Source organism: Clarias gariepinus, chromosome 6 (assembly GCF_024256425.1).
Source record: "Clarias gariepinus isolate MV-2021 ecotype Netherlands chromosome 6, CGAR_prim_01v2, whole genome shotgun sequence".
Classification (NCBI taxonomy): domain Eukaryota; kingdom Metazoa; phylum Chordata; class Actinopteri; order Siluriformes; family Clariidae; genus Clarias; species Clarias gariepinus.
Genome location: NC_071105.1, coordinates 19,210,573 through 19,452,311, shown reverse-complemented (window position 1 = coordinate 19,452,311; position 241,739 = coordinate 19,210,573). Strand labels below are relative to the sequence as shown.

Below are 241,739 nucleotides of genomic sequence, written 5' to 3'. Positions count from 1 at the left end.
AAAAAAAAAAACGTTTGCACACACTGGTCAATGACTCATTCAGTGTTTAAAGTATTACAGGAAAGTCTTCTAATTTTAACGAAACCATTCTGCCTGTAATTAAGGTAAGAGGGTGTGTGTAATGAAGACAACAGAATACATTTTATAACAATATGGTTCTAATGTGATTTGGCTGAAATGTCACACCTAGATGTAACTATACTATAGCTGTCTAGGGAAAATACATAGTAGCCGCACTGCTGTCTTCATGACTCACATGCTAATCTGTATACGCAATGTGTGATTTTTAAAGCATCTAAGATTTATTATGTAAGGGAGTTCGAAGATGAAACTTTGTCCCTCTTTTTAAACCGTGACTAACACACAATGCTGTTTGACTACTTTTTCATAGTGATGCAATTAGGCTTTTGCTTTCTCTCTGCATAAAGAAAGTAATGCAGCAACCCTTTAATCTGTCCGGCTCTCCCGGCCTCTCTTTTTTTTTTTTTTTTTTTTTAACCATTAAATGCCATTGTAACTACACTAACAATGTCACTTAGCACAGCATAAAACTTAACTACTTGTTAACTACTTGTGTGAAATTTTACCACCAGGATCGCTATAGGGTATTTTCACACTTTCTTATTTTAATTATTTTTTTTAAATATTTGTCACACTTAAATAATTGAGATCATCCAACAAAATGTATCATAATACAAACACAAAATGCAGCTTTTAAATGACGAACCACATTTTTTGGATAGTTTCATTTGCCACACCCAGGCCTGATTACTGCCAGACCTACTGAATCAAGGAATCGCTTAAATAGATAAAGTGAAAACGCACAAAGATCTCAAAAAGAACACATTATGCTGCAATGAGATGAGGAAGAAAAGTAATTAAGTCATGTATCAATCTGCAAAGGGTCATTTCTAAGGCTTTTGGACTCCAGCGAACCAGGGTGAAAGCCATTATCCACAAATGCGGAAGATTTAGAACAGTGGTGAACCTTCCCAGGAGTGTCCGTCCTACAAAATTACTGAAAGACTTACAGACTTACAATCTGAAATGTACCCTCACTAGTGACTTCATTAGATACACCTTGCTAGTAATGGGCTCCATTTATGCCCTGAGTTCCTGGACCTTCCTGAGAGATTTTGGTCCTTATAGACATGATAGCATCACACAGTTGCTACATTATTGTTTTGGCTGCACATCCATGATGCTGATCTCCCATTCATCCACTTCTTAAACGTACTCCATTGGATTGAGATCTGGTCACTGTGGTGGTCGTTTGATTACACTGAACTCTTGTTTGTTATTTGCAACAAAACGAATGGACATGCACTAATATTCAGGCTGTAGCATTTAAAGTTGGTGCTAAGCATCCCAACATTTGCCAAGGAAATCTCCCCCACACCATTATTTAGCTTTACCAGCTCCACCAGCCTAAATCCACAATGCTTGCCTTGTGGTATGGATTTCGAAAGATGCTGGAAACACTCCATTGACATTCTGGAACATGTTAACATGATTGCATTGAGCAATTTCTGCATAATTTTTAGGCACTATTTCATGTTGCAAATCTCTTGTTCTGCCACGTCGCAAAGGTGTTTTACTACTGAAGAGCACATGTCATGTTCATGGAACCAGTTCAAGATGAATTGTTTTGTGACATGGTGAATTATCATGCTGGAAATAGCCATTAGAAGCACTGCTGTGTTTTCCACATTGTGAGAGAGGAGGTAGTTTCAGCCGGCATCGGTAAATTCAGGGCCAGGTTTTAGGGACACACCGCGTGGTAGCCACATCCCATGGCATGTGCAGACACTGTCTTAACCAAAGGTGGAAGAAAATCCTGATGATAAATTTTCATTGCACACTGTTTTGCAGCACAAGTGAGCCTGTGGCCACTGCAGTCTCATTCTGGTTTTGGTTGACAAAGGCGAAACCCAACGGGGTCTTCTGCTGTGGAAGCCCATCCACCTCAAGGTTCTGCACTATGTATGTTGAGATGCTTTTCTGCTCACGACAATTGTACAGATTATTCAGCTGTTATTGTCGCCTTTCTTGTTAGATCAAACCAGTCTGGCCATTCTCCAGTTGACCTTTCGCATCAACAAGGCATTTTTGTGCACAAACCTGGAACTCACTGAATGCTTATTCTTTATTGCACCATTCTGAGTACACTAGTTGTAGCCAAAATTTCACTATATAAATCATAGAAATCATAAAAATGCTCAAACCAGCCTGTCCGACACTAACACACCATGGTGAAACCCTATGATCAGTTTTCCCCATTCTGATGAGGTGGTTGATGTGAACATTACCCAGAACTTGATGAGAGTATTTTGTTTGCTGAAGCATCACCACCAGAGTGTGCTGTTGCCTAAGCTGGGTTGTCTGAATCTCAGCATTAACATCCATTCTAACTACTGTACTTGACACTCTGCAAAGAGGTGGAAAATTTTAAATCCAGCAAAATGAGAATACACAGACTGGATGGGGCCCCAATTCATCACATGGCATCACAGATACACTCCAATCGTGGGCATTTTGAAGTTGCTAATCCACCTACACGCATTGGCTAGTAACATGCAGACTCTACTTCATGCAATTTTCTATCATTAGTAAGTTGAATTCAGAATCAAACCATGGATGCTGGAGCTGCCGCAATTATTTTGTAAAAAAACAAAAAACAAAACATTTTAGCAATGCTTTATGAGACAGTTTAAGTAGGGCAATCATGCTCACAGTGTCATGCTAAGAGGCCGCATGCGTGTGTGATGTACGTGGCAGTGCCCAGCCTCTTCTCTGTGCTCATCCTGATCTTTGCAGAGTTGAACTCAAAGATGTGCTAAGTTGTAACTCCTTCCAGAGAGTTGAGCCAGCTGCTGTGAATGTGACTGATGTTGGAAATGGCAAGGCAGCAGGTGAAAAGCTCTGCCATGAGGAGTGAGTTAAGAAAGCCAGAAGTTAAAGAAGTGAAGAGCTTTTTCTAAGATTCCAGATGGTGAGTGTGGGTTCTGTCACTGCCGGTGTCTCTGTCCTGTTTCTTTTCTCATTCTGACAATGTTCACTGTGCTACTCCAGATGGAATTTTTATAAGCTCAATCACAGCTGGAAAGAGAAAGCTGGAGATGTCTTGTGTCAAACTTCTTTCCCTACACTCCTCTTTTGTATTTCGCTCGGTTCTTCAACCTGCCTCATCCTGTCCCACCTGCCTTTATCTTACTCTGTTACCTGTCTATTTCTGCTTCCACTTGATTTGTGTGTTCTGACCACAGCTTCTGGCTTTTTGATTTGACAATTAAATGGTTTCATTAAAGATATGCAGATTTCCCCGTCCTGTTTTCATGGTTACGGCATGCAAAGACTATGACGAAATTCCAGGTGGGAAAGGGACATGCATGAATGTTCTGGGCTGGGCTTCAGATTGTGTCCTATCATTCAGTAAACATGTAGAAAGCTCTAGATGGAGGTCCTCTGGAGAGCAACAGCAACATGGGACAGCTAAAAGAATCTCAGAATAGGATGCACATTACTAAAATGTCTCTAATCAGAGTTTTTTCCTCTATCTGGTGAAGCAGGAAACTTTGATGTGGTGACACGCGTTCTCTCCAAAAGAGGCTAAATCCGGAGTATCACCCAGTTACATAACTGGATTTTATGTCTGCTAATATGAGCGGGCTAATTTAGAGAGTGTTACTGGCCCTGTGAGGTGTAGTTCTCTCACCACGACTGGTATTGTATGCGGTTTATTACTGTTTGTGTGTAGCCCCTTTATTTCCCTATTCCCATGTATATGTCTTTTACAATGCACCAAATAAGCTGCTCATTCACTAAAGCAGCAGAGTGCACACGCGAGGGTCGGTATGCTTTTAAAACCTTGGTGTAAATGTAGAGCACTGTACATTGTCTCTCCTCGGAGAGCAGCACTTCATTCCTTGTAAAATGCAACATGTTTATGGTTATAAGCCACAGAATAGGATATGTAGGTGATGAGGGAGAAAACAAGTACAAGGGGTCTGGGGTACTGGGGATCATATGGAACTGTTGATCACTTTGATCGCCTGGACCTTCCAGTCAAATCACACAATACAGTCAGTTGCCAGTTCATTGGGCAGTTCAACAGCCTATTATTATAGATGCAGTTACTGACTGGATCTGAACCAACCCTGACCAGATATATTCCAATGTTAGATCAATACTAGTGCAGTAAAGGATCATAAATCTTTGGGCTTTATTGCAATTTTTTTTTCTTGGTTAATTTAAAGTGATTGTAAGTTCTGTACAAATGCAGTGTTGTGTGTGTGTGTGTGTAACTCTCTCAAACAATCTATCGGGCAGTGTCACGACAGAATTACTCTGATATTGGTGTATTCAGTACACCATGTACCATCCTGCTTGTTATTACTGGGCTGAGAATGGTCCATCAGCCAATAATATCATCTAAGATGCGGTTCTATGAGTTCCTTTTTTACTTATATTAGAGAGAGTAGAGAAGGGCAACAAATATGTCTACCACAAAAGATACAGATATAATGACCGGTGGCTAAAAGTGTAGTGTAAGTGTACGGAATAAAGCGACAGCTTAGTGTATGGTGCTTTATGTTTGTGATTTTTCACAAAAATTCTAATTGCCACTGATTTCTTTTCCATTTTTGACATTCACTGAGATGTATGGTATAGGCTTACAGACACGGTGCATACAAAGGCATTCAAACTAAACATGTACACATACATGCCTGATGTAAATAAACACCTAAACAGTAGTTTTATGATCAAATGTATGTACCAAAATGTGTTGCCATTATCATGACTACTATTTCCCCACCTTTTTTTTGTATGCTGAAATAAGCCCATCTTTAAGCCTGGAAGCGAAAAACTACCCTCTAATTATACGCCTGGTTGAGTTGTTTTTCTTAAATTTTTTCTTATTATGTATAATTTATTAATAGGTAGCGCCTACCTGTTTTAAGATTTAACCCTTTTTTTTTGGTGCAAACTGTGCATTTCTATTTCTTGCATTTATGTATAGATTGATTATTATTATTTTTTTTATTTTTATTTTTTATTTTTTTTTGCATAACCTCAAGATACGTATCCCCAGCTCAGAGGGAATGAATGGTTGCCACAGATAACAAGCTTTTGTGCAGTTTCTTATGTGTTTATGTGTAGCTTTTTATTTCTCTTTGACCAACACTAACATGCTTCTCTTATACCCTACAGGTTTCTGTTTTTTCTTCCTCTGTAATTTCATTTTCTCATCCATCATTATTTTTTTCTTGATTCCATCATCCCACTGGCCCGTTACATTCTCCCCCACATGATCATTGCCGAGCCGTTTATCACTTCCACCCTGGTTCTGTTCCAAATAAAAGCTTTGAGATTTAACCTGCAGGTGAGCTGCTGGCTTCAGTCCACTTTTTCTTCCTCACTACTTTACCTGAACAGGGTTTCTGTGCCAGGTGCCTGTAGTGCAGCTTTCATGGTGAAAGTGAGGCTTTCTGTAGCTTGTTTCTCTGCAGGAAGGACCAAAGAGTCCTGTTTAATGCCTGCTGGCAAACTGGCATCAGCCCCGGTGCTTCCCAGTCTGCATTGGTTGGCCAGTACCCCAACCTTCTTTTTTTTGGCTCTCCAGTTCGGCTTTTTATGCTTCATCTCCATCCGTACATTTTGCCGGAGTCGTTAACCAGCGCTTCAGGAAGTAGCTTTCCACGGATGAGTGTAAGACTGGCCATCTGTTCATCTCCCTCTCTCTCTCTCTCTCTCTCTCTCTCACACACACACACACACACACACACACACACACACATCTCCTTCCTCTTTTTCCTCCCTTTTTCCATCCATATTAAAAGTTTTTTTGTTCTTTTTATGCCAAGTACAGGTAGACTAAAAAAGGAGTTCTGGGAAAGATCCCAATGCTTCAGTGGTGCTTGAAGGCAGGATTTACGCCTGTCAGCTACTATATTTCATAACTGGCTGAATTCACATCATGAGTTTCCAAATCGATAAACAGAGACCACCAGTGTGGGCTTAATGGAGAGAAATTACAATAACATGCGAGGCTAAATGGAGTGAAATGGAAAACAGCACATGTGCAAAAATGTTTTTTTATATCTCTGATATCTCGTTTCTTAATAGTGTTTCAGCTTTGTCTTGGACCGTCACCAAATCACACTAATCCATAAATATGTCCCATCAACTATATTTGTTTGTGTGTTCACACTGACATGGTTGACATATATATATATATATATATATACACACTCACCTAAAGGATTATTAGGAACACCATACTAATACAGTGTTTGATAGAGATTTGTGGGATTCACAATTAGGACACAAAGCTCCCGTTCCACCACTTCCCAAAGATGCTCTATTGATGCTCTATGATCTGGTGACTGTGGGGGCCATTATAGTACAGTGAACTCATTGTCATGTTCAAGAAACCAATTAGAAATGATTCGAGCTTTGTGACATGGTGCATTATCCTGCTGGAAGTAGCCATCAGAGGATGGGTACATGGTGGTCATAAAGGGATGGACATGGTCAGAAACAATGCTCAGGTAGCCCGTGGCATTTAAACAATGCCCAATTGGCACTAAGGGGCCTAAAGTGTGCCAAGAAAACATCCCCCACACCATTACACCACCACCACCAGCCTGCACAGTGATAACAAGGCATGATGGATCCATGTTCTCATTCTGTTTACGCCAAATTCTGACTCTACCATTTGAATGTCCCAACAGAAATCGAGACTCATCAGACCAGGCAACATTTTTCCAGTCTTCAACTGTCCAATTTTGTTGAGCTCGTGCAAATTGTAGCCTCTTTTTCCTATTTGTAGTGGAGATAAGTGGTACCCGGTGGGGTCTTCTGCTGTTGTAGCCCATCCGCCTCAAGGTTGTGCGTGTTGTGGCTTCACAAATGCTTTGCTGCATACCTCGGTTGTAACGAGTGGTTATTTCAGTCAAAGTTGCTCTTCTATCAATTTGAATCAGTCGGCCCATTCTCCTCTGACCTCTAGCATCAACAAGGCATTTTCGCCCACAGGACTGCCGCATACTGGATGTTTTTCCCTTTTCACACCATTCTTTGTAAATCCTAGAAATGGTTGTGCGTGAAAGTCCCAGTAACTGAGCAGATTGTGAAATACTCAGACCGGCCTGTCTGCTTAAAATTGCTTAAATCACCTTTCTTTCCCATTCTGACATTCAGTTTGGAGTTCAGGAGATTGTCTTGACCAGGACCACACCCCTAAATGCATTGAAGCAACTGCCATGTGATTGGTTGATTAGATAATTGCATTAATGAGAAATTAAACAGGTGTTCCTAATAATCCTTTAGGTGAGTGTGTGTGTATATATATATATATATATATATATATATATATATATATATATATAAAGTTACACAATGTTTCCTTTAGATATTAATAATTAAAGGGCAAATTGATATTGTCCTAAATCTTCTAATAAATACAGTGGCTTGATGTCCTCAGACTCCATTTTGTTGTTCCTGCTAGTTTTCATTTCTTGTTGTCATAACTACTTGGCTCTTCTTTATTATATTTTCACACTTTTGTTTTACATTGCTTTACACAGTCTTGTCTGTAGAGCACTGGTCAACCCTGCATATAAGAATTTTAAGGGATGCAAAACAGCAGGAAGAATACTAAAAAAAAACCCTTTGAGGACACATTGCTGAGAGCTTCTCAATTATTATACCTTCCTGTCTGGGCATCTTTGAAACACACACAAAGCCCAATCTCTTCTGACATATCATGCTGTGTGCAGCCCCCAGCCATCTTTTTTTTTTTTTTTTTTTTTAGCTAATAATAGCACATAAACACACACACACACACACACACAAACCCCCATTCTTACCGGGGTGAATGGATACACAACGAGCCAAGACATGTTTCCGTCTGCCGTTGGCTTGCTTTGACAAGAAGTTAAACTCGATTCTGGTGTGGAAGTGGATTGCTGCTTTGAGCAGCCGCAAATATTAGGCACAGTCATATAGATTTGCCTGATTCTGAATCTGCTATAAAACAATCTGACACAGCTTGTTCAGCACTGAGAATCAGTTTGAATAAGATAATTATGCATCAACTAAAGCAGATTGTACTGTCTTCTTCACTCCTTCTGTGCAACTTAAAATTAACTTTATTCTTTAATCTGATTGGTTAGAGAAAGCGTCCAATAATTTTCTACAGTTCTGACATCAGTACCACCTGCAAGATTATACTCTATATTAATGCACTTTCTCTGAATTTTGTTTTGCCCTTGCACTTATTTATTACATTTAACATTTTGTATATTTTATTCTTTTTACTCTTAATTTGTATTTATACAATTTATTTATATTTTATATTTGCAAATTTCAATTTAATTTTATTTTAGTGTGGATTTGATTCAACTTACCTTGTATTGTATTTAAATTTTCTGGTCATTGGCAGCATTTCATTGCATGTACTGTATATGACAGATAAAATGTGAATTTGAGTCACCAGTGTCAGTGTTTTATAACAATCAAAGATAAATATATAACTTTTGTGATATTTGAATCACAAAATATTATTCATTGATTCATTCTTGTTTTATACCACTTATCCTGTATAGCATGGCAGCTATGAGGCAGGTGCACTCTGGACAGGGTTCCAATCTATTGTTAGGGCACACACACACACACACACACACACACAATTGGCACACAGACCCGAGGCGGGAATCGAATCTTCGACCATGGAGATACAAAGCCACAGTGTCGCCATTTAAGAATTAATTACTTTAAAGACTTTGCAACTTCCTGCCAACAGGTCAAGCTAAATAATTTTTCTATTATTTAGCTAATGATGATAAAAAAAAGAGCAAAGGGTGGGGGGTAAGAGAATAATTATTAATAGTGGTTATAAAAAAGTGATAAAAGGAACTAACTTTTGCTTCAACATTAAACATAACTATAAATAGATTAAACTAAAATGTTAGTCATTTTTTAATAGTTTATTAATAAATGTTGAAAAATTGCTGTCATATAAGAACAGTAAAGCATATTAGAACATTTAGAGGAAAATAATAAACTTCAGGGTGATAAACCTCCCCTGCTTGGCTTACACAAGTCCATTAATCATTTTTCATATAAACCTGTTATGTTTCTTCTTCTTCACATAGAACATTAACTAGAGCGGCTTCCATCGGTTTCCTAGGTTTGAATTCTATTTTATTTGTGTGTGTGTTCGTGTGCGAGAGAGAGAGAGAGAGAGAGAGAGAGAGAGAGATTGGACACTGCTCTCATTAGGGGCTGATAGTGTCCATCAGTGACAGTCCAGTGACATTTGTTTCAGCTCTTCAGCACACACAAGCAGATGAGTGTGGGCTCAGTGGAAGAAAAGTTAGAGAAAAGAGTTTTGTGACTGTCGCAAAAAAAAACAAAAAAAAAACTGATGGTTAAATTAGTCAAACAAACTGACTAGTCTAATATACAAGGGGTGTTCAAGTCAAACTGGGACTTTTTCAATGAATTAAGGTATACTACAGATTGACATTTACAGAAGATTTTAAGCACAGTATGGTGATGAGACTCTTAACCACAGTAAAACACCAACGTTTTTAAAAAGACATCATATTTCTGTGAATAATGATCGCAGTTGAGGTGATTCTGAGCCCACTGTAGTCATTCGTTCGTGTTACCTGATCCTTGAACATCAATGGATAAATTGTTGCCAGCTTGTGGAAGGGATGCATCTGTCAGTGGGAAGTATATATACAATCAATTTACCAGCAGCACTTACACATTAGAGAAACTTGGCTAGGAGTTATTGCCACATCCCCCATACAGTCCTGACCTCACTCCAAGTGATTTCCACATGTTTGGGCCATTATAGGAGTTCCTGGGAGGCCGGTGTTTCAGACGTGAAGCAGACTGATCATAGCTATGGCGTACTGAGAAAACGTTCGAGCTTGATGGCATCCAAGCACTAGTGAAACTCTGGGATCTGTGCATTAGTGTAGCAGGGGACATAAAAGTATTTAGTCAGCCACCAATTGTGCAAGTTCTTCCACTTAAAAAGATGTGAAAGGCCTGTAATTTAAATTGTAGGTATACCTCAACTATGAGAGACAAAATAAGGGGGAAAAAATCCAGAAGATCACATTTTTAAAGAATTTACTTGCAAATTATGTTGGAAAATAAGTATTTGGTCACCTACAAACAAGTAAGATTTCTGGCTCTCACAGACCTGTAACTTCTTCCATAAGAGGCTCCTCTGTCCTCCACTTATTACCTGTATTAATGGCATCTGTTATCAGTATAAAAGACACCGGTGCTCAACCTCAAACAGTCACACTCCAAACTCCACTAAGACCAAAGAGCTGTCAAAGGACACCAGAAACAGAACTGTAGACCTGCACCAGGCTGGGAAGACATACAAGACCACTGATAATCTCCCTCTTGCATTGAAGATGAAACCTGGCTGGGTCTTTCAGCATGACAGTGATCCCAAACACACCGCCCGGGCATTGAAGGAGTGGCTTCGTAAGAAACATTTCAAGGTCCTGGAGTGCCCTAGCCAGTCTCCAGATCTCAACCCCATAGAAAATCTTTGGATGGAGTTAAAGTCTGTGTTGCCCAGTGACAGCCCCAAAACATCACTGCTCTAGAGGAGCAGGGGTAGCTCAGTGGTTAAGGCATTGGGCTACGGTTTGGAAGATCCCAGGTTCAAACCCCATAACCACCAAGTTGCCACTGTTGGGCCCTTGAGTAAGGCCCTTAACCCTTAACTGCTCAGATGTGTAATAAGATAAAAATGTAAGTCGCTCTGGATAAGAGCGTCTGCCAAATGCTAAATGTAAATGTAGAGGTGATCTTCATGGAGGAATGGGCCAAAATACCAGCAACAGTGTGTGAAAACCTTGTGAAGACTTACAGAAAATGTTTGACCTCTGTCATTGCCAACAAAGGTTATATAACAAAGTATTGAGATGAAATTTTGACCAAATACTTATTTTCCACCATAATTTGCATATAATTTCTTACAAAAATCCTACAACAAGATTTTCTGGATTTTTTTCTTATTTTGTCTCTCATAGGTATACCTATGATGAAAAATACAGGCCTCTCACATCTTTTTAAGTGGGAGAACTTTCACAATTAGTGGCTGACTAAATACTTTTTGGCCCCACTGTATAGGTGAATAAAGTGAGGTTTCACCCTATTTATCATCAGTTTATCAAATTAAATATACCATGTAACATTTATATCATTCCATTTCACATCAAAATAAACTTTCAAATCCAATTCAATTAATTTATTTCAGGTTTTTTTCTCATCATTTAAAACAACACCAACAATGTATAAGTGGCGGTGACGATGTCAATCATTTTGCACTCCCCCATGACAATCGTGCAGAAACATTCACATAACATTTTTCATTTTATGAAGAGACATCGCAGCATACCAGAAAATATCAGAATAAAAAGAACATTTACAACTAGACCAAAGAAAACAAAACTCCAACAGAAAGGCATTCAACACTTGCACAGGGGAAAACACATACTGAAAAAAAGAATAAAACGGTTCTGTCTGTCCACAGCAGTCTGCTTGGTTCGGTTTGGCACATCAGCGTGTTCCAAGCAAAGGATTGCACACAAAGTTATAAAATAATTAAAGAGAGAAGGGAGATGTAAAGTGACAACAATTAATACCAGATTCATAATTTTCCCAGGAATTATCCAGTTGTATACCTCTTAATGACTGTGTACAAACGGGTTCGAAATTTAGAAATTTAAAAAGTTATGAAGAAGTGAAGGAATGCAATTTTGTTAAATCATATTTTCTGAAATGAGATAACATCATTGTTATCTCAAAATTTCCAATAAAAGCTATAATAATTCAGTGCATTCTTCGTTATGTAAATGCTGTTCAATTTAAATTTGCTTTTACTAATTGAATAAATATAGCAGCTCAAAATAGCGGGCTGAAATCTTCAAATATTTCAGCATACAAGACAGTACGGTCTGCACAACAAACAAAGCAAAAGTGTTTCTGCATTTCTGTTCACTTTTTCCTTTTAAAGGTCAATGCATGGATTAATGCAGGCAGCTGATGGATGGGTTGTGACATACTGTATAAACTGCTATTCTGAATATCTAAACCTTTCTAAAAGTTCTTCTCAGGGCCTTTAGGACTTTTGCCTAAAGCTTTTGCCAACCCACTTTATTGAATACGTGTGCACTCATTCCTTTACACATCTTACATATTTCCTTTCCTATTTTAATAATAGAATGGTCGATGCCACACACAATATGTCATGTACTGCATGTTACCAATACTAAGCATGACTTTTAACCTTGTAAAATAAAAATATTCCAAGTGTATTTATGTATCCAACTTTTTCCACAACATTCACTCCCACTACAATAGAAACTCCTGAGGACAGTATGCTGTTTTACAGTGGTTCTCAGATCTCACTGTTCAAGACCCCTGTTCTGTAGTCTAGTGTTTTTACTGCTCCAACATGCCTGATTCAATTCTTTATCTATCAAAAGGCAAGGCACCACAGGCAAAAATGGTGATTTTGCTTCTGAAATGAAAAAAAAGGAAAACAACAATAACAAAAGCTTCACTTTATCATATATTGTTGGAAAGCTTAAAAAGTCACTTTGAGTTTATCCATTTGTTCACATTTGTGTGATATGCCAGTTAGTCTAAATCTAATATATTGTCGTCTCGTGCATTTTTTAATGCATTTTAACCTATTGACACCTGAATATGAAGACAAGGCATTTTCTCCCAACTACACTGTCTATATCCTTGTACACTTCTTATATGAGGATCATTAGGTACAATTCTTTTACCAAACTTCAAAGTTATGTTCGAAGTTATGAGGTGCTAATAAAGGACGATTGTAAGGAGAAAATGCAATGTACATATAGAACACACCATCCAGGTCTCAGGAGGTTAATAGGAAAGGTTTTGTTCTGATATGAGTAAATAATAAAGAAGCCTATTTGTCTAAGGTATCCAGCCTTTAATGAGTTTATTCAGGTGGGTGGTAACATGAAACACACTAAACTCTGCAGTACAGGGATTCTCCAGGACATTAGAACCACAAGTGACACCCCCTAATATGCTCAAATGATGATTTTAGACTTAAAAGGCAAAAATAAAACATGATCAAAACCACTATTATGTTTGTTCATATATTATCAAGGAATCACAGAGTTGCATTTATAAGTATTCATGGATGTTGGTGAGAGAAAGAGAGAGTATGGCAAAAGGGAAACGATAGACATATAAGGATTCTGATGCTCTTTGCCAGGTATATAAGGGGATCATTGCTTCTGTTCTGCAGACTTCACTAAGAAAAAAAAGTTCTGCTTGGTCTGTACCACTCCATTTTCTTCTTTCCTTCCCATTCACAGATTGCATTCCCATCCCCTTCATCTCCCACCTCCTCCATGGTCATGGGGCTGTGAGGCGTTTGAGGCTGGGGTGACGGAGAGCACGCCGACTGAGAAGGAGACAGGGATAAAGCACCATATGGAGGAATTTCACTCTTCAGCTTCATGTATCTGAAAGTGTCCAACCACAAAGCTGCACAGTGCTTTCCAGACCCTCCATCCAGGTTAGTGCAGTATGTGTGTGTGTGTGTGTTTATGTGTGTGCGTGTTTTGTCCTTTAAATGACCCAGGAAATTTTTCCCAGCATCAATTTAAACACTTTCTTGTGGAGCTCAAGGAAAAGTCTCTGTACAAGAAATTCACTGCGCAGGGAGCACAAAAGGTGTTACATGTACAGGTTATTTCAGGGAGAAGAGACAAGAAAATTACAGCTATTTTAAAAAACCAACACTAACCAGAAAACAAAACAAAACAAAAAAAATGCAACCTTTAATGGCATTGTAAACACATTTTGAATATAAAAATCTACACGATGTATTTAATTGCACAATTAGCCTCAGTGATGTATGTATCTGCTCAAAGCCTTAATCAGGGTCGCTACAACTGACAGGTCAGATTCAGTACAGCAACATCAGAAGCTTTGCATTTGCCATGTACAGTATAATTGCCATGCTTAGTGAGGATCTCAGAGTTAAGTGTTACTATGGCAGTTCTGAAACCTGACCCCCACCAAAATATCGGCCATACCTTTTCAAAAACTTAAAATAAATTAGTCTTTTAAATCGCATCACTTCGTAGCTGTGCCCAAAACCGACATTACAGTGTTTTTTTCCTCTGCTGTTATATAAATATGAGGACTGCAAAGTTTGAAGCTATTTCAAGATGTAGTGAAACTCACAATGGCTAGAACTGAGACTCATGAAGAGGTTAGGATCGTTCTGTAGTTAAAAAGATTTATTAACCTAGGGCTGATCTGGGAACGTTTCTTAGCTAACATGAGTTTAGAAGCTAATCTTCACCCGCTTGTGTTCCCTTCAAGACAAACATATGCTCCTTGACCTCATATGGTGACCTGTCATGGTCTGTAATGTTGTGCTGTGTAGTCATATGGTCTCACTGATGTTCGACTTGTTGGGTCTGGGAAATGGTGAAATACAACTTATCAGTGCTCCACTTGTCGGGCCTGAGTAGAATGCAGCATGCAGGGCTTTTCATCAAAGACAAAATGTGAAATAAACATACAAACAGAATAAAATGTCACAGGATTATAACAAGCAAGATTAAGTAACTAGCAGTGAAATTATTATAACCAGAATGAAAAAAAGGTCATATTTCACCTCCCTGCTGTTTTACAGTAGAGTCTTATTACAAAAAAAAAAAAACATAAAGAAAGAGAGAAAGAAAAAGAGATGAACAAGATTAAATAATCAGTGAAGATTTGTGAATGGAAATTTCCATGCCAACATAAATGTTAAACCTTCAGACATTAACATAGCTTCCTCGCGGTGTGTAGCTATAAACTCTGAGAACTGGCAGTTCCCATTTGATCAAGAGATAAAGAAACAGTGAGAAATTTTATAATACCGCTCCAGGGTGGAGTGGGAATATAGTTTGGGTCAGTAAATGTGTTATGTCTGTACCCTGTCTCCATAGAAATTTATTATTTACAAATGAACTACTTCTTTTCTCATACTAATCTCTGGTGTTGGCCATGTGTACAAAGTAGGGAGTTCAAAATCTTCCAGGAAAAAAGGTTGGTCTTCAAAATTACATCTTGTGCTGTACAAAATTTTGCCCCTTTTTTCTTTTATTTGAGTTTTGGCTTGATTATTATTATTATTATTATTATTATTATTTTTATTATACATCTGTGTCTCTAGTAGCACCCAAGCACTTATACATATGCATTAATTCATTATTAGAATGTATTTTTTAAAGCTAGAAACAATTGCTTTTCCCGTTTTAGATAAAATATGTAAATTTGAACATAATACTGCTGTTGCAAGCATAATTATCACTGTAACATTGTAATCATAGTAATAACATAGAATAATAATACTTTGAAGGTTCGTCATTTTCCCAGAGTTGTTGGATTTGTAAAGCTGATTTGTTTTTAATAGATTTTTGTCTTGATTTTAAATTCTCTTTAAATCTGTGTATGTATGTAGAATAGGTTCTCTTTTTGTAGTGTGCTCCAGGCCAGTCCTATATTACAAAGAGCTGAGCTAGCAGCTTCCTAACTGAGGTCAGAGACGCAGACCTGAGAGGACAAGGAGAGAAGGACACGGGGATGAAGAAGGAAGAGAAGAAAGAAGAGGAGGTGGCATCTCTTTAATGGAACCGCTGCACTCCGAAACGAGGATCCTTGGTGTCACGGATCTCAATCTGAAATAAAACATAAGAAAACGAGTGAGACAAACTCCAATATGGGTTCATACGTCCAGATGGGGTCTGAGCAGCCTGAAGAGTCTACAGTGCAACAGAGGGAAAGAACAAAAGGATGCTGGTTTACATTTATAGGGTATAGCCAGGGTGAGTGCAGAGTTGCAGGGGAAAGACAAAGCAAGATTTAGATCAATCAGGAAAACCCAACCTTCATAATTTTCAGTAACCTGTGTTGGTCGCTTCCACTGTTTCGACTTTTCCTGGGGTCAGGGAATGCTCAGTGGTTAAGGCATTGCACTACAGTTCGAAAGATCCTAGGTTCAAATGCCACAACCACCAAGGTGTCCCTGGAGTAAGGCCCTTAAACCTCAACTACTCGGATGTATAATGAGATAAAAAAAAAAAAAAAGATGAAAGTCGCTCTGGATAGGGGCAACAGCCAAATGTCTAAATGTAAATGTCCTGGGAACATGTGCATGTTTCTTCTACCAAAAATGTCCCATAAAGCTAAATGTAAAAGCTTCTCTTAAATTTATCCTTTCCTCTAGCCAAATCCTTAAAGCTGTGAGTAAGAATGTGTACACAAAGCTTGGAGTCAATCTCTTGGCTAACATCTTCCATGAGATAGGTGCTAACAATCATGTGCTTTTGTACTTCAGCCCAACCTCATTTACCCCTAGCTTTCAAAAACTCAATATTATGCATCAACTCTAATATTAATTAGATAAGAATAAAGCAGCAATTGTCTCCGTCAGTTGTTCTCTCTCTCTCTCTCTCTCTCCTCTCTCTCTCTCTCTCTCATCCACTTTCACAAATGTAGAGGCTTTGTTCTTCCTTTATCATTGATATTCAATCTCTTTCTTCCTCCCTCTTAAGTCAGTTAAAGTGATATCGAGATATGTCTGAGGAGTGTCATTTCTGTGGACTGTAGTGCTGTAGGCCTGTCTAATGGCATTTCAGGTAAATGCTTTTAAGCTCATACCACATTTCTCTCTCAGCACATTCCTTCCATTTAGAGTCCATTACACCTTACACATGTCCCGAGCCTCTTACCCTGCCAATACAATCCCCTCCTGTTTTTGCAAGGAAGTTTGGGCATAGAAGCCTAATTATCTCATTCACCTTCCAAGGTGGACAGTGTGAATAAATATTAAACTAGAGAATGATACATAAAACCTATTTTTTTTCCCCCCACATAACAAATGGAATATTGCATAAACTATATCCAGAGACTAATGTCTGGGCTACATTACAAGGTTTATACAGTCCTAGTACAAGGTTTATACAATGTGAGCACAACCAGAACGAAAGATTTCTTTTTTGTCCTCAATCATCCTTCAATCAAACAATACAACACACTTTCAGATTATGTTCACAAACTATGCTCACAGCTCTTATAATTTGGGATGCTGCAGAGATTCTGCTGAACAAACATTGCTTCATACCAAAACAAACACGAGTGACTCGGCTCGCATGTCATTGATCGTCTGTCTTTTATGCGGTATATCAAAATCGTTCACACACGACAGTCAGCATCCTCATACAATACAGGAGGTTGAGTCGTAAAATAACAAATAGTTTCAGATTGGGGCAGCCACAACTGAACTGTGAGGGGTTAATATTGGATTTTACACAGGTGTCATCACTGGACAATCTGTGTAAAGTTAATACCCCTTTTTTTTTTGTTGTTAAAGATATGGTCATACAGAGTGCTTTATCTCTAAAGACCTGTCATGCCTAATAAAAAATATGAAACATTTAAAACCAAATGTTTCTGGTCAGTTCTTTTCATATGGTGACTTTTAGCAATGCATGTAGGCTAGGCATAGATAATGCTTTACTTGAGTGAACATTTTAAAATAAATTTTAAAAAGCAATGATGCTTGCTGGCAATGTACAATATATCTAAACGCACCAAAAATCATTATGACCTGAGGGCTGATAGCGCTGTACTGTTTATCTGGCCGGCTAGATCAACCATTAAGAAGCACTGCCTAATTAAATGAAAAGTAGATTCAACGCCCACAAATCAATCTGAGGAGGTACTGTATGCTGAGCAAAAATAAAGTGTGGTGATACATAGAGAGATTACATAAGCAAATAATCTGTCATAACATTATTATTGACCTACTTATGATGTTGATGACACAAGGCTTGATGTCCCACTTGGCCCAGGCAATGCATTGCACCACCACACAGTAAACAACCAAATTATCCCCTCATTTATAGCAAAAAAAAAGAGAGAAAATAAGAAGGAGAAACATACGGTGGAGCACTGTGATACCACCTGGTCCCCCACTTCATCTTCCAACCCCTGCTCTGTGTGCTTATGGAGGCTTTGGGCCAGATGCCCAGGCTCAGCTTCTCTGCCTTGCATGCGATCATTAACATTTGGCCTGAGATGGACAATCTAAATGTCTTAATTACCCTAGTTTGGCTAAGCAGGAATTATGGGCGACTGTTCCTACTCTGGATTCATTAAAGACATTTGGCCAACACCCACTAGTGTCATGGTGCATAATACAGACAAAACATCTCACCAAACTACAGAGGGCCATTTTGTAGAAAGCTCTCTTTGTGATTGTTTCAAATGTTTCACTCTCACTTACTCATTGTCTACACCGCTTTATTCTGTATTCAGGGTCGCAGGGACCTGGAGCCTATCCCAGGAGGCTTAGGGCATGAGGCAGGGTACACCCTGAACATAGTGCCAATCCATCGCAGCATACACACATACTACGGGGAATTTGGGAACACCAATGAGCCTAACCTGCATATCTTTGGACTGTGGGAAGAAACCAGAGTACCCAGAGGAAACCCACCAGGCACGGGGAGAACATGCAAACTCCAGAGATGGGAATCGAGCCTGGTCGGGAATCGAACCCGGACCCTGGAGGTGCAAGACGAGAGTGTTAACCACTACACCACCGCCTTCAAATGTTTTATTTTTTTTTTTATAATTAATGAGAGGATCTGTGGAAGATATAAGTCCACAATGCTTGTGCTAAAACATTTCTCCCTGTACACTATGGTGTTGACTTGATCTCTGTTTAAACACTCACTTTCACTCATTGTCTATACCGCTTATTCTGTACAGGGTCACGGGAGGCCTGGAGCCTATCCCAGGGGACTCGGGCCACAAGGCGGGGTACAACCTGAACAGTCCATCGCATGGGAACCACACCCACACACCCACACACACACCTACCCCATGCCAGTAGTATTAGAACATGACTCTACATTGAAATACTGTGCTATCTAACAGCAAGGCATATGTATTTGACTGGCCTTGAACTGTAATTTACTACCATCAAACATGGATTCAAATTTATATGACCATTTAAAGTTTAAATTAAAACATTCCTGAATACAAAATCCTGTTACAAAGTTAAAACCAATATGAAGAAAAACAATTTTGTTCTATAAGTTCTATCTTTGAGCAGAAGTAGAATCTCTAGAAGACAATCGCTATACCAATTTACACAGTGCATAATAGGGTATTTGTGTAATCCCAGCTACTGTACATTATATATCTAAGAAAATGGCAAAACCTGTAATCATATTGAGCCTTGATGTCAGTGGAACATGAGAAATGTTGGTTGCAAGTCATATTATTTATAGGAGGCTAATTCCTAATTCCAAAAAAAAAAAAAAAAAACAGGATAAGGTGACATTAGGGAGATGCACATTGAAGGAGGAAATCACAGATTAGTAAAAATGGGAAATTTCCACACCACTTGGTCAGCACCAATAAACCAAAGGGAGAACATTCGAATTTAAAATCTCTTTGGCTAAAGCAGATTCAAGCTGCATGCTAGGACTGCATGCACATGTCTAGAGAAGGGTAATAAATTGATCGATTTGTTTAATTATTTCTTCTTACACCATCCATTCGGAGTGTGGAGGTCAGGTGCAGTTGCTGCTGAGGAGAAAACAGCACTATTAATCATACTAGTAGGACATGTACACTAGATATAGTAGATAGAACACTTTGCATGCTCTGCATGAACAAAAATGTGTGTGTGCATCCTAATATTCAGAGCTTCTCATGAAATAATAATGTCCCAATGTCCTAACTCACTAGCCTATAAACTGGTCAATTGAGCCAGAAAATATTTATTACATTAGAGAGACGTTACATTTTGACCTAATCAATTTGCAATTCTGACTACTATATAAATAGTCGGACATTTCTTTTTGGTTGCGTGTGCACCAGCAAAGCTTTTGAGCATGCGTTTTTCATGCAGTCTATTGTCTGGTCACCAATGTTCTTTTGTTTAGAGACACATTTATGTGTATGTATGTGTCATGTAATAATTAAGCTGTAGGTCTCCCCATTCGTTCTCTGCTTTAAGGTATAAGTATGAATACATGCTGTTTTGCAGTGTTGGTGAGAATGTGCTGCGGCTCAGCCGGATCTGTTCTCTGACCTGACATCTCAAGGCATTTGCATTTTCCAGGAGGGAAGCATGTGCCGCTGGAGGTTTCTGTAACACAGAACAGTTCTTTACTGCTTGTTCCCCTGAACACGCTCCCTCTATTGTGTTAGCCTCCAATGCCATGCATCTGCCCCTCTTTGACCCGGCATCTCTAAGCGATGCCTGAGCTTGCGGTTATCTGCGTAAATTCTTGCTGTGACACTGTGGGGTGGGGGTGGGGTTCAGGTTTGGGGGCACTAACACACAAGCCAGGGTGAACGCTAACCCAGAGCATACAGAATACCAGGATATACTACAGCACCACGACAATGATATTTTGGAGCACAACCACTGCATACAGCAACACAAGCACGGAAGCCACAGCAATGGGGAGACTTACCCTCGATACTGCAAAGTCTGTAAAGAACAGAATAGAATAGATTGTTTAGTTTGGGCTGCATTTATATGATGGTGTGCATCAAAGGATAAATTTGCACACTTTTGCCAAAAGAAATGTGTTGGTATAAAGTTAATGTGCAAATCTTCTACGGTAGTTCATTTGATTAGTTGGTTTTCTGCCATGTTGAAGTAGAAAAGGTCACCACATGCAGTGTAGTCTATTACTACCATTCATAAACAGAGTCTGCCTCCCATTGCCCTGTTACAATAGGATTTACAGTGCCAGTGGAATGCCATCCAAAGCCCAGACTGCTACTGCTATTGTAAATCAGCAGGATGTTCAGAGTGTGGGAGACCAAAGCCATTTACAATACCCTCTCACATTCTCAACCCCAACAGCACGTACACAGACAGGCGCACAAAAGAAATCAGAATTCGTTATTCCGAACAGGATAAAGTTAAGTCAATGTTTGCTCTATAGTGGACAGCAGAGTGTCTTTTTGACGTATATAACACGCAATAAATTTTTTTAGCTCCCGTGTTGGCTGCCCTTGTTTTTCAGGTGCTCGCTAGGACTACTTAGAGGTGTGAGTCACCCAGCGGCAGGATTCCCACCAGGGTTCATAAAAATGTAATGTGTGACGCCATAGCTTGTGCACTCTCGCTCACTAACGCTAAAGGCAAATGACTCAACATAGCATTTAGCATGATGAAAGAGGGGTGCTTATGAAGAGGGGTGTGATCAGGAAAAAAGATTTGATCAATTCTTAAGGGCTTTTTTGGAAAGGGAGTAAATGGTGAGCGGAGTGGATTAAAGCCAAAGAGAAGAAATAGAAACTGGGGGATGCTTGGCAACCTGCCATGAGGTTTTTTTGTGTGTGTGTTTTTTTGTTTGATGCTGCAACGCAGATTCCCCGACTAGCACAGATGCTGTGCACAAACACACATACACACTCACAAAACTACCCCCTCTTTATTTCTCTCCACCTTAGCGCTCCATCCCTCTTAAAAAAAAGCCTTCATATGAAATTGAATTAGCAGCTTGAGTGGGTGTGATAATAATGAGTGTGTGTGTGTGTGTGAGAGAGAGAGAGAGAGAGAGAGAGAGAGAGACAGCTGCAGAGTGCCCAGTCGTTGGGGAGAGAGCAGCAGCCCTTTTTATCCTGCCGGAATCAGACATGTAACAATGGCAACCTCCTCAATAGAATAAGGAGGCTATGAAGGTGGTTATTTTTTTCTTGTTCTCTTTCCCCTTTCTTTCTTTCTTTCTTTCTTTTTTCTTTCTTCACTCAGTTTCACGATTTCTGGCTTATCCCCCCCTCACTTTTATTTAAGTTGTATTACTTTCTATCTAGGCTTCAATGATTCCTATCATAAATGATTTACGAGAGTCATATCAAACTCCACTCTAAACCATTAACACACCACATTCCATCCCTCTTTTTTTGTCTCATTTACGGGCATGATACAGTATAAAAGAGAATCTTGCAGGATGATGAAATCTGCTTGTCGCACAATAGCAATATAGATCTGCTTTAAGTGGGAAAGATAAAATATTTATGAACATGTGCCCTCTCTTGTGCTTTCATAAGACAGTTCAGCTCCACCCTCCCCTCAACCCCCCCCCCCCCCCCCCCAACCTACTTCCTGCAAACATCAGTCAGCGGAGAGGAGTAAACAAATTAAAATGGAGGTAGTAGGGAGCAAGCGCCACCATCTCACCAAGACTCATGTTAATGCAGCAGTCATTTTGTTTAAAGCAGGGGTTTCCCTTCTTTCTTTTCGTCCTGAAAAATTAATAGGAACGATATGAGCTTTCTAGTTTGATTCTGTTAGTCTGCAATGGCAGGGTAATGGAATGTCTTTTTCCCAATAGTTCTTGATGGCTGATCTAATTGTATGCCGCTGGTAATGATCACCATATTGAGCGGCAGTATTTGACAGTACAGTTGTACCTCGGCATATGACCTTCACCCATTCCAGAGGCGAGTTCTAAAGGTGAAATTACGTGTTGTGGAACTTATTTTTCCATAGGAAATAATGAAATGCGGATAATCTATTTCCTTCTTGGCTCCAAATGTTTAATGTTTTCCTTTGTCTCATTTTCCATCATGTGTATCTTTTTTTCCCCCTTTTTTTTTTTTTTTTTTACATAAAATCTTCTATACATCTTATATTATTGTGCATCTTAGACCAAGCGAACAGTCCACACACTCAACGGCAGAAATCTTGCCATTAAAAGCATGGATGTTCCGAGACATCTTGTTTGTTCTTTATAAGATTTGTTAGTCATGGGGATTGTGGCAAAATGCATTAAAATCCGGTGGACATTAGGTTTATTTATTGATCTGCTCATATATAGGTAAAGTGGTTTCAGTGCTTTTAGTTCTTGCTCTTGTTCTCAAATGTGGATTTCAAAAAACAAAACATGACCTATTCTGCTTAATGTCTCTCTTTCCTCTGTGCTGTTGAGAATTCTTCTTGCCTAAAAGATGTTAGACATAATTGTTGGTACAGTATATCCAATGCTTACTTGCATGATAACATGCATTTCTGTGATGACTGTTGTGTTTTTTTGTCATCTTTTTTCTGACCATTTCCTCTCACCTTTATTGTCGGCCTTGATTTCATCTTGAAGGAAGTCACTCTGGCGATTCCCGAGGACGAAGGCAAGGAAAGAGAGGATGAGTGCATCCAGGATGCCGATGATGGCCAGGATGTAGGCCCAGCGCACTGAGCAGTTCCCCAGTGTATACTTCCCTGTTTCCTCACCACATAAGTCCTGAACCACCTCTGCATCCCAGCCAGCAGGAAAAATTATACATCCGAACACCAGACACACAGCTACAAAGAGAGAAAAGTGACCAAGTTATTTAGAACCAGGAAGAAAGATGCAAGATGCAAGGGTTACATAAAGAACCTCAAATGAATGCAGTGTTGGGACTGAGTTCCATTAAGCTGTAATACTCCCTGGGCCAAAGAGACGGCTGACGTATTGACATTGTGTTACAATATGGACCGTCTCACAATATTTTCTTCTCAGTTATTGTATTTGTAAAATAAAAATAGTTTTCAATTATGACATAACAAAATGAAATAATGTGACTGTATGCGATATCTCACAGCAATACTCGGTGTCATGGAGAACAGAGAGTGGGGTAAAAAACTGACACCTCAGCAGCTCTGCCTATAAAGGAGAGAGTCTTACAGCCTGCAGCAATGAGCATTACCTCCTCCCATACACACACGCACACAGAACAAATATCTACATCAGCGGAACTGCTTTTTTTTTCAAAAGCACTGCATGTGCATCACTCCATTGTAGAGATTTTTTTGTCCATCTGCAAAGAAACAGAAAATCTCAAAACTTGGGTTTTGATGTCGAATGCAGCGTTGCTCACTGTCACAAATGCAAGAATCAAAGCTCACTAAGAGGCGCACCACATCAAATGATTCAAAAGTTTTAATTTATGAGCATAACAAAACTAGGCCATGTGAACATTATTGCTTCATCTACCCAGAGACTAAAAAGAGTACAAGACAAAGACAAAATAAAGAAAAAAGTATACAAGTACTGTAGATTACACCCTGGATGGGATGGCAGGCCATTGCTGGGCAAAATGCTCATGTATATTTACACACTCATGCGTACACACACCTAGGGGCAATTTAACACAGCCAGTTGACCTACATGCATGTTTTTGGTAAGTGGGCAGAAGCTGGAGAACCCGGAGGCAAAGCCATGCAAACACTGAATGTGAATTTTCAATTTCACATCCTCACATTCTCTGTACCCTGAGCTCCAGACTGCTGTCAGGTCCCTGGAGCTGTGAGGTGAAAAAGCTGCCTACTGCACCACCATGCTGCGCATATGGATCTAAAATATAGTGGACAGAGAATCACCTAAATTGGACAGTTAAAGATTGAATTAAAGTCTTTTTTTAATCTTTGGGTAAGCATGTGTCAAGTGTAAACTTCCTGTTCATGTCTGTAAAGAGTGGACTTCTTCTGCCTCGAGGTTCTACACAGTGTCTATTCGGAAATGTTTTTCCAGGTCCAACCAGTCTGGCCATTCTCCTCTGACCTTTAGCATCAGCAAGGAGAATCAGCCAGCAGAACTGCCACCCATTGGATGTTTGTTTTTTTAAACAATTCTTGTTGTACATGAAAGGAGGTGCTTTTCTGTCCATGGTTGTAAAAAGTGTCAGCTTAAGCTAGTCTAGCCGTTCTCTTCTGACTTCTACTTTTTTCAACCATTGTGCACACACTCTGAAGCTTGCTGTGTGTAAAAAATCAATAGTGTTAACATACATTTGACCATGCCATGGTCAAAATCACTGAAGTCACTGAGATTTGTTCATTTAATTTCACTTTAGGTTGGATGTGAACATTTACCGAAGCTCTTGATGTTCATCTGCATAAGTTTATGGCAGTGAGTTTCTTGCATGAACAAGCAGAGCTTTTTTTTTTTTCAATTTATATTAACTTGAATGTATATACTCTTACACACACATGATCATTCACATCTCAAGCAATGCTGTCCACCATCACAAGGTTTTTGGTAGGTGTGAGGAAACCCACGCAGACATGCGGAGAACATATGAGACTCCAGTCACACTATAACCAATCTCAGGATCACACCAGGGACCCTGGAGCTGTGATACAGCAACACTATCTGCATTGCCACTGCACGATGTTGAGATATAAAAGAGGTTCAGATTTTCTGCTTGTCTCACAGTTATTAAATGATTTATGTCTGTTATTTTAGAAACGTGTTATTTTACAAGATTGTGGACCATTTATACGCACACATATACTGTATACAGTCAAAAGTCACCTCATTAGATAAACCTGTTCAAGTATATATTAAATATTTTGTGCAAATATTTAATCATCCAATCACCTAGCAGCTACTCCATACATTTGTGCATGTAAAAATGATCTGCTGAAGTTCAAATTAAGCATCACAATAGGGAAGAAATCTAATTCAAGTGAATTTGAACATGGCAAGGTTGTTGGTGCTAGACACGTTTTACAAAATTGCTGATCTACTGGGATTTTCACACACAACCATCCCTAGGGTATACACAGAAAGATGTGAAAAAGAGAAAGTATCCAGTGAGCAGCAGTTCTCTGGGCAAAAATGCTTTGTTGATGCCAGCCAGAGGTCAGATGAGTACAGTATGGCCAGATTGGTTCAAGCCTATAGAAGGGCAACAATAATTCAAATACTCACATCTTGTTTAAATCGACTGAGGTATGCTGAAGAGCATTTCTGAATGCACAGCACGTAGAACCCTAAAGTAGATGGGCTACAGCCGCCAACGACCACACCATGTGGCACTCCTTTCAGCTAAGAATAGGAAACTGATGCTACAATTCAAATCATGTCACTATCATGTCAATATGGACCCAGTCTGGAGACAAAAGGTTGTCTCCAGCCCCTTGTTGATCCACAACATCAAGAAGTATTGCAGTCCTGAAGGCAAAAAAAGAGGGTGTGACCCAGTACTAGCAAGGGGTACCTAATGACTGGTGAGTATACATACTGTACACACATTCAATTACATTCACAAAAAATATGATTAATTTATTGTGCATTTAAGGCATTCCTTGCAAAATTTCAGAACAAGGATGTTAATTATTTCCTAAATGTCTCACCGCTGTATCACACCAGAATACAGCTGAAAAAGTCTAGCAGACTGATCAAGCGAGAGAGCCAGAAGGCAGACAAACCATACTGGCTGGTGTTAAAGCAGATGTATTTTTGCAGTAGCGTACAATGCAATTTAGCACTATTTTCAATAGTTGATCTGATTTCCTCCAGCTACTCTGATGAATACTATCCGCTGGTTTAATGGATTTGTAAAGAAAGAAAGAAAGAAAGAAAGAAAAAGAAAACTGAATTTTTCTGATTTACCATTTTTAATACTAAATGAAATATGGTGGCTTGGATTAAAAAAAAAATAGATCAGTGATCCTGACATTGTAGCCATCATCATTCCTTTCACAAATACTGAGAAGAACTTTGAGTTCAGTTCAGGATTCAGTTCAATTCCCTTAAAAAAGAACCAATTGTGTACAAAATGCTGCATCGTGTTGCACATTTCAAAGCCAGAAGAATATAAAATTCAGTAATATTCCCCTTGAGAAGACAATACTGGTGTTGTTAGAAGGTATAAGACTTGAAACTGTTGTACCGTACCAGTCAAAAGGTTGGACAAACCATTTAATTCCAAGGGCTTTTCTGATTTCTTTCTACATTGTAAAACAATGCTGAAGGCATTCAAATCTCCTAATCTCATCCAAATTATATAATGCAATAATCTCCTTTGAACCATTGATTTTGAGATGTATCTGCTACTTATGCCCTATAAAGCCTTCATAACAGCTCTAATCTGAGGTGCTGCTAATTGGTGATTTCTGAGGCTGGTGACTCTGAATGAACTTCTCTGCGGCAGAGCAGGTAACATTTGGTCATCCTTTCCTAGGGTGGTGTTCATGAGAGCCAGGTTCATCATAGAGCTTGATGGGTTTTGCACATGCACCTGGCAATACAGTTCAAGAACTTTTCCAGGACAGCTGACCTTAATACATAATTACCTCATTCCATATGTTATTTCATAGTTGTTGTTTTTTAATCCATATTGTTCTAGGATGTGGAAAATAAATCCAAACTTGTGTCCAAACTTTTGACTGGTACTGTATGTGCTTGGTGCTGCTAGAAAATGGAATTTTCACAAATTGCATTTGGCATGACTGACTGACTAAGAGAGCTAAATACCAAAGCAGCATTCTTTCTCAACTAAAGATACTGTTGTTTACAACTGACAACAAAAGTCTTCTAATATTTTATCAGATTAATTTATCCTTTTGATCAGAAAAGTTTGTTGCTCATGCCATTGAAATCTACAGGGTGTCTCAAATGTCTCCATGAATATGCGACATTACCATTTTTAGCAGATAATTTCCATTTTTTTGTAAACACACATTGAATCATCTCCCTCACTCATGATGAACTTGTGTTAACACATCTGGTGTTATGCAAGTAATTGCTTAATCTTAATTTCCCCAATGTATGAAGACTTTTGGGAAACTCTGTGTTATGAAGCTGCACGAAAGTCTGGGGTCTGTTTCATTCTAATGCCTGTGTTTTTTTCCCAGAAGCTTTTCTTGTAATAACAGTGGAGAGGAATCATTTAAAAATGGATGAAAAACATGCATAATGAATGTACAAAGAAATATTTTGTTAATAAATCAAACAGTTATAATTTGGAAAGCCCAGTGTATATATGCTGTCACATGTGAGCCATACAGAGTGATGGCTCTGTAATAAATCATATTATTTGTATGGACAGAAATATGGTATAAATATTATTTTCATGGTTTAGGTTGGGCTACTGGTACAAACCAGTTTCATAGAAAAATAAATAATACACCTTGTAAATAATGTCCATGAGCAGAACAATTCTGTAAATAATACCCATATATTGTTGATATATCTTATACTGCAAATCAAGACTGAGAAAAAGAAAAAAATTGTCTATTTTTTCATATGCCTAAACATTCTTGGCTGTTTTTTCGACTTCGCATTTCTCCCCACAAGCTTCCGTGAGTTTTATTTAAGCTTCACATTAAAGTAAAAACAATGTTCTTATGCAACCTTTTTTAATCATGTGGGATCTCGATGCACACACCTAGTGTGGAACTTTCTGGCAAGGTTTTCATTAAATAAATAAATATATAAAAGTTTTTTTTTTTTTAAACCCTGAATAGACTTTTTTGTCTGCATTCATATTTGTTTAGAAGATTGGTATACATATTCAGTCCAAATAATGTATTCATATTTTGTTACATCCTAATATGTGCATCCTAATATGTGCATATGTTGCTTCAAATTACCCATGAGTCCCTGGGGAAATTTTTCTATCCTTCTCTCTTTAATATGCATTCCATCTTTGTGTAATAGAGCTGAAGAGGTTATTCACGCTTCCTAAGGAAATTGATATTGTTGCATTTTCGAAAAAACATTGGTGTGAAATATTTCAGAATGCATTCTCCCTCCAAAAAATTGAGTTTTCAACATTTTTTTTAAAAACTTGTACTTGTGGGGCCACTGGGTTCTATTATAGAAAGGGTTTTTGTGCTGCACGTAAAGCAAGGTTGACAGTGATATAAACTGATCAGCTATAACATTAAACCCACCTGCCTAATATCCCACCTGCCATGTCTCCCTTGTGCCACCAAAACAGCTCTGTTCCATCGAGTCCTGGTCTTCACTAGATCTATGAAGGTGTACTGTGGTATCTGGCAGCAAGATGTTAGTGACAGATTGTATCAATCCAGTAAGTTGTGAGGTGGGGCCTCTATTGATCTGGCTTGTTAGTCCAGCACCTCCTTGATCTGCTTGAGATCTGGGGAATATGGAGGCCAAGTCAACACATAGCACTTTTTTGTCATATTCGTAAAACCATTTCTGAACATTTTTTTGCAGCGTGGCAGGGTGTATTGTCCTGTTGAAAGATGAAGTCATGTTGCCTTGATGTGGTTGGTTGTTCAGTATGCTAATATCTAATTTTGTTTCTCTGCCAAACATGGGATTGAAATTATTTTTTGATATTTAAGGTTTCCTTTGAGTCTGTACTATACACAGGTCTGTATGCAAGCAATTAAACAAGACATTGGTTGTTTTTTATGATGGTTGCCAGGTTGATTAGGGAACAGGTATTAGGCTTTAGGGGAAATTGAGGATGACAAATATGGTGGATGCCAGCAAGTTCAGCATAAAATGTACTCTTTGCTGTATGCATGTGTGCCTTGAACTCGGTGAGATGTGAACCAACAATATAAGTTGATTACGTTTTCAGGAGAAGAAACATTATTATTCATGAGAATTGAAGAGATACTCAGCATGAATTTTAAATTACAGAAGCATCAGGGCATTTGAATATTGAAAATCTATTATTTAGGGCTATACCGAAAACATATGCAGAAGTGAACTGTGGAACTGTGGCCTATGAGTAATTGGATATTTTCCCAGTCCTTGTTTGGCTTATGAACACTTTTGATTTAAAATGTTTATGAAGCATTAAAAGTAGACAGCATGGTGGCACTGTGGGTAGAGTTGCTGCTTCGCAACATCTGCGTACGTTTTCCTCCAAACCCACAAAAACATTCCAGTCAGAGGATTGGCTAAGATAAATTGCTTCCACGTGTGAAATAGGGTGTAAAGGTGTGTTTTCCTGTATCGCATTCTATGATTGACCGACATCAGGGTGTATTCCTACCTCATGGTTAAAAGATATGATGTTGATGAAGCACACCATATAGAGTTCCAGACTCCTATCTATTGACCAGTAACAGAGATGGGGGGTTGGGTAGGGGCTGAGAGGTACCCACATTAATCATGGCTCTACAGCCATTTCAGGGGTGTCTGTGAGTTCATAGGGGAGTCTGTGTGAGCCCCCTAGTGACTGGGAGGAATTTGACGCGACTAAATTAGGGAGAAAATCTGGTATATATATATATATATATAAAAGGGCTTGTTTATAATGAAGAAAAACTTTTGAATTAATCAAAAATCCTCCACTGAATGCATCCTTAGATGTGGAAGAACATTGAATGTAGAATAGTAGAACATTAGAACAAACTGCTCTACCAAACAGTAGATCTTTAAAGCTAAATTGTATATGTAATGGAGGTATTTTCACTATATGTATAAAGGTTGTACATTATGCAACTGCTCATGGCCCACTGAACTCATTGGACTATGTATAAAACTGCCAGTGATTCTCTTAGGGTTCACTTAAAATATATGCAAATGTACTCACTGCTGACATTCCATGTTTCTAACTTCATGGTCACTGTTAACTTTCACATCCAATGTACTTGGGTTTAGAATTTTTTATTTTTTTTAACTGTTCAAATATTTATGAGGTGTATGGTATATCGTACTTTCCATTGGTAGTCTATGTTCTTGGGTGTCATTCAATCTCTCTCTCCCTCTCTATGAATTGTAACAGCCTGATCCCACAGTGCTATCTGTTTGAACAGGTGTGAGGGTGCTCTCAAAGGCCCACAGAGACTGTTACTGCCCCAGCCAAGAGCATAGTCCCAGGGGAGTCACTCGATGGATGAATTTCCGCTCATGCTGATGGCAGTGGAACAGAAAAGCCAATAGTGATGAATTGCTTGTTCTGTGTGTGAGCGTATGGGAAAATGAATAATTCAAACTGTAATTTGTTGCAGGGTGATTTTCTCTGCTTCTGAATTTGATTGCATGAGCAAACTCATATATAGTTTTGCAGTTCTTGCAGTGTGGCAGGTGCATTATGATGCTGAAAGAGCTTACTGCAATTAGCGAATATCATTGACATAAAGTGTAATTGGTCTGTTTAGGCATGTTATGTCAACGTAACATGCACATGGAAGCCAGGACCCAATGTTTCCCAGCAGAACATTGCACAGAGCATGAATCGACCACCTGCCTTCTTCACAAAGTACATCTTTGTGCCATCTCTTCACCAGGTAAGTGCTAAACGCACCCAATATGAAGAAAAATAAAGCATGTTTTAGCAAACCAGGCAACTTTTTGTCCACTGGTGCCTTGGCCAATTATGATGCTCACAGGTCTGTTGTAGTTGCATGGGCAATCACAGCCTCATACACTGGTAGCTGAAATGCACTGTGTGTCCTGAGACCATTCAAACAGAGCCAGCATTTAACCTTTTCATCAATTTGTGCTACAGTAGCTTTTCTGTGGGATTGGACAAGACAGGCTAACCTTTGCTCCCTATGCCCATCAATTCAGTCCCTCCTTTGTCCACTTTTATTAGGTAGAAAGCAGTGCATACCAGAAATACCCCATGAGATCTGGCACTTTGACCCAGTCATCTAGCCATCACAATTCGGCCCTAAGTCGCTTAGATCCTTACGCTTGCCTATTTTTCCTGCTTATAGCACATCAACTTCAAGAACTGACTGTTCACCTTTTGCCTTACATTTTACAACCCTTTAATGTAATGATATGATCAATGTAATCAATCAAGATACAGTGGAACCTCGGATTACGAGCTTAATTCGTTCCGGAAGTGGGCTCGTATTCCAAAAACACTCGTAAACCAAATTAAATTTTCCCATAGGAAATAATGGAAACTTAAATTATTTGTTCTACAGCCCAAAAAAATAAATACATAAATATAATTAATACAAAATATAAAGTAAAAATAAAACAAATTAACCTGTACTTTACCTTAAAAAATGTAAAAATAAACCCCGACAGATAAGGGTTTTCGTTTGTGCATGCATAGTGTATGTGTGTAAAATGTGTGCGCGCCCTCCTCTCAGGTTGCCAAATAAACACACAAACTCTTCTCTGTCGCGAGTGTTTTTAAAGGTGAAGAGCTGTTTAATTTTTGTTGTTGTTGTTTTACTTTACAGTAGTAATCCCGTTAGTATGCACTCACGCAAGTGTGACTAGCGATGTTTCTTGCTAATTTCTAAACGGTTTTAAAAACGGTCTCTCCGTTAATGTGTGTGTGTGCGCGCGCGCACACGCACATCTCACACACACACACACAGCGCGTGTGTGTATTAACCCAGCAGGAGAGACGATTACCTACAATTCTGCTGCAAGAGAGAGAAAAACCGTTGGCTCACTTGTGATGACGTAACGCTCGTTGTTAAAACAAGAAGCGCATGCGTGAAACATGATACTCGGTGCTCGTTAACTAAGACAATGCTCGTTTTTCAAGTAAAAAATTATTAAAAATTGTTGCTCGTCTTGCAAAACACTCGTAAACCACGTTACTCGTAATCCGAGGTTCCACTGTAATCACTTACTGCGTTATACATCCCACCCCTTACTTAATGCCATTTTTAATAAAATAATCAATGTAATTTTGTGGGGCAGCGATCCCAGCACATTTAGAAAATAAGTGGCGACAACAATAGCATCTGATTTTTAAAAAAAAGTATGCCAAATAAAATATAAAGATCAATGTTCTTTTAATGAACAATGTCCCCTGACACACACAAGGCTTTTGTCAACAATAAAAACGTGTAGAAAATAGAGAAGGAAAAAGACGGACTGCTTTGAGACAGTGCTCTGCAAAGGATTTAAAACCTCCATGTTCTTATGAGCTTTTTATTCCACAGATAATTCTATGAGACTTATTTAACTGGGCTCAGTTTTTGCAATTTAAGCATCAGCTCCTTATTAAATGCACTTAACTCATAGTATGGATGATTTTAGGCTGCAAATATCTGCCAGCAAAGTAAGGAAATGGATCAATACAAATTTCTTTACGAACTTCGTCGAAAAACCACTTCTACTCCAAAATGACAGAATGCATGTTGAAAGAGAGAGGCAGAGAAAGGTAGAAAATTTATCCTAGGGGCTCATGGGTCATATTCACTTACAAGTGTTTTTGTTCTGTGTGTTGTTTTAGGTGCTAGAAATGAAGTGTGTGTGTGTGTGTGTGTGTGTGTGTGTGTGTGTGAACACGCTCACGCTTGTGTTCAACCTTCTGATTCCCTTAAGACTTGTCTTTTGGCCTTAGGTTGAATATCAGTGCTGATCCTGATCCTGTTGTTACTCTCTGAAGTCTTTGTACATACATTCTTTCGTACATCTCCTTTCCCACACCCTCTCTTCATGCTCACACACTTACTCATCGTCTCCCTCTCTACTATCCGTCATCCTTGTTCTTTTCTTTGGATCTTTTACGCACAGGAACAAACTATGTCCCTTATATGCATACTGTTTTCCTCCCTCATCCTCTTGCTTGCTTATTTGCACATTATGTGAGTATACATTAGTGTAAAAATGTACCCGCCCCCATACATCATTTACTGCCACAGATAACTAATTTAACTTTAAAACAAGCTATAGACTGTCACCTCTGTATAAAACTCTTTCTCTCTCCCTCTCTCTCCCTCTCTCGGTCTCTCTCGGACACTTTCTCACACTGTCTCTTGCATAATGGTGATTCCTGTCTGTGGGGTGACAGTGTTCTTATGTCACCATAAGCAGCTCGATCGAATCTGTCCTCTCTTCAGCACAGCTCCATTTCTGTACCTAGTTTCTTTCCAATTAGGAGACACACACACACACACACACACACACACACACACACACAAACACACTGTTTGCTTGACACTGATACAATCTTGCTGTATTTGGTTGCGCTTTAAGATGGCTCTCAAGATATTAAGATGGATTTGACTTAAAGTTTTGTCAAGTGTCTGCAGCGAATGTCAAGCAAATAGGTTAGTTGAGATTTAATAACAACTGTGAGGAATTGTGTTCAACTGAAAAATTTACTCAATGCTGAATATCAGAATAATTGAAAGTAAAAAGAAAAAGTAAAGAGGAAACTAAATTCATACTCCAAACATAATCCTAATGCACATTATCAATGTTCGATCAATGAATCATTGGTATTTGTGCACTTTATTTTCAACTGATGGGTTATGCAGATACACACAGTACACAGTGCAGAGAAATATTGATTATCCTTGCCTTACTCTGCCTTAAATAACAACGATTCCCAGAAACATTAATGCATCACAGTTCCAGAAATGTTCATTAGCACCCTGATTGGTCAGTGGTAGAGGTATACACAAGAAATGAGATCAGTGATTTATTTCTTTATAGCAAGACATCACATCACATTTCAGCGTAACATTCCAGAACACACACAGGCACACACACACACACACACACACATTCCTGAATCCACGCGCTAGGCTATTCGATCATTGATTCCTAATACAGCAGAGATCAGAGATTTTTCCTTTTGAAACTGTACATTTATACAGATAGATCGGTTACTGGCCTTTTTCCCCTAAGTGAGTATAATACATCCATGTCCTAATGCATATGAAAATGTAGATCTTTTACATTTTTTCTTCTTTTTCTTCTTTTTACATTTTCATAATTAAGAAATCTAAAAAGATCTACAGTAATTGTTTAAGGGTTTTATCATTATATCAAGGTTACATGTAGGATGTTGATACAGGATGAAAATCTAATTTTTCCATGGCTATTAGTTTGAATACGGGTGCATCTCAACAAATTAAAATATAATCAAAAAATTCAATTCAAAAAGTGAAACTCATATATTATAGTATATAGATTTACTACACACACTGATTATTTCTGATCATAATTCTGATGATTATGGCTTACAACTAATGAAACACCAAAATTCAGTATCTCAGAAAATTTAAATATTGTGAAAAAGTTCAATATTGGAGACACGTGGTGTCACACTCTATTTAGCTAATTAACTTAAAACATCTGCAAAGGTTTCCTGGTCTCTCAGTCTGGTTCAGTGGGCCAAAAAAGGTCATTGCCAAAGAAGCTGTCTGTTTACAGAGTGCTGTATCCAAGCACATTAATAGAAAGTTTAATGGAAGGGAAAACTGTGGTAGAAAAAGGGGCACAAGCAACAGGAATAACCACAGCCTTTAATGGATTGTGAAACTAAGCCCATTTAAAAATTTGGGGGGAGATTCAACAGGAGTGGACAGCAGCTGGAGTCAGTGCTTTAAGAGCCACCACACACAAACATATTCAACACATGGGCTACAACTGTTACATTCCTTGTGTCAGGTCACTCTTGAACCAGAGACAACGTTAGAGGTATCTTACCTAGGCTAAGGAGAAAACGGATTGGACTGTTGCTCAGTGGTTTGCAGTTACTGGTGGGTTGGGGAGCCCTGTCATCTGCTGGTGTTGGTCCACTGTGTTTTATCAGGACCAAGGTCAGCATAGCCGTCTACCAGGAAGTTTTAGAGCACTTCATGCTTCCCTCTGCTGACCCACTTTATGGTGATGCTGATTTCATTGACTGCCAAAGGTACTAATACCTGGTTTACATTTACATTTACATTTACATTTAGGCATTTGGCAGACGCTCTTATCCAGAGCGACTTACAAAAAGTGCTTTAATGTTTACAACATTGGATACATACTTACACTGGGTTAACTAGGTTAGTAACTAAGTACATTAGTCCAACACAACTGAGAAGAGTTGGTTTTTTTTTTTTTTTTTTTTTTTTTTTGGGGGGGGGGTTAGTCCAAGTACTGGAGAAACAGATGCGTCTTGAGTCGTCGTTTAAAGATAGTCAAAGTCTCTGATGTACGGACATCTAGAGGAAGTTCATTCCACCATCTAGGTGCCAGAACAGAAAAGAGCCTGGATGAATGCCGCCCTCGATCCCTGAGAGATGGTGGGATGAGGCGAGCAGTGCTGGAGGATCGGAGGGAACGTGGTGCAGTGCGTGGTTTAAGTACAATGGCTCATACCAGGTTAATTACCTGGTAATTATTGAGAGCTGTTTAATAAATTTTGACTTAGAAAACTAACAAGTCTTGGTTTACGAGTACCGAGTATCATGTATCACGCATACGCTTCTTGTTTTGACGCCGAGCGATGTGATCACAACTGAGCCAACGGTCTTTCTTTCTTTTGCGTTGTGGAATTGTGGGTAATCGTCTCCCCTGCTGGGTCTTAGTGTGCGTCTCTTACTGGTATATTTAACATCACTTTACTATAACACTGTAACCATGTTATTTTGTGTGTACAATGTGCATGTATAGCAAAGGCAAGTCTCATTAGAGAGGTTGAAGATCCATCCAGACCCCTCCTACTTTCGCCTTCACAGACACACACACAATCTTTCTCTTTGCTCTACACAGAAACACTGCTCTGTCACGATTCTTTACTTTTTTTAAAGGTAAAGTGCAGGTTAATTTGTTTTATTTTTACTTTATATTTTGTGTTGGTTATTTTTATGTATTTATTTTTTGGGGCTGTGAAACTAATAATTTAAGATTCCGTTATTTCTTATGGGTAAATTCGAATTGGTTTACGAGTATTTTGAAATACGAGCTCACTTTAACAAATTATGCTCATAATCTAAGGTTCCACTATATAACAATTTTAATGGCGATGAGTCAGTAAATGGTCTAAAATCATATTCTAATGATAACAGGTTATATAATTATTGTAAATTATACATTTAAAAGACTACATCTTTGGAGAACAAAGGCTGCCAATGCAGCACAAATTGCTGAAAACAAAAATCAATGCTAACTATAAGATAGAAAGTTAGCAAAAAAAATTTACATAATCCCTCTTCTTCAAGATGTTATGCTAATGTTCACCAGTTCTTTTTCAATCAAAACACGCCATGCTCCCAAGTTAGGATGGTGTTCTTCAGATGAAATCCTTCACCCTTTTCTCCATTATGGCCAAACAGTTTACTAACCAGAAAACACTTCTCCAAGAGTAAACATTTTGTCCTGTTGATCATCTGCGAACTTCAGTCTGATATTTTTATTTCCCTCTAAGACTAGGGGCTTCTTCCGTACTGGACAATCTTTCTAACAATTTTGATCTACAAGATGGACTCTTCTAATGGTGGTTATACATATTTGGGACCTGATGCCTTCAGCCTGATGCCTTGTATTTGGGTGCAGTTGAATATTTTGGACCAAGTGTGTTCCTAAGACTTATATTTGCATACAATAGTATACAAATAGATTTGGTGCCTTCAGCCATTTTAGAAATTGCTCCTAAAGCTATTCTGTTATCAGGTGCTTCCAATAGTTATTTCATTAATGTCTGGAGTCTTGCTCACATGTTTAAAAAGACATTGAACTTGGTAAAGGTAAAATGGTGTGAACATATTAAATTTCTTAAAAAAACTAATGTGTGCGAATGGTGATGTAGAGTACACAGTATATCTGTATGTTGTAGACATGCTACTTACAGTAACATATGTACCAAAGATAAAGAGATATTAATTCAACTAAAGAACCAAACTGACTTAGGTCCTGCTAGTGTGTCTATGTGTATGTGGGTGTGAGTGTGCATGTGTGCGCGAGGAGAAAAGAAATGGTCTGTACAGTAGAAGATGAATGGCCCCACAAATAATAGGGCATGAACAGAAGTGCAGGCTTGTGGCTGGTGGGGAACACTGTGTTCCTGCACATGTCAGTATCTGTATGTGAGTTCGAGTGTTAATGCATGTGTTCATGTGTGCACAAATGTATGTGTGTCTGGGGTGACAAAATTGAATTCTGCAGTAACCTGTGAAAGATTTGTCAATACAGCCAATTATGGCAGAGAATCACTTGTAGAGACATATGCAAAGTACACACGCACACATGTAAAACTTATGGCCAATGTCATATGCAACCACTAAGTGACAATATATCAAAAGAAACTAGTAAAGATTTAATATAGCATGGTTTATCAAGGTTAAAGTTATCATGTGATAACTTGCCACGTAAAAAGCCACCCAGCCACACGTTTTCGAACTGCAGCTGACACAGCATTCAGGAAGGAACTGTGAGGAACATACTTCCACTTCCACACTGACACAAGTAAGCAAATTTGCTCCCCAGAGCTCCTGCCTATGAATGGTTGTGGCATCACTGGGATTCAAACTCGCAAACATGTTTAATAAACTTTTGTTTACCTGCACATCATTATAGTTTGACATTTCAAAAAAGGCTTCCTTTACCTGTACAATACAATACTGCAGATTGTTCAATACTTTTGACTTTTAATAACGTTAATAGTCAGGTCCAAAAACACTGTCCTGAAGTGAGAAGAGCAAATTATAAATAGGATTTCATGGACAAATTTTACCTTACTGGATTTAGTAGAATACCGATGAGACAAGATCATCATCAGTATCATTATTATTATTATCATCATCATCATTAACAACAACAACAACAACATTAGAAGCATCTGGTTTCTAAATTTGTAAATGAGGTACACAAAATCAGTTTTGACCTTTAATTACTAATTTACTGGAAGTGTTCTGGTGCATTTGTCAATATCTTATTCAAATATCTCTGATAATATTTTTGTACCAGTGCAGTGCTACAATATCGCGACTAATTTTGATCCGTTCATTGTCATATCATTATTATCATAATGAACAGCAAGTTTAGCCATGTCCCACAGAAATATCCATTGCTGTATACACATAAAATACAATCCTTGCCCATTTCCCATTTCCTTTTCCACTTTAACAGTTTACTCTGTGAATGAGGGAACATTAGCACTAAAGACTAATACTAATAACTGTGCTTTTTCAATGCAAATTTTTACCAGATTTGTGGAACTTTAACACTAGTCAGGTTGTTTGTTTGTTTTTTTGGGATGAATAATATCGGCCAGACCCTAGTGTCTCCTGACGCCTAAGCTTCACTTTAGCACAGGGGATGAAATGAGAGAAATTGGAATACCATCCATTACTGCTGAAAATCGATACCTCCATGTTTTACACTGATTGACAATTTGATGCTCCAGAGACACGCTCCATTACCTCAGATGCAAGCATCTGCTAAGGAGACAAAGTCTGTTGCTCTCCTCGTTACGGAAATGCGATGCAATCGCATTTTCTATGGAAGAAGGCGAGGTGATTAAAAATCTATAAGAGGCTGTTATGACTTAGGGCCAGCTGGAAACAAGCCGGGGAGAATTCTCTACGCAGTGTTGCATGAACATCGCCTCTCTCTATCTCCCCCCTGTCTTTCTCTATCACTGAGTCATCCTAGGAGACTACGATTATGTAGATTTAAGTTGAACCTGAAAGCTAAGTCTGAACGTACACACTAAACTAGCTGGTAATGTTTGAACCCGTGTGTGTTTGTGCACATGGAGGACCATGTGAATGTCTTTAAGAGCTTTTGTTTTATTAAGATAAATGTAACCGAACTTAACATTCATGCTGACATATGAGCTAATAATAAATTTGATTTAAGTGGACAGGGTGCTACTGGATATTATCTCATGTACAATAAGAAACAGGTTAAGTGTTAAGGTCACCATATGCAGCACATAATTCTGTGTGTGTGTGTGTGTGTGTGTGTGTGTGTGTGTGTGTGTGTGCTCGAATACAGTATTAAACTTTGTCCATGTCTATCTGTATGGACAAAGGAACCTTCTAAATCTCTGTGAATCAATAATATGTACTACCAAATACTACCCTGAAATCTGTGTTACACAGTAAATGAATGAAAGTCGTACCTATTGCACTGCCTCAAATGAAAGCTAATTAACCACTCATTTACCGGAAAGAACTGCAAATAAACACTAACTGAACTGATAGGTACTGTATATGGCGGCACCAAGAGACATAATCCTATTGTATATACAGGTACAGATGAACTGCAGCTTTATATACTGAATGGATGAAATCATTGCTCGTGTGTATGTGTGTATGTATGTGTGTGTAAAGCTTTGGATCCAACTGGCATCCTAAAAAAGGTCTCATCAATATTCAGAGTCAATACTCTAGTTATCAGTATGCTATACGAGCTGCATGAGCAATGTGGAGAGCAGAAGATGAGGGAAGCTACAGTGGGATGCAACGTGGTGTATTAATTCATCGTGAAGTCTAATTCAAAGTCCTTTGTCATGTTTCCTTGTGTATTTAATCCATATTTTCTGCTGGCCGTTAACAGGCCGCTGATGGTACATGATGGTGAATTGGATTGTTTAGCCATTGGTAAACTTTGCACATTTTTATATTTACAATATAAGGCTTTTCCACAGCAAAGTCAAACACTTCTGATTCCTGCGTGAACACTTTCAAACCAGTGTTATTGTTGTTTGGTTGGATAAGCATGCTCAGTACTCAGGCTTAATGATATAGCTGGTTAGTACTACATTCACATCAGGGCTAGATCTAATAACAGCATGTGGTAAAATACTCAAGATTCACAGTGCTTCTCATGTCTTACGTTTTGGGGCTTTTTAGCCCATTGTCTTCCAATTTGGTCATTTTCTTTATCACAGTAGGTCTTCCCTATCACACAGCAGCTACCAACCAGAGAAGGCTTAAACAGACAGAAGGCTTCCAAAACACATGGAGCCAGCATTCATACCTTTTTAAACTGCTGCTCATGCTGCATCATAAGGAAGCTTTTGAACACTCAAAGGAAAGTGCCATTGATACAACAAAAAATTTCAAAAGGGTCAAAGTACTGGATTGCATCAAGCAAAGTAAACAACTAGAGAGATTTAAAGTATTGGAATCACATTATTAAACTCTGGATGGATAGTGCTGAATTTGGACTCAAAACAACTTGTTCATGAGCCTAATCAGAAAATATATATTTTTCTGGCTAGGGAGCTTAAACTTTGAAGCAATGTGAAAAAGTTCATGTGGTCTTTATGAATCCAGACTCACCCTATTCCAATGGGATGAGTGTGTCAGGGTAAGAAGGGAAGCGCATAAAGCATGGTGTCCATCGCACAAGCTACAGGTATAATCTGGGGTTACTTCAGTTGGTCAGGTCTAGGCTCAGCAACTTTATGTGGCAATAAAATGAAGTCAGGCATATTTCAAGACTCAGATTGTAAAAAAATGCACACATGAACAGGCTTGAAACTGCCTAAAGGTGGTCAAATTAAATACTGCCAGTGTGAAAGGTAGTGTATATGAGCTCACAGACCTCTACACTTTGACCAGGTCAAAAAGAATATGCCATCCCTCCCATGAAAAGAGTATGATGAATTATACCAGAGTTGGACCTCTGGTCATAAATGAGTGTGGTGTTATTGGGATTCAAAATTGCAATGATAAACAGAGAGCTTCTTTGCTGCTCCACTGGGAAGCATCTTCTCATTTCTTTAATTGGGTTTTCTTGTTTATTTTTCTTGCTTCCCTTTATTACTTTTTAGATCTTGCCTCTGAGAACCCAAGGAAAGAGACGGCCACCTGAATAGGCTACAGAAGAACATGGATTTAACACTGAGTAAGGGGAATGAAAGAGGGAGGGCTGAGAAAAGATAAAAGCGGGTGAGAGGCCCGGGTAGGACAGCTGCAAGTCAGTATCACAGAGCTGATTAAACTATCATCAACACCAAATCCGAAAGCATTAAATCTACATCCGATCCTATTACCCGCACTCCCTCGCGCAGTGCCTTATCCATCTTGAGCTGCAGAAATACTATTCATTTCAACTGGATGACCTCCATGACACTGTTCAGTATTCTGTGCGTTTATCTGTAACCAGGCATTCAGGCAGTGTGGTTTGTACTATCTTTCCTATCTCTGTGTGATTCCTCCAGTGTGGAGCCCATCTACTGCTGATCATATCTTAGCATGCAGCAGTGTGGAGTTGGTAGAAGCTTATCCTCTAAAAGAGAAACAAGTATTACGAGTAAGAAAGCTGGGAAATCCAACATAATGCTTTAATTTAGCTGAGTAGACCTGGAACATATTTCAAAGAGCCATCATAAGTAAATGAATATAATTTTCACTTACACACTGGTATAAATGATCAGGTTTTTTTTTTTATTCCTCTTTTATTGATGATATTGATTGTAAACGGTTAAATTCTTTCTAGCACTCTCACACACGAATACACACATCTAAGTCTATAGTACAGCCCCTTAGTGGAGAAATCTTTGAAAGAATCAGGCTGCTGGCTATTGTTGAGCTCCTAACCTTGTGTTGAATTTTTCCGGTAAAGAAGCGTTCACCTTTCTTTCTGAGTACTCATAATAACTACTTACATCACATTTTAATGCAATTTGCATTTTATGTTTTTTTTTTTTCTTCATGTTGCAATTTCTTTTAAACAGCACATTTACACACAATTGATTCAAAACCAGAAGGTAACAAACCAATAATTCAAATGATTTACATGGTCATTATTGATTATTACACTTTCTATATAGAACTGTGCTCTGTATATAAATTTGCTTCAAAGGCAATTCCGCAATGTATTCAAAAATGTACAACACAACATCTATTAAAGTACCAAAAATGCACACCTTGAGTATTATGAAGAAATGTTCTATAATTAACAAGCTTTCCTGTTTCAAGAATCAAATATGCATCAGCATTAATCCTGGTCTAGATAAGTTTTATAGTGCACAGTATGCAACATATACTATATGGCCAAATGTTTGTGAGCCCCTGACCATCACACTCGTGTGCTATTTGAACAACCCACTTAGATTTAGCCTGTCTTTGCTTTTTAATATCCATTCACTCTTCTGAGAAGGCTTTCCAATGCATTTCTTTGTAGGTGACTGTGGAGATTTTAGCCATAATGTGTTCGACTTCATGCCAAAGTTGGACATTGGGGTTGAAGTCAGGGTGTTAAAGTTAAGTTCAGGACACTTGTTTCCATTGACGTTGCACAGGGGCACTGTCATGCCGGAACATGTTTTGATCCCATAACCCCAGAAAAGGGAAATTAAAAAGCCATTCTATACAATTGTGTGCTTCGATTATTGTGGCAAGAGTTGTGAAGAAGAGCCGCATATGGGTGTGATGATCAGGTGTCCATGAGACTTCCACTTACATAACTATACAGTACTGCCTATACAATGAGGTTATACTATACAATATTACTATACAAAGAGTGCTTTAATGTTTTACTCTAACATTAAGTATTCAGTCTATTAGACAATGGCTGTTGGTAGAAAAAAAGATTCCCTAATACACCCAGCAAGTTTACTCAGTCATCCTGCTCAGAATGGACTACAGCCCCCATAAGCCAGCTGTTGTCATGCAACCTAATTTTTTTTCACCTGTTCCATGTTTGGTTTTTGATCTGTTAATGTATTTAGATGCGGGTGTGTTGTCATGTGTCTTGCAGTAAATCATACAACTGACTCTACTCTACTATGTGTGTGATAGTTAGATGTATAGACAGAGCTAGCTAGCTTTGGAATTGTTTTCTGCACTATGGTGATTGATGATAAGCATTTACCTTTAGCTGTCTATACAACTCAGAGTCTTATTGTATCCCAAGTTCAATGCCACTACTGACTATCTTTCCTAGTCCTCATGGAATATCTGTGCACTTTTTGTCTCGTTTGTGTTTATATTTGATTGATTATTTCATTTGCTTACCTGGTCACTGACTTGCGGTGGATATGTTCATGTTCTTTAGCATTAGGGAAAGAAATTAGACAGGAAGGGATCTTGAGCTTGGCATCTGGTCGCTTTCAAAACCAGCTGTCAACATTCAAGAGAAAGTGTCAGCGATGCAGTTTTTCTCCTTCTCACCCAGCAAATCTGTCTCATCTTTGTTGAGCTCAGAGCTTACAGCTGATCACAGTACACGAGTATCTTGCGCCAGTTAGGGTTTTTTTTCTTTTCCAGCACACACACACACATACACACACACACACACACAGACACACACACATACGCACCCACACACTCACCCACACAATAACCCACACACACATACTGTACACATCCACGTTACTATCTCATGTCTGTATTCAAGTCTCAAAACTGTTTTTTTTTTCTGTCTGTAGGTTATAAAAGGATACTTCGGTTTTTTTCAAGTCTGTCGTAAATCAAAATTGTGGTGCATATAAGTACATTACAGTAGGTCGTGGTTGTTATAAATTTTCCTGCTCTGCACACCGACCCTGAGGTTTGTCACCTGGAACGCGAGTACAACGTAAGTAATTGTGGTCAAATTCCACATCCCTCATTCTGTACAGAAAAGCATTTTCGAGGTTAGCTGAGACTCAGATGAGCTAAAAACAGCTGGTAGCATTCAAGAAAATAGGGTAATATAGGGAAAAATAGAGGCTAATAAATAATAGCAAATGCATATTAAGTGAATTAATTTGAAAAAATTAAGTTTCTGCCCATAGGACTGACACCGCTTAAGTGACTAGTCAGAAAAGAAGCAAAACTGTATATTACAGTACGTGTAAATATTTCATTTGGTCACCGACTTTTAGTGGGTATGTTTTTGTTTGTCTAAAAAGATAGAGCAAAAGATCTGGTTGTGTTTGAAATGATATTTTCACTGTCCTGTATAGTATAAGGTATGTTACAAAGAAAGGTTCAATTCATTCATTATTTTATTTTTCATTTTTTCAATAGTTCATGCAGCTCTAGATTAAGTTGGATTCAGTTGAAGGATCCTGTCCTGAAAAACCCTGGATGCACGATGGGAATGCACACTGAATAGCACACACAAACCCACAAACATTGAAACACTTGGGTCAATTTAGATTTGCCCATGTACTATTTGCGTCATGTTTTTGGCTCATGGGAGTTAAAACACTATGGAGCAAGAGCACAGCACAACTGATGTTATCAAATAGGTGTTTGTGTATTTTTGCAATGTGCCCCACTGTCTGTCTCTTTAGCCGAAGGAAGAAGTGAGCGTGGGAGCAGACAGAGAAATTAAGCAGTTTTGGGATCACAGTATCACAAAACTATACATCACCAATTTGATGCCACTTAAGGCACAGACCAAACCTGGGATATTAGCAGCGCAAATGTTAACAGAAATGTCAGGTTATTCAGGCCTTTTGAAAGTGAAAGATTTTGCACCCTGATAATGTCCCTGTAATACAGAAACAAACATGAGCAAAGATGAGAAGTGTGAGCGCTAAATGTAGCAGGGCAAGCAAACTGAGCCTGTATTACTGAGAGGAAGGAAAACAAGGTGCTAACACAGCACTATCACACACAGGCACACACGTACACACGCGCACACACATGCACACACACATACACATGCACAAAAATACACCCATAATTGCCTAAATAAGCCCCAAGCATTAACATTTCTTTTAGCTAAACACCATAGACACCATCTCAGTCGTTTAACATGACAACATGAACAGAAACGTAATAGAGAAGGAGGAACTAAGAGAGTAACATATACACTCACTGTCCACTTTATTAAGAACACCTGTACACTCATGCAGTTATCTGCGAGGCTTGTAATAAAATTTGATGATGAACAAAGGCATAAAACCGATTGACATTTACAGAGGACTACAAGAACAGCACAATAATGAGACTCTTAGACGCAAACTTTTGAATTGTGCAAACTTTTTAAAGAAGGCTATACATCCGTGAATGACAATCCTGGCTCAGGTGACTCGGAATCCACTGCAGGCGTTCCTGTGAACATTCAGTGAGTTGAACGCCTGATTCTGTAAACAGATAACTTGTGGGCGAGTTACGGAAGAGACACATCTGTCTGTGTGAACTGTACATTCACAAATATAATCCTGACCTCCCTCCAAGCCATTTCCACATGTTTGGGCCATTAAAGGAGTTCCAGCCAGACCAGCGTTTCAGACATGAAGCAGGCAGGTCGATCATGGTTCTGGTATACTGAGAAAGCTTTTTACAAGTGCATTAGTGTAGCAGGGAATTATATAGAGAAATAAATTGAGTTGTTACTCTTAAAACTTTGTTATGTTATTCTGCACAATTAAAAGTTCCGGTTTGACTAGAATACATATTGTAAATGTCAATCATGTGGCAGCAGCACAAAGCATTAAATCAGGCAGATACAGGATCTTCACGTACTGTTTACATCAAACATCAGGATGAGAAAAATTGTATCTAAATAGGTTGTTGTGGCTGGATGGCCTGGTTTGATTATTTTAGATCACCTGGGAATTTCACACACAACATTCAAGAGACTCACGCAAACTGGACTACTGTAAAAAATAAAAAAAAACACCAAACAAAAAAATGCTAAATGTACTGTATGTGCGTGATCAATTTAGTGAAACCAGATGTTATACAGTTAGGATCTTGTGTAAATTCCATATTACACTACAGTATTGTAGATACTTGGCAAAGTTAAAAACAAAACATTTTATTGATTTTTCAGTGTTTTTTGTTTAATAACCATTTGTTTAACTTAGAAATTGATGTGATAAAATTTAAGGGTTGAACTGTTGGTCAGAGGCTGTGTGGGCAAACATTGAGCAGCATAATTACTATAAATAAAGGTTAATATTGCAACATTGTTTTAATTCAACATTCATTGAATATTATTCAAATGTAAATTTAAATTATTCTAACTTTCAAAAAAAGCGTTTTTCCAATGTTATATTTTGGGTAGATAATGTTGCAAGACTATCGCCAGGTGTCTTGAACAACATCATTATACACCAACAAACTGATGACAAGTTCACGGGCACCCCAGACTCACCAATGCCTGTAGGGACAAAAGGCCAGGCCAGCCAGTCCGATCCTATAGTAAAGCTAGTGCAGCACAAATCACCAAAAAAGTCAGTGCTGGCCTTGAGAGAAAGATACCAGAACACCCAGTACACCAGCCCACCACACACTGGGCCCAGCAAGCAAAGACTCTAGGAATGCCAACCTGACTTCAAAACTCCCCAGATCCCAATTTAGTTGAGCACCAGTGGATGCGCCAGAAAAATAAGTCTAATCCACAGAGGCCCCACCCCAGAACCCACAGAAGTAAAGGGTCCACTGCCAACATCCTGGATTCCAGACACCACAGAACAATTATAGAGACCCTGCAGAGCCATGCCCTAATGGGGCCAGAGCTGCCCAGGTGGCACAAGGGGAACCCAAAACCTAAGGGGTTTTAATGTTATGACGGATTGGTGTATATGAAGACCTTTTACAACAAAAGAATTCCTTCTGGGAAGCCATGGTTAAAATCCCTGTGATCACATTTTTCCCATTCTGATGGGAATTTCCTAAAATTGTTGGCCTACATCTGCACTCTATAATTTACTTTAATGTTGCCACATGATTGGCTGATTAGATGCATAATTGTGTACAGGTAAAGGTGTTATTCATAAAGTGCATGGTGAGTAGAGGAGGGAGAGAGAAAAAGAGAGAGAGAAATGTTGCAATGTATTTAAGGTCCATGATAATGCCCTCCTCTTATAAACGTCTTATCTCAAATAAACAAATACTATGACCTTTCTGAAAGAAAAAAGCATTAAAAAAAACCCATAAAGGTCAGGTCTGAATGAAAATGCAAAAGGAATTTGACCTGAAATGAGAAGAAGCAACAATCACACTATCTCATGACTCAGAAGTTGCAGGTTATAGTTTCTCCCTCTGGCCCATTTGTACTAGTGTAAAGAGGCCTACTTCTGTATGTTGCGCTGGATAGAGGAGTCTGCAAAATACTTTAAATGTAACAAGAAAATGTACTATTCTTTCCCACCTTTTCTGGATCTCTCGCCATGTTCTCATTCTGAAAGAACAAAGGGTTGAGGTTTCAGGTTGTGCTTTCTAAAAAGTTGGTCTAATTGAACACTCCATAGGGGTATATATCTATAGCAAGGATGTATGTGTATTTTGCATAGACGTGTGTGTATTGTTAATATGTCTGTGAGCATGCATATAGCCACTTGGCACCATATAAGATCTTAGTTCTATGCATGGCACAAAAACTTTATTCATTAATGTTTCATTGACAAAGTGTCATGCTTGCGAAGCATCCATTTTGTTGCACCTTGATGATTATCATTGCTTATGATTGGTTGTGTGAATCATGTGACAGAAGATGGGTTGATTTACAACTGTAAATCCCACCTTGTACATCCAGAAGCATGGAATGACTACCTTCTGTATGAATTGTCATCCTCTTTAAAAAATGGCCACATTTCATGTTGCAAAAAAAAAAAATCCTCTCTTTTCAGTATGAAAGTGCCATCATGCGTTATAATAATACACAGCATCTGTGACTCTCTGTGTGTTTGCTTGTGTGCATGCGCGTGTAAGTATGTGTGTGTGCATTCGGGTGTAATCATACAGTAAGTGTTCCTCTTTTCAAGCATGCATAGGAAATCATCTCTGATTCTCTTTGTGTATTATTACCACATTGCATCACAGGCAGATTAGAATAAATGAACTTGAAGAACTACTTCATTTAGCCTTTTTTTTCTTATTAAAAGAAATAAAAGCTGGAGGTGTGTACTAAGATTTATTAGTACAGGTTCCACCACATTTAACATTCGGGCATTTAACATGTGTATGTATGTGGTATCACCTGATTAGAACTACTCTTAAGGTTGAACAAACATTGCTGTCAAATCTATAAACTAACCTTTAATCATTGCATGTAAACCTGACAGAACAACAAGCATGTAGCAAAACAGTTCCTATGCAGGTCATATTTTAAATTGCATAAATCACTTCCTGTTCATTCATCAAGCTGTGGTATGCATAAATCAAAGCCTGTTGATGCAGTGCATACATTCCATCAGTACTCAGCAGGAAAGGCTGATTTACAGCATGGATTTACAGCAAATGGCATTTTCCACAATGGAAGGTTTTAAATGCAGGCCAATTTAAGAAACCACACTCAAATCTTGAACACAATTCACCCCTGAGATCATCGGATTGCCTCGCAGCTCGCGTCACCAGCATCTGTAAAAGAAAAGCTACTATATAAAGAAGAGAAAAGAGAGAGACCCTCACCGCAGAGCAGCTGCATCCAGGCGCACGTCTTGTACACGGTGGCTGTGTTGCAAAAGAAGAATAGCGCCATGCAAGCGATGCAGCTCAGGATGAGCACCATGGAGAGCAACACGAAGAAGAAGGCGGCCTTGAAGGCGCCTGATGGCATGGAGCTCATGTCGGAGAACGTGCCCCGGCAGCTGAGCTCTCGGTTCGAGCTTCCCTCCCCCATGCAGTAGTGGAAGAGGCCGAAGTAGCCGGCGTACGGCGTGTTGACGCTGTCGCCTATCCAGTAGGGCTGGATGAACACCACCACGTTGATGATGGCGAAACAGATGGTAAAGATGGCCCACAGCACGCCGATGGCCCGCGAGTTGCGCATGTAGTTGTCGTGATAGATCTTGGAGGCTTCTTGTGAAGGCAGCATGATTTAATGTTCCTTGCTTCCTCTCCCTCTCCCTCTCTCTCTCTCCGTCTATTAAGCACTCTGGGCTTTCCAGCTCTGATGCGTTCTCCCCTACGTCTATATCTCCCCCTATCTGCCCTGATGGGTTCCCTCAGAAAAATGCGTATCCGGGGGCCGAAGACGAACGACAAAGCCGACCACAATTACACTCAGACTCCGACTCATCCACGATGCTTTATCGTATTTCGGACGTTGTCCCACATCACAGCCCGCTCCAGCCCAGTCCAGTCCAGTCCAATCCAATTAGGATACCAGCGTGATTTCGTAGTATTCCCCCAAATGAACAACAACAACAACAAAACGGATATATCCAGGTCCAATTGCTCTTCTCCACCTCCGCTTCTTTCCGTGTAAAGTAAAAGCTCACGCGACAGAGATCACATTGCACAATGAAATAAAACAAGCGGTCTGCTGTGTGTTGGTGCTGCACCTGGATCCGCTTTGACTCCCATCAGATCTGACACACACACACACACACACACGGGATGCGCTGAGATTTACACAGCACGGCAGCGCTCGCGCCAGGCGTCGCTCATTCTCACTCTCGCACAAGATAACGACCTACAAACCGGAGGTGACGCCTCCCTCTGTCCGCTCGCGAGAGAGAGAGGAATGGCGCGACACACACACATACACACACACAGAGGATGCCAGAAATACGTTTTCCTGACGCCCCCGCCCCCCCCCCCAACACACACACACACACACACTAACCGCTATTCCTCCTTTTCTCCCTGCGTTCCCGCCTCCTTCGCCTGTGTCTCCCCAGCGCGCGCTCACAGGCACCGGTACGGCGCGTGCGCTCTCTCTAAAGACTGTTGCACGAACAAGACGAATTTTGACATCTGTTTGGTGGCAGGCAGCGTAGTCCTTCAATTTTAGATGGTCATAAAATAGATTAATAATAAAAATGGCAACCTTCATTAAGAATATGATAATATGCTGTTTTATGCACTGCATTCCGTGCACACTTTCACCCCACACACCACTCATCACTTCTTCGTATTATTTAGGGTTCCAATGAACCATACTTCCTTGTATTTTGACCTGTGAATTATTCATAAATAAAAATATTATCTAACTGAAGCCATGAGCCCGTAAGAAAGAGGTACAGATGGTGACAGATGATTAGGTGGTTAGTACACTGCTGATGCTGAATGCTGAGTGGAACAAACAAGAGGGAAGTTGAGGTTGCTGATGAGGTTGTTACGTAAACGGACTTATTTTATTTTTTTAGGCACGTTGTAGCCTTTTGCAATAAAGCATTTGTTCCCATGGCTTTAATGTAATCTACATAACTTAATTCAGTTAAATATGAAGAAATGATGGGTGGCCTAAAACTTTTGGTGGCCTGGTTTGGGTATACAAATACAAATATCCTGTGTGAACTCCATATTACACTACAGTATTGTAGATACTTGGCAACATCAAAATCAACTTTTTTTTTTGTTTTTTTTTTAATAACCTTTTGTTTAACTTGGAAATTACTGCTCCGATCTCAATCCCCTTTGGATAAGTTCTGAAATGTAATCAGTTAATCTGCTGAATGCAGTGACAATTCCATATAAATCATACAACATTCCTTCTTGAGGTACATACTGTACACTATTACAAATAGCTTTTTTCTCAGTTCTTCTCATAACCTTCCTCCGAGTACTGTCCTCCTACAGTAGTCTTTGCTTTTTGATTCATTGGATCATGGCAATACTAGGTTACTGGATCACACACAAGATAAATAAAATCATGGAAGTAGATTATGCTTTATGTGGCTTAGTGGTTAGCACTGCTGCCTTGCACCTTCCTGGTCTGGATTCGACTCCTGGCCAGGTTTGCTTTTTGCCTCTGTGTTTATGGAGTTTGCATGTTCTCCTTGTGCTTGGCGGGTTTCCCCTGGGTACTTTAGTTTCCTCCCACAGTCCAAAAACATACAGATTAGGCTAATGGTCATTCACAAATTGCCTGTAGTATGTGAATAAGCGTGTGTGCGCTATGATGGATTGGTACCCACATACACACTGAGAAAGTTTCCAGGCCCCTCTAGGACCCTGTCTACAGGATAAAGTGGTATAGACGAGTGAGTGAGTAAAAGTGACTACATATCCTCATTATTTATTTCAGGTTTGTTTATTTAGTATTTCCTTGTGAAGGGTTCACTTTATTATTTTACATTATTTTTAATGTACAGTTTTACTTACTTACTTTAAGTAAGTAATTTACTTTATTAATGTACAGTTTCCCGTCTTTATCCTTCTGCACGGCTGTTAAGCACTTCAATTCTGTGCAGGGCCAGGAATGTGCCATTTGAACAAGCCCCCGACGTCTGATTGACATCATGACGTCACAATGCGGAAGTGTCTATGACGCGGACGCGACAGCTTCCTGTTTACTACTCGCTGCCGTTCCATGTCTGCGACTCGGATTGCAACACTCAGAGCGACCTGATTTGACTGTAGGACCCTCAGGTTATTTTGTTGTTGTGTTTTCTTTGCACAAGTGACAACCGTGTCATGGTAAACTCCCTTTAATACATTTGCAACATTTGGAGTTTTTTTTAATTGAAAAATGAAGACGTGACGGTGAAGCGCGTGGCTAGGCCGGGAGTCCTCTGGGTTTCCTGAGCGAAGTGTCCGGTACTCGGTCGGGGTGAGAGGGGTGGATCGCACACAGAGAATATGAAAGTGGTCAGTGGACGAGAACCGTCGTGCTCAAGCAGTGTCGTTGTTTTCTTTTGTGACCGGACGAATTTGACAGTTTGTTAGCGGTACTTTTTGCGTGTTGCAGAGAAACGCTCCGTGTTGTCGCTGCTGGTCTCAGTCACGGAGAGAGAGAAAGAGAGAGAGAGGTTAACTAGCTCGCTCTGCTAGTTAACAGACCAGTAGCGTAGAGAAGGGTTCAGCTCGCCGGGACCCTGAACTCTCGACGCCTCCCCGACTCCGGCCCCCTGAAGCGGGCGGTGAGGAAGAAGCTGGCCGGGAAGGGATGGCCTGGAGGCGGCTCCCGGTCTCACGGAGCGGCGCTGTTTGAAGGAGGCCGAGTTCGGATCGAGCACGAGGCGGCGGGCCGCGGCGGAGTGATGATGGCCACAGGCAGCTTGACTGCGTCCGGGGCCACAGCGCGGAAGAGCGAGGACATAGCCGATCTGATAGACCTGTTCTCCAAGACTCAGTACAGAGCGAAGGAGGTTACCCCACGGGTAGGACAACTATTACGCAATATGCCGTGCATAATCATCTGTACGGTCTAAAGATTAGACAGACCAATACACACACTTAATACCAAACATAACTGTAAACACTGATCAGACATTACATTATGACCACTGACAGGTGAAATGAATAATCTTGTGTTAATTATCTCCTTTCACTGGGACCTGAAACTATATGTTATGTATTAGGCATCAAGTGAACATATTGTCTCTGAAGCAGAGAAAAATGGGCTAGACGACTGTAACTCCAAAACCGCATCTCATATGGGACCTGCAGTGCCCAGGACCTACCAAAATGTGGTCCATGGGAGGAAAAGCAGTGAACCAGCAGCAGGGTCATGGAGAGCGAACAGAAGAGCTACTGTAGTTCAAATTGCTGAAATGATTAATGCTGGTGTTAAGAGAACAAATGGTGCATCACAGTTTGTTGCATAAGAATTTGGCCCCAAATTCTCCAGATCTCCATCCGGTTGAACAGCTGTGGGATGTGCTGACAAAACAAGTCTGATTCACCTTGCAACAGGACTTAAAGGATCTGCTACTAGGATGGTTAGGTTAGCCAGATACTACAGCAGGCATTCAAAGGTCTAGTGTTGTCCATGCCTCGACAGGTCATGGCTGTTTTGGTGGCAAAATGGGACATGCACAGCATTAAGTGTGTGGTCATAATGTTAAGGCTTAACACTTAATATTCCATCACGGTTAACACTTGATATTCCATTTAAACATTTAATACCAAACCTGGATATATACAGTTGACACTCTGTATTCCATTTACACATTTGATACCCTCAGTCACAAATGGTTGCCCATGAGTGCTCTTAATCACATGACACATGGTTAGTAACAAGTAAACATTTCTCTTAGTGAAGACACTGTGAGAGTCATGTGGCTACTTTCATTATCACTGACACGAATTTTACCCACCTCATGAATATTACGATATCCTTCACTGAAAGTGACACTGGGCTTCCCATGATTATTTTTTTGTTCTGGCAGTTGTGGTGCATTTATTTAAGACTTATGTTTTTCTCTTTCACTTCCTTTTATTTTTACTAGGATCATAACTGTTAAAATTTTAACCTTCATATTGTAAAAAGCAGACAGACCTAACACAAATAACTATTACATACTGTAAAATCTAAAATACACAGCTAGTTTGCTGGACAATAAATATCCAACTGCCTCTAAAACATATACAGTTTTATGTGTGTTACAAATTCATGCTATCTACACTAAATATAAATGTTGTTTATGATGCTGAATAATTATTCCCATTAAAAAAGAAAGATTGACAAAAATTGTGATTTCAAGATCAACCTTTGTAGGCCAACCACAACCAGTTTTCAAGTGAAAGTTGCGTTGTAAATGTTATAAAACAAACATATGACACTGCCTTGCATCAGATAATTCTTTTTAAATTGAATTTCATTGCTGCAACTCTGTGTGCAAATCCACATCCCTGTAAGAGAAAAAAGAGATTTGATGCCTGGGGTGTGTACTCTGTTTAATGCTAGTGCTGTTGACAGGTGGAGAGAATAGAGAAGCGATGCCTGGAGCTATTCGGCCGTGACTACAAGTACTGTGTGATCCAGAACAGCAATGGCGAGGTGTGTGGCCACTACCCTCGCCATATTGTCTATTTGGAGTATGAATGCACTGAGCCCAATAAAGAAAGGTAAAGAAGCTTCAGGCTCTCATAGTTAATGTATCTATTCTAAAATGATGCTTGTTTTAGTTACTTAGTTTATGTTTAGTTAATTTTTGCAAATATTTCAGAATATAGTGGATATAACACACGTTAAAAAAATTAAATAAATAATTTATTATTATTATTTTTATATACGCAAATATTTCATTTAACACGTGACTGTTTTATGAGCACCTTTTGGAGGTCTTTTTTTGGGAATGGTTTTCATGGTTGTATGCTTGAATATAGGGTGAAAATGGACATAGTAGGAGCTTATCTGACTGATCCCAGCTGATGTTAACAGCTGGCAACCGGACTAATAGGTTAATTAACTAAAGTTCTTTCTTCTTTCACACTCTTAGTAGTGTGTGTTGCTGCTGCTATTTCAATTCATTTGACCTCCATTCAATTCAAGGAGCATTTTTTTTGTCATGAGTGTAGGCTTATATATTACAGTTTTGCCAAATCAAATAATATTTAAATCGTACAGTCATACGTTGTGTAATGTACACGATACATTCTGTATGCAATATGCAAAACCTGTAACGAGTCTGTAGATTATATATTTAGTGGTAAATATTAGTTGGGCGACAATGACCATATACTTCTGTTTTGAAAGCTGTGCTGTTTTGGTAATAGATGCTTATGCAAGGAATGCTGGTTGGTGTACGTATGTTAAATGTGCTCTGGGTGTAGTAATAGTAAATAGTGGTGGGATTGTCAGGAAATACAAGTGCTTTGTACAACCTTTGCTATGTTAATGGTTCATGGTGAAACTCAGAAGAAGACAATGGGGGTTCAAAAGATTACTTAATCTGTACAATGTTAATTATCGATGATGATCCTTAATTTAATAATTATCATTAAACATGTAACTTATTAACAACGTTCTAACTGACGATGCTTGTTTTGCATTATATTTTTCTTTAGCTCACATGTGTGTGCACGTGCAATTAAGGGGGGATCCAATATTTTTAGCCCCCTTTTTTTTTTTTAAATGAACCGGGACAAAAGCAGTAAATTTCACAGTCTTATTATTTAAATATAAGTATTAACCACTAATTAATAACAGTTAATTGATTAACATGTTCCACTGTCTATTATGAAAAATGTGATAAATTTGCACATTGAAATTACAACAAACTACAGTACACTATGTACAAAGGCCAGTAACGCTGTTTGACTATCATCAAGAGATAAATGATTTGTACAGTATGTAAGTTTTGTATGTATTATACCTTTACACATGTGGCAGTGCTATTGCACTGTATACAAGAGAGACCTGAGATACTCATGTTGTGTGCCTGAAGCTGTTGCGTTTGCTATGGTCGCTACGCCCTGATCTGAAGCAGGATGAATGCTATTAAAACCTTACAGGACCACGGGCGTATATTTAGTCAGACATTGCCCAACATTGACTGTAATAAATAGATAATAATGAAAGAAAATATTAGTATGACTTATACTTTTAAAAATGACCGCAACTAATAATAGCAAAAAGTAATGCTACAATTTGTGACTATGACAGTAATAGTAAGAATACAAAGAGCAGTACACGACTAGCTAATAATAACAACAGTCAATACTAATAACAGAAGAGATTTCTAGGGTCTAACTTTGTAATGTCTTGTTGGAGCATAATATTGCTGTCATGTCAGAAGGAATAGATACTGCTGCTTGGAAAAACTATATGGCTATTAGTGCAGTGTTACAATGACTGATGTGTATTGCCAGGGCCTCTGGACAAATTGCATTTTCATAACTTGAGCTGGAACCTTTACCTGCAATATTTTTCTTTGGTAACATCTGGTTTAAGATATCATTAAAGGCTTGCTGTTGATCATCAGACTCTATTATTTTGCAACAATAGTGTACAGTAACGCCAAACTAATACATTAAATGTTTACTTGTTACTTGGGTCATATGTTACACTATGTTAGTCTCTTCACGTCTTTTCTTTATACATTTGTTCCACAATTTGTTTTCTGTAGAAGTTTGTGTTTACATGTGTGTTTCTAATAAATGTAGACTTTTTTTGTAGAATGACTATTCCTATAGACCATCTAGGGATTAATGGGAAAAATCTCAGATTCTGACTGTGTGGTGTGATGTGTTCTATATTTTTTACATGTGATGTGTCTTAACATTATTTATCCAAGCTAAGTTAAATATAAAGAAACATGCAGCTATAGTCTGTAATGAATTGAGCTGGCTATCCTAATATAATTATAACAGAATAAATTTTATTGGTTTACAGAAAATAAACAAACAAACAAAAAATGCATATTAAATTCAGTACCTCTAAGAGCTTTATTTGTAATATAATTTAGATTTAGTTTTATCTTATCCAGATAAACCAGGACCATCACAAAGAAATTTTAGAAAAATGTTATGTTAATAACAAAAGTACTATATGTACAGGTATACAGTACAAATCGGACTGTATTAAATGGAAACGATTGTTATTTTTTAACTATTGTATTGAATTGAACTACTTACTTTTTACTTATGTTTAATCTTGACATTCCCAATAGGGGAAGCATTTAACATCAAAACTATCATGCAAAAACTGTGGATTAAAGTAAATAACATTACTTTGTTTTGCCTTATAATTTCTAATTACTAAGGTCAACATAATTGCAGTGCACATATTTCTAAATTTCCTTTTTTAATCATACGTGTTTGTTTTTTAAAAGTATTCAGTCATACATAAAATCTTAATTTAATTTCTCTTCTTTCTCTTAGTTTTGAGAGTACGGTGCAGATCAACAAGTTGCAGGATCTTGTGAACCGCAGTAAGATGGCCCGTTGTAGAGGAAGATTCGTTTGTCCAGTCATTCTCTACAATGGCAAGGTACAGCTACTTGTTTGTAAAGGAAAGGCTTTTTAAAAGGAAAAAAGGCGATTAAAAATAGACGTGTGTAATTGGTGCTGGCTGAGCAGTCTTTTGTACTTAATGTAGTTGTTGAGTACTTGTGTATATTTGGGTTCTCTTGTAGCATGTGTGCCGATCATCAACGCTGGCAGGCTGGGGGGAGTTATATGGACGCACTGGCTACAACTACATCTTTTCAGGTACAGTATCACTATACCAGACTTCTCCATGATTCGGACATGACTCTCCATGAGTATAATCTTCTTTATTTCTCACATCTTCCATCTCCCTGCTCTGTGCATTTCATCTTGTACAAGGAAGCTGCCAAGGCGCTGACAGTTCCTTTCCTTATCTTAAAATAATTACATGACTAAAATCCAAAATTAAAGTTTTTATCCAAGTCTTTGATAGTGGTCTGGTTAAATCAGCTTAATGTGAAGCGTAGGTGGCAGTTGAAAGCAGTATGGAAATGAATCAGTCATTGAGAGAATCATTTAAAATTGTCCAAATATATCCATTATGTTCACGTTGCTTGGACACATCACATGATGCCCTGCTTTGTGAACAGCAGCACTGTGTAAAGGAAGTGAAAACTGTGGGCTAATTACAGAGTCACATGTTGAGTTTGTTCCACGCTTTTTCCCCCCCCACAGGGGGCTCTGATGACACATGGGCAGAATCAGAAGATGTTCCAGAAGATGATTCTGCTGTCCGGTAGGAGCGCAAACCACACATTTGTTCATTATGCAGACAATATTTGAATCTTGAAGTTACAAAATGAGTAAAAAAAAAAAAGCGAGTGAATATTCAGTTCCTTATTTTATTCACACCTGCCTGCTTGTAAGTTGACCTACCACTGGTATACTTAAGTTTATTTCAGTTTTCCAAGTTCAGATTTTTAGTAACGGTTACAAACAAAAGAAGTCATTTTTAAAGCCGTACGTGACTTGGGAGTTAAATAGCACCTTGCTATGAAAACATTTATTTTTTAAAGAATTTGGCAGACACCCTTATCCAGAATGACTTACATTTTCTGTCTCATTATACATCTGAGCAATTGAGTGTTAAGGGTTTTGCTCCATGGCCCAACAGCGGCAACTTTCGGGGACTTTCCAATCAGCAGTCCAACGCCTTAACCACTGACTTACCGCTGACCCATTCATGCTTCGTTCTTTTTTCACCATCAGACCTCCCTACCCTACTGAAATCACAAATGTAATGTGATTATTTGTTTATGAATTTATTTATAATAAAAACTTTCCTCTCTAATTTGTTCACCTGCTGTTTTACACTTCCTGCCATCTCTCGGGTTTTCACATGCACTTACTTTGAGATATGTAAATTAATTGGAAGAGCCTATTTTCTTTTCAAGCGGGCAGCGTTACACCCACAATAAAACACTACAGTATGTTCTGCTTTTAAATTCACAGAAGTGTTTGACAGGGCAACATTCATGGCATTTCAACATTGCAAGTTAGATTTTTAGGGTATTACAATTGTAATATAGATGATTTTTATTTTTTTTTAAGTACCTGTAGACCAAAAGATAGAAAGGACTGTAAAATAAATAGGTTCACAAATGCTAGTGATAACACTAAGAAGCCCTTAGCCATGTTTCCCCAGAAGTAGTTGTATGGCTAACTGGAACTTGCAGACTACTTCCAGGGAAAAGGAAGTTACATTTGTGCTAAATACACTATGACTTTTCAATATACTTTTCAGAGATACTCTTTATCTCTGTGGAACTGCAGAAGCTATATATCAGTCTCAGCTGAACTTTGGAATACATTTTTGCTTAGAACAAGGTTTGTGGAATCTGACCCAGTTTACTCGGATTGTACTTGCAATCTGGGTGACAAACCTCAAAGTTAGTATGCAGAGCAGGAAAATGTATATCAACCAAGACTTACTGTAATGTACATGTATGTACTTTAATTTTCATTTAAGACAGACTTAAAAAAATTCAAACTACCCCTTTAAAGTGAAAGCTACCAGGTAAATTTGGATGTCCCCTTATACACCAAAGATGTGTATAGATGTGATCAGATGCACACACTTTGGACTTTTTGTTCTTTGCTTTCGCCTCTAATTTTGTTCCTGTTCACCAAATGTTTGATCTCCATTTAACCATTTGTCTCATTTGTGCATCTTGTTTCGCTCTTTATTTATGCCTTCCTGTGTTCTGGGTCCATGTGCAGGAATGGAGATTCACAGCTGTTTGATAAAGTGAGGGGTTCAGACATTAAGCTGCTGAAGTATCTGTCTGTACGCTACATCTGTGACCTAATGGTAGAGAATAAGAAGGTCAAGTTTGGCCTCAAGTGAGTACAGATCTAACTGAATCTCATGACCCCACATTATCATACGCACACTTAAACTGAATCATGATGACTCAATGTCACTTCTGCTTTTGATTAAACATACAAATGGAAGTTGTGTGTTGCGGTTTCATTCACATAACACAATTACTGTCGTGTGTTTTTTCCCTGACAACATGGTAATCTAATAAATTTTTCCTGGGTTATTTTTGCCCCCCTTCCCCCCCCCCCCTCCTTTCTTGTGTATTTTTCTATTCAGTGTCACATCCTCTGAGAAGGTAGACAAGGCCCAGCGGTATGCAGACTTCACCTTGCTCTCTGTGCCTTACCCAGGTACATGCTGTCTCTCTCTCTACATGAAATTGTTTAGAAATTAAGTAGAAACCTTGCCATACTTTGTGGATAGCTGAACTCAGTTCAGTTCTTTGTGAAGAGTAATTTTCTGTATTCTGAATCGGTTTCAGGGTGTGAGTTCTTTAAGGACTACAAAGACAGAGACTACACGGCAGAGGGACTGGTCTTTAACTGGAATCAGGTGCAGTGTGTCCTCTAGGCATTCAAGTTCTTTCAGTTTATTTTATTTATATCAGTGAGTATTTTGTACACTTGAGGCAATTGACTCCCACACTATTGAGTAAAGAACACTATTTTCACATTTATAGAGCAGGAGGAAGTTCAGGTTCTCCTTCTGAGAATGCTTTACACCGATCAGCCATAACATTATAGCGGAAATACAGTTGCAAGAAAAAGCATGTGAACCCTTTGGGATAACGAGTTTTGCATGAATTGGTCATAAAATGTGCTCTGAGCTTCATCTAAGTCACAACAATATAAAAACACAGTCTGCTTAAAATAATACACACATTATATGTTGTCATGTTTTTATTGAACATAATATGTAAACATTTAAAGTGCAAGGTGTGAAAAATTATGAGTCCAATCAGTGTGATGATATTGGATGTGTTGCTGAAAACTGTCCTGCCATTTAAAAACACACCCTAATTTTGGGTTTACTGATTTCAAGAAGCATTGCCTGATGTGAACCATGCCTCGCCTACGATCAAGAATTGTTGACTTGGATGAAGCTGGAAAGGGTTACAAAAGTATCTCCAAAAGCCTTGATGTTCATTTGTCCATGGTAAGACAGACTGTCTACAAATGGAGAAAGTTCAGCACTGTTGCTACTCTCCCTAGGCGTGGTCGTCCTGGAAAGATGACTGGAAGAGCACAGCGCAGAATGTTTAATGAGGTAAAGAAGAATCCTAGAGTGTCAGCTGAAGAATTGCAGAAATCTCAGCACATGCTAACATTTTTGTTGACACATCTTCAATAAGGAAAACATTAAACAAGAATGGAGTACATGGGAGGACACCACGGAGGAAGTCGTTGCTTCACGTTTGAAGTTTGCAGAAAAGCACCTGGATGTTCCACAGCACTACTGGCAAAATATTCTGTGGACAGATAAAACCAAAATTTCGTTGTTTGGGGAAAAAACACAACACAATGTGTGGAGAAAAAAAAAGACAGCACATCAACGTCAAAACCTCTTCCCCACTGTAAAACATGGCAGAGGGAGCATCATGGTTTGGGGCTGCTTTGCTGCCTCAGGGCCCGGACGGATTGTTGTCAGTGATGGAAAAATGAATTCCAGAGTTTATCAAAATATTTTGCAGGAAAATGTAAGACCATCTGTCCGCCAACTGAAGCTCCGCAAAGGGTGGGTGATGCAACAGGAAAATGACCCAAAGCATACAAGTAATTCAACAAAAGAGTGGTTTCAACAGAACATCCCACGAATATTGTTACACTGAAACAGTTTTGTGAAGAGGAGTGGCCCAAAATTACTCCAGATCGTTGTGCAGGTCTGATCTGCAACTACAGGAAACGTTTGGTTGAGGTTATTGCTGCCACAGAAGGGGTCAACCAGTTATTAAGTCCAAAGGTTCACATACTTTTTCCACCCTGCACTGGGAATGTTTACATGTTTTGTTCAATAATAACATGAAAACGTATAATGTTTGTGTAGTATTATTTTAAGCAGACTGTGTGTGAAGATCAGAGCACATTATATGACAAATTCATGCAAAACTCCACGCAATCCCAAGGGGTTCACATACTTTTTCTTGCAAATGTATTTCTAATAATATGTAGGTTTCCTCTTGTGCCACATGAGCAGCTCTGGCCCCTTAGGACCATGGCTGCACAAGACCTCTGGTGGTGTGCAGTGGTGTTTGGCACCAGGATTTGAGCAGCAGTTCCTTTGGGTGCTGTGGGTCTGTGGAATGGATTTGTTTGTTTGGCCCATTTCATGGGTGCTCAGTCAGATTTGGATTTGGGGAGTTTGGAGGTTCTCATGTGCGGAAGGATGTGTGCATTGTGTGTTCTGATGCTTTGCTATCCTGGCCAGCATTGACACTTTTAATGGGTTGTGCTGCATTAGCCTTTTTGTGGGATTGGATCGGACCGGACAGGCTAGCCCTTTATCCCCGCGGACATGGGTGCTGTTATATCGTGTTATGGCTGATCGGTGGTTAGATTAATGTTTTAGATTAGCAATATGATGTTCATTGCAAGGAGTTTTTTGGTTTTGTTTGTTTTGTCTCCAGGACTTTGTGGATGCTCCCCTGACAATCCCTGCATGCTTTACAAAGAACCTGAACATTGACTGGAGTGAATATCAGGTAAATGCACTCTTGCTGCACTATGACAGAAACGATGGAAATAATACAAAAGTTCTCCTGCACAACTCATTAGGGTTTACAATCATACTGCTTTCATAGCTGGTCTCATGTAGCACCCAGACAATCCAATCTCCCCCAAACACACACACACACTTTTTCCAACATCATAAACTATTTTTTACCACCATCTGCTGAAAGATTATGAAACTGCAAGCACTGATTAGCGATGTTTGAGCTGCTACTACTTATTCAATGTATTTGCATAGAAACTTTGTTTGCTTATTTATGGTGTTCAAATTGAAAGACACTAGAATAAGAAATCGATTATAACTTTTGAATATTCTAATTGTAATATTGAAATATCCATATCTAAGTTATGTATATTTAGTATATACATACATAACTATAGTAGCACTAGAAAGAATTTATAGTTTATTTGACAGGTTTAATAATGTGACATATGGAGAATTTTTTTATTTTTTATTTTTTATAACGTATCAGCTTAATGTTTTAACCTGTGTCACTGCAGTAGCAGCAAATGCCTGTGTGTCTGGTAAAGTTTAATCTTTTAAAGTTAAACGTCTTTTTTAAAAACTATTTATTGTTTAGCAATCTAACATTTTAAAGTTGAACAACATAGCCAAGCAAGAGGTCAGTTGAACACTTGCAGCCCTGGGTCTGGTACTTTAACAATCAATCAACAAATGCATGTTTTCTGTTTAAACAACAAAAATCTCTATTATACATATTACTAGTGGATATGAAGGATCAAGGGTTAAGGGTCCAACTAAGTCAGCTTGTTGGTGGAAAGGCTGAAAGGAAATTATGACCATTATATCAGACTTGAGCCTTAATCACCAAGTCATCTCTACTCCTTAATACCAGCAAATTAAAACAAAAATAAATGCTTTGTTAACTAATTTCTAACAGGTTGTGTTTGGAAATTTCATGCACTTTATGCATTTTAAAATGCTGAGTTAGAGTTAGTTAAAGTAAGTTTTTTTAGGTTTTTAATGAATTTAAGGTGTAGTTTGCAGTGTGAGGAGCAGGACCGAATATTCACTGAATGTGTATTGCTTGCTACTTGCAACTGCCAGAGGAATTTGTATATTTAATTCAATTCAATTCAACTTTATTTATATAGCGCTTTTAACAATGTTCATTCTCACAAGGCAGCTTTACAAAAATGAAAGAAATTCTTTCATTCAAAAAAATAAATAAATAAAATAATAAAAAAAATAAATAATAAATTGTGTATGTGTGAAAAAAATGGTCTAGATGATAAAGAGATGAATGAATAAAATGTCTCTAATGAGCAAGCCAAGGGTGACGGCGACAGTGGCAAGGAAAAACTCCCTGAGATGACAATAGGAAGAAACCTTGAGAGGAACCAGACTCAACAGGGAACCCATCCTCATTTGGGTGATAACAGATAGAGATGTTATAACATTTAAAAAATATATATATAGATAAGTCCAAAAAGGTATGAAAGGACAGTATGGAAAATGGCAATTAATACAAAAAGTTAAGTCAACTGTCAAATCTGACTATACTGAAAACACTACATTAGCGGATTTGTTGTTTGACTGTGTAAATTTAATTGTGTTTCGAAAATATTTGTTCGTTTCAGATCTGATGACTGCAACATTCTCTAAGTTGGGACAGTTGACGGTTTAACACTGTGTAACATAATTTCTGTTAATAATTTGGCACTGAAGACACCCTTTGATCAAGTTTAGCTAGTGGGGTCCCCCCCTGCATTCCTCCATTATGCACATCTTCAGCTGAGGAATTGTATGGTTTTTATTACCATATTTTGCGCTTCGTGATTGTTTCACCCATTTTCAGTTGGAGACACATCAGGACTGCAGACACCCGTACTCTGTGTTTAGCAAACAAGACTCTGCGCCCCTTCCCATCTCAAATGAGACCAAACCCAGAGACGTCTTCAACGTCTCCTGGAGCGTATTGATGTATGACTTTAAGTGGCTCCATAAATTGCAATCTGTAATACTTTGGCAAATGGTGTTAATGGACAAAGGTTTACTAAAGTGTTCCCGAGCCCACATCATGATATCCACTAGAGACGCAGGCCGGTTTTAAGACAATGATGTCTGAGAGCGCATTCAGAAGTGGTTTTCAGCCCTGCCCTTTATGCATCAAGATTTGACTAGTTACCTTGATGATATTGTGTACCATCGAGTCTGCAAGGCCCAAAATCTGTCTAGTTTTCCTCTTGGGAACCTTATCCTAAAAGCACTAGATAATTTGCTGGTGTACTTGTTGGCAAATCATTAATTCTCGAGACCCATCCTTGGTCTAGAAGCACTAGGCTTCTCTTGGAAGCTCCTTATATACTATAACATCATTAAAATATACAGTATGTTTACCTATTTAGTAACACTTTTCTCATCACTTTGTAATTTTAGCTTGTCACCTTGTTATTAGTACTAACTTGGCCCTGTCCTAACTCTTTGGTGGTATTACAGCCAGCGGATTTGAAATGAAGGCATTTTTTTTTTTTACAAACAAATCAAATCACATGGTAAATCATTAAATAATGTGTCATTATAGAGTACTTAATATAATATATTTTTTTTACTATACTTTTTTGTTTTTTGATCCCATTTTACATATTGGCCCAACATTTTTGGAACTGGAGTTGTGTTAAGGTTCCTCTTGTGTTTTTCTCAGTCATGGGACCTGGTGCAACAGACACAGAATTACCTGAAGCTGCTTCTGCACATCATCAATAGCGATGGTATGTATGCACAACGTCTCAATATCTTAAACTACTCTTACAGGATAACTATCCATGTTACTGCATGCATAACATTTGAGCAGTGTGTGTAATTAAAATGAATAGGCTATGTCTCAAATAAATACTAATTTTACTAGATATAAGTGTAATGTTAACTGTGCATGTGTGTGCTGCAGATGAAAGTGGTTTGTTGGTGCACTGTATATCAGGGTGGGACAGAACTCCACTCTTTGTGTCACTCCTCAGACTCTCACTGTGGGCTGTAAGTATTCATTTCTTATCTTTTCTATTTTCTGTTCTGGCTCTCCCTCTCTACTTCTTTTGTCTGTCATGATGCTGTTCCCCATGTTTGCTTTGTGGGTAGTGGGAGTTCAACTTTAATCCATTTTTCACCGTCTGTCTCGCTGTTTTGTTTATAGACATATTATTTTTTAGCATAATAAAAATCTTAATCTTATTACATGGGATAAGGGTTTAATCTTGTATACTGTACATAGGATGGTGCTGTTCATGCAAGCCTGGAGCCAGCTGAGATACTGTATCTGACTATTGCTTATGACTGGTTCCTCTTTGGGTGAGACTTGTATTTATTTTTTAGTTATTTATTAATACATACTGTAGTAGAAGCATATGTAATATTTCTATAAAAATCTGGTGCATGCCTCATGAACTTGCCTGCAATATAGCTTCCATAACATGTTATTTATTTTTGCTGGGGGTGTGGGAGGGGGTTCATTAAAACCTTACCTTAAGTGTTTTCTGAGATCAAACTATTAAAGTGGACAAATAAACCCAAAAATCTCCAGAATAATAAAACAAAAGCAGGCATAACTGACGTGTTTATTTTTTACACTGAGAGAGGAGATCAAGAAAAAATATGAAGTAATCTCCCTAAAGGCCACAATTATTTTACAGGAGAATCCCCAGTTGTTTTTTTCTTTACTTTTTTTTTTTTTAATGAGACCAAATGGCAAACCCAGCTGGAATTCTGACAAAATTAGAGTTTTATTGTATTGTCTTTTTACTATTTTCATGCAATTACTGGAACATAAACTGACTTTAGGCAGCTCTACTTGGTTATACATGCTAAGATTCAATTAATTTACATTTAAACCTTGCATGTCTGAACATAGTACAGTAACTACAGTGTACTGATCTTAACCAAACCTCCAGGGCCCTCAACATTTAGCAATTAAAAGTAAAAAAATGGAAAGATAGGCTAATATGAAGAACAAATTCCTTGTGAATAACCTTTGATTTACACTATTCAAATTCTTTTTGTACACTGTATAATGACTGTATAAATACATTTTTTTTTTCTTTTTGTGCTGTCGTATTAACTTGGTCTCTGCCATATTATTACAAGACATTAAGATTATATGATCCCATGCTGTAAATACTTTTGTTTCCAAAAAAAGTCAATTTTACATTAATTGTGTTTAATATTATTCCTGTTGTATATCTCTGCAGTCACATGCTGCCTGATCGTCTCTCTAAAGGAGAGGAAGTAAGTCTGAATATTGGATTAGATCATTAGAGACTATCATTATACTTTCCTACATTATCGTTTATGATCTAACTTATCCTGTTATTCTGATTGATTGGCAGATTTTCTTTTTTTGCTTCAATTTTTTGAAGCACATTGTGTCTGAGTATTTCTCAGTTGTTAGGAAGCCGAGGTGAGTTTTACTGTTTTTTACTTTTTTGATAAAGCTATATTGAATGTTTTGGCTAATTTAACACACTCTATACTTTTATTAAAATATGCTCATAATTTTTTTTACTGTACTATACATGCCTTAGCAGATAATATGCATTGTTTATTTATCAAAGCTGTATACTGCTTTTCTGTTGTTCTGTCACATGGGTCTTACATAAATTAAACGCAAATCTGTTTTTGTATCATTCTGCACACACAAATATATTTTTCTCTACACCTTAAATGAATAAGAAACCAACCCCCCAAATGTCACTGCTTTCTCAAAGCCCTGCGAGTACAGTGTCCTTGAATTTTTCTTCTACTATTCACTCTATTAAATATGTGTTTTTTTTTCCTTTCTATCTGTGTCTCTTTTTCTTGTAATCTTACAGAAGGAAAAATTCTCAATTCAAAGACACTGATTTCACAGTGGATGACTTTTGCCAGCTACGTAAGTCAGCCACTTTCTTTAGCAGAGTCTGTTTTTTTTTTTTTTTTTTTTTTTTTAAATTGCAAAAATGCTTTCATTGTAATTGAGAACAAACACTTGGATATAGTCCTTGGCAGCAATAGCGCACTGAATGCGTCTGAATGAGCCTTTTTAAAAGTTCTGTCTTCTTGTCTTTCTCTCAGAATCCAGAGACAGGGGTAGTATGACCAGTTTGAGTAGTGATTTCTCTTTAATCACAGAGGATGCTGCTGCTCCTCCCAGTCTGTCTGCTGAGCCTTTGGAGCTGATCACTAGCGGGTACGGTTTTCTTTTTTTAAAGGCACTTTACCTTTAAATATATATATATATATTTTATATATATATATATATATATATATATATATATATTTTTTTTTTTTTTAAGGCAAAGGCTTCTATCCGTCACCCTTCCTGTTTTTAAGCAATTAATTAAACTTCTTTGTGTTGGTCTTCCACAGAACAAAAGCTATGACCTCGTCTCCTCAGACCGTGGTTTGGAACCGTTCTGTTCCATTTGAGGAGCGACTACCTCATCCACTTACCGAGGGCAGGTCCTCAAGCTCCTCGTCCTCCAACCAATCAGACCAGGGATTTATCCGAACAGGCAGCAGCCCGCTGGCTGTGCCGGGGAGAAGGTAAGTGAATGTGATGTGATGGTGTGATTTGACAAATGTTTGCAATAGTACTAGAGTTTGTTTTTAATACTGCGCATTGGCTGCCTCAAGTAAAATGCTGTTTGCCCAGCTTGATGTTTATTGTTTTCTTCTATAATCGTCCATGCCAAGTTTGAGGAGAATTGTTGAGATTTGGTAAACTTTCTGATAGATATGATTTGGTTTGGCAGGCATAACTGATGAAACTTCTCAAACAAGTTTCACTGTGTGGACTTCTTTTAGCCAGCAGAGGCCTCCACAGCCTCAGGGGTTTGAGCTGGTGCATGGTTGGGTCACAAAAAGACACTAAGATTGACAGATAGCCCTCACTGTTTTTATTTATTTACTGTGTATATATTTATTTTTTTATATGGACTGCTCACAGTTAAGCTAAACATTTGTGGGTGGGTAAACAAACTGGTCAGTGGGCAGGAAGGCATAGTGATTATCCTAGTTCAGTGATCTGAACTTTGGTGCATTTAAAGCAGAAATGTTTTAATGTCTTTGTAGTGGCACAACAGAGAGCTTTGTTGTCCAGGTCCTTGTTGTAGTCATGAGTTTAGGTTTCTACGTTATTTCCACGTCTGTGTGGGTTTTCTCTGGTTTCTGTGACTTACTTCTTTCTCCCAAAACAATGCTGTGAACTGGGCTCATATGCGGATGTGGGTGTGCGCATGTGTGGGATGCCCTGTGATGGACTGGTGTCCCATCCACAATGTATTTGCTTGACCAGGATAAGGCAGTTACTGAAAATTACTGAATGAACATTGTGTTTTCTGGATCCATTTAACTAAAGGTTTGTTCAGGAATAAACGGTGTGAATGAAAAAATATATATTTTTTGTGCCTACAACAATTATTACTCAAACAGTAACAGACACATGTTTCTCTCTGTCAGATTTTGGCTTAGCTGCTAGCTAATACTTGGAGCCCTTTCACTCTTCTCATTGCCCTGCTAGTGCTACAGGCCAGGCCACATTTCTATCCCCTGCATGCATTCAGCCTAGTTTTTTTTTTTTGCTCCTTTCCTACTTCCTTATCTCTGTAATTACGTCTCTTCACTCCATCTGATGCCTCTGATGCAATTTAGCCCTATTTCTCACCCTTTGTCCCGTTTTGATGTTCCCTAGCAATCATGTGAGAATGATGTAATTGCAAGTGAGGCTTTCCTTTTTGTTTCTGTGCCTTTCTTTTTTCTCTCTAAGGTCCATGGTGGAGTATGCACGTTCGGGGTCTTCTATTTCTACAGAGTATGGTAGCTGGCAGATTGTCTCAGGCTGTGGGAGCATCCATGATGCAGCTCCTCTTCCTTTGGAGTCACCCCTTCCCTTCAGCTTCCAAGATGAGGGGCCCAGCGGCCGCATGTGAGTCTCACATGCTTCCTCTGTCCTACCTCACACTCCTTCTTTTGATCATTTCTTTTTCCCTCCCATTCTTCTGCTTTCCCGCCCTTTTTATTTTTGGCCCAGTGGCACAGGGTTGAGCGAGTGAGAGGGCTGCTGCAGCAAATGAATTACGTGTACGAACTTTCATGTATGCGATTATGAGTGGTTTGATTCTTTGGTAGCTGTTCTTTAAACTCACGTATAAAAGGTTTTTTATGTTCCTTTTATTTAGAAGATGGATTATAGGGCAGTTGTGTAACTAATGTATAAAATACAAATATCAACGATCTGTTAGAAGGACATTACCTAAATAATTGGCCTCTGGATGGGGTAATAAGAATAGCTAAAAGAGAAACAAGAAGATATGAACAAGCAATTTCTCTCTTCATATCTTGCTTATTTCTTCCCTCTTTTTTTCCCCTCTGAGCTACTCTTTCTGCTCAATCAGGCAAGCAAATTGAATGTATCTCCCCAACAGGGCAAGCAATGTGTGCAAATAACATCCAGCTCCATCTCCTTACAGTAGATTGCAGAGAGGACCAGGATGTTTGAGATGCTTTCAGTTGTTTGTTAATTACCAAACACAATTTAACTTATTACCTCATTAACAGCTCTGTAATAAAACTCTTCTTTATGGAAAAGAGAACACTGTAGTTGTTCTGTCCCTTTAATTCACTTTTAAATGATGGTCCATCTCTCAGTCTTTCATTCTCTCCCCCTCCCTCCGTAGGTGTACATTTGTATCCGAGAGGCAGGCCCGTTTGGAGGCAGTGAGAGAGTTGTTCCTGGCAGCTTACAGCTCCACGGTGGGGCTGAAATCCTCCTTTCCAAGTCCATCGGGAGCCATCTCTGGTCTGCTGGAGCAGTTTGCTCGTGGCGTTGGCCTGCGAGGCACCAACACGATTGTCTAAACTTAATGTCCCTTTCCTCCTGTCTCCTTTTTCCTCATTTATTTCCAATTCTCCATCTTGTCCTCGGTAGCAAAGACTCACAACGGGAATGGTTCTTACTTTTGCTGGTCTCCTTAGTCTGACAATTTATATCATTTTCATCTCTGAGCCCTCCATTTAATGTGATTTATCATCCAGTGAGCCAGTGTCTTGAGTAGTCCAGAGTTATAATGATTTCTCCTAAATCAGTTCCAAAAAAGCCTGACACACCAACGTGCGTCCGTAAACTTCACTCCATTAAACAACTGTTTTCAAATAGATCTGCAAAACTCAATCCATATTGACATTCTGTTCATTTTTCATTGCCCCGGTTTCCCTTCATTATGTGCACACCATTCTACCAGGATGTAAAAGTGCCAAACTTGAACCTTGGGACAACCTTTTATTTCTTTATTTTTAATAGTTTTTACACACCAAATCCGACTGTTTAGGAAACCTCAAGTAAATTTTTTTTGTTTTGTTTTGTTTTATTCTTTTTTTATTTTATTTTTTTAAATGTCCCTTATACTCTTTTATGTATTTATAGTGAATGGCAGAATGATAGAGCCTGAACACGACAAAGGAAAAAAAGTTTAATTTCTTTTTTTGTTTTGTTTTTAATAACTCTTCCTAGTGATGTAGCTGCATTGCTGCTCAAAAATATATAGAGAAATGAACAAATTCTTAAAATGTAATTTTTATGTGGACCTCAAAGGCTGTGCTTGTGTTGGGGCATCAAACCTATGAACATATTTTGTAAATTGTCTTTTGTTTATAATGCCTCTTTTTGTCTTAAGGTTCACTTAAACACTTGAATATATAAAGCATTATAATATGAAGTGTAAATAACAAGTACAAAAACTGCTTTGTGTAGGAATCTGGAGGGAGGGAGGGAGGACTGTTATTTTTTTCTTCTGAACAGAAGAAGACAGGTTTTGTCATTAAAATAACAGTGGAGTTCCTCATTAAGCTATTGTAACAGCACAGTTTAAATCATTTGCTAATGTAAAATTATGCTCTTGCTCCTGCCTCTGTAATTTTCGTGTGTTTAGTTACATTTCAGTAAGCTGCAGGCCGTTGTATGGCCTCATAAGATTTGGTTCATGGACAGAACCTTTCAGAGTACTTTATAACATATTTTTTTGACATTTATGTATTTGCCTTATGCTCATGGTTTGTGACTTCAGAACTACTACTGTTTAGAATCTTCATTATCTCTTATGTTTGGCCATTAAATCCACTGAATCTCCAAAACCATCTGCAGTAGAATGATTATGCTGCATGAAAGTATTAACCAACGTTAGCTTTCATGTAATCTGTTATACCTCTCAGCTACATTGTGGCCGTATTTAGCAGTGAAGTGAAACCACCTCAACTTACATGCAACGTGATTAGTTTGGGCTGCTCATGTGGTTTTAATTTTGGTTAGGGCAGGCGTTGCTGTGATGCTTGATGGTGATTGTTACATGTCGAATACGAAATTAAGGCAGCACTTGAAAATTAGCATTTAGCACTTGGGATTTATGTTCTTAATGCCAAATGGTTTTGATGGCCTTTTTACCTCAGGACCTCCGCGTGTTGTGCCTTTCTTTCTGTTAATATTGGCCTACATTATAGATTGTTTATACCTGGGAACTATTGGTGTATATGTTTTTCATTTTAAACACATTATTTGTATTACTTCAGAGTCTTCAGTCTAGCATTGAAATACATTTTGATTTTGGGATGGGCATGTTGCGAATCTGGCCATGTTTTTTTTTTTTTTTCCTTTTTTATTATTATTATTATTATTATTTTTTTTTTTACTTCAGTTAACATTTGACTTCAGTAACTAAATGACAGATCAGTGTATCCTTATAACCTTATAAATGTAAGAAATTTAGAGTGTCAAGAGTCACTCTGTTCATTAAGGATTTTTTTTTTGCCCACAAAGTCTGCCAAGATTATAGGGAAACGTTTTCATAGTCCACAAACAGTTGTCAGACTCACAAATAGAACTCCATCATTGAAACTAGTATAGCAAATGATTATAGCAATAGCAAACAAGCACCTTGCATGGCCTTGCATGTTTTTTTGTTTTTAATTTTCTTTCATATATTCCAAAATTCATGTTTCACATAATTGTCCAGTGTCTTTTTTTTTTTTTTTCTTTTCCTTCCTTCCAGGAAACATTTGGACTTTTATTTTCATTTTAATGGTAATCTTTACTTTAACCATGTTTTAATGTTTTTTTTTTTGTTTTTTTTTTAATAATTTGCACACATTGTGTTCTGTTCATGGTGAGTGGTGCGCTCTGTCTTTGTACAGGTTTTGTTTTTTTGGTTTGTTTGTTTTATTTTATTGATTTCTCAATCTCTCAATATGAAGGAGTGGCTGAGGAGATATGGGACAGAAGCTCTTCCAGTGAAAATAAAAGAAGACATTAAACTTAACTGGTTTTGTGTATCTTCTCTGTAAACCCTGATATCTTTGCAGTTGGACTGCTAATCAGAAAGTCATGGGTTTAAATCCCAGCAACACCCAGCTCTGACTGTTGAGCGTTTGACTGAGGCTTTTAACCCGTAACTGCTTAGGCGAATAATAAGAAAAATGTGTGTTGCTCAGCAAAAGGTGGTCGGTAAAATTGTACCTATGACAATATCTTTGCTCATCCATTCGTTGTCTATACAGCTTTATACTGTATACAGGGTCTCTGGGGGCCTGGAGCCTATTCCAGGAGACTTAGGACACAAAGCAAAGTACACCCTGGACAGGGTGCCAATTCATCGCAGGACATTTTTACACACATTTACACACGACGGGCAATTTTGGAATGCTAATTATTACAGACTGTGGGATAAAACCGGAGAAAACCCACCAAGCATGGGGAGAACATGCAAATCCATGCACACAGACACAAGCCTGAAATCGAACCCTCTGCCCTGGAGGTGTGACACAAGGATAACCACTTATACCAGGGCTGTCTTAGGCGTCTCACAGTGCGGACATGGCGATTTATTGCCCTAGCCACATCAGCAGTCCTTATGCCTCCCTGCAGCATGCCTAATGCACGTTCACGCCGATGAGCAGGGACCCTGGGCATCTTTCTTTGGGTGTTTTTCACAGTCGGTAGACAAGTCTCTTTAGTGTCCTGCGTTTTTAGAACTGTGACCTTAAATGCCAACTTTCTGTAAGCTGTTAAGGTCTTAACGACCATTCCACAGGTGCATGTTAATTCATTGATTATGTTTTTTATGTTTGTTTTTTGTTTTTGTACAAAAGCATCAGGACTCCACGTGTAAGCACCAAGCTCACCCACGCATCTTTTAAACGCGTTCTACATCCAGAACTTTTCTTGTGTTCTGTCTCCACCTGCTGGCTGACGACGAAATCAGCAGCAGTTACGGGCTTTAATAATAGAAAGGCGTAGTACAGGAGGCGTCCTATATTAAAACCCAATCAGTGATAAAGTGTGCTGTTTCGGACGTTGGTCAGGTCGTTGTAAGTTTCCGCCGACTGCACGCGCTCGTCACGTCACCCGAGTGAGAGACGCGCGCGGGTCCGCGTGCGCTGTGGGACGCAGCCCGGGTCAGGCAGAGCGCGTGCGGGGCGGCGCGTCACACAGGTAGCGCGTTGTGCTCGCGCGCGCTCCACTCAGTCCAGTCGCAGTGCCTCCTGTTACCGCCGCCGCGCGTCCCCGAGATAGACTTTAGGACACAAACACAGTGTCGGATGGGAAGGTAAAAACTTAGAATCTTGTTTGAACAATATTGATCATCCCGAGCATCACGATGGCCTCAATCGGGGACTTCGACCCGCTCCATTCTACAGTACCGGCAACTAAGATCGAAGTTACTGTCTCGTGCAGGTGAGTCCATATGCATGCTTGGATACATAGGAAACATTTATTAGGTCATTCAATACACCTTAATACACACTGTATGGATCCCGACCTGTTTGTTTGAACCCATCATTATGTGAACTGAACAACAACCTGCTCCCGGTTCTTGCTAGTTTGTTAATAATGTTTGAATAAAGCAGTCTCTAATGCCTGTGTGTATTCTCCTGCTGGTTCTTACAGTCGGTGTTTATTTATTTATTTATTTATTAGAAGTATTTTTGCTGTGATACCCAACCTTCGAGCCTTATATGCATTTGGTGTAGGTGTTTGAGGGGGTGCGCCCGTTTTCCTCGCCACGCGCTCACTCCACACACACACACACACACACGCAAAGAAACGTGCCAGCTCCATGTGAGTCAAGGATGGTTGTTTACTTAACACCAATGCAGTGTATTGTACTCGAACAGTAACAAGTATAGTGAGAATTCCCTTTCTGATTAAGAACTTTTCTTTCCTTGTGTTTGAAGGTTTTTTCAGTGTTTTACCCAGTACAAAGAGTATCACCCAGTGAGCATGCAGACTAGCCCTCAGGTCCTCTGTAGAAGGTCTTTAGGTCATCCTCTGGATGAATAAATGTCACTGATTACTCAGTAAAGATATCCTAAAGGAGACTCCAGTATAAAGAATTTAGTATGCTGCTTTTTTGGGGGTGTTAACATTTGTTTTTTAATTTTAATGGGTCCAGTAGATGTCCCCAATAGGTCTCTAGTGTCTCTAGTAATCTGTATGGTCCTGAAGCATTGTAAAGTCTCATCTGCACCCACTGGGAACCATTCCTTGCCCATGGCGTGATACCCTTAAGCATATACCCTTGTATTGTTAGATCACAGATGTATTATGTGTGGATTCCAAGGAAGGTGCATGTAGCGTGTAACCCAAAGGGCAGGTGGATGGACCAATTACAGTATACATCTTAAATCTTTTTAATGGTGTACACAGTATATTTTTACAGCATATATAAAGAGGGACCCAAAAATATAAGCACAAAATAAAATCACGGTCACATGGTAGCATCAATTATAGAACGACTACTGACATTTATGCTACATGTTGTAATGCTACACATTGCTGCTATAATTCAATCCGAGTTTTAAAAAAGCGCATAGATATCTGTTAAGAGGTGTATACGTTTTTTTGGGCCTCTTATATATATATAAATACATTAATATATTTGTGTATAAATATATATACATTTAAAAGAACGAAGAATCTATGAAGCATAAAGAGGGTGCATAATGCATGGGCACACACACACACACACACACACACACATGTGCACATCTCCCTCCCAGATGACAGTTTGGATTTGGCTAACGCTGCTTGAGAACAGGGCATCAGGTGTGCGTTTGTGTGCTTGGGTGTGCACGTGTGGCCGCCGGCCTGTAGTGGAAAGGGATGTCCTACTGAATTAGTTATTTTTATACATTTAAATCCATACACATACACTCATGGTGTACTTTATTAGAAATATAAATACTGGGTATGGCTTACCTTCGCTTTTAAAACAGCCTCATGCCAAACAGTCTTCTGGGATAGGCCTGCAACCCTGAGTATGGGATAAAGCGGTATAGAAGATGAGTGAGTGAGTGATTGATTATGGTACATGTTGACAGGATTGCATTACATAGTTCTTGCAGATTTTTCAGGAGCACTTAAATGCTACACATCACCCTTTCTACCGCGTCCAAAAGGTGTTCCTGCTGGAGTCACATCTAGTGACTGGGAAAGCCACTGAAGGTCACCAGACTCAAGTTGGTTATCTGAGTTACTGTAGCCTTTCTTGTTAACTCAGACCAGCCTGGCCATTCTTCATCGACCTCTCTCATCAACAAGGCATTTCTGTCTGGAGAACTGCCACTCACTAGATGTTTATTCTTTACAATACTTTTATGCATTGCACTACTGCTACATGATTGGCTGATCAGATTATTGCACAAATGAGTAGCTGTACAGGTGTTCTCAATAAATGCTCAGTGACTGAAAAAATAAAGTAATGCCAAAGCACAGGAAAAGATTTCGTCATGTCTCATGGGCATGGCAGGATTTCTAAACCATGCTTGTCTACCACACAGACATGGACATATATGTCTTTATGCCAAAATGTGTCTACTTTTAGTTAATGGTAGGTTGTTGCACACCACTGTCAGATTTCTCAGGCTGGGCAGATATCTTTGCTTTTTTTTTTCTTCTTCTCCCTGTGGAGACTGCTTATGTTTCCTCATGTTTAGGACAGATGTCAGCCATCAGTTTCAGACAGATTTCCTATCCGTCATTCAGTCTCTGAGGGATTTGATGGCATTGAATTTAGGTGGTGCGAATATGATGAGAAACAGGAGGCCTGTACATTTACATGCACATCAGCACTTTGGAAGACATCTATCTAGTTCTTCTTTCACATTTTCAACACTGTGTCAGGTACTGCCCTTATGCTATGTAGAAGTGAAGCAGTGAAAAATTAAATGATGCATCTTTGCATAAGAATGTACAATGAGTAAAAAGAGCAGATAAGTGTCACAGTTTGTTAAAAACATTATCTCCAAAAGTTCCCTTTATTCACCTTTTTGTATTTTCTGTAGTCACTGAGATTGAGAAAGTGTTAATTTAATTCCTTTTTATATCAAGTATTGAATATGCAAAAAATGCATCTCTTAGCAAAATAACTGGCAAGCATTTGTCTATATATATTTTTAATTTCACCAGCTACGTAATCAGAATGTACACTAACCCCACTGTCTATGCAACAGATGGACCTCAGTTTCACACATATGTTGCACAATTAAAATGAAATCAGACTATTTTAAGGGAAATGAGGACTAACTGAAATTAGTCGTTCCATAAGCAACTGTTAAAAAGAATGAATGCAGGAAAATTAATTGGTTTAGTGTTTGCAGAACAAAGAGTAAGGTTTCATATATGCAAATTAGGAAATTTCCTTATACTGATAAAGATTTTGTTCATACTGTACATCCAAGGAACCTTTAATTTATAGCTCAAATATCAATACCTTTCCTAATTCATCTTAATGCAAAATAACAAAATATTAAATATACATTTGTGTTATCTGGTTCAATCTTATTCATCGGTTTATCTCACTCACTCACTCACTCACTCACTCACTCATCTTCTATACCACTTTATTCTGTATTCAGGGTTGCAGGTACCTGAAGCCTATCCCAGGAAGCTTAGGGCACAAGGCAGGGTACAAACTGGACAGGGTGCCAATCTTATCAGTTTATATTTAGCATAAATTGACATTAACATAATAGTAATTATTTGTTATCTAATAGCCCAGCCCTCAGTCTCTCACATAACACCTGGATTAATTATTATCTGTCGGAATTAATTATCATCTCTCTCTGTTTAATTATCTCCTGGCATTTGTGTACATGTTTGTTACGAGAAGGAAAAAAAAGAAGAAGAAGATTTTATTTGTCAAGTATACATTATCTGACAATAAAATTCTTCTTTTTGTTAGTTTGTTTGGAAGTTGGGTTCAGCCATGATACGGTGCCCTTGAAGCAGAGAGGGTTCGGGACCTTGCTTCAGGGACCAACAGTGGCAGCTGGGCAGAGCTGGAGTTTAAACCCCTGACCTTCTGATCACTAACCCAGAGCCTTATAAATTTCGTTTTAGATTTGAAAGACTGTGCCATAGGCCATAATTATTGTATCAGCTGCTAGACTATAATATGTGTACCCTGTTTTTATGGCAAACACACACATCCAAACACATCTGTAAGTCTTATAACACTGAATTTCATCCAGTCACACAACTGCATGTAAATCTTTTTGTATTTATTAATGTGTGAAAGGCTTATTTTAGCTGTAAAATCAGCTATGAGACGAGGTGAAAGCCGATGGATGCTAAATATGCGTGGAGATGGGCTCCTGTGCCTCTTTTTTCTTTCCTCAAGCTGTGCCCTCATTCATAAAGGAAATTACCTGCCAGGATACAGCGACTCCAGAAATACATACATACATACGCGCGCACACACACACACACACACACACACACACACACACACACACACACACACACACATATATATAAAATGTGTTTATTTATTATTAAATGTGGTTGAAGGCATTTTATAATGTCCGATGCTACTGCTGTAATGTAAATATGATTGGCTTGTTGATTAGTTTAAAACAAAGGAAAGTTTTATGCACACAGTGCTTTTATAATTGTTCAGATACATTCACATTTTCCAAATGCTGTTACTGTACATAACAACATTAGTCTAAAACTGAGTCTTTTTTTCCTTATGAATCAACAAAAATGTTCCATAATGAAGACATAAATAAGTTTCACTTTTCCAAATGCTACATTTACATAAGTGTTTAGATGCTTTGCGTTTGAAGTTGAAATTTATATCATGCATATCCCATTTCCATAGAGATGCCCCTGAGTCCTTTACACAAATTGATTAAAATTAATCTGTGGAAAATTAAGCTAATTGGAAAATGTCTAGAAAGACACACTTTTGTAACTATAAATCTCCACAGCTGCAAAAAGGTATATAGCCCTCAGAGACAGAATTGTAATGAGGCACATAACTGGAGGACTGAAAGATTTCTGTCATATCAGAGGCCCCTAAGGTTAGTGGGGACACTTCATAAGAAGACCATTTTTAGGTTCAGAAAGTAAATGAATACCTTAAAGCTGACTGCCCAGCCAAACTGAGCTTTGGGAGTTATACAAGAACCTTACTGTTGCCAAAACAGAACTTCAGAGATCTTATATGGAAATGGAACCCGGAAGAACAACCATCACTGCAGCACTTTACCAACTTTATGGCACGAACAGGGACATGGGGATTTCCTAAGCAGAACTTGCCAAAATACCTGAGAAGGACTCTCAGTATCTAGGAATAATTGGATCCATAATCTGATAAAATCAAGAATTAATTATTTGTCCTAAATGGCCTGTACATTTACATGCACATCAGCATTTCGATTTCCCCTAAAGTTCTAAACATTATATCTCAGCCTGAAGTAACTAGCAACACCTGGTAATTCCATCTATACACTAATGCAAGGTGATAGAAGCTTCATGTTGTGGCATTGTTTTTCAAAAGCAGAAACTAGAAGACTTCTCAAGTTATAGTGATCTCTAAACAGTGTACAGCTCTCATGAGCCCTCAAGATTTCAAATTGGAGTAATCCTCATTCTCAAATGATAATGACCTGAGACAATCAGCAGGAGTGGCTTCGGGACAAATCTGTAAATGATCGTGATGAATTATCTCATTGAATGCCTAAATGTGAACCTGATTGAACCTCCCTGGGGAGATGAGAAAATAGTTCCCATTCAGTCCAACAGAGCTTGAGTGGTCCTGCAGAGATGAATGGGAGAAAACCCTTAAATCCAGGTGTTCCAACTTGGAAAAGACTGGGAGGCCACAATCACTGCCAAGAATCTGAATATTTATGTAAATGTGTTATTTCAGTTTCAGTTAATCATTTATTAATTAAGAAAAATTGTGAAACCCTCATTAGAAATATCGACAGTTATCTATTTGCAATAATGAACAATTACTACCAGAATCCTGGAAAAGTTGGAATGTTTTTTAAATTAGAATAAAAAATTAAAATCACTTAAGCCAATATTCTATTTACATTAGAACATATGGAACATAACAAATTTTTAAACTGAGAAATTTTACATTTTTATGCACAAAATGGGCTCATTTCAAATTTGCTGCCTGATAAAGGTCTCAGAAAAGTTGAGAAGGGCGCATGTTTACCATGGTACAATTTGAAGACATCTGGGCATGAGGTTATGAGTTTCTGGAGTTTCGGTGTTGGAATTTCATCCCGTTTTTGCCTGACATAGGTTTCCAGCTGCGGAAGAGTATTTTTCATTTAATGATGCGCCAAATATTCTCTATAGGTAAAGGATCTGTCCTGCAGGCAGGCCAACTCAGCACCCAGACTCTTCTACTGTGAAACCATGCAGTTGTAATAATGTGCTGAAATACACAAGGCCTTCCTTGAAATAGATGTCGTTTAAAACCTTTATAAACCTTTCGATATTCATAGTGCGTTCCAAAACATGCAAGCTGCCCATACTATATGCACTTACAGTGTGCACCCCATACCATCAGACATGCTGGCTTTTAAACTGAATGCTAAAAACCTGCTGGAAAGTCTCCCTCCCCTTTCGCCTGGAGGACATGGCGTCCATGATTTCCAACAAGAATGTCAAATTTGGACTCGTCTGACCATGGAACACTTTTTCACTTTGACACACACTATTTTAAATGAGCCTTGGCCCACAGGACAGAATGGTACTTCTGGAACATGTTCAAATATGGCTTCCTTTTTGCATGATAGAGCTTCAGTTGACATCTGCACATGACACGGTGGATTGTGTTTAAGGATACTGTTTTCTGGAAGTATTTCTGGGCCCATTTAGTAATATCAATGACACTTCATCATGCTGATGAGTGATTCAGGGTCGTCTGAGTGGCTGAAGACCACGGACATCAAACAAAAATCTTCGGCCTTGTCCCTTACTGGAGCTTTCTCCAGTTTTTCAAAATTTTTAGATGATGTTATGTACTGTAGATGATGAGATTTGCAAAGCCCTTGCAATTTGACATTGAGGAATGTTGTTTTTCACAATCTTGAAAATATTCCATCTTTTTACGCACTATTTCACAACAGATTCTTTACTTCGAGACTCTGCCTTTCTAAAACATCCTTTTTTATAGCTAATAATGTTACAGCTAGATGTTGTTTAAATCTTTTTAAAAGTTCCTGCTTTTTTAGCCCTTTGTTGCCCCTGTTAGCAGGCATCAAATTTGAAATGAGCTCATTTAGTGGATAAAAGTGTAATTTTTTCCATTTAAACAGTTGATATGTTCTTTATGTTCTATTGTAAATAAAATATTGGCTCATGTGGATTGAAAGTCTTTTCGTTTTCATTTCATTTAAACTTAAAAAACATCCTAACCCTTCCGCAATTTGGGTTGTACAATCTACAGTATATACAGGATAAAGTGCTTACTGAAAGTGAGAGAGTAAGTCAAAGTTATGAGTACACTTAAATAGTGGTTACTGTTAAGGTATAATTATGCATTACCTTTTTTTACATTAGCATGGCAGCAATGAACTGAGAAGTCAACATGTTTTTATAATTGGACTTTCATGAACCCTTAGTTCACTTTTGCATGTAACATTCTTCATTAACCACCACTCAAGATAAGTAGTGTTTTTTTTCACAATGACAGAAATTATTATTATTATTTTTTTTTTAATGTAAAACTTTGCCCTTATTTTTGGGAAAACACTGTCGGTCAAAATATTATGTTTAAATTTATTTAACAACCAATTTTTATTTATTATTATTATTATTTCACCAACATGTTGTCATGTGTGATAATGAAGTTTAAGAAGCAGTGTGTGTTGAATTGTGTGTTATTGTGTAACATTGTGTAATGTCTATTTCTCTCTTCTGAATTTGGGCAGGAATCTGTTGGACATGGACACTTTTTCTAAGTCAGATCCTGGTAAGTGGATTCTTTTGATCTTTCAGCAAACAATATTCCAAGAAATACTCCATGAAAACCAAAGCACATACATGCATAAACATACATGCATAGCTCATAAGCAAGTGTTAATGCAGGTTGCTGTTATTGTTCTGTGATTGTTCTTCTTGGGAGGATGCCAAATAAATGTTTTTTCCTATAAACCCAGCTAATCATTAAGTTCTTCTAAATGGTGATACTGTCCTGAACTGCACGTTTCTCATAGGAAAATAAAGTCACAGTTGCTGTTGTACAAGTGGAGTGCATGATATAAATCAAAATTACCCAATCATTTTCATAAATAATTATCATACACCACACACCAATAAGAGATTCTGATTAACTGAAGATTGATCCTGATTAATTGAAAAGTTCTGTAATTTGAATTTAAAAAAAATAATTAAGTGTTTTTTCATTAGACAATAACTGCAGTCATTAATGTTTTAGCTTCCAACAATTCTTTTAATCTTAACCGATGCAATGAGTAGTTTCTCCTTTCTTAAACAGACACGTCAGAAGATGTATCTCATGGTTGTAGATATGTTACTGTTACTGAAGGGTGAAAATATTGCTCTCATCATTGGTCAAAGAAATTTAATCCTGGAACAATAGTGCTGAACAGTCAAATGTGCAGAAGAAATGTATTCGGGAAGAAATTTTGAATGATCGTGTCGGAGGTCACTTAAATATTTGGTGAAATTAAATTGAGAAATGGCGATGTTTAATCATGAAAGAGCATTTGCATGTGTACAGGGCAAAGAAAACTATGTAGCCTTAAGAAAACAACTTATGAATGATTAGAAGAAAGGCACTTTGCTGGGGAGCATCCAAAGAATGGACTGTGAAGCATTGGAGAAAGTTAATGTGGTCCAGGTGAGGAGATCAGTTTCTTATCATGCCTACTGTACTAGTCTGTAGAAGCAGTGTTATGATCTGGGGTCGCACAGCATATATCTTCTGACATGGCTGTTTAAGAAATAAGAAGCTTCTCGCTGCAACAGTTAGGGTTTAATAACCTGTACCCACCTGAACCAAATGAATCACTATTATATCGAATGGAAGTTATATAATGGAAGACTCTTACATATTGGTTTAGTTAAATTCAGGTGGTGAATTTCTTTTTTGGCGGTGCAGCGTATGAGCCGAGTGACCAAAGTATCTCAAAAGTTCCTACACTTAACTGATTTGAATAGTAGAGTTGATGTATTAAATGTGTATATGCTATACTTTTCTGGCTTAAAATGTAATTAAAATATCACAAAAGCTATACCTATTAGATTTAAGTAATTATTTTAACAAGAAAGTGATGAAAAAGTGATGTGAATTTATATGCCTCTTTTAGTCTTTGTGTGTTTGTGGGAGGTTGACTAGTCAGAAGACTTATACGTGTAAGGAGCCGTCGCGGTTCTATAATAAAGAATTACGTGAAGTAATTTTAGACAGCTTTAGCTCTGTGTGGCCTGAGCCCAGTGCTGGCAAAGAGGATTTATGTGTGCTCGCTGTGTGTTATTACATTATGCTGAAAAGCATGAGTGCCCAGGGACGTTTGGCTTCTCCACCAATACAAAAGTAATTAAAGATTTCTCCACTTGGGCTGATAGGCACCCAATTAGTCTTGCTCTTTCATCAGAGTTTCTGTGTGAACAGACTGTCTCCCTGAAAAGCCTTTTCTTAAAGACAGCCTCCCACACCTCCTTAATCATTATTAATGCTAATGCAATTACATGATTCTCTTTTCACCACATCACTTTTGTACCTTTGTCAAAACGTGATTACTTAATTTCAGAGAACTTGATTATTTGGATTTCTCCTGTCAGGTTATTTCCAACCAAACATTATGCTTCAAAAGCAAAAACGCAATTTGCTTAGAAGGGTTTGAAATTACAATTATTAGTTTAATAATTGTATTCTATTGCATTGTGTTGTATTGTGTTTCAAGATCATAAGAAGTTATCATATGAAGTCATGGGTGGGACGGTGGCTTAGGGGTTCGGTTCCCGCTTTAGGTCTGTGTGCATGGAGTTTGCATGTTCTCCCCGTGCTTGGTGGGTTTCCTCTGGGTACATCAGTTTTCTCCCACAGTCTAAAGACGTGCAGATTAGGCTAATTGGTGTTCCCAAATTGCCTGGAGTGGTTTAGTATCTGTATGTGTTCTGTGATGGATATGCCTTGTGCCCTAGGTTTCCAGACTCCAGCCCTTTGCGACCCCGTAAACATGATAAGCTGTGTAGATGGTGAGTAAATAAGGAAATAGAAAGTTAGTTAGGGTTTAGAAATTGTAGTCGACGATCCACCAATCAGGCCTATATGGTATAGTGGCCAGATGGAAGCCACTTCTTAGTAAAAGGCACATGGCAGCTCGCCTGGAGTTTGCCAAAAGGCACCTGAAGGACTCTTAGACCATGAGAAACAAAATTCTCAGGTCTGATGAGACTCTCTGGACCCTCTACCATATAGGCCTGATTGGTAGATATCTGCAGAGATGGTTGTCCTTCTGGAAGGTTCTCCTCTCTCCACAGAGGACCTCTGAAACTCTGACAGAGTGACCATCGGGTTCTTGGTCACCTTCCTGACTAAGGCCCTACTCCCCGATCGCTTAGATGGCCGGCCAGCTCTAGAAAGAGTTCTGGTGGTTTTGAACTGTCAACTTTGGGACCTTATATAGACAGGTGTGTGCCTTTCCAAATCATGTCCAATCTATTAAGCTGCAGAATGCACATGCACACCGTGGTTTAGTCTCAGATCACAACGTGTGCCTCAGTTTGTATTTCCGGTTACTCTGATTTGCTTTGACATTGACGTTGACTGAGTTGCTTTAACATAAAAAAACAATAAAAATCCTCCCTGTTATCAACCTAAATTAATTTAGAAATTGTGAAAACTTGAATTTGAGATGCTACTGGGGTACAGCAGATCAATCCTGGAGTACATGCAGCAGCAAAACGGGTCTTGTGACAGCTATGGTAAACATCTTTATACATTGGGTGAAGCAAATTTGCCAAAATTGTTAAATTTAAAGGCACAAAACTACTAAATAGCATGCTCCACCAAATTTTACACTTTGTATGTTGACATTCATTACAGAAGCGTTTGGCAGGTTCAAAGTTTCTGTAGTCACAGGTATCCAGGTTGTTGCAGAGACACGTAAGAAATTGTAGCAGTTCATAACAAACTGTGAGGCGCTGTAGGTAAATAATTTTCAGACAGTTTGTGATGGTTTGACTTTGGTTTGGTCCAGTTTATGGTGAACTCATATGATTACATCGTAATCATAACTGCATCATAAACACGTCATAGGATTTCAAAGCTAAGGCTTAGATGAGTATGAGGGATCAAGAATAATCACAAATTTAAATTAATACGATACAACAAATTTGGGAATATGGGAAATGTTCTTTAGCTGTAATAGCCATATAATTGAATTGATTGATTAGTTATTTATATTGATAAAAGAAATTGTAACCAACAATCCATTTAGTAAATTACTGTTTTTGTTAAATTATTTTCTTCATTTACAGTACTTACAAATCAGTTTTCTATTGAATTAAACGTAGAGTCATTCTTAAATCATAATCAGTATTAAACTCATTAAGAGTCAGTATTAAACTTATAATCCTACAGAACAGTTATTACGCGTTACTACAAATTTATTAGCTAACATGTAACATGCTTGTATAGTTTGGTGTTTTCAGCTCAGTGTTGAATGTGCCTTGTTTTGGAGACCTCCTGGGTTTTCATTTATTTATGAATGACCCAAATATCTGTAATGATGCTCCAAAAATGTCAGATTTATTTTAATAAGGACATCCAGACCAGTGTTACTGGAATAATATTTACTGAAAGCTTTTCACAGAGAGTTATCGTTTGCACAGTATGATCCTCTTGAAATGTTTATTATATTACATTATTAATCTATATTTTTATCCATGCATTTATTGTCCATTTGAACAAATTTAATAAAGCCATATTTATCTTTATATATCATATAATCTTGTGATATTTATTAAATCTTCTGAGGTGCGCTGTGCATTGTTTACTCCATCAATCCTTTTAACAATTATATCAACTTTGATTAGAAAATTATGTGCAGGGATTTTACACTGAAATTATTTGATATTTGGTGCTTGAGACACACACACACACACACACATGCACTCACACACATAACCAGACACACATACCGAGTCATGTAACAGTAGTGAATCAGTGAGGTTATGACTGTAAGATGTATGTGTGTGTGTGTGTGTGTGTGTGTGTGTGTGTGTGTAAAAGAGAGAGGGGTGGCAGTGCATATATCAGTGTGTTTTTCTGAGCACATGTGGGAGGAGGTAATGATTGGCCAGAGAGGAAGTCCTGCACTTCAAACCGTGATCACACTGAGTGTAAAGGAGAAGCCATGTGAGTGTTCCCTTTCATCTCTCACTGCCCTGTCTGTCTCTTATTTCTCTCTCCATCCCTCTTTCCAGTGTGAGGCACACACTATAAAAAAGTAAGAACATATTTCTAAAAAAGGGAACGAGGAGAAAACCTACAATACTGAGAAATTGTAAGTAGTAGTTACACATTCCACTTTTTTATAATGCATGCAGCCATTTGTGGCTTATTAGTCACAGAGGAACAATCTCTGGTCATAGTATTGCAAGCTTGTCTAGGGTGAAAAATGGCAATGAGTCATTTGAAAGCTGACAGAGTCACCTCCTATTGGCAAGCTAAGCGAAATGACCTGAAACAGTGAAAAAACCTATTCACTAGTCCAATCACGTACAGCATGAGCACACGATTATCAAAAAGTTCTTATGACCTTAATGGAGATAGGTGGATCAATAAAGAGGTATTTTATTTTTTAATTAAATAGATTCTTAAACACACTAAGTTCTGTCATGTTTTTATACACACATGTATATATATTATATACCCCACAATAGCAAAACCATAAGTGTGATCAAACATTCTTTGAATCCATCCTAGTTTAAATATATACCATGGAGGCCAGTGGTGACTATTGTATTTACTTCTGTTTTTCACAACCGTGGTAGGACCTCTGGTCAACATTGACACAAAATACGGGCAATTTGGGAACACCCATTAGCCTTAAAACACTATGGGCAATTTGGGAATGCCAATTAGCCTAATCTGCATGCCTCTGAACTGTGGAAGGAAGCCCAAGCACAGGGAAAACATGCAAACTCCATGCACATTGCCTCGAGGCGGGAATCGAATCCCGGACCCTGGATGTGCAAGCTGACACTACTACATGACTATGTCGCCAATTTTTTTCTCATAATATAATTTCCATAACAGTAAAAGTGTCTTTGATTAATTTTACTTAACTAAACATATACAGGGTGTTTTAAAAGACTGGATATATATATATATATATATTTTTTTTTTTTTTTTTTTTTTAACCGAGATGACTTCAAACAGAAACAGGCTTGACTTTTTTCTTTCAGTAGTGTATCAGAATCAGCCCAGAATAGTCTTTGCACTAAATCCAAAAATCATCTCTGCATGTACTGTAACAACATGCAGTTTGTTCATCTCAATATGTTTTAAAATGTTCAGCATTCTTGTATTCAGTGTACTGTACACACAAGTGCCGCAAAGTCAGAATGATCAAATAAAATTTTCGCCTATGGATCCAGACTTGTGGCCACCCTGTACTGAATATATATCATACTTACTTTTCTTATGTTGCCAACTCTGACTATAGCTCAGTACATTCAGATTTCATCTTGGTGTGAGAGTCAGCATTTCTGCGCCATATAGTGGATGATGTCAGGATACACTGGCTGATTGCAAAGTAGAACTACAGTATATCAATAGTCACTTTTTTTACCCTATATTTCTTCATTTGTCTTAGGCAGTAGAGACTATTTTGAGTTCTCCCAATTAAAATAGTGGTGCTCAGGTCTCACTGCAGATATGTTTTAACCATAACTTCTTGTTTGTTTTATATGATTACTTTATACAGTGTATGGATTGAACTGCTATTGCACTTTGAGTACATAAAAATATGTAAAAAAAAAAAACTAAAACCCTTTTATATGCAATTAACAGTTATCTGTTCTTCCTGTTTATTTGAATCACAAAAACATATCATAATGTATGCATTTAAAACAAATAGACTTTCCATAATGGTTAGCGCCGTGGCCTCACGCTTCCCGGGTTGATGGTTAGGGTTCAGGTCCCACCTCAGGTACTGTATGCATTGATTGCACAGAGTTTGCATCTTCTCCCCATGCTTGGGAGGTTTCTCCAGGTACTTTGGTTTTTATCCAGAGTCCAAAGGCATGCAGATTAGGCTAAGTTGTGTTTCCAAATTGCAAATAGTCTGTGAGTGTGTGTATGTGTGTGTGTGTTAACTTGTGTTCCCTGCGATTGATTAGCACCGCATTCAGGGTTTACACCGCCTAGCTCCTTGAGTCAGAAAATGCTGTTTTCATTAAATTTAAGCATGATGCATGTTAGTAATATGTTGCTGCCATCAATTTGGCTCTTTTATGTGAACATTAAGATCTAGCTCACATACATGTAGGCAGTGCTGTTAATTTTGCCGTGTAATTCATCCAAAATGCTTCCATGGAAACCTAACCTTGTTTTCCCATCTGAGCTGCTCATTACTGTGAATCGTTAGGTGTGTGTTTGACAGTCTGCTGTGTATGTGGCAACTCAACAGAAAGGGTCGGCTGCACTGCTGCTTGTACTGTAGTGTATGTATTGAATGTAGTCGGGGTATTAGGGGAGGGTAAGCATGGCGCTTCTTAATAAAAGAAAAGTGATGGGCTAGAAATAAGTACTTATGATTTTAATAGGGACAGGTGGGATTGGTTACTACTTTTAATATTGAATCAGTCATAAGAATATTGATTTGCTGTGTGTGTGTGTGTGTATTACTGGTTCTGCTTAAATCTACAATTCCCTTTGGAGTGTTGGGAACGAGGCTGCTGAGTTCAGTCCAATAATAGACGTATCATCAAACACATTCAAAGAGATTTGTTGTGACTAGAGAATCTGTTTGCGAAGCATAAGAACAGAAACAGGAGAGAACCCAGAGCTGAGGTATGCCCGTGTAGAACGATTAGGCATGAGTGCTTGTATTTTACACTTTCACAACCTGCACAATGAAGATCTGAAAAAATTTAGTTAGGGCTGTGCTAAATACCACAACGAGTGAGAGATTCCAAACGTTGAAGAATATGGTGAAGTGGTAGATAGAGAACAGTAAGATGCAGTGAGAACATGGACCAATGTTTTATAAAAAGTATATCTATTGTCTGTAAAGATTATATATATATATATATATATATATATATATATATATATGTGTATAAAGACTTTCCCAATTTTTATATACGTAAAGAATGAACCAAATATGACTTTAAGAATTCTAAAACTATTTTCTATGCATTAAAATATTATGATTAAACATACCAATTAAGATTTTATCAGTTTTTTCAGAACCTTCAGTGGTCAAGCTCTGGTTAATTTTAGGACACTACATTTTATTTACGGTACATGTACACTTAACCACAATGTAAATGGTCTTAATAAAATCGAGGTTTACTCTGCAAAGCCTTCCTAACGGCTCTATTCTCTTAATCTGTTAATTGGTGATTTTTGAGGCTGGTGACTCTAAATGAACTTTCAGCAGAGGTAAGTTTTGGTCTTGCTTTCCTGGGAAGGTCTTCATGAGAGCCAGTTTCATCATGTGCATGAGGGGTTTTGCAAATACACTTGACAATACTGTTCTTACAAGAACTTTTCTATCTTAAAATACCAACTGACTGTTTTTGTTACAGCAGTACTTAGTTACCTATTGCAGTATGTGCTATTTCATTGTTTTTTTAAATCTTCAGTATAGTTCTAGAATATAGAAAATTACCCTAAATTCATATATTTACTATAGTATTAGTGCTTCCTTGTGACCTAGACCTACATCAAGATCTACCCCAATCAGGCAGTATCATGAATCTGAGACACAAAAAAACAAATCACAAAAAAACTAAAATCATATAAATTAAAAGTTCGGTTGTGACATGCACATGGTAGGGTCGGCATAAATAGCATGAATCTAATTCATCCAACCTGCATTATTTTAACAGTTCAGGCTGCTGCTGGTTGTGTAATGGTGTGGGCAACACTGTATTTCCTGGCACACATTGAGTCCCTCAGTATTAACTGAGCATCATTTACATGCAGAGTCACAGTGTTGTCATTAAATATGTTTAATTATGGGACCAGGGTTTTAAAGGAATGAGGGAACGTTTTCCACACCTTTTGGAGTCCATGCTATAAAATATGAGACTTTAGCCAGGATTAGTAATAAAAATAAATATTGTGCTTTTAAAGTTAATGAAGTGGTCACTGAGTGTGTATCATGCATTGTTAAAGTCTGCTTATATATATATATATATATATATATATATATATATATATATCTTTTTTTTTTATCTTGATGTTGGTATAACTGAAGATTTCATTTTTGGTGCTGTTACCCACAACTCTGCAAATCCCACTGGACAGCCTGTCATTTTTTTTCTGTCCTTTATCCCTCCTTCCTTTCCATCCTTCCTCCATCTCTGTATTTATTAATTTACAATGGACGTGCTTATGATTTCTTTAGAGGAGATGGAGGGGAGTAGTGGGAGACTGAGCTCTGGTGTTCACGCTTGGTTAGATCCCATGGTGCCGGCATTATGCTGATTGCCTTCTTTCCAGTCTCACACCCAGCTTTGATGTACCATTATGGTGATGGAGAAACACACAGGGAGCAGAAGAGAGTGATTTAGAGAAAATATTTTTTTGTAATAAAAAAAAAAACCTTATTTATTGAGCACTTTCCTTTTCTCCATTTTCATTTTTAGGGCCTTTCTTTTTTGTTTTGTTTTTGGGTGTAGGTGACATAAGAAGGTGGTGTGTATAGGAATAAACTGTTCTCTGTCTACACAAGTATCTATGTCTAATTTGTGGTTAAGCTCTAATTACCTAATTTTGTATAAATGTTGCTAAGGTTTTACTATTGAAGAATACTTTAAATATACTATTAGTATACCAGTCATTAACATAAAATTAAAATACATAAAAATTTTAATACATATTGAACAATACAATGATCAGCCATATCATTAAAAACATTAACATTATTAATTAACACCCAAATATCAATCCCTCCCACACCTTTATTTGGTCACCTGCCAATTTCAACCCACCAGCCAGCTCTCACCTGTCATATGACAGCTACCGACCAAGGAAGGTGAAGGCTAACATGTACCTCCTTGGAGACACCACAGCCAACCAACCACATCTTTTTTGCAAACTGTTGCTCATGCTGTCAATCCTCTGCCGCACAGCTGAGCTTACGGACACCCACGATTAACTAGTGTGGCTGTGATTGACAGGAGAGAGATGCCATCCTCCCCACCCAGAGAGCAGAACCAAGTGTGCTCTTTGGACTCCTGATCACAGATGGCTGTGGCACCATCAGGATATGACCTTGCAATATTAAGACAAGGGCAAATATTTTTCAGGTTCTCCACTTGAGAGCCAAAATATTATAGTATTTATGAGCACATTTAAAGTAATTCTATTTAGATATGCTTAAGGTATTTCTATCTAATTATACAATTATACTTTAGGAAATGTGGTAAACTTTAAAACAGTAATGATAATGGTACATCTGGGCAGATGTGTCTATATATTATTATAGATCAACATTTGCTAATAACTTTCACTCTGCTTACATTATTACACTAGTTCTCAACACCTTAATTGTCTCAAGTCTTACAGAGTTTGAAAAGGTCATCTAGAAGATATTTGACTACATCTAATTTGCAGTGGCATTTCATTTTGCACTGCCTCTTGAGCTCTTTAATCTCATGTTCTCATACTTCTTTCTTCCCTCACAGTTGTCGTGTTGTACATACAAGGCATAGGAACAAAAGAATGGAGAGAGGTGAGTCTGACTATTCATTTTTGTCTCAAGGTCATTTACTCTGAGCCTGTCAGGAATGTTTTATCTTGTGTCTCAGGGATGGAAATTATCAGGAAAAGTTAATCAAAATTCTTAATGGACAAAGGAAGTGCTTCAAGATAGAGTGAAGAATGAAAGATTGTTCCATCTGTCCAGCAATGCTAGAGTTTCCTTTAGTCTGCGGATGTTATCTTGCTACTAATCAGTCTCTATCTCACACTCTTGCACACGTCAGGGTTCTTAAGTTTAATTTGCACTTTGCACGACAATCAAAGGCCCTCTGTGGAGAAGCCTGTTGGACATCAGTCAGTCTCTGTGAGTCTCAGTTATTACATTAGTATACAAGACTTCATGCTCATCAATAAACTGATTGATTGAACGCTCTTACAACACTGGCTATTTACAGACACACACACACACACTTCAAAATGATAAAGAATATGTTTGAAGGTTTGATCTTGCTTCAGCCAGGATCAGGAAAATTAAGTTAACTTAAATCCTCATACAGTATGTTTATTTTGAAATACACCACAATTACATATAAAAACAGTGTACACGAGCAGTGAGAACATAAAACTTTTTTAGCTGAAACCTCTAACCTCAAATAAAAAAAATATTTTATAATAAAGTATATAAATAGTGTAAAACTTAATTAATGGTATTATTACAAATCTTCTAAATTAGGCACCAAATCGGTATAGTGCACTCAGATATAAACTACATTTTCAGAGTAAAATTATTTGTCGCTATATTTTAACAAAATGATCTCTCTCTATATATTTTTATTCTCTGCTTGATCACACATGCATACAAAAAATCTTACATATGTTTTATCCTCAGACTAATGGTGCCACTTCAAAGGTTACTAAACTGTACTCCTTCTTTTCCTTATTGTGGTGTTTTATGAACCATATTTGTCCTTATCAGGCAATGTGTTTTTAGTTTTTATGCACTTTTAGTAAAACTACAGAAAAACAACTGTCAGTTCAAAACATTCTAAATGACTAATTCTGTAACGTGTTTTTTTTGGTCTTGTTTAACCAATACAAAGTTAATAGTATTCCAAAAATATTAAAATTACATATTTTTTTACTATATATATATGTTACTATATTCCTTTAAATAATTGTAATTTGATTTGGATTATGGGTTTGATACAGTTAAGGCTAGAAGGAATACAGCTCTAGCTATTGTGCATGCGCACATCAATTTAACGTTATTTTTCTCTCACTGTACAACAATAAAACTTTTTGTATTAAAGAAAGGATTAGGTTTAGACGTGAAAGACAATCCAATAGGTATAACAAATAATTTCACTGTTAGTTTCCGGTCCGAGCTATATATCCCTTCTAGCCACGACCATGACTCAACCGCGCGAGGATGACGTCAGTAACCCGTGGCAACGCAGTAGAATGTTAAGAAAGGAATATTTGTAATATCGATATTTTACAGGAAAAGTATGGAATTTTAATAAAGAGGATTATGTTGGCTGCATTACATAAACGCATTAGAAAGAACAATAGCGTTTAATATTAGCCTTTGTGTGAAACAGGCAACTTGCGCAACCAATTGTAAAGACCTATCGACACGCCCCAACCTTTCGACATGCCCATTACTCCGATCTGCAGCTACCCCTGTCTCTTCATTCTCACTGATACCCTTCTGTCACAGATCATTCCTGCTACTCTTTTCCACCTATTCCACTCTGCTTGCACTCTGTTGTTCACTTCATTACCACAATCCCCATTGCTTTGGGCAGTTGACCCTAAATATCTTCATCTACATCTAGACATTTGGCAGATGCTCTTATCCAGAGCGCCTCGTTACACATTAGATTACTCTACTTTCCTCATCTTTTTTACTATTTCAATTCTTTTTTGCAAGCCTCTATCTTTTGATGCTATCCAGTACCTCCTCATACCACCACCATGTTCTTATCTTCCTTTCTCTGTCCCGATGGCATGCCAAACACCTTCCTCGCCGACCAGTCGTCTATCTCTTCACCACTACCCAGTACCTGACTCACCTCGTTTTTGAATTTCACACACAATTTTTTCTTCTGTACCTCTAAAGTCATCCTGAAGACCACCATATGATGTTGTCTAGCTACACTATCCCCTGCAAACACCTTATAGTCTCTAATCTCCCTTAGATTGCATCTCCTACACAGCAGAGAGAAATCCCCTCGAGGAAATCTCCCACCACTCTTATATGTCAGCCTGTGTTCACATCCTTCTTAAAACATGTATTCACCACTGCCATTTTCACATTCCTTTTTTGCGAAATCTACAATAATCTGTCCTTTCATATTCCTCTCCTGGACCCATACCTACCTATCACCTTCTCAACACCTCTGTTCCCTTCTCCAACATGCCCATTAAGGTCAGCTCCAATCACCCATCTTTCGTCTTAGGGGACACTCACTACCACTTTGTCTAGCTCTCCACAGAAATCTTCCTTTTCCTTCACATCACCTGTGGAGCGTACAGTATGCACTGATGGCATTTATCATTACCCCCCCAACTTCCAGTTTCAGACTCATACTCTTCTCTCTGTATTAGACCTACACCATTTCTCTCATTATCTATGCCATAGTAAAGCAGTTTAAACTCACCTACAGCATCCTTAGCCTTGCTTCCCTTCCATTTGGTCTCTTGTACACGCAGTATACACTATCTACGTTTTTCTCTGCTCCATCATGGCAGCTAGCTCTCTCCCCTTACCTGTCAAAGTTCCTGCTTTAACCTCTACACTTCTACCCTTCCTTATTTTCCTCTCTCCCTGGATCATCATTTGACTTCCCTCTTTTTGAAAAAAAAAAAAAAAGGCAGAGTAATTGCTTTTCATGAAAGGTTTTTATATGTAACCTTGTCTTGTGATTCATATTATTGTTAATTTATTTGTTGGAAGGAGCGTTTATGTCGTAGGCTTACATCATTCCACCTTCCCAATTTATTCCCTCACATGATCAGAACATTAACATAACCATGTCAGTTCATTTGTGCATGCAAAGTAAATATTTGTGCTCAATCTGTTTTTTTAGGTATTAAACGTTGTTTTTTAATAAAGCCCCCCATATCGTCCAAATCTCTTAAAAATGGTTTTGTTTGATTGTGCATTGTTTGTGCATGTTTATACACACAAAATGAAAATTTTTGCTTATTCAGTTTTTGAGAGATTAGGACGTTTTCTGCCTTCCGGAAGAGAATGCAAACTGGTAACGTTTTCCTGACGTTGAATCATAAAGTCACCATTACCACAACTGAGGAGTTTATGAACAGCTGCTCCTCGCACACCATACACAGCAACTTCGTGGCCTCTGCTGGTTTTGTAAACAAAGAACACCTGGCGCAAACGATGATCAAGGGGGCTAAGTAAAAAAATAATTAATAAAATTAATAAATATTGCTGCTACTACTGCTGAAAATAATAATGAAGTAGGTGGCATGGTGGTGTAGTGGTTAGCACTGTGGCCTCACACCTCCAGTGTTAAGGGTTTGAAACCTGCTTCGGGTCTGTGTGCATGGAGTTTGCATGTTCTCTCTGTGCTTGGTGGGTTTCCTCCTCGTACTCCTGTTTCCTCCCAGAGTCCAAAGAAATGCAGATAGGCTAATCAGCCTTTCCAGTATTCCCTGGTGTGTGTCTGTGTGCCCTGCGATAAACAGGCACCCCGTCCTTTGTACCAGTGTACCCCATCTTTTGCCCAAAGCTCCCTGGGATTGGCTCCAAGACCCCCCCCCCCCAACCCTGTATAGGATAAGTGGTATAGAAGATGAATAAATAAATAAAAAAAATAAAAATATTAATAAGGAATTGATACTGCTTTAACGTTGCCATCATAGGCTGAACAAGGGAGAATTCTAACCATAGGAGGCATAAGTTTTTACAAGTACCCTTTGTTGAAGGCAGCCATAAGCTTAATTAAACATGATCAGTTAATATATGTTTATGTTATATTAAACTTACATCCACAAGATTTATTTCAAAGACTCATTGAATAAAATTTGCGCTTTGCTTTGCTGCCAGATCAGAGAGCTGCCAGTTGTCTCCCACACTATATGGATGCCAGGAAAGAGCACAGCTTGGACTGTCCCATATGTTTCTATCCCATGTTTTCACTAAGTCCACAAACCCTTAGGGCATGATGAGATATATACTGTGTGGATGAGTGCGTATTTCTGTGTAGATCTGAGATCCATAACGTTTCATGGTGCATGTGCGGTTATAGTTTTTTCTTCGATACACAAAAATACACTTTGATAAAGATAAAGCAAATGGACGGATATTTTTTAGGTCTCTTAATAATTTGATTCCTTCATTTAACCATTTTTTGTGGAAAAAAAGCACCAACTATTGAAGCTTTACGATGTTAACCAGATCCTTTTTTTAGATCTGTGATGTGGCAGGAGGGTTGTAAAAACATTCAGAAAGTACACTCAGCACAGATAGAGTGCATAAAATGTTTAAGAGCCCTGTCATTTTTTTAGGCATGAATATAAAAAGCTTTTAATGCTTGTCCCCAGTTGAAGTGTCTTGCTGTGGCACTTGAAGTCTTACAGCTGAAGTCCCTTATGCCCGTAATTGATTGAGAGCCATAAGTAATCAGAAAGCTCACATATACCTGATACCTGACCGCATTACTGTTTATGGTTGAGGGTTGTCATAGTGACTTAGTAATATTACGATCGGTGCATAATAATGTGTCAGGTATTTTACATTTAGGAGCCTTAACTGAGTATGAATAAAATAATTTAGTAGTTTGTATTTAGATTGAATTAAGTAATGGAAGTCAAGTTTGATATGACACTAAATCAGTAATGCAATAATGCACTTGGTATAAATTTCAGAAATAAAATTATTGTTAAATGTACTGTACTGTGCAATGTCTTGAGCTACCCCTCATTTCTTCATATTAAATGCAATGAAATGAGGAAGATTCATTAAAAGAAATGAAAACAAATATCGTACTGCCACATGCTGCATACATGTTTATATACAGTATTAACCTCAGCAGCAACCTCGTTTCCTCTTTCGTCTGTTCCGTCCACTCAGCATTCAGCATCAGCAGTATAATAATCACCAGCCTCACTGGTTCATGCCTCAAGGAAGATGTTTTTTTATTGCTTGAATGATTTATAGGTCATGATGTGCCTTAACACACAAACACACTGGCTCATTAAAAAATGAAATATGAAGACATTAAGAGGTGGCTCAAGACTTTTGCACTGTACTGTACAGTATTATAATTAGAATGTTAGAAAAAATGATAATAAGAGGTAATGAGTACTTTTATCGTTAAACCAGAATACTGCAACATGGATTACTCAGTGATGAATTCTCCACTTTCTCATCTGCCTTAAAGGGTTTTACACATCATTTCCCACAATGTTTTGGCTTGTGTTTGCATAAAAACCCATAAAAATGACCTGAATCAACTTACCTGAGTTTTTAAATTTGAATCGCATAGATGTAATCCCTTTCTGTTCAATTGTAATAAGAGCGAATGTGGTAAAGAGTTTTTATTGAAGTTGGTTCTAGGAAGTAGCTTACGCACACACTTACTCATGCACACGCTCACACACATTATAAAGCTTGAGTCTTTGTTACTTTAGTGTCCTCTGAATAAGACATGATGAATCAGTCAGTATTATTAGCTCTTGAGACAATGAGATACATTTGATGGCTGTGCAGGTACCTTTAACTCTCAACGGAAGCCTCACAGTTTCTTTCCAGTGGTAACTGTCACAGAAAGGTAGCCTGCTGAGAGACCCTGCCTCTGCCTGCCAGGCTTCACTCAGCAGGAGGTCCAGGAGATGATTATTTTTTGCGGGGGCAGGCAGTCCAGATAGGGGTGTATCGTAAGAGGGGGTTTAGGAAGAAAGAGGATTGAGCACGGGAAGGTGAAGCAACTTCCACGGCACCCTTTACAAGCCGACTCTGTAAATCCCTGTATCAGTAAAGTTAATGAGATGCAGAAATACAGGAGGTTTACATTGTTTACCAGTCAAGATGAAGGTCACTTTCATGCTCAGGGTGTTTTCTTTTTGATATTTTTTACTTATGCTTTTATATTTTGAGGACAGAGAATATTGCAAAGCTGAAAAGGATATTGAATGTTGTTGGCGAGAAAAAAGAATAAAAAAAAAGCATTTTTTTCTAGTATCTCAAAAATATGTTTTTAGCACTTGTTAGCACTTATTAAATATTATTAGCAGCCGCAGTAAACCTAATAGCCTGAATATAAGCATTTTAAGATAAATGCAAGTAGCTCTTAAGAACCACAAAACATTTTTTTTTTACCAATCAGCCATAACATTATCATCATCTGCCTACTACAGAGTAGTAGTCCCAGTGCCCTTTGTCACCAAACCAGTAATAACCTTTTTAGCAATTAGAGCTCCAGGAGCTCTTACATTGGATTCGACTACACGGGTTAGGCTTCGCTCAGCCATGTGCATCAGTGAGCCTTGGCCACCCATGACCCTGGCACCGGTTCATATGTTTTCCTTCCATGAACCACATTTGATAGGTCCTGAACACTGAAGACCAGAAACATTTCACACTTTTTGTAGTTGCTTGGATTCTGTTGTCCAGCTGTCACAGTTTGGCCCCTGTCACACCTGGAAGTGGTTGGGTATATTAGGCAGCAAGTGAACCTTTTTTCCTGAAGTTGATGTTTTGGAAACAGAAAGAATGGGCAAGGGTAAAGATTCGAGTGACTTTGACAAGGGCCAATTGTTCTGGCTAGATTGGTGTCTAATGTTTTGGCTGATCAGTGTATATAGGGCTCATTATTGTAAAGTATAAAGTGACATATTCTTTTTTCAGCACAACATAGGGAATATGATAAAATTTTATAAAATTTTATAAAAACGAATATTATATAACACGACTAAGGAAACATTTAAAAAAATAGGAAAGAAATAGCATAGACACGCATGATCACATGTTTTTCTAAATGTTTTCGGTTGTTTCTATGACCTAATAAAATAATAATAATATGCTCATTGTTTAAGTTTAGTGGTATAAAAATAATAATAACCTTTGTTTAACCAAACACAGTTTGTTGTCTGATGCCTCCACATTAATACTAGCTATTGCTATTAATACCCAGGCAATGGATTCCCAGCCAGTGCCCAAACCTTCTAGCCGTTCAATTCCCAACGCAGTACCGGTCCCAAGCCCAGATAAAATGGGAGGGTTGCGTCAGGAAGGGCATCCGGCGTGAAACCTATTTCAAGTTGTTGTGCGGACTGAATATTCCGCTGTGTCAACAGTATTCACATTCATTACTTGAGTAGAAGTATAGATACTAGTGTTTAAAAAGACTTCTTTAGAAGTTGAAGTATCAACTCAAGCTTTTTACTCAAGTAAAAGTGTAAAAGTACTGGTTTCAAAACTACTTGTAAAGTAGTAAAATGAACGTAAGGGGGACAAAAAGCATTAAGGATAAAAGCTTAGGCCAGTGGTTCTCAAACATTTTCTGTCATTCCCCACTTAAGGGGGTGGGCGAATTTTCAAGCCCCACTTGTCAACAAAATGATAACGAAAACGGCCAAGTGTACTATTTATTGAAATATTAATTTCTAAACCGATAAGATCAAATAACACCAAGTTCAAAACAGATAAAATACACGTGCAATTGTTATAAGTGTCTTCCTACTTTGTTGGGTCTCATGCTGTCTGCTGCCAGCGGTTTAAGACACAAAACACACACGGGTCTCCCTTCTGCCCCACCATCACCACCATGAATCCAAGCGCAACATAGGCTTCATCATGTTTTCCTTTCGGCTGGCTTTTGGGTTAATTAGGCTGATGATGCTGAATCACCTGCTTTTTTGTGGTCCATGTAACAAATGTATCCATTGACGTTATTATGCTCACTACATACAGTACGCTACTGACCCCGTGGTGTTAGCTCTAAAATGCCCCCCCCCCGGCACAGATTGCCCCCCCCACATAATCTCTTTCAAATAATATATTAAAACATAAATTCATTGGTTTATGGTTTACAAATTACAAATAATAACAAATGAATTTCATTATAAAAATAAGCAATATAAAAAAATGTAAAGGGGGAAAAAATATATAAATTATATATATATTTTTCATATACAACATGTGTATTTTTATATTGCTTATTTTATAATAAAATTCATTTTCTGTAATTTTTTACCACAAACAATATTTATTTAGTGTAATTTGTGATAAATAATTTGTTATTTGTACATTGACAAACCCCTGCAAAATAAATCATTTTGGGGGATTTGTATTAATCGTCTCGACGGCTGTCACGTGCCTAGGGTTAATTATAATAGTAATAATATATTTGATAATAATAAACCTTTGAATGCATGTCCTAATATAATATTTGATGGAGATTATGTAGAGGGGCAATCCGTGGCAGGAGGGCATTTTAGCGCATAACACCAGTTTGTGTCCGCGGTTCAAAAGTTAGTTTGATATTCGCATCTCCGAATTCAATAGCTGCGTAAATAAACCCGCAAATAAGACCCACATATATTTCCTCTCTACATCGTCTTTGAGCTACATTCGCCTTAAATTATACATGTTTAAAAGCATAAACACCATTATTTTCTACGGCGCAACGAATGATTTAGGGATCATCGCAAAATGCCGCACAGCAACAAAAAGCGTAGAACGATATTGATCTTCCCTTCTGTTCAGCGCCTGAAGGAGCAAAAAACAACTTCGCTACCACACTGGAAACTAGAAATGCCAGACTAGTACTGCCTGATAAAATACAGAAACATCAGCATACACATTGGAATAAATGAAATTACAGATATAATACCGAATGTTTCCTTATATATCGTTCCTCTGGAATTAACATGCCGACGTTAAACCGTTATTGTTGCACTATGGTTCCACTTTTTTTCTGATTTTATTTTAATTTACTTGTATTAATGATTCATTTCTTTGCATGTGATTGTTTAGTTTCGAGTGTCCGATCTTTATTATCAATAAAGAAAAGCATGAATTAGAGTAGGTACTTTCCTATTATTTTCCACTAATTCCCTCCCGTTCATTTCGCCCCACCTGTCATGTCTGCATTCCCCACTAGTGGGGCGCGCCCCACACTTTGAGAACCACTGGCTTAGGCTGTGGCACGGGCCTATATACTGCACTAACACCTCATAAAAAAAATGTGTTGTTGGTTTTTTGTAGTATTTTTTATCGGCCATAGTGATTTGGGATACTGTAAGCAAATACATTAAAGAACCATGTATGTGTACTACTGAGTATAAACACGTTTTATGGAGAAGAAGATATGATAACTAGTTGCCTATAAGTATTTTAATGGTGCAAAAAGTCAAACTTCAGAGGCATGTCATCGGTAACCTTTATTGGAATGTAAATGTACATCCAAGCTTGGCTGCAGGAATCTCGTGAGGGCAACATACAAGAAAATTAGTGTACCAGGGCAGGCTTAGTAACAATTACCCACGTATGGTTGTCTACAATAAACATTAGTGCTGTCAAAGTGAATGATATTTCAACTGAAATAAAATAGGAGTAACGAGGCTATTTTTAAAATGTAAGGAGTAAAAAGTATAGATAATTGCGTGAAAATGTAAGGAGTAGAAGTAAAAAGTCGGCTGAAAAATAATTACTCCAGGTAAGTATAAATACCCAAAATTTCAACTTAAGTAAGATAACGAAGTATTTGTACTTCGTTACATGACACCTCTGCCTACTGTAAAGTTTCTTTTATATATTTATATTCTTTATATATATATATATATATATATATATATATAAGCCTTTAGCTTATTTGCTAATTATATATTTTAATATTGCTGTTTTGTTTTTTTTGCATGGGACCACATTTGACTACCTGTGGTTTGTTATTGTGGCTGATTGGTCAAATGGAGTCATGTGATCATTTTTGCTACATCTGATTGGTGAAACACAGTTACTGTAGGTGGTAGATCCACCGGCTGCATTTCTCTGGCTAAAACAAAGATTATCCATTGTGTAGAATAAATGGTTAAAAAAGTAACCAGAGTCGAGTGTAGCCGAATGTATAAGTGTTTCCAGGTACAGCAGGCGAGCGATAGCTCATCACTACCTCTTAGTGAGCAGGAAGTCCACCTTTTGATGGGAACTGGAATTTGGAGCTTAAAGTTACCATAGAAGGAAGGGGCCAGGGGTAGCTCAGTGGTTAAGGCATTAACCGCCAAGTTGCCACTGTTGGGGCCCTTGAGCAGGCCCTTAACACTTAACTGCTCAGATGTGTAATGAGATAAAAATGTAAGTCGCCTAAATGTAAGGAAATGTTTTTGACAACCCTTTTGGGGAATAAGACGTTTCTGAAGAATTCTGTTAATAAAGTAACACGATGTGTATTTCATTGTAAAATTTAATATAGATATAACGTGTGAAAATAACACACTTTGAGACTTATCTATTTCTTATCCAATTTTTCTTTCTGTTTCTCAGTATGGCAGAACAGAGGTGATCGACAACACATTGAATCCAGACTTTGTGCGGAAATTTGTTCTGGATTTCTTCTTTGAAGAGAAGCAGAATCTTCGATTTGATGTGTGAGTACTGATTTATGTCAAACCTGTAGGTTAAATAGGTTTTTTAATAGCTTTTTAAAAATAATCGATACACAGTGAGAATATAATATACAGTAGTATATTTTATGATGATGAGCAAGTGAGCTTCTTCTGGTGAGATTTTGAAGCATCAGCTCCCCGTCTCCATCTCTTTCCATCTTTTTGTCCATCTTACTCACAGGACTCCCTGGAGAGGTGATCAATGTCCTCAGTGGGGGATTGGGGTAGTGCTCTGGGTAGATTAGGGCAACTCAAAGCAAACTCTTGCTCGGATAATTCACATGCATCAGTACTTGACAGCCTTCCAGAATTTCCCCTCAAACCATATCTGACTGTATTGATAGACACTATATCCCTTTACTTTTCTGATCTTCTGTCATTCCTCTACCTTCTCAAAAACATTATGTTTATACATTACCCCTCTATCTTACCACCTGTCTGTAATATTAATATATCTTATTTTATCCTATAATTGACTATTTCATCTACTCCATGTTACCGCTCTACAGTACGTACCTCTCCCTTTATCTTTCACTCTCCACAGTGAGATTGCTTTTTCATTTTTACCACCACGTTCATGTTCCTTTTCTCTCCTGCACTAATCAATCAATAGGAACTCCAACACAGCTTTCCTCTACTTGAAGGAAAGGTGCTGTTTATAGGCCATGTGAAAAGTTGTTTTTGTAACAGATAAAGATAAACTGTGCACATAAAATATATGTGTTTAACCCTTTCATCCACAGTGGCAGGCATTAATGACAATCAATTTAATGCAATAAACAGTTAATTTAATGTCATTTAATATATTAATGAAAATCAAACAAAATAAAAAAACATCTTATAAAATATGAAATAAAAATCTTAAGAAGAATTTCTTGCCATTGCCAGTGAAGCTTGTCTCTTTTGTCTTTACAAGCTTTCCCAAAAGCCTAAGGCCGCGTTTTCACATTAGAAAATGTTTCCGAGTGCACTTGGCCCCAAAGTCTGGTTTATTTTGATCAGTGAGAACACAGTCTTTCAAGGCTCGGGAACTGTGCCAGACTTTGCTTGAAGAAGTGGTCTTGAACAGGGCCAAAATTGGCTTCCTTGTTCTCTGCTTCTCTTTGTGATTAATGGTGGCTTGCAAACCCAATAGTGCAACCTGCTGTATCGGAGTGTGTAAATATGCAAGTGTATCCGATAACAGAGAACACAAAAATAATGTGAACGCTGACCAGCGGGGAAGTTGGGAGGGAAAGCAGTCACCTAAAGTGGAACGATTGTGTTCTCTCGCTCTGTGTAAGGACGTCTGCCAAATACTGAAATGATAGATAATATTGGTGTTAGACCCCAATAACACTAGCTTTTGTTAATACAATTTTATTGGATTTTAGATTTTGAGATTTTCTACACATGGGAAAAACATTTTCTTTTTTATATAAGTAATGTAGAATTGTTTTTTGGAAAATGTATTAAATTTAGCCTTAAGATTCAAAAGTTTTGATTTTATTTATGCATGAAAGGTTTCTTTTCACATCATATGCACACAGTTTTATTTGATCCATGAGTTTATGTGTCATGGTTTGTTTGGAAAGATGCCCACATACCTGGCCCTGAGAAGGGGTCAGCAGAGAGCTAAAGTCTCCAGCCATCTGGATGTCAATAAACAGATGGAGCATGGCATCATCTGCCTCTTTAACCATGTGCAGAGGGGGTCTAGTGTCTCTGAGTGTGCATGGCAAACGAGAGCGCTCTTTAAGAGAAAGCATGTCTATAACGTATGTGACACCCCAAATGTCATGAAAAGATTTTGTCTATCCTCTAGTCGGTGATATGTTCTGTAGAATGTTCAGCTACTAATTCTATTATTTGTATCATTTCAGTGAGCATAAAATCGTATCTTCAATTTATTCTCTAATAATGAGGTGGTATCCTGACTTTAGTACTAGATATTAATTCAGTTGAATGTTGAGTGTTGTTTGGAAGTTTCTGTTGGTTTGTGTTAATTAGTTTTCTCAGGCGACTAATCAAGAATAGTTGCAGTCTCTTTTCAGCTGTGTTTATTGTGTGCAGGGCTTACCAAGATATATTATATATTATAAAAGTATATTATTATATTATATTATATAAAGGTTATGCTTAAACATTAGTGCCAGTAGTGGTAAGTAGCATATCCTACAAGATCTGTACGTATAATTTTAGATAGAAAATGTTACGTTTGTTACCTCTTCTTGTTCACTTAGTGTTTCCAGCTCTTTTTTAACCTAAGTTTAAACACTTCTACAGTATGTTCTCACATCTCAGACCCAGAAGCGTTCACAAACTAGAGGCCAAACTACCAGTAACCTCATCTACCTTCTACTCTTGTATAAACAAAGCTCTTAGCTTTAGAATCATAACTGTCTGAGACCTGGATATTTCTACAGACCTAAGCTACTGTACACCGACTGCTCTATCCTCTACTTATGCTTTCTCTCACACCACACAAGAAATTGGCAGTGCTGATGGTACAGGTCTGCTGTAGTGTCTGAGATGATGCTTCTTATCCTTGTCTTCATTGTTATCTACCACCCTTCTGGTCCTCTAGAAGACTTTCTTGAAATAGGCATGCTCCTCAGTCTTTCCCTACTGACAGGATCCTTCTGACAATCTTCAGGTATTTTGCCTTCTCCCTCTTCTGTATCCTTTCTTCCTAACATTCAGCAGTTGTCCTCCTACAAACATGGGTAAAAATTCCCTGGAAAAAAAAAATTTCTGTTTGTAGATTTCGTCACATGGATGCCCCGTGTGTCCCTTTGGGATGCGTCTGGTGTCTGGGGATGGTTTCACTCTACCATGAAGACGGTTCTGCCTTCGACTGATGTTGACAGCTGGTTCTCTGAGAACTTGACTTGGCTGTAGTCGCTCGATAGTTCATGACTGGAATTTCCAGTCATGAACTATTAACACCTGAGCCTCCAATATTAACATCAATTAACATAAATGTTATGCTGAACTGCCTCCCACCTAACACACAGTATAAATGCAGATCAATTTCTTCTCTCATGTTTCACCCAAATGAGGATGGGTTCCCTGTTGAGTCTGGTTCCTCTCAAGGTTTCTTCCTTTTACCATCTCAGGGAGTTTTTCCTTGCCACTTTCTCCCTCGGCTTGCTCATTAGGAACTATCTGACCATTTCGATTCATACACATTCACAATCCATACAAACTTAAATTATTTTGATTGTGTAAAGCTGCTTTGCGACAATGACAATGGTTAAAAGCGCTATACAAATAAAATTCAATTGAATTGAATATCGTCCTGAGCCACACTTCTCTAGCTACATACAGTAATGCTATCCTATTTCACATCTCTAATTATCAATTTACCATCATCCTTTATACACTACTTAGAATCAGAGCTACTGTACTGTATTAATATTTTTTCTTCTGCTCCAATCTCACCAAGTCTAGCAGATATCTCCTCATGGATGGCAGATCATTAGCTAAAACTCAGCTAATGCTAACCCATAAAAACAATACTATTGTTCATTCCAGGTGATTCATTGTCATTGTGATCTCCATGGCCTGCTCTCAGATCTTACCTTTAAGTCACATCAGGGATCCTTGGTGTCAAGGACAACCAAGATGACTGTCTTTTGCAAATCTGACACACTCATGTTGATTTCTCCTTTACAGCATCATAAGAGTTTGTCTATCCATGCCGGCCATTCAGCTGTGTGTTATGTATTTTGTCAGTTTGCGACTGAACTACTACAACCTGCTCCATGCAGGATTGCCTTTATGCACAAATCGATCTCTACAGCTGATAGCTGAGATGGAGATCCAATACGTTTTCATTCTCACTAAACTCTCCAATACCACCACATTGCTAAGCTCCATCTAGATTTAAGCACCTGATGTTTGCCTACAAAGCCAAAAATGGACCAGCACCCACCTACCTTGAAGCACTTATCATACTCCGCACTGCACCACGCTCCCTCCGGTTCTCCACCACTGCTCGACTGGTCCCACCATCTCTCCTGGAACAAAGACGACATGCATCAATACTCTTCTCTGTTCTGGCACGTATGGGGTGAAACAGGCTTCCCCTAGATGTCCAATCAGCTGACTCACTGCAAGTCCTCAAACAGCATCTATAGACTAACCTCTTTCTAAAGTGTCTAAATTAGCACTTCAACTACAAAAGTGATTTGTGTGCTTTCATTACTACATTATGTCCCCAGCAGAGTTTTAGACTGATTGGACTCCTAGTCTGTGATCTAGTGAACCAGTATCAGGATGTATTTATTGATAGAGGCTTCAAAACAACTCTGTATGTTGCTCTAGATAAGGGTATCTGCCAAATGATATAAATGATATAATATCTGCCAAATGTAAAATAGAAAACAAATATGATGTATACTCATTAAAAGAAATATTTAGCTCCTGTTTTATTATTAAAGTCAGCAATTTTTTGTTGCAGCCAAACTCTGTGGTGAATTTACTCTAAATCAAATAATGGCTGGTGTTGAATATTGAGTCATTGTGTTTGGTGAGCCCCCATAGCGTAACGTTGATGCCAAGCTAATCCCTGCTGAAAATCATTAGTGGCTGAATTATTGATACCGCTTATGTTTCCTGTGTCCTTGTATATAATATGCTGGCAGTGTCGATCTTTTCATACTTAATATTAAGCACATCTGTATTTTTAAAAAATGCATTAACCTGTGTTCAGTTTACTACTATCTGATCACACAGACACACACACACACACATTTGTTTTACTATTTTCCACTAACATCTTACCAACCTTCCACTAACATCTTTCTCCACCCACCAACCAGCTTTCACACATTATATGAAGGTGAAGGTTAACACATGAAGATAGCCAACTGCCTTTTCTTTTTTTTTTTGAGCTGCTGGCAATGCTGCATCACAAGGCTGTTTTAACATACTGTATGTAGAGGAAAGTTTTATTTGTCTTTTTTCCTTACAGAGCTCTAGTGTCTCTGTGATTAATGGGCCAGGGACAGTACGCCATCACTCCTATGTGGATATCATGGCCAATTTTGCAAACTTGGACTTCTCACAGAGATGGCTGTTGCATCATTAGGGTTGCTGTACGATTGATAGGAATAAAATTCAAATATCTTTTAAACATTTGTATCAATGTGTTGTCCATAAACATATAAAGATGTGTGTACAGTGTATATGTGTGTATATGTGTGTATATGTGTATCCATGTCTGTATGTTTGCTGCTTGCTTGCTTGGTTCAGTTTGTCTTCACCCTCCAGAGCAGGCATCACTAAACAGCAAACCGCGGTCCGGACCCTGATGCTTTTCTGATAAATAAAAACGATTAATATACCAGTAACCTAACGCTTTTTTACTTGAGGTAGGCTCGGCTATATGCGTCATCCAACGGAGCCAATGAACATGATAGGTTACCATGTATACATAGAGTGTGTGGAAGAAACAGAAACATAAGTGCGACATAGCATGGTTTACTCCAAGAAAAGGAAAGTAGACTATGAAAACTGAACCTTTAAATATGAATGGACAGATTAACATATGTTTATTCTTCCTGTGAAAAGTTTAAAACTAGTTTTTTATATTCTGAAACAGTGGAGCTTATAAAAAGCAATATTGTAATGCACTACTTTGAGATAAACCATGGGTCCTTAGAGCAACCATATCCCCAGCAGTCAGAGGTGAGAGTATGTAAAATACACGAACTGAGAGCCTGGTATGACAGAGCAACCAGAGTCCTTTCACATTTATTTACAGTCCAACAGTGTGAAAATTAAGATCTACTGAAGTTTGATTATCGGTTGTTACTTTGTATTCCATACAAATGCAGGAAAATATACAAGGCCATTAAAATTCAAACTGTCCACATGTTTAATGGAATTACTGAAAGTTGACAATAAATATTATTGAAATGCTTTGGAAAATTTTTATTGCTTCGTTTTATAGACTTACAAAGACTACGTATATAGAGATCTGAAGACTAACATAAACATGAAATTCAGACTCTGAATTGAAAAAAAATTGAATTGACCAAACTATATAAAATTTTAATTCAGTAGCCCTGCTCTGAAGGTTCTGCCTCAGATTTTTAAGACCTGTTTCATCATTTGGTGCTCCATTTCTTGGCCCATAAAATCTTCTACAAACATGAACTTCAGTAGTTAAGCACGCTTTCATAGCAACGCTGCTCATTCAAAATTAGATTTATGGTTGCCAATTTTAACATAGTGGATCTTACATACCAGTTCATATTCGAGACAGATGAAAAAGTATTGCCTGGTGGAACTGAACAAAACTTGTGTAAAGATGAGATATTACTACATGGTCTTTTATGAGATCATTCTTAGCAGCCTGTCTATTTCTATAAGCATGATGGACGCATTTTAGGGTATGCCATTACCAGCCACTTGATTGTTATTCACATGCATGGCTTGTGTGCTGCATAGATTGGTGTGCTCCTGCAGAGGGGAGATGCTGGATAAACAAGTATATGCATGAAGTGTATTCAGATTAATCGAATAAGGTGAAGGAAAAATAAAGATAATCATTTGCTTAATAGATTTAATATTTAATAGTGATACTAGTAGAAGTAGTATATAATGGAGTGCTAATGAGTTGTAGATATATTATCTGTTCTAATAAATCAAGAGGCATTTGATTAACGCAGATATTATTATTCATATGACAGTCCACACTTCCCCTCATGCAAAATAGCTATTTCACACATTTTGAATGAATTCTCAATTGAAATACCAATGAACACTCGTCCCTATTGATCTCTCTTTCAACTGCAAGTTATTCTCCTCAATTTCATCCAAAGGTCATATCAAAGCAATATTTCAGTTTTCCAATCAGGCTTCTGGAGATAAGGAGCTATCCAACAGTGTAGCTGCAATAACAGAGTAAAGAGGAAGGGAGTCAGTCGCATCTTTTAAAAATATGAAGCACTGAATCCATGCTGAGAGGATACCAGCTCCGGTAATGGAAACTGGCCTGACAAAGAGATGAGAGACGTTCAGAAAAATGGTTTTCTTATCATTTTGATTAAGGAAATTGTATGAAGAATCATTATTATTTTCATAAATAAAGTTAAAAAAAAAGCAAGCTCTATTACAAAATGGCTGCAATGTACTGTTATCTCGAGCTTTGGAGTGCAGAAACACTACTTGTCACACGATGTACATTATTTAAAGTGATTATTCCTCCATGTGTATCAGGACTTTTTAATGGAAGCCTTTTGTCAAAGTTGCAGGGCTCATCTCTGCTATATTCGTCCTCATTGTATGTAAATGTGCATGACTACATTCCTTGTAGTGACTTTAGCATTCCTGTGCAATAAAATCTCATTTCAGCAGCGCTTGCGGGCCTTCACGCTGTGCCATAATTTCATTTTCATACAGGGACACATCAGGAGAGCTCTCATTGGCTGAATGAAAGTGTTGTTAAGGTGAAGACTGAAAAAGGAAGGAGGCGGAGAAACAGTAAAAGGAACGAGAACGAAATAAAGCAAGGGATGAAAATAGGCAGTGTATATGACGTGGTATCACAGGGACGGCACTTTAGAGTTAGAGTTCAGTGTCTTGAAATCGAAGAGAAAAAAGTCAGACGATCTGTTGAATATCAATGCTTTCTTTTCACACTGCCTGCCAGACGAGTCCTTTATATTTTCTGTACATTCCAGAAAGTACTATCAGTGATAGGGCGTACCTCTTATCCATCCATCGTGGCCCTTGGGGATCTGGAGCTGTCACACTACTCACTGCATCTCAGCGTAGTGGAGCTTTCACATGTCCATCAACACAGCCAAACCACAGAGACAGAAACACAAACAGAAAGAGAGGGTGAATTTTAATGCAGGAAAGCATCTCTGTAGCAGGCTTCTTTTTTCTCAAATAAGATGACGGGTCTGCACATATACAGGTTTAGAGTACTGTAATTATGAATAAGTACTGAGTAAGAACAAAAGAAACAGTATACCTAAAAAAATTGAAAATTATTCGTCCTTTTGTCGTATTAATGTCAGATCATAAGGGTTCCATCAGATAGCCTGTGGCCTGGAGGAAAACCTGGAGGAGTAGGTTCAAAGAAAAGCAATAAAATCCTCCCTGCACATGGCACACATCCCAGTGGGTCAGTTAATTATCCTGCCATAATTACTGCTGATGAAATATAAACAGAAAGAAATCGAATTATTATCCCTTTTGGTTATATTTTAGTAAGGTTTTATATACACTATAAACATTATTCTTCCATGCCTTTATGTCGACATTTTTGTTTTTGTTTGCAGAATTATTTCTGACTTTGTTCCTCCTTTTTATTTTTATCCTATGTTCCAGGTACAATGTGGACACAAGAAGTTCCAACATCTCAAAACATGTAAGCTCATTTCCTCCTTCTTCTATTTTCATGTTTGGATCAGTATCTGTCTTTTTTAAGTCGTAAACATTATTCGGTCTGACGGCTGACCTGGTTGTGATTTGAATTTCTGTCCCAGATATTTCTTTGACTTGCTTCTCTCTTTTGATCTGTTTTTTTGCCTTTCGTGGATGAGCAGAAAGTGAGTAGTCCTACAAAAACCGCTACACTGGTGTATGAGCTTAATCAAAGCAAGAGTACAGAAATAACATGACACTCCTGGGATTTCCATTTTTGAGCAGAGAAGTTAATTAGCCTAAGATATTCATTAAAGCTCTCATCTGAAATGCTGAAACCTTACTCAGCCAAGTAAATATGAACAGGGCAGAAATTATTAGATTGTAGGGCATAAGTGATGAAAGCCATGTTAAAATAACTTTCGTGGCCTAATGTAGCAGATCTTGCTACATTACAGCAAAAACGTCTGTGTTTAATTAACTTTTACAGTGTTTATACATGTATGGGTGCATCTCCATAAACACTACAAGTGTGAATAATATAATTGAAGAGACAATCACAAGTGCAGGTCTCCCTTATTTTACTCCCTTATTTGATCTACTTTTAATGTTCTTTAAACATGTCGATACCGGATAATTACCTTCTCGAGATAAAGGAGGCTTTGTACTTGCTATGTGCCTGCATATATGTATATATGTATATACCACACTAAAATGTATTATTTTCCAATAGCACATAACAGAAGTGATCTAAGTCCTTCATGCCATACAGTGAACCCGGAAAGCTCAAAGTTTGCTGTCTTTTAGACTTGCTTGTAGTAGAAAACTTTCTGATTTACAAAGTGCTGACACTCAGGAGACTTTCTGTAAAAGTTAAATAAACATCTCCCTGTGAATGTGGTCTACTATATAAATTATAATGTGTTAAGAGGAGCACATAAATACAGTATCTGCTGTTAACTAAAGCCTGCACTATTGTTAGAGTTGTGTTATAGAAAATCATCACCTTTTTCTACCCAGTCAGCTTTGAGACCACCTTAAGAGTGCTGTGATATAAAGATGAATCACTTAACTTACAAAATATTCAGCAAAGTTTGACTGCCTGAAAATCTTTACAGAGATGCAATGGGGGAAAGCATATAGAGTATTTAATTCAATACATCTACAGTAGAACCTGGGTACATGCATATTTGGGAGAATCTCACATGCTGGTGAAATACAGCTTATATATAGTTTATCATGATGCCATAATACATGTATGGCCAAAATTTCCCTTTTTAACCTTTCCCCCAATTTGCTTCTCCATTTGCAGTTTTGTAAAAAAGGCCTAAGCACCCTGATGTTTTTAAATTCAGATTTTTTTTTTACAGATGTTTATTTGACGACTTCTGTATTATTGAGTCAGAAAAAAAGAAAAGATTTTGTAAAAACTTCAACAAAAATTTATTGATACACAAACATTGTGTATTCCAGTGAAGACAGTAACGTTAAATAATACAGCACTTTCTCGACAGAAAAAGCCCATAATTAAATATCCTGGGGATTATCTGCAGAAAACAGAAGCTATAGTTTGACAGGAGTCTCTAGGAGAACTGTTAAACACTTAAAAGCTTAACAGCTAATTTACTTGAAAATAAATAAATAAATAAAAGTTAATAAAAAAATAGAACAAATTGTACTGACACTACTAATGCATTTCTAAAAAGCAAAGGTTTATTCCTTCAAGCATTGATTTTTATTTATTTTAATACTGATTCACTTAACTATTACTGCTTATTTTTTTATAAGTGGGCTTTTATGTAAAAAGTTTAATTTTCATTATTTTTGAAGATACCTTTGCTTTACAGCATTTATTTTTGCAAGTGCCCAAGACACTGAATGCTTCATTAAGTGCTGTAAACCCATTTAGTATTTCCCTCTGGTTCTAGGATTTCCTGGGCCAGACATTTTGCACACTTGGAGAGATCATTGGTTCCACAGGCAGTCGCATGGAGAGAACATTATCGTGAGTCCAGTCTTTTTGATTCATTATCTTCATTAACCCTGAATTAGTAAGGCGCATCCTTAATATTAAAATTGGAAAGACCATAATTCGGTTAAGTCACTGTGGATCAGCAATTATTCAGCGAGTTCTAAACCTTGGGACATTTATGCCTCACAGATATGCATCTTGCCCTCTTTATTTATTCTCAGTAAGGCTACACAAACCTACGGTTGCTAGCATTTTTGAGTACTTTAGGAATGCTTTTACATATGAAATAACATGTACATAATATATTTTTGTTTCATAATGTGCACAATTATATCGCTGTGGCTGGTGGTTTTACTGTTATGTCAGACCAATGTCTGTAAGGTTAATAAGTGTATAAGTTTAAGTCGGAGCTTTACATAAGCTTCATGAAATTAACATGCTGGTCCTCTTTGGAAATGTTTAAGATGTCAGTAGCTGCGGTTACATGGACAATATTTCTTCATTCTGATTGTATCATTCTTATTAGAGATTTTACCCTAATTAGATACATGGGCACAGGATTGAAAGGACTGTCTTTGCTCTCAGAAACATCACCTAACATTAGTCTAACATGGGGCAAATGTGTTCAGAAAGAATATATATTGATTACAACATTAAAACTGACCATGGCTATTATTTCCATTTTAAATAGATTATTAAAGTTTCACATAACCCTCTGATTCTAAAATGAACTTTCCTTCCAATCAGGATGGATCATGCCAGTCTGTTCTGACTGAGGTTGTTACATAATGCATTTTTATTCTCACCTGCTTTTATTTTAATTATTGGTGGAATATAAGGGTCCATGTAAATGCAGCTATTGTTTTTTTTCTCTCTGTATGCTTGCTGCGAGGTTATATTATTCCTGTTTATCTAATTGCACACAATAGATCTTCAGCTTTCTGCACTATATCTTATCTCGTTACAGTAATAACATCTGTCATGAAACTGTTGTTCGCTCCAGTTCTTTTCTCTCCTCGTTCCTTGTGTTAGTCAGCACAGATTGTTAGAGCTACACTGTATCTACACAGCACATCATAATTTAGCTAAAGCATTAAAACAGCATAGTGAAATATCTTATAATGCAGTTTATTTCTCTTCATGCTCTTTTAAATGCTAGCGATAATGGAATATAACATTTTTGTGTGATAATCCTTGGGTATAATTGCAATGTTCGTCATACAAGACCATACTGACTGCATGTATGACTGGGAAGAATATTAGGAACTCAGGTGAGTGGATCAGATCCCAAAGAGATCAACTTGATGTCCTTTAGCTGTAGGTCACCACACTAGAGACCAAACACTGTTGACCCTTCTCCATTCACTGTGCAGCTTATAAGCATTTTCCCCATTTAATATCGCAGTTAGTGTTAATTAATATTCAGTCAGAGGGATTTAATTTAGCAGTGAACTTTTCTGAGTAGTTAGCAACAATGCTTGGGTATTAATAGGATTGTTTGCTTATTCGTATTAAAACAATATTTAAAGGTAACATTTTATTGACTCTTTTGACCATTTGCTATTTAGTATTTATCAGTTCAATCATGAAAACACTATATATATTTATATTGTGCTTTTAACAATGGACACATTCACAAAGCAGCTTCACAGAAATAAAATTTCAATATATAATGTTACAATTTAAAAATGAGACTTATTAATTTGTCCCAATGAGCAAACCAGAGAGATGGTGGCATGGGAAAATCCTTGAGATAATATGAGAAAGAATCCTCGTGAGCAACCAGATTCAAAAGAGAACCCATCCTCATTTGAATGCCAGATGCCAGATGCAATCATAAATAAATTCCTTTTACTGCTGTGTACTATATGGTGAAGTGTGCATTTGTATGATAAGGAAATACATTTTAACTACTTGAAGACCACTTTTCAAAGTCTGAGTTCCAAAGACTAATTGGGTGGCTGTTCAATAACCATTTAAGTAGACCATTCATGATTCAAGGTACCAACAAATAGTCAGCATCCTTTTAATAAAGTAGTCATGAAGGATCACAGAATGCCAGTAGTTCATTTAGGTATTGTGGCATTAGAACATTCAGTGCATTGAAGGTCTGTTATGGTATTTTAAAATCATTTGCTAACTTTTACTGGGAGCAAATGCAACATGGATAAGATAATATGATGCATGTAAGATGCTGTGATGGACCCTACGAATGCTCCGGCCTGTCAATTTTCAACTTATGAACCAAAATTTTGCCTGGATTATGCAAAGTAGTTTGATGCACTTCCGGTAGCCGGTCAAAACTTGTTTGCGTCAGAGGAAAGCATTTTGCACAGGGAATAGCTCCATGGGTCCCAAAAATTTACACTCATATTAATTCATTTATGAGATTAAACAAACACGGGACTTTTATCCTGGTGTTAACAAATGCTGGTGTTAACAAAACCCAAGAACATGAAAGACACACAAACAATACTCAATACAGTATATACCAAACCCAAATGTGTATTATACAAAACAGACACTGCAGTGCACAAAATACGACTATTTACAACTGTATACAAAATTTTCGTGTGTATGTATTGAGTGTTGTATCGGCCTCACAGGCTTTATGACTCAATCTGGGGTCATGATGATGAAACAACGCTGTCCTAATGATGAGTTATCCAACTTTGGAGCACTGACCTTTCAGTTTTGTTCTTAGCAACAGTAGCTGGTGCCTAGAGGAATCATACATTAAGGTTAAGTGAGGTTTACTGTCTATTTATTTTATATTTTACTAAATTTACATGTCTTTGTACAAATCAAAAAAATTTTGATTGTTATAAAAAAAACATTTATTTATTTATTCATAAATAAAGATACAGAGCCAGTGCTAAAGGAAGAATGTAGTGTGAACACAAGTTCATGATTTTGATTAAGACGTTAGTGAAGTAAGTTTGGTCTCTTGAAGAAGAGTAAAACATTTGAATGATGAATCTGGTATATTGATCTCTACATTCATAGTTGTTAGATTGTGTGGTTCATTGTGTGGTACATTGTTTCATCTCCTTTTTTAATTTTGTTATTGAAAAAAATATAATGACTACTACTTAATATTTGTGTGCATGTACTCGTGTTGGTCTTATTTCTAGTTCAATTTTTAATTAAGTAATAATTTAGTATTATTTTCTGTCGTTCTATAGGATTGAAGAGATATATTGACCTATATCTTAATACACTTTCCTTGATGCTATCACTTAAGTTTAATTCAACTTTACTACACTTTTCGTATCCTATAAATTACAAAATAATCCCACTCATTATTTTGGCTGTGAATCCGCTGTATCATATAATTATCTTGCTGCTCTTACATGCATGGGCTAAAAACCTTTTTTCATGTTTAATTGTATTTTTCACTCATGCTTCATTATCTCTCATGATACAAGTATTTGAAGATAGTATGTCTGTGACAACTGAGGACCATCAATTAGACTCATAACTGTTGGGGAGATTATACAACAAAATTACAAAAGGGACAGTTCTATTTTTATTGCAGACAAAGTGTGTCTATTTGTGACATATTTATAAGGTGTTTATACATTTTGTACATTATGTATGTAAAAACATGCATGATCTTGATACCACAAACAAAAATCGTGTAAGCTGATTTATAAAGTATAGAGGGTACACTTCTAGATAATAATACTTAACACAGCGTAAAATCAATGCAAACAGCATAATTTAGTAACCTTAAAATGACTTATTAAACCTGACAATCAGATCCGTAATGGCGACTGTATGCACAAAATTAATATAACTGAAAATCCGGAAATACATTTAAGGATGCGTATTAAATTACAAGAAATAAAGCAGATGGTTTATGAATGTAATGCCTCAGTATTTCGAAATTAGTTAATATAACCAATAGTTGGTTTCTTATTACATCCATTTCATGCATTATAATGTTTAAAACTCCTGTGCCAGAAGCATTTAAATACAGACTGTGAAAAGCTTTTCCAATCATGTGCTTTATGGACAAAGCTTACTCTTTTATTTTGGGGCCATGTTGTATTATGAATAATATTTTAACACATCCCACAGCTTTTAATTGCCATTATACTGGACATGAAATTATGCTTGAGTGACATGTTTTACTTCCAGACAGAACAAAAAAGTGTGCATTTAAAAAAAAAATCATTTCCTTTTTTTGAAGAGAGTTGCAACTCTGATTATTAAAGGCGCAGTCTTATAGTCTCTCTGTCTTTCTTTCTCTCTCTCTGTCTTCATCCCTACTTTTCTACTTCTCTTATATGTACTCAAAAATACATCAAATACACCACTGGCTTGATGGGCATGTTTCTATGGTAACTAAGACCATCTTCATCTCTGGTATAGTCTAACTTGAGCAATTTTTTTGTTATCCTCTTTACAAATTCTCTTTGTTTTGTCTTCTATTTCTATATATTTAGATCAGGGTTATAGTTTTGTACAAATATGGTAATAATATAGAAGTGTTCTAATTTACTGTAAGAGCTTTTTTTTATTTAAGAGCTAAAAAAATAAATTCTGTACCTCCAAAACTGTTATCTTCTTAATATGCACAGTATAAACACTCAAACTGTACACAAATATGTACACATTTTAGAACAGCTCATTTAAACAGGAGAATCACATTTCATAACACTTCTGTAAAGCCGGGTGTACTGTATGTCTATGCCCCTCTTCTCGTGACATTTTCAGCAGTCCTGTTTCCATATGGCTGTCTCATGCACACTGAATCTGACTTTAGCTCAGTTTATATTTTTCCGCCTTTGCACTTCGTTTGGGTAAAATTAAAATGATATACAGCACACTATATGTTCAAAAGTTTGTGGACACCAAACTAGTCACCATATTTGCTTGTTGAACATTTATGTCCATATTTCGTCTCACTTTCCTCTCGTAATAATCCCAACTCTTCGGGGAAGAATTTTCAATAGATTTTGGAGCGTGGCTGTTGAGTGTGTGGCTCATTCAGCCACATGTTGTGGGTATTCCTGTTCCCAGATGTGTAATAGTCTGTTGATTACATTTGTTTGAAAATATCTAGTATATTTAAATGGTTTATTGTGATGTCAGAATTTGGATATATTTTATGAAGGTATTTAAAAGTTGGATTTTTACTTACATGAAAATACTATAACACTCTTATATATACTGATCAGCCATTACATTAGAACCATCTGTTCAGTATTGTGTATTATACAGTACACAATATGTGCACAATAAAGTGGTACCTTTATGTCACAAACATATCTCTGATCCATCAAGGCATGGACTAAACTAGACCTCTGAACATGCGCTGTGTTACCTGGCACCAAGACGTTAGCAGCAAATCCTTTAAGTCCTGTAATTTGTGAGACGAGCCCTCCATGGATCTGACTTGTTTTTCCAGCACATCCCACAGATGGTCAATGGATTTTGATCTGGGGAATTTGTCATGGTACTCATAACATTCCTGAACTATTATGACAGTGTAGCAGGGAGCATGATCCTGCTGAAAGAGGCCACTGCCATCAGTGAATATTGTCACTATAAAGGAGTGTTTCCCAGAAACTGGCATGCCCTTTTTTTCAATACTGCATCCTAATGCTATCTTTCCCTCGGTTAAACTGCACATCCATACCTGGCCTTCCCCATGATGTATTAAAAAGGTGATTCATTAGAGCAGGCCACCTTCTTCTGATGCTCATGTTTTTTTTTTTTGGTTTTTTTTTGGTGCTTTTGTTGATGGACAGGGGGTCAATATACAGTAGGCACTCAGTATGATCTGTGACTGTGCAGTCTCATACACAGTGATACTTTTCTGCAGTAGCTTGTTGGTGGGATTGACTTGGTCCACTTTTGGTCTTTTGGTCCAATTTTTTTTTTGTCATAGTGATCCTTACATGTGACTATGTAACAAATCAAATCTTTTTGAACTGAGTGTTTACTTGCTGCTTAATAAACTCCATCCCTTGACACATGCAACTGTAATAAGAAAGTCAGTGTTATTTAATGTCTGTGTTTTTTATTATTTTAATCTGTGTACACTGATCATAATTATGTGATTTTTCACATATTCAATACACGTTATCCCACATGTCATCCCAAATATCCACATAATGTACCCTATTAATAAAGGCTGAAAACTGAAAATACATGCAGGAGTCATTGAACTTTGCACGGCTTTACTATTGAGCAAAAAAAAAAAATGAGATATCCAGTTTTGAAAGATTTAGGTTCATTCAAACCTCAGCAGCAGCAATTACAATATTCATATTTCATATTCAAAACATTTATGACACACACACACACACACACACACACACACACACACACACTGTCCTATACATCCCATACTTATTTATTATTTAAAAGGAAGCAGCCTTTGACCTACATAACATGAAAGTATTTTTTTAATCCTTACTTTTAAATTTTCATCTCCTCTTCCAGTTTAATGACATCATAAATAATCTTACACTCTCCCTTTGAGAAGATTAGAAATTCTCATGTTTTGCATGAAAATCCAGCCGCACCTTCTCTACCCGAAGCAGGAGGTGGAGACGGAGGATGAGTTCAGAGCACCACTCTGCTTGCTTTTCTAAGAGCAAACACTATTCCTGTCTTATATTAAGCCTGAGTTTAATGAACTGACTATTACTGATCTAGTTTGCGAATTGTGTAACTTTTTATCTCAGTCCCAATTCCCTGTCCCAAAGCTCAGCGTGATTTGTTTGTGCTGTAAATGGTGCTCAGTGTGTTGTGTCTCATAGGCACGTCGTAAGTAATTCGAAGATGACTGATGAAATATTAAAAGGCCATATGTAGCCGTGCTTGAAGTGCTTCTGTGGAGTTTGACTGATACTGTAGTAATTGGCACAGTGTCAGATGTTTGATCGAACTCCAAAGTCAGAGAGTGAAAGAGAGTGGGAAAGACATTACACCAGATATAAACATGGTTGAATCCTTTTTATAGTGTTTTTTCTTCCATTTTGATTAGATCAGTGCCAAACTAGTCAGAGTTTCTGCTGGGTTTAAATATAATGCTGTAACATTATTATTTTTTTTTTGCCAACTGTTAATAGAATCGTCTGTAATAGGCATTTTGCTAATGCATACAGTATAGTTTGTATACATTTTTTATACCAATTGTGTAGTTCTTTTGGTCTATCTCGGTCTTATTTCAGGATATTCCTGTGTGTTGCCATGGAGAGGAGATTTTGTGTGAGTCTGTGTGTGTTTGTATGTGATTTCATTTAGATTTGTTTGCATATGTATGTAGGAGCCTTTGGTTGCACTTTTTTTTTTGCTCTGTAAGCTGTATTGTGTTCAAAGGAGTGCTACACACCCCTAGCAAGACTATGACAAAAGATTAAAGGGCTTGATTCAATGCCAGGAAACTTTTTCTGACTAGTTGCTTATGGCATTGAACTGTATGTGCCATCTTCATTGTGGATTTTTTTTTTAAATTCATCAGCATTTTGGCCTGTGAGCAACCTAAAAGGAATACATTGGAAATTGAACACCAACTTCATATTATATGTTCCATAATTATCCTTCTTAAAACAAACATACACACTTGGCCCTGTTTAATTTGATTACATTGGGTAGCTTTTGCCATCTAAATTACACCCATCAATTCATAGTAATTAAATTCAGTTCAGAGATGATCGTAGCACATGCTGAATGAATTAAGCTAAATTACAAGTGCTATTTATAAAGGGACCTGTCTACCGCTGCCACGGAATCTTATTGATATGTATGAGCCAGAACCGCCAGTGAAATTAGATATTTAGAGGTGCCACTGAACCTTTTCCTCATTTACACACACATAGACCATACATGCAACAGAAGAAGAAAAACACCCTCGCCCCCCCAGAACTGCCTTTGAAACATCACGTGTAAATCAAGGCAATTCTTTTTAAACCGGTGCTGCATTACAAGGTAGTGTAACAAACTCAGAAAAAAGCTCAGAATCTGCCTTCTTTTACATACTGTACATAAACTAACTTATGCTCAAAATTGGTTGATGTTGTAGTTATTGATGGAAGAGAGGGATGGGTGTTTCAAAACTATTTAAAAAGCAACGTGTTCTATTTACTCACTCACTCACTCACTCATGGTCTATACCGCTTTATCCGGGGGGGCCTCGAGCCTATCCCAGGAGACTTAGGGCACAAGGAGGGTACACCCTTGACGGGGTGCAAATTCATCGCAGGACACACACATACACACAGTAACACACTCATTCACACGTTACAGGCAATTTGAAAACACCAATTAGCCTAATCTGCATGTCTTTGGACTGAGGGATAAAATCCAGAGTACCCAGAGGAAACCCACCAAGCACCGGGAGAACATGCAAACTCCAAGACCCATGGTGGGAATCAAACCCTCGACCCGGAGGGGGAGGGGGGATGGGGGGGGGGGGGGCCCTAAGTCATTGTGCCACTCAAATGTGTCCTAAATGGACTTTTAAAAAATCGTATTAGTCCCCCACCCCCCCGCCAAAAAAACTAGATACCTATAAGACAGTTCTTAATTTAGGTAGTTTTCCAATGCCAAAGTGGCAGCTTGCAACATTTTTGGCAATTAGCCGTGCCTGTTGCTGTAAAGTGACTGATTTGAAGTCACACCAAAAAAAATTAAATACCCACAATTAATGCGAACATATTTATAAATCACTGAATCATTTAAACCTGCTATAGTTAAGAGTGTCCTCAATGCTGAAGTCTGCAAACATTATAGTCAGTCGCACAGAAGGAAAATCTTTACATGTCAGTTATTTGCAGCACCTCGTATATGTTGAATATCAATGTTCTGGAACAATCATAGCATAATGTACTAGACTTTCACTCAGATAAACACTATGTCACATTCGGCACCAGTGTAATTACCTCATGTAATTTTTTCTTCTGCTCTTCTCTGCAAAGACAATCAGGATGTATCACATTGCCAGATGTATGTATTTTTAAAACATGGATGGTTTTTGCCCATTTGAATTCTTTAGGCTACTGAGAATACAGAGTTCTGCATTTCGAAAATTGCTTTATTATTTTACTTATTATTTAAACCACACAAAATATACTTGTGTCTAAATGTGATGTAAATAAGGAGCTGCAGATAATTTGCATGTAAATGCTGTTTTATTTCATCCTGGTTTGTACATTTGCTTGCTTATGAAGAGTTTGCAGTGCATGGCATAGAGATTGCCTGTCGTCTTTTTAGCTGTGTATTTCTAGAAAAGCTAAAGTTATTTTGCCTGTGATTTAATGCTGTTCAAATTTAAAGTCATCGTGATATAGTGAAGAACAGTTTAATTCCTAAAATGGTTTTGCTTTCACATGTATATTGAATTTTGTATAATGAGCTTAGTACTATATTTTATTGTTGTGTAAGAAGAAACTGGCAGTCTGGATTTTATTTTGTTCACGTTGTAAAATAATGAAACCTTTTTAATAAAGCATCCTTTCATTTTTAATACTCAGGTATTTTTTTCTTAACAAAACATAAATACTCTAAGAAATAAAAACTGTATTTTTAAAACTTCTTTTTGAAGTGATTTTGCTGGATAACTTAACCTTTCATTTATCTGGTTTACAGAAAGACCTTTTAACATTAAATACTACAAAGGAGATGATGACCTCAGATGATTTGCACTTTAGATGGAGGTGCCAAGAACCTTTTAGGATTTTTTTTTTTTTGCCTAATCGTCATACTTTTTTTCAATCTGCAACACCTCTTAAACCATTTATGGAAATTTTAATAAACCTTTCCAGAATCTTTATTAGAAAGCATGGATGTGCACTAGCTATTTTATTTTCTATTTAATAAATGTTTCTTTTTTAATTCTCTTTTTGTAAAAAGGTCAGCAAAAGATTCATCTACTTGGAAGACTCAAAATCATTATATTTTATTGTAGCATGATCAGCATGGACAAGAATTTTTCAAAACACATTTTGCAACACTATATTATTAGCCAGTTTTTAATAATGCTGTTGAAAGAATTTCAATGACAGTGAGGTTGTTTCCATGGTCTTTATGCAGGGAAGCTAATTACCAGCCTCTGTTATCACACACATGTTATTGAAACAGTACACAGAGATTAGATTGAAAAGGCCTTGAGCATTCTTTTAAAGACCAAATTGCCTAGTTGTAATTGTGGTCAGGAACTGCTTACGACCCAAAGCATACCACTTATTTATTTATTTATTTATTTATTTTTAACAAAAGGATACTGAGCGATACTTAGAAAGTGCTTAAGCCTAAGTCTGTTTATATAGGGTGGTGATTGATATGTGGTGATTGTGACCCATCTGCCTAATTTAAATCTGGGTGACTGTGAATGTGACCGTGGAGGTTGATGCTCTGTGCTGTAGTCTATGATGGCCATGTTTGTTATGAGAAGTGGAGTTATTTGATAAAAAGTTCCTGGGGAGAAGTAGGGGTGCTTGGGTGAAGTTGTTCTGGGGTGAAATACTTTAAACACATGTGGTGAAATAAGGGTTCAGGTCTTTTTGCTTTTCAGGGCAAAGGCGAAACAGAGAATCAGCTTTAGTGTTCTTGGAGCAAGGCCCGTATGAAATCATGAACTGCAAACAAACAATGAACAACACTTATCAGGATTGGCAAGGGTATAAGATGCTTGGAGATTCTCAAGGGTGCAAGGTTTTTTATGGTCAGTAAAAATGAACATAGGTTAAAGCACTCCTCTAAAGAGACTTAACTGCTAGAAGTTCATGATTTGCAATGTCATAGTTTTATTTAACTGGGAAAAGTTTTATAGAAGAGACCACCATGGAATAGGGCTTTGGTTTCTTATCAAACCATTGTGACATTACTGTTTTCAATTTCAGAGGCAGGTCCAGATGTGAATATGGCCTTGATTTTTTTGAAGGCCTCATCAGAGGCTGGGTTCGACTACAGGAGTTCAGGTCATGTCTTTAGGTGGGACATGAGGGGCTGGTGATGAAGCTGAAGCCCCATATTAAGCTCTGATGAAAAGTTGATGTACTGTAGTCTTCTTTACATTACCTTCTCTTGTGTGCACAAGGTTGTAAGCACTACAACCTTGAAGGGAGGAAAAGGCAATGTCAGAATGGTGGTTGCCATAGTAGTGATTCCATTCTGCTTATTTGATTTGGCACAGGTTTAACAACAAATTCTTGATTAAACCTTCCTATTTCATTTGGGCTCAGGGCTGGCACTATGAGCCCACTGACTTGTGCTATTCAACCAAACATTAGCCTCTTATGTGGCAGGCAGAGATTCTACCACAGAACCACCAATGCTCTCTACCAGACAACGAGGATAACTGTACTTAACTGTAATTTGGTTTAGTCCCCAATAGTCAATACAAGGGCTGATATTTCCTCCCTTGTTCTCCACAAAGAAGAACCTAGCAAATAGAAAGATTGAGGGAATTATGTAACCTTGGTGCAACATTTCTTAAAAATTCTCAATTTTTGTTGTTCTGCTAGGGAAAGTTAATATGAGATTGCTCAAAGTTAATATGAGATTGCCAACATGCCAGGTCCTGTAGAAGCTCCATGCCACAATCATAGTCATGACCTACTAAACAGTGAAACCCATGGTAGATGGACAATTTTATTATAGTTTCATAATACCAGAACATTTGGAGGTCATGGAGGTGCATCCCGCTGTGGACTGTTTGCACCAAAAGTTTTAGAAAAAGAAAGCTGTATGTGAGGGACATCTTTTAATATTAAGTCACTAAATATGCGTCAATGAGAAATTGGTTATAGGTGTTTGTAGTGTTTTAGAAGGCATTGAGGATCCTGTTATCTATACTAAAAGCAACTAACAATTGAATCTTCAAGATGTATGGAAGAGGAGGCTGATTCATATGCAGTGAGACTGCAGCAGGTAAAACCAACCCCCAAGGCCATAGAGGACGCTTTGGAAAAGCAGGTAAGTGCAAGAAAGGGTAAGTAAAGTAAGCTAACAAAAAAATAATTATATAATATATTTAAAGAATGACGATTCAATGTGGAGGTGGTGGGACCCAAACTGATGGCAGAGTTCATTTTGTCAAGTTTTGTGATGCAAATATTACTGTTAAAGGTCTGTTGCACAAGGTTGCATAAGAAAAAATACATGAACAGTGATAAAGGCTGGGTTAAACACAAGGCTAAATCATTTAGAGAATTTGCTGGAAATGTTGCTCATTGGATTAAAAATGTCTATTAGCACGTTGAGAAAAAAACAAATGTTACTGTAGTAAGGATGTGTGTCCTCCAGAAATATATATGTGGCTAAGAAATCTGGGGGGCTGGGAAAATTAAATAAAAGTTCATCTGTGTTCAGTAGCATCTTCAACTTCTTTTGCACACTTTAAGGCAGAATTAGAAACAGCAGCTTTTATTAGCCAAGGTGGTGGCATTAAAGCAAACCCTAGTGTTAGAACAGGAGCTAAAGGTTAAGGCAGAAAAAGTTAATTTGAAGTAATGCCCAAAGAAATAGCAACTGGAAATAAGTACCGCTTTTGTGTCTACTAAGGTACAGCTTAAAGTTTTGCAGTGATGTGAAGGCTCCCTAGAAAAAAAAATCTTGAATTAAATCAGACGCAGGCAACAGGATCCCATGCATAATATACTCATAGTATCTGTTAACAATGGGCCTGCAATGAAGAATGTAATGAATGGTCCTCTGTATGATTTCTCAGAAGAAGCAAAATAAACTATGGTGGTCATTTAAAAAGGGCATTTTAAGCGCCATAGATGGAAATATGGCATGATATGGCAAGTATTTGGAAATACTGGGCTAAAAAATATCTTTGATTTGCTAGCATTTTTGTGTTAATTAGTATCCTACATTTTCGTCTATAAACAGGTCAATACTTCAATATTTCTTTTGCTTTGTTAATATTGTTTGCTTTGTTCAAAAATTGTATGTTGAAAAATTTTCAGGTGCCGCCATGTTGAGTTTTGCTACTTTAAGAAATCTGGGTTTTGGCTGTATTGTTAGGAAGACAAGGGGAGTCGGGTATTAAAGCAAAGCTGAGGAGATACAGTATATAATTTCTTATTGTGTTTTGTGGAGCTTTGGTTATTATCCTGCTAAGCTCTAGAAACTGGAATTTAATAAATGTTTTGTGCTTTTAACTATACCACAACCTGTGGAGTCTACATGTTTTATCTGAATGTCCAATGTGAAAATTGTATCAGACAGAAACTAAAAAGGACTCACCATGAGGTGATAGTAGGCCCTCTGAAAAAAAATACTTGAGTGATAACTTTGTTTTAGGAAATGCATTGTACCACTAAGTGATCTGGTTGGTCATATATTATCAGCATTAGGTACTGGGTTCATTGCTAGCTTTTGGACCTAGTGGTTATGAATGAGGAGGTTAAGGTGGATGGCCCGGGCAGTAAGTGAAATTAGGGCTATTTGCTCATCATATCTTGTCAAGAGGTGAGGGAGAGTGGGTTGTTTTACAGATTAACACTGCATGAATACTCCTGGATGACCTATGCAAGGTCTTTTCACCCACTGGATGCAAGATCCAAATACAAATATCTTTCCAACCTCTAGCGTTCAGAACTCAAGGCCATATGCATTTTCTTCTCCTCTGTTACACTGTAAGAAGTTGCTCTCTGATTTCTTTACCATCTTTGGTACGTACCACCTGAGCGATATAACAAATTGATTGTAGGAAGCCAGTAGCTCACTGGCCAGTGTAGAGCCTTACTGGTGGGCAGATTCTTGGAAGAAAATAGGCTTTAGAGAATATTCCTTTAATATACTTGTTGGTGTGTAGAAGTTATGGCTGAAGTTTAAGATTATATCAAGGAAGAGCAGACACCATTGGTGAGCATGTCGAGTTTGGCATTTATCTCCTCCTAATGCCGACCAAATTGTCCCAGCTGGGCAGCCATGATAGTTTGCCCTTTCTGCCGCATCCATAGGGAAGTGTCTGTAAGTTAAGAGACGCTGAGACGAATACTAATGCATGTTTTTTATAAAAATGGCATAAGCAAACAAATCTAAATCACAGAATCAAAAACAGAGCAAGGCAATGAGTCAGTGAGCCAACAAATAGGATGTTAGCAGCAATTCAAGTGGACAAAATGCAATGTGCTTTAGTCCAGAGTGAGTTTACATATCATGATGTGATAGTTATGGGAGGTGGAGTTTGAAGTGGATTCCGATAACAATCTTACCGTTGCATGCATGTCCGTAAGTCTAGTTACACATTTAGCCCAAATAAGAGTAACAAACATGTATGCAAAAACATTAAATCAGTATTAGTATCCCAAACTTTCCTCATGGTTTAATTATGCATTTTCTTTTGTGTTACCCTGTTATGTTTTTAGCATTTAACTCAGCCGTAGTATTGAGAAGACATTGTGTTTGTGGTATTTTATTTATTTAACAAGGACTGGATTGTGGACTTGATGTACATAATTATATATAATTATAATACTGTATCTAACTATGCACACGACTTAAGTCTGTCAACATGTTATTCATGTGTTGACGCATCATAGCAACACTGGTTTTGGAACTGGAATAAAAGCACTGGAATTGTTAGTTGTCAACATTTTCTGCCCATGTTCTGGTATTCACTTAGTCTTCTGTTTTTTTTTTTTTTTTTCAATCAGTCCCCAACAGAGAGAGAGTTCGAATAGCAAAGAGGTACCTGTTTGAGCATGAATTTCCCACTGTGAGGTGTTTGATCTTTGTCCAAATAGATAATTAGCTTGAAAAGCCTTTACTTGCCACCCACAGATGTCCTCCATTTTTGTGTTTTCACATACACACACTCACACATACACACACATGCACACGCGCACACACACAGACAGACACACCTATATTAAAGGGGGTATCCACACTGAATTTGCCTAATAAAAATGTATATTAAAATCACATTTCATTTAATAAAGTATTTAATAAGATAAATATTGACACGACATTTGCAACCTGCAACATTCGTTCACAGACTCAATTAACTGTACGACCTGATATGTTCAAATAAAACAGCTTTACCAATGATTTACGCATATTTGTTTCTCATCGATCATCAACCACTCAGAGTCATGTTCAATATATAAAAACACTTCTTGAGCATTTGTCAAGGATTCTTTGGATAGTGGATTTCTTCATTTTCTAAAAGTACTCTATGTGAATGTATTCCCTTATTTTGCATAGACAGTAGTGAATGTAGCTTCAGCACACAAACACATACATCATGATAGAAGCACTGGTCTGTGTCATGTTGTGAGTTTATCATTCAGGCTGGTGTTAATCTTAAAGCTCTCTGCATAAATGCACATGTGAGAAAGATGCCTAAAGGCACAATGACTGACACAAATCTCTTAAACATCTAAAGAACATAACAGGCAAACATCACTAAAGTGTCCATGATATTATTTATAACTACTTACAGTTAATTGTACTTCACATATACTGTATATAGGTAAATATAGAGGTCATACCTAGGAATGAAAAGAAAAGTGAATTTTAGTTTATCATGCACTACAGTATATTGCATATGCCTTTTAAAAGCTTGGAATGCCTGATAAATTATGCACACACATTTATTTATGAATTTAATTGTAGTAACTTGCCATTTTACCAAATACATCTGCTATAACAGTACAGAAGTTTTGATCCATGTTTAACAGTTATTAAAAATAAAAAAAGGAGAATTTGCAGTCACTGGTTATAAAGGAGACAAAAACTCTCCTTTATAACCAGTGTTTTAACCTAGCAAATCAACACAAAATTTCCTAGCTCAAAAATGCCGTCTGAGGGAAATACCAGACTTTGCAATGTACGATTAGAGACCTGAAGTGTATTAGCAGTAAGAACATAAGGAAGAAATAATGGGCCATAAATGTCACTGAGTAAGGATACAATTAATGGCTGTGGCCCATCTGCTACCCACTATCCTTTTCAGCTAACCAGTGTGCAACTGGATAGTTAACCAGTCACAGCATAGCATTAGCACTAACTTGCTAGTGCCATGTTAGTGAATGTTATCATGTATGCATTGTATAAATGCATGCAAATTTTAAATCACCCCAGTGAAACTGCTATGTTGAAAACAGTAAAAGTCTACTAGACAAAAATATCTATCCAAAAGCAATTCTGTGGTCAGAAGCTGACACTGGTGAATGGCAATGGACAATGAACACTAACCGAGCATAGGAAATAGGAGTGTAGGCTGTAGTGTCTAACTGCACACCTACAAGGTGGACTAACAAGGAAGAAGTGTCCAATAAAATGGCTAGTATGAGTACACAGTGTTTAAAACCCACTGTATGCCAGCTGTACCTGAAGTAAGAGTGTAACACCCACACAAATTTTAATGTCACTGCTGTGCTGAGAATGATCCAGCACCCAATTAATATCTGGTCATCAGTGTTGGCCCTGTGGCATTTTTTGCACTGAGGGACAGAGTAGAGGGTGTTTGAGATGCTGTTCATAGAAAAATATGCTAACAAGCCTACCGATACAGGCCAAGAGCTTTAGTTAAGGTTCGCATCAGACATCAGATTGAGGAAAATGTGCTTTCAGTGACTTTGACCAAGGCATGGAGGTTGGTGCCAATCAAACTGGTCGAAGTATTTCAGAAACATACTGATGTTGTAGGATTTTTATGCAAAACACTCTTTAGAATTTTAAGATTCATGTAATAACTGATGATGGTGTGATTTATAAAAAGTGTTCCAATTTATGAGAAGTTTCACCATGATGACATTTGACTGCAGTCACTCAAATAGTTTTAGGACTGAAATTGACAGGAATGTCATGTACCTGGCTCCCAGTCTGAAGTAATATTTTGGTTTCTTTAGAGCACTCCTGCTTAAATAGGTTCTCTCTTTACAAGCTACACCTGTACTTTGTTAGCTCTTATTGTGTTAGATTGTTAGCTGTTGTCTTACTTCAGTTTGCTCCGGTCAGTCTTTGAACTGTCTTGGCTTTCTATCCAACTGCTTGTTTTTAAATTCATGGAAGCGGAGCTAAATTGGTTGCTGGTATCTCTCCGAACCTGTTCCTGTTAAGTTTCCTGTTTGCTCCTTGCTGGTGGTTCTGGTTTCTTGTGTACACTAATAAGGAGGGTTTTAGACTCTGCCTGTTTGCAAGCACCTGTGGGTTTTCTTAACCAGAATCTAATCAACTTCTTATCAGTAAAGTTGAGTACCAGCCTGCCTGACTGAGCATAATGCCATCGGTACTCAGGACTGGTAACTGCGTATTATGGACCAATGACCATGGGATTTGTATCCTGTCTGTTCCTAGACTCAAGCCTTTGCCTCAGGGTCTCATGCCTTCAAGCCTTCATCTCACGCCTTCAAATTTTCATCAAGTTTGCTCCCGCGTTGTTCATGCATTGTTTCAAGGGGCATCGGGCTGACCACCTCTACAGACAGTTTTTAATTAAGGTCACACTATTCAGTGCACTTTAGGGAGTTAGTCCTTGCCTACATGTACCTATGTCAACTATGGGTAACGTATGGCTTGCTTGTTAGGAATTAACTTTTTTTTTAAATTATATCCGGTATTTTTAAGTGTACAACACATAGGGAGTAAAAGGTATGCAGGCAGATATGCCTCTTTCGATGAGAGAGGTCAAAGGAGAATGCACTGGCAAGCGCAAGAACTAAAAGGAAGTCTACAGGAACTTGATCAGCTACTCTCTACAACTGGGTGTCAATGGAAGATGGGACAGCAGAAGACCAAATCGGCCTCCACTCCTGTCAGCCAAAAACAATACCGAGGCCACAGTGTGATCTAACTTGCAGAAACTGGACAGTTGAAGACTAGATAACATCTGAAATAGAAAACATCTATTTCTGCCGTAACATTCAGATGGTAAGATGAGAAGTTGTCATGAACACCATGAATCCATGAACCCAACTTGCCTTGTGTGCACAGGTTGGGTTTCTTATGGTGGTGTAATGATGGAGAAAATGTTTTCTTGGCATGTTAAGCCTCTTCATACCAATCAAGCCTTGTTTGAATGATACAGGCTGTATTTTTGTTGACCATGTGCTTCTTTTTATAGCCATAAGTGTTTATATCCAGCATGGTAATTCATCATGTCTCAAAAACACAAGTAATCTGAAACTGCTTCCATGAATATGGTCTTAAAGATGTAGCTGAACAAGAGTTTACCCAGCATGAATGTGTGGCTGACAGATCTGCAGCAATTATGTGATGCAACTGTGTTTACTGGGACCAGAATCTCTTCAGAAAATCTTCAACATGCTGCTACATTCAATGCATAAAGAGTTGAGGCTGTTCTGGGAGGCCCTACCCAGTATTAGTATGGTTTTTCTGATAAAGTGGTCTGTCAGTACTGTATATTTGCTTAGTCCCCCGCTACTAGAGAAGGAAGATGTGGGCACGTGAATGTGGGCTGATGGGGGATGGAGAGGGGGACATGGTTGTGCTAAGAGGATGATGCTGTCGAGAGCTATTTTGGTTTGATGGGATAATCAGGATGGATGGGTGGGCTACTGACAAAACCCTGCTCTCAAGAGACTTGCTTCACAGACAGTGATGAAAAGAAAGAAATGAGCAGTGTTGGGTGTACTGTGTAATGCGTTAGAATACTCGGATTACTTTTTTGATGTAACAAGTAATCTAACGAGTTAGGTCCGCCATTTAAGTACTTATTTTTTTGAAAATTTAATCCGTTATACCCTATCTCACCTATGTGGTTTGACTATTAGAGGACCGACGCGCGTAAAGATGGAAACCTGTTTGTTTATATATATATTGCATCTAAAAAACTAAATATCTTAAAAAATATGTTTTTTCTTAGAATGTGTTTCAAAAAGCGAAACTCTCATATATTTGAAATTCAGAATAAAAGATTCGGAATATTTCCTAAAAAAAAAAAGAAAAAAAAAGGAATTTATAATGTACAAATGTACAACTTATGCGCTTGCCACTTGATAATTAATGAAGAATTCAAAATTAATAACTAGCTTGCATGTATTTAAATCCTTTGTAGTAAATAAACAGAACAACTATAAATAGAAGTGCTTAATCTTATGGTGAAGAAATTTTCCAGCATGACTGATTACTTTAAAGAAGATACGCTCTCTCTCTCTCTCTCTCTCTCTCTCTCTCTCTCTCACTCTCTCTCTCACTCGCTCGTCGACTCGCTTGCTTGCTCCTTATTCTAACTACATTCAAAAATACTCATATTTTGTCTTCCTTGAGACATTTCAATTCCTGTAAGAAAAGATGAAGAGCAGGTTTACTTTTATTCTTGATTTGTTGGCAGTCTGTCTCAAATATGGCTTTAATAAAACTAATACTAAGCTGTTGATTCTCTATGGCAACAAGAGCTATCTACTATTAACTACGAAATGGTTCTCTGGATTGCTTCTATAGATACTTATAGATGCACTTTGAATGTAAACAGCAGATCCTGTTAGATCTTTACAGTTATTATACACAGCTCTCATCAATCCTCTACTCCAGCCTTCAGTGAAAAAAAGGTGTCACATGCCCATAGCACACTGCTGCAGGACAGGAACCAAGAAACTATAGAATTTCCTTAATTGAACTCAATAATGAACTTGATAATGTTACTGCTATACTAGGAATAATATCTAGCAATATCTAGAATTTAGTGATATTCAATGTGATGGAACATCCCTGAGTCATCTCCAGTATTTGTCCTAAGTTTACGAAAGAGCAAAAGAGAGTGGCTAGGGAGTAGACATCTACTTATAGCTGCTGTAATATAGGTGATAACTGGAGATGACTCAGGGATGTTTCATCACATTGAATATCACTAAATTCTAGATATTGCTAGATATTATTTCTAGTATAGCAGTAACATTATCAAGTTGATACAAGGCAGGTATACCTAAAAAACGGACAGCTCTGTATATTAAATCAGCTTGAGTTATTGCTTTGTAAAAATAATTTACTTGAGGCAACTTTTGATACTTATAAAAATTACATCATGCATTGTGTAGCTGCAGTTGTGAGAGAACTTCAAGCTCTATTACTGTTATATTTATGCCACACAGCTCATGATTGCTCCTAATATTACTGTATAATGGGGCTTGTCAGTGGCAATGCAATTTCCTAAAAGTGAACATTTCCTAAAAAAAATCCATGCATGAAAAATAGTATTCCTGAATGCTTCATGGCCAAAAAAACTCTACTTGGTAGCAACACATAAGCCATTAATCATCATGGCAGAAAAATTCTAACAGTTGTTGGAAGATTTGATTTGCTGTGATCAGTGTTTGTTTACTTATTAAGTTATGTACATTTCACCCCTTACACTCATCTGAGTTTCCCATTTGTATTTCTCTGATGTGCCAATTTTAATGTTGTATGTTTTTGAAGGATATACACTACTGCTCAAAAGTTTGGGATCACTTTCCAACTCCATGGTCGTTCTTGATTTTTATTGTAAAACAATGCTGAAGGCATTCAAAATATGCAATAATCTCCTTTAAACAGTTGATATTGAGCTGTGTCTGCTTTTCATGAACTGTAAAGCCTTCATAACAGCTCTAACCTGAGGTGCTTTTAATTGGTGATTTCTGTGGCTGATAACTGTAAATAAACTTCTCCCTTGCAGTGGTAAGTTTTGTTCTTGCTTTCCTGGGATGATCTTCATGAGAGCCAGTTTCCTCACGGTCCTTGATGGGTTTTTGCAAATACACTTGACAATACTGTTCTTGCAAGAACTATTCCAGAAAGGCTGATCTCTGTGTCTTAGAATAACAACTGTCTGTAATTACTTTATTTTGTATGTGTTATGTCATAGTTTTAAAATTGTATTGTTGTAGAATGTAGAAAATAAATCACTTAACAAAAAACAAAAGAATTTGCAAGTGATCCCAATCTTCATCATCATCTTGGGTTCCTTGAGTGATTATACATCTCAGTGACGTGTGTTACTAGCATGACTATACCATTCCCCAATGGCACAGACAATTTATTCAGTTTGCGTCGGATAAATAGTAGTATAATAGAGAATGACAATTTTATGAGTTTTATGTTGTTATTTTCTTCCTTCAAACCTATGAAATTTAGGATCAAAGCTAATTGTTTTAGAAATGACACCTCATATTTCTTTCATCTATTGCTATACAAAACAACACATTTTACTGTGTGGCATTTAAATATTTATGAATAATGGTAAACTTTTTATACATTTAATCAGTATTATGGCTTCATTACTCATTGGACAGAAAAACAAACATATACTGTATTATCAATTCTTTGGATTTTACAAAAGGTATCATCCATCATGTTATGAGCTTTACCTGTCCAGTGATCGGTGTGGAAACATTTGAAGAGTGTGTGTGTGTGTGAGAGAGAGAGAGAGAGAATGTCTGCCTCTTGTTAAGAATCTCTTTTAGAGCGTCGCTGATTGCGTGTTAAAGGCTGAAGTATTTGCTGAAGTGTATGACTCGGTTCCTCTCCTTACAAGCAGACCCTTGCTTCTGCAGCGTGATTCAGGTGCTATCTGGCCTGACTAGGAAATTGTGAAACAGACTTTCTCTATCTTGCTGATTTCTTCCTCTGAGAAACATTAGCCTCCAGATATGATTATGCAGTTATTTCCGGTGCTTGAGCGAAAGTATTAGCTTTGTAGATGAGCACTCGAATCATGTGTCTGCTAAACCTGGTGCACAGGTACGACCTGAGGATGCTCGGTTAATTGGTGCGATTCAGGTCAATCAATTCACTCAGGAAGAACGATGCTTAAAAGTGAAATACTTTTCATGCCATTATAATGGATTGTTTGTTCGTTTATGCTTTAACTCTTTTTTAAATTGGTTCAAGCATATCTCGTATCCTGTAAAGAACATGTCACAAAGTCTGTGTTATTGTCCAGGTTTTGGGTGTGCTTGGCTGTGAAAGGCACAAACTGCAGTTGCTTGTCAGTGACTAATTGAAAGCGAACTGGAGAAAAAACTGCTATGTGACATTTGTCTCTCTTACTCAGTCATTCACTCCCTGGTTTTGTTGTTCCTGTGGTATAATTGAATGAGCTTTCAGTAATGTCACTCTTCCTTTTAGGATCCTTGTCACCCTACCCAGATAGATGGACAGAGAGTATGATTTATATCGGGAAAAAAAAGGAGGACACAGGGAGAGTTTTGTATTGGAACACTAAGCTGTATACCTCTGTTCCTGTCACAGCCTCATCAGTCTGAGAAATCGAATCAGCATCTGACCCCAAATATGAAATGCCTTCAGAAATGCCCATGCCCACACACAGACACACACACACAGACAATTTTTGTAAGTTATATTTTCACCGTCTTGTGCAATACTCCAGCCCAAAAAAAGTTATACCCAATTCATACATTTTTTTATCTTTTATTTTGTAAAAGATGCTATTACATAGTACCTAACACACAAATACACAGATATGTCCACACAGGGTGTTTGTCTTAGTGTCCTCGAGGATTGTGCACTGACATAGTGCAGTTAATTAAAGGTGCAATAACTGATCCTGGAGAAACAAAGATGATATTTGAACTCAACAGCCAAACAAATACAACTGACCTGACATCACGTCAGTGCTTCCACTAAAGCTTTGCCCCTAAACTCATGGACACGCACTGTGAAAGCAGCCGAAGTAGCAGTGGAAGACTCTCTCATAGCTGAAGCAAACAAAACATTGTCATGCAAGCAAGTGTGCGCACATAGGCAATATTCATAAAAACCCAAATTGAAATGGATTTTTATTGTCATTTCAACCAAACATAACATTAACACTGTTAACTTTGAAACCACCTACTTTTTGGGTACCCTTTGTGCTTCCGTGGATCGGACATGTTTGATGGGTGCATCCAATGGGCACTTGATCTGATTGGGATCTGGGACGTTTGGAGGGTCAAGGCTCAACTTGCCTGCAGGAACCAAAGGCCAGCCTGTTCAATCCAATCACACAGAAAAGCCAATGCAGCACAAATCGCAGAAAAAGTCAATAATGTCCATGATGGAAAGACACCAGAACACACGGTTCTCCCCTATTGCTGATTGGCTGGAGCAGTGTTTTATGGTTTGGGTAGAATACGAGTATTTGTTTCTCAGGTCAGCGCGTAGACAGCGTGACTTTCGCCAGCTAGCGGTCTGAGAAGGGATTCAATTTTCAATTCAATTCAATTTTATTTGTATAGCACTTTTAACAATTGTTATTGTCGCAAAGCAGCTTTACACAATCAAAAGAACTATTTAAGTTTGTATGGGATGTGAATGTGTATGAATCAAAATGTTTTTTATTAGAATATGATCCCTTACTGCACCTATAATGCTATACCTGCACCTAAATTTAACTCAAATTTTAATCTCATCTTGCTTGTTTGCTTCCTTTCTTATTTATTTATTTGCCGCTGTTTTGTACACAAAGCACTTTTTCCTATGGCACAGTCCCACAAGGTCAATATTCCCATCCTTGTAGAAACTTAAAATATAAAAACATGCCTACTTTAACACACACACACATACACACACACACACACACTGTTCTTAATGCATTATTTATGCTTTGAATCTCAATTGAATTGTTGTTGACTCATTTGAATGCCACTGAATTAACATGTAATAGATAAATAGATAGATAGATAGATAGATAGATAAATATATAGACAGACAGACAGATTGACAGACAGACAGATAGATCCTAAAAGGGAAATGTAAAAGATAATGTAAGCTTAGTTCCTGCTGATAATATTATCCTGCTTATTTTTATTCTATTAAAATATTTACTCCACTGTTTCCATGGCACATACCACAGGCCAGTATTTCAGGATCTTCCTGTTGCCGTGGTAACTACAGACTCTATGGCCATCCCTGAGGAATGTTGGAGGTCGTAATCCTACAGGGACAAGCCTGTCATTTCATTCTGTTTTTTTTTTTTTTTTTTTCGAAAAAATGTATAAGGGGACCAGTCACTTTGTGCTTAGAACCTGGTGTCAGAGTCAGTGCAGTGCATCTAATTACAGTTGCTTCCAGTCCCGATGCTGTGAAATGACTAAAACAATACTTGCTTTCAGCAAAAGCCTTATTATTTTGTTATTAGCAACAAAGGCACTTTGTTAGAAAAGCACTTCTTATTGTTTTGTTATGACAGTTAAAAGCCTGTATACTGGCAGCTTAATCACTGAGTTGGAGTTACAAGGCAGACCAGTGGCAGCTGGTGGTTTTTAAAATAGGGGAAGCACAGGTGGTTGTTATTGAGGTATATATTTCTATTTCTGTATGTGTCCTGTTGTATCTGTTTCATCTGTTGGTCTAGATTCCTGCTTAATTCGTCTCATTATTTAGAACATTAAAAGTCTTTTTTATCTTTTCAAAATTTGTTTTAACCATGAATAGTTTTTGCTTTAAGCAAATCAATTATAATGTTATACTTGAAATTTGATGATGGTATGTTTCATTTTGAGATGTCCATTGTGATCATAACTGTTCGATAGTTGGCTGTGAGGTTCAGCTTCTTTGAGAGACTTTGCAAAGAATCTCGGCTGAACAAGAAAAAAAGCACACTGTCCAAGCAAAGTTAAGCTATATACCACATTTGTTACCACACCCACTACACATATTCACATACACATAAGTTTCAGAGAAATACCAAAGCAAAAACAGCTTGCAGACATGCAACGTGTACCATCATGAATTGCTCATTTCCCCATGCTCCTGCTGCAGACTCTTGTTAAACCAAAAAAAAAATTGTTGAAATTTAACATAGAAAAATGTAGAATTGTTGACATGGCAGAGCCTTCTGTAAGGAGCTTATTTAACATTTATGGTTCCAGGTGTCAGTGCTTTGTCACTGCAAAGTATTCAGGACAGGAACCAAGAAACTATACACTTTCCTGTTTGACTGTAACACAACAAGCAGGGCTGTCTATCTTAAGTTTACAAAAAGGCAAAAGAGAGTTGCTAGGGAGCATAGCTGCTGTAAGTGATAACAGGGAATGGTAAAATTACTAATTAAAAATGGTTAATTAATTATTAATTTTAGTCAAAGTAACTGTTGTTCCTCATCTGTTAGCTTCGCCTCCAACTAGATCCGCACGGTTTAATTAGCTATTGTTTGTAGTACACTAAAAAACTCACCAGAGTGTGGTGAAGAGGCTCAGCACAGTGGCATCGAAACCCCATGGTCAACCAGCAGTTCTGCAGGCGGTGTAATTACAGAAGTGCACAGACACACCATTTACATTTTGGGCATTTGGCAGACACCCTCATCCAGAGCAACTTACATTTTTATTTCATTATACATCTGAGCAGTTAAGGGCCTTGCTCAAGGGCCCAACAGGGACAACTTGGTGATCGTGGAATTTGAACCTGGGACCTTCCGAATCGTAGTCCAATGCCTTAACCCATGAGCCACTCCTGATTGGTAGGGGATAGACATTATGCCATCTCTAACTCCCAAGATCAAATTTTCTCTCTTGGGCTTCGGGCTACAAATGATCTCCTTTTTCTTGCTTTTTTTTTTTTTAAATATAGACTTGATTTAGATGCATTTTCTTTTGTTAAACATGCATATGAGTGCTGGGAGGCCAAAATATTTCATTTTTCGAGAGAGCAGCTGAGTCACTAAAGTTAAAAGTCACAGTGTGGACTTGCTGCAGCAGGGTTGCTGTTTGTGGTACGGAACAACAAAGGCCCTCAGACAGCAATGCCACTGCTGGGGAGAGACCAAAGCTGAGCTCCCAAACTGTGAGAGTTGCTGTGAGAGGGCTATGACATGCTACCTCCATCAAGTGTAGCCAGTGATTTGCACTTTATAGCACTCTTCCTACTGTATATGCAAGATTGTAGGATTGCTAAATGAGGTGGGAAAACACCCTGTGGGGTAAACGGCCTAACTGTATACAGTATGTGTGAATGAGTAGATCCCTCATTACCCATCCTATCCATCCTGGAAAAGTGCTGCTAAGTGTGAGTGAAACTGCTGTGTTTCAAACTCAAACTTTGACGTCAATTTAATAATATGGTAATTTTTGACGCAGGAACATCTCATGCAGTAAGCCTTCTTCCAATAATGAGCCAGCTCCCAAAGCTTATTAAAACATTAAAAGGGAAAGTTATACTGTAGGCTTGTTACTGGCTTTGAAAAAGTGCAGTTCAGCTTGTAAGATGGTCATTTCTGAAATGATCTTATTTTATCAATATACATTGGCCTGGTTGTGGGGGGGTTGCCAGCCCACTTGCACTATGACTAAGAATCTGTTTACGGAATTGAAATAGATAGAATGAGTTAAGGAGCAGTAGGTCACATAAGTGGAGTGTTGGCAATTGAGCTTGGGCAGAGTTGCCTTCAGGTTCTGTGGAGGTTTAAAAGTGATGCATAAATTAGCATAGGAGTACAGGTAGTGCATCTCTGGTCATAGTATTACAATTGCATCTGTAAAAGAGAGAGAGAGAGAGAGAGAGAGAGAGAGGACAATATCTGTTTATGTGCTATATATGTCTGCAATATAAAGTATGAGTGTGCGCGTGTGTTGTTTCTGTGTAGGTGTGTGTGTGTGTGTGTGTGTGTGTGCGCGCGTGTGTGTGTTTAGCTCTGTTGCATAAGGTAGTCTATGTTTCTGATTGTATAACTTGTGTGGGGGAGATGGAGTCCTTATATGCCTCTCTTTTCTGTATCTATGTGTTTATGTACATGTGTGTGTGTATGTGTGTGTGCAAATATTTTGCTTCTCAGTTTTATTCGTCACATTTGAATGTGATAGCAAGTTAGTGCCTCATGCACCATTGTATAAAATGTGTTTACACCAAAAGAAATGGATGACTAGTAGGGAGGAAAGCTATGACAGGAGATTCCCTCAGAAGTAGTAGACAGTTCAGTCTCCTACAGTCATGCAGAACATTCTGGTCGCCCACAGTTACACACAGTAACATTCATATCTCCTGCTGGTAGTCTTGAACAACTTGCCTGCAATTAGCCTGTTTCCTTCTGTCAAGAAATACGCATGACCTCCTAGTTTTCGTTCCACTTGAAAGCTCAGCTTCTTGTTGAAGTTTTTTTTTTTTTCGATTAAGTAATTCTTTTTGCCATAATTACTGTCAAACTGTAGTTGCTATTTTATGGTGCATTTATGGAGTTAGAGCATGACTAAAGGCATGCTCAGTATTTTAAAGGTTGTAGTTAAGCAAAAAGAAGATTATTAAAAACCAAATTTTAATAGGGAATCATTTCTTCAATCCAGTTAAAGCATTAGAAGCACTGATGGAAAAAATCAGCAAAGATTTAACTTGCTTCATACTGTAAGTTCAGTAGAACCCAGTGCTGCTGAGGAGGAACTGAGGAGTGGCGGGGTGGAGGGGTGGAGGGGTAGTGATGTGCAGATAAGTGTGTGCGCCAGTGCGAGAGAGGTAATAACCTGGCAATGTAGCAATCAAGACACTGATCCTCATTCGAGCCTATTTCAATTTCATTATACCGAATGTAGAAGTGCATCAGTGCTGTGGGAGACCTTACACAGAGCACTTTTATCTGTATTGGCACAGTGATGCAACCCCGCTGAGGCAATAGATCCACGAGAAAAGAAATTCAGAAAACTTGTCCGGAACCGAATAGCCTGCTGGCATCATTATGTGTCTAGTCTTCATTCTGTACACCTATCTTGGTCCTGTCGCCAGTGCTAACCAACTCCAGTGCTCACCTTTGCTTGTTAGGAAAGTTGTAGAATATATCCAATCAGTTTGGAATAAAGAAAGTGAAAAGCAATTCTCCATCAGCAACAGGACTCCATACCTTGTTTCACCTAAATATTTTAGACGATGTTTCATGTGATTTCTTAATTAGTCAGCAAACGATAAGGACTATATAATTAATATGCTTCTTTGTAGTGATCTAATGCTGTGTTTAGAATGACAGAATTTGTAACCCGTCCACGTGAGCTGCACGTAGTTTAAAAAAAAACTGTGCTGAGTGGTTTATATTTATCTTCTTAAATTACTGTACTAATGAAAATACTTGTATGTACATCGATGAGCCATAACATTATAACCATTGACAAGTGGATTGAATAACACCGATACACCAACAAACTGGCGACAGGGTCATGGACACCCAATGCTTACACATGCCCATAGCAACCCATCCGTTCCTATTCCAGAAATGCATTACTGTACATTACGCCCCTTTATCCAGGGCGACTTGCAGTTTATCTAATTATTTTGTTGTTGTTGGTCTTTCGGCAAGGGGGCACCACAGCAACTTGGCACAAGTTTTTACGCCAGATGCCCTTCCTGATGCAACCCTCCCATTTTATCCGGGGCTTGGGACCGGCACTGCATCCAGTGGCTGGGGTATCACAGTGCATCACAGCCTCCTAATATGGGTCTTAGCAGGTGAAGAGTTCAAGGTTGTTTATCTGGCTTCCAAATTCCCAAGATCTTAATCCGACTGGACACCCATGGAAGGTGTCAGAGAAAACTAGATGATTCACGCAGGCTCCACGCCACAACCTATAGCACCAAAATCATCCCCCGCTAACATCATTGTACCAGACACCATAGCAAACTCCAAGAGGTCAAAAGGGGAATCTACGCAATATTAGGCATAATCTTTTGTGTTGCAATGTTATGGCTGATCAGTATACAGCATTTAACTTATTTAAAGGTAATAGGTGCTACTTTGTTCACTGTTGATGCAGTCTTCTTGATTAAATGCCACTAGATGAACGTGGTATGGAGAAGACATCCCAAGTCCCTGAGTAGGAATTCCGATTTAAAGAGGCGTTTTTAATTTTTCCTGGACAGAGTTACAGCCTCTTTGTAGCATTATAGTTTGAATGAGCTCGAAGACCTAAAGGGAACTGTACTCAGACCACCTCTTGTGGGTTGCTGTATATAAGTAAGATAAAATAAAATGGCTTTCTGTGGGATGGTGTAATGCAACAACATCAGCAGTGGTAGATAGCAACATGACAGATAGGCTAATAGAGGAATTTCTATAATTTTGCAATGGACACTTCACATCGTCTCAGTTTTCTTTCCCCTCGGGATTTTTTCCAACGTAAAAGTCAACTCACTTCTTTGACATTCAATAACTTTCAGTGAAAGTGACTACTGTGATTAACAATACTCCTGCATTTTGCTGTGATAAGTCAGGCCTTTTCTCCGTTCATTATAAAGCACTTGCTCGCCTCAGCTTGACAGCTGGTCACAAGACACCATTATAATACTCTTTTCTAATGAAGGGATTTCTGATCTCCCATTTCTCTCGTCTCCTAGACACCTCTCTTTTAATGAGATGACAGTAGCATTGATTGCCTCATTTATCACAGAATGAAGTTTTTATATCAGGCATGATTTGTGGTTTTTCTCCTTACCTCACTTTTTTTTGGTTAACAGTAGGCTAAACCTTTCTCTCCACCCATTATTTTCCCTCCTTTATTTTTTCTACATTTTCCTTCTACATCTATTTGCTTTCTGTCACAAGCAGTAAGGAACAACCCTTTTTTTTTCATTTCTACTAAAACAACCCCAATACTAAGTAAGTTTACCTAAGACCCACATCACTGTAATTTCCTGGCATAATATTGACTGAGAGGTGTTGGGCTTGTATGTAGTAGTGAGGAATTGAACGATGGGAATCCTCCTGTGGGTTGACCGTGTGGGGTAACTGTGTTTGCAGCTCACACATTCAATCTTTAGATCTCTCAGTCTGTCACACCAACAGGCTCTCTCTAACTGCAAAGTGTCATTCTCCGATCACTGCCCCCCCCCACCCTCCACACACACACACACACACACACACACACACACACACACACACACACATGCACAAGACTCCTTACCACAGAACCAGACTAGCACTGACTTTCTTGTTGTGACAGACTCTGTCTCTAATGAGTCGCAGTGAGCTCTCTTTCTCCCTCTTTCTTTCTTCCTTCCAGCGGGATTCCAGGGAAGAAGTGCGGCACCATCATCTTAACCGCTGAGGAACTCAGCAACTGCAGGGTCAGTTCAGCAAACACACAGTCATTTGCATGTATGCACACCCAAATCAGAGTCACAGATGTAGTCTCAAGAACACTGTTTAGATTATTGTAAGCCATTACAAATTACAGTATGATTGTTAGTATATAAACATATACAGTATTAGTCAGAATGTCGAATGTGAAGTATTAACTTGGTCACTAAATAAAAATGGACGTTTATTGCATGTCGAGTTAAACTGGATATATATTTGTTTAAAAGGATTTACTCGTAATTGGCCTCGATTGTTTAATACATGATCTTCATTATTTATTCACAAATCCATGTTTTATTCTGAATACTGAAGCATCTCTTCATGTGAAAATAAATATGCTTTAAATACACGCAGTTAACAGTTCTAGCAAATGAAAGGGGACAAATATATTCTCCAAATAAATTAGGAACTAGAGGAAGTGATGGCATTTTTCTTTCTTTGAACAGAGTTATTTATCTCATAGTTCATAATTCTCACTTGGAATAATTAGAAGCTGCAATTAGCAGAAATGCATGGTGAGATGATGATTGCATGTTCTTACATTCAGCTCAATAATGAGAGAGAGAGAATTGGTGTTCCACATAAAATCTACTATATGCATATTACATAAGCTTTCAGAATAGTACAGTATCTTGGGTTGAAACTTAAAGTATTGAATACCAAAGAAGAGGTGCCCAGTTTGTAACTTAAATACCTTTTCACACTTTGTTGTAGTGCACTTTTTTAGGTATTGACTCAAGGAACATTTAACTGAGCTAGCTAAATTAGTTAACTTTTATTACGGACCTTTCTACCATTTAAAAGTTCAGAAATCACTTACGAGCCTTGTAAAACTAATGACTAGTTGCGTATAATGGTAAGCGTTATGGTTCAAACTCCTGTGTGTGAATTAGTGGTGTTTGTCGCACTTGCTTCTTGGGGACAAAATTGGTTTTCCTTTCATTAGGAAAAGACTACATGCTCCTTGTATCACATTATTGTGCAGCTTAGTAAGCAGTCAAGTGTGGCCTGCTAAGATCCTGTTTATACTGTCCTCTTAATTCAGAAAATGGTAGTGTGTTATAGCTGATTGCATTAATAGAACGTAAGCTATTTCGAGGTCTATTTACAGTGAAAATGGCCACTATTTTTAATTTAATAGACTACTAAAAATTAACATTTGCCTTAGTAAGCTAACATAAAAGTAGATAACTTAGAATGACACCCTCTAATAGGTGTAACACCTGCTTTGATCTAAACCTTTTGTTTAAATATAGTCTGTGATGTACAAATGCGTAAGATGGCTGTTTAGTGTCACCTTTTATTTTTTTCCTATAAATTCTAACTCAAGAGTGTAATTTTGTTATAGGCGTTTATTTTCATGACTTCTGCTTTATTGGTAGTACAAAATCCTTTTAGAGACCTTTTTAAACGTACTTTTCCAACATAAAAACTGAATGTAACAGAAAAATTGTGTGTATGCCACCGAAGAAAGCAACACATTACATAACAGACCACTTTTCAGATAAAAGCATTAATGAAGGCTGTTGAATTTCTCATGGAACAAAAAAAAGCAATCACAACAGTCAGAGTCAATGTTTATGACAGATTAACTAGTTAATGACAGATTCTCCTAGAGGGTCTTACCAGCTGATTTTCTTATAAAATTGCACAAAGTGTACTTGAAACATTTTAAGCCAATGGTTGTCATACCAACCACTGACCTTTCAAGATTCAAAGAACTTTATTATTTAGATGATTGCTATTTCCTGCTCAGGCACACCTCCAGAGTCCGGGTTTGATTCTTACCTTAGATTAGTGTGCATGGAGTTTGCATTTTCTCCCCGTGCTTGGTGGGTTTCCTCTGGGTACTCCGGTTTTCTCCCAGAGTCCACAGACATGCAGATTGGGCTAATTGGCATTCCCAAATTGTGTGAATGAGCATATGTGCCCCTTGTGTGTTCATTTTTTAGAGTCATCTTGAACACATTGTTCCTTTGTGCACCGTGCCACGCATGGTTGGGATCTGGGGAGTTTGCAGGCCATCTTGAACAATTTGCCTGCTGGTTTCTGTGCGGCAGACTGTGATGCACTGGTGTTTGTATAGCGGCCATAATTTACTGACAGACTGGCCTTTGGTCCTCACTGGTATGATTAAGCCTTGGGTGCCCATGATCCTGGCACCAGTTTATTGGTATATAATTGATAATCAATGTTATTCAAAGGTTCCACTGTGGCTTAGTAGCACCTCCAGGGTTAAGGCTTCCATTCCTGCTTTGGGTCTGTGTTCATGGAGTTGGCATGTTCTGCCCATGCTTGGTGGGTTTCCTCCAGGTATTCCGGTTTCTCCCACAGTCCATAGTCATACAGATTAGATTAATTGGCATTCTCAGATTGCCTGTAGTGTGTGTCTCTGTGGGCTCTGCAATGGATTGTTACCCTGTCCAGGGTGTACACAGCCTCATGCCCTAGGTCACTTGGGATAGGCTCTCAGGCCAACGTGACCCTGTAAAAGGTAAGCGGTATAGAAGTTAAATGAATTAACGAATTAAGAAATGTTAATCAGGTCACTTAGTAGTGGTGTTAGTGTTATGTCTGATCAATATATGTATTGATATGTATGCTGTAGGGTGTTAAAGGAAACCTAAAGTACTGCTTATGGCTTGAGTTCGATGAAGTTAGTGTCATTACCATTACAGATTGATGATTACTTTCTCATAAGGATAGTCAAAAAACATCACAGTAAAGTATTTTTCAAAGTTTTTTTTTTCTTATCAGACACTTCTTTTAAGACAACAGTTTTTTAACAACAGTTGTCTGCTTCTGACAAGGCTCAGAATATGAATAACATTGCTTATATAATCTAACGGTAATCACCATCAGCAATGTTACTTGCCTGATTACTCATTACTGCTATAACTCCTACTTAACAAAGCAAACTGCTCTGTTTACAATATAATTATATAAGTGTTGCACTCTTAACCATGTTAGTAATCTTTATTTAATGACATCAGTTTAAAAAAAAAAGAATGTCTTTGAGCATTTCTTTGACATGGAAAACCAACCACAAGAGATCTTTGTAAACACCCAAAAGGTCTTCGTGATCCCAAATAAACAGATTCATCCGCCACATTTTAATAATCTTAAGCTTAAAGCCAGAGGTAAGAAGCAGGTGATACGAATATGAAAAAGTGTGCAGTTTAAATAGAGACTCATGGAAAAAAGTAGAGTTTTCTTTTCTTTGGCAGTGATTTCTCCATCTGTGATTTCAACAGGATAGAACTTTCATTACTGGATATTTGCACAAGGAGATGAGGTGTTTTTTTTTTCATAGCTATGTGTATGGTGTAGTTTTTGTTGAAACCTTATGTCCTTGAGGAAGAAAAACAAATCTACTTCTTAATATATCTTTATACTGTGCTCATATTGGTTTTCAGTTAGCTTTTATAGTCCCACCTTCCAGGCTTGAATGGACCGCAGAGGTCACCTCTCTTGTTTGTGTAGTATGCTGAGAACTTGTTTAAAAAAAAAGAGGAGAGAGAGAGAAAACTCTTCAGCTTGCTGGTTAAGTAGGAATGAGTATCTGGAGATGCAACAGTGATGAAATAAAAGTGTTTTATAAAGTGTACTGTAACTGCAAGTAATCAAATCAATGAAGCGTAATCCAAACTCAATGTCCAAACAACTGGCAAAATTTGACAGATGTGTGACAGGAGTAAATGGGATTATACGAAACTTTGTGGAACAAACAAACAAGCTCTGTTTAATCCACATAAAGGCACAGGTTAAGTGCTTGTTACCAATCTGGAAAACTGCAACCCTGTGTCCTGAAGTTCCTTTTATGCAAGTTTGTGATGGCTTACAGGTATGTTAGTTGTGTTAGGGGGACATGTTTGTATATGTGCCTGCTGTGTGTCCACCATGTGACCTGTCTCTCTGTACGCTCAGGATATTGCTACTATGCAGCTGTGTGCCAATAAACTGGACAAGAAGGACTTCTTCGGGAAGTCAGATCCTTTTTTGGTGTTCTACCGGAGCAACGAGGATGGAACGTAAGTAAAGTGGCAAAGACAAACCTTCCTCTTTGTCACCTTCGTCTAATTTCTCTCATTTCATGCCCCATTTGGATTGCATTTATGATTACACCATTGTAAGCTCCTTGACATAGCTATTCAAATCAGTCATTTATAAGGATTATTTTGTGTCACATGCTGCAGATTTACTATCTGTCATAAGACAGAGGTGGTCAAGAACACTCTGAACCCGGTGTGGCAACCCTTCACCATCCCTGTGCGGGCGCTGTGTAACGGTGACTATGACAGGTACATTTTCTAGATAAACATCATGTCCCTAAAGTCCTAATTATTTTATTTGCAGGTATAGTGTGTATTTTAATAAAGTGAAATATCTTATGTCTTGGCAGCACGGTGGCCTAGTGATTAGCACTGTGACCTTGCACCTCCAGGTCCCGGGTTCGATTCCCACCTCGGGGAATCGCAGCTGTGCATAGAGTTTAGATGTTTTTTCCATGCTTTGTCCCTGTTACTCTGGTTTCCTCTCACAATCCAAAAACAAGCAGGTTATACTAATTGTTGTTCCCAAATTGCCCATTGTGTGTGAATGAGCGTGTGTGTGTACCCTGGGATGGATTGTACTTCGCCTCGTGTCCTAAGTCTCCTGGGACGAAGATGAATGAGTGAGTGATCTTATATCTTCATGGTAGTTATATGTAAGGAAGAGCCACACAAATCCCCAAAGTTGTCAGTTTTTTGTGTTGTAAAGGTAAATAGAGATGGATGTCATGTGACTAAGACCACGTTTTTGTTTCATATTTACAAAGACTAAATATTTTTAGCACAAAACTGTAGAATGACAGAAACTATTTGTACTTATGTAAATACAAAAAACAGTTTCTTTAATTACAGATATCAACCTTGTAGCTAGATTTTTCTGTTGCGCCATGTGTGAGCCGAAACAATGCTTATTAAAAGAATATTAGTATACTAGAATAATAATAACTTTTTATTCTTTATCAGTGCTTTAAATGACATACAGTGAAACCTCGGATTGCAAGTAACGCGGTTTGCGAGTGTCTTGCAAGTCTTGGTTTACCAGCATCTAGTATCATGTATCACGCATGCGCTTCTAGTTTTGACACCGAGCGTCATGTGATCACAACTAAGCCGTTTTTTTTCTCTCTTGCGCTGCGGAATTGTGGGTAATCATCTCCCCTGCTGGGTCTTAGTGTGCGTCTCTTACTGGTATAACCAACATCCGTGCAAGCGTGTAATGTTTACTGTAACACTGTGATCACGTGTGTGCGTAAAACATTTTTTATTTTGTGTCTGTATGCGTGTGTGTACAGCGCGCGTGTAATGCAAAAGCAAGTCTCATTAGAGAGGTTAAAGATATATTTTCACTCTTTGTATTAGTCTGCTCTTTGTGTCTGTGTGCGTGCATGTCATTGGACACCGTGCCACACACACACACACACACACACACACACACACACACACACACACACCCTTCCTACTTTCGTCTTCACAGACTCAGACAGACACACACACTCTTTCTCTCTGCTCTACACAGAAACATTGCTCTGTCTCAATTCTTTTCAAAGGTAAAGTGCTGGTTAATTTGTTTTATTTTTAACATACAGCAGTGATTCAGTTAGTGTATCGCTCAATCGAGTGGCATTAGAGAGATTTCTTGTTTGTTTGTCCAAAAAAAACTGTGTATCTGTTGTGTGCACGCATGTGTGAAAAAAGTAAAGGAATGGTAACTATGTAGGAGGAGAGGCGGGTGAGGGAAGGGGCTCCTTACTTTAGCTTCACACACACACACACACACACACACACACACACACACACACACACATACAGCGCCTGCGCGCACAAACGGAAACACTTATCTGTCGGGATTTATTTTTACCCTTTTTACAGGTAAAGTGCAGGTTAATTTGTTTTTTTTTTTTACTTTATACTTTGTTTTAATTATTTTTATGTATTAATATTTTGGGGCTTTGTAATGAATAATTTGATTTTCCATTATTTCTTATGGGAAAATTTACTTGGTTTACGAGTCTTTTGAAATACGAGTGTTTTGAAATACTTATAATTCAAGGTTCCACTGTACTAGCAATGCTGCAGAATACTCCCACTAAATGTAACTATCTTGTCAGTGAATGTCCTTAGCTGCTTAAGTTAAATACACTGCTGTGTTATGTGTTCTTTTTCTTTTTTTTTACTGTTTGGGCTTTAGGAGCACTGTGTGGGCAATATGTTTGTGCCAATGTTCACCTGCTGGCAAATAGAGACACCTTCTTAAAAAAAAATTCTTTCATTGATTTTTCCATTCTTCCATACAAAATACATATAAGCATGTATGTAGATTTAAATTACCTTAGATATATCTTTAATCTCAGCATTTACATTTAAACACACGCACAGAACAGCACAGTACAGTTATATAGATTTTTATAAAGATGTCATTAGATAGTAACATATTTGCTTGAACTTGCTGACCAATAAAACATCATCGCTTTACTCAGCCTACTCTCATAACTCTACCCTCAGGCAGGATCAAATATCAGTGTGAAAAGAGCCCCATATTGCTTTGCTAAACTTGCTTAAAGTTGTGTATCTAGTTCAGAATCCAGAAAAGTGGCTTCTGAGGATTGGGTTGAGGTAAGTGATGGCAGAAATCATCACACTGATTATGTCATCAGATCTAAACTTGCATTATTGCACATAGAGCTGACACACACACACACACACAGTCTAAACATGCACAATGAAAAACCTTCATTGAGATTTCTGTGCAATTAGAAAATTTGTATGCAGCCAGGCTTATCAATCACTCCTACACGGTTCCTACTGTACATACTGTAAGTGTTTGTGCCTTTTAGACGCAAATTGTGCTTAATTGTTCAGGACAACCTTAAAAGGATCTCTGCTAGTGTATGGTCTTAATAGGTAACGTCCACATAATGACAAAATATTGGGTTTTGAAGGTGCATGTTTGTGTGTACGCCTCAGTGATATGTTACGCTGAACAAATGTGAGTGACATTTAAATAAAAACCCGAGATTGCTTTAAATGTTCCCTTTTGTTTTTGTCTGCTTTCGTCATTAGAGCAAGCTTTTAAATCTGTTGAAAATAAATGTGTTGCACTTAGCCTTCAGTGATTGCAACTTTCTTTTTATTTTTTCCATTTTGTTCATTTCCATTCTCCCGCATGTCTCTTATCTACCTACAGAACTGTCAAGATAGACGTGTATGACTGGGATCGAGATGGAAGGTAAATGCATTCACTCTTTAGCAGTAGATAGGCCTTCACAGATTTCCCTCTACAGCCAGGGCAAACTGAGAGTCTGAAAGCCTGAATATAAAAGTTTGAAAAACAAGAATAAGGACATCATTGCACGCCAGAGTGGTCACTTTATATGTATTTCTAAACATGAGGAACGATAGGCAGGAAGTGTGGGATTATGCGCAGGTTTGGTCTACTGGAAACAAGTAAAGCTGACTGACAACAAAGAAAGTTGAAGGGCCAATAAGTGGTTGATAAATAATGCTGACCATTCTCTCTCTCTCTTTTTCTCTCTGTCTGTCTTTGGCTGATGGCAGAATTATTAATAAGTAAAAAAAAAAAAGCCAAAAAAAAAAAAAAACACCTAGGGAGGTAGAGTTCAATGCAAGCAAGGAACCAGAACAACATCCTCAGCTGAGCGGGGGGTGAGGGGCAGACTGTCTTCTTCACCAGAGCAAGGAGGCGTAGTGACTTTCTCAAAGAAGTCCAAGAGTCTAACGGAGAGCGGGATTATCTAGTGATATAGGAGATGAAATAAGGAGATATAGAAATTAGCCTAAGATGGTTAGAAGTAGCCCAGTCTGGCAACACCCCTCTTTTTTGCCCCCTTGTATTGACGGTTGGAAAAGCAGCTTATAGGTGCTTTACTGCCACCTGATGGACTGGAGCAATAAAATGGAGATTCATGTATTGATTTACAGTTGTGTTCTCCCCCTGACCCTCACCTTCTCTGACTGGTTAGAAGCGTGAGCCTCTGTCAGAAAAAAAGGAGAGAATATTTCTAAAATGCTGCCTGGCTGTTTGATGAGACTGGCTCATATTTATGCTAAGGAATAAAAAAAGCTCCTTACTGTGCCTACTGTACTGTGCAATTTTATTTGAAACTTGAAGCAGGTGTGGGGGGATTATGGGTACTGTAGATTTGTGTCTGTTTGGTGGTAGAATAGCTGCTCCATTTAAAACATGGATAAGAATGTATGAATAAAAACGGTTTCTTTTTTTATAAAATGAAAGATTGAACACAGATCTGTTTCAAAATAATACATAATACCTCTCTTTTCTATTTCTTTTGCAGTCATGATTTCATTGGTGAATTCACCACTAGCTACAGAGAGCTGTCCCGAGGCCAGAGCCAGTTTAATGTGTATGAGGTGAGTGTGGGTAAGATGCTGGCTACCATCTAGGCATTATAATTCCCTTCCAGTTATATTATGATAGTCATAGTCAGTATCGCAATGGAAATGCCAAGTGCACACTTTCCAGCAGCATCTAATCACCCTCTAAATTATTACATTATTAATTTCCTTACTCAAAAGCTCCCATATAGTTAAAAAATTATTATTTGTGACAGGAAGGTGGATAATTCTGGATTATTTTGATAATTGGTTTAAAATATATATATAGTTTAATATAGTTACATATATGTTTTTTATTTTATATATTGTATATAGTTGATATAGTTTTAGATATGAGCTGGTGTCATCTACTGTATTGATTAAATACATATATCTCTTATTACCCATGTGTAGGTTTTAAATCCCAAAAAAAAAGGAAAGAAGAAAAAATATGTAAATTCTGGCACAGTAAGTAACTGATTAAACTTTCATTTTGGTTATGCTCTGATTTTGAGTGTGTGTACAAAGGTGTACGAGTGTCGGTAGCTAAATAAAGTGTTTCTTTCTCTCTCTGAAGGTGACATTGCTTTCCTTTAAAGTTGAATCTGAACACACATTTGTAGACTTCATCAGAGGAGGGTAAGCAAAGCACTCATACCTCTTGATTTGTTTACAGCATGTCTCAGGTCCTGCTTTTCCATGAAGTGTCACTAATTTGTTTGTGCAGAAAAATTGCACATGGTTGCACTTTGGGTTCATTTTCTGTTGCCTGGCAATCGACTTCATTTTTATTAGACTGTGTTTGCAAGGTGCCTTTTTATTTTTGGTTGTCAAAGCAGTGGGCCAAAATTAATGTTAGGATTGAATATAAAATAAATCTTTGTTGATTTAGGCGTCTGAAAAAAGTTGTCAAGAATATGTCAAGGATGACATATCCTTTGTGTCAGAAAAGTTCTGGAACAGAACAGTTCAGGAAAGATAGTGCTGACCTGTCAACTGCGTCGAAGGAAAATAGTCTGATAAAAAATCATGACTGGAGATCACTTGAAGTTGCATCATAAAAAAAAAACGACATTAGGGATGACAGCTTTTTTCATAGTAAAAGTAAGAGCACATCAACATGCACAATGTAGAACTCAGTAAGATTTACAAGTAAAAAAAAAAAATGTGTTTTGCTCTTTTAAAATGCTTCAATTTGCTAGGAAGCAAAAAGGTTGGACTTAGGAGCAATGTAAAAAATGTCAAATCTGGCAATATACTGCTGCAGGCAATCAGAATGAATTTTCAATAAAAATGGTATTATTATTATTATTATATAAAGGGTGGTATAAACCTTTAATAATATGTTCAGATGGTAAATTTTAGCCATGCAAACACTTAATCCGATCGTTTCTCTCTTGTTGAAATAAATATATCATTTACCTGCATATTTACATAGGATTTAAAAAAAAACCTACATAAGGAAAGTCTAAAATAACTGTTGGAGAAAAATACTTCTTCCATCAAAGGAGGGATGTTCAAGTCAAACCAGTGACCAGGATAAAATTTCTTGTGAATGAAGGTGTAAAACCAATTGACATTTACAGAAGCCTTCCAACATACTGTAGTATAATGATGAAAATCTTAACCACAGTAAAACATTTGAATGGTGCAAAAATTTTAAAGAAGACTGTACGTCCATGACTGACGATCCCGGCTGAGTTGGCTCAGAGCCACAGCAGTCGTTCCTGTGAATATTTAGCGAGTAGAATGCCTGATCTTTGAGAATCGACAGCTCCAAGCGATTTCCACATTGAAGGAGTTCCTGGAAGGCCATGCGACTTCTACCCACCTGGCTGAGCTCTTGATGGTCTTTTATTTCTAGGCGGGGAATTAGGGATTGTAAATGTTGTAAATGCAGGTGCCACTTTGCTGTCCAAAACACAAGATGCTGAAAGCGCACTGTTTTTATGGATCTTTCCACTATGTAGAAGAGTCTGTATGTGGTCAGCCTTCTATCATAGTACCCCCGCTCCCTTAGCTCCAAGCTTCAGGTCAGTGTTAAAAAAAAGAGCATGTCGGCGTGAGACACCATTTGCATTCCTATGCTGGTTCAGTGATCAGTGCCTCAAAGAAAAAATCCTGTATGGAATTCCACTGGAATTCTGTCTCTCACATCACTGACTGGAAAGAGGACGGCTGTGGCTTCCATGACTCTTTTACAACATTAAACAGGCCCCATGGACATTTCCTAAACAGCAGTTCGATGGAAGAGGGTCCCCAGATGGAAAAAGCATGTACTGTATGGCAACAGGAGATCTCAGTTATACCCATCCACGTCCGCTATGTGCATCAACAGTCTTTTGACAGTCTAGTTAAAGCATTCTACTAATTCAACTGTCTGTGGGTGGTACACCTGCTTATGCAGGTGATATGCTTCACCTGAAACAGCTTACACATATTGCACATTAGTTTTGAAACAAATGTTGTACCTTGCTCCATGATGGAAGCCAATGTAACTGAAGCGGAACATTACCTCATGGGCAATGTTCTTTGATGTCTTCTTTCTCACCAAAACTTCTTCCTTGTGGCAGATGGTAGTCTACCAGGACCAAAATATATTCATGACTTTGTGCCAATTTGTGTAGGGGACCCACAAAATCCATGCCAATTCACTCAAATGGTACACAGATAATTAGCAGTGGAATAGGTGCTGTTTTTAACAGTCGAGGCATCATTGAGTTATTTCTGACTTCAGCTTCTATTACCGGTCAGTGAAAAGGATCTTGATTTTTTTTTTCTGCCATGTTCTGGACTCCGAGCGAACGTGATCTACGTGCACAACAATGTCAATTTTGCTTTGCGGCACCCCCAGGAGGTCACACTCTTCTTTCCGCCTTTTTGGGCAATAATACAACAATCCATTTTTTATAAGGAAGTATGAGTCTGGTCGGGGGTGCCCTCCACTCCACCTCAAACATTTGTACCTGCCCCCAGCAGTGTTTTAGCCGATCATCCTGTCTTTGATCTTGGCTGAAACTGCTTTCCCTCGTTACCTGCTGAGATAAAACAGGCAGAGCACATTAGAGGGAGGATTTTGCTAAGCTTTAGATGTCGACATCTGCACTGTCCTCCCGATTTCAGGGAACCCAGACAATTTGTCCCAAAAATGAGAGCGACAGGCAACCTTGTAACCAGACCCACAGTGGTTATCCAAGTACCATGCTTGTTGCCCAGGGACAAGGGTGGCCAGAACCAGTGTCACATCTCTGTGAACACACATGGTGGAAAACAGTCCACATCGAGACACATCCGGTGAAATATGAATCCATCTGTCCCTGATCCTCTTTTTAAACTGAGAAGGCACTGGTTCAGTGGGCATTGGTTCATCTTTTGGTGGGCACACACCAGTGAAGTAGAGGCTTCTGAGTGAACTTTCTGCTGGTAAGTAGACATCTTTCTTCTCTTCTGAGGGCCATATTCCAGAGCTTCAACCATAGCCTTGTCTGAGGTGTCTGAGTGTTGGCGGCCGGACAGCATGGAGAAGCAGCGCCTTCCAATTTTTCCACTTTTTCAATAGAAAAGTGATACAGTCTCAAACTGCTTTATGACATCTCGGTAAGTCAGAGAAATCCTGACGACTTAATGTGAAATCAGAATTGGTAACATAAAGCTTGTTGTTAAATTCTTCAAAAGTTTCAGCACTTTTAGCAGTAGCCTCTGGAAAGCCAGCTGGATTTACTCACTCATCGTTTATATCTCTTTATCCTGTTCAGGGTCACAGGGGCCTAGAGCCTATCCTGAAAATCACAGGGCATGAGGGGTACACCCTAAATAGGCTGCCAATTCATCACAGGGCACACACGTACATACACTCAATCAGTTGGATTCAATAATATATTAAAAAGTCTAACTATGAAAATGTTTGCAAACGAAGGCCAGAGAAGTATTTTGGTGCTCATACTTTTGTGGCACTCTGATAGGCAGTGGTAGGCCAAAGTATTGTTCAAAATCAGATTTCTTTTTTTCTCTAAGACACATGAAACCAGGCACCCACATCTTTTTAAACAACTTCTCATGCTACATCACAGAGCCGCATAACACACCCGGGAGAAAGTGCTGACTGCTCTCTTCTACATACTGTATGTGAGAGAGTATGCCATTTTTTCCAGTAAGCACAGGAAGCAGGTGAGAAAAAGAGAGAGGGGGAGAGAGAGAGACAGACACACAAAGAGTGCAGTAATCTCAGCACAGAAACGTATTTTCTTCAGTGAAAATGAAAATGAAACAGGACAGAACTCAATAAAGCACACTTGACACATGGCTCAGCAGGGAGCAGCAAGTGTTTTTTTTTTTTTCTTAAATATATACTGACTCTTTCTCTGGTTTAAAGAATAGACAGGGTATAAATTCAGCATGCCGGTAATCACACACAGGTGTAGCCACTCATTCATTACAGACTTACTCACCATCTTTCTTTGTGGCCCCTGCTGTCACACCTTCCTCTACCCATGAACTAAAAAGTTCATAAAGTAATAATCAAAAGTAAATAATCGAATCTGAGCCAAGTATCAGTCATGAAAAAGAAAATCTAAAATAGTTATTTTGACTATTTGAATAGAATCTGAGATTTATGTTGGAAAAAAAGCAATTAATGAAGCATGTTTCAGTTGATGTAGGATTTCACATACAGTATGATCTTGTTGGGCGGGGATATGAGCATGACCAGGTGAAGGAACTGTGAAACAGGCAGCGAGGATTTGTCAAAGATTAGTGAAGTCAATACAGAAAGGTTTAGGGAGATAATGTAGGTCACAAACTTTATTTGTCCAAATTATCTCTTAATTTGTTATCTCAGGTTTTTAGCAATAGCAATAGTACACAAACAAATGGACAAAGCAGCCACAAACACATTCAATTTCTGAGATTTCTTCAAGTTAGATATGTCTAAAAAATGTGTTGTGTCTCTGTTTATGAGAGCCTGTTAGTAAGGTAATGCAGCTTGCATAATCTAATTAAACCTGACGATAGAAGAGAAGTGTAATCAAGAGTAGTAAACAGAAAATAAAAGTCAAAAATGAATGAAATCAAAACAATTTTTGTAATGTTTACCTGCAGAGAACACTATGTTAACAGGTAAACAGTTCCTACAACCCCATTTGCATCTCAAGCAGTCAGAACCTCAAGATTGAAAATCAATCATGTAAGAGGCAAGAATCTTGTGAAAGTTGTTCGAATAGTTGGTGATTTTATGTGATAACTTGCCTTGTTTTTGGTCTAACAGGACACAACTCAACTTCACTGTAGCCATAGATTTCACAGCATCAAATGGTAAGTATCAGTTAGTACTGAGCATTATTCTTAAATATTTAAGCGAAATTCGAGCAAAAATGATTGACAATGTTAGAATTACTGGGTTTTTGTTAAAACATTGACCATTCTTATATCTAATGAATGATGAAACCTTGAAACCTCTGCTGGCGATCTTTGTTCCGCTAAGAAACTTTAAAAGACGTTTTAAATATGGTAGCATGAAAACTGTATGTAAAGAACTGAAATACTTGGCAAGTAATATCTGAAGCTTAAGTCTTTTCTTTCTTGAACATTAATATTCTCATACTTAAATAATTTTCATTAAGCCCGAGAGGTGCAAGAGTATTTCATGATTAAGCAATAATATATTAATTAAGCATTAAATATACAGTAGAAGTTAATAAAACTTCATATTCCTACAAACCCTTGCCTTGTCCCCTTTCATACCACACTTTAAGAACTTTTCATGGGGAAACATTGCTATGTATATTTAGCTGTATGATTTGTTTCTGTCGTCTCAGGCAATCCGGCTCAGCCAAACTCCCTGCATTACATGAGTCCATATCAGATGAACACCTACGCTATGGCATTGAAGGCAGTGGGAGAGATTATTCAGGACTATGACAGTGACAAGCTCTTCCCAGCATATGGATTTGGAGCCAAACTGCCTCCAGATGGCAAAATCTCCCATGCCTTTCCTCTGGTGAGATTACTAGGATGAATATGACATGATTAAAGACACCATATGAATTTTACCATTTTATTATGAAAACACCTCCCTAGTATGCCAATAAGAAAACTCTTGACATGGTTTTGTTGATAAACATATTGAGCAATATACTGTATGACTTGCAATTTAATTTCTTAGGCATGATCATGTATTCAGGCCTGCTCTCGTAATTAATCTTTTGAAACTTCCCTTGTTATTCTGAGAGCATGAGAAAGGCCTTATGAAAAATAAAAAACCTTCATATGAAATATGAAGAGATGAACACTAGGTAACTGAGAAGTCTGCATACGCCCAAAGGCAAAAAAAGGCAGAGGAGAGGAGAGAGAGAGGTGATGAGAATGGTTTAAGAGCAAACTGAAGTGCAAAACTAGCCAGATTTCTTCCCAAGGCTGAAGAGTTGCTTCTTCTTCTTCTTCTTCTTTTTTTTTTTTTAAATAAACCACATAATAAAAGGAGGATTGATGGGCTGTAGGAGAGACTGTGCCAAAAAAAAGAAGAAACAATTGAAATAAAGAGTTATCCTTGAGCACTGGATTTGCTTTGCCTCTATGCATGAGTAGAGGAACAAAGAAGGAATTAAGAGTGGATAAACGGGACAAAACAAAGAGAAGAAAGAATGAAATGTTTGTGGGGGGATGACGAGGAAGCAAGTTTAGTCTTATCCTGTAAAGACTGATGGATTGAGTCATCAAAATGATATGTTTAATTAAATTAAACGGTGCAGTTACAATGCACAAAAATGCATAAAAAAAGGACAAACATTTCTCTGACCTACAGTAACATCTACACAAAGCTGCAGGACTGTTGAAGTTATCATGGGATAGTTTGTTAAGAACTATCTATAACTTTCCCCATTTAGGCTGTAATCACATTTCTTAAATTAGAACCCGCCATAGCGTGACAGCACTTAAATTGTGTCATGCTAAAGCAACTTTAATTACAAGAATGACTTACTGCATAACAAACCATGTCTTCCTTATTCCTTTTGTACTTGAATTCTTTTAACATTTTTATGTTACCTCTGGTTGCTGTTTTTCGGGGGTGAATGCCATAACAGGTGAAAATCAGAGCATTCGTACAGAATACAGAAGAAGGACCAATGCATTAACCTTGAAGACTAACTGCCCAGTTTTCCTATTTTTATGGTGTAATTTTCCAGAGATGGCAGTTGAAGCTCAATTTAGTTTAATCAAACTTTTGACAAATATGACTCTTGGAAAGGAAAAAGGAATGGAAAGGAATTTTAGATTTAATTTGAATAAGGAAATGTGAATGTGTCAAAATGTTTCAGAAAGGTTATCTTTTCTGGCAGTGCAGCCCGAGAAATAATCAAAATCTAAAAAGCCTCCCATGAAATGTGACGCACTTTCGACTGCATTCAATCTCACTCCCTCTTGCTCTTTGCTCATATGGGGTCAGGAGTTCACTCCCACCAGAAAGCTGTCTAATAACTAGCCACATACGAAGCACTTGAGTACCTGCTGGAGATCTCTATATATCACAATGTTGTGAACTCACACAACTTTAAAGAGCAGCTTAAAGTGCTGAAATCGCAGGTCTTATTGTTTTCTGTTTGTCTATTTTTCTTCTTTAGAATGGTAACAGTGAGGACCCAAATTGTGTGGGGATAGAAGAGGTGTTGGAGGCTTACTTCCAAAGTCTTAGAAAAGTCCAGCTTTATGGGCCTACCAACTTCGCCCCGGTCATCAACCAGGTAGCAAGGTAAGACTTGTGTGTGTCTATGTGGGTGTGCATATGCATGCAAGTGCATCTGTGTGTACGTGTGTTCTCCATAAGAGTAGAGAAAGAGAATAAATACACTCACCTAAAGGATTATTAGGAACACCATACTAATACAGTGTTTGACCCCCTTTTGCCTTCAGAACTGCCTTAATTCTATGTGGCATTGATTCAACAAGGTGCTGAAGGCATTCTTTAGAAATGTTGGCCCATATTGATAGGATAGCATCTTGCAGTTGATGGAGATTTGTGGGATGCACATCCAGGGCACGAAGCTCCCGTTCCACCATTTCCCAAAGATGCTCTATTGGGTTGAGATCTGGTGACTGTGGGGGCCATTTTAGTACAGTGAACTCATTGTTATGTTCAAGAAACCAATTTGAAATGTTTCGAGCTTTGTGACATGGTGCATTATCCTGCTGGAAGAAGCCATCAGAGGATGGGTACATGGGGGTCATAAAGGGATTGACATGGTCAGAAACAATGCTCAGGTAGCCCCTGGCATTTAAACAATGCCCAATTGGCACTAAGGGGCTTAAAGTGTGCCAAGAAAACATCACCCACACCATTACACCACCACCACCAGCCTGCACAGTGATAACAAGGCATGATGGATCCATGTTCTCATTTTGCTTACGCCAAATTCTGACTCTACCAGTTGAATGTCTCAACAGAAATCGAGTCCAATTTTGGTGAGCTTGTGCAAATTGTAGCCTCTTTTTCCTATTTGTAGTGGAGATGAGTGGTACCCGATACTCAAGGTTGTGCGTGTTGTGGCTTCACAAATGCTTTGCTGCATAACTCTGTTGTAACGAGTGGTTATTTCAGTCAAAGTTGCTCTTCTATCAGCTTGAATCAGTCGGCCCATTCTCCTCTGACCTCTAGCATCAACAAGGCATTTTTGCCCACAGGACTGCCGCATACTGGATGTTTTTCCCTTTTCACACCATTCTTTGTAAATCCTAGAAATGGTTGTGCGTGAAAATCACAGTAACTGAGCAGATTGTGAAATACTCAGACTGGCCTGTCTGGTAACCAACAACCATGCAACGCTCAAAACTGCTTAAATCACCTTTCTTTCCCATTCTGACATGGGGTTCAGGAGATTGTCTTGACCAGGACCACACCCCTAAATGCATCGAAGCAACTGCCATGTGATTGGTTGATTAGATAATTGCATTAATGAGAAATTGAACAGGTGTTCCTAATAATCCTTTAGGTGTGTGTACATGAACCTAGAGAAATTTGTGCCTTTTTGTTAGTTTTTTGCATTGAGATTTTGCATTTTTGCCCTGTGGGGACACAGTGATGCTGAGCCAATCAGACCTAGAACTAGTGAGACCCCTTACTGCCTGCTGCGCTGACTGTTACAGTCAAATCACACACACACACACACACACACACACAAACACACACACACACACACACACACACACACACACCACACACACACACAAACACACACACACACACACACACACACACACACACACACACACACACACAAACACACACACAAACACACACAAGCATACACACGCACACATGCACGAATGCTTCCAGGAGAAAAGTCAAGCCCTATTTATGTTTCTGAATATGAATGAATATTAACAGGATAACCTTTTCTTAAATTACTTTATGCAAAATTCATCCAGTTTACTTTCTTAAACTGAATTCCTCAGCAGGTTCTTGTTGTTGGAGGTATAAATCAGCTGTAAATATTAAGCAGATATTTGAACCGTTATTAAATGAATATATTGTACAGTATTATGCACATACTGTATGTATTATTATTTTTATTATTATTATTATTATTATTATTTTACATTAAGCATTCTACATTTGTTCGTGCTGATTTGCGACTTAGTATTCAGTTACATGGGAAAGAGAGATATTTTGAAAGGTCAAATAAACATTTGTGCATTTGCTTTCTGGTCTGTAGGGTAGGTGGAATAAATGTGGTAAGGATTCCATGTACTGTGTGTCATTCCTAGAGAAGGTTGCATTTCCCATTCTTGTATGGAAGCAGTTAGAATTTTATTATATGAACTGACAGAGTTATTTTATAGTTACTGTTTCAGTATTATTTGTTATAATGTTCATAATTCTTTGCAAATTAACATCATACATTGCAGGCCAGTCCTCTCTACTGTACTTGTTTCTCTTCACTCGGTCTGTTGCAGGGTAGCGGAGAATGTGACTGATGGATCCCAGTATTTTGTGCTGTTGATGATTACGGATGGAGTCATTTCAGACATGGTGCAGACCAAAGAAGCTGTTGTCAATGTGAGACCCTTTGAAGTAAAAAATTAAACCTAAATATATAGTGTGTTCTCAATATGGAAATTTAACAATAATTTTCAAAGTTCTAAAATACATTTTGATTATGAAGTAAATTTTTGGGCATTGTCTTTAAAATAAACCTTAACCATTGTTCTAAGTTGCTGACTGGAAGGTCTGGGTTTCAAGTCTCACCCCCAGCCGGGTTGCCACGGTTGGAGCCTAAACCATTTTTAACCATCTTATGCCCCATACAACAGCCACTGCAGGCAGGGTTCCAAGCCTGGTTAGAAAATGGGATAGTTGTGACAGGAAAAGAGTCGGGCCTGTGCAGATCAAATGATCCAATGTGGTGAGATAAAATAGACCAAGACCAAGAAAGAAAAGGTGTCTTTATTGCATGTGAAATGAAGTGTAAATGAGTACTAAATCATAAATAATTAAGGACAGTGATGGCTTAATGGGTTTGGCTCTGGGGCCCCACTGTGGGGGCCACAAACATTTAACTCTCTTTAATCCAGGTGCACCTTCGCTCATTGCTTAGGCTGCACTCTTACCTCAAGTTTCAAACATGCTTGGAAATAAACAACAAAAATCCAACAAAATAAATATTTTATATTTTTATAATTGATATACATGATTAAAAACTTGTTTGATGGTTTAAATTTTTTAATGTTCATGACATTTTTGGAGCCTTTTAAATTAAAATGCTTTGTTTAAATGCTCTTGCTTGTAATAATTATATGCATGCGGTTGGGTTTTCCTCAGGCTTCAGCTCTACCCATGTCTATCATCATTGTGGGTGTGGGGCCTGCTGAGTTTGATGGTAAGTTGGCATGTGTGTGTAGGTGTTTGTGTGTGTGTGTATGTGTATGTGTATGTGTATGTGTATGTGTGTGTGTGTGTGTGTGTGTGTGTGTGTCCACATGGTCCACGCTTGGTGACGAACAGTGTCTGAGGAAAGAGCTTGCATAAGGTTTGCAGAATTATTACACAGAGAAGTGCAATTTACAATGAAAACTATATCTGAATTATTGAATGCTATCCATGATATCTACACACATGCCATGAATTAGTGGATTGAAAAGCCTAGAAGCACAATAGTGTGTCACCGAGACACAATTAAAGAAAAACAGCTTAATAATTTGTGGACTTTTTTTATCATTTAGTGTCTTTGATAACAAGCCACTTTAGCTACTGGAGGCAAGAAGGTCAGCATGTCATTCTCAAAGACTCCAGTGAGAGTAAGAGAGGAATATGCAGAAGGAAAAGAAGGACTCATGATCCAAAGCAATCCACGTCATCTGTCAAACATGGTGGAAGCACTATCATGGCATGGGAATTGGGTCACTGGTGTTTATTGATGATGTGACTGCTGATATAAATAGCAGGAGTGGAGTTCCGAAGACAGAGCTTTACCTTGTGCTCAGATTCAGTCAAATGCTGCAAAACTGCAAGCTAAGAGATTCTTAAAGGAATGTTTCTAAAGGAGTGAGTCAATCACCTGACCTCAACCTAATTGAGCATGCATATGAATTCCTGAAAAGAAATATAAAGGCAGTAAGCAAGCAGGCAGTAACTAAAGGTTGCTGAGAGTAAAACCCTGGCAAAACTTCACAAGGGAGGAAACTCAGCATTTTGGTGATGTCAGGTTATCAATGACTGCAAATGATTTGCATCCATGTATTAAAGATTTTATATGGTAAACTTATTTTTAATCCTTTGACAATGGAGAGACTGTGCAAAACAATGTCTATTATTAATAAACGTTTCGTGCAACGCCCTCAGTTGCTCAGCCCAAATACTTATGGACTGCACTATAACTCTGTATCCTACTCTATCCTTTCGTCCTGAACTGGCCTCATTTAAGCAATACAGTTATGACTTACTGACACAAGTCACCCAGCTCAAGCACTTATTTTTCACTTGGTTGCACTTGGATACCACAAGAACAAGCAAGAATTGTGTCATACTGTCAACTATGGTTAGATTACGTCATGTCTGTCTCATCCTTACATTATTACTGTTAGAATGCAGCAGATGAATGTTTTGAATTCACCATATGTAACCATATTTTTTAAGCTTTCTTTTTTAATGGAATCCAATGACTAAAAAGTGAGTTTTAAATAATCTGTTTTTTCATTCAGTTCAGTATTGGAAAATGTGCCAAAGGTTTTGTCAGTGGTAATTTTACATCTGGTCCAGATGTGATAAATAGAGTAGGTTGAAAAACATTGCAATATACCATTAATTTCACTTTTAATTTAAATCAGTTTAGTGTATGAATCTAAGATGAGTTGAGAGAAGTCATAATTGCATTGTGCTCTTGGTCATTTGTCCTTTTGCATTGCATCACTGTCTTTGTTTCTCTGCTTCCCCTCATCTTGTCCCTGTCTCTGTGTCCTCAGCTGCCATCTGTCACCCACCTCTCAAAGCCCCATAGAACCCACTGTCTCATTTACATACACACTTGGATCTCCAGGATCGATACTATGCTCTGTGAGGCATGCACACAAACATACTCACACACTCTGAATACATAACACACACGCATTGTCATATACACACACTAAGCACACAACACACAGCATAAGTACCCTCTCTTCCCTGGAGAAGCAGTGCTTAAGCCTATGCCACCTCCGGAGACTGAGCTAACTGACATCTGCCTCCAGCCTACACACACACACACACACACACACACACACATAAGCAGATGCTCCATCTCTCTGGCAGAAAAGCACACACAGAATTATAGCAATTGCTATTAAAAGAGTAAACAATCTCCAGCACTGACAGACGGAGCTGATATCCACACCATTTCAATACAACGTTTGAATGTTAGAGTGTGGGAAATGATAATGGTGACAAAGTTTGTGAACATCAAACAAGTGTGTCTTCTCACTGGCAGCTATGGAGGAGTTGGATGGTGATGAGGTCAGAGTGTCATCTAGAGGACGCTTTGCAGAAAGAGACATTGTTCAGGTAATGTTCCTATTCCTTTCTATTGTACCAGTGCCCTTTCATACACTAAAGATTTTGCCAACATTCAAATGAACAGACAACACAGTATATATATAAAAAAAATCATTACATACAATCGTTTAATAATTTAAAATTTCCACTTAAACAAATGTAAACCATTTCCCATTCTTCTGAGGTAGGTGTGCTGTCAAAGACATGCTGCTCTCTGTTCCCTTTGACGTTATTATGAATCCTGCATTCTTCACCATTGTGTATGGTCTACAATCTGTAGGCTTCACCTATGAAACCCTCAATCACTGTGGTAATTTGTTTAGCCGAGAGGAATCAGCAAAAAAAGGCTGTCTGACTGCAGACAGATATGTGTTTTTTGTTCATTATACCAACCAACAAAAAGAGTCATGTCAGCACAGTTAGATATGTTCATTGTATTGGCACAGATTATAATGATGTTTTTGTTTTTTTGTTAATGAAAGGGTCACCACAGTAGCTCATCTGATTTGGCGTAGATTTTACACCAGATATTTCTTCTGACACAATCTTTTAACATTTTTTATCCGGGCTTGGGACAGGCACTTGGGGTGCCCTGCAACCCCAGAGGCTGGAAGTCATTAGCAGGGACAAGAATCTTCCGCATCTAAAGTGATTAGTGCTATTGATTGGTGCTAATGTATGTAAATCTAATCATTCAATTTAACCCTTAAACCATTACATTTCACCAACTAAACCATTCTTTCGCTTGTAAAATGTCATTATAATTGACCTAATATATATAATATAAGCAAAGACATAAGCAATGGTCGTAGAGAAAAAATGTTGCTACACATCAATCTGGAAAAGGTTGTAAAACAATTTCCAAACAATTTGGAGTTTAACCTTCTACAGTGAGATTATTCACAAGTGAAAAGCATTCAAAATAGTAACCAATCTTCCCAGGTGTGGAAATCGCAGCACATTGACCCCAAGGTCAAACAGTGCAATGATCACAGAAATACAAAAAACCCAAAACATACATCTCAAACCCCACAGGTCTAAAGTCCATAACAGAACATTTACAAGTAGCCTAAACAGGTATGGTTTGCTTGAATGGGTTGCCATGAAAAAACATGGAAGCATAACTGAGATTTGCAAAACTGCGTCTGAACAAACCACAAGACTTCCGGAACAATCTATGGACAGATGACTATAATGTCTAGTGCCATTTTTGGTGGAAAAACAGTATTTCAGAAGTGGAGGGGTGATGATTCGGCTTGCTTTTGGAGCCACAGGACCTGGGCATCTTGCAGTCATTGAGTCAACCATGAACACCTCTGTGAGCTGAACACCTCTGTGAACTAGAAGCAAGTGTGAGGTCATATGTAGGACAGCTAAAGCTTGGTTGAGCGCTGGGAATGCAAAAGGACAATCTATATCAGAAGGACTGAAAAATAAAAGAATCAAGGTTTGAGAATGGCCTAAAAGTCCACATCTCAACATTGAAATGATGTGGCTGGATCTAAAGAAAGCTTTTCAAATTAAATGATCTGAAGCAGTGTTGTAAAGAAGAACCTGCTAAAATTATTCCTCAATAATGTGAGAGGCTGGTAATGTTATACCGAAAACGATTACTAAGTGCCTTTACAAATGTGGCATGAGCCTAAATCTTCTATCACCCCTCTCTCACCCCGGAGCTTACTACAGTAGGTAGGTGGCGTCCCCTTCTGCAGGTGTGCGAAGGGGTGGAGCCACTGGAATGGGCACTGGCTGGTGATTGACTTATCCTCATTAATGGATTTTAGTCTTTTTCCCGAGCTATAAAACACAGCGGGGAGTGTAGCTTGGGGTCTGTTTGTCTGGTCCTAAAAGTCTCCTGAGGAGTGTCGTGCAGCAGATGCTAACATGAGGAATGGCATGCAAGAGGCGTAATGCCATGTGCCAGGGACTTCAAAGGTGCAGATGAAATGGGGCCTTTGATCACCGAATTGAGGACAGTCGCGAGCACAGCGCTGGAGCTCCCGTGCCACTTGAACTCCCAAACAGAGCTGAATTTTGTGAGCCTGCCACCGAAAAAGGCCGCTGTGTGTTCCACAACAAGGCTTGTATTCCCAGTAGAGAAAGCCACCCAGGTGAGGAAGGTTCAGGAGATACCTGCCTGCCACCACGTTAATGAGAGCTGGGAGGGGCCGATTCAGCCGACCACAAGAGGAGCCAAATGAGGAAGCTTGCACTTAATGTACGTTACTATGTTTGCTATTTCATCATGGACAGCAAGTTAGAACAAAGAGAAAACATCCAATTCTGCGTGAAACTGGGCAAATCTGTCGTTTAACATGCAAGTTTGTGGTGACGCTGAAATGAGTTGTTCGAGGTGTTTTGAGTGACACTTAAAGAGTGGAAGAACATCACTGGAAGATGACGAAAGATCGGGGAGACCTTCAACGACCTCAACCCTGAAAAATGTTAAAACCATTCCGCAACTTGTGCATGATGATCAACATTGCTGCCATCATCGCTGTATCATATGGAACAATCCAGGCAATCTTCACATGTGATTAGAACATGTGCCATATTGCTGACAGGTTCGTCCCCAGGCTGCTAAAACAGGAGCAGAAGGAACATCACTTCGAAGTCTGCCAAAAACTCTGTTAGTGTGCCATGGATGACCTGTCCTTTATGTTGATGCTCATTAATAGTATGGGTGAGACCCTGAGACAAAGCAACAGTCATCACAGTGGAGGAGCCCATCACGACCGATAAAGGCGAGGCAGGTCTGCAGCTCAACCAAGTGCATTCTCACTGTTTTTTTTTTGACATTTGCAGCATTTTGCATAAAGAATTTGTCCCCAGGGGCCAGGTTGTCAAAATTGAATTCTACTGCCAGGTTTTAAGGTGTCTGAGGGAGGACTTACAACAAACGTGACCAAATCCGTGGCGGGCAAATCTCAAAACTTTTTGATACCCTTTTGTATATGTAGTATTTTATGAAGAACAGCCTGCACTCTTTTCAATGCACAGTATTTTTCAACATGCAGATGTATCGATACACCCTGATTGGCCTGAACTCAACTAATTGTCATTCAAACTATGACTAGAACTGGTTATAGTGGTCAAATGAGACCAATTTATTTTTTCATGCATGCGAATGCTATGTTTAGCTAATAAAAGGAAATTGCATGCAAGAAAAAAAACACGTGACACCCACTTGTGAAATAGTGGTTGGGGCTTTTTGGTGGCTGGTTTTCCAGGAGCTTTTGATGCCATCATGAATCCATTAATTACTAGTATCTTTTAACTCAATAATAATGCCAAGCATTCATCCAAATCTATACAAGAAACAGCTAGTAATCACTCTCTCACTTACTTATCTTCTATGCCGCTTTATCCTGTATTCAGGGTCGCGGGGACCTGGATACATCCCCAGGTGACTTAGGGCACAAGGCAGGATACGCCCTGGACAGGGTGCCAATCCATCACAGGGCACACACACATACTCACACACTACAGGCATTTTGGAAATGCCAGTTAGCCTAACCTGAATATCTTTGGACTGTGAGAGGAAACTAGAGTACCCGGAGGAAACCCACCAAGCACGGGGAGAACATGCAAACTCAATGCACACAGAGACCAAAATCAAGCCTGACCGAGAATTAAACTCTGACCCTGGAGGTACAAGGCAACAGTGCTAACCACTACGCTACCATGCCGCCAGCTAGTAATCAAATTGTCTGTTTTGCAATGGTCATCTCTATCTCTAGACAATCTGTGGTCTGGTAGTTTGCATGGCAGTATCTAAGAATGTAAAACAGCTTGAAATTAAAGGAGTACAGTAGGTGTCTATTACCTCCGTGTTTACCTTCACGACAAAAGACAGCGGGCAAAATAAATCTGTTACATTTCAAAGTCATTTGTGAAATGACCGCCAGGTGGCGCAAAGTGATATTTTCACTTGCTGCAGTTTTAAAATATAATTAAGTCATAAAAAAATAACAATATGTTGTATCGAATAAATACTACAGTGCAGGTAATTTCCACATCTGAGTACTTTATACAACAAACTTAAAAAAACTGAACCAGAGCTTTTGATATTTACTGTACAGTAATGAGTAAAAAAAAAAAAAAAACATTGGTTCAATGTTGGTTAGACAGACGAGCAAGTTCACTAGCTATCAATTTTATTTGTACAAAGAATAAACTAGTATATAGCCTCTGTATGTATTGTTATTTAAAAAAAATAATTCAAAGACATCAAACTTAAAATATAGAAATAACTGAAAAAATAGACTTTTAGAATAAAAAAATACAATAACTCAAATAAGACTCTAAAAATGCTGTATTGTTTCTGTAAACACATTGTTGGATTGTTAATGCTGGATCAAAATTTTGGGTTATTTCGGGTACTCTAAAAACATTGTTGGGTTGCTCATGTTGGGTCAAATGGGATGTAATGGGTCAAATGAACACCTGGTTTGTGTTATTTGACCCAACAACTGGTTTATTCTTTATTCTCTGGTTTCTCCAAATGGCAGCCTGCAAAATGTTTGAAATATTATTGTTGTTGTGTCACCAGTGTAGTTTTAAGAGTTGTTTAGGCGAAATTGCATGTGTGTACAGCACAAAACATTAAGATCTTGCAGGACACAACAAATCATTAATAGAGAAAGCATTTTTTTACTTTTTTATAAGGTTATTTTTATAATCATGAGTTTACTTTATAAAATGCTTATATTTTAGGAAACAGAAACAACTAATTGCATTAGATAATATGGCAAGCATGCATAAATAAAATAATAACTGTAGGAAAAGGTGGGAGTAGGTGTCAGAGGGATGTCTACACCTCTAAATAAAATGTTCTGCAAGATAGTTAAACTAGTTATATATTGCAGTAAAAACAAAAAACTCTCCACAATTCAGCTTTTACTAAATTTTAATTAACAAGGTGTGCTGTTGATTTTGGAACCACTGTTTTCTTCACAACATAAAACATTTTATGTTTTGAATATGTGATTATTTAATATCCCTATATGATTATGCTCATAATATAATATACAGTATTTTATATATGTCATTTGTGCAATAAGTGCATTTATTGAGATCTTTTTGTAGGGGGTGCTAATAATTCTGGGATTGGATGCATGTATGTCTTCATTTTCTCTTTGTGTTTTCTTGACCAGTTTGTTCCGTTCCGTGACTACATTGACCGCTCTGGAAACCAGATCCTGAGTATGGCTCGGCTGGCTAAAGATGTTCTAGCTGAGATCCCTGACCAGCTGTTGTCCTTCATGAAGAGCAAAGAGATTGAGCCACGTCCTGCTCCCCCTGCCGCCAGCATGCCTAGCAAACCTCCTGTCAACATGCGCATCTGAGCATTTGTGAATGTTCCTGTCTAACAAATGTTAGCACCGGTAAATGCTTAGCAACTAATACAGCTTTGTGCAGCCAAAAACTTCCATATCTACAGAGCTGAATTAATTCTTTTAACTTAAATTTCACACTTTTCTGATTTAACTATATTGTACAGACGCACAGAGAGACAACTATAGTAATAAGACAAGAAATAAAAATCAGAATGAGAATAAAGAAAAAGTAGAGAGCCAATGATAATGACTTGAGAGTCAATGATTGACACAGTCTGGAGTGAAAGGGCATATGAACTCAACTAAACATGGCATGGATGCCAAAAAGCAATCCATTATTAACCACAGACCATTCTTTATGAACCCAGTCCTTTGTGATCACAGAGTGACCAAGAGAAGAGCACCACAAAAGTTTCTAAAATTTGGTAACTGGATGTATTAAACATCCTATGTTTGCATTTGTGTGCATTTGTTCTAAATGGCCTAAGAGGATCCCTAATGAAATAGAGGGTTGAAGACAACAGATATATCTGGAGAATGTTATGGTTGCAGCCTGTTGGCAATCCTACCAAACTTTTTCTCCTAATTTCTTAAATATTGCAGTGCTTTCATGATTAATTATTGGATGTTGATTTCGTGTCTGGGTGCTAAGAAAAAAGAGAACTGAGACGGAGACCTAACAGCCTTCACACCCTGTTTCACTGTCTGCATGCAGTCCCAATAAACCTGATAGATATACACTGCCTGGCCAAAAACAACAAGGGTCACCATCTGGATTTAATCAAGCAAATAGTTGAGAGCCTTCCACTAGATAATGGCTGCAGTGATTAATATGATTCAGCTGGCAACAAGTTATTTAACCCTAACTGATACAGTAAGTAGCTTCTCATTTCTTAAACAGCCATGTCAGAAGATGTTCTGTGATTGTGGCAAAAGTTTTACTGTTTCAGAAAGTTCAAATTATTGGCCTGCATAAAGCAAAGAAAACAACTAGGGAGATTGCTGCAACTACAAAAAATGTGTTAAGAACTATAAAACACATTATTGAACCTGTGAATTGTGGTGATCTGACCATCTTTGAGGAAGAAATGCGGCTTGAATTTTTTATTTTTTTTTTGTGATTGGAGATCAAACATTTGCTGAATCATTTTCACACATGGATTGGCCAAATGTTATCCCTACTGAAAATCTTTGGAATGTGCTGAAAAAGATTTTACTCAGCTGTACGGTTCTGCCATGAACAACACAAGATCTTGGAGATTAACATGATGAATGAAACTAAATGTTGCGACCCTGCACACTATGGCGAATGTGTGCCATAACCAAAGCAAAGGGGGTCCAAAGAAATATTAGTGTGTGGCTTTTTTTTTTGGCCAGTCAGTGTATTCCATTCTTATTCACTTCCATTCTTCTTCATCAATCCAGATTTATTAACTTCACAGTTGCAAACCGCCACAATAAATGCCCTTATGGCACACTCAAAACGTTAATGTTTGTTTTTTGGTAGGTTCCTACAGCCATCAAGTAATTGTATTACTTTTTAACCAAGATATCAATGTTTCTATTCACTTTATCTCTCTATTGTTACACTCTCTAATAATGATCAGTGCCTCTCTTCAAATGAATGATTTTTTTCTTGGCTTTGACCTTCCTTTTAGCTATAACCTGGGAGATTTTACCAGATAAATAATGTATTTTGGCATTACTGTAGCTCTAAAGGATCGAATTCCACTTTTCTTTAGAAGCTTGCACTGTCTCTGTGGCTGTTTAGAGTTAAAAAAAAAAAACACATACAGTACAACAGAATACACAAGGGCCAAATAAACAATCCTCAGTCTAGACTGCAAGGGCACCTTCAAACATTATTTCTTCCCATATCGAAAGAAACCAGAGAGTGATAAATGGAAAGAGCAAAAAGAATGTGATCACAACTACCACTTGAAAATGTAGCACAGGGCCATTATGTTAATTTTTGAGGGATTCAGAATATGCCTCTGCTTATTTGCAAATGAATGCAAAATTATTCTGCTCTTTCTCTAGCTCCATGTCACTGACTCCTGCTCTAGATGCATGCAATAGTTCATGCCCCAAGTCTTTTGGCTGTTTTGTCCATCCATACTGATGCTACATTGCAGCATACTGCATTATAGAATGTCTGATCATAGACCAAGTTGAGGCAAAGTGATCATACAGTAGCTGCCTAAATAGTCAATATTTCTGTGCGTTATTTGGGTACTCCAACAGGTTCAGAGGTTCTGGTTGAAGAGAAGCATAGGAATGCTAATGGGTCTTTTAAAACATTGGGGCAAATATAAGGATTCTGTACAGCATCAACAATTCTATAATTATTTAAGTTTTATTAACGTTTCACTAACACTGGATGGTTACAAGTTAAAAAAGTTTACAGATGATCTTCATATGTCTGGCTTCATTAAGCGTGGGAATACAGTACCTGTGGACTCAGATACCTGTACTTGGCTGACAGGCGTTGAAGCTGGTGTGGTCTTTGGTTGCAGACCATCTGTCTTAAGGTGTGTTTTGTATTTGAAATGATTTTCTATTCACCACAGTTGTAAAGAGTAGTTATTTAAGTTACAATAGTCTTCCTATTTCCCTGATCTAATCTGGACGTTTTTGAGAGTTTTTGAGGTCTCTCATTTAACAAGGTGTTTCTGCCTCCAGAACTGCTGCTTGCTGAAAAGCTAGCAAGTACTGTATAGGTGCAAGACAGGCCAAAGTTCCTATTTAGTTTTAAAAAAAGGCGGTCAGATTTGATATCATTGGTGTCTATGGTGTCTCTCATCTTTTTTAACTTAAAGGGAAACATATACAAATGGCATAGAAAAGAATGTTATTCTTTATTAGCTCCCAAGAAAAAGAATAAATTTTTACATGCATTGGTAGTCCAGTTGATGGGGTTCTAAGCTATTACTTGGAAGGTTGTGAGTTCAAATTTCAGTACAGCCAAAGAGCCAATGTGGGACCTTAGAGCAAAACCCCTAAACCTCTCAAATAACCCTCAGCTCTATGATTGGATTGTGTCCTGTTTCAGTTATACTATGATGTTAATAAAAAGCCACTGCCAAATAAAAAGAAATCTTGTGAAACTTTTTATTATTGGATTTGTAAAAAAAAAAAAAAAAGCATCATAATAAATTGAGTGTGTTTCTGTATAAGAGTAGGGGGCACTAACTTTGTAATTATTTGTACTATGTTGCAGTATATGATATTGCATGGTATCAAAGGGTCTAGTCTATTTTTGTTGTTACAATATATAATATACTGTATTTATATTATTGTACTGTGCATAGGTTTTAGCCAGGTGGTAAGAATGTGTCCATAAATAGAAATGTTAATATTTGAAGTTTTTTGATCAATTAGCGAAATGAAAAGTAAATGAACAAAAGAGAACGAATCAAATCAGTATTTGGTTACCACCCTTTGCCTACAAAACAGCATCAGGTCGTCTAGGTACATTTGCACACCATTTATGAAGGAACTTGGCAGGTAGGTTGCTCCAAACATCTTGGACAACTAACCAAAGATCTTCTGCAGCTGTATGCTGCCTCCAATGCTTCTGGCTTTCTGATGTTGAGATCAGGGCTCTGTAGAGGCTAAAACATCACTTCCAGGACTCTTTGTTCTTCTCTATGCTGAACATAGTTTTTAATGACATTGGCTGTATATTTGGGGTTGTTATGGGCTGCAGCATTTGCGTACAGTCAGATACCTCCCTTATTGTATTGCATGATGGATAATTATCTGTCTGTAATTTTCAGCATTGAGGCTTGACATTAATCTTGTCCCAATCTTAACTCTATTTGTAGAAATGCAGCCCCAAACTTGTAGGAAACCTCCACCATGCTTCACTGTTGCCTGCAGACTCTTATTATTGTGGCTCTCCTGTCGTTCGGGAAACAACCTGGCTTCTGTTACAGCCAAATATTTTACATTTTGTGAAAAGGAAGAAAGTATGTTGTGTTTCTCATCTGCTGCATAAAGTTCCCTTGGCCAACCACTGTGTCCACTGTCCTCAACATTTGTTTTTTTGAAACCCCAGTCTACTCTGAAATCATTGTCTGGGAGAGATCTTGCTGATGCAGTATAAACTACCTTGCATCTTGTTCCTGTGCTCAGTCTTGCCATGGCGTATGTCCTGTGACATACAACTTACAGATGAAATTGATCCATGGCACCTACTTGATATAACTGGTTAATCATACTCTGACGATGTGCAAGTGTAAGAATTGATGCTGGTTTAAAGCCAAAGAATAGACACACCTAATAGTGATTTGATTTTTATATTTCTCCTGTTTGCTTACTTTGCATTTCTTCACACCTAACTCAAACTTTTGCACTATGTTGGTTTTCTATGATAGTTTGTTCCTGTATATTTTGCTCTGGATTTTTGTTGTGCTTACACATATTCTGTGTAAATAGCAGAATATTGTAGTATTTGGCACAGAATACAATGTAGCTTGCTAAAAATAGAATATATTTCTCTAGATATTTACATAAATAACTGATTTCATTTGTTAAAGCTTTAGCATGCAGTGTTAGCTGACATTGAACAATGTGCAGTAATTGTAATTTTTAACTCACCTTTTATATTTTTGCATGACTATCTAAATGCTCAAGTATGCATTACAATGGTAGTTTATTGTTCATTTTGTGCACCTTTTCTGGAAGCAAAATAAGGCATGCACAGATATTATGTAACTCTCAAATACGATGCTATTCAAGACAGGAGTGCATAATGTTTATTTTTTTACTCCTTCTACATTTATTTGTTGCTAAACATCATTTTGTCTAACAGTTTACTTGTCATGCCACAATAAACTATGCTTACCCTGAAGAAAGCATATGAAAAGGTTTTTTTATTAACTAATTTTTAGTTTTTTATGTTGTGGTTAGACTACTACTGTGTGAGCCAGACACTCATCATGCCATAGTTGCATAATTCAATTTTTCCCGAGTTAAAATGTGCATATGTATGTGTGTATACAGTATGTACGTACAGTATTTATATATAACAGTCTGCAAAAGTAATTGGTACAAACCACGGACAAACAGATAAATTCAAATCACCGGATGTAGATCTACCGGATGCAGTGATAATTGCTTCTATTTCTGTAAAGTTTGTACTGTATTCTATAACACAGGCCCACCAGTCCTTGGGTGTTTGGCTCCCAAAAGTTAGGATTTAAGTTATTAAACTTTTAATATACAGGAAGACAGTTATATAAACTGGGTTAGTCCAGGATAATAGTTTGTATTTAGGTGTGGTATAAATAATAAAAATAGGAAATTTATTAAATCACATGCATTAAAAACAGGTCTAATCCTTTTATTATTTTTTCTGTTATTTCTTATCCTTTCTTATTCTGTTATTTCATCATTAATCTTTTTCTACACTCTCAGCTCTCATTTTTCTCCTCTCTATCTTAACACTCTTCCTGTCTTCCTGTTCTTTCTTAAAATTGTATCTTTCAGGCTGCCATACTGTGTACTCCATAGGCTCTGTTGGAATCTCTTAACAGGATCAATTTTAGAGTTTACTTCTATGATACTGTTACAATTTATAGCATTAATAATATTATAGGAACATATTTTATTCAAATGCATATTAACAGCATAAAACTGACAATTATTCACTTATAGCACCCTGTTAATATTAGTGTGCAGGTTTATTTATACAGGTTGGCCCAAAAGTCTGGATCTATGTGTATAATCCTCAAATTCTATATGAAAATGCCCATTGGACACCCTATTTCTGCCTTTACCACAGCTGTTTACTTACAGGCATAATAAACAGCGTGTTCAGAAGCCAGACCCATCAGCAGTCATATGCTGCAAATTGCCATATGAACAAACAAATCATGACAAAACATGAGGTAAAAATAAACATTTTATATTCCTTAACAGTCGTACACCAGATCTGGGGTGTACATAGTCAATTATCCGATCCGGTTAAGTTGGGTTATATAGCTGTCTAACTACATGTAAAAAAAAAAAATAATAATAATAATAATAATATTAATAATAAAAATACACATAAATTAAATGAGTTATAGTCTCTTATACACACGCCCACGTTGTCTTTCATGTGGTCAATCAAGCGCACATTTAAGCATATGATTTCCGTTTATAGCGTCACGGACACGCCCACATTTTACACGCGCGATCAGTAGACCCTGTTCAGCGCGCGCGAAACAAATAGTTGTCCTATACTGCCATCTAGCACTCGCTGTCTTTATTGCTTCGCTTAGAGGGAAATACTTCTTAAATATATAAACAATCCATGTACATATAATATGTATGTGTGATTTTGGGACGCTCTATGGTGTGTAATAAATTTTTTTACAGGGTTGTGGTGCCAGGCAAAATTCTATTTATTATTATTTATTTTTTTTAACAGCATAAATGTTTTATCCCGCTCCACACTCGTCCTAGTCCAGTTCCGGGCTCGGAGTGACAGAGCGGCTCGCCATAAAGCGCGTAGTGGCTCGAGTGGATCGCGTTAGGGCGGGCCTTCGCCGCGCTGCTGCTACAGGGACACCAAGATGGAAATCCAGGGGCTTTCTAATGCCCAAAACACTCACTACCAACATGGCGTCCCGCCTGAGACTGGTATGTCTGCGGCGGGAAGGACAGCAGAGACTGTTTCTAGACAATTTTCAAACGAAAACGATAATAGCTTTAAATCGCAAAGCGACAACAACAACAACCGGCCTTCGTCTGCACCGCTTAGCCTGCTGGCACAAAATGGCAGCGGAGCTCGGCTCTCAGTGCGACAGAAACAGGGAGAAAGCAGCAGCGCGTTGTCAGAGGACGCTCCGGTGGCTCACATTGAGCTCTGTAACCTGAACGTGATGAAGGAAAAGGAGTACGCTGATTTAGATCTGCCGCCCGACTTCGTGAGGGCCGAGCTGAAGTACGAAGACGAGACTGAGGACGGCGTGCTGCAAATGGCGCTGCCACTGTTCGACGGGGAGGAAGACGGATTCACCGAGCAAAGACCAGAGCACCAAGACACAGTCATGACAGACACATGTTCATCAGCAAGCGACCGCACCACCGCGTCTTCTGACGCCAGGAAACACAAGGAGTTTTATGTTGTTTTTAATAAAGTAGAAGAAGACTGTGTGTGTGAAGAAGACGGAGAGAAGAGAGCAAACTGCTCCAAATCGACATTCTGCTCATCAGAGATGCAGCACACCCCGGCTTTCCCACAGTCACAAGAACACAGTTTGACAAGCAAAGCTAAACCATCCTCCACATGCAGTGTTGATAATTTGACAAGCAGCTCTAAGCTAGTAACAGACGGGAAGCAGGAAGCTGAGAGGCGCAGCATGGCGCTGAGACAGGGCGGCGTTCAGAGAGCTGAGCAGAAACTGCCCGCTGTGGTGACCTGCGGGGACTTGGGGTCGATGCAGCAGGCTTCAGGACAATTAACCGAGTGTGAAAGTAAAAATGATAGCACCGGAATGCAGGCGGACAGTAACAGACCGTCTTTCGTGGCGGACTACGTGAGTCTGGCGGGTAGCGGTAACGGAGACGCAGCCACCGAGGCGCCACACGACACCTTCTCCGGGACCATTATGATCAACAACCAGAGCATTATTGTGACTATCGAGAACGGTGTTTTAACTCTGGCGGCCCCGCCCGAAGGCTACAGCTACAAGGAGGATGCAGTGGTGAGTCTAAAAGAGCATTTAGGCGTGAAGGAGCATGAAGACATCGTTCTCCTGAACTACGAGGGCGGCACGAAATCTCTGGGGAAGATGTCTGAGGACGGGGGCGGCGCTATGAGCGACTCCGAGGATCTTACGCTAACCGACGTCTGCTCACTATCAGAGCTAGGCCCTCTGGACAACTGTCCGTCTGTTAAACGGGAAGGAGCTCTGTGCGGCCCCGACTCCACAGCGCAGAGCTCAAGAGATCCGGCTGAGGATGAGCTGCAGCCCGCAGGCCTCGTCTCTCCATCTAGCCTGGCGGCTAAAAAAGGCGTCGCGGTGTCGTACCGCTGCCCGCAGCCGGGCTGCGCATGCGCGTTTGACAGCCGCCAGAAGCTGAAGATGCACTTGGTGTTTCACGCCGAAGACCAGCGGCCCTTTAAGTGCACCGTGAACGGCTGTGGCTGGTCCTTCACCACCTCTTACAAATTGAAGCGCCACCTTCAATCGCACGACAAGTTGCGACCCTTCGAGTGCGAGTATGAGAACTGTGGCCGCCGCTTTACCACTGTTTATAACCTGAAGGCGCATGCGCGAGCGCACGAGCAGGAAGACGCGTTTAAATGCGAACTTTGCGGAGAACGGTTCCGCAGCGCCACGCGCCTCGCCAACCACCAGAGGTCGCACTTCGAGCCCGAGCGGCCGCACAAGTGTGAATTCCCAGGTAAGACCGGTGCTGTCTGTCCCATTAAAGAACAAAATAATGTTGGATCTTCAGTCATTGTGCAGTGTACAAGAAATGTATAAACTAAGTACATACACCAGGGTAGCTCAATAGCCAAGACCTTGGACTACTAAAATCTGAAGATCCCTAGTATAAACCCTAGCACCACTATACTGCAAATTGTTTGGCTCTTTACCTCCAGCTGCTGAATGTATAATAGTATTATATGTCATTCTGGATAAGGGTATCTGTCAAATGCTGTAAACCTTGTGTAAGACATGCATACTTAATTTTCAGACTTAATGTAACTGAAAGGGCAAGGATGACATTGCTGTTATCATAGAGCAACAAAGGAGACACAACATAAACAACAACAGATGAGGAAAGGGAGACAAAAATAAACTTGTACCACAAGCATATCACTTTTATTTGGGAAACGGCCAAAAACAAACATTAAAATGACTTAACTTGAAAAGTCAATTATCTATAACTTGGGTGCATTGGTGGTGTTGGTTGTACATGTTCATTTATCCATAATTGCTCATAAGGATATTTGGCATTTGTTATTGTGATTATGTGACTATCTGAATGAGTTAAATGTTACTATGTTACTCTCCATCGACTATAATTTTCTCTTCTCTTACACACTCGTAAAATGTTTCACATGATGATGTATTTAAATTTTATCTTTATTCTGTTCCATCTGGACCAGTTTCTGCATTAAAATAAGACGCGTGTCTGTTTGTGTGTTCTGTTCCTCAGGATGTGAAAAGGCCTTCATCACCTTCAGTGCCCTGTTTTCCCACAACAGAACTCACTTGAGAGAGACAAGCCAATTCACCTGTACATACCCAGGCTGTGACAAGCGCTATGACAAAGCCTGTCGCCTTAAAATCCATCTTCGTAGTCACACAGGTACACACTTGTGTGGATGTTAAATATACACAACAAACAGAATTGGTTTAAATAGCAGACTGATTTGTCTATCTGTTATATATATATATTTTTTACTGTATCCAGGTGAGAGGCCGTTTGTCTGTGATTCTGAATCTTGCGGCTGGACTTTTACTAGCATGTCAAAACTACTTCGCCACAAAAGGTACGAACCTGACTAAGGATTAATATGATTTAGAATATTTGTTTTCTATGTTCATTTACCCTCTTTTATGCCTTCTTTCTGATTTTTTTTTTTCCCTCTCAGGAAGCATGATGACGATCGGCGGTTTCCTTGTCAAGAAGAAGGGTGTGGGAAGTCTTTTACTCGTGCAGAGCACCTGAAAGGCCACAGTATCACCCACCTGGGCACTAAGCCATTTGAGTGCCCTGTAGAAGGTTGGCTTCTTTTATATGTTTGCTAGGTTGTTGGATATGGGTTTTGGCCTACTTAATTGCATTTAATTGAATGTTTGTCTTTTCAACAATCCGTTTGGTATGGCATGGCACAATTGGTATAAACTACAGGTTGCGTCTTTCCTTTCCTAAATCGGGGAAGTCAAATATAAATCTTTGCAGCACACGCACCGTTTCCACAGAACTATGTCCATAAAGGGGAAATAATTCAAACTTATTCCATGCATCGCATAAAACACAACTGAAGGCTGATGTACAAACAAATTAGACGCTTTTTTTGCCATAAGTGTCACTCTACTTGTACATAATTGATTGGTATCAGACAATTATATTTTGTTTACCCAAGACTTGTTGCTTGTTTTTGCTGTCTGTTTTAATCATTATTCTCTTTTTAGTTTGGGATAATTTTCTTTCAGAAGTGTCCTATGGGTAGTTTTATTGAAAGTGCAATCTTGGCCGTTTAGTGACATCTTATTTTATTTACAATGGGGTATGGTTTTATTACAAGTGAAGCACATAAGTTTATCTGTAATAAAATGCATTCTGGTCGAACCCCAGCCAAACCCTGTCTGCTAAGGATCATTGTCCTTCAGTGTTTCCAAATGTTTTACATTTACTGTAAATATGAAATCTATATTTACTTTTGACATTACCTTGGTGCACTTATTTGGCCTGCTAAAACATGCTTTACAATACACGTTACATGTTGTTATAAAATTACCGCCCTTCATTAACTTGTGTGTATTTATCCTGAGTGCAGGATGTAGTGCTAAGTTCTCAGCACGGAGTAGCCTATACATCCACTCTAAGAAACATCGTCAGGATGGAGTGTCTCTGAGGAGCAGATGCCCTGTGGCAGGGTGCACCAAGCACTTCTCATCTCGCAGTAGCCTCAAAAGTCACATGCTTAAGCACCACAACCTCAGCCCAGGTATGTGCAAACACACTCACACAAACTGAAGACTTAATTTGCAAATCTTTCAAGCTCAACATTTGAGTCTCCACAAAGCTCATATTAGCTAATCTGCATCAGTAGGATACACTATATGCCTGGCATGTACTAATATTAGAATTTTATTACTAGGTGATTGTTTTGCTTTTAATGTTTTTATAATAGTTATCATGGAAGAGGAAAAAAATGCTCTTTCAATTGGTAGGTATTGTGTGTCAAAAAAATTTTTTGACACGCAATATCTCAGTTGCTACGGAGATATTGTGTTGAGCAACAGATTTCATTATTTGTGGCAGCACTTAACGCAACACATCTTTCTGCAGTATATCCTCATACACGAGAGCCATAAATTCTTGTAGTAACAGGGTTTATTTGGTAATTTTGTGTAAAAATTGTTGCCGTGGTCAACAATGCATAATAAAAGAAAATAATTAAGTGTTATTTTCAGTTGCATGAATCCAACTGACAGTTGAGTTAAAAAGAGGTGGGAAGCATTGGTTTGAGTGAGAATGGTAGTTACCAGAGCATGACTATCGTTGGCTACGTCTTTCTCACTGAACATTTAAAATTCATAATGTTCACTGGCATATTTTGTAATATAAATTGTTGACATTACCTTCTTTCTACTTTCTATTTTCCTTCCAGATCTGTTAAGCCAGCTGGAAAACACAGCCACTCTGACACCCAGCTGCGAGCTTACCAGCGCTGCTCAGAGCGCCACCGCTCCTGGCTCTGTGGGAACAGAGCTCAGCAGTCTGGATCTTTCTTCCCTTTTCTCCAATGTTCCCTCAGGAGCCTCCACTTTACCTACAGGCCCAAACCCTCAGCCAGGCCCTTCTTCCTTCACCATGGACATGGCTCTAGCGAGCAGCGGGATTCTTACCATCGATCCGTCCTCAGTGGGCTCGGCTTTGACAGGGAACAAACCTGTAGATCCTCTGATTTTGGCTGCGGGTGGGGATATGGGGGTACATGTCCTGGATGCAGGTGGAGCGGGTGGGGTTTTACAACAGGCTGCACTGCAGTTGGATGATGTACAGACAGTAAACCCAGAGGCACTTGGAGCATTAACAGCTTTGGCTATACAGAGCACCTCAGCCGCAGAGCAGCTCCAAGCCCTTAGCTCATCCAGTGTTTTAACAGCAGAGTCACCTTCCTCTTCTCTAACCCAATCTCTTACTCCTTCCCTTTCTTCCTCTCTCACCTCTCCACTGTCATCATCTCTGGCTCCATCTCTTGCATCCTCTCTTGTTCCATCCCTCGCATCTTCCACAGTACCGGACCTGCTGTCTCCCCAGGTAAAGGCTGATATGGGGGGCAGTGAAGCAGCTGTGGGACCATTACTAAGTGGAGTGGAGGTCCTGAGCCAGCAAGAGAGCAGCAAGGCTCTGAGTCAGTTCGTTTTTCCAAGCCACATCACATCCTACAGCGGACAGAAAGAGACAGAGCTGCCTTCAGTCGCTCCTTGTGCTTTTATTGTGAGTATAGTGGTCAGAAGATGCAAATTGGTTCGGTGTGGTTTATACTACTACTACTACTGCATTTGTAAACATTTAATAGTGTTGTATGAGTGTGTAGGCAACTTGGTGGTTAGCGCTGTCGCCTTGTACCTCCACGGTCCAGGTTCGATTTCTGCCTCTTTGAGCATAGTTAGCATGTTCTCTCCCTGCTTGGTGGGTTTCCTCCGGGTACTCCGGTTTCCTCTCGCAGGCAATTGGCATTCCCAACTTGCCCATAGTGTGTGTGCCCAGCGATGGATGGGCTCCCCGTCCAGGGTGTGACCCGCCTTGTGTCCCAAGTCTTCCGGCATGGGCTCCAGGCCCCCTGTAACTCTGTATACAGGGTAAAGCGAAGCGATATAGATGGTGAGCGAGCACGAGTGTGTCTGTGCACCATAGTTGAGCGCCACTCAGTTGCCATGGAATTATGTCAACAATAGAAATTGACAAACATCCTAACAATTAATTCGTAACTATATGGAAAACATTTATTTTTTAGAGCCACTGCTGAAATCTGACTATTTTGTGTTTAACTCCTAGGGGAAAAAACAGCATACTTGTAATCAGTGTGAACTCTGTTTATTACTCAGTAGGGTTGCACTTTAGGGCAAGTAAAAACAAACATGATTGGATGTTTGTTTTTTAAGACAAAAAAGTCAGTTTTGGTATGGTTCAGAAAGTAACTGGGCCGATATACTAAAACATATGATATTCTATATGATCAAAGGTTTGTGGACACCTTAGCAACACGTGCACATGTCGGGCTTTTCTAAGCTTTTGCCTCAAAGTTGGACCTCATCACGTGTAATGGATCTCTTTGTATACTGTAGTTTTAGGATTTTCCTTTACTGAAACTACATGTTCTAGAATGATAGAGGAATTTGACTTCTCTGCACACAGCCATGTCCTCAACCGCACTAGACCCATTTAGGATAACCTTGAACACTGGCTGCTCCTCCGGCTTCCTTGCTGGACCCCACAAATGGTCTTGATTGAATAGACAATTCCCATCTACAAGTGTAGATGCATGTGGTCAGATGTCCACAATATGTTGGCCATATATACTCAGCAAAAAAAGAAACATCCTCTGACTTTCAACTGTTTTTACTTTCAGTAAACTTAATGTACAAATATTTGTATGAACACTAAAAGAGTCAACACCATAAGACATAAATTAAAAATGTTTTACAATGTGTCCCTGAATGAAGGGAGGCTCAAAATCAAAAGTACCAGTCAGTATCTGGTGTGGCCACCAGCTACTTGAAGTACTGCAGTGCATCTCCTCCTCATGGACTGCCTATTGGGGACAGTCTGAGCACTGATGGAGGGATTGTGTGTTCCTGGTGTGACTCGGGCAGTTGTTGTGGCCATCCTGTACCTGTCACGCAGGTGTGATATTCGGTTGTACCGATCCTGTGCAGGTGTTGTTACACGTGGTCTTCCACTGCGAGGATGATCAGCTGTCCTTCCTGTCTCCCTGTAGCGCTGTCTTAGGCGTCTCACAGTGTGGACATGGCAATTTATTGCCCTAGCCACATCAGCAGTCCTCATGCCTCCCTGCAGCATGCCTAATGCACGTTCACGCAGATGAGCAGGGACCTTGGGCATCTTTCTTTGGGTGTTTTTCACAGTCGGTAGACAAGTCTCTTTAGTGTCCTGCGTTTTTAGAACTGTGACCTTAAACGCCTACTTTCTGTAAGCTGTTAAGGTCTTAACGACCATTCCACAGGTGCATGGTAATTAATTGATTATGGTTAATTGAACATGCATGGAAAACATTGTTTAAACCCTTTACAATGAAGATCTGTAAAGTTATTTGGATTTTTACAACATTATTGTTGAAATACACAGTCCTGAAAAAGGGACGTTTCTTTTTTTGCTGAGTATATAATGTTTGAGGGCAAAAGTTTGTTAGTAGCAGATGGATGTGTTAGCTGCATGTTAGTTAGGTGTACTGGTTATAAATCTTACATTATGCATTTTGTCTCAATATAAAACCAGAATACAGCTTGTGGTAAATAGAAGCTATAAGTATGCATATAGACCTTTTTTGTTTTTGTTTGTTCATATGTTCTTTTTCATCAATTCCTATAGGAGAGCGGCGGTTCTGCTCGCACAGACTACAGGGCCATACAACTGGCCAAGAGGAAAAAGCAGAAAGGCCCTGCTACAAGTCCATCTACTGCAGGGGCATCTCAGAGGAAGGCTAAGGGGGTGAAGGGTTCCAGTGCTGCAGGGACATTGGCTACAGTTGGTGCTCGATTTGGAGAAGGAAATGTTTCGACAACCACAGCAGGTCTGACTATTCGAGACCCTGTCACTGGAGTCCAGTATGTACAGATTCAGCTACTGCAGGTATGACGAGTTGGGAGCATTTTTTATTACTTTTTTTCTTTTAAGTTCCAGTGTTTATATTTTGGTTTGTGCATGTGCATTTAGGATGACCCGGCCACAGATGGAGATTTGGCTTTCCAGCTTAGTTCACAGACCTCCAGTTCTCATTCCCAGCTAACGGTTGACTTGCCTGTCAACATTTTGCAGGTACAGCCTCAGACAATGAACAGTGATTTTCTTTATTTAAATAAATGTTTTTCTAAGTTAAACAATTGATGCAACAAAATTTTTATTTATGATGATAAAGTGCTTAGTGTAGTTTTGATTTTCTCTAACAGAATCCTTCCATGACAAATGTATTTAAGTAATAGTAAATCATTTAATAATGAATCCCCTGTGGTGAACTCACTAAAATGTGTATGTTTTCCATCAGGAGCCTTCTGCCATGGCTGAGGACGATAATGGATCTGATAACTCTCAGTTCACTGGCAGTACCATTAACCTACAGGACCTTGAATAAAAGACTCACCTGAGAGCCAACAAGTGCTCATATTAGGCCTACTGACCGTTCCTTTTCTCTTTTGTAAATTTAGAATGCATCAGTTTTCAATATTTCTGCTGTCCTGGTATTTGTGTCTACTAAGTGGTGTTTCTAAACTTAAACTGTAATATAATAATAAAATGTATTTGACAAGAAGTAACAATTTTTCATGTGCTTCGTGTATTTTTTTGTAGAGAATGCTACCTGTACTTGCTAACAGGATGTACTTACAAACCAACTTTGTATATGTAAAGTGATATTGAACAGCAATGAGTTGTCTCATACAGTATATACTAATTTAAATTCAAGAAACCATACACTTTTTGAATTGGATTTGATAAGTCTGGTATATTCTGTTTAAGTTAAAGCGTAGTTATATAACGGAATAAAACAGCGCAATAGTGTATAATAGCTGCAAGGTTTATTATTTATGCAGCAACATGCACATCAAAATACCTGTCATGAACATTGTCTGGTCTTAAAGTTCTGATGAGAACAGCTTTTACAATCATGATTTTTTTTTTTTCTCCTCAGTTTTATTGTTCATTTTTGTATGACTTTGTATAAAATATAAAGATGTGCTTCTTTTTGTTTTGTGTGTACAGTATAAGGTTATTATCTACAAGATTAAAGGTTGCTTTACTTTTAATAAAACCTGACCATGTGCAAGTTATTTTCAGAGTCGGTATGTATTGGGGTAGCTCAGGGGTAGCTCAGTGGTTAAGGCATTGGACTACGGTTCGGAAGATCCCAGGTTCAAACCCCACAACCACCAAGTTGCCACTGTTGGGCCCTTGAGCAAGGCCCTTAACCCTCAACTGCTCATATGTGTAATCAGATAAAAATGAAAGTCGCTCTGGATAAGAGCGTCTGCCAAATGCCTAAATGTAAATGTAAATGTATTGGTCATGAGCTATTATTAAGCAGCAGTTAAGGCATGTTGTGTGTGTGTTTTTTTTTTTGTTTTTTTTTTACTTTTGAGATTCTAATTATTTTAAGAACAATGTCACTGCATAAGCACTTATATATATTGCAGTATATTTCTGAGAATATCTTTTAAGAACCAGACTAAAGTTTTTTTTTTTTTTTTTTACACAATATTTTTATTGTTTCCGTACTAATTGTTATGCAATGGCCAGTGCACCTCTACTGCTTTCCAGAGACAACTAAACATTAAGGGCCTAAGATATAATCATCTGTCCCTAACTGGCAGGGTGGCATGATGGAGTCATTACTAAACATCAAATGCCTCAAGTGAAGAAGTAAAGGTATTTCTCCCTTTCCTCGTCTGTGATATCACTTTGATCTTTGTTCTTGAGTTTACGCACAGGAGGCTGGGAACGAGGCATCAGCTTTTTACCAGCCTGGAAAAAGAGTAAGGGAAGGGTTAGCTTTTAGGAGTTTATTGTTCATTCATATTGTTAACATCTTGTTAAGGTTATTCCTATATAATCTTTTTTAACACTGTATCTAAATAATTTGGCCTTGTCTTACTGTTCGCTTGATCTCAGCTTGAGCTCTCTCCATGGCTTTCTTTATCCTCTCTTCCTGGTGCTGCTTCTGCAGAGTAAGCTTCTCATCTCGCAGTCTACAAAAAAAATGAATACTGGTATGCAGATGCTTGGTAGGTGACTAACTTAGTAAAGCTGGTGTAAAATTGGTTAATTATGTAAAAATGTTTATTAGTCAGACCTGAGCCTCCTCTCCTTTTCCTTTGCTTTCTTAGCCATAGCAAGACGATCAGGGGGAATCAGCTCCATGGTACCCAGCAGATCACTTAGCCGGCTCTCCATGGCCATCAACATCTGCAACGTGCTCAGGTTGGCTCCACTGTCTTCAATGCAGCTGTGGTAGACCTCCTTTACTTTTTGGCCCAAACAATTTAGAATGCACTCCTAAAAAGGTAAAGGGAGGCATGGTACCAAAGCAGTTAAAAATTTTATGCAGTGTGTTAAGTTTTTATGTTAAAGAGTGATTTTGCCTGTGGAATATTTGTTGGTGCCAGACAGGCTGGTTTGAGTATTTCTTTAAATGTTAATTTCCTGTAATTTTCATAAAACCAGAAAATTAAGTGAGAAATTTTATTCTTTACTTAGAATAAAGAATGGAATAAAGAACAGGGTGAGTGGTAGTTCTGTAGATGGCAATGCCTTGTTAATAATTAAGGTCAAAAGAAAAAGCCAGACAGATTTAAGCTGACAAAAATGTGAGCAGAAGAGCATCTCAAAATGCACAACTCATTGGTGCAGATAGGTTACAGCAGCAGAATACCAGGTTCTATTATTTTAAAACAAGAACGGAACACTGAGGCTGCATTGGACACAGGCTTATGCTGTACTGTTGAGGACTGGAAAAACGTAGACTGGCCTAACAAATCAGGATATCTGCTGAGGACGAACAACAATTTATGGGTCCAAACTGCCTTATGTCAGCGGGCCAGGCTGGTGGGGAATATGTTCTTGCCTCACTTTTTCAATCAATCATCATTTTTTGAGTATTACTGCTGACCAGATACACCACTTCATGGCTACAATTTACCATGTTCTAATAGCTTCTTCCAGCAGGATGATGCATCATGTCACAAAGCAAAGTAATCTCACACTGGTTTCATGAACATGACAATGAGTTTATTGCGCTTAAGTGGCCTTCACGGCCACTAGATCTGAAACCAAAATAACCCCTTTGACACGTGGTAAAGTGAGAGATTCACAAAAACAAAAAATAATAAATGAAAAACTGCAGAAATTGCATGATGCAGCATGGACCAGGTTGTCAAAAAGATTGTGGAATCTGTGCTATGCAGATCTGAGGACCTTTTAGAGCAAATGCCCTCATATAATTTTCCTAATAAAGTGCTGTGTAAGTGTGCAGTTGATATACCCTGTGACCTGTGGTCTGAAGATTTTATAACAAATAAATGAGGTACACCTTGTCGTAAAAAGTTACTGTAAGTTATTTTTTTATAAAGATTGTAAAATCGAAGAGATATCACAGTTAGAGTATTTTCCTTACCTCCTCTGCTTTGTTCTTTCCAAAGTCAAAGAACCTGGTGTTGAGCTCCAATTCTGCAGTTTTCACTTTTTCTCTCTTAATAGTCTCTGTCATTGCATCAATCTGCTGTTTCAGGTGATTGGCTTCTTGTTCACTGTATGCAAAAATTCATATAAATAGAGATGTAAATTTCAGCTTGATTCTTATTTTCTGTATTACAGCCACATTGGACGATACAAACATGATTACATATTTTTGTGTGTCTGTTCCATGGTCTGTCTGAATTCGTCCAGGCTCTCCTCAGTCTCCTGAGAGTTTTGTATCAGAGAGAGGTTCTGTTCCTCCAGTTCACTGAGCAGGTCCAGCAGCTGTTGAGGCTCTGTGAAGTACAGCTCTGGCTCCTCCTACAGGAAGCACAGCACAGTTTTTAAGAATAATTCTTCTCACATGAATCAGTTCTGACTCTGATCTAATACTATTGATCCCCAGATAAGTTGGAGATGCACTTAACATTTAGATATACATTATGATAAAAAAAAAAAGCTGTAACCTGGGAAAGTTTTTCAATAACATAATCACAAGCTACTTTTTTGCAGTATTAACATTAAGGGAGCGAATAGTGGATTTGATGAGGGACTGGTTGTTTATAGGTGCTATAAGTGCAAATTATGGGCCTGCATCAAGAAAACAACTAAGGAGATTGCTGGAATTGAGATGAGAACTGTTCAACACATTATTAAACCCTGAAAAGATAGTGCTGAACATGCCGGCCTGTGGAAGAAATGAGGTTAAAACAAAAATCATGAAGATCACTTAAATATATGGTGAAGTTGCATCCTATAAAATCAGCAGTAGGAAGCTACACATATGCTGCTATGTTTAATAGTAAAAGTAAATGCATGTACAAACACACATTGTGACAAGAACTCACGTGATTGGACTAAACAGCTGTGTGGCCATAGGATAACCACTACTTAGTGAGACAAATCAGAAAACAGACTTAAATTTCCTAAGGAGCAAAAAAATTTTACTTTAGAGCAATGGTAGAAGAAGAAGTGAAGCGCATGAGGCTATGTGCCCATCATTCATATACAGTGACTGCACACTGTGCAAGCCTCTGGAGGCAGTGATATAACCAGGGGTTTCTTTAGTTGGTCAGTTCTAGGCTTTGCATTGTTGTGTGCCAATAAAATTAAGTCAACTAATGACCTGAATGTTTTGAATGACCAGGTTTGTATAATGAACTGATTTTTTTCTCAGATTGTGAAAGAGTGGTTCTGGGAACGTGAGGAATTGTTATCACACATTATCTGGCCACCACATTGTGTGCTTCAATCCAAGCTAAAGACAATATTCAAATATTTATAGATTATTTGAGTGCGCCTTTGACCTTAAAATACATGTATACAGTATAAACAGTGAATAAAACATGGCATAACATACCGTACCACCTTTGGGTGGTAACTGTGCTCCATGCAAGACCACAGAACCCATTTTTATTTTTTTTCCAACAACATTTACTTGTAGCTTTAAATAATAGTATGTCTTACTAATAAGTAACAACCGTATATTAACAGTAAATTATTTTTATATTTAATATACACAAATATTGTGTTACAAACACAAAAATGTATTTTCTCTTTAAACATGTATTACAAATGAATAAGCAGTTAGTTTGGATATAATTTACACTGACCTCATATTCTGAAGTATCACTTTCAGATGCAGAGCTACTACAAACACAACAAAAGTTCAGTTACGCATCAGTTAAACTCATATACTTCACATGCACATTATTTACGTGTGAGCTGTACAAACATTTCGCCACTGTGAGAATTTGACTTCATGCTGTGTCTGGAAGGAACCTGGGCATCACGAAGAGGAGGCAGCTCTCGGGAAACAGGACTCCTCTTCTCTCTACTTGTATCTGTGTTTTAGACGGGAAAAGAGTGGGTCATAAAATATGGAACAAATCCTGGGATTAAACTGTAATTGGTGTGAGAGAAGAGGATGCAGAGGATAGGGTTAGATGGAGGCAGATGATTCGCTGTGGCGAAAGACAAAGAAGACATTGTACTGTATATGTTTATGCATTATTATAATAATGTTTCATTCATTGTCAGTATAGTTTATTGAACAATGCTTTACAATAATTAATTATTTTGCAATTTATAATAATGAACAATAGTTCAAATGCATAATTTTTTTTTTTTTAATGATCTAATTTAGAAACAATAAAATAAACTTTCTCGTTTAAATTTTCAGTTTAAGGTGTTCTGATTAGTTTTTTCTTTGGTTTTGTTGTATTGCTGTATTCGCTTTTTTAGAGGCAGTTGCAATTACCATATAATCACGGTCCAAAAAAGTGGTGAATACTTACCTCTTTCAGACTGACTGGTCTTTTTTCCTTTGTCTGTCTCTCTGCTCTTTCCCTCCTGGTCTCCCTTGCTGATGACAGAGGTGGGTTTAATGTGGCTTTTCTTCTTTTCTCTCTGTTTCTCCTGCCACTCGGGAGGAGAAAGCTTAAAGAGAAAGTCCCGGTAGAGTTTGTACTCCTGCAGTGTGTCCTCAAGCTTGGAAATGTTGCTGAGTGGAAGATTAAATAACAGGGGTGAATAAGGATTGAACTGAAGAATCATGGCAGTTTTCTATAATAAAAATAGCTTAGTCAAATATATATGAATTATCATTTTAACATTAAGCCATTAATAGTGTTATTAGTGCACATACCTTTTGATGGCCACCATCTTAGCTGTAGCCTTCCTGATCTCAGCTAATTTCTCCTGCTTTGCTTTGCTCTCCTGCTCAGCACTAGGACCATAACATAGCAGAAACATAACATTCATTTGTTGGTGATCCTCAAAGGCTAATCCCTCAAAGAGATCTCGGCTAATTGTGCATATTTTAGTGTATTGTGTGTTTTTCCAAGATTCTGAGTCTACAGTCTACCCTACCATCTGATGGTTTTTGTCTTTCACTCTTCAGTTATTGAATTCCTTAAACATCCTTTCTATTTACAGTTGTTGGGTTCCATTGGGCAGACAGTTACTGTCTTTTAAACAAGGTAAATAAATAAAGTTTTTTTGGTTTGTGAGACATGCAGTTCTCTTCATCTGTGTGTTTTGTGTGAGTGCCTTACATTCTGATGGCTTCCATTGAATTCTTGTCATTTTCTTTAAGAAATGTGTCAAACAAAGCAACATCATCCTCCAGCAGCTTTTCAGCTTTAGCCAATTTTTTCTCTTCACGACTTGCCCGCTGCTCTAGCTGTTCAATCTCTTCTCTCTTTACTGCCACAGCATACTTGAAGCGAGAGAGGGAGAGAGATGGTAGGCATGAAAAGGACAGAAGCATGCTGGACAGACAATGTGCACTGTACTGTATTTGTGGGTGAACACAAATTGTACCTCTATGTAGAACATCTCTCGTTTCTTGCTAATGAACTCCCGTATGCTCTCTTTTTCAATGTTACGATCTGTGATGGAAATTTATACAGAATACCTTTTTCTGTTCAGTGTACAGTGTATTACAGTATATATTTTTTTTATTCCTTTATTTTTACATTTCTGGCTCACCTTTCAACAGAATCATTTTGGATGCTGAGGCATTTTGTGGAAGCTGGAGCTCAGTCTGTGATCGGTCAGTAGTGCCCTCTTCCTCCTTTTCCATGCCATCTCTTAGTTTCTTCCTCAGCTCTAACTGTTTGGCCTTTATTCTGCCTGAGTATGTCTTTTTTTCATGGACAGAAAGACTCTGATCCCTCTGATATTCCTGCACACGAGTGCAAAATTTCTACATGTACTAATATAGATTTCTCTTTTCACAAAACTCACAGAGGTTACGTAAGTAAAAAAAAAAAAAGAAAAGCAGGCTTTGTTAAAAGTAAAGACATTAAAATCATTTGCTTAAAAAATGTTTATATTTTGAATTACATGACTAAGGCTGCTCTTTTGAAAGTGTGGCTTTATGGGGTTTTGTACAAGTACAGTAAGTGCATTCGCTAGAAAGTGAAATCTAAATATAATGGGGAAATAAGTTTGCAAATATTTTTATTTCTAATTAATGTGTTACATAACAGTTTTGAATGATTTAAATGCAAGAGGTATTGTACTCAAAGATGTGCTTGGTCTGAAAGAGAATTGCAAATGTAGAATCAGTGCAGTAGCTGTAGGCGATATTATAATTGCGATCATGAACTGCTTATTCTTGTAGTTGCATCACTTTGCCAATATAAATTAAAATTAATGTGTGAGATAGTAAGGTTTTCCTGTCCTGTCTCGTGGAAAGACTTAAGACCATTTCGCATATAAAGCATTGTTTTATATGCTAAGCGTAAATTTTATTCAATGCATTCCCTCCTTTTAAAATGTTCGTGTACTGTAACATTTATTAGAGATCTGCTTATAACTTTTATTATAATTATTAATACAATTTTTAAGGACACTTAGATAAGCAGTTTAAGTAAGAATCACTGAGCTCCAGAGTATTGGAGAATTGTCAAGAAGTGTTGTCTACAGGAAAGTCTCATTATTTAATGAAAAAAAATAACATTATAACGAAAAGGGTGTATAATGGTCAAATATTAGTCTTATAACCATAAAATAAAATAAAAAGCATATAAGACTGAACAATGTAAGTTATAATAATACCATATATAAAACTTTTATTTAACCAAAAATATCTTACTATAACTGGCAAATTTAGTTATTAATTTAATGTGGATTTGAGAACAAGTATTTGCAGTTATGTGAGGTGGATATTACAGTATTAAATTAACACCAAGCCAACTAGATATAAGGATAAGCTTGAATTTAACATTAAAAAAAAATCCACAGCAGTGATTTTCCTGTGTATTTTCCTGTGCATATACACATACTTGTTTCCTCCGAGCTTTCTCTGTCTCTCTAAAGTTGAAGATGATGCTATCTTCAGGCATCGTAAACGGGTTCTGCTCTGTCTTGTTCCCATCACGACCATCCTCTGCAATGGTTTAATTTTTTGTCAGAGTAAACATTTAAGTCAGATTAAACATTTATTAAAGAGTCAATTCAGTATTTTAAGGTAGTATCACTTGTCCCAGGGTAATTACAGGCCATGATTTACTTTTAATGAAATGACACAATTTACAGGTCCATAAATATTTTTATATTTTTTGGGAAGGAAGCTGCTGTCCAAATACTTATGGGCCTGGCATTACAAGTATATGATCGGTTTATATGAGTTATGAGGCTGTGGCACAATTTTGATCCTGAACTTGCGCAATCTCAAAAATGTTGGTATCCAGGTTGCTGCTAACTGGTGAGAAATCATAGCAGTCAAGGACATAGCAGTTCTTGATAATTTGCATAGTAAATTAAGAGGTAGATAGAAAGGCATTGTAACACATTAATATTGTGAGTTAATGTTTAAACTACCATATTTGAAATGGAATTGCTTGTAGTGGACGGAGTTCACAAGTCTTGAGAGTTGAACCACCAAAAGATGTTAAGAATTTCAACCCAAGCCAATCTGGTATACTTTAGTAAAAACTTCTGAAATCTGAGAGAGCCTCTAATGTTTGAAGCTTTATGGTCGATATGCCATGTGTTTCTTGCTTTACAAAAATACATGCATAAGTCATCAGAATCATTACCTTTTACTAAAGACACGGCTGATAGCATTCTGCAAAAGAGAGTTATAGTGAGATTAAGATCAGCATTCATACCGTATTTTAGTCTTTGCCAAAGCACTTGACAAATATACTTCACTCAACGCCTCATTTCGAGATCACAGAAAAATGACAGATGCTCACACTAAATACACCCAAATTTGCCATTGTAAAGCGTTAATAAATAAGATAGATATTTACTGTATATTTACATATTAGTTGGAGGTAATTTTTGTGCACTGAGCATGAATACAATCAATGTGAATTTAAAGTGGAACTTTATACTCATTGTCAAAAAACACTAACAATGGTAAATAACCATTGCTTTATTTTAGACTTATATATATATATATATATCAGTATCAATATATCTAGTCAATCTAACAAAAAGAAATGGCAATACCATAGTGTCTTATTCTCCTACGGTAATAGAACTTCCTACAGATGTGTTGTACATTACGTGTATTAATATTTCAGCATTGTTGAATGCTAAGTTCTGATTGGTCACACACAAACAGGTCTCTTATTAACAGTTAACTTCTCATTACATCACAGGGCCCAGGTGCACATACACTGCAAACACCATTCAGCCTTTGGACTATAGGGGGGAAACAAGAATACCTGGATGAAACCCTGCAAACAAAACACATAAATAAATCCCATGAACAGGTTTGAACCTCCAACCCTGGACATGAGAGGCTAACCACTGAGCCACCATTACCCTCTCAAGAGAGAGTCGAGAGAACGAAACAAGGGAGACTGGTGAGACAATGACTGTTAAACTTAGGGATCACCAAGCATAGGAAGGGGATTTTTGGTGGTTTATATTTCCATATATTTACTCACACACTCATTGTCTATACCGCTGTATACAGGGTCGTAGGGGGCCTGAAGCCTATCCCAGGAGACTTGAGGCAGGGTACATCCCGGATGGAGTGCCAATCCCTCGCAAGGCATACAATCACTCACATGCTCATTCACACACTGGAGATGCCAATTAGCCTAAACTGTATGTCTTTGGACTGTGAGAGGAAACCATAGCACCTGGAAGAAACCCATCAAGCATGAGGAGAACAGGCAAACTTTTATCCCACAGTCAAAATGCACACAGAGCTGATGTGGGAATCGAACCCGAACCCTGGAGGTGCAAGCGACAGTGTTAACCACTAGACCACTGTGTAGCCTAGTTCCATTTATTATATGAATAAATAAATACATAAATATTTCGTCCCTTGTTTAAATAAATTATCACTGACATGATAAGAAAAATGACAAGAAGTGAATGGAAATAGGCCTACATTTCATTCTGAGTGATCTCAATAACTATCAATGTGTGGACGATTGTATGTAACACACTTACCTTAGGTAGAATTCTCTCTGTTACGATGGAGGACTGAAGCAAAAACAAAAAGAATTTCTCAGTATTACCTTAAAACACTTTACTCTCAACTTTAATTCTCTCGAAACGACTGAGGCTGTTTCCGCGTTTGCGTTCTGTTTCCATAGCCACCGAATTCGCTCGCTTTCACCTGTAACCAGCAGGGGGTGCTATGTCCCAACCAACAAAGCCTTCAGCCTTCTCAGTCTAAAGATGAAATCCCTCTTTTTCCTCTTAGTGCTATAATAAACTAGTGACAGATGTCAATTTATCCACGCATTTCATTAACACACTCAGATGCCGTGTTGAAGTATTTTATCATGCCTTCCTAAATGTGTGTAGGAGTGGGCAAACAAAACCATTTTTGCTTTTAACACAACACTACACACTTACTTTATATGCAATGCAAAAATGTATTCAATTGTAAAGCCAAATGGTGTTTGATAGAGACTCCTTACTCACTCGTTGTCTATACCACTTTATACTGTATACGGAGTTGCAGGGGGAGCCTGGAGCCTAGTCCAGAAGACTTAGGACACGAGGGACACCCTGGACGGGTTGCCGATCCATCACAGGGCACACACACCTACGTACAATCACACACTTATTCACACACTACGGGCAATTTGGGAATGCCAATTAGCATAATCTGCATGGACTAATCTGGACTATGGCAGGAAACCCCAAGGAGAACCTGAAGGAAACCACTAAACACGGGGAGAACATGCAAACTCCATGCACACAGACTTTGAGGTGAGCCTTGGACCCGAACGCTGGATGTGCAAGTCAAGAGTGCTGACTACTTCTATCCTCGCCAATTACCTTTTTCTGGTATCCACTAGGCAAAGGGAGGACTGCGGGACATCTTCAAGATCATACAAAGTAGAGACTTACTGTGAATGTTTTTCTGGACACATTACAATAATAAAAATGTTCACACCCCAAATGCATTTAGGAATATTTTCAACCATCATACTGAAGTTCAGTCACTTTTAGGGCATCTTTACAGAGTTATAAGTAATATTTTATTTTCCATTCTACACATTTGCTACAGGTGGAAAGGTAGTGTAGTGGTTAGCATTGTTGCCTTGCATCTTCAGGGTCTAGGTTTGATTCCCAGCCAGATTTAATTCCTGTCTCTGTGTGCATGGGGTTTGCATGTTCTCCACGTGCTTGGTGGATTTCCTCCCGGTACTCCGGTTTCCTCCCACAGTCGAAAGACATGCAGATTAGGCTAATTGGTGTTCCCAAATTGCCCATAGTGTGTAAATTTTCACTTTTCATGCATATTTGCACAGCCATTGCCACTTTATATATATATACCTTTTTTCCCCTATATTCCTATATTTCTATATTTTGTAATATTTTTATTATGCCCTTATTTGTACAGTTTATTTTACTAGTTAAATTTATTTTCTTTCGTATTTCTTTTTATTAATATTTATTCCTTATATATAGCTTTTATTTTCTTTTTAAGGTCACTGGCGGTCGTACAAGCATTTCACTGCATATCGTACTGTGTATGACTGTGTATGTGACAAATGAAATTTGAATTTGAATTTGATTTGATAAATGTGTGTGTGCCCTGCGATGGATTGGCACCCTGTTCAGGGTGTACCCTGCCTCGTGCCCTAAGTGGCACAAGATTGAACAAGATTTTTGTTCATGTCAAAAATCTTGGGGTGATTCTGGAGACAGACTACAGTAAATCAGCATACTATCATCTTAAAAACATTGCAAGAATTTGATGTTTTTTTCCAATCAAGACTTGGAGAAACTTGTCCATGCCTTTATCACCAGCAGGGTGGATTATTGTAATGGTCTCCTCACCGGCCTTCCCAAGAAGACCATTAGACAGCTGCAGCTCATCCAGAACGCTGCTGCCAGGACTCTGACTAGAACCAGAAAATCTAAGCACATCACACCAGTCCTCAGGCCCTTGCACTGGCTTTCTGTAACATTTAGGATATGTTTTAAAGTACTTTTACTCATTTATAAATCACTCAATGGTCTAGGACCTAAATACATTGCAGATATGCTCATTGAAAATAAACCTACTTTAACAGACCATTCAGATCGTTAGGATCGAGTCAGTTAGAAATACCAAGGGTTCACAGAAAACAAGGGGAGTCCGCGTTTAGCCATTATGCTGCCCACAGTTGGAACCAGCTTCCAGATCAGATGTGCTAAAACATTAGTCACATTTAAATCGAGGATTTATTGAATGAGCACTGTGCCACGTCCGAAATGACTGCACTGTATTTTATGTTTACCTTACATTTTTTAAGTTTTAAAACCATTTTTATTTTAAATCAAATTTATATAATTTTAAAGGTTTTACTGCTATTATTTGCTATCTCTTTTTATAATTATTTTCTTCTCTTTTATGCAAAGCACTTTGAATTACCATTGTGTATGTGCTATACAAATAAACTTGCCTAGCCTTTCCTTGCCTAAGTCTCCTGGGATAGACTCCGCGACTCTGAATACAGGATAAAGCGGTATAGACAATAAGGGGGTGAGTGACATATCTACATATCACCCAAAGTCCAGTCTACATGCCCACTGGACAGTGTACAGTACTGTATGTGATCACAGTTGATATTGCCTAATATAAATCACTAAGGACAGAAATAGTCTTAAATAAAATAAATTCCTATTGGTGCAGTGACTCTAGTATAAAGTAGAATTATTATTATTATACATTTTAATACCTATAATACCACAAGTTATGCTGCTATAAATTAATGACAGTTACGTGCAGAAAAACCAGTCACATATTAATAATTAATATGCACCACTCTACACACCAAAGCTGCTTGTCTTACTGTCAATTTGCCTTTTAATAAGTTAGGCTTGTTATGCTGCTTTGATAACATCCCTAAATAGCTGCTCACCTCAATGTTTACTGCAACATATATATATATATATACATATGGTCATGTGCATTTTGGGCATGCCCTCAAGATCATGTGCAAACATGCACAAATATGTGAAGATTGCTCTATTAACCATATACTGATTTATGCAATACTGATTTAGAAAGCAGTCTTTTAAAGATGACACAGTGCCAGGCCAAGGTCAACTGATGACTGAAGACCACTGATGAGTGCGGACTGAATTTTCCCCCTACTTTTTGTAAATGTAATGTCATTACTAGTAAAGCAAAGTAAAAAGCAAAGTAAATAAAAGTTAAACTTATTACAGCCGGACAAAACATCATGTTCATATCTAAAATGTTTTATAATTAAAATAAAATTGACTTGGAGATATACCAACATCAGGGGATGTACCTTTCCCCAAATTCGACTAAATATTAGTTTTGTTAGATGAAAAACCTTTTAGATTCTTTTTTTTTCATGAAATTGTTTCACATGATGCAAAGTCCCAGTGTAGTTCTGTTGCCATAATTTCATGCAGAGTCAGATTTTGGCCTTGTAGGTGGTTTACTCTTATAGTCTCCTGTGAATATATATAATAATCTAAACAGGGAATGTGTGTGATGGATGTGTGCATAAATGATGATGATTATAGCCAGCATTTTATGCATTTTTTAGTACTTAAATGTACTGCAAAGCAACCCACAACAGGCTTGTGTTAATTGAAGCATTTATTTCTGAGATTGCGTGGGCTGAAATAAAATGACTTTGTTTACTTCATATGATCACACAAGTGAGTTTGCAGTTGTTTCATAGTTGATAAGTGCACGCGTTGATGTTTCTCACATGTGATTACTTATTGCATGATGTGCTGCAGATTACCTAAATGCTTCCAACGTGTCAGGTGTTTTCCTTCATCGTATACAACTCCAGCCACTTGCACAGCAACATGCTTCATACATCATTACACTTAAATAAACAGGCAATGTGCTGCTTGCTTACTCACAGGAAAGAGAAGGATCTTTTTCTAATGAGCAAGAATGGTGGCTAAGAGACCTTGAGCAGTTAAACTGCCAAATTCTGGATTTTTTTTCAGAATTTTGAACTTTAAAACGCTCTTTGTATTTATGTATCCTTGGAACAACTTAATGCATTGCCTGAACTGATTTTAAAGTGCCTTTGCCACTCTTTCCATGTTGAAACAGTTAAGCATTTCTACTCCCTGTGCCAGTCGCTATCATTGCTTCACTATGATTAAAAGCATTATAAAGTGTGTTTCAGTGTGTGTCTGTGTGTAACTAGGGCAAAAGGCAACAGTTTAATCCCTGAGATAGACAGTCTGTGATTGCAACGTTTGAGTAAGGGGCCTTTAGCATCTGACCACTGTAATCCCCCATTACTGAGTCCAACAACCCAACACAATCCAGAGTACAACAGCTTGATCTGTTCATTAGAGGGTAACAGCAGGTCATAAGAAAACTAGTGCTAGTGCTCAGAACAGTTAGTTTTTGTATCTTTCTGAGCTGTTTGCGTGCATTATTTGTGTGTGATCAATTAACAAATCGGCATGTTTTATTCACAAGCATTAGCAGCAATGGCAACATTGTGACCTATCTAGCATTGGCACCTTGCACCTCCAGGGTTGCCTACAGTGTATGATTGGATGTGCAAGTGTATGTGATAGTGATCTGCAATTAGTTGGTACCCCATCCAAGATATATGCTGAGTCTCTTGGGATAGGCTCCTGGCCACATGCGGCCCTACACAGGATAAGCGGTATATAAAATGGATAGATGGATTAACCAGAATAGAGTTTACAAGCATGTATTGCATCCAGACAGCACAGTGTACAACAATACTGTTTTTTCTTCCTTAATCTGCTTTGTAGTGTAGTGTGTATTTTTGGTTGGTGTGGAGGAGGCAAAGGTCTAAATTAAAACAGCCTCCTTGTTAATTATGTGGATGTGCATAATTACTACCTTTCCCAGAATAACTTTGAGATGGGATGCCTTTACATTTGTAAAATGGAAAATTAAGCAATTTGTGCACATGCATTTTTAAAGCCTTATTGAGCAGGTTGACCTGTGCCCCCCAAACAAACATGGTGACCCTTTGTAGGATATGTTGTCCTTTCTGCACCATTCTGAAAATAGTACTGTACTATCTGTGCCAACTACAATACTGTTATTTATCTAACAGCTGATGGATTTCATATTTGATTCTCTAAATGTTTAAATCTTCACCTGAATGGGAAAGTTGTCCAAAGTTCCTTTCTAGGATATGTCGAGCATTGTATTTCACTACTAAATACAGTATATTAAAATGCAGCTTTAATAGCACTGTTTCTGGTTCTTATACTGGCACTGATTCTGGTTCTCTGTAATGGTTCTCTGCACACTAGGTCTTTAAAAAGTACATCATGCGATCAGATGACACGTGCAGTGCTGCAATCTAGGAGAGAAGCTGGTGACACTGTGGTGACAGCATAGAGACAGGTGGAGGTCAAAGAACTCATATAGTCTCTGGCCAAGCACGTGGAGCTCTTGCCCTTCTAAACTGATAATACTTTTGTGGAATGAAATTGGAGAGACAACAGGTGACAACAACTTATCAAAGTTATTGCATCCCATACCAATATTTAATTCAAATGCAAACAAATAATTTAAAAATATTTCTTTAAATTATCCACGGTGTCCAGCAACTATTTATTGGGCATTACCTGTGCTTCTCAGATTACACACATATAAAACATGTTGTCCATTCTCATAATATTAATCAAAGAACATTCAATTCAAGCATGACGGGTGGTGGTTTACCACCACGAAAACACATACAGTACATAATCATTTAGGAGTATAATGTTGTTATGCATTGAGGGACTTCCTAGAAATAAACCATACAGTTTGTTTAGTTTGAATGTAGTTGGGCCCATTAGCAACACTGATGGGGAGGATGAGGGAGGCAAAGATGATAATTCAGTTATACATTTCATTATTCTATGGTTGTCAAGTCTCAAAAATAACATTAGATGCATCAGAGAGGTAAATGATAGAAGATCTTCCTAAGATTACCCCCTACAATTCAGCACCTGAACAAACATAACTATATGAATAGTCTATTATAGTTAGGTGTAAAATAAAGTAAAGTATAAAAATTAAGTGCACAAAGTATTTTAAAAAAGCATCTGATAAGATTGTTGGTTAAAATATAATTGTGTTAATGCAGTGTTCAAAAATGCTTTAAATATTTACAAGAACTCAACAGCTTACAATTGTCAGTGATGTCACATCATTCACCCAGATGAGGATGGGTTCCCTGATTGAGTCTGGTTCCTCTCAAGGTTTCTTCCTATTGCCATCTCAGGGAGTTTTTCCTTGCCACCGTCGCCGTCACCCTTGGCTTGCTCATCAGAGACATTTCATTCATCATTCATTCATTTAATTATTATCTAGACACATTTTTCTCACACATACACACTTCCAAATATTTTCTTTTCTTTTCTAAAAAAAAAATATATAAATAAAATAAAATTCTTTAATTTTTGTGAAGCTGCTTTGAGACAATGACCATTGTTAAAAGCGCTATATAAATAAAATTGAATTGAATTGAATTGAAAAGATGTCAGATGTAGTATTCCCTTGTATATAGTCTTCCTTTATTAGACAAAAATGGCAATGATGTGTATTGTCAAAAAATACACTTTGCTTAAAGGTCAGATATCACTGTATGTAGGTTGCTCTTAAAAAGAACTGCTTTAAACAGCTTGGTGTTATTAAACTGCCAATTAATATATGATGTTGCAACAATTACATAATAATTTCAAGCATGAATGGAAGGATTTCAAACACAAGAATGATTGCAGGACACAAACTCAATCACTTGCAATAGCCATTACATTGTTTGGATTAACGCTTCAGTCGGTAAACTTGAAGTTGGTGGCACAGTGACTTAGTGGTTAGCAATGTCGCCCTATACCTCCAAGGTCTTGGGAGGGTGCATGGAGTTTGTATGTTGTTCCAATGCTTGGTGGGTTTCCTCCGGGTACTCTGGGGCCCTCATCGGTCCAAAGACATGTTGATGCCTAATTAGCATTTGCAAATTGCCAGTAGTTTGAATGAGCATGCGAGTGTGTGTGTGCCCTGCAATGAAATGGCATCCTGTCCATTGTGTACCCTGCCTCGTGCCCTACATCTCCTGGGACAGACGTCAGGTCCTTCATATACAGGATAAAACGCTATAAATGATGAGTGGGTATATTATCATGTGGATAAACCTAAAAATAAATACATAAAGGAGAATTTTATGCTTGAAAAAAGTGGTTAAGCTTCTCTGTAACTATTTTGGAAAAAACATTGTTTGTTTAGTCTTAAAAAAATCTTTGAATCTTTAAATGATTTACACATTTTTGATTATTTTGGAATTTGTGTTATTCTAAGGAAAATATTTGGGGACATTTGTGGACACAAAATTGGGGACATATTTTAGGAAGGTTCCAGTTGTTCATTTTCTTGAGGCCTGACAATATATCTGTGTTGTTTGTGTGCATAACTGTAACTGTATCTTACAAACGTGCTATATTGTTGCTTTTAAACAGCCATCTTTTTGGACTGGTGCCCGCAGTTTTCCCTTCAGCATCGTTCAGATAAAGACGGGAAGGAAAAGCTGGAAGTGGCATGTTCCGCTTCTCAGAGTCCACGCGCCCGACACCCAAAACACAACCAGCTCTCGCGCGATGACGCGAACCGCTAAACTCCGCCCTGCGTCCTCGCCAACCAATCAGATCGTGCGTCCTGGACGAGCCCTCGCGCCCTACCTCTCATTCTCGGTCCTGTAACGCGCTTTGTGGTCACGTGTCTCAGACATAGTACAACTACAGTGCCGCGTATCTGGCCAGTAGTGTGTAGCAACACCGCGTGAGGAGGGCTTCAAGGGCAAGTGCGCCAGTTCGGCCATTCTTATCCACAGGAGTAGTGAATATATATATAAAAACACAATCGTTGGCTTTATAAGCGGACTGCTGGAAATAAAGGGGTAAGAGGCTTTACCAAGACTCTTTTTGGATTCTTTGGATTATGTGTGTGTGTGTGTCTTCTGCTTTCGTATGCTGCGGCACGCGCGCACACACACTGGCTTGGACGAAAACATGTTTACGTTGAAGAGCTGGAGGCAGGGGGTATGGGATCGACTTGTGGAATCAACTATTCACATTTCTTTGATGAATTATTGATTAACATGCTATTCGTAAGCAGTGCCATTAAAATAAATCCACGCTGTAATCAATACCCGATATATACATGTGCAAGCTTTTATGTGCACGTTTTAAAATTATATATATGCTGTATATATAAGCAATTAATAATTTAGTACTTAAAGCGATATGCATGGATGTTGGGCGACATGCGTTCCTGTGCAGGCTGAAGAGTGAATAATAAACACGCTTTCTTTACTGTTATTTGTCCAAACGAAGAAGAGGTCATTTAGACTAGCATTGCAATCTCTTGCATGGCTACTGATTGAAGGTAATTTGTTGCGTGTAACCTGAGTGCAGCGCACGCGGGTGACTGAAGCGCTATTAAAAGTGCTGCGCGTGCTCACTGCTCGGCGTGTTGACAGTTTGTGAGTGGCGCGCGCACGGAGGTTACTGTCGGTCACACAGCCAGGCAGAGAAAAACAGACGCTAAAGAGGCGCAGCATGTACGGAGCAATTACTTTTAATCAGCTACATACTCACAGCCTGTTCTCCTGAATTCCACATTCCGATATAAAAAAAAATACGAACAGCATTCATTTAGAAAGTGCTACCTGTCATTCTGTGCAATGGTGTGGAAGGGGTGTGTTATAAGAGTCAAATATCACTGTCACATCACTAACCGTGATGGGTGTGCGTGTACATATGACAGACACACCATATCTCGCATATTTTGTGTAAGACTTCTTGCAACTATTTACAAATCACAGAGGGAAAACCCGAACATTTAATTCCAGATATCTGTATTTACTCTGTCATTCCTTCTACCATCGCCAACTGTAACAGTGTTATTATTAAGCTAATAAATTACCCTGTATTTTGTAAGCTGCTAGTATGGTACGTCGAACAGTCATCGTGTTACCTCGATATCTAACTACAAAACGCTTCCCTCACAGTGTCCGCTGCGTGAGAGAAATTCTCTAACACTGATTTTACAGTGCGCTCGCCCGCCATCTAGCGGCGGAAATAATAACCAAGTGACACATGCTGCGGTTTATTCCGAAGTCTACTTCACTGGGTGATCCCTACTCCCTTCCCCGTTTGAGAATATCGGTGAAGGGACACTTCCCTCGACAAAAGTCCACCATTCGGAACAACCTGCGAAGTCAACAGCACAGACGTCACTTCCTCCGTGAGTTACCATGGTAACATAAGCACCTCGGATAGCTGTCGCTGCTGCTGTGGAAATTTCACACTACGGACATTAAATATTGAATATTTAGCCTATTGGAACCAAAACTGATCATTATAAAACATATGTTATTAAAACGTGTAAAACTCGTAAATATATTATTGAATAATAATAATAATTGATTAAATATGCATGGAGATTTATGTATTTGTTTACAGATCACTAGCCTATATCATACTATGGATTTCTTGATAAAATTATTGTGTCTTATTAATATAATGTCTTCCTCGATACTAATGATAATAAATATATATGTAATTTTTTTAGCTAAAATGTTTTCACACTTCAACAAGAAGCAATGACTTATGGGAAAATTTTCATTCCCTTTTCCGGTGAAGTGAAGACCCATAGTTCAGTTGTTCCCTACATCCTTCGCAGTTTCCTTTGAACTGAACATTTTCGCTCACTGCGGTTAGGAATCAAGCATAACATGACTGAACACCCTGTGAAGTATACGTCACAGTATATTTCAGGCCGATCAGAACGCACCTTAAGTCTTAGCAGCAATAATATTTGTTTTTGTGGTTGACACTTGATTGGTTTTAGTGATTATTTTTACATAACCTAAACATTAAAATGAAATGTCTCATAGTAAAAAAAGGAAAAAGTAGTATTGACATCTGATCCTCTCTCTTCTTTTGGTGTAGGTGCAGCCTGGAACTTGTGGTGTATGTGTGAACCACAATATTTCTTTCCTGCTGTGAGCAAAAACAGCATTCTCACTTTACATGGACTCCATCAGTTCCCCCTAGCCTGAGGAATAGGAATTTACTGTTCACCAATATAGGAGTTTTTTTTTATTAATTTAAAGAAAAGGGGAAATCTAGGGAATGGTGGATCATTTCTTGTCAACTGAAGAGAACTTCCTTTCTTACAGTGGCGTAGACTCTGCCTCACCCGTGGTCTACCATTTATCAGATATGGTGTCAGACTCAGGGAGCTATAAGGTAATGCCTTCACCATTCTCAGAAGACGACCTCAGTGATGCCTCGAGTCTGCGTTCCTGCTCCTCCCCAGATTCCCAAGTCCTTAGTTCAAGCTACAAAAGTACATCAAGCACTGAGAGTCAAGATGGCATCCTCAACTTCCTATTATCCCATACTTCCCTTGGTAGTGGAGGTGGCAACAATGCAGAGGGTAATACTGTAACCTCAACTCCTCTAGCAGGCATCCTCTGGAACTCGCAAATTGACAGCTTGAAGGAAGAGAACTTTGACTTACCAATCTGGTCAACCTCAAACATGGAAGAGGAAACTCCTGAACCTTTCCAGCCAACCCTGGAGGAAATTGAAGAGTTCTTAGAAGAGAACATGAATGGCTTGGTGTCTCTCAAGCATGAGGGTAACTCACACCTTGGACTGGAGTTGGAGCTGGACCTCGGATTGGGAACAGGTTTGGTGGTCATGGAAGAGTCTTCATCAAGGGTGCCAGAGACAAGCACAATTGGATCTCAGCATCATTCTAATCAAACTTTGTCAGTAGTTAAGCTTCCATCAAACTTCAGAGTGGATAATGAGACCAAAAGCACAGATAGTATTCCAAGTAATCAAGACCCAAGCATGCAGGCACAGGATGTAATAAAGAAGGAGACACAAAGTAGTTCTGTCCCCACTGAGAACAGCACTTCCACCAATCCCAGCAGTGGTGAAAGCGGGATGCCTGTAATTCTTCAAATCCAACCACTTCAGATCAAACAGGAGAATCAGGGCCCCAGTGGGGCTGCAACTCCTCCCTCAACAACTCAGTCCCCTAACCCAAGCACAGACATAAAAATTGCTCAACTGCTTGTTAACATCCAGGGACAGACCTTTGCACTAGTCCCTCAGTTTCTACCCTCTGCCACCAATTCATCTTCACCAACTGCCAGGCTCAACAGCACATCTAAGTTTGTGCGGATAGCGCCCGTACCAATCGCAGCAAAACCTGTGGGTAGTGGAGGGGATGCTCTTAATTTGGGCGGGTTCCAAGGTGGTCTCCTAGTCGGAGGAGCGCAGAAGTTCCAGAAGAATCCAATGGCCGATCTCATCAAAATGCACAAGTGCAACTTTCCAGGCTGTGCCAAGATGTACACCAAGAGTAGCCACCTTAAAGCTCACCTGAGGAGACATACTGGAGAGAAGCCATTTGCCTGTAACTGGCCTGGCTGTGTATGGAAGTGAGTGTGTGTTTATGTCCACTGTCTGGTCCCTTCCTATGGCAAGAAGTGCGGTATAGAAATGGGTGGAGATTTATTGTCATTCTAAAACATAGGCAGGTGTCTGGGTAAACTATAGGAACAGGTTTCATTATTGTTCTTATTATAATAATAAATAGTAATTGGTCTGTTTTAACATTTACTGACAATCTCAGACAGTTAATAAAATAATAAAATTAATAAAATAAATAATAATGACCGCCAATTTCCCTGTTGGTGAATATGAAAGAGAACCCAGCAGATAAACATTTATATTAAATATAGATCTAACGGAGGAGGAGGTGGCTGGAACAATTGGTAAATAGTACACAGATATATTGTTAAATAGATATATATATAGTGTGAAGTACAAAAGAGAAATATGACATGACACTGACAGGCACTTCCCCGTAGAGTGTAAAATGAAACAGGACACACAGCATGTGGTTCCAAGTCACATGTGTTTTTAAGTCTTGCCAAGAATGAACAGCTATGCTTTGTGTGTAATAGATCTATTGTCTTTGTTGTTGTCCATGTGTTTAGAGTCAGGGTGTGTTGTTGAAACAGTAATAGAGTCAAGCAGAAGAGGGTTACACCCAATCCCAAGCAATAGGACTACAGTAATGAGAATGGTTTAACAGAAAAACAAAGACCAATTTAGCAAACAACAGGCACACTTTATTTTATAATATCTTGATTGAAGAAACGTTATTAAGAATCAGCCATTTACATATTCCTGTAGGGTATTATGATTGGATTGTAATTTGCCTGCTGTTCTCAACAAAATTACAATTGCAATTGACATGATGTTAAAAGATTTCAGAGAACCTTGGGAAAATGTTATAGGTCATAAAACTGGAGTTCATAATAGCCTTCCTCCCCAATCTAAGCAGAAATGCATGAACAAAAAATATTTTTGAATAGAGGAACTGGCCATGTGTGGTTTATGCTATTAGCAATATGAATGTTCGACTGCTTAGATACTCAACAGATCTATCACATTACATATACAGACCATATAGAATTTTTTTTTTTGTTAGTTTGATAGAAATACTCTAGAAAATGTCCATTGTTGTTAAATATGGCTCTTTAATTATTATTTAATTTAAACACCAGGACATCAGACACATGTGTAGCAGAAACGACTGTACCTTAAGTCTCTTTCTTTTTGAGAGAAAAGTGGGCTTTTAAGTTTTTTATTATTTAGAAAGTTGGAATCTGACTGGAACAATAGGAACTCAGCAGTTCAACAACCACCCCCCCCCCCCCTCTCCCTACCTCGCTACAGTAGCAACCTGGCAGCAAGCCTGGTCCAACAAGAACCAACCATGAGAACTCCAACACTATTTCAACATACACCCACACACACGCCAGGCCTGTTTGTCTGTTAATAGCTACCGCATCTCTTATTGTCAATATTTTACACGGTTGCATAATTAGAGCTGGTTAACTAACAAACTTCACAGCTGCTAGGTGTTACTGGAATGAATCATGTCTTTCTCTCTTACTCTCTCTAACACACACACACACACACACACACACACTCTGTATGTGTGCACATTTGTGTGCGTATGTGTGTGAACAGCAGGAAATGAGTTGTTTTCCAGGCTATGAATTATTAGCAACAATAGAAGTTCTGTAAAAAGGCAAAAATGCATGACTTAGATAATCTAACACCAGTCTAGATATGTCTAATGTGTTTGTGTGTGTGTGTGTCTTAAATATTTTTGCACAGCCCACAAAGATAGAAATATCAGACAAGGACATGTGTCTGCTTCCCATAAGAAAAAGGACTTATTTATATGTATATATAGCATGACTGTTATTTGCTGCTATATGCGAAAGGTCCCCACAAGGGTAGTAAAAGAAAAAGTGTGTGTGTGTGTGTGTGTGTGTGTGTGTGTGAGAGAGAGAGAGAGAGAGAGAGACTGTTGCAGGTCAAATGCTGTGCTGGAAAGTTACCATGGCTATGAGAGTGGAACGCCTCCTGATCCTTTGCGCGCTCTCTTTCTCTCTTTCTTTCTTTTTTTCTTTCTCTCTCTCTCTCTCTCTCTCTCACACACACACACACACACACACACACACAAACACACACACCTAACAACTTCTAAATCATGCATAGAAAGTATGATTTCTTATTTTGTCCATTGTGTTAAGAGAGATGAGTGAGTGAGAAAGGCAAGTTCCTATTTTGTGCTCCTCTTTCCTGCATTACACTGCATGGTACAAGGCCAGATACACACACACACACACACACACACACACACACACACACACACACACACACAAACACCAACGTCAACCACAAACCACAAACAGAAAGAGAGGAACAGAGAAAACATTGTTCTTCAAGGGAGACCTATTATGGTTAATGGTTTAAGTTTCTAAAACGGTGCTGTAAAGAATAAGAGTAGACCTTTAGTGGGACAAAGTAAAGAACTGTCATGATAGATGCTGATTGGAGGACGTCAGATTCAGATTTCATTGGGATACATGTGTTGATGTAATTTTTATATTACATTTGTATTGCTGACAGTTATGTACTAAAACTAAGCTTTGTATGTGTGCGTGTCCATCATGAGCATATGTTTTGGTAATTGACACTGAGGCAGATGTCGCAAGCCTGAAAAAAAAATCTCACATGTACACACATGATTGTTCTTTCTAGGAATCGTCTCTACTTTATATTGAAACTCTCTCTCTCTCTCTCTCTCTCTCTCACTCACACACACATTAAAACGCACACAAACACCCGTTTCTATAACAGCAAGCAAGAGGGCCTCTTGGCATCCACAGGAGTTCTAAAACAGGACATTCCGCTTTGCTTTCGAAGAAAGAATTTTTTAGCAGGACACACTATAAAATTAGAGCTCTCTGAAGAGCATTAAGAGTTTCCTGCCAGCTGGTAGCTGCTTCAGGATTAGAAATAGTAATACATTTTACTTTACCAGAATTCATTCAGAATACAGGATGCAGAGAAAAACAAAACTGTATGTGATTAAAGACTATGTCCAATCTGCAGTTTTAAAAATGCTGTGAATTTTTATTTCATAAGTTTAGCTTTCTAATGAGGCCTTTCTCTTATATAATGACCCCCTAAGAGTTTCTCTTTGTATAGTGTATGCCATGTTTTACGCATAACAATAACCTTCCTCACAGAGCTGAATTTGTACGAGCCACAGCTGAGGCTTGGCCCCAAATCCCAGAGTAGAATGGTTTTTCTGGGGTTTTGGAGTTTTTACAGGAATATTAAGAAATTTATTCCAAAGCTGTTTTAGAGTTGTAGCCAATTCACATCCAAGTTCGATGATTTTACTTTTGCACTCAGTCCAAAGTTTCTAAACTGCTTTTTAAAGCTCTAAACAGTGTCCCAGTAAATTTTTTACATTATGGAGGGACAGCGGCCTATTGGTTTATCTTCTGTACTGACAGCACAAGCCCAATCACAAAGTGGAGTGATTTAGTATCTTATGTGTGCCTATTTAAAATCTTTGCAACCTACTTCTCTTTGTCTCCTATCATTGGAAAGATCTAATGGGAAACGTGACACGGAAAAGCTATGTGACAAAAAGCTTAAAGGTTTAAAGGCGGATGCTGCTGCAGCTTGTTTACTATACGGTCTGCTGCAGTAGCTTCTAGCTCATTGGCAGTGCCAAACGTGGAGCAGTATCATCAGGCGAATGTAGAAGAGCAGGTGGCAAGCCATTGAGAAGAGCAGGCATGTACTGTAATCAATAATGAGGGACAAGCAGAATGAGGAGGAGCAGGGTGGGAGAATCTTAAAGATGACAGGGACTTGCAGGAAAGGAAGATGGAAATAGTCTATCTTAGTGTGTGTTTGTATGTGACTCAGCGTGTGTGCGCCCTGCCATAATGATGATGACGGTTAATTAAATTCCAGTGAAATAATTGCTTGTGTTTTGGCTACTCAGTGAACCAATGCAGAAGCTATTTGCCATGTTTTTATAGCCTACTGGTTAGTTTCATCCAAGAGTCATAACTGTGACTAACTATTACAATATGGACTAATGTTTTTGTCAGTATTGCAACACCTTTACTGTGGTAAAATCTATATTTGTTTAGCCTAATCTTAGTATTAGCCTGTAGGGCAAGAGACAATCTAGCTGTGGACTCTCTCTGTGGAGTCGCTCTACAAGACCCCGCTTTCCATTGCTCACAAACTTTATGGTTGATGTCAAAAAACTTCATGTCACACCATTAAACATGGACAACATTGACCTAATTATGAGAATATCAAATTTTTTATTTCTTATCATTAATTTAAACAAAAGGATTTGAGTCCACAACTGGATTTGTGTACATTCAGTCACAAGAACATTAGTAAAGCCAGGCACTGGTGTCAGGTGAGGATGCCTGGGGCACCCCAAAGGTGTTCAGTGGAGTTAAACAGCTTCATAAAGCTCGCTTTGTGCACAGGAGCATTGTCATGCTGGAAAAGGTTCGAACCTTTTAAATTTCAGTGAAGGGAAATCTTCATGCTAAAGCATACACAGACATTCCTTACGATTCTGTGCTTCAGCAAATATAGATGTGATGGTCCAAAAGTGTTTTTGTGCCATATTGTGTACATGAACTGCAATAGACTACAGTAGACTAGTAGAGTAATGTAATTAAAAAAGAAAAAAAAGCTCATGTTCCAGCCAAATCAAAGGATATTACAAGGCACTTAAGTTCTAGTCTAAGAGATAAGGATCAGGAAAATGTTTGCATGCAGGATGGAGAAAAGCATTAAATAAAATATGTGTAAAATGATTATATGTAATAATCTGGATGGTCCTTTGATTTTTGCTGGTTCAGTGATAGTCTTGCACAGGAATCTTCTGCACAGGATAAGATCATTACTCATTCCACTAGAAATCTGTAACATGCAGCTCATGTTTGTGTTTGCCAAGGCACTTTGCCTTATCCTTTATTGTGATTACATAAGAGCAAAGCAGCTCAGCCCTGCCCAAAACTGTGAAGTATGTTGTCTTATCACACACCTTGAGGCTGTAGCGCCTATCAGCCCGTTTGGCTCAGAGCTCTAAACACCTGGTTCCAGACAAACACAGCTGATAAAAAGAAATTATGCTCACTCTCTATGTATGCTAATAATTAAATACTGGACCTATTAGCATACTTATGTGCTGCAGTCATATCAATAGTATGACACTGACATTGTGCTGACGATTGACAAATGGAAGGCAGATGTACTTTTGGGGATGGCCTGAGACCAATTAAAGTTGGATATTTCACATTAGTTGTGGTTTTCAATGCCACTGCCCTTCCTGTATGACCGAACTGTGTGTGCGTGTGTGTCGTAGGTTTTCCCGCTCTGACGAGCTGTCCCGTCACCGGCGGTCCCACTCTGGGGTGAAGCCATACCAGTGTCCTGTATGTGAGAAGAAATTTGCCCGCAGCGATCATCTGTCAAAGCACATCAAAGTCCACCGCTTTCCCAGAAACAGCAGGACAGTCCGCACTGCTGCCTGATTCCAACCTATTTGCACTGAACCACAAAATCGTGTGTGTGTGTGAATAGGTGAGAGGAAACTGAAGGATGAGCAAAAAGTCATTTTTGAGTATTTCTGCTTTGCTCTAATATTTATGATGTTTTAAATTAAATTTCAGTGGCAGATCACAGGCAAATATATTGTCATCATTGGTGCTACATTCTGTGTGGATGACCACGAAGAGCAGACCGGCATTAAGACAGACTGTGCTAACGGGGATCAGTCAATTTGTATAAGCTATGAGGACACTTACATAAGCCACGCCATTTTTATGTGAGTGCAGAAAGACAACAGCAATGCAAAAAACAACAACAAACAAGTACAGTGTCGACTGTACATGTTTAATATGTACATCTTTAATCAGTGTTAAAAATCTCATTTTTGCTTTTAAGGCAAGTTGTTTTGTAGTAAGGTGTTTGTATTTTCTATTCATGTTGCCTTTTAATGGCTCTGCTGTGTTTTTGGCCTTAGTCAACCACAAAGCTCCTATCTCAGGTTTGCCTTGAATGTTGCGGACAATGCAAGCTCAGTCTTAGCCTTTCAAAAACAACTGATGATGTTCAAGGGAATGTGACAATCAAAAAACTTTGAGTATAACTGAAACCATTAATGCTCTTAGTTAGCACTCAGCAGCAATGACTGTAAATGAGATGCACTTGATATTTGTAAGCATAATGAACCTATTTTATTATTTAATTTCCTGTGACACAGAATATGCCTCCAAACTCCAGTGTTTCAGGATTACTTAGAGCAGTGTGTTACTAATGCTGGTGCTACACCCGTTTACACCAGTCCTCCTTCCGACCCTGTCACACAAACATAAGCATGAACATGAAACACTGTAGAGGTTAGTGAACCAAAAGCGGTCAAGGTAAATTGACTTTGTTACGGTCGGAGGATTAAATACTGTAACTTTGCAACGGTTACACATCAGCATGTTTGGGTTGGGTAAGTAGTGTGGACATACCAAGGTGCTTTTGGCTGAAGCAGGCAAAACCACAGTAGAGTTGGTGCCATATTTAATTTAGTGTTTGTTATTATATTTTGGGGCACTTCTGGAAGTGGGGAGAATTACTCCCTTATCTGTTTCATGTGTGTTCTCTTCCTGATCAAGGGGCCCACTGTACATATGTAATGGCATTCCTTTCATTCATAGAATGAATTTTATGAATACTTGTTAACATACAGGTGTTTTAGTTACATCCTATGAATGTATGTAAATAAATCCTGTATGATTTTGAGGTTGCGGAGGCTGAGAAGCAATTTGAACAAAGAAAAATGGTTGTTTCTGGTTAAGATTTTTAGTGTAATCCTAAATTTGTACATACAGTACATATAAGTATATAAATATATAAATTTATATATATTTTCCCCTTGTACACTAAATTCATTTACAAATAAAACATTTAAATACAGATACATGCTTTTGTGGTCGTTTCATTGTAAAGTATAAAAAATGTGTTTTTAAAAACCTAATTTATACATACCTTTACAATGCAAAACAATAAGCCTCAAATTGTGTAGGTTCCCCTTGTGCCTCTGGGGGAACTTTGGCCCTTGGGGCATTACACCACAAAACCTCCTGGGGATGAGCTGTGTCTGGAACCAGGATGTTAATGGTGGATCATTTAGGTGCTATGGGTTGTGGGGTGGCGTAGATCGTACTTGTTTTTTCAGCAAATTCCTAGGATTTAAATTCCCAATTGGATTTAAATCTGGAAAGTTTGGAACCCTTGGGCTCTTTGCTTCCTGGCCCCAAGTGGCTGTGGTGCAGAGGTTGTCTCTGTACTTTTGTATCATTTCCAGTATTGATCCTGTCACCAGTTTTCTGGTATATAATTGATATAATGTTTCATAATGATATATAATGTTAAGGTTACATCTGATCAAGCAACTAGATTTATATTTCTCCAAAATAACCAGAGATTGTTAAAACTACACTGCAATGTTTATATTTCTACTGCACTGTAGCTCCAGAGTTATTAGTTTTAATAATTTAAAATAATTACTTAACTTAACTCATCTATTGATTTTAAAGGTCTTGAGAAGGTAAAACATCAGTGCAATGAAAATATATCAAGATGCTTGTGCTGACATATGCCCTTAGAAAATAACTGCAGGACAGTCATCTCATTAATTTGTAGTTTTAACCGGAGTTCATCTTTATTTAGTCTAGTTAATTAGGATAATCATTTGCTAGTCTAAAAGCTTTCATAATTACTGAATAGACACACAAATGGGAGCTTACAAAGCTCTATATAGTAGGAATTAAACAAAGACTGTATATATTTATATGGGCACAGACATTAACTGGTATTAACATGCAGAGATGAAAGGTTTTAAATAATAACCAACTTCATTAAACATTAACAACCTCATCTCACTTTGCTCGCAGTAAGAAAAAACCCTCAAGTCCTTTGTAACTGTTGCAGGAAAATTACTATACATCACAGGGTACACAATGTTCCTCAACATCTGTTGCTTTGTACTTGCTCCTCCCTCGCCATGTCATTATATGCAGTGCTTTCAGCGTATGGAAAAATGCTTAGTCACTGGCCATAAGGAGACAGTCAGTGTCATATGTGAACTAGAAAAGGCTTGTTTACCGCTTACCATGAACACATGGCATGATTACAGAGAACTGTTTTATGTTGTATGGGTGGGGGTCGAGGGAGTGTGGAAGACATGCAGTTGCTTTGCATTCATACAGACAGCTCAGTTGTTTTGGTTAGTAAAAAGTAACGCAAAAAAGGTAAAGAAAAACTATTTATATTCATTAAAATTTGCATCAACTTTTGCAAATAAGATTAGTATAAGGTTTTACTTGTAGGGACAAACAATCTTCCCTTTTACAGAAGAAAATGTTTTGCATATTTGTATGTACAGCACGGTTTTTAGAAAGTGTGAGGCACTGTACTGAGTAATACAAAATATATAGCACCTTTTAGTAATGTAATTAAAGAGTATTAACGGAGATAAAATGCAATAAAATAATGGGCAAAATATGAGTCATAGTATTTATAATTGTGCAAGCTAAATAATAGGAACAGTTAAACCCAAAACAATAAATGAGTGTCGAAAAAGAAAAAGAAAAAAATAAAGAACAGTGAGACATTTTTCCCCAGTAATTAAATTATAATTAAAAAAATAATTACAAACAATTCACAAAATGTCATAAAACACTGAGAGTAGCTGCTAAAATAAAATTACCATCAACACTTTCCAATAAATTTAATTGTGCTCTCAGCTTTTTCAATCGTGTTAGAGATACAGTAAGAATTAGTTGGCACATTACCTTTAAATGAAACCACTGTGTTCTACAGGTCTCTACATTCCTTTCCTCTGTTACTCTAGTCTTTCCCACAGTCCGAATTCATGTATTGTAGGTTTGGTACCGTTGGTGTTTCCAAATTGCCTGTAGTGTGTGAGTGTTTGTGCCAGTTCCTAGCAAAGGGTCGGCACCTGTCATATGTCCAGGGTTTCCTGGGATAGGCTCCAGGCCCACTGTGACCATATTCCCATTCCAGGTTTAATTCTCCATTGCTGTTAGAATAATCTCCACTCTTGTAGGATGGCTTTCCACATGACTTTGGAACATTGTTAGTCCCCAGAACATAAGTGAGCTTTAGTGAGATCAGGGACTGATGTTGGTTGAGAAGGCTTGTGGTGCAGTTTGTGTTGCAATTTATCCAAAAGGTCTTTCTTGAGCTTTTGATCAGGGCCTTGTGTAGGACAATCAACTCTTTCCAACACCAATTTTGTTAAACAATGTCATCAAAGTTGTTGTTTGTGCGCAAGGACATTGTCATAGTTTCAGGATATGTTAATCTTAAAGACATACTATACAACTGTGCTTCAAATATACAGTACATGGTTATGTAAGAGATACAGATGGAGATTTTATTTATTTCTGTATTTATTTATTTTCTAGATGTTTCAGCAACTTCTTTCACATGGAATTTAATTGCACACTCAAAGGCGCATTTAAAAAAATGTACGTCACCATCTGTTGAATATTGAAACGAGCTGAAATTTTTACATGTTACCGTGAAGTGCGCAGAATAAAGGTGTGAGATCATGTTTATTAAATAGATTTTAATTGCATGCTCATAGGCACGTATAAAAAAATGTACAGCGCCATCTGTTAAATTTTTCTTTTTTAAAAAATAAGTATTTCCATTTTAAATTTCAAATTAGCATATCTACTCTTCCCATGGGCTGATTGTGATAAAAACAAAGCCTATATTACCTTACGCTTGGCCAAATACTTCTTGGAAAATCCTATTAAAATTTGTTTAGTAATTTTTATGTAATGCATGCACAAACAAACAGACCAAACAAAAATTCTAAAAACTATCTAAATGTTTTCTATGAGTCATGCTATGTCACCCAAAATGATCTTTTCACAAATATCATTAATGTACAATGTATGTATGTACTGTATGTATGTATGTATTTATTTCTTTGGGTGGTGGGGGTGGACTGCACAGCCATATTTATCAGTTATTCATTCCAAGTGCATTGCAGTATACCATAATTTACAGTGCCAGACTTAAAGATGAACTACGCAATATTTACCTCAAAGTGCTGATCTTGGTCCTTTGATTTGGACTCCTATGTCCAAATCAGTGAGTGCGTGTTCAGCATGACCAGACACTGTCTTCAAAAATTTGAAATAATTTACCATAAAAAGTATTTCAGCATCTATAAACTCTTCTCATCTATAAGAAGATTATTATCACAATGAATTTAATATACTTTACCCATGCTTTTCTGATTCTGATGATGTGCACATACGTGCTGTTTGTGCTTGGGCGCATGGGTGTGCATGTAAATATTTGTATTTCATTCAGGCATTATGTGTTTTATATGACTTTTAAATTGACATTCAGATATGGTAAATCTATTCCTATTTAGATATAAATGGTCATACAGGATATTCAAATTATCAGATAGACCTGCACAAATGTAATCGTTTATAGTTTTGTTCAGAATTTATCTCTTTGAATTATTGCTGCACATATTGCTGCACAGGTGAGCTGATGAATTATTTGCATTAATCACACTAGGATATACTGTATTTATAATAAATACATTTCTAGGCTGTACCTGTTTTAGAGGAGTATAGGTCCAGTGTGAAATAATATCTGAGTGAAACATTAACCCCAAGATAATACATTGTAAATACTAGACATTGTAAATAACTTTCACTGTATCAGTGTCCAGGTGATACTATTTATCCTCGCGTTGTAATCATCATTGTCACTCCTTCATATCTAAAATAAAAACAAAACAATAAGTGGCATGTTTAACTGTCATGCAGTATAATAAAACGTGTAGTCTTACAGTAGCAGTATATTTGCTGAATTTAAGAACAACAGTGAATGTCTAATCTTTAAGTGACCTTTGAATTTATCCCTTATTAAGTAACCATGTTTAGTTTTCCGTTCAAGTGCGAGTTAAGCAAACAAAGCTATATGGTATGTTGTAAAACAAATTTTGGATTAGAGTTCACTGTAATTAGTCACTAAAATCATTAGATTACAGTGAGGGAAGTGTGAACAATTTCTGCTAGACAAAGCCTAAGCTTCCTAAAGTGAAGTTTTTTGCTGCTTATATTAGCATAAATGTTTAAACCAATATGATATTAGGCTCAATAAATTCTAAAATGTATATTGCTGAAACCATTTGGCTGAGCAGTATCCGCACAATAATTTGGCTTGACAGATGGACCAATTGGGTTTCCATAACAGATGCCTTATGTCAGACAGGTTCTTTCCAAAATGAGTTCTCAGCAAAATGTTACAATATCCTTTTCAGAAATCTTATTTTAAAAGGATTTTTTGTAGTCAAGTCCTCAGTTAAAAAGACACACAAAATGGAAAGGATATGTCCCCATGACAGTGCTGAAAGCAGGAGGATTAGACAGTATTAGGAAAAAAAACTGCTGAATTCAGCATGCTGTTGAGTAATATGAAAGTGTTGTTACTTAATAAATCGTTTTCTATTTCTGTATGTCTGTGTGTACACTCAGGCAGCACTATGTTAGAAATAATTTTGTGGTCAGTATATTTGTGTGTGTGTGTGTGTGTGTGTGTGTTGTAGGGTGGGGGCAGAGAGACAAGGGGTGGTGTTCTGTGCATGCAATATTGCGTGAGACAAACCCCCACTGGAGCCTGCAATCATTTAAATGCAGAAGAGCACGCATATATGCAGAAAATGTACACAAAGAATTGCATATGTTTCTGATAGGCATCTCCAGGACTCAAAATATGGCATGTCTTATATTGGCCTGAGTTCTTTATTATGCACTGGAGACCTAGCACATTCCAAAGCATTAACAGAGATTTAAAGGATCTCCATATGTAAATGAATATGCATTCTTGACACAGTATGTTGCCTCTAAGAGGTTTTTAAAACATACCCAGTAAATAAGCTCAGGAAGAATTTTAAAGGGGGTTTGTTGAGATTAAAGCAACCTTTATATCTCAGCTTTAAAGCTAAAGTCGTCTGTAGACCAATGACAGGCATAACAATGGAGCTTTATGGAGTGTCACAAGCGTCTTGTGGTAAAGAGTAATAAAAATGCTTAATTCACGGGAAATGTTGATTAAAAAAGCCTAACTGATGGCTCTGAATGTGGCTGGTCATTGCAAGTAATGTGCATTAATTATATCTTGTAGGACATTTTATGTGCTCCTCAATGATTGTTTTTTTATTTTTATTTGAAATTTAGAACAATTGTAAGAAAAACATTAAATAGAGCCTTTGAGACATTTTTTTTATGTCTGATATTTACATATGTGATGCAATCTTTGTCTCTTTGCTGACGATAAGTCCTGTTTTTTCTCAATGAACCACATGCTAGTGACCTAGTCCTTATCACTGACAGCCAAGTATCTGTAAATGTTTATGGTAGAAAGCAGCAACCAGGGTTGGCCATGAACTCCATGTTCTGTCTGTTTGTAAAGACACTAAAATGCATCAAGTAACTAGAAAGCAGCAAAACAGGTACACTAGCAATACGCACTTTAAACATTTTCACTATAATTTCAGAAGGTTATGCTGAAAGTGAACTTCCTCTGAACCATTTTGGAGCTTGGGTGCTCATTACTCCACTTTTAAAGCTATAGCCCTTAGGTCATAACTAAACGATCTCATAACTCAACCTCTTTAAATGATCTTTTTTGGCAAGTTCTTTTAATCTGAAATACTGATGGGTACCTTGGGTACTGTTTGTACATTTTACACAAGGAGAAAGAATCACACAATAGGCACTTTAACAGGGAGTAAAACAAAATGGTTATTCATCCCAAATAATGTATATTGTGTTCATACCTTTAACCTTAGCCATAACCTTAAACAACAATTATTGTTTGTACTGTTAACAATGCTGGATAAAGTATCAGCTTGCTAACATTTCACGGTCATTATTTTGCCATTATATTAGTCCGTTATGACGAATGTAACATTTAAATCTTTTGCCCTTAATTTTTAGAAATGTTAAGGCCAAGTATTCATACACTAAACATATCCTTATGCTTAATTCATGTAAAAAGAGGTCTTGTTTGTCTCAAAGTACCTATCTGGGAGCATTGCCAGTGTGGTGTCAGAGTGGACATCTTCTGTAAAACAGACTTTGGTCAGGAAGGCAGCAGGTGGCTTAATAGGCAGTTACTATTATACTATATTTTTTATCTAAAGATATGTGTACTCCATGTGAAGCTGCTTAACTTTAACAGTTTCAATAAAGACAAACAGCATTGCAAATGAAAACACATTTTCAGAATTCATGACTATTCAGCTTTAACTAAATATGGTGTAGAATGAACCCTAGTTACAAGCTGACAGAGAAACAGAAGTAAAGAGTGATTAGGAAGAGCAATCGTAATATGAAGATATTTAGGGAAATAATGTGTAAATGCCCACAAGAGGGAGAAACAGAAGGAACAGGATGAAAAGCAGAGCATCAGGAGGGTAAATGGAAGCACTACAGGAGAAAGCTCTTTCACCAGGATCAGTGTGAGTGTACCTTTAAAATGGTGTATATAGTGATAACAGTACAGACAGGAACTCCGACAGGTTTAGAGCTAATAGAAAGCACTCTGTCACTCATGTCAACAAACTTGAGTGATCATGTGAACAAACGTGGGTGATAGAACCAACATCCGATGTTGACAGTTCCATAAATATGAATCCTCAGCCTTACATCTTTATATGAGTAGATTAGAAATATACCTTATTCCGTAAATAGCTTTTAACCCAAGTATTGGGTAACTGAGTTTCACAGCTGGGAGGCTTTGTGGGAACAAATCAGTTGCCTGCTATAGCCTTCATTATTCTAGGCACTGAAAAAGAAACAGTAACTTCTCAAAAAAAAAAAGTATCCTTGGAAACTATGAAGTAAGACAATTTGTTCCTTTATACAGTAGTTCAGGAGTCAAAATTTATAATCTGCACATTGCTTCTAAAACAGAACGCCGTTCTTGTTTTAGTGCCACTATTGTTATGAAAAAATTAAAATGAATTTTATAGATTTTAGATGTCCATACACTGATCCATGACAAGGTGTAAATATGTTCATCTGGACTACCTGCATATGTGGGAACATGTGGTGTGTGTTTGTATGTATTATTGCATTCCTGTAACACTTTCCATCAAAACTGTTGATGGGGCTTAAGGGCATTTACTTCAAATCCTTCCTGTCTCAAAACACATATGCTGCATAGTGGTGGAAAATCTTGGTGTGGAAAAATTAACCAACAACAACCTTCACAGAAGTGACTATAACTTTTTTTAATACCGCATGCAAATATGCCTTGCTTCTAAAGATGTTATTGCCTTTATTTAGGTATAAACATTACAGTTTGAATTAATATATAAATTTAATGAACTCAGTTTACCCTAATTTGGTTGGCCATGTGGTTTACAGAAGAAATATACTTGCCAATCTTGAGACCTCAAAAACAGGAAAATTGTCCAAGTCCTAGCAGTTGTGGGTAACATGCATTTAGGTGTAATTTAATATGCATTCCTGCATTGTATGTGTATTGTATTTTATACTTCTAAAAATCCTCTAAAATAGGAAAACACTGTTCTTGCAGGCATGGGCATGGGCATGGACAAACATACAAACAAAAAATGCTGACTTAACAAAGAGACGTTGTAATAGCAGACCTTCAAATACAAAATCATCTCACTCACTCACTCACTCACTCACTCATCTTCTATACCGCTTTATCATGTATTCAGGGTCGCGGGGGGCCTGGAGCCTATCCCAGGAGACTCCTGGACAGGACGCCAATCCATCGCAGAGCACACACACATTCACACACTACGGGCAATTTGAGAACGCCAATTATACAAAATCATTTTCTTCTTGTTTTTCTGAGGTGAAAATTCATCATAAAACAGGGACACAATGGGAAAATAAAGAAAAATAAGAGGAGTAGAAAATTAGCGCCTAGACAAGACGGATCCGAAGGTACCCTATATGTGTTCATTAGACAGTATCATGAGAATTTAGTATTTTCCCCTTAACCCTTATAACACACATACAGGACTGAGATGGTACCAGGCTCACCACCAAACCCCCAATTCAAGAGCACTATGACCTATTTTCCTGCTAACCCTGTTAATGCTTGTGGGGAAACAGTAGACTCTATCCGTGTCTTTCAGGGAGAGAGAGAGAGAGAGAAAGACTTTTGGAAATGCATAAGTGTGTGTGTGTCTGTGTGCGCGGAGAATGGAATATGGGATTCCAGAGCAGTAACCTCTTTATTAGACAAAATCCCTGTTCATTTATTCTTTCACTCACTCACTCTCTGTTCATCACAAAAACACAAAGTGGACCTCTGTAATCCAAAAAGTAATAAATGCTTAGACTGAAATATTTTTCAGGGATATTTACTGGGATATAATCCCTCACTATGTGGCACAGTGGTGTAGAAGTTAGTAATGCGGCCTCACACCTCCAAGGTTGAGGGTTTGAGTTTCTTTTTAAAGTCTGTGTGTATAAAGTTTTTTGTTCCCCCCATGCTAGGAGGGTTTTAGCTTTTAGAAAAAAAAAGTCCCATAGGATAAGCAATTCTGCAGCTAGTTAGCTAACAACCTAGGTGAACCAGCTAATGGTTCAGATTAGCAAACATCATATACAATATATTTAAGTTGCTGTTCATTACACATATAATTTATGTTACATGGGTCAGCTGGTGAGGTATTTATTTTTTCATTTTACTAACCACTTCACCCTGGTCAGGGTCATAGTTATTATTGTTTTAACGGGAACACTGGGCACAAAATTCGAATGCACACATACATCAATATCTCACGGCATCAAGCACACATGCCTTCACATGTAGTGTAAATTTAACATAGAAATTTCCCTGGATGTGTTTTTTAGTAGTGAGGACATTCCACACAAACAATAAGCCCAACGAAATGGGGACCCTGAAGCTGAATGACAGCAGCACTACCTGCTGTGCCACTGTGCCACCTGTAACAATTTCACAAAGAATTTTTGCCTAAAATTTTGCATCTTCTCTTTACAGGTTGTTCAGATCAAATCAAATGGTATCCTTTGTTGACAGAAAACAATGTACATTATTGGGTTTTCACCAGGTAAGTGTGGCTTATGATCACTTAAGGTAACAAAGATTAATCTGAGATTCCATAAGAAGATAAGAGATAAGAGAGATAAGACTCTTGAGAGATAAGACATTTGTCTTTATCACTTATTTTGGGATGGAAACAAGTTTTAAATTGTTCTAAAAATTCTAATTGTTCTATTGAAATGGTTTACTTTTGGGCCTTCCTGACACAAATGAACACTGTAATACTTAACGGCATACAGGGTATTATGGTCTGTAACTCACCTGTGATTACGGCATGCAGCTTATCTGTTTTAAAAAACTCTAATTCTCCATGGTTATATACAGTGTCAGACAAAAACACTGAGATAAAAATGAAAGTCAATGTTTTACTCTCATTCTTATTGTTTTAAATAATGACAATCATGATAATAAAAATAATTTGTTACTTAATGAATAAAATTTTTCTACAAGAATCAGTATTTCGTATGAAGTCCTTTATTCTTCAAAACCTGCAGGATCAGCTGGGCATAGGGTAAAAAAGACATCTGCAGTTCTCTGGTGTTACTTGCTCCATCCATGCTTGCTTGATTGCTTCCTGAACATCCCGTACAGAAATTTGCGACAGAAGTTGGCATTTCACTTGAGAATTCACTACGTTTAGCTATTTTTTGTGCTATGGAGGTGGACACCCCTGCTTCAGAAAGTAAAAGTCCTTTCTCACAGTTGTTCCATCCATTAATATGGCACATCCATGATATACATTGCCTAATACTTTTTGTGGGACAGGAGTTAATCTCAATAAAGCAGGAATCACATTGCACATTTTTTTAATAGTTAAATGCACTGGTCCCCCGAAAAAAAAAGAAAAAGAAAAAAAAACTTGGCTTTTAGAACAGACAAACAGACACTGATGTATGGAGCAACAAATACTCCCTATATACTGGCACATAAGAGAATTCCTGTGAAAATCTGTTTTCTGTGTTTAAGCCCTGTGCAAAGTTCTATTCAAAAGAAAATGGTTACCACTTGATCTTCCACTACCTTCTGTAGGAGCCCCAGGTTGCTCTCTCTCTCTCTCTCTCTCTCTCTCTCTCTCTCGCTCTCTCTCTCGCTCTCTCTGCAAAATAGAAGCAGGCACACATCTGGGACAATTTTATCTGGTCAGTTATTCACAAAAGAAAACCACACTACAGCCCTGATTTGGATTAGACTCAGGGCAAGATAGAAGTGTATATCACACTGGAACCAGGAGAAAGTTAAAAAGGAGGGCTTTATTGACAAAACCCAACTCCAAAATCAAACAGCAGGACCAGAGGGGACCATAATCCAAAGGGGGGATAGACATATTCAAGGCTTGTAGTGCCATAGAGCCTGTTTATCCTTTTAAACCTGGAGAATTGGCAAGCGGTACTGAATCTGATGTGTGAAATTAAGAAGTGAACAGGAAATTGGGGTCAGGGTTTGTCCCTAAGCTGGTGTCACAGGGTGTATGGTAAAAGATTTGTCTTTATTAAATTTATGTTTAAAATATGTTTTTATTATTTTTAAATGAAATATTTAAGTCTTATAATTTCCATAAATACTGCCATTACACTCTGTTTTTTTCACCTTGTTATTCTCTAAGCTTGAGCACATGGTCTCTTTGGAAGTCAAAGTTTGAACCAAGATCTACCATACTTTATGTTGCCAAAAGAGGCCAACAGCCCCCAAGAATAATGTCGTTTTTACTTTACAAACAGTAAAGCAGCTAATCCACCAGTAAATAATTCAATAATCACAGTAACACAGCACTACAAATCAAATATACATTGACATCTGGGCAGAAATAGTCACAAATGTTTTAATACCATTAATACATATTAATACTACATGAACAGCTAGAAAATACAGTTTATGCCAGTGTTAATATTTTAACTCACGGATTGATGTGGATTTTGAGACTGCCAACCTAATGCAGTCATTCAGGTGTCTATTAGTCAGACGTATGCAGTACAATGACAGCTTTAGCTCTCTCTGGGTTTTGTAAAAAGTAAATCACTTTTATATAAAAACAATTTTACCTCATGAAAGTCTCTTGTGTTTTCACTTTTGGGTGAGAATACATCTTTGAATTCTGGATGGCAAATAGTGTAATGGCATTCCTACAGTATTTACTCCTTACACTAAAGTCTCATGACATATGAAACAGGCAGTCTTTTTTCACCACTTTTTTCAACAATTCATCAATTTCTGAACAGATTTTCTTTATCCATACACATGTGAAGTTATTGTTAGCTAGCTATGTAACTTAACAACAGCTTAACGCCATGCAGTGGTCCAAGATTGGATGTTTAACCACTGCAAGTTCTGCAGCCCTATATAGGCAGTTAATACTATGTAATAGAGGCACCTACTGTACACAAATTCAAAACTAAATTGCATGTAATTGCATTCAAATACACAAGCAAGCATGAAGCAATGGAATGCAGGGCAATTTTGGACCTTAACTACACTTAACATGATGAGTGTCAGCTGTCAGAAACCATCAAGTATTAGTGACCGGTCATCTCCCACCAGTCGACCCTTGTCAGCAGGAATCATGTGTGCAATGTCAACTAAGCATGAAGAGTCAGTATCAATGGCCAATAGGATTCTACTGATTGTCTGTTTAGTGTAAAATAAATCAGCGCAATGCAAGCAATCCAACTTAAAATAACACAATTACAAATGATTACCTTTTCCATTTTGGTAATCAGTGCATTAATCCTAAACTATTTCAGAAGCTCATTTACTAAAACTATATATGTATTTATTTTTATACCACAAACTGGCTGAGCACAGCATTCTTGAGAAGAGCTGATTTGATCTTGAAGCAGCATACATAACTCCACCTCTATAGTATATTTAATCTAACCCAGAGGCTTTTTAACAGAGGCTTTATAACTAACCTAATCTTTACCAAGTTATTGTCTAATACTGGTCACAAAAACAAAAACAACAACAACAAAAAAAAAAAGCAAATGAAGGCAAAGATCTGATACAGACTACTGCCCTCTACTGGTATGGTGGGTTATCATACTGAAGCATAATGTACATGCATGTTTCTCATCAGGTGTAGTCTTTACATTGCAACTTTTCACAGATGTCATGACAGGCAAATTTCAGTCAACCTCGGTTGTACAGAATTAGCATTGATTTATTGCATTCTACATTAGTCTGGGGTGTACAGCTCTGTAGTGTACATCTGGCATCTTTCTCTTCCATTTGTGCACTGAAAGACATACAACCACAATTTTTCCATTAAAAATGCAATCCCACAGTCCCATAATATGGATTTAAGGCTCAATTGTTAAATAAACATTTTTAAATTGTTCTAAAAAATGTTTTGCATTTTTAACTGCCATAATTGACCTTTTTATTCTTTCCATTTTGAGTTAAGTTTCAAGTAAACACATACACATGTACAGCACATACAATAGCACTGTTGAATATATTTCTGCAAATTAGCCATACTGTAGGCGGCACGGTGGTGTAGTGGTTAGCACTGTCGCCTTGCACCTCCAGGGTCCGGGTTTGATTCCCGGCCAGGCTCGATTCCTGTCTCTGTGTGTATAGAGTTTGCATGTTCCCCCCGTGCTTGGTGGGTTTCCTCCGGGTACTCCAGTTTCCTCCCACAGTCCAAAGATATGCAGGTTAGGCTAATTAGTGTTCCCACATTTCCCGAAGTGTGTGAATTAGTGTGTGCCCTGTGATGGATTGGCACCCTGTCCAGGGTGTACCCTGCCTCATGCCCTAAGCCTCCTGGGATAGGCTCCAGGTCCCTGTAACCCTGAATACAGGACAATAAGTGAGTGAGTGAGTAGCCATACTAAGGACAAAATAATCTTTAAACTGTATTTTAATAAATGACATGTAAGTTCACAGTCCAGGCCAGAACTGCTAAGTGTGCCAGACGCCTTGTTAATTTATAATGACGTTGGGGATTTTGTTACCTAATGCTGTTTTGTTGAACATTCTACTACTACTACTATACTGTACATGTAGAAGCATGCACACATGTGCGCGCGCGCGCGCACACTCACTCACACACACACACACACACACACACACTACTAGAAAAAAAAGAACTGAGAACTGGGGGAGCAGTTTGGAAAGAATGATAATAATAATAAGGAAGTAAAAAAGGTAAGGGAAAATAGAATACTGCTTTACCTGATCTCCACTTCACCACTCCCTCAGGTGAATATAGAGTCAAGAACACTGCTGAAAACCAAACACATTAAAAGATTAAAGGAGACAGTGTACAGAGAAAGAATAGGGAGATTAGTGGTGTAGTGTGGCATTCTGTTTTGCTTGTTCTCTTCTGGGTCAGAGCAAAGTGAGTTAGTGAGATGTTGTGATGAAATTTGAGGAGAAAGGAAAAGAAAGAGCTGAAAGTACAAATAGAAAATGTACTTTCATGAAAACCATTCCTGTATTTTGTGCATCAAGATTACCATTAACAATAAAAAACTAACAAAAAACAAAACAAAACCAGGAGGGAATTTTAAGATATAAAAAAGAAATAGATAATATGTGTCACATGTGCAGTTTTTTGCAAGAAATTAATATCAGTGCAAATTTTTTTTTTTTTTTAAAGGTACATACACATCATCTGCCTTTATACTTCTGTGTGTATGTCGAATTTTGTCCTTAGAATACTGATAAAGCGTCCCATGGGGATTTATGGCGTTGCATATGCAGAAATACATACATTTCTATTTCTTTAAACAGCCTCAGTAAAGAGTGAGTTGGAGGGTAAACCGGACCCATAAGAAATTGTATAGGTACTATGGTGGGCAGGGGTAGCTCAGTGGTTAGAATGTTGAACTGGTGATCAGGAGGCCCCCGGGTTGAGCCCTGACGCTGCTTGAGCAAGATCCCTAACCCCAAGTGCTCATATACAATCAGGCGTCGAGCTGGCAACCCAAACCCATAAGTAACTGCCATAGAAACAATGGCAATAGACATAAACTTGTATAACATGTTTTTGACAGTGTCCTAGTATATCTTCCATAGTACCATGCTACAGTATATGGTAGTATGGTAGTTTACTGTAGTAAACTATAGTAAATACCAAAGTAAAAAAAATCCATGTCTTAAATCCTGGTTTCTAAAAAAAAAATCTGTTGCATTTTATCCACAAGGTCTAATTCCTGTATTAATTAACAGGTTGTCTTAATGATGACAGTGCATAGTGTGATTACTCACTCACTCACTCACTCACTCGTCTCTATCTCTTCATTCTGTATTCAGGGTCACAGGGGGCCTGGAGCCTATTCCAGGAGACTTAGGGCATGAGTCAGGGTACACCCTCGAACAGGGTGCCAATCCATCACAGGGCACACACACATACACACTGTCCAAATTTAAATTTTACTCTATAAGTACACACCTTCCATATCAGTTTCACTGTAGTTTCTAAATAATTCATAGCATTGGTTCATTCAGTACGTTCTGTATGTCTGGGTGGATCCAGATTTAATCTCAGGAACACTTTGTGCAAGGGAGGGACATACCTATACAGGTCAGATGTCGATCTCAGGACATCAGACACAGTTAAACTCATATCATTATTTATACACCAGGGACATTTAGAGTAGTTAGTCTACATCCAGTATGTGTGATTAGTTATTTTTTCCCCTATTAGTGTTTTGGTGTGCATGTTGCTAGACAACAGCTGTGGTTTGAGTATTTATTATTATAATTATTTTATTTGGGATTTTTCACGCCATTACTTCATTCAGTTCATATATACCGTGAAGGCAGTGTGTTTTTGACTCACCATGTAGTGCCACCACTTATGTGTTTTGTAGTGTTCTGTGTGTACCATAATTGTGTATAATTTGCGGTATTCTGTGTAATATACTTTTTTCAATACGCAGCATTCCATACAATCAACTTAAAAAAAAATTTAGCCACGGCATTTTACAGGCCACAGAACCACAGAACTTTGGGAACTGGTATCTATGATTACCATGCACTGCTGGAATAAAATAACTGGGGACCATTATACAGCTTTTTAAAATACTAATTAAGGGGAATGTTATAGCTGAATACTGTACGTCACATAATACATATATACTGTATATATATTCAAAGTATTGCCTATGAATACCTTTATAAATCAAACATTTAGACTTTTGACACGAAAAAAAAAAGAAGTCATGTTTGCAGGACTTTACAAGGGTTTGTAGAATGGGTTGAACACGTCATTTGAATCTATCATTGCAATTCCTTTCAGATCAGGTGAGAGAAAAGCATGTCACACTCAATTTCCTTTTTCCTTTTATTTGTGAAAGAACAGCCAACGTACATCTATGCCATTTTTATCCACTCACTATTTAATTGTATTAAACCATCAAATTACAGTAAGTTCAAATATACTGCACATGTTGACAGTTATGATTTGTTTTAGAAATAGATATAGGATTGTAATACTTTTTTAAACTGGTGTGTACTGAATGTGCAGTGCAGTTTAAACAGATTCTCCTAAGAGGCTTAAAAGATAAGGAGAAGAATATCACACCTATTAACTTTCTCAGACTTGTAACATCCTGACAGTGAGAAACCGAACAAAAGACAGAGAAGATGAACAGTGTGGATTCAGCCAGCTTGGTTGTGTGACACTAGGTATTAGATCACAACAGTAGATGAAAGGGGTCATGACAAGTGGGAGGAGCTGGAGGTGTGAGAGATGAGTGATGGAAGTACATGCTGTATGTGGTGGCATGACTGAGCATGCAGTGGCTGCTTCTCTCACATGGCAGGATAAAAGTGAGGCATTAGACCTCTTGGTGACTGCTCATGAAGATAATTATACCATGCTACTATGCACCGTGAGATGAAAAACTACACAATCCAGTTAGATCTAATGGGAATAATTTTGAATACAACTAAGATTTGGCTTAGAAATAAGTGTTTCTCACACACACACACACACACACACACACACACACACACAAAAAAAAAAACCTGAACAATTACAGGGTAACTTTCCTTTTAACAGGTTTTCACACTTGCAGCCTTTTCCCAGAAGCTTGCCAGGTTCAAACTGGTTTATTCATTTGTTTTTTTTAGATATATAAAACCAAACATTCAAATTGATAAAGGCACTTGTTTTTCAGTGTTTATTTCTGGATTAAAAAAATAAATATTGTTTTCCGATTTCTGATTTTGTGTTCAATAAAAAAAATGGAAAAACATTCCACTTTAGTTTTCTTCATCAGACACAAGCGGCATGACCAAAAAGTTTTAACTTCATGAGTTGTGTTTTGTTTTTGTTCTTATTATGTGCATGGTGACTTTCATGTCGTTTAAGAAAAGTTAATGCGAAATGTGTACGGTAAATATAAATGTGCAATATAAAACATCTAAAGCAGGTGCTTTCACCTTGTGTCGCCTTCACCTTCAGAGTTTGGGGTCTGTGTGCATGGAGTTTGTATGTTCTCCCTGTGCTTGGTGGGTTTCTTCCAGGTGCTCCGGTTTCCTCCCACTGTTCAAAGACATGCAAATTATGCTAAATGCTGTTCCCAAATTGTCCGTAGTGTGGGAATAAGTGTGTGTATGTGTGTTTGCACTGCGATGGATTGACGCCCCATCCAGGTTGTACCCTGCCTTGTGCCTTAAGTCTCCTGGGATAGGCTCCAGGCCCCTACACACCCTGTATACTGTATACACAAGCAGTATAGACAGTAAGTGAGTGAGTGAGTGAACATATAAAACAACATGAAAGCAGCAGCACAGGGCTTTTTGTGGGTCAGGCATTTACACATTTAGAGTTAACAGCGCCAAAAGCAGAAAATGGGCATTCCCAAGCTCAATGCAAGAATAACAGCTTTATGATCTAAGAAAAGATTTTTTTTTCTACAAAACATTCACCATCACATTACTGGAGCTGTTTTTTAAAGTAGATTTAGGTCTAATCACTACTCACTCATTCTCTATCACGCTTATCCTGTTCAGGGTCATGGGGGGGTCACCTATCCCAGCGGACTTGGCCCATAAGGACAGGGTGCAAGGCCACAGTGCGCCACTGTGCCAGTCTAGGTCTAGTTTTGGCAAATTTTCTGTCATTTCCAGTCCAACTCAGGCTCAGCCAGGACATTTACGATAAAAAAAGAAACTGTTTGTGTGAAAAGGGATTAGTTTTATCCTTTACATCATACTTTTACAAGTTTAACAAGGACAATGCAGAGACAATCCTCAGTAAATCATTAAGGGCTTTTTGAGTTAGGTTCCTGATTTAGTCTTTAGAGCGGGCTGTTTATCCCTACAGATCACATGGCCCTTAACAAGAAGAATGCTTTGAAGATTCACTGAGAGAGGACTCCCTCAAACCCCTCTCACACCTCAGCCATGGGTTAACTTTATTCCTAGAGATGAGGAATCCTGGTTTGACAAAGTTTAAAATAGATATTACCATTCTGTCCTATCTACCTTACTTATTTTTTCACCCTCTCTATATCTATTGCTGTCTTTATGCAATAGTTGGAAACCTCTTGCCAGTTCAGGCTTTTGTCCTGGGTCATTCAGCTTTGAACTGTGACTGTTTTACTATGGTATTCCATTTCATACTACATGTTTATTCATTATCTGAAATGATAAATAGATTTTATATTACTTATTTACAATTGTACTACTTTTGCCAGGAGATCCAGAACTGCAACCTTTAATTTATTAGTTTATCAAGTCTAACATCTAGTATATCTGCTAACAAGGTTAATGCTCCTGCTCAGAGGTGACATTGCGACAGCATGCCTCATGCTTACACCACACTCACAGGTCAACGCACTCATGCCATCTACTAATGCTAACGTTTCCAGTCAGATCATGTGTCTCATGCCAGTTTATTCTTGGTGCTTTAAGACTATTCAGTGTTCTCAACTTATAAAACCTTAAACAGATGCACTGCAGTGATGCACTCTGAGTGAGCCAGAGAGTGATATACGTCCCTGAGCAATATGCTCTTATTAACTCTTTTTTTCCCTTTCCTTTTACTTCTCCTCACTCAGCACTTCCCAGCGTGGTACAACCTTGTCACTGTGTTTGTTCACATAAAAACTTCATGTGATCTGAAGCCGTTCTGGAATTCAGGGACCTCATGTGGACTGGAAGTTCAATAAGTGAATTATAAGGGACATCTTGTCAACAAGGACAACATGGCTTCCCTTTCAATGTAGAGAAAGTGTGTATGTGTGTTGTGATGTCCATGTATTTTGTGTTTAATGATCGAGGAAACTTGACTTGATTGCGCTATAAAACCTTTAAAGTAGCCTTAAGGCGGCTATCCTAAAACACCACCATCACAACTCTTAAGAGTGTCTGGGGAAAAATGCAGGGCTGTTTGTTTGGGGCAAGCCCCCACCACCTCCACACCCACACTTCAAAGGAGTGTGATAATTATAGTGGTTGCATAATCCCACACTACTTCCTTGTGGAAGGGAAAATAAAATGGGGCTCCCTTTCTAGAGAAAGTGTAAAGGATTGCTGCTAAAGAAAAATGAACAACAGAAGCCACTTCACTGTTGTGTTATTGACACCACAGAATATAGTTACCATGCAGGGTATGTTGTCATTGTGATGTTCACATCCCCTGCCAAGCTATAAATAATATTTAAAAAACACATAGCTTATGCATACACAGTTCCACTTTAAGTACATGACATTTACAATAGTGCACAGCTGATCTGCGGTTCTCAATTTGTGCGCAGTGATGTTGTACAATGTCAGCTAATGGGTTATTGGAGTTTTATGATGTTTGACTGCAACGCATGCACTTTTCACTGCTTTCAAGTAGACCAAAAAAAAAAAAAAAACTTAGCAAACTTTGCATAATGCTATGCTACACCGTTTTGTTTTCAATAACTCCACAATCATTAAATATTGGCCTGTGCTTTTTCGGCAATCTGAATTGGTTTCTCTGGAACCAATCTCTTCCGCAATACAGTTGGTAATTATGTAACCACTAAAATGGGTAATGAAGAATTGAGTCATGTCTTATTTAAATGAATAAACAAACGTAGGAAATACTCTCTCTCTCTCTTTCTCTGTCAGGAATATTTGAGAGGGAACATATTGGCTATTCTCATGAGAAGACTGTTGTGATTAGTTAATAGCCTCAAACAAACTGCTGTGCTGTGCTGTTAGGCCAAATATGATCCAAATACTGAGAACAATACTGAGGAGCAAACTGTAACAAAATGTGGAGGTAGTACCTTTTAAGAATTTCCGTTTTACTCGAGACCATCTAACTTCCAAGTTTTGTGTAAAATGCAAATTAATGGTGGCTTTGTAATTAGATTACTCCAACCGCCATGCAAAATGTCCACTATGCTTTTAGTGGGTAAACATAATTTGGAGTGCACTAGCTGGTAGGACACAGTGTAATGTAAACCCAGACATCTAATTACAAATTGCACTCAGTGTAATGTAATGGTCTCCCACTGAATGCGGGGAATCATTTTGAATACATTATTATTGTGATTATCTTAAACCATTGTAATTAGCACCATGAACTGTTTTGTAGGATGTCGATGATGGGGTATGACCCAAACAATACACGCTGAAGCAGAACAGAAAGACTAACTGGTTCTAGACAAGAGAATTGAATGTACAGAAGACAGACCACCTTCGAAAGAAAGCACTTGTGCCCCCAAAAGTTATATAAACTGCATATCCACGTAAAACCTTAGCTGAATACAAAATTGCAATTAAAAATGAACATTTGCAGGTAAGGAGAACTTTATAAAATGATAATCTGATTAAAAGGTTTATTATTCCTAAGTACAAGCCTGGTTACTCCTTTATATAGCCAAAAACCAGCACACAACAGCTTTCACAATTCAGCCTGCGTTAAGAAGGATGTACTGTAACTACTAGCTCAACAGTAAAAGACCTGGGCGTAATATTAGACAGTAACTTGTCCTTTGAAAATCATATTTCCAATATCACAAAACAGCCTTTTTCCATCTTAGAAATATTGCCAAATTTAGGAGCATCTTATCCGTATGTGATGCAGAAAAGCTAGTTCATGCATTCATGACCTCCAGACTGGACTATTGTAATGCATTACTAGGTGGTTGTCCTGCATCCTCAATAAACAAGCTTCAGTTAGTCCAAAATGCAGCTGCCAGGGTTCTCACCAGATCCAGAAAATATGATCATATAACCCCAATATTATCATCACTGCACTGGCTACATGTTCAGTTTAGAATTAATTACAAAATAGTATTACTTACATACAAGGCTTTAAATGGTTTAGCTCCCACATACCTAACCAGTCTTCTGAAACGCTATAATCTGCCACGCTCCTCAAGATCACAAAACTCTGGACTTCTTGTAATTCCCAGAATTTCAAAATCTACAAAAGGGGGTAGGGCTTTTTTATATTTAGCTCCAACGCTTTGGAATAGCCTTCCAGGCAGTGTTCGGGGTTCAGACACAGTTTCCCAGTTTAAAAGTAGACTCAAGACGCATCTCTTTAATCTGGCATATGCGTAACTCATCCCATAACTTCATACTTCAGTACATCTATCCTGAATGGCAACTACGCTAATTCTCTCCATCTGTTCTGTACTTTTCTACCCATCCCGAGGCATCTGGAGATTGTACCAGCTTCAGTAGACAAAGGCCAACCCTGCGAGGATCCTGAGGCATCCAGAGAAGGACCAGCTCCAGCTGGATTCTGCTTTATGATGGTTGGAGCTACACATCCTGCTCCTGTGCTCCCAGTGATCCAGATTCCATCTGCCCTCTGCACCTACTGACTCATCCCTATGCAGAACTGGACTTCATGTTAATTTAAAGAATTTCTGTTATATTGTACTTTCAGCTGCATAACACACATGATGTTATATCATCTCTATCTGTTATCACCCGAATGAGGATGGGTTTCCTGATTGAGTCTGGTTCCTCTCAAGGTTTCTTCCTATTGCCATCTCAGGGAGTTTTTCCTTGCCACTGTCGCGTCACCCTTGGCTTGCTCATCAGAGACATTTCACTCATTCATCTCATTATTATCTAGACACATTTTTCTCACACATACACAATTTATTATTATTATTATTATTATTATTATTATTTATAATATAAAATTATGACCATTGTTAAAAGCGCTATATAAATAAAATTGAATTGAAAATTGAATTGAATATATTGTGCAAACTGTAATACCTGCCAATGTAATAACAGCCCACAAACGTAACAAACACAAATGTAACACAAATCTGCAGCTTTTAATGTAATAATGCCACAAACATCATAAAAACTGCTTTTATGTTTGTGGGCTTATATTAAAGTAGCAAGTATTACAGTTCATATCCTGTATAACTATTTGCTGCACTCTGTCTGTACAAAATATACTATATCATACTGTGGGGAGCAATCTTCATGATCAGGCTAAAACTTAGCAAAGTACTTAGATGTTTAGCTCAAGCTGTAAATACAGCTACATAAAAATCTCAAAAGGTAGCAGGGTAAGCCCCTTTTGAAGTTCACTAATGACACACAACCCAGGCAGACTTCTGTGGCATCATCTTGTTCTTAATCATATAAGACTCTTATAATAAAGTTTACTATTGGAGGCATGTTTAATAGCACACTTACAATTGTTGGGTTAGAATCTAAAAGCCATATTTTAAAGCGTTTCTATCATATAAAGTAGGATCTTCATGAAGAAATTGATAAGCGGCTGCTAAGACATTCAGAGAATGATTTTTGTCAAAATCCTTATTGCAGTACATACCAATGATGTGTGTGTGTGTGTTTGTGTGTGTGTGTGTGTGTGTGTGTGTGTACTGTACGTCTGTGTCTTGCAAATATGACATATGGAATGTAATGAGCTTTAAGATAATTTTGGATGAAAAGCAGGAAAAAGACACAAAATATGCTTTTTTTTTTAAATAACTAACAGTGTATATGTATAAACATTGTGTGCAATTTTTCCTTTTTAGTGCGGAACACCATCATAATGTAGCTGGTAAATACTGAATTATTTACATTTAACAAGATGTTTAACAAGATGTTCTTAATCTTCTTCCTTTTCTTTGTAACACAAAGTTTCAAAAGGGCTCTATAAGGGCATTCCAACTCTGAATATGTGTGTGTGTGAGTGTGTGTGCATCCATGTTTTCTTTAAACTAATAGAAAAGCCGAAAGGTCCTTCGAAGAACAGTAGGACAAGTGTGTGCGTGCGTGTGTGTGTGTGTGTGTGTGTGTGTGTGTGTAAGAAAGTTAAGATGGAAAATAGCACACAACTGCTTCTCCACTGATCCCCTGTAGACTGTGGCATGATGGAAACAGAAGCATGTGCCTGTGCTGTTGATATGGTCAGCTGATGATGGGGCAGGTTACAGAATGTTAGTCAGCCCCTTTTTCCTTGTTCCCTCTTCCTTCAATCTCTCTGCACCTCTATAAAAGACAACGCATAATCACTGCCTTGTGCACAGTCTGTATATAATTGATTCATTTACGGATCAGGGAAGCAGATTGTGCTGTTTTCGCTTGAGGCAGATTTCCCTAAAGATTTTGTTGCCTTCTCTCTATTTCTCATCGGTGCTTTGATAGTGCATACGATAGTGCAACTCATATCTTGGTATAAAGAGCTTTTTGACTTAAGTAATATAACTCATTTTGCTCAGAGTGTGTGTTTTGATGTTCAAATGCTTTCAGTAGATGTGATTTCAAACACTTTCTGCCCACTGCGCATTTCTTTATTTAGTCAGCATTTTGATATTTCACTTGAGGAGGTGGCACTGTAGCGTGGTGGTTAGCACTGTGGCTTCACACCTCCAGGGTTTGGGTTCGATTCCTGCCTTGGCTCTGTGTGTGTGGAGTTTTCATGTTCTCGCCCAGCTTGGTGGGTTTCCTCCAGGTACTCCGGTTTCCTCCCACAGTCCAAAGACAAGCAGTATTGGCTAAATGGCATTTCCAAATTGACCACAGTGTTTGAGTGAGTGTGTGGGGGCTTTTCTGCCCTTCGATGGATTGGCACTCCATCTAGGGAGTACCCTGCCCTGTGCCCAGAGTCCCCTGGGATAGGCTTCAGGCTTCCATGAACAGAATAAGCGGTACAGAGAATGAGTGAGAAGTCAGGAGGAATAGGATACTTCTTTTGCTCGCCAATAGCAACAAAGCTTGTTGTGCGTTCCTTTTGTGTTGTTTTCTGGGAAAGCTGTGTGTGTGTGTGTGTGTGTGTGTGCGTGTGTGTGTGCGTGCGTGTGTGTCTTGAGCCAGAGCTCAGCCAGGCAGAACACAACACCATATTGTGCATGTTCTTATTGTGTTTATTTTTTCACTCGTAGAAGTAAGCTCTGTCTTGGCTAGAAGAGAAAGTGTGTATCACAGACCTGAATATTAAGTCAAGCAAAATCTAATATATTTCAAGCATGTAGTTGATTATTATTTATAACAAATTGGATTAGTAAAAATAATACAAATGGGTTTCTTTTTACTTGTATATGTGCACGGGCCATCCTATCAGGTAAAGTATACCCTTACTGTTGGTATCATTAGTTTATAAATGTTGCTCTGCACAAATTCTCATCCAGCTTCCATTCTAAACATTAAAAGGAACTGACCTTCAAAAAAGCAGTGTTAGATTCCGCTGCTGAGATTCATTAAGACTCATATTGATACTTTTATGTGTATAAAGCTGGTGCGAGTGGAACATTTTTAGGCTGCGAACTTACTGTACTAGCCAGTCTAACAAACATATAAAAAAATCCATAATGAAGGTGTAAAGTTAAATACTATGGCTGTAATCACTGTTTAGCCTTTCAGCAGTGTCTGTGTCTGACATGCTGTAGAGCAAATGTTTTAGTGTTACCCCTTTTATTAATTTCCTAGGTACTGAAAATCTGAAGAAAAAAAAATAGCAGCAGAGGAACTGTCACCCATTATTATGCACCAGTATATAGTAAGTATGGTGGCATAGTGACTTAGTGGTTGGCAATGTCGCCTTGCACCTCCAGAGTCCAGGTTCGGTTTTTGCCACAAGGTCTGTGTGCATGGAGTCAGGTACTCTGGTTCCCACCCCACAGTAAAAAGCCATGCAAATGAGGCTAATTGGCATTCCCAAATTTTCTGTAGTGTGTCTGTGGACCAGACGTCCTACCATGGTTGTAATAAATGGCAATAAATGCAATGGTCACCATTGGTCTCCACGGTCACTAGCTGGGTCACAGAGGCGATATAATAAATGTACCTCACACATTAGCCACATAGTAAACATCAAATTGAAAAATGAAACTTATATTTTAACAGTGCCTGTGCAGCCAATGTGTCTTTCAGAGAACCGCAATAAAACGTCTGGACAAAAATGTCTGAAATTATGGCATCACGGCTATGCAGTTATGATATTTTAAGCAAGAAGTAACCTTCAAATGAAAACAAAAATTTGCTTACAGAAAGTGTTAGACATATTTGGAGCAGCAAATTTAAACTTGATTTAGTTAATTTTCATTTATAGCACAAATGGCTTTGTCACAGACCAGCCTTAGAGAATATACAGTCTAGTGACAGCAGTTAGAAAAAAAACATCCTGGGATGACACGAGTAAGAATGCTTAAAAGGAGTCAGGCTTCAAATAAAGGAACCCATTCTCTTCTGAGTGACACATGGCCAGTGGCATGAGCTATAATCCTGGAGGTTGAGGTTTAGAAACAGAAATGTGCCGGCTAGTCAGATATAACATTAAACCTGTAACTGAAACTATATATTTCAGTGCAAGAAGCAAATACTTTTGGAGCTGTGGAAGTCACCTTATGATCTTTTACTGCTTTTCTGTTTGCCTTGATGGTTTCCTCTTTAGGAGAAAGTGATAAAACTTTATTAGTTACTCTTCAGTGTTCAGCATAAAATTGCTCTTATATCCTGGGCGTTTTTCTGTCAGCTAATGTTTGAAAAAAAGTATGAATTTCTTAACTGCAATGAGCACAGATTCCAATCTACATCCTCACCCAATAAAAAAAAAAAACAGTTTTTTTTTTAAACTCCATTTTAAATGGAGTTGCCAGTTTTTCTTTGTACTGTGTCACTACCTTATTTGAGTTGCACTTTATCACCAGTCTTGTATACGTCTGGTTTTATTTAAACTGGATCTTACCTTTATTTAAATAGCATCCGCCAACACAGTTGAGTTTTTGTGTGCTGTACACACATTGGCGGACACACACACCAGTTGCAAGTCAAAAAGTTTCGGTCCGTATGACAGGAATAAAAAGCCTACATAGAATGCAGTAAACTACCACCTACATAACTTCCTAACAGTGGCACTCAGCCAGTCTCTGTACAGGTCAAGGGTCAAACCTTGCCAAAGGCAGCTGAAGGAAAACATTAAACTAAAGTAGAAGGCCATCAATTCTGAATAAGTTTCTTCTTCTTTTTTTGGCGAAGTCAGAACAGAATTAGCAGAGTAGGGTTTTTTCAATCAGTGTTTATGCAATCATTGTTTTGGTTCAACAGCTTAAACTGCCAACTTAGACTGTTCTGTATATATCTTACTAAGCTTATTTTTCCGTCATCTATAAAGCTTCAATGGGATTATATATATACATACACCTCACCCTGTTAATTAAAGTATGGCAGTAATAGACAGTGCATGCACGTGCATAGACACACACACACACACACACACACACACACTTTTTTTAAGTGCTGCTGGCTCTAAAGGGACAAACGTTTGAACTCCCAATATTTAATAATACTTTAGCTGATGTCAGGATTTGAACTTGCAAATGTACAGTAAATGTAAAAAGTCATGTCAGCCAGATAACTTAAAAAAAGAATCATAGGTTCAAAACAGAGACCGTCATTTGTGGCAAACCTTGTAGGTGTACAGTATTCCAGGATGTACACAAATGTCCGAATTAAAAATTCCACAAAATAATAATTTCCAAGAAAATCAAAAGCTTGCATTCATAAATTTTTCAAATTGAATTATTCAAACTGGTGGCACTGTGGCATAGTGGTGAGCCCTGTTGCCTTGTGCCTCCAGGATCCACGTTTGAATTCTGCCACGGGTCTGTGTGTATGGAGTTTGCATTTTCTCCCCATGCTTGGGGGGTTTCTTCCAGATGCTCTGATTTCCTCCCACAGACTAAAAACATGCAGATTAGAATAATTGGCATTTCTAAATAGCCTGTAGTGTGTGTGTCCTGTGATGGATTGGCACCCTTTCCAGGGTGTACCCTGCCTCATGCCCTGAGTCTCCTGGAATAGACTCCAGGCTTTTCACAACCCTGTATAAAGAATAAAGCTGTAACCTGATGCACACACCTTTCTATTACAACCAACAGTAAACATTTCATCGATTTGAACTACGATAGCTCTTCTATTGGATTAGCCTACACAGGCAAGACTATGCTCCTCACGTGGATCAGTAAGCCTTGACCACCCATGAACCAGTTGCCAGTTTATCAGTTTACCTTCCTTGGATCACTATTAGTATGTCCTGACCACTGCAGACCAGAAATATCCCACTCGAGCTGCAGTTTTGGAGTTATTCACTTTCTATCACAATTTGGCCTTTGTCAAAGTCAGTCAAATTCTTACATTTGTCCATTTTTTGTGTTTTCAAAAAAAAGGTTCACTTGCTGCTTAATATATAACACCGACTTACAGCCGCCATCGTAATGAGATATTGAAACTGTAGCTTCTGTGAGAAGGGCCAAATTGTAATGGCTAGACAACTGGGTCAGAGGAGGCTCATTGGATGTTTGCGGGCTTCAGTGGTCAGGACCTACTAAAAGTCATCCAAGTAAGGAAAACCGGTTAGCTTGTAACAAGGTCATGGGCAACCAAGGCTTACCAATCCAGTGAAGGCTGGCCCATGTAGTCCATTCAAAAGAAGAGCTACAGTAGCTCAAATATGAGACCATGTTAATGTTGGTTCCTATAGGAAGGTGTCAGAACAAGAACACACAGCTCATCACTGTTTTGGTGGCAAAACGGGAGACCTACACAATATTAGGTGGGTGGTCATAATGTTATGGCTGGTCTGTGTATTTTTTATGATTTCTTAAATGACCTTAAAGTGTCAATACAACTCCTTAAAAAATGCTCAGCTCACAGAAGACACTGTCAGTCTAAAGAAAAGCTGTGAAAATAAAGACTTATGTGCATTCCAACGTATTAAAGATAGTGTATACCTTATATCAAAGAGGATAGACATTTCATTGAGCACTGCTGGATCAGTGAGGAAGATGAAGCTTCATTACACCACCCAGAAGCACTAGATGGACAAGGCTGTCTTCCAAAACTCAGTGCAAACACAAGAAAGAGACTAGTGTGGGAAGCCACATTGAGGCCAGTGATGACTCAGGAGAAATGAAAGAGTACAGTGGCTGAAAGTGGAATAAAGAGAGGATGTACCAGATAATCATTCCATAAACTGTGCATGATTAAGGAGTGTATAGGATGGTTGTAAGGAACAAACCATCCAAGATCTCACAAAAAGCCATATGAAAGCACAAGTTTGAGAGACTGTATTTGGGCTTTTTTTCTAAGTGCTACCGTATGTGTGTTGTGAAATTAATGCAGGCCATACCACAATTTTCAATGAAATGCAGTAGTGGCAGCATTATGCTCGGAGTATGCTTTTTCTCCTTAGACGCTTGCCAAAGTCAAAGTCAGAATAAATGAAACAAAATACATGGCAAGATTACAAGAAAACCTGCTTTGGTCTGCTATTTGAAAAACCTACCAACTCCACAGCTCGGTAGAAACTATTCCACAACAGTACAATGATCCCAAACACAAGGTCAATGCAACACAGGAGTGAACAATAGCCAAGTCAAAATACAGATTTGAATCCTATTGAGATTATGTGGCACTGTTTGAAAATTGCTGTCACCAAATACCATCCAACCAACCTAAAGAACCTTGGGGCATATCTACTAGGTAGAATGGATAAAACCCACCCCAAACAGAGTGCAAAGAAACTTACCCCAACAGACTTTAAGCTGTTATTGCAGAAAAAGGTGGCTCTGAAAGGATTGAAACGTTATGCAAGAAACATTTTTCAAGTTTTTAAAGATCTTCTAATAAATAACACTGGAAAGCATTTTAGTTAAAAATAAAGATACTGGCTGGATCTGGGTTTTTCCAGACAAATCTGATCACTTAAAGGGGTTAAAGGGAATACACATATATTTAACTGGTGTAACTAGTGTACAAATTCAAATTTAAATTTTGAATTTGAATTTGTTATTATATCCTACTTCCATTTATATAGGTAAGTCAGACAGTATAACATTTTTAAAATGCCTTGTGTAATTAAAGAGAACAGCAGTAGCACAGTTTCTGGTTTAACTTTTCCATCCATTAGTGTTACTCTGTTTGGACATATAGCACAAACTGCTGCTTACTCACAGCCCAATCAGATAAATAGGGCATGATGTGATATATCCAGCCATGTGGTCTCACTTATAAAAACAACCAGTCAGTTCTAAAAATGAATTAAACAGGAAGCATTCAGATTTCTCTTCAAGTTGTCATCTGTTTTTTACCACAGCAGGAAGGGAGGTCTAATAACAGACCATTAGCCAAAGTGAGGATTGATGCTAGGTTGTTTCATCAGACAAGATGGCAGAGTTCAGGGATATATATAAGAACAGTTCTTTTACTTCAATGGATAACTATAACTCACAAGCATTTTTTCTGCTTACATTTTGCTGGCTTGTCAGGAGCAGTATGGAGACAGATTGTGCTGAAATAAGAGAGTGAAAGAGATGGATGGAGAGAGATGAGTAAAGAAAAAGTGCCCATATGAACAGTTTGACAAAAAAAAAAAGCATAAAAGCTATTTTTGGACTTTTACTCATTTTTCAAGTTTACTTTGAAAAATGCTATATAATACCTTATTTTAAAAGATAAAGAAGAACTTCCCTAAAAATGTTTAGGAAAAATATCATCATAGGACCTGCATTTTAGTGTAAAGTGTTTTCTTTAGTCATGTGACAGTAAAGCGAAACTACAGCTGGGCAAAATATTGGCTCCCGTGAGTAAACTAACATTTTCACTGGATTTTTGGAGAATGTTAAAGCCAATGAAAAGGACATTTAT

At 38.1% G+C, this 241,739-nt stretch overlaps 6 protein-coding genes across 12 annotated transcripts; 4 read left to right on the top strand and 2 right to left on the bottom strand.

The window, feature by feature from the left end:
• Positions 1-15,251: 15,251 nt before the first annotated feature.
• Positions 15,252-49,772, bottom strand: lhfpl4a (LHFPL tetraspan subfamily member 4a). 3 transcript variants are annotated; one of them, XM_053497607.1, is made up of 6 exons: positions 48,833-49,772; positions 23,198-23,434; positions 20,592-20,608; positions 20,204-20,260; positions 19,657-19,692; positions 15,252-15,773 (listed from the first exon to the last, which is right to left on the bottom strand). In XM_053497607.1, exons 1-6 carry the CDS (start codon positions 49,236-49,238, stop codon positions 15,720-15,722), a joined length of 807 nt encoding a protein of 268 aa, XP_053353582.1. In that variant the 5' UTR covers positions 49,239-49,772; the 3' UTR covers positions 15,252-15,719. The 3 variants fall into 3 exon arrangements, with proteins under 3 accessions (XP_053353582.1, XP_053353583.1, XP_053353584.1); XM_053497608.1 differs by lacking the exons at positions 19,657-19,692; positions 20,204-20,260; XM_053497609.1 differs by lacking the exons at positions 19,657-19,692; positions 20,204-20,260; positions 20,592-20,608.
• A 1,883-nt stretch (positions 49,773-51,655) lies between these two features.
• mtmr14 (myotubularin related protein 14) lies at positions 51,656-72,367 on the top strand. Of its 2 annotated transcripts, XM_053498574.1 has the most exons (19): positions 51,656-52,470; positions 54,012-54,160; positions 56,918-57,026; positions 57,172-57,247; positions 57,701-57,761; positions 59,246-59,368; positions 59,625-59,698; positions 59,830-59,900; positions 61,972-62,046; positions 64,741-64,807; positions 64,984-65,069; positions 65,305-65,381; positions 66,278-66,314; positions 66,416-66,486; positions 66,899-66,957; positions 67,140-67,254; positions 67,434-67,610; positions 68,833-68,991; positions 69,743-72,367. In XM_053498574.1, the coding sequence occupies exons 1-19, from the start codon at positions 52,351-52,353 to the stop codon at positions 69,921-69,923; spliced, it is 1,887 nt and encodes a 628-aa protein (XP_053354549.1). In that variant the 5' UTR covers positions 51,656-52,350; the 3' UTR covers positions 69,924-72,367. The 2 variants fall into 2 exon arrangements, with proteins under 2 accessions (XP_053354549.1, XP_053354550.1); XM_053498575.1 differs by lacking the exon at positions 68,833-68,991.
• Positions 72,368-73,628: 1,261 nt separating this feature from the next.
• On the top strand, positions 73,629-173,796 carry LOC128527037 (copine-9-like). The gene is made up of 21 exons (XM_053499309.1): positions 73,629-73,788; positions 81,294-81,334; positions 91,258-91,304; positions 101,787-101,890; positions 110,237-110,276; positions 110,455-110,457; positions 112,201-112,277; positions 142,133-142,196; positions 146,137-146,240; positions 146,406-146,510; positions 149,446-149,487; positions 150,575-150,650; positions 151,029-151,082; positions 151,192-151,253; positions 155,878-155,924; positions 156,428-156,609; positions 158,231-158,358; positions 160,560-160,662; positions 161,425-161,482; positions 163,565-163,638; positions 168,786-173,796. Exons 1-21 carry the CDS (start codon positions 73,712-73,714, stop codon positions 168,975-168,977), a joined length of 1,680 nt encoding a protein of 559 aa, XP_053355284.1. The 5' UTR covers positions 73,629-73,711; the 3' UTR covers positions 168,978-173,796.
• Positions 173,797-175,472: 1,676 nt separating this feature from the next.
• Positions 175,473-184,698, top strand: si:dkey-156n14.3 (zinc finger protein ZXDC). Its single transcript, XM_053498939.1, has 9 exons — positions 175,473-177,368; positions 178,131-178,283; positions 178,389-178,467; positions 178,570-178,700; positions 179,479-179,649; positions 180,316-181,148; positions 183,264-183,524; positions 183,609-183,710; positions 183,937-184,698. The coding sequence occupies exons 1-9, from the start codon at positions 175,532-175,534 to the stop codon at positions 184,021-184,023; spliced, it is 3,654 nt and encodes a 1,217-aa protein (XP_053354914.1). The 5' UTR covers positions 175,473-175,531; the 3' UTR covers positions 184,024-184,698.
• A 414-nt stretch (positions 184,699-185,112) lies between these two features.
• On the bottom strand, positions 185,113-194,154 carry cfap100 (cilia and flagella associated protein 100). Of its 2 annotated transcripts, none has more exons than XM_053499311.1 (15): positions 194,043-194,154; positions 192,668-192,696; positions 191,912-192,015; positions 190,611-190,806; positions 190,443-190,510; positions 190,175-190,338; positions 189,766-189,846; positions 189,416-189,621; positions 188,854-188,962; positions 188,732-188,768; positions 187,285-187,439; positions 187,057-187,189; positions 185,737-185,939; positions 185,539-185,632; positions 185,113-185,408 (listed from the first exon to the last, which is right to left on the bottom strand). In XM_053499311.1, exons 2-15 carry the CDS (start codon positions 192,693-192,695, stop codon positions 185,295-185,297), a joined length of 1,692 nt encoding a protein of 563 aa, XP_053355286.1. In that variant the 5' UTR covers position 192,696; positions 194,043-194,154; the 3' UTR covers positions 185,113-185,294. The 2 variants fall into 2 exon arrangements, with proteins under 2 accessions (XP_053355286.1, XP_053355287.1); XM_053499312.1 differs by having other exon boundaries at positions 188,732-188,765.
• Positions 194,155-201,825: 7,671 nt separating this feature from the next.
• LOC128526875 (Krueppel-like factor 15) lies at positions 201,826-230,817 on the top strand. 3 transcript variants are annotated; one of them, XM_053499071.1, is made up of 4 exons: positions 201,826-201,970; positions 204,027-205,534; positions 210,877-211,094; positions 211,184-212,480. In XM_053499071.1, exons 2-3 carry the CDS (start codon positions 204,210-204,212, stop codon positions 211,043-211,045), a joined length of 1,494 nt encoding a protein of 497 aa, XP_053355046.1. In that variant the 5' UTR covers positions 201,826-201,970; positions 204,027-204,209; the 3' UTR covers positions 211,046-211,094; positions 211,184-212,480. The 3 variants fall into 3 exon arrangements, with proteins under 3 accessions (XP_053355046.1, XP_053355047.1, XP_053355045.1); XM_053499072.1 differs by lacking the exons at positions 210,877-211,094; positions 211,184-212,480 and adding an exon at positions 230,690-230,817; XM_053499070.1 differs by having other exon boundaries at positions 210,877-212,480.
• Positions 230,818-241,739: the final 10,922 nt, after the last annotated feature.

What these genes read in the sequence shown, in the direction of transcription:
- lhfpl4a (XM_053497607.1), bottom strand. Translation starts at nt 49,238, where the DNA reads ATGCTGCCTTCACAAGAAGCCTCCAAGATCTATCACGACAACTACATG. An exon ending in CTGGATGCAGCTGCTCTGCG is followed by an intron (nt 23,435 to 48,832) that starts GTGAGGGTCTCT and finishes CTCTCTTTGTAG; the next exon opens with CTGTGTGTCTGGTGTTCGGA. An exon ending in CCACACTCCGAATGGATGGT is followed by an intron (nt 15,774 to 19,656) that starts GTAAGAAGAAAT and finishes GTTTTATTTCAG; the next exon opens with ATTGAGATCCGTGACACCAA.
- mtmr14 (XM_053498574.1), top strand. Translation starts at nt 52,351, where the DNA reads ATGATGGCCACAGGCAGCTTGACTGCGTCCGGGGCCACAGCGCGGAAG. An exon ending in TCATTCTCTACAATGGCAAG is followed by an intron (nt 57,027 to 57,171) that starts GTACAGCTACTT and finishes GTTCTCTTGTAG; the next exon opens with CATGTGTGCCGATCATCAAC. An exon ending in GAGGGGCCCAGCGGCCGCAT is followed by an intron (nt 68,992 to 69,742) that starts GTGAGTCTCACA and finishes CTCCCTCCGTAG; the next exon opens with GTGTACATTTGTATCCGAGA.
- LOC128527037 (XM_053499309.1), top strand. Translation starts at nt 73,712, where the DNA reads ATGGCCTCAATCGGGGACTTCGACCCGCTCCATTCTACAGTACCGGCA. An exon ending in CGCATGGAGAGAACATTATC is followed by an intron (nt 112,278 to 142,132) that starts GTGAGTCCAGTC and finishes TCTTCCTTCCAG; the next exon opens with CGGGATTCCAGGGAAGAAGT. An exon ending in CGGAGCAACGAGGATGGAAC is followed by an intron (nt 146,241 to 146,405) that starts GTAAGTAAAGTG and finishes CACATGCTGCAG; the next exon opens with ATTTACTATCTGTCATAAGA.
- si:dkey-156n14.3 (XM_053498939.1), top strand. Translation starts at nt 175,532, where the DNA reads ATGGAAATCCAGGGGCTTTCTAATGCCCAAAACACTCACTACCAACAT. An exon ending in CCATCTTCGTAGTCACACAG is followed by an intron (nt 178,284 to 178,388) that starts GTACACACTTGT and finishes TACTGTATCCAG; the next exon opens with GTGAGAGGCCGTTTGTCTGT. An exon ending in ATTTGAGTGCCCTGTAGAAG is followed by an intron (nt 178,701 to 179,478) that starts GTTGGCTTCTTT and finishes TCCTGAGTGCAG; the next exon opens with GATGTAGTGCTAAGTTCTCA.
- cfap100 (XM_053499311.1), bottom strand. Translation starts at nt 192,695, where the DNA reads ATGCTATCAGCCGTGTCTTTAGTAAAAG. An exon ending in TCAATGGAAGCCATCAGAAT is followed by an intron (nt 189,847 to 190,174) that starts GTAAGGCACTCA and finishes TTATGGTCCTAG; the next exon opens with TGCTGAGCAGGAGAGCAAAG. An exon ending in GAACAGACACACAAAAATAT is followed by an intron (nt 187,190 to 187,284) that starts GTAATCATGTTT and finishes TTTTGCATACAG; the next exon opens with TGAACAAGAAGCCAATCACC.
- LOC128526875 (XM_053499071.1), top strand. Translation starts at nt 204,210, where the DNA reads ATGGTGGATCATTTCTTGTCAACTGAAGAGAACTTCCTTTCTTACAGT. An exon ending in TGGCCTGGCTGTGTATGGAA is followed by an intron (nt 205,535 to 210,876) that starts GTGAGTGTGTGT and finishes TGTGTGTCGTAG; the next exon opens with GTTTTCCCGCTCTGACGAGC.